Source organism: Peromyscus maniculatus, chromosome 16 (genome assembly GCF_049852395.1).
Source record: "Peromyscus maniculatus bairdii isolate BWxNUB_F1_BW_parent chromosome 16, HU_Pman_BW_mat_3.1, whole genome shotgun sequence".
NCBI lineage: Eukaryota > Metazoa > Chordata > Mammalia > Rodentia > Cricetidae > Peromyscus > Peromyscus maniculatus.
In genome coordinates, this window is record NC_134867.1 from 64,948,530 (window position 1) to 65,234,978 (window position 286,449).

Genomic DNA, 286,449 nt, shown 5'->3' on the forward strand with positions numbered 1-286,449 from the left:
GTCCAGGTATCTAAACCACACACACTTCTCTTCCCAGTGTCTGCTGTGTAGCCTGAACCACAGTTATAGCACACCGTACTTGTTTGTGGTGGAAAGAAAAGTCTTGCTCAGAGAGTGGGACAGTCTGTTCTAGAATGAATTCTTCATAAAAGGGGACCAGTTGCCTATGTTCTGCTCCAGCATTTCCTCTACATTAACGTTAGCATTGAGCATCTGGAAGAAATCCAATGTGAATGAAAAATGTCTCTGGTGCCGTGGGATGCTCTGTGTGCTGTGAATGTGTTACTCTGATTGGTTGATAAATAAAACGCTGATTGGCCAGTAGACAGGCAGGAAGTATAGGCGCAATGAGGAGAGAGGAGAATTCTGGGAAGTAGAAGGCTGGGTCAGTAGACGCCAGCCCGCCGTCCAGGGAGCAGCATGTGGCAGCACATAGGTAAAGCCACGGAACATGTGGCAACATATAGATTAACAGAAGTGGACTGAGTTTAAACGTAAGAGCTAGACAATGGTAGGACTGAGATAATGGCCAAGCAGTTTTAAATAATATTAACCCTCTGTGTGATTATTTTATAAGCAGGCCATGGGACTGTAGGGCCCAGACAGGACTGGAGAAACTTCTAGCTACACTCTGGAATAATCAGAGAGCGATAAACATCTGCTTCAGTCCTTCAAATGCCCATTTGACAGTTTGGCCTTTGAAAGGTCACCAGCTCTACCCATCGAAGGTAATTGCATTCTGGTTCACCTCTAATTTGACTTCACAGTCCCATCATGAAGGATGAATACACAAACCCAAAGTGCCTGGGAATATGTGTGCAGATGCTTTCATCTGGAATAGACAATGACTGTGTGGGTGGCGCTGTGGTCCCCAGTGCCAGTGATGGAGAAGCTCACTCTCATGCTCCACCTGGTCACACCAGGCTTTTGTGACTACCACTGTTTCTTATCTCCCTGTAATTGAGTCCAGGCCTTGCAGAGCTGCTTCTGGAAGGAACCTTTCTCGTCTGCTTGCCTCATACAGAGGCCTTGAAGCCTTTTCCAAATGCTCTCTTGTCTCTGGCCAGGATCCCTGTGCAAATGTTAATTAATGGTTCTTGCACTGCCATCCTGGGTCATTATCCCTTGATGATGAAACAGGAGTCTCTTAAAATGTCACCATCACTCAGGGTCAGACTGCAGGTCTCTTGTCTCATGTTCTGCATGCCCAGACACCCTGGCTGAAGTCATCATCACAGAGCCACTCTGGTAACATCCCTTCCACTGTGACCCCTCCCACACAGTGACTACAGTGACCCCAAAGCCCTGGGATCCCCACTGCATGCTGCCTACTCTCTGTGGGCACCATCCCCCCCATCCCCACTCTGTCTTATCTCTGCATTCTCACAGGCACCCTACCTGCCCACCTGTCTCAGTGTCTTCTTCCCTTCTACGCCAGTCCAGACTATTGTCCCAGATGATGCCTGGGCAGTTCCTCCTTGGCTCAGGAATGTAGAAGGCTAGTAATTACTGACCATGGCAGACTGCCTGCTTCTGTCTAGCCCTGAGGACTGGGCCCACCAGTCCTGGTGCCTGGTCCACCCTCACCATGCTTTGGGAGGAAGGTCTAGGGCAGGGGGAAGGAACAGAGCTGACGGTGTTCCTCCCTTCATCCAATGCTCATGGGCATCCTTGGTTCCATTTCATAAACAAGCCTTTTACTCAGAATCACAGTGAGACCAGAACAGGACTCTGGCCAGCTGTCTTCACTCAGAAACCCAGGACTCGACAGAACCATAAACAACTCAAAGGTTTCCTACCTCCCCTTTCTTCCAGTTCCTGGAGCACCCATAAGTGTCCAGGGTGTGCAGGAAGTACTTGAGACAATGAAACAGTGCTTGCTGAACATACTCAAGACCCTGGGTTCATCCCCAGCCCCTAACAAACACAGTGCCCCTGCCCTCCATCCCCCTTACACTGTGGTCTAAGTCCTCCAGACTTGTCTTGACCTTACAGAGCAAGTTGACACTCCACTCTCCAAGGAAATGCTCAGCTGCTGACCAGGTTAACCTGCTCTTGGGTCTCCTGTCACATCGGAGTGTTTAAAATCTGGAAGTTAGGGGCGGGCAATGGTCTCATCTGTTTCTTATAAAAAAGAAGATGGCAGAAAGTGATTGGAGAACTCAAATAAAAGTCCTCTATTGCTTTAGAATAAATGAGAGGCTGGAGACTTGGCATGCCTTCTCACCACCTGCCAAACGAACTTTTAATTGCTTTCCTACAATCCACTTTCCAGAGGAGTGTATGCATACCTGCTCTTCCTGAAACCAGCTTACTCTCTCCTCGGTCCATCCTTCCTATGCCTCTGGAGCTACAGAAACAAACCTGTGCTGGCAATCTCCGTGGTTCTACCCTGGGACATTTCCACAGGCAACTTAGAGGCCTCACGCTGAAACCAGGCAGGTAACGATGAACCCGAATCTCTTCCTAAAGATCCCAGCAGCCATTCAGGGTCTGCAAGAAGACCATGATTTGAAGAGAATCAGAAGAATCAAGCTGGATGTGGTGGCTCACATTGTAATCCCAGCACTTGGAAAGTTGATGCAGGAGGATAAGGAGTTTGAGACCAGCATGAGCTCCACAGTGAATTCAAGGTCAACCTGGGATACATAAAGGCTTGTTTAAAAAAAAAAAAATCTGAAAGAGGAAAAAAGAGAAGAATTAAACATCATGAGACACAAACCATCTCACAAGTGAGGCCATTTAAATATCTTTGTGATGGTAGCTACTAGGCCACTTCCATGCTAAAGACTTGTCAATCATGAATACAAATAGCACAACATCTTGGTAAACAAATCAGCGTGTGAACGGACGTACCACAGAATAAGGTGGCCTCAGAACTACACTGGCTACATTGATCAGGCCACATTCCTTCCCCCCAGAAGGAAGAGTGTCTCTGGATGGCAGTCTCCTGTGGTAGCCATGCTTAACATCGACAATTATGAAAACACAATGTGGTGGCCTCTACCTGTGAGCAAGCCTAGATCCATAAATCATCTCTCATGAATCAGTCTTCTTTATGGGGTAGGATGAGAGACTTGATGGCCAGAGAAGGTAACTCAGCCACAGTTGTGTGACCACAAAGTGAAGAGCCTGAGGTGTCTGACCTAAGGGGTCTGGTGACAGCTGCGGCAGCCCTTGTTGGCCAGTGCTCTGGGCCAGGCATGGCAGAGTGACAGTCCCCGGTGAGCACCCTGGCAGGTAGCGGTCATGCCGGCAGTTGACAGGCCCCAGCTGAGAAGCAAAGCTCTATCCAGCTTTCAAGTTCCTATGGCACCTCTCCAGTCCTCCTACACATTCATATGTTAAGTCTTTTCATTTTTGTGATTCAGTTTTGATGTTAGGGAAATGGTTTGTATGTCAAATCTGGAATCCACAGAGGACAGGCAGCAGCCTGGGCGTTCGGGTGACAGTGGACATATTGGTCTTTGTCTGAAGGCTATTTAGATGCAGAAACCTCAGTTCTTGAGAAGGTGCTCAGGCCTTCAGCTGATGCGGTGAGGCCCACCACACCACGCCCCACGGTGGGGACACGGAATGAATGCTGGCAACTTTCCAGCCAGCCGACGGGTTAGTCGCCTCTATCTTGGAAGCAAGTTTCCCACACGACCTGTTCTCTGCATACTTGAAGTCTACCCTGCTCAGCACCATTCGACTTTATCACAGACCCCCATTTTCTCTACCCTGTGTCTTGCTTGTGCGATTCTTCTGCCACATTAGTGAACCCAAAACAGACCTACTGTCATCCAAGTCCCTAGGAACACACAGCCTCGACACCGAGAGCAAAGTTCTCAGTCTTCTTGGTCTCGGGACCATTCCTACTCTCAAAATTTATCAGAGGTTTTGCTTCTGTAGGTAATTTCTAACTTTATTAGAAATAAAAACTGGGAATTTTCCAAAATTTAATCCACTCCAAAACAGCAATAATGAACCTATCACATATTAACATAAATGATATGTGTTTTTATGAAAAGTAGTCACTCTTTTAAACAAAAAAAAAAGTCGGTGTACACAGTTCAAAAGGTACACTTTTGCAAATATGTTTAAGGTGTGGTTTTGATGTATGTGGAGTCAGCCGCAGACCTGCCTCTGTGCTCAGCCCGTGGTGGTAGATTGCTGTGGAAAACACAGGAGAGGGAATGCTTCGATAGCCTTTTCGGATAATTGTGGGCATTCTTCTTTGAAACTATTCTGAAACCAGACAAGAGATAATTTCTTAAAGGCTAATTGAGCCTTCGAATCTGAAATCAGAGTTTTTGACACTTCTTAGACTCTAAGGCCAAGCTTGCACTCTGCTGCCTCCTTCTTAGATGTTTGGATTGGCTGGATCTCGTAGGTCTTCCCATATAGGTATGCTTCACTTGATATTAAGAAGTCACAATCAATAATAAATACTGCCACTGATCTCACCAGACAGTCTCTGAGTGCTGAGAAACTGACAAGCTCATACTGGTGAACACATGTTTTTTTGAAACTAATTTTCACACAAAATCTTGAGTGTCATTGCCAAGCAATACTGCCAGTTAATTTTTTTTAGGAGACAACTTCTTTTCTAGAAAATGCCTGTCCAAGTACCTAAGCTTGGATGACCATAGTGTATCTGCTGCTTGGTGGTGGTCCAGGGAGAAAGTGGACAGAATGTCCATGAAGTAACATCTACCATGCTTCAAGACTGCACGGAAAAGCTCTGTTCACACTTTTGTTTCATGCCACAGAAAAGCAAGAGGATGGTGTAGTCAGGAGTAGAAACCTGCCAGGGAGACTAACTGGCACTGCTTCCCGTTCTCAAGTGGAACCGGCTTTCTCTCGCTTTGGATGCTTCCTGCTGAAGGATGCAGCAGCCGGGGACCAGTGCCAGCGGACCAGCCACCTCACACAGAGCAAGGAAAGAACACGGTCGTCTTTATTACGGATAGCATTGTATTCAGCTTGGTAGTCATGGTAGTGTTAACCGATTTGATCTTGCAGACCTCATGGACCTCTGGACTCCACGGACCACACTTTGGGAACTGCTAGATGGTGCATTCCAATCCGTTCCTCAGCTATCTGTGCTTGTCCGTGTGGTGCCCTGTTTCACTGTAACTAGACCTTCTACTGAGCACATCCCATTAAACTAAACTCTAGGGTCACCCACACCCATCGGATAGCACTTGCTCTGTTTCTGACCGTGCAGTCTGGGAACGTTTGGCAAACCTTTAGCAACTCCAGTTTTCCTCTCCAGCAAAAGAGTGAAAGTATCTAAGGTACCTATAGTTAAAGACTATTAGTCTCTGCTCTTGACTCAGGGTGAAAGGACCCAGATACTCCCTCAGGCAGGCTCATTTTTCTCCTGGAGTCAGTTCCCAACCTCTTAGGCAAGGGGTCACTAAGGCAGGATTTAATAAAATCCTATCACAGTTTTTCTCCTGGAATAGAAATGCAATTTCATTTTTTTATGCTAGGAATGAGAAACTCCAAGTAAACCAGGGCCTTTGTCGCCAGCTTTGCAGCCAACCTTCAGATACTCTGCAGATGAAACAGGATGAAAAGTGGGGATTGAGGGGAGGGCAAGGTCAGCTGTCGGCAGGCTGCCACAACAGTGACAGCAGCCCTGGAGTTAACGTCACGTCTTTGGATCCTTTGTCTTTACATTTGTTATCTTTCCTTTTTGATTAGATAATCTGAACATTAAAGAAAGGTGATATTTTGTACAGGTGGCATGCCAGTCCAAGTGAGCAAAAGTGGCCGTGTTCTTGTAGCCTTACGATCATAGCACATTTTACTCTCCTGTGAGAAGTCCACACACCTTGCTGTAGAGTCCCCAACCGTTGCAAAGCAGCAACCGAGAGGACTTGGGTCACCCTCTTGTCCAGCTATTGGGGACCAATGTGCAAAGCTGCCATCATTCAGGCAAAGCCACTGCCCTGTGCGCCTCCAGAGGGAGAGCCATGCCAGTGCGCACCCGGCCAGGACCAAGGCAGCACTTCTCCCCCTGCGAGACTTCGTGGTACCTGCCAGGGAGGCTGGTCTGATTTGTAAAGAGGTTAAGAAGAGCCTTGGGAACACCAACAGGAGGAGCGTCAGAAGGCCTGGCTTGCTGCTGGCCCCGTTCTTATTAGCAACGGAGCCTCGCGCTTGGCATGGAGAGATACTTAAATACTGAGTGGATCCTCAGCACACATTTCTTAACTCTTCTTATACCCAGTTCCTGCATTTACAAAATAAGAGATTTCAGACAATTATCATTGTTATAACAATGTCTTGATTTGACATACCTATTTTTTCTACCGATCTACTTTCATACACAATGAAAACAAATTACAGTCAAGCTTCAGAGTTTAGAGCAATGGGAATAGGCCCATCAAATTCATCAAAAATCAGATTCATAAAATTCTAAGAATACAATTCTCTTTCTTTTCTTCCTTCCTTCCTTCTTTTTTCTTCCTTCCTTCCTTCCTTCCTTCCTTTCTCCCTCCCTCCCTCCCTCCCTCCCTCCCTCCCTCCCTCCCTCCCTCCCTCCCTTCCTTTCTTTCTTTCAAATTCAGCAAAGAGTATAGGGGAAGAACTCAGTCCCAGCCTAGTTAACATTAGCATAATACCTAGCCCTGAATCCCTGGCCCTGAATCCCTCTGATTGAGCTGTGTTGAGGGAGGGGACAACATTCATCTGAGTGTTCCTGAGGAAAGGAACCACATTCTCATTCATCCTGTGCTCTTGGAGCTGGCCACAGATCTGGTGGGCGCTAAGGACAACTCATGGACAAGGACCCATGTGGGGAGGAAAGGGGGGCAAAGCGCAGAGCTACCTTTCCTTCTTCCCTTAGTCACAGGCAAGAGGACAGCTGTGTGCACTGCGGGTGATTCATTTCTCGTTAACCCTTTGGAAGCTGCTTTAGACTAACAGGTATCTTAGCAACCGGGCCACAGCGATTTTTTTTTTTTCCGTAGCCCTGGGAAATGGTTCTCCAAGTGCAAACAAGAGGAACGGTAGCTCTTCATAGATGACACTGTACAATGCTGGCTTATGAGCACAGGGAGAGGCTGCGTGGAACAGCTCTGAGGTGCCTTTGCGGGTCAGGATTTCATGTGATGATGTCAACATTTTTTTTTTTCTGATTGGCTGGGGTATTTAAAAACACAGTGCCCCAAAGCAAAGAACTGTCTTGTTTTGTTTTGTCTTTCTCTTGTTGCTACGGCTTACATGAAGCTCCTCCAAAGTTCATGTGTTTGAAGCATAAGCCCCAAATTCACACGCTGATGGTCTTTTGAGGTAAAAGCTATAAGAAGCAATTGGGGTTTCTGAGGGTATTGATGGTACAGCCCCCTGATGGCATCTGGGCAGAGGCAGTAGCCGAGAAGCCCTCAGAGAGCAGCTGCTTGCACAGTGCCTCTCCACGAAATAGTTTGTCCCGGGTTTTGTGTGTGTTTCTTGCAGTGTCTAGCACCCCTGACTCACTGGACAATGATCACGTCTGTCACACAGGACTGAGCTGCTCCAGGTCTAAGCCAGTGTCTGCCTCTGAGAGCTCGGCTGAGCCGTATCTGGATGCTGGCAGCGGTCCCTTCACCAGCTCTGGCCAGCCTTTCCCCACACACAATGAGAGGATGCTGTGCATTTCCAGGCATTGATGGCCACTGCAGGGAGTCCCAACCCATACATTTTCACAATAACCATGCAATTCCGAGCTGAGAAGGAACGAGCCTAGAAAACAGGCAAGGGAGACTCTTGGACTCTCCTGTCATGACCCAGGACTCCACCTCACTGAATCACCTCACCCCGAAGAGGTGGAGCCTCCCCATCTAGTTTTCTGCCTAGGACTCAGCAGCAATGATCGACAGTTCCCAGGAGAGTCCCCATATGCCACCAAGGCTGTTTTATTAACATGCATGGCTCTCAGAGGCAGTGATTGCCTTTATATGTGAGGTGGGAGGTTGCCAATCAAAAGGACAAGTGACATCAACATCCCTTGTGGCCACCTCTTTCTCAGCTGTTTTCACTAACCAGTGCTCCTCTGAGCACGCTGAGGATGGAGGCGGGGTGGTGTGGGAGGGTTGAGACTGCAGCATCACCCCTTCTGCTGGACTTGCACTTTGCTTATTGGTGAAATTATTAAGGCACCTCCACATAGTTAAAAGGGAGGTTTATTTAGTGGTGTAACTTACAAGTGAAGGGATAGGTAGGTTGCAGGGTCTAGGAAAGGCGTGGCACAGTCTGGTGGTGTTCTCTGGAGAACTCTGCTCGGTCTACCTCCAGCGTCCAGGGTCCAGGAACCAAGAGAGATGGCACATCCGGATCTCGGGTCTTCAGGGTCCTCTCTTGGCCCCGCCTTGTTGGCGTACAGTTACCGAAGCCTCAATGGGGGTTGGAACTTCCAGATCAAGGTTGGAATGGCTGCCCACTACATTTGCTCTAGGCTTCAACTGAAGGAAACACATTTCTGAAGGATTTTTTTAAAATGTGTACCTTGTTTGTATGGAAATCAGTGTCATAATAGTGCTCACTATCCAGGAGATTAAGAAGGAAGCGGGAAGTGTGGTAATACCTATTGAGTGCCTACTTTTTGCTGGTCTTCAGTGGGCGGTTCCTCTTCCACACTACAGCTATCATCTGTATGGTACACAGCAATCACAAGGGCTGCCCCAAGGGGAACGCTACCAGACACTGACCTCGTACTAATTCTGTTCTGGACCGTCCTGTTCCCGTGGGATCCGTGGTCTCTGGCTGCCTGTCTTTCCCAGCGACATTTCTCAAGATGGATCGTGTTTCAGGTTTGTAATTCCTTAAACATCTTTCCTGCTGACCCTTCCCAAGGCCTGGATGCTGTTACCTAAGAAACGAGCACAACAAAGATGCATTTGAGACTGAAAATTAAAGCCTCGGGGTGTGAAGGTTTAAGTCCTGGCGGCAGCTGGAGAAACGACCTCGGTGTAAAGATGATTGGCAGCAACGTCAGCATCTATTGGCAAATGCTCAGAAGGTGGCATTGGGAGCTGTGTGTCCAAAAAGACCGTGCTGCACCGAGCACATATGGGTGTGTCACCTTAGCGCACATTTCCTTATTGTTTCTACGATTGTTAAGACAGTCTCCTTATGTATCTCAGGGTAGACTCAAACCTGTGATTCTCCTGCCTCACTAAGGAGTGCTGGGATTACAGGCCTGGGCTTCTGCATCTGGCCCATTTCCTTATTATTCAGGAAACAGAAATAAGACTATGGCCTGTGCCTCATGAGCAAATGTGACTCCTGTTATGCAACTGGAAGTGGAAACTTTTCATTAAGGTATTCCGGAAATTTCCAGAAATCACCGAAGAGTATTAGCCTGCACTGAAGCTGGGCAGCTCCTCATTTCTCCAGTGACAGCAGTATAGGGTTAATCCATGATTATAAAGTAGACAATCCAGACCTCCCCAGAGACCAACATGCCACTCAGATGTGGTTTTGGACATGTCAATCCCCCCACCCCCCAAAGTTAGAGTGATATAAAGGCAGGGATCCACCGGGCAGCTGGGCTAGTGCAAACCGAGACATAGCAAGATTGGAATACGAACCCAGCTTCAAAGGCTGTGTTAAAAGAATATAAAATTCTTCACTGGTAATTTTTGCATTAAACATATGGCAGACTATACTATTTTGTATATATGGGGCAAAATATAGTATATAATTAAAACAATTTTCATCTGTTTCTTTTACTGCAGTAAGGTAGCTAAAGGAAGGTTTAAATCATATTTGTGATTGTGTTATATTCCTGTTGGACAATGCTGGCTTTTACCACTTCGAAATCTGGTGGTTTCAATCAGGTGTATGGTTTATTTATTTATTTATTTATTTATTTTGGTTTTTGAGACAGGGTTTCTCTGTGTAGCTTTGCACCTTTCCTGGATCTCTCTCTGTAGACCAGGCTGGCTTCGAACTCACAAAGATCCACTTGCCTCTGCCTTCCGAGTGCTGGGATTAAAGGTATGTGCCACCACCACCTGGCCTATTTTTTGTTTTTTGTTCTTTGACTTTTGTTTTGTTTTGTTTTTTCAAGACAGGGTTTCTCTGTGTAGCCCTGGCTGTCCTTGAACTGTAGACCAGGATGGCCTCAAACTTAGAGATCTGCCTGCCTCTGTCTCCAGGAATGCTGAGATTAAATGCATGCACCACCACCACCCAGCTCCTCAATCAGATTTTTTTACTTAGTATCTTATTAAAATAAAAACGACTTTCCTGAATCTTATAAAAATTTTAATGGAATTATATCCATTGTTATTTCTTATTAGACTGTAAACTAAGAGGCTGGGACTGGCTTCAGTAGTTTCTGAGGTCTTCTTAGCTGTACCGTTCTGTGACATTGAACTTGGTGAAAAAGCTCCTGGGATATTTCTAGACGACGAGTTCCAACTGGAGACTCCTGCAGCAGAAGCAGTCTTGCTCCAAGCATTACTAGGTCCTGTTCCTAACCCGATCGTGGGAGGCTTGAGTTCCAAAGGTGGGTGGTGTGTAGCTCTGGCCCCACAGCATCAGCTGGGGCTTGCAGGCTTGAGCTGGTCACTCCAGCTCTTTGTGACCGACTTCTCCATTGGTGGCAGAAAAGCAATGGTCCTTCGACAAGGATATCAGAGGGCTGTGATGCAGGAGGGGAGAAACAGAGAGACTTCGTGTGTAAACTTTGTGGGATGTAAAATAAGACCTCTTCTCCGTGGAGAGCAACAGGAGAACATGGTTCTGAACTGGATAAAAATGATCACTTCAATTAAGAAAGACAGACAGGTTTCTGACAGTTAATGAAATTTCCATAGGCTGTGATTTTTTTTCCCCTAAAAACCCACATTTATCTCAAAATGAAACAGGCAGAAGCCCAACCTGTACTTAGGGCTGTGAAAGCCACCCTCTGTGACACGCTGTTTTACTGGCTGTGTGTGCTGTGGACTGCAATTATTTAATGTTTGCCCTTCGCTTGTCTAAACGGCCAGCGTGCAAACCTGTTTGTGAGGGGTGTGGCTGAAGTTAATAATGGGCTTTTTTTTCAATGGTTGGGATGAGGGTTCTCCTCTTCTTGGTGACTCAAGATGCAGCAGGTGACTGACCGCAGGCAGGCTTTCCCGGTTTCCAGATGCAGCAGGTGACTGCAGGCAGGCTTTCCCGGTTTCCAGGTCCCTGTTCTACCAGAACCCAGCTAAGGTCTCACACTGAGCACCCTTGCTATCCTGCAGGAACCAGGAAGCAAGAGGAAGGCAGGTAGCTGCCTCCCCTGGAATGCTTTCATTCCCAAACAGGAAGCACATTTGCCAGAAAGCACAGGAAGTGAGGTCATGCGGACAAAGAGCAGAGCGGAGGAGTCTGAAGACTTCTGAGAGGCCGAGGATATCCCATCGTGTTGACCCAGGGTCCCGTGCTGTCTCACTGCTCCTCAGGCCTACCAGCGCACAGTGGAAAACCAAAGGCAAACCCATTAAGATTAGGTACCTTTACCCACAAAATAGCTATATTGTTTAGTGACAAGTGGAACCAAGGCTACATTTCTGCTGGTCCTGTTCCCAGCCCTTTGCTCTCCTCCAGCGGGTGCCCTCTTTCTCCTCCATTCTTGACTTCCGTTTTCTCCATTCCACATCCCTCCTTCGCCCCCCCCCCTTCACTACCGCACTTCTCCACGGAGAAGTCACAGTTCCCTTCCTCATTACTTACCCACTGCCTAGCCCTGCTTTAATAAGGCTGAAATCACACACACACACACACACACACACACACACACACACACACACACACACAGAGAGAGAGAGAGAGAGAGAGAGACAGAGACAGAGACAGAGAGACAGAGAGACAGAGAGAGATATGCGGTCTTCCAAGACCACCTTCAGAGAGAGATGTCCTTGCAGAACTTCCTCATACCCTCCCAGTGGGTGAGCCCAGAGAACACCTGTGTCTCTGTCTTTCCAAATCTCTACACCTGGAACTCCCCTTCTCAAGTTCCAGAAACTGTTCTTTCTACACGTCCTCCAAAATCCTGTGACTCTTTGTCACCCCCTTGCTTGAGTGTCCCTTCTCACCTGCCCTCTCACGCTGACACTCCCTCAAAGTCATCTGCAGTCTTCCCTTAGCGCACGGCAAGTCACGGTGTGTCTACACACCTGGCCCTTGAGGACGTCCTGCCACCATCCACCTGACTGTCGTCTCTGGTCTTCTTCCTTTCTGTCCATTAAAGATGGCCTCCCATTGTGCTGGACATGGTGGTTCTCAGGATTAGATGCCCTGAAAGAAACAGGAAGAATAAAGGTTCTGGAATGTTCTGGAGGAACCAATAAAGTGGCCTGTAGGGAAGAGATCCAAAGCAGGCAGGGATGTGGAATCCACTAGAAAGTCCTTACCATGTCCAAGAGTGCAAACGAAGGGCTGGGGTACTTGCGGGGTCTGTTTCTGGGGCTTAGTTCTAAGATGGAAGCAAGGAAGAGGTGCTTAGACACACCATGTTGTTGGCCTTCCGCACCTCGGTGCTGCTGGACGCTCTCCCCAGGGCCCTGCTCACAGTTAACCTCAAAGGGCCGCTCTGGTCCCTCAGCTTTCACAGCGCCCAAATTCTGTTTCTCGTCGCGTTGATTGCACTCTTCCCACCCGGTGGCCGGTGACGGTGGCCGGTGACCGCGGCTGGGGATGCCCTTCCTGCTCTTGGTTCCCTGTTTCTCTTCCTCCCTCCTCCTGGTAAACAAGTCTCAGCTAAGGGTCCCAGGAAGACAACGTGCCCACTAAAGGGTTAACTGAGGGAGTTCTGTGGAGGGATTGTTTACACAGGTGTGGACAAGATTAAGGGAACTCAGAAGGGTGGAGAATGTCATCTGACCCTTCATCTGAAGTCTCAAGAACAGGCAGCTCCATGGGCACAGAAGTCAGGTAGGTGGTTCCCGAAGGCCGGAGGCACTGGGGGAAATGTTAAAGGACCTTGAATGGGCACCAGGTCTCTTTTTGAGATTCGAATGTTCTAAAATGGATCATCCTGACGGCTATTTCAACCCCCATGCTCCAGAAATCACCACTATCATGCTTTGCGAATTAAGTTTCAGTAAAGCAAATAGGCTTTTACAGCGAGAATTAGCTGGCGTGGGAAGCTGGAGGCTTTCACAGGGAGGGGGTCAGAGGTACAGAACGTAGGGCCCAGTTGGCTCTGAGGGTCACGTGACAAGGCTGGGGCCAGGAAAGAACACAGCTACTGCCTGACCTGGTGTGGTGAGGAGCAAGCAGAGGGAAGGCCTTGCCTTTCCCAGGCTGCCCTTCATCGCTAGCCTGTGCTCCCAGCCGCTCAGCTCCAACAGAACAGAGACCAGCCATGCTGGGCCCGGGGCAGGTGGGGCAGGACCAAGGAGGATGAGGCAAGCCTTGCTGGAATTACTGGAACGTGCAGTCTTCCTCCTTCCTTTGTCCTCAGAACCTGTCTCGGTGAGCTCCTCCTTAGCTCTTGCGCTGTGGCACTTTGTACGCAGCTTGTCAAGTACAGTGTCCCTAGTCAAGTTGGGGGGGAGGGGACTGGTAGTTATAGGGGTCCCACTTGCTTCCTGCCCCCTCTTAGACCCTTCCTGGTTCTCAGTGGCGAGCCTTGTGTTTTGTTATTAAAAAATCAGTGTCACAACAGTGCTCACCACCAGGAGAGTAAGAAGGAAATGCAGAGCGTGGCAAGAGGTATTAGGTGCCTGTTTCTTACTGGTTTCCACGTGGATTGTTCCTCTGCCGAATTTACGGGCATCATCTGTATGGCACCCGGCAATTGCAAGAGCTGCCCCAAGTGGGACGCTCCCAACACTGACCGAGTGCTTGGTGCAAGAAACGTCGGAAAGAGTGAGGAAACACGCCCCATGAACGGGCGTATCCCCCGCCTGCCCTTTGTCACAGCCCTGGCTGCAGCCAACACTTCCCTGTGTGGTGAAGGTGTGTGTGGACAGAGAGAAGGCTAGGAAGAAGCTTCCCACAAGCCAGGGCTGCCTTTATGAGGCGTCAGTGTGGTTCTCACAGTGCCAGAGGTAGGTGTTACGGCCTCTGTTTACAGATGAAGATATGGCCTCCGTGTTGGGAAAGAGTCACACCGAAGGAATGTGCCAGCAGCAGGACTGTCTGCTTTCCCAGCTTCCTGCACCGGGAAGCTGAAGTCATCAGAAAGTGACATTCACACTTCTGTGCAGCTGCCCGTCAGGCACTTGTGTGGTGTGGCTGGGGGAATGCATTCTGTCACGTGTGATGGATGCTTTGAGCCTCCCATCCCTAGTGACTGCTAGTGACTATCCAATGGTAACACATATGCATCACAAATGTCAGAAGGCATGGGGGGTGAGTGATCGAAATGGGGAATGTTCTCTACACTAAAGAGCAAGCTCAAAACTGCCTCCTGAAAACTAAGGGTCACGGGCAAGGATACGCCTCCTGGGGGTGGTACCTGAAGGATCAGTCCCCAGAAATACTTTATAGAGGCTTTTCCAGCTAAAGGAAGCAGCACACAGGGCCAATCTGGATGCTTTCTTTAGGCAGAAATTCTAATGAAATGGTTTGACAAAGAAATGCTGTTTCACTCTGCCTGTGAAACTTTTACAAGAAATTCTGCTGTGATTTTTAAACATGATAAACTTGTCCGGTGGTTGGTTTGCCGTGTACGATCACTGCCATGTTGGCACATGATGCGCGCGCTGGCCGATGCCCAGGAGGTGAGGCAGGGAGTAGAATATGGGCAGTCCTTTCTTCAACACTCCAGTGCAGAGAGATCCATAAGCAGACTTCACCATTGGAAAAGTCTGCAAGATCATCAGCACATCCCACAGCTCCGTGGCTTAGCAAGTGCGCAGCCGACTTTTCCCAGTAAGAATGAGTGTTCCTCTTTCTTCACATTTTCTATTCATCATCCACTCTCCTATCCCCTGAAAAACACAGCAAGAAGTCAGGTTGAGACAGAGCCACTGGACAAATGGTCGTACCCATTTGCTTGTAAAGACACATTGTGCTGTACCAGGTATGTATGGAATTGGTGACATTTTTAGTACACACTGGAGGCTGGAATCCATTGTTTGGAAGGATCTGGAAAAGGCGGGAGAGGGCATCAACTTTCACCTCTCGGTCTGTCATGTAGATCTCCCCACGGTAAAGTATTGAGATCTGTTAATGATTACACTTCCTAACTGAAACCTGAAAGAAGGTCAGTGAAGTGTGGATAAACACGCACCAGGTGTGTGTGTGTGTGTGTGTGTGTGTGTGTGTGTGTGTGTGTTCCCAGAGCGCCACGCCATTCTCACAGTCATCCTGAAAGCTGGCAAGCTTCCAGCCGTGCCACCCTGCCCTGGTGTTGTGCTTTTGGCAAAGGACTTGCGCTTCCTGACTCAGAAGCAAAGGCTCCCTTGCGCCCATCGGTCTGCAGTTTTCACTGTGTGTTGGCACCAGCTTCCCTTCCCGGACAAGCCCCTTGAGGGTGACACAGAATGTCAGAGGGGGCTATCGCAGACGTGGTGAGTTTGTGTTATAGCTGTGTCATTCAAATCCGACCTGTTCCCTCCTGGGAGTCCTGTCCCACCCTCCCACCAGGGTTAGAAAGGTGGCCCACGACAAAGCTGTCGGTAAATGGGGAAATGTTCTCCCGGCAGGGACGAGTATCATCTCACTTAGTAGAGATGGTAAATAGTTCAAAGGGTAATCAGCCTGCTAACAGTCAGCGCATCTCCTAAAATGAAGAATCGGAGCTCACCTCTACAGGGGTCTGACTCTAGAACTCAGCCCTCCGAATCACACAACAGAATAGCACCAGACGGGACTAATCGATCAGTAGATGAAAGACACACCTCACCACACCCCAAATTCACCTTTCCAACACCCTAAAGACAGAGACATTTTCAGGGACAGGCCTATTCCCATCAACTGCTTTAACAGGGCTTCACAGGCTGGCACAATTATGATGCTGCACCTTTTTTCCTGAGCAGAATGAGAAAGCAAGTCAGAGGCCCCAGGGATGGCTCCGTGGGTAAGAGTGCATACCGTGCTTCCAGAGGAGGCCACTTTCGTTCCCAGCAGGACACAGGCAGCTCACAATCCCAAGGGAACCCGGTGCTTCCGAGGCAGGCACATACCCACACTCAGACTTGTCCACATAATAATAAGTATCTTTAGCAAGGGAAAGAGAGTAAGCCAGGCAGCAAGGCAGTGAGTACCAGGCATCTGGTGTGTTCCTCCGGTTTGGAGTACCAGGCCAAGCAGGGACCGCCACCTGCGTGGACCCTGACACGTACAACACTTAGTGCGTGACCCTTCGATTTGGATGCTATGGACTTGTAAAGTGTGAAACCAACTTTATATTTACAAATAAAAAAAAAAAAAAACAAGTTGGGTTTCTGAACTTTTCAATTTTACTTTTTATGTACTTTTTTTTTTTTTTGACACAAGGGTCTTTATGTAGTTCAGGATAGCCTCAACCTTGCTAGGGAGTAAAGGATGACCTTAAATGTCTGCTCCTCCTGTCTGTACCTCCTAAGTGCTGAGATGTGTACTATCGTGCCTGGTGTATGCAGCAGTACTGGTGATCAAACTCAGGCCTTGATGAATGTTAGACAAGCTTGACCAATGCAGCCATGTGCCCTAGAAAAATTTGTTTTTTTGTTTTTTCAAAACAAGGGTTCTCTGTGTAACTGCTCTGGCTGTCCTGGATCTCCCTCTGCACACCAGGCTGGCCTCGAACTCACAGAGATCCACCTGTCTCTGCCTCCCAAGTGCTGCGATTAAAGGAGTGTGATCCCACCGCACAGCAAAAACATTTTTTCAGTGTAGGTTTTATATGCATTTCTGCAGAGATTTCTTACCAGGAAACGTTTTTCTTCGGAAGAGAAATACTTAAATCTAAAGATTACAGCTCATGTCTAGAAACGGAAAAGGGGGTTCGACAATTGAAACACATTTATCGTCAATGTCAAGTCGTTTACCTGTTTACGTTGATACCATCTGGGCTTTTTTTCAAGGGGTGGGAGTCAGGGCAAAACTTCTCAAGATCAGTGTCTTTTTCAGGGCCAGGAGGAAAACAGCAACCACCTTTTTTGCATAATTCTAACCACTTCAAGAAATGAAAACCACAACCGGAAGCCGCTCTGGTCAAACGATGACGTTTACTATGTCTGCTGCATGGAGAGCAGAGGTTGGATCTTTTCTCCCCACTTTACTGAGCACTGTTTCCTTAGGGCCAAGCATAGCTGCACGTGCCTCTAATCCAGCACTCAGGAGGTAGAAGCAGGAGAATGCAAATTGCGGGCAGCTTGGTCTGTGAATCTCAAATTTCTTTTCCCCATTTAAAAAAAAAAACACTTCTGTATGTGTGATGATGTTTGTGGGTGAGTGTAGGCATACTATGGTGAGTGTGTAGAGGCCAGAAGAGAACCCTCTATAATGAGTTGTCTCTGTCCATACAGGGATTGAACTCGGGTCATCAGGCTTGAAGGGCAAGTGTTTAACCTGCTAAACTACTTTACTGGGCCAAAATTTTCTTTCTAAATAAAATTGCTTATTTAGAGTTTAGAGAGTACACTGAACGGTTTTTGTTTTTTTGAGAAGCATAAATAGATTTATTTATGTGACCATATTGGGGAGACGAACAAAGAGGTTGAATGGCCCCCCCCAGTCCCTACTTCAAGTTCATCTTCATCATTTTTCACTGGGCTATTTTACCCTGTGAGTGTACCAAGGAAGACACCAAGACAATCAGAACAGTGCCTTGTGGCTCTGGAACACCACTTCTTCCCCTTCTCTTGACACATGCTTTGCAAATATTTTCTTCTGACAGACATAGAATCTTGATAAATCACAAAATTCAGACATGAATATTTCCAAACTAAGCTCCTCAGATTAGCTGGGAAGTTTTATATTATTAATTCACATAGGAAGCAAGGTATGTTTTACTCTATTTTTTTGTTCTTTTGGTTTTGAGACAGCCTTAAATCCTCCTTTCTTCTGCTCCCACCTCCCAAGTTCTAGCCTTCGGCCTGAGCCATGACATCCAGTAAGAGTTGGCTCTTTAAATGAAATTTAAATGAAAATGAAAATGATCAACCTCAAGAATGAGAGACATCACTGTAGATTCCTCACACTGACATAATTTTTAAAAACAGATATAATAATATCTTCATGCTGATAGATTTGAAATATTAAGGAAAACTGGACATCACCTCAGAAAAATGAAAGTACCAATATGGAAGAAATAGAGGATTTCAATAGATCTGTAACTATTACAGCAATTATATCTATATGTAAAGCTCTTCCTCCCTGACCGTGTCCATAAAAGTTCAAGGGAAGTGGGGAAGGTCAGAGAATAAATAAGGAGACATTTCCTAACACTTTTTGTGAAGCCAGTGCAACTTTGGCACTAAATCTAATAGGGATATGGTAAGAAAGACAAAGAATAATCCCATCTTCTTGTGCAAATGGATACAAACTTTATACCAGGAAATCAATAATAACAATGTAGGGAAAATGCCAACATCACAAAATTATAGGCTCATTCCTGGGAGTGGTAAAATAACATTATGAAAAGAGAAATATTGTAGCCATATAATTAATAATGAGAAGAAATTTAAAATAATTTAAATCTACTTGCAATTCAAAACACTCTTAGTAAGTTAGGAACAGAGTAGTAGGTGCTTCATGAATATGATAAAGAATATTTTTTAAAGTAAGTATTTGAAAAAAAATTAATAGTGAGATGTTGAAGTTTTCTGTTTGGATCCTAACTTGGGCAGTAATGGCGGAAGACGTGTCAGCGGTCACTAGGCCACCGTTACTTGTAGTTAACTGAGTAGAAAAGGATGGAATGAGGACATGCAGCTCCTAGGTATTGTGGAGGAAAAGGTTTATTGTAGATATGGTGGAGAAAACAGCCAGAGACATCTGGAAGGGTCCAGACTGACCCAGGCCATGAGAGCAGAGAGAGGGCGGGAAGAGGAAGAGATGGAGACAGAGGAACCAGGAGCCAAGAGGCCAGGAGAGAGCTGGGAGACCAAAGAGGACACATAATCCAAATGGCTGAGCTACCCAGGGAAGAGAAACGAGGAGGAGGCAAGTGGAAACCCAGTCCCTGGAGGGGAGGGGTTTAAGGTAGGGGCAGGGTCAGAAGAGCTGGGAGGAGAGCTGGCACCCCAGTCAGCCATTTGTCCCTACGGTTTTTTGAGACCTAACATTAACATGATTGTACATAAGAAACAAAAATTAATAGAATTTTAAAGTGTTTTGTTTAACAAAATTGTTAGACACAATGTGCATATTTTAACAATCATTTATATTTCTGTGACCTAGCAGTAATTGGAAACCAAAATATTAAAATAGATACAAATATACAGGAGCAGAAAGTATCAAATACTTAAGATGAAATCTAAAAATACACCTAAGGCTTATCTAGACCAGTTATATAGCATCATTAAGAAAAATTAAAGATAATTTTATTAAAGGTAATGGGGCTAGTCCATGGATTAGGAATGTTATTGTGATAAATACATCAATTCTCTCCAAAGTGATCTAGAAACACAATGTGGGCCCAACAAAAACCACAGCTGGATTCTTTTTTTTTTTTTTTTTTTTTTTTTTGGTTTTTCGAGACAGGGTTTCTCTGTGTAGCTTTGCGCCTTTCCTGGAACTCACTTGGTAGCCCAGGCTGGCCTCGAACTCACAGAGATCCGCCTGGCTCTGCCTCCCAAGTGCTGGGATTAAAGGCGTGCGCCACCACCGCCCGGCCCCACAGCTGGATTCTTAAGATATCTAACAAGAGAATTATAAAATTAACACGGAGCAGGAAGGGCCACTGAGAGTCTTAGCAGCAAGACAAACTTTCATAAGAAGAAAAAGGTAGAAGAATTCAGTCGACCAGGCATAAGACTTGGTTGGTGTATGATTTCAATGACTGAGACAGTGCTTTGTCAGTAGATAGCAAAGAGGCCAAAGAAGTGTGAGACATGCAGACACTCAGGGCCACAATGCCACAAAGGAAAGGGATCAGTGTGAGACATGCAGACACTCAAGGCAACAATGCCACATTACACAGCACTGAGGTTGCTTTTTTCAACAAATGCTGCTTAGAAAAATAGAACCTGAACTGAACCCCAAAATTAATATTTGGTATTAAGTGCAAAGGGTCTAACAAAAAGACTTGAGGAATTGAAATAAAACATGTATGATTCTGAGATGGATAAAAATCTCTCAAATAGCGTATAAAAGAATTATAATCATAGAGGGAAAGACTGATAAATACAAATTTAAACCTAAGAACAAAGGACAATGCTACAAGGGTGAGAAGACAGGATGCAAAGGAACAGACTGATTATGACGGAGTAAAAACTTCACATCCAGAACGTATTAGTGTCTCCTCCAGAAAATTAAGACAGATGACCCAGTGGGCGGGAGATGCTCAGTTCATAAAGTGCTCGCCACACAAGCATGAGGACCTGAGTTTGATGCCCAGAACCCAAGTAAAAGCTGCTTATAACCCCGGCAGTGGGGAGGCAGAGCCGCTTATAACCCCGGCAGGGGGGAGGCAGAGCCGCTTATAACCCCGGCAGCGGGGAGGCAGAGCCGCTTATAACCCCGGCAGGGGGGAGGCAGAGCCGCTTATAACCCCGGCAGCGGGGAGGCAGAGCCGCTTATAACCCCGGCAGTGGGGAGGCAGAAGCAGGAGGATCCCGGAGGTTGGCCACACAGCCTAACCTAAGTGCCAAACTCCAAGCCAGTGAGAGAATCTCTCACAAAACAAGGTAGGTGGCACCTGAGAAATGACACCAAAGTTGACCTCTGGCCTTCAAATATACGTGCACATATGTGTACACACACACACACACACCCCAAGAGACTTCAAGACATCATAAAAGGAGGTATCCAAACCAAGTACTCTGTGAGAAAATATTTTCATTAAAAATGAGGAAAATGTGAATTAAGACTCTAAACTCTCAGAACAACACCCACCAGGATGGCTAAAGACTGACATTCTCGCTGCAGCCCTGAGGAGCTGCCGATGGAAAATGGATTCAGGACTCAGAAACACGTGCGTGTGTACCCTTCTGCTCCTGCAACTCCTGCATGTGGACCCGAACGACGTACGTACCCAGACTGTACACAGGGACACCGGCAACTATTCAGGCCAGCACCTTCCCTAAAGAGTGAAAACCTGAATGAACTCTCAGGCTCACCAACTATGGGACAGCGGCAGACTCTGATGGGGTGCTGTATGACAAGTCATGTAGAAAGAAACCAAACATGGAGCACAGACAGAAGTCAGATGATTCTATCTTCACAAACTTCAAAAGTAAGATGACTTAACTCATGGTGTCAGAAGTCAGGATAGTGCTCAACTTTGCCAGAAGATGAAGGGGAAGTTGTGGGAGAGACAGGAGCAAGACTTCAGTTACGGGGTGTAATCTTTTCTATACAGATCCACATAAAAATGTGCGTCAAAGCCGGGCGGTGGTGGCGCACGCCTTTAATCCCAGCACTCGGGAGGCAGAGCCAGGCAGATCTCTGTGAGTTCGAGGCCAGCCTGGGCTACCAAGTGAGTTCCAGGAAAGGCGCAAAGCTACATAAAGAAACCCTGTCTCGAAAAACCAAAAAAAAAAAAAAAAAAAAAAATGTGCGTCAGTTAAGTCTTTGCAGTAATGTGGTGTTAAGGGGAAATGAATGATTTAGGAAGCAATATTGCAAGAGTGCAGAGGACAGAATATTACCCGCCATAGCGTGTGATAGGCTACGTTGGCTTCTCAGGAATGAAGAAATAAAGGAAACCTGTGATGGCTAAATAAAAAATTGCTGTGAGGTTGCTAAAGGGAGCTCTCAGTGTGACAGAAGGTGCTGAGTACAGCCGGTCCAGACTGGAGCAAGCTTGCAACCACATCCCCAATGCCCTTGGCTCTGTTTTCTCACCTGAAGACAGTATGTGAATAGAAGCCTGCTCCCGTATTCACGGACACGGCACATGCGTGGCAGCATTCTGGCTCTGTCCTCCAAGCCCTCTGTCTGGATCAGCTGAGGATGCACATTAATTAATCTGTGTGCTTTTGCAAAAACAGAGGTGCATTCATAATTATTGTCTATCTGCAGCTAAGAAAATATAATTGCAAAGTAAAAATAACAATCTTCCCCAGAGCTGCTTCCTCAGACAATCTAATTAGGGATTAAAGTTCTTCCCTAGAGGCCTGTCTGTGAACTAACTCTCCAAGTGATTTTAGAGGAATTTCATGTAGGGAAAGGCTGCTGATCTTTCTGAGTTAAAATGTCAGTGTCCTTTGCACCCTGATTCTTTCTTTGGGATTGCCACCATTCTCTAAAAAAATATTTAAAATATACCTGCTTTATTTTCCTGCCAAAGCAAGTCTACAGTGATAGGGATTTTCAAGAACTGGGCCCTTTCCTTCTCTCTTGCTTTTTCTGCAACTTAGTATCTGTTAGCTGGTATCTTGTATCTAGCTTTTAAAATTAGTATTTTGTAATTTGTTGCAACTCATTTTGATTTTTTTCTTTTATCTGCACTTTATGTGCATTGGTGTTTCACCTACATATATGTAGGTGTGAGGGTGTCAGATCTCCTGGAACTGGAGTTACAGTTGGTTGTGAGCTGCCATGTGGGTGCTGGGAATTGGACCCAAATTCTCTGGAAGAGCAGCAGGTGCTCTTCACCACTGAGCCATCTCCGCAGCTCAACTCATTTTGACTTTTCCAACCACTTAAACCTGTGATTGTATATGGTTGTGCGTGCCTATAGTCCTAGGCTTTGGGAGGCTAAGGTACTTTTCCAACCACTTAAACATGTGATTGTATATGGTTGTGCGTGCCTATAGTCCTAGGCTTTGGGAGGCTAAGGTAAGAGGCACAAGAGTTCAAAGTCAGCCTGTCTTTTTAAAAAGAAAGAAAGAAAAAGCCAGGTGTGATGACACATGCCTTTAATCCCAGTACTCAGGAAGCAGAGGCAGGCAGATCTCTGTGAGTTTGAGACCAGTCTTCAGAGCGAGTTCCAGGACAGCCAGAGCTGTTACATAGAGAAACCCTGTATTGAGAAAAAGAAAAACCAGATAATCCAACCTATCAAACTCCCACTCCAAACCTACAAAAACTCAGATGTAGGCCATACCCAGCCCACAGGTTTGTAGACTCTGTTTAGAACGTTCATCTTTGCTTACACATTAACCCACAGTCTACATGACCAACTGCTTGGGAGAAGGGAAATTTGTCTTGGAGAAAATTAGACTAAATTATACTAAAGCCCTTTTCTCAAATTCCATTTTTATTTTACTGATACTTCAGCATTCCAATTCAAACTGTATACTTTCTTCTTTAACAACTGTATGGGAAATTAAGAGTTAAATATCACCCTCTTAGTGGGGGAAATCTTAACATTGAGCCTGAAAGCTTATTTTCTGGAATCCCAATTCAAGGTAACAGCTAGAATCATACAAGATTCTCTCATAACCAGCTGTTGAGATGAATACTTTAGAAGATGCTAATGACATCTTACATTTCTCATAGGAATTACAACCACAAATTATGGAAGCTGCCGAGTACTAGATTTCATTAATAATGTATTTTTGACCACACCGTGCCTCATGTTTGCCTGCTGAAACTATGTGGTCCCAGTTTGCTATGACACATAGTCACTTTAAAGGATGTAGTATCTAAACAAGGATTGGTTTCTTCCTGTCAGAAACCTGAGCTAATCTGCAATAAGCATACGTTTATTCATTTTACCACCGATGCCTACTTAAATCTCTTGTAGCAGTCAATCTGAAAACCTTATATCAAGTGTTTTCATACATTTCAAGGTAGGTACTCAGACCAAATGGAGTTCAAGACAGATCTGGACAACTTTAGAAGTTTCCATTTTATGATGTTCAACTTTCCTTATAATTGTTTGGCTTTTCTTGTGACCATTCAACTAAAATTCACTGTAAGACTCAGGGTTGTGTATGATGGTTCCTTCCTGTAATCCTAGTGCCTAGAGAGCCGCGGCAAGAGGATTCAGAGTTTAAGGTCATCTTCAGAGCCACACGGTGAGGTTGGTTGATGTCAGCCTGGGCTACATGAGGCCCTGTTTAAAAAACAAAAACAAAACTTTAAAAAGAATTATCTATTATATATAAAGATTTAATTTTGTGTATATGTAGGTGTATATCCAAGTGTGGGTTTGTGCATGTGGGCGTAGTGCCCTAAGAAACTAAAGAGGGTGCTGGATCCGCTGAAGGTGAGTTACAGGGAGTCGTGAGGTACCTGATGTGGGTGCTGGGAATGGAGCTGGAGTCTTCAACAGCAAGAGTGATGTACCCTTAATGGCAGGATCATCACTCCAGCTCAACCTCTAATTTTTAATTAGTTATTATTATTTGAGATAGAAATGTACTGTGCTGTCCTTGCTGGCCTGGAACTATGTAGATCAGGTTGGCCTCTAACTCATAGAGATCTACCTGCCTCAGCCTCCCGAGTGCTCTGATTACAGGCATGTGCCACCACACCCAGCCCATCCTTGAGGATTTCATGGAACTTTCAAGTTATGTTTTGCCATATTAACTACCATAGATGGGCATCTGCACCTTGAGAAAGCATACTTGGTGAACATACTAAGTGGAGATATCTGTCTATGCAGTCTTGTCTTACAAGTCACCAATAAAAATATCATTTTTTGAAAATTTCCTTATGTTTCATACTTTGTTTTAATCCCAAGGAGAGAAAACACACCTGTGTTGAAGACTTTAATAATAGTGAGTATTGCACACATGATGCTGCAGTGTTGTTTGTTTTTTTAAACAATACCACATCAAGTATTCAGATTAAGAACTGAGTTTTGGAAAGATACTGGGCATTAGATGGCCAAAGGCAGCTGGATAAAGTCAGGACCGTGTAACTCTAAAGCTATACTGGTTCCATCATTCTGAGATACAACTTCCAAGAAAAAGAGACAAAAAGCTCTGGGTTTCTGTAGGAGGGGCTGGCAGGAGCTTTTGAGTGGCAGAGAACACTTTAGCTGAGTCTATGGAGATATTTGAGTCTAGATGGGCCACAATATCTTGCTTTAAGAAGGAACCTCAAATCTCCATTCCAAGCTTATTACGACAGAAATTAATTTTAGTAAATAATATTGCGGGCACTTGTTGGTCCTCCAGAGCCATCGTCCTGTGGCTGTAGCTGAGCCCTAGCTCCTGGGCATTGTGACATCTCCAGTCATTCATATCTCTTTCCCCGGTCACTGCAGCAAGGAAAAACAGAGCAGTATACCACTCACACCAGAAGTGACACACTAGTTTTTCACGGCTCATTGACCAAAACAAGTCATGTGGCTGTGCTTATTTTACAGGGTGGAAAGTGAAATTCTGTGAGCTCAGCAATGCAAAGTTGAAGCTTGTAAACAACAGAGAAGGTCAGGGTTTCATATGGTGACTGTGAAAAGGGGCTTCCATTAGAGAGAAGTGGAGGTATGACGTGGAGAAGTGCGGGAGTGGAAACACACTTGTAAGGCGGTGAGACGAATACTCTGCTTAGAAGTCACATATGAAACAGCAGGAAAAATAAAGCCGCGAAAAGAGCCGCATAGTTGTCTTTGACGCGAGGGTTTTCCTGGGCTGGTCACAAATGGGACCTTCCCAAGGCAGTGTCTGAGGAGGCTCGGTTTGCCGTGAGGAGAGCGTGCAAACCAAAGCGTGGTGAAACAAGAAGGAATGCTAGGATTAGACAGAGGGGACGGACTATGAGCAAGCCGGGAGTGTTCAGGGTAATGCCAGGGTCAAAGAGATGAGCCTCTAAATCAAGCACTTAGGGAAGAGTCAGCAGGGGAGTGACAGCAGAGGGGAGGGAGGCTTGGCACAGAGCCCAGGAACTGGGACCGGCAGGGGCACGGGCATCTGGTAAGGATAGGTGAGAACGGGGTTTCATCTACAGAGAATGCACAGTTGAAAAAGGTACAGTATATAATGTGTCAAATTCATTAAACTTACTGGAAACAAAGCAATTAGCATAGCACAGCCCCGCCCCCCCTTTCCAAAGAACAAAAACAACGATATATTACAGCCTTCTATGGCTTAAAGTCCTGCAAAGACTTTAGAATGCTATGGAAGTCTTCTGAACAAATGGGAATTCTAACGCAGTGCCTTTTAATAATTAAAATGAAAAGATGTGTACATTAAAATTGAATGATTTTCCTCTTTTCTATGTGGTGCTTCTGTACAGTTTCCCTCAGAGCTCGTCAGAACTCCCCTCAAGTGGTTAATGTTTAGATCTAGAACAGATTCTTATTTCAAACAGATAGTCGGGAAACAACTTGTAAACCTTCACTGGATCTGATCCTTGTAGCAGCTCAGTAAGGGCAGTTCATGTACGTTGTCATCCTTGTTTATTTCCCATGAGGAAACGAAGGTTCAGATAGCCGCAAGGACCTGTTTACAATCCTCAGTAGTGTCAGAGGTGGATCACAAACCTGGGAACTGTGGCTGTTGGCTAGTGCTGCTCCTCTGATCACATGCACGTTCAGTGTGGGAGTGAAGACAGGTTCACCTGAGCAGAAGGAAATGTGTGGCCTTGGGAAAGTCTCAAGGTCAAATGGAATCTGAAAATTTATTTCAGCCAATGATACCCAATGCCGACTGTAGCAGGAATCTTAAAAGTTCTTATTAATAAAATCAAACCTGAGGCCAGTTATTGGGGTGAATGCTGGAAGATCAGAGAAGCAGAACAGGCCACAGCTACCTCACCTCGCTAGTTCCTCAGCTGATCCTGTTTCCTCAGACTGGAAGCTTCTGAGTCCTCATCCAAATGGGTCTCTGCTGCTCCAAAGCCTGAATGCTTACCCAGGCAAATGCTTCTAGTTTCTGGTCTCCACGCCTTATATATCTTTCTGTTTTTGCCATCACTCCCTGGGATTAAAGGCTCACTTCTTGGGATTAAAGGCGTGTGTCACCACGCCTGGCAGTTTCCAATGTGGCCATGAACTCAGAGATCCAGAGGGATTTCTGCCTCTGGAATGCTAGGATTAAAGGCGTGTTCTATCACTGCCTAACCTCTGTGTTTAATATTGTGGCTGTTCTGTCTCTGACCCCAGATATGTTTATTAGAGTGCACAATATTTTGGGGAACACAATACCACCACAGCCGACCCAGCAGCACCAGACTCACTTAGGGAGACTTAAATACCCGGATTACTGGCCTCTCCATGAGAGTCTGACTTGCTGTGTTTGGGATGAGGTTGAAGGTGTATTTGTTAGATTTAAGTCATTTGAAATCATATACGTATTATATAATTTGCTTGTCTATGTAGCCCAGGCTTGCCTCGATCATCTGAGAGCTAGCAACAAGTGTGCCCCACTATTCTCAGCTTGCCTTCTTTACCTTATCACTTCTTAGTCCTCTCCACGTTACCTTTTCATGTATTTCTTTAAGGCTCGTAAAACGCATTTAAGTTCTTTTCAGGATATCAGTTTTATTCCTCTGGAGCGAGATTTCTCTCTAGACTGCTGACTGTGACGGTCTTTTGGCACTCAATCTCTTCACGCACTTTAGGAATTTCTGGTTTGTTAGCTGATGTTACTCTCAGCAGTCTCTTTGCTAGGAAGGGCTGTGACTGGGAGCATCCTGTTGTCACGGATGGATGAAGCTGGCTCACTCACTGGATGGGCTAGTGTAGAAGGCCGCATCGGTGGCTTCTCTCTGGTGATGCCAAGCACACCACATGCTCTCCTTGCAGTCACTTTCTCCTCTCCGCAGCACTTCCGGCCACCACTCCCCACCCCACAAGAACCTAGCCCTGTGCAGGATCTGCTTGCGGTGGGTCCCAGTGTGCAACGGGACTCCACCTCAGCCCCTTCTTGCCATTGGGTATGCCCTTTTAGAAAGGGGCGATCAGCCGTGTCCCAGTGGCTTCCTTTTTGCTCTTGGTGTATATTAGGGTAGATATGTGTGTGTGGCCGAGTGCTTCAGGGCACATATCCACAACACCATCTTCACAGAAGGCCAGAGTCAAGCTTTCACTTCTCATGGCATTAACTGACATTGTCAAGAGCACTTCAAAAATGTTTAAGTGGCATTGCATTTTCAAAAGCAAGCAAAACTCCTTCATTTCATATTTTTGATTTATAGACATAGTAGTAGGTATTTTTTTAGGAAGCATTCTTAGACATACTTTCCGCGTTTCACGAACAAGGCATTTTCTCAACGCTGCTTTTTGTTCCTCTTATTTTTTTTTTTTTTTTTTTTTTTTTTTTTTTTTTTGGTTTTTCGAGACAGGGTTTCTCTGTGTAGCTTTGCGCCTTTCCTGGAGCTCACTTGGTAGCCCAGGCTGGCCTCGAACTCACAGAGATCCGCCTGGCTCTGCCTCCCGAGTGCTGGGATTAAAGGCGTGCGTCACCACCGCCCGGCTGTTCCTCTTATTTTTATTGTTGGTGAGGCATTCTAAAATGACATTCACTTTTCAGTTGATATGTATTTTTTACTTCTAAAATAAAATTTGTTGATTGTGGTGGCCCATTCCATTAGGCTATACTGAGAAGTCAGAGGCCAGTCTGGGCTGTACCTTATCAAGCCAGGTGTGGTGGTGCACACCTTCAGTCCTCACATTCAGGATGCAGAGGCAGGCGGGTCTCTAAGAGCTGGAGGTGAATCTTGTTTCAGGTCACCCAGGGCCTGGTGCTTGCTAGGTTTCAAACTGAGACCTTGTTATATTAAAACAACAACAACAACAAAAGATTTAATGGGGATTCACATTTTAGAATATCAGTTTTTCAGCAAAATTATATAGATACATATATATTCTATATATGTAGCCCATATGAAATATTATGTACATGTATAATTTTTTATTTGAAAGGAGCATGAAACGTACAAAATTAGTTGATAAATTTGTATTGTTCTTATATGCATTGTGTTCACGGTATCTTTCTAGTTCTGTTACGGAGCTGGTGAAGATTTGGCTTGGGAGCAGTGTTCGTCATGCGGCTTATCTTGGTAGTATTTTTGTCTTCAGTACTGAGGACTGAATACAGGGCCTATTGCTTGCTAGGCAAATAGTCCACCACTGGGCCATGTCTTGGCAGCTCGTTTTGTCCATCCACACCAGGTAGGAGGTGAAGTCATACTGACAGTGTGTAGTAGATCAAACCTTTTATTATCAAGTCCCGCCCGCCATCTCCCTTTTTCTTGAGAGAGGGTCCTACCACAGAGCCCTGGCTGGCCTGGGACTCACTCTGTAGACCGGGTAGAGATCTGCCTGTTGGGATGAAGGGCACGCACCACCACGCCCCACTTCTACAATCTTTTCCCACCACAATTCTCCGTAAACACAGCTTCCTGGAAATTTTACTAGGTGATCTAAAATGTGACTGAATCACAGGCATATAGAAGTATGACGACGTAGAGTTGGAAGACACATTTCTTTATTAGGTAAAGTAGCGCGTATTTATGGAAACCTAATCTGGGATTCCTCCCTTCCTCCTCCCCTCCCACCCCTTTCTCTTTTCCTTCCTTGTTTCTTGTTCAAAGAAACTAATCAACATTGACTGTTCTAGCCTGTAGGTTCTGAAAAGGAGTTAGCTGTTTGGTTTTCAAGGATAATTAGCTAGACAGTTTTCCTGTGCAGAGGCTTCGGTGGAAGACAGTCTATACCAATGTGCTGTGGTTGCCTTCACTCTTATTACACCCTTTACCTTGTATTTTGTTTAAAGAACACCCTCTGAATTGATAGACCCACTAAAATGGTTTGTAAGCTGATTTGCGCAATTATAAAACTGAAATATTTCAACATTCTACTAACTTGGCAAAGTTTGAAAGTTATTGGCAGTCAAGTGATCTGCTGCTCAGTAAACATGGTTGCTGTATCTGTGTCTGCTTTTCTTAGATGTGTTCATCTTGTTCCTGGTTCTACTTCTTTTTTGGGGCTTGTGCAAATTGAGGCAGAAAAAGGTTTATTGCATATTGTTGGTTGTAGAATTTGTTTTTTTAAAAAAATACCTTATTAAAAATAAACTTCAAAGGGTTAGGATGTAGCTCAGTTGGCAGAGTACCTGCCAAGCATACGGGAAGCTACGTGTTCAAACTCCTAGATCCGCAGAAGCTGGAAGTGGTGACACACACCACAGTCCTATTCCTCTGGAGGTACGAAGGGAGGAGGACCACAAGTTCAAGGTCATCTTTGGCTACATAGCAAGTAAAAGGCCAGCCTGAGATACATGAGACTCTGTCAAAAAAAAAAAAAACAAAGAAAAAAGAAAAGCTAAAGTCTGGCTGGAAAGTTAATAAATATTAGCACTGATGGTTCTTATTGTGTAATATGTAACTATTTTAATATCTTTAAAATCAGGAGCTAAGTATAAAGTGGAAGCACATTTCGAAACTGACTAACAAATTATCAAGTCAGCCTTATCAAGTGCAGCCTTGTTGGGCTTCATAGACAATCATCCTTCACTGAATCTGTTTCTGTTTGGATGTGGTTCACAGAACCCATAGGATGTTAGGTTTTTCTGCATCACGCCATCATGCAAGACCAGCCATCGTGCTATGAACCAAAAAGGATCAGGATTTTATTTCTACACATCATTTGGACATCTTTAAACATAATTCTTTTTATGATACTGGTGACAGAGCTCAGGGCCTCATGTATGTTAGGAAACTCTGTCCTACCGAACCACAGCCTTAGTCAGCCCCGATTTTGAGACATGGTTTTCCTAAGTTGCCTACGGTCTAGAGCTTGCACTCTTTCAGCCTGAGCCCTGTCCCTCATGTTCAGGTTATGGATTACTACTCTCCCGACTGGCTGTGTCTTTTTATTCTTCTATGGGGTATCACAACACATGACTCAGAACGTTATTTTGGTGCCTTTTTCTTTTTCTTGAACTTGTATTTTACTACCAAGGATGACCTTGAATTCCAGATCTTCCTGCTCCCACCTCCACATTCTTGGAACACTGGCCTGGGCGACCACCCCGCACTTACCTTTGTGTCTCAAACAATGACAGTTGGTGGAGGAATGGTTCGAACTAATTCTTAGAGCATTTGTGACTGTGAGGATCACAGGTATTGTGTATATTTCAAATTGCTTTTAAGTCCTTATCAATAAACTAATGGCTTACTATGACTTAGTTTGGGAACTGATTCACTGCTCAAGATGATACAGATGGAGCTGTTAAGTAAACTGGAAACCAATGGTAACTGAGTGACTTAGAGCCGTGTGTAAACCCTGCCTTGTAGGCGGCTTGTCTACACACACATTTTCCCCCATAAAAAACAACACTACACAGTCCATACCTGATTTCTAGCAACACTGAGTTTCCCCTTTAGCAATACAGTGCCAGGGGCATTAGTTACCTCGCTGGTAGCTTCCCAAACTAATTCTGGAAGAGCCAGTCACTGTTCAGCAGGAATAAAGCTCTCCACTGTCAAAATCAGTTCACACTGCTGTGATCAGTGGGAACTACGTTGTGTGCCGGCTAGCGAGGGTCCTGAGCTGCACGGCCACTAGGGATCTATCTCATCACAATGAAAAACGAGTCCACACAGAAGCACGGGAACTTAAAGGCACAAAGGAACAGAATACCACGACAGGAGGATGCATTCACACACATATGCTTTTCTGCAAATCGCCTCTCTTTAACTTCCAGAAGAGGACGAGGGGTCTATTGAAGAATTCATTCCCCATGGCACGAGTTCAACCCCGGGCTCCTCTGCTGAAAAGCCTCCTTATGTGGCTTTGCTGTGCTGGTGCAGCCGCAGAGCAGACAAAGCCTGGAGGACAGATGCTCTTCTCTCCCACGAAAGATGCAATCCAACTGGTAGAGAGAAAACATATCTCCACACTGGAAAGGGTGCTGGCAAAAATAAAGAGGCCGCGTCAAATGGGGCGTATCACCCTCAGCCTCGGTGAAGGCTTTCCCTTACTTAGAGCATGTCATAGAGAATGCTAGACACCAATTTTACCTGGATGAATGGGGTGGGGGAGGAGGGAGGAGGGAAACAGCTCTTTCGGGACATGTTCTCCAGCGAACAAATATTTTTGGCAATGAGGAGGGAATGAAAAAAGACAAAGAAACAGACGTCTGTAAAACCCACAACATTTGCTGTTGCAGTTAATTTTTTAGGTTTCTAGGTTTACTGGGACGCTTTAAAAGATTAAAAAAAATAAAAAACCAAAAACTCACGCTAATGTCTCTCCCTGCTCTGTAACTCCGGTCCGCTCTCTCCTCCCGAGGTGGCATGCGCTCCCGGGAGACACAAAGGCCGCCGCCGCTCCCTGCCCAGGGCTGAGGAATGCGGGGGATTCAAACAGCACCCGGAGCCGGAGGAGGAGGAGGAGGACTCTGAAAACATTTGCACTGACGCTCACCCACAACCATAATAATTTATCTTTCCTCCGGAGAAAGGTCAGCTTGGATTTGACCCCAAGCAGCCAGTGCACCCCAGGGGTCAGGGCCGCGGCGGGATGGCCGGCCAGTTCCGCCGGCCGCGTTGCCCACGCCCACCTGTCCACCCGGCTCGGCAGGCAGCTCCGGGCCCGCCCTACCCGTCAGGACGCCGCGCCGCCCGGCTGCCCGCCACACCTCAGCCTGCCCAGGGCGGACCCGTCCGCCCGGCCGTCCGGACCCAAGCGGCTCCGGTTGGAAGCTTGCGCGGGCCGGAGGACCCGAGCGCTGCGGGCAGGACTCACGGCCGCCCGCGGGCACCCGGCGCGCACCCGGAGCGCGCGGCCAGGCGGCCAGGCAGGCAGCACCTAGCGGAGCGGCGCGGCGCAGCGCGGAGGTGCGCTTCGCGCGCGCGCGCGCACGGGGGCGCGCACGGCGGCCGGCGCGCACGGCGGCGGGCGGGCGGGGGGCGGCGCTCGGCGCACCGGCCGCGGCTGAGGCGGGCTGAGGCGGCGCGGGCCGGACGCGGGCCGAGCCCCGGCGGAGGACGCGCGGCGGCTGCGGCGGCGGCGGCGGCAGCGGCGGCGGCGGCGTTGGTGGTAGCGAGGCGGCCTGCGGGGTTCGGGCCCGGCCGACCCGTGGGGAGGACCTGGTTGCGGCCGCGACCATGTCGGCGGGCGGCCGCGACGAAGAGCGGCGGAAGCTGGCCGACATCATTCACCACTGGAACGCCAACCGGCTGGACCTGTTCGAGATCAGCCAGCCGACCGAGGTAAGCGCCGCCGCCGCCGCCGCCGCCGCGGCCGGGGACGGGAGGGGACGGCAGGGGAGGGGGCGCGCGCAGGCCGGCGGCGCGGAGGCCGCCGCAGGAGACGGAGCGCAGCGCCGGGGTCCCGCGGCCGCCCCTCCCCCGCCGGCCCGCCCGCCCGCTCCCTCGCTCGCTCGCACGCTCGCCCGCCCGCCAGCCAGACCGCGGACCCGCCCTCGCCCGCGGCCCTGTCCCCCCTCGGCCTCCGCCCACCGTGCTGGCCAGCGGGGTCCCTCGGGGCGGTCGTCCTGGTCGCCTCTTGCCGCGCCCCGTGGGCAGCCGGGCGGGGTCCAAGGCGGCTCAGTGGCCTGCGGAGCCGGCGGGCTGGCCACCTGCGCCCCGGGACGCACCTGGATAGACACACACTTGTGTCCCCGGGACTCCCGCCGCCCCGCCCGCCCCCCTCTTCCCGGCTACCCACGTGTGTCCCCCCCGATCCCCCCCACCTGTGTCACCGGGACCCCAGGGGACGCCACCTGGCCGCCCACCTGTGCCCACACAACCCACCTGTGCCTCCCGGTCCCCCCACTCCACCTGGCAGCGCACCGCTCCGTCCCCTCCCATCCTCCCCCCAGCGCCCCCCGCAACGCGGCCCTCCCCAGGCCGTGGGCTTCCCCCCCGCTGCGGGGTCCACCGGGCCCTGGGGCGGACGTGTCCTCGTCGCGGCCAGCTTCTTTGATGGCGTCTTCCTGAGTGTCGGGACGCGGACCTCGGCCCCCCACCCCCCTCCGAGGCACGTGACCGGCCGGTGCTCGCGGCGGTCTGAGCCCCCCGGGCGCCCACTGCGCACTGAGTGCATCCGGGCCCGGCGGCGGCGGGGCACGGTGGCGGGGCATGGTGGCGGGCGTGCGTGCGGGCGGAGAAGCCCCGCTCCAGCCCGGTGCAAGCCCGGTGCAAGCGGCAGTTCCTATCTGAGCTGCGGGGAGAGTCCTGGGCGGTTTTGGGGGGTGGGGTGGGTAGGGGGGGTGGAGGCAGGTAGCTAGCCGCTTAGGACGCGCGCGGGAGGTAGTGCGGACCCGGCTGGGTGGCTTGGCGGGAAGCCTCTTGTGACAGCGGGGCGGACTTCCACTACACAGCTCCACACTTTTACCCAGGGTTTGTGTCGGGTCAGGAAATAGCTCCTCGTTTTGATTTGTTATAAAAAAGGTGCTTGCTGAAATCCAGCAGCGCTTGGCCGCGGAAACGTGCTTGGTAGATGGGAACAGTCTCTTCAGATTTAATCTCGTTTCATTCCTGGCTTTCCCCTTTTCATTTTGCCTGTGGAGGAAGGCTTTCCCTTCCTTCGGTCGGTGTCACCTTCTTGTGAGCACACTTGACCTAGTTAGAGCCCTTCCTCTTGAGTCCTAGTTGACAAGCTAAGGTAAATTATTAGGTTCAGGTTGCCAGTTTGAACACTGATGTTGTTACTCCTGATTCATAATTCATCTTCTATAATGATTTTACGAGCTACGTTTTAGTAAGCAAATTTACTGTGTAGTTAGTGTTCATTCACAGAATTCCTTTAGAAAGGAGCCATCTAGTAATTTAGTTTCAGCATTATCTTGTCTTTCAGAATAATTAGCTTGATTTTTTTTTTTAATGGCAGGATGAAATTTGGAGGTAAAATATTGCTAGTCAAGTGAATTTTCTTTTTTTTTTGAGAGTTCTTAAGTATGGTTAAGAAAAGGAGCCTTTTCAGTCGAGAAGTAGCATTGAAACCAATTTTTAGTCTTAAATTGAGGCATTAACTTTAAAGAATTTCAAATAAAATATATTTGATTTAATTTGATTCTATTTTATAAGCATTAAGTTGAAACTTTTATGTATTGGTTTTGAAGATATGCAGTTATTTAAAGTTGGCATGCTTTTTGGGAGGTCTCTCCCCTCCCTCCAGTTATTCTGCAGAGGAACAGTTATGTAGACAGTTAAAAAAAATTAAAGGACTTTAAAAAAATGAGATTATCTTTTTCATACATTACATTATGATCATTTACATCTGAACATTTCTATTTTTAGAAATGACTTGTAATTGAAAGCTTTCCATGATGAAGTTATTTTTCCAAAAAGTCTTAATTTATTTTTCTTTGCTTTATTGTTATGTAATGGCTAGCTCACATTTTCTGTTTCATTTTTTTGAGAATCTTTGGATCCTATTAAAATTATTCTGTGCTTTAATTCGAAGCTAAGCTTCAAATTATGTTTAACATATTACATCATGAAAGTAAATTCAGTCCTCTAAGGCTGTCCTCGAAGACCACAGGTTCCAGCCTGGTTGGTCCAAGCTTGTATCTGAAAGTAATCTTTCCATCTAATGCTTGCTTTTTATGTAAAAATAAGCATTTGGCTGTTACAAATCAAGCAATTTTCTACAAGAGGATAAATATTATACCAACTCTTCTTATTAGATGTGCAATACACATTGAAAAGATTCCCAGGAAAAGTTGATATGTGGAAGATATAAGCCATGTATTTCTTTAATTGGTCAGTCTTTTATGTATATTTATAAGAGTATAATGAGTCTTTTTTCTTTTGTTTGCTTATTTTTGGTACAGCGTTCAGTATCTGTTAGCACATTTTAAACTCCATTAGTCATCTGTGACTTGGTGGTTTCTGACAGCTTTGATCACCACTGATAATTCTTTGCTTTCTATATTTAGCAAGGTGATAAACTTGAACTATATTTACTTTTAAAAGAAATTAGAAATGTTTTGGCATCATCCTGGTGAAGGTTGCTCTTTCCTTCATGTTCACATTTCTTTGTAAAGGAGGTACTTCCAAGGAATCAGCAAGTTGCTGCTGAATATATTTCAGTCATTCTTTACTTGGGTCTTAGGTTCTTGTGTACTTTGTGAAAACAAAAAATTCGCAATCTACACTAAATGTGAACATTTTATGACTGGGAGATTGGTGTTAAGCTGAATTAATGCCTTCACTAGTCATTAGAAACTAGTAAACATGCTTCTCGAAGCATTTTGGGACTCTCTTTTCTTTTAAAGTTAGGGCTTTATTGCTTTAGGGATTTCTAATGATTCATGATAGCAGAGTACCCCAGAGAGTCTTTTTAACTTCCCAGTACCATTTCAGAAGAGGGCTTCTCTGGTGGGCCACAAGTCTCACCAAGACTTGTCATCAAACTTACTCGTTTTTCTCTCTCTCATTACACAAAGGCAAGAATTCAAAGATTTACTCTTGCAAAGTTGCTGTCTGTCAAAATTAGTACTTAGTAAACATTGTGAAGAGAAATATTGAATACAGTTTACTTTGTGTATGCCTTTATTCCTGACAACATATGAGGAAGATGCCTTGTAAAAGTTTATTGAAAATCGTTTACATAATACGTAAAGATTTATTTTATTCTTACTTTTGCATGAAGCTTATACTGATAAACTTTGCTCAGCTAGTGACCTTTTAGCTTCATGAGACACCTTTTGGTCATTTATTTAGTTCTTTTTTTTTTTGCCCCTGGGGGAAAAATAATCCACAATTTGTGTGGACACCCACATATGCTTTATTATTGGTGAACATGGTTCATTCTGATTCCATGGTTAATCTTAGAAGTCATGTGATGATATTACCTAAAGGATATGTGCAAAAAATAACTTGGAGATTGCCGTCAGAGGTGGACTGGCAAGTGCTCAGGTGAAGAGGTGGTAATTGCATAGCTTATTATAGCTGCATTTGTATTTTAACTGATACTTAGGTTGTAATGATGCTTTGTCATGCAACCTAATTATATTTGAAAATTTTAAAGGTAACTGATGAAAATCTTTTTCTTGTGACTAAATGAAACAGGTGGTTATTGGTGGGATTTAATATTCATAGGCATCCTGTTCTTTCCCTCCCTCCCTCCCTCTCAGTCTCTTTCTCTTTCTTTTTTTCTTTCCATTCAGATTTTCAAGACAGGTGACTTGAAAATTGGTGACTACTTAGGTACCCTGTGTAACAGCCCTAGCTGTCCTAGAATTTACTATGTAGATCGGGCTGGCCTCAAACTCAGAGATTTGCCTGCCTCTGCCTCTCAAGTGCTGGGATTAAAGAGCTGTGCCACCATGCCTGGCCATCCTGTTTTTGTTTTTTTTAATGTTTGAGACAGTCTCATCAGTAGCTCTGGCTGTCCTGGAGCTAGTGTTCTCCTGCCCCAGGCTCCTTAGTGCTGAGATTATAGGCGTGCATGCTTGGCTTCTTTCACTCCTCAACTTAGTGTCCTTCAGGAGTGGTTACGGTCCCTTAAAGTCTTTATGTGCTGTAATAGCTGCTTAGATTTTGTGTTCGGATAGCTCTTGTCTAATGTTGTTTGGACACTTTTTTTTTCTCTCTCATCAATAAGCAATTTATTTACAGCTGGGCAGTGGGGGTACACACCTTTAATCCCAGCACCCTGGCTAGCCTGGTCTACAGAGCAGGTTGCAGGACGGCTAGGGCTGTTACACAGAGAAACCTTGTCTCGAAAACAAAGGGGGTGGGGTGGGGGAAATAGAAATTTATTTACTTATAACAATTTCAAATGATGGCATTGTACAGAAATGTTTTAGCAGGTTAATTTGTGATTGTTAGATGGTTAAACTGTTGGAACAACTTGTTTTCCCGAGCATTCTGACTTGTGTAAATGCTTTATACCCTGTATTTCTGTTTGAAATTCACACATATGTGGACGTCAGATGTTGATTGATTTATACTCCCCATTTCTCCACTCACAGCCATGTATTTAGGTACTGTTGGACTCTGTGGAGGGAAAATCAGAACAGCTGGTGATGGGAAGAAGAGAAAAATTATGTTGACAGGAAATGTTTCCCATGGTAGCCAGTTCTTAAATTCTATACTCTGCAGCATGCTTGCTGACTGTCTTTTGGCATAATTGTTACACATTTGGCATAGATAATAATCAGGTTGGTATCTTCAAATGTACCCACCATTTAGGTGTCACTTGCCTCCTGCAAACATCACCAATATCTGTTCTCTGGAAGCACAGGTCTGTCTTGAAGTCCTGAGCAATTTTTCATACCAGATGCTGGAAGGGGGTTTGAAAGTCAGCAGCTGGCATCTGGTGGTGTCTGATTCCACAGAGTCCACAGCACCAGGCCTACGACCATGTCAGCAGACAGCGAACTGTTGTGAGAGGTTTCTGTAGCTCCTTGTTTCCGGGAAGCTTTGTTGCTGGTGAGCTTGTATGCAGTCTGCAGCAGTCATGGAGTAGGGACTTGACTTCCTTGCCCTCTTCAGCTGGTGCTTGCCAACCTAGATACAGCACTGATATTATTGGTGACTACTTAGGTACGTAAGTTAGAATGGCATTTAGACCAGTTTTAATTCGTTGTTCTATGCCAATGAAAATAGATTGATGCAGTTTGTTGGCCCAGTGGGATATGAATTTTCTAATTGTGTATTTTTATGGAACTTTAGCTGTGATTAAATGACAACAGTAGAATATCAGTAGAAGTTGGCTTTCATATTGAAAAAAAAATGGGAACCGTATTAGGATATGGTACTAGTTTGCTGGAAGCTTAAGAGACAAGTTTATTATGTTATTAAAGATGAATTGAGTAGTTGTAATCTGTGGAGCATTATTGCTAGACATTGATTATTATTCTGGTAGCATAGGCTAACTTGTTTTTAAACAATTTTGCCAGACTTGAACTTTGGGGTAATGTCAGAAAATGATATAATAACTATTTAGATATAAACTTACTTTCCATTATTATAAATAAAATGGAAATCTATGCTAAAAACTGTAGTGCCTTAATAATTGAAAGTTATTTCCACATTAGGGAGAACACTGGTTTTTGTTGAGAAGTTTGGGGTTTCTCTTAGTTTCCTGGCAGAGGTTATATGGAGACTCAGCTCATTTACCTAGAAGATGCCCAGGACAAGGATCAGTAAATGTGCTTGGCTTGCATTCCTACTTGTAAGATAGGTACTAGAAGTGTTCCTATATACACTGCATGCATACCTACATACAAGCTACAAACATTCCATTGATTCTTTATCAATTCTGAGTAGGTTAAGTGTTTGCTAGCACTGGCATTCTGATAAGGCCTAAAATTCCCCGGTAGGCTGCTTACTGGTGTCTCTCCCTGGGAGTTGATGGCAGGTGTGTACATGCTATCAAGGCTGGACTTTGTTTATTCATGAGCACATTTTTCTTAACATCTCTGCTCAATTCGAAATCCAAAGTCCAAAATGCTCCAGAATCCAAAACAGTCTGAATGCTAACATGCTACCTACCACAAGTGGAAAAATCAACATCTGACCTCATAGGACAGATTGTAGTAAAAATACAGGCACAACAAAAATATTGTATAGAATTACAGGTAGTCTGTTTATATGGTGTAACTTAAATTAAACAAATAAATTTAATGTTTAAATTCATGCTGTATCCTGAAGATACCTTATTACATACATGTAGACATTATAAAATCCAGAAAAAACGTGAGCTCTGAAAACAGTTATTGATCCCAAGCACTTAGGAGTTCAGAACTGGATTAAAGCAGTCTGGGAGATAGGAAGGGTGGTTGTTTGCTGGTCTCAGGTTATTTGGCTTAGATTTCTTTCCCTATCCCTGGCTTGGACAATGACAACAAAAATTCACTCACAGTTTTGCATATGTTAAAAACCCATATCATATAATTTAGAGAGTGAATATACTTAATAAAATGAAACTAAGCACACAGACAGAATGCTTACTTACAATGCTGGAGAGTAGTTTCCTAATGTAAGTTGAGCCTAAAAGTTGAAGAATATGAGACTGCATAATTCAAGTTTACAGGTATGTGTCAGGAATGAAATTATTTAGAGATTTGGAAATTGATGACACTGTTAGGTTTTTACTTTGAATATATTTAATATGCTTTACCTTGTAAATGATTGCAGGAGGGTGACCATTCAGCATACTGTGTAACTTAAGCTGGGTGCTGTTAATTGAGCAGGACAATAGGCATAGACTGGCACTGCTTCTCTTAGCTCTTTGGTAGTGTCAGAATGGACTGGGTGCAACTCTTCATTTACTGCCCTTTTGAACTGACCCTAGACAGGCAGTTCCAGACCTTTTTTACAGACTGTGTGTGTGTGTGGTGTGTGTGTGTGTGGTGTGTTGTGTGTTTTGTGTATAAAATGGTTTTGCATTTTGGTAAGGTAAAATCAGACTGAGAACTTCAGTGGGGGTCCAGCTCTGTGGTGAGGAATGTGCCATAAGTTGTTTCCAGGTTGGGAAGATGTGTTCCAGAGAATGTCACTTAAGAAGATCTGTGGTTTCCAAAATAGAAGAGTTTGACTTGCCAAATGATGGCCAGTGAAAAGAATGCCCATTTGCTGTTTGCCTGCTTCACTGGTTAGGAATCTTCCCTGTACTTTGTCAGAATTGTAGCTCCTGGTTCTCTGCTGCTTGGTTTCATGTTCTCTCTTAAAGGAGATCTAATGGGGCTGGAGAGATGGCTCAGTGGTTAAGAGCCTTGGCTGTTCTTCCAGAGGACCTGGGTTTGATTCCCAGCACTTACATGGCAACTCACAACTGTCTGTAACTCTAGTTCTGATGGAGCTGATGCCCTCTTCTGGCCTTGTAATGCACTGCACACATGTAGAAATATGTGCATAAATATAAAATAAAATATGTACACATAAAATAATACAAAAAATTAAAAAACTTAAAATACATTAAGAAAAAGAAAATCAACATTTTTTAAAAAAAGGAAGGCAGGTAAATGCTGCCCTTTTGCATTCCTGATAATTTTTAGAGAACTTGTTCATTTAGTGCTGTTTAGTATGAAGACCTATTGCTTTCTTTTTCTTTGTTTTAATGAAGTTTATTATAAAAGAAACATGCAAATAAATATAAATATTACACACCCAAATTAACCAGATCCGAAGTTTATACAATTTAATGAACTTACAGTTAGAATTGGCATCTGAAACAGAAGCTGTAAAGCTTCACATTAAATTTTACTTTTCAGTATTGAATATATTTTATGTACTTAGCTACCACCAAAAGCCAAAAAAAAAAAAAAACCTAACAGAATTAGAACTAGAAAAACAAGTTTTCATAACCTGTGTCCATTGCCTGCATTCAGTCCTTCCTCACCCCATATTTACTTAGCCTTTCTTGTTCTCTTTCTTTCATGCTATACTGAATCCACAGGTATATTTGTTTACATATGTACAAATATTCTTGTCTAGAGTCCACATATGAGAGGGAATATGTGGCTTATTTCTTTCTGAAGGTATGTGACCCCATTTAATAGTCTAATTCCATCCAATTTTCTACAAAATTATAAACTCAGTTTTTCCCTAGACCCGAGGAGTGTTCTGTTTGTTAATTCTATACGGAATTCTCATTGTCTGCTCACTGTTGATGGACAGTGTGCTGGTTCCATTGCCCTGCTGTCGTGAATGAGGCCGCAGAAAAACAGGGGTGCAGATGTCTCTGTGGTAAGGTGTGAACTCTGGGTATATGGCCAGGGGTGAAATAGCTGAGACAGAGAGTAGTTATACCTTAATGTTTTGAGTAATTCCCAAACTGACTTCCACAGTGACTGTCCTAGTGTGAACCTCTACCATAGTGTATAACGTAGTGCCTTCCTTCATAGTGCCTTCCTTCACATGCTCTCTGACACTTATTGTCAGACTTGTTTTATTATTGCTTATTTATGTGCATTGACGTTTTGCCCTCATGTGTGTCTGTGTGAGGGTGTTGGGTAGTTGTGAGCTGCCATGTGGGTGCTGGGCATTGAACCCGGATCCTCTGAAAGAGGAGCCAGTGCTCCTAACCCCAGCCATCTCTCCAGCCCCATTGTCAGATTTGTTATGATGCCGTTCTGACTGGGGCGAAGTAGCATCTCAAGAGTAGTTTAATTTGCATTTCTCTGATGACTAGGGATAATGAACATTAAAAATGGTTATTGGACATTTGTATTTTTTTCTATTTCTATTTCTATTCATCATTTGTTGATTGGAGATTTTATTTCCTTGGTATTTAATTTCACAATTCTTTATAAATCCTGGATATTAGCATCTTGTCTGAAATGCAGATGGTCAATAGGCTGTCTCTGTTAACTCTGCTAATTGTTTCCTTGGCAGTACAGAAACTTGATGTAGTTGCTTGGGATCGTTTCCTGTACTGTTGCCCACGCTGCTGTCTTGGTGACAGCACCACTCTGTGAAGGCCTCGGCTGGCTGCTTTGCTCCTTTTGCTTTGTGTCTAGTTTCTACGATGGGATTGGTGAAGGAACAGTCATCACACATTCACAGCCTGTTGTATTCTGAAGTCACATAACCTTGTACACACGTGCTGAGTGTAAACCCAAGAGACTGTCACTTCTGCTCATTGTGATTTTTGGCCACCTGTACAAATGCCAACACGTGGGAGAGGCTAATACTGTCTAATTATTACAAAAACAGCTTATTTAGATGACCTGACCTGAAAGAGCCACACAATATTCCAAGGTTTTAGGGAACTACAATTTATAAGTTATGCCCTAAATAAAATATTTAGAAATGGCTATACATTTTTTGTCTTGGGGCTGGACATAAAGCTCAGTGATAAAATGCTTGCCTAGCAGGCACACAATCTTAGATTTAACCCCTAGCACTGTAGCGATGATGATGATGATGATGATGATGATGATGATGATGATGATAAGTATTCTAAAGTTTGATCTCTGCACATGACATTTTCAAGTGGGCTATAGCATAAATGTATAATATTTTAAATAAATATAGAACTTATGGGAGAGTGGATTGCAACATTGACTTTAGATGTGTTTCCTTACTTTGTGTATTTTAATATATACTCCATTTTAAATTTTAGTTACTAGTGATACAATGCAAGCATTTTTCCCCCAGCATTCCATTCTTGTTACTTAGTCATGCTGGCCATACCTGGCCACAGTAGTGGCCATCAAAGTTTATTATTCTGACTGAGAGAATGACCCACCAGTCATGTGTGTGTGGTTTGTAGTCCTGGTCCATTTCCAGAGTGCCTGGGGACAGAGAGCAGTGCAGTAGTGTCTGCACTGGGAGGAGGACACCAGATTCCTGTCTGATGTCGGCTCTGAGTTCTGGCACTTGGTTGACCATTTTTTTTCTAATTGAAATAGCCTTTTTTTTTTTTTTTCTTTTTTAAAATACAATATATTCTGACCATGATTTCTCCTTCCCCAACTACCTCCCCATCCCAACCCTCCTAAATCTACATCTTTTCTTTTTCCCTCTCATTAGAAAAACAGGCAACTAACCCCCCCCCCCCACACACACACCAGAATAGGACTAAATAAACAGAAAAACAATCTGACCTTTGCTTTTTCTTAACTTTTTTTTTTTTTTTTTTTTTTTTTTTTCCTTTCCTGACAGGTTTTTTCTGTGTAGCCCTGGCTGTCCTGGAACTCTCTCTGTAGACCAGGCTGGCCTTGAACTCACAGAGATCCACCTGCCTCTGCCTTCTGAGTGCTGAGATCAAAGGTGTAGGTCACCACAGTCTGGCTAGACCGACCTTTTATTCTCCTCCCCTAAGTAGAAACCTGAGTTGTATAAGTTTCTTTGGCTATTTGGATACCAGTTATATTTAATAATATAGACAGCACTACTGAACTGTATTGATGGCATACTATTTTTAAACAGTGAAAAACGCTTATTATTAAACATGAATTTAAAAGAGTAATACAATTTAGACAGGGGACCCTAATTTCTGAGTACATGAATTTGTAATAATACTTCTTTAGATCAGTTAAGTTCTAAGAGGAGGAGCCTGCTGTGAGTACCATGGACAGTGATTTTGCTGCATGTAATGTTTAGGACTTGCAGTGTTTAAAACTGTTAGCTTTGGCAAAGATGACCTTGTTGAGTTTATGGTACAATTAATGTGATTTTTATGCCAAATTTGCTGATTACATCTTCAATTTTTAAAAAATTACATTTATGAAATTGTTTTGGGGAATCTCAGGGATGGAGAAATTGAAGAGTATTAAATCAGGAAGAACATTGAAAATACTTAGGTTGTTTATGGCTGATGGTTAGAGAGTATTCTTGAATACTGTTAAACCTAAAGTGGCTAATGGGTCTGCAGTGTAGTAAGTTATTTATTTAAAGGTGTTTGTTTTCTTTCTATCATAAAATGCATGCTTTAGACATTTGGAAAATACTAATAAAAACAGAGAACAAATTATCCAGTGGTATGCTGTCTGAAGAAATTCTTTATTGCCTTTAAGACGTTCTTACAGGATTTTATTTCACTTAGGGGTGGGAGTACATGTTATAACTGGTTAATCATTTCCATTTTATCTGGTAATGATCATATTTCTTAGCTGCATCTCTGTCAAGAATTTAGTTACTAAAACGGACCCAGGTTTTTCTTGTAATGACACTCCACACTTCATGAGGCCTGCTGTGTGTCATTGCTGGTGTGTGTGTGTGCACACGCGCACTATCTGTGTGTTACCTCCTTGAGTTCTCAGGACAGTTCTAGGAGGGAGGGCTTTTGCTATTCCCATTTGTGAATGATGCGTAAAGCAGAGTAAGGACTGTGCAAGGGGACACAGCTGGTCAGTCACGGAGCAGTGAGATTACACGACTCTTAGTTAACTAGTGTGTTTATTGTAGCGTGAATCCTAATTGGTCTTAATAATAAAAACCCGGAGCCGGAGATTGGAGTAAATGCTGAAAGATCAGTAGAGGAACCAGCTGCTAGAGAGACTTCTTACCTCTACCGAATCCTCAGCCTGAAAGGTCTGAGCTCCTGTCTCCACCCTGCCATATCACTTCCTGTTTCATCCTCTCAAGTGCTGGGATTAAAGGTGTGTGCCACCACTACCCGGACTCTAGTGGCTAGCTCCTCACTCTGATCTTCAGGCAAGATTTATTTGTTAAAGCACAAACAAAATATCACCACAGTTTGTAATCCAAAAACAGTGTTTAAAAGTTTTATAGGATGGTTACTTATGAATAGAAGAATTACAGCCATAATGCAATAACATGTCTCTTCTGTTTAGCTCATCTTCTGTGTACACATATAGACACATTTTGCACATGTGCATGAGTGTATTGATTTGTGTGTGTGTGTGTGTGTGTGTGTGTGTGTGTGTGTGTGTGTGTGTTTGTGACAGGGTTTCTCTTTGTAATAGCCCTGGCTGTTCTGGAACTTGCTTTATAGATCATGCTGGCCTCACACTCACAGAAATCTGCCTACTTCTGCCTCTGGAGTGCCAGGATTAAAGGCGTGTGCCACCACACCTGGCTGAGAGTATTAATTTTTTTTTCAAATTAATGTATTTATTTATTTTGTATGTGTGTGTATGTAAGTATATGGAAGTTAGAGGACGGCTTTCAGGAGACAGTTTTCCTTTAACCATGTGGAGTCCTGGAATTGAGCTCTGGTCATCGGGTTGATGGCAGGCATCTTTACCTGCCAAGCTGTCTTGATGGCAGGCCATAGTATACTGGTTTTTACCTTGCCTTCTAAAACTCTATTGCAATCTTTCTTTGAGGTAGTTTACTCTGTCTTTGACAGCCCAGATGATACATGCCATATTTTTTACTAACTACAGGCAGAGTGTGAAGTTACTGTGTCTCCTACACAGCAGTCAGACTGTATGAGTGATGAATGTGTGAGCACAACTTTGTAGCTCTACTGAACCTTTCCTGTGCTCATGGGGCAGGGAGAAAGAATGAATGTGAGACAGTGTGTTCTGACAGTGCCCCTGTTTCCTCATTTAGTGCTCACACTGGTCTGCAGGTGTACTAAGTGAGAATGTGACACGACATAGCATCCTTTTCTGCCTAGCTTGATTTTAGTGTGGAAGATAAAGCGGAATAAAATGGTTAACTACAAAAAGTGTCTCTGTTTAGGTAGTGGGGATGTGGGATGTGTTTATAAACTGGGGCTTTCAGATGAGGAGTGGGATAGTGTTGGGGATTAGGCTGAAGACATTTACCTGCTGTGTGACTTACCTGTAGTGTGCATATCGTTTCAACATTGTGGGCTGTAAGGTAAGCAAGAGAAACTGGGTATGATAGGAGCACAGTCAAGTTCAGATGAGTCCACTCTGGGCAGAGGAGGATTGGAGAACTGTGTGATAGAAGTATTCAAAGTTGTTGAGCTCTTATAAGTGTTGTGATTGTTCATAGTGATTTGCTTTCCTTCCTGTAAAAGGATTTTAAGTGTTTCTCTTTTCACAGTATAAGTTAGAGATGAAATACTGTATATATCTGTATATGTGACTATGGCTATATTAGTCTAGTTGGGACTGAGGAGACTGGTGTCAGCAAAACCCTGGAGTGTAAGTTAGGTTAAGCTGGCCAGAGTCCTGGGCCATATTGCTCTTGCCCGTGTGAGGCAGAGTTAAGTTATTGCAGTTTGCATGGAAGGAGAGAGTGAAGATTATAAGGAAGTAAATCAGACTCACAGGAGAGTGGTAGAAAATGTTTGAGAGGAAGTAGTTGATGGAGATCCCAGTGTTGACTTGAATATTCAGATATACAGTGATACCATTAACCAGAGAAAAAGTATATGTGGTAAGTTAGAATTGGAGTGGAGAAGCATTCTTTCAAATTTATCTCATTTGAAGTGCTTGTGGGTTTCCTAAAAATTTCACACTCAGACAGTTAAGAGTAACGGGAACCTGGGATTCTGGGTAACTGTATATTATCTGTGATACTGTAATATATCTGTGATATATAACTGTGATACTGCTTATTATCATCTGTCCGTCCTCTAGCATTTGTCATTAATAGGTTTTCTGTCCCCCCATAATAGGCTTCTCTGCCGACGCAGAAAGCCAGATCAAGCTGAATTGAAAAAAGTATAACAACAGGTTTATTTGAGCAAAGCAACTCCTGGGTGGGTTCTCCAGTCCCAGAGATTGAGGCTAGAGAAGCCACATACCCAAACTAGAGCAGGGACATTATATAGGCTGTAGGTGAGGGGTGATGATGTGTCTGCCACAAGCTTATGTTTGTGCCCAAGTATGGTCAAAAGCTGAATGCCAGGTGGGGACTTGGGCTGCTGGTGGCAACAGGGGAGGAAGTTCCTATAGTCTCCAGGAAGGTAGAGCCGGGGTTTTGGCACCATTTCTTTGTTGGAGATTCTCGGAGAGGGTGAGGTTTGGGGGGGGGGGCACAGGAAGAGGAAGAGGGCTTTGCAGATCATGAAGGGGCGACCTGGAGGTTCCAACCAAATGAACAGTCATGATTCAGTGAAGTTGTCTGTAGTGATTAACATTGGTTTTCAACTTGCTGGGTCTCAGAATCAATTAAAAGACAAGCTGCGGGCACTCCTGTCAGGAGTTTTCTTGATAGGTTATTTGAGGTAGGAAATCCACCCTAAATGTGGATAGTATCGTCTAGTGGCAGCCCAAATAAAATAAGGTGGAAGAAAGAAATTTTGCCTTTGCCTGCTTGCCATCACGTGTACTGGCAAGCTCATCCACTGTGTCGCTGCTGCTGCTCTGTTTGTGTCCGTTGCTGATATTCATAACCCAGCCTCTTTGGCTTTCTAATGTAGACTGAAAACTGGCAGCTCTCCAGGAGTACACCAGGCCTTTAGTGCCTTCAGCTTGGTATTCCTAAGGCACTAAGCCTGGTGGGTTAAGCATCTACCTGGCTTGTGGCTGCCCTGGTGTGATTGAGCCGCTGTTGGACTACCTGGACTGTACTGTGTAAATCAGTCTCATAAAATCCCTTTTAATGTATATTACTTTTATTGGTTCTGTTCCTCTAAGGAGCCTTGGCAAATACATTTCCAGTGTTCTTTTATCATCTGTAGGAAACACTTATAAAGATCCGTTTTATTACTTAAAGAGCATTTTCACTAGTGCCTGTTTATTGAGTCAGGGTCTTACTGTGTACTCAGAATCCTCCTGCCTGAACCTTCTGAGTACAGGGATTACAAGTGTGTACCATCACACCAGGCTGGCCTTTCATTCTTGAGGTGCTGCTTTTGGGATTTTGCTGCTGTCCTCCATTTCTCCTCCTTTTACTTTCTCTTCCTTCTTCTCTGCCTCCATTTATCATCTTTGTTTTTTATTTACCTATTTTTTTATTTTTTCCTATTCTGTTGAGAGGTAGTCAGGATAGGTTTATTTCTTTCAGGGACTCTGGGTTCAATTCTCAGTGTTGCCTAAAGTGAGGCTGTGTAGGCACACAGGCCTATAGTCCCTACAGTTCCAGAGGTGGACCCTTGAAGATCAGGACCTTATGTTGGGTCGTAGTCAGCTACAGACCCATCTGGACTAATTTAGACCCTGTCTCAAAAACAACAAATGAAAACTTACATCAGAGGTAAGTGTGTGTTGTCATTTTTTTGAGATAGGTTCTCTTTATGTAGTCAAGTCTGCCCTGAAGCTCCTCATCCTCCTGTCTCTGCCTTTGGAGTTGTAGCCTTACAGGCATGTACCATCACCTTACCTAGCTGTGTTTTGTTACTGTTTTTTAGTTAAAAAGCCTTTTTGTTGTTGTTGTTGTTAAATCTCCTAACTACTACAATACTTTATTTCTACTCTGATCTTTGAAGAAGTCTCCCTTTTCTTTGTGCTTCTGACTCATTTGACCTTTGCCTGTCTTGCTTCCTGTCTACCTCACTGTTGCCTTTCTTGAGAGCCCCCATTTCCTAATTGCCGAAACCAGTTGCCCATTGTGCATACAAAAGACTTTGATCACTGCCTTTTTTCTCCTTCTCCTTCCCCCCTCTCTGTCTTCCTTCCCTATCTCCTCCTCCTCTTTTTATTGTCCCTGATGGCACTAAGTCTCTTTCTAAAGACTCTTCTTTCCTGTGCCCTTAGTGACTTTCTTCTCTCTTCCTGGTGGTGTGTTCTAGTCCTGTATTATTACCCTCTGTTCATTCTTTAAATAAAAACAAACAACAACAAAACAAAACCTGTACAGTTAGCTGTGGAGCCATCAGTCTGAGATGGAGTAGGCAGATAGTACACAGTACACGCGAGTACTGACGGTAGCCGATAGAGTGCCGTGTGGTGTTCACAGGCCGACTTCACACTGCCTGTTTGCTTAGGGGTCCTCCAGAGGAGCTGGAGGCCTGATGTCTAGGAGCTGCTGGCAGCTCCTTTTAGTAGTGCTGTCTTACTCACAGTGTCCTCCCTGAATTTCAGATACTTGACTTTATGTCACTCTTCATGTCTTACTGCTGTTACCTATCACAGAGTCTGGATTAAATATTCTTTAGAACAAGTGTCTAGGTGATGGCTTGCCTTTGCCAAGATCCAGTACCAATTTTCAGTTTTAGGCTGGAAACCAATTGAGAATATTCTTAGGAAATTCTGCCTTGATTTTGTTCAACTGTGCCTGGTAAAATTGCCATATGTGAGATTTTGTCATCCGCTCTTGACAAACTGATCAGCAAAACAAAATTAAATCAAAACTATGTTTGATTTTGGTGGACAGTTTTGGAGAGGTCATGTTATAGTAGTGTAGAGGAGAAAGGGAAATAAACCAAATCCTGGGGGTCCAGTAGGAATTATAGTGCACATGGCTTGAGTTGAGATTTTCAGAGTTCCAGTACTATGGTATTCCAGTAAAAGATTGGCCATTGTGAAAATGCATGGCCTCCTTATAACCTCGATTAGCCCCTTTGCTTCTGATCATTGTATGGTATGCTCACATGACCTCTCTGGACTCGCCCTGCCCACTACCCCAGATTCTGTCCTTTTAGCTATCTCTGACATTCTCCCTGCAGTGACATAGAGGTGCAAAGGGGAAGTTTAGTAAGGCAAAGGCATGACAGTATTGCTTTATTATTATTTATTTATTATTCATTTAACAAAAGCCATTTTATTCTCAAGATTGAAGAATGGAGCATTAGTTTCCAAACACGTCACACATCCCGGGGGTGGGGTGGGGGGTGAGGAGAATGGTTACACTAAACTTGAACACTTTGAAGACAGGTTCCTTCACTGGACATTTTTGAGACTTGAGAGCAAGGGCATTATGCACACTGTGACAGAATTTTGTCAACTTAATTTAAGCTAGGGGTCTTCTGGGAAGGAGCCTCAATTAAGAAAATGCCTCCAGTAAGGTTGGCCTGCTGTTGGGCATTTTCTTGACTATTGATTGATATGGGAGGCCCAGCTCACTGAGTGTTGCCACCCCTGGGTAGATGGTCTCGGGTTGTATAAGAAAGGAGGTTGAGCCAGCAAAAGAAGCAAGTAAGCAGTAGAAGTTCTGAGACACTGTACCACTGTGCTGTTAACATTAGAGAACGTTGGTTATAGATAGGCGCGTTTTTGTTTTTTTGAGATTTTTTAAGTGTTGATTACTTTTGATTTTAAGTCCCTGCTTTCCAAATAACTACAAAAAAATTACCAAACTTATTTTTACTTTAATGATTCGTTCCTTTCTGTACCGAGGAGTTTCTTAAAATGAATTAAGGTGTTATGTATGTATAGATGGACATATAGACACACCTTTTTTTTCTTATACCTCGTGCATGCGTGTGTGTGTGTGTGTGTGTGTGTGTGTGTAAGTAAAATAAGTGAACTTAAAATTTTCCCCAGGACCAAAACATACACTTGGAAAGGTTAAAAAATAAGCAGTGACTGTTATAGAAATTAGCTTTATTGGTAATTGTAAATATAGTCATGAGACACTTAATGTCTTGGTTTTAAAGAAGTGTGTCATTAGAATTTGTCTTGTGAACATGGCATATATGATACTACTACAACCCTAGATGGTATAGCCTACCACACTTCTAGGCTGTATGGCACATGTGTGTTTCATGTTAGATATGTATGTGGTTATCTGATTACTCAAAATGATTAATGAGCTTTTTATTTGTTGTGGCCTGTGTGTGTGTGTGTGTGTGTGTGTGTGTGTGTGTGTGTGTGTGTATCATATATCAAATGATAAAGTAGCCTTTTTTTTTCAGTTTATTTCCACAAACATCATGATAAAGTGTGTGTGTGTGTGTGTGTGTGTGTGTGTGTGTGTGTTCCTCTGCAGATACCAGGACTATCAGAGTGTTGATCTGAGTGAGACAAGAAGAAAGTCTGGTTCAACATAACTTGGTAGGCAGTATTGGTTCAGGAAAAAAAAAAAAAAAAGAGTCTGACACTGGCTGGTTTATTTTAGGCACATTTAAGTGCAGTCCAATTTGGAAAAATGTTTCCTGGTGTGATACAACCCTGTGTGCACAATAAAGCTTAAGGCATAATTACATCAAAACTCTTTTCAAAGTACATGTTGACTCTTCCATGAAGATAGATTCTATAGATAAACTACATGTGTCATCTTGAGGGCCTGGGGAGGATGTGGTGTGGTCTCTGTCATACAGATAGCACAAAGGTCACTAGGCTATTAACTACCTTCAGTCTTGTTTGTAAGGGGTAGGGGCAGGTGTTGCCTGGCCCTACAGATAGGGCAGAGGTCACCAAGGCTATGAATTACCTCTGGTCCTGTTAGTAAGAGTCTAGGGAAGCCTGGGGATGCCTAGGGGAACCAGATGTGGCCTGGCCCTACAGGTAACACACATGTCACAGATGGCTGTTAGCCATCTCCATTCACAGCCTTCTGGGCAGAAAATAGGTTCCTCTGAAGAGACAACTCTGCATGTCTAACAGTCCTAGTTTCCCTAGTGCTTATATGTGAGCACAAGGACCTCTGTGCCCTCATCAGTAAAAATATAAATTAATAGGCTGATAAAAGATATCTAACATTAAAAAACAAGAAAGCATTTTGTTTTCTAGGGTGCTTGCAGAATCCTCTATGGGGCCGGGGAGTAGCCAAGTATTGGTTGTCTAGTAAGTGCCATTTTCAGAGAGTTACACATATAAAATTTGTAAGACTCAGACAGTGTAAAGCTCACATTGATTGCATATTCTGGCAAACAATTGCATTTTGTGAAGATGGTCAGTGAATATATTATTCTGTTACCTATTTCCTGTTAACTTGTCATATATAAAAGATGGTAAAGTGTATCTGTCTGCCGCTCACAGTTTAAATTGGTTCATTTTCAGGATGAGTGATAAATTTCTGAACATTTCTCTGCAAGCCTACCTTGGTCAGAGTTATCAGTACCTCATACACCCAAGCATCATTTCATCTTGTTCTGCCATCTCATCCTAAGCAGTCGGTGTGTCATCCATGGCGTTTTCTTCTCTTGGCACCCACGACTGTTTGTTTGTTTGCTCCGGAAATATAGAGAAATGCATGGGCTTGGTCTGTGTAACCGCTTTTTCTCCATCTTTCATCTTCATGGCTTTAGAGTTCATACGTTCTGAATTTATATTGCCGAGCTTGTCTGGAACTCCAGCTCCTTACTAGCCTATTGCTCTGTAGACATCTCTAGGTGCAATCCAGGAATTGTAGATTAGCCTAATTGACTGACTGGTCATGCTGTGTTCCTTCTGCAGGGCATCTGACATTTATCCTTGACACATTCCTTTCCCTTGTACCTCATGTCTAACCTGTCAGCAAGTTCTACCACTGCTGGTTGATTTGTTTGTTTTTTAAACTACTTCTTATACTTCTACTTACTCTTGATCCTTGTCCAGCTTGTCTTAGCTGCCACTTTGTTCAGGTTTTGTTTTGTATGATGTGGTATTATATTGTGTCAGATATTTCTGGTGCATTACTATCTTTTCATCCATTTACGTACTTAAGTCATGTAATTTTTCTGCCTACCCCTTTTTTTTATATTCCTCAGAGACTACCTTAGCTTGTAGAGCCTGTAAATTCTCTCAGTAAGTCATAAGGTTTCTCGTTCTCTTCTAGATCCAGTTTTCCTTGAGGCTTTTTAAACATGCCAGCTGGATTTTGCCTGGGTGTCCCCACTGCTTTCCTGGTTTGAAGTGCTTTTTCCCTGCAGTTAGGCTGTGCTGAAATACCATTGTAGACAAGTCTTCTTCAGCTCCCTACATGACATTGCACCTTTCCTCTCACCCCTGGACTACCTACAGTCCATCCCTATTGGTCCTTATCTATGTTTCTTGCTAGACTCTTAAACTATGTGAGAGCAGGGATTTTCCTGTTCCTAGTGCCTAGCAGAGCTAAGGAGAACATGTGTTGATGATGATTTAACACTGAATAAAAGTATTCTGTCTCCAGGCTTAATGTCTTTTGAGTATTCTTCAGTTACTAATTTGCAGTGTGCTGTTGTTGTTTGTTTTACTCTTTGGCTTTTGGCCCACCACTCAGCTCCCAAATAAATTTCACATGGAGGCTTATTCTTACTTATGAATGCCGGCCTTAGCTTGGCTTGTTTCTAGCCAGCTTGCCTTAACTTTAAATTATCCAGTCTACTTTTTTGCCTCTGGTCTTTTCCTGTTTTCTTACTTCTGTAAATCTTACTCATACTCTATGGCTTGCTGTGTAGCTGGGTGGCTGACCCCTGGAATCCCCCACCTTCCTCCCTTGGTCCTAGATCTTCCTCTCCTCCCATATTTCTCCTTCTGTATAGTGTCTCTGCCTGCCAGCCACGCCTATCCTTTTTCCTGCCTTGCTATTAGCCATTCACTTCTTTATTAGACCATCAGATGTTTTAGACAGGCAAAGTAACACAGCTTCACAGAATTAAACAAATGTAACATAAACAAAAATAACACACCTTAGAATAATATTCCACAACAGTGCACTAAAAAAATTATATATTCTCATTCTCTCTCTCCCCCTCCCCCTCTCCCCCTCCCTCTCCCTCTCCCTTCCTCCCTCCCTCCTCCCTTCTCTCTCCCCCCCCCCCCAGACAAGGTTTCTTTGTGTAGCCCTGGCTGTCCTGGAAGACCAGGGTGGCCTCATACTCAAGAGATTCCAGCCTCTGTCTCCTGAGTGTTGGGATTAAAGGCATGTGCCACCACTGCCTGGCTGTCAAACTGCCTTCTAAATATTTATGTTTATGCCCATAAATTAGCAATGATCCCACCCCTGGCCAGAGAAGTTTCTTCTGCACTGGGCAGCAACTGATCAAAGTGCTGAAAATGAGGTACTTACTATTGAGTGTTCATCTGTATGTAAATGGGACATTTCTATCAGTATCTCCATGGCCTAGGAAGCATAATAAAAAGAGGGAGCATTCCCTCTTTTTACAGTCTTTCATGTAAGAGCCAGAGGATGGGAAGAATGCTTAGAGACACTGTCATCTGGACATGACATGACCATCATACTTATTCAATGCAGGTATGGTTACCTGCATAAGTCCTGCATACAGTCAAGTCAGCATTATCAATTACTAGTTCAACAGGGCATCATTTAGACTCAGTGGGCTCCCTACATCCCCCAAAATGGAGAGGCCCTGAATGTGGGAGGGGAATGTGTTGGCTGTGTGTGTGAGGAGTAGAAAGGGAAATTGGGGGTGGATCAGTGTATATACATGTATGAAATTGTCAGAGTAAATAAAAGATAAATTTAATATAGATTGGCACTCCTGTATTACTTGATATTTAAGATGTTTAAAGCAACATCAAAGCATCACTGTGAAATGAACTTTGCTTGTCCCAGCTTCAAGAGTTATGTTGGTTTGCTTTCTATTTCTTCTCTTATAGGTAGCTTCCATCTCTTTACTTTCTATTCTTTGATAATAATACTGGGAATATTTAGAGTCCTAGTCCTAAATATCTTTGATGAACTCTCCTGGTCGACACATGGTTCTTCTTGGAGAGTTCCTGTTTTGAGAGCATCTTCCTCTGCTGCATATCCTAGATGCTTCCTTCCTTTGAATCTGTAGTAACTGTCATCATTGCTTGTTTTGGATAATGCATTGCACATGTGCATTAATTTCAGTATTAGCATCAGCCTATTTTTTTCATGTGATTCCCAGAACAATAAGGGATTCATCACTATTATTGTGTACATTTCTTTCAATTGAATGAGGTTTAGAAACTTCAAGACTTAAAGACAGCCTCTAGATTTTCTACCTTTGGTTCTTTCTGTCTCCTTAGGAAAACTACTGATCTGGACACCATACATTCATTTTAATTGCTTTATATAATTCCATTATCTAAATGAAATGTGGTTATTCTTATTTCTAGCTAAGAATACTTAACGTTCTTATGCTTTTCCACACTTAAAACAAGAAGTTAAACATTTTTATTTGTTCCTTTCTGTACTGATAGGTTTTATTTATTTTTAATAGTGAATAACTAAGAGTAGGATTTTTATATTCTCATTTACTAGATATTGACCAAGGAAGATAACCTAAGCCAAACTCATACTTTACTTTCCAGAATAGTCCATCTTTTCAAAAGTTTGTATTCGTTCTGATCTTTTCTTTTAATTATTTATATTTTGTCCTTGTCTTTCCAGTGAGCTGTTTGTCCTTTAAATTTTGATTTAGAATTGATTTGTAGAAATTCTTTATATAGCTGAATAACTATCTTTTATATATGTTATTCTTCAAATATGTTATTCTTGTTCTTCTTTGCATCTAGAACTTTTAATGTAGCTTTAAAAATTTTTTTTTTTTTTTTTTTTTTTTGGTTTTTCGAGACAGGGTTTCTCTGTGTAGCTTTGCGCCTTTCCTGGAACTCGCTTTGGAGACCAGGCTGGCCTTGAACTCACAGAGATCCGCCTGCCTCTGCCTCCCGAGTGCTGGGATTAAAGGCGTGCGCCACCACTGCCCGGCTGCTTTAAAAATTTTTTAGATTTGTCAGCCTTTGATGTTTACATGTTTTCTCCCTCTTGTTTGAATGAATATATTCCCTATTCTAAAAGTTTTACAGTTTAACTTTTCACATTTAGGTACTAATTGATCTGGACTCTTAAGACGCACCAGGGGAACTCTTTTCCCCACTTGAGCTTCCGCCCATACCAGTCATTGAACAGTCACAGACAGGCTTTTCTAGCCTCTGTTTTCTTTGTGTGAGGCTCTTGTTTAGTTTCACAAGCTCAGATATGTTTTAAACTTGTTTATTTTGTCTGTTATCTATTGTGTAGTAGAATGCTTCCTGAGTGTTTAGTTTGTCTTATTGAGAACTGAGTATGTTTACAACCTTGTTTTTGTACAGCAGTATAAGAGGTAGGGTAATTGATGAAAGTATGGATTCTCGTTTCAAAATTGCTCAAGAGAGTTCTGGCCCAAGCTATGTAAGCATGGTCAAGTTACTTTATCTTTGTTTGTTTTGTTTTTCCCGTGAGACATTGTAATATAAATTGTATTAGTAAATTGTCATGTGCTGTTGTTTTGTTGAATGCTGATTCTAAATCAAGAGATGGGCCCCTTGCTTCAGATTCAAACATGTTTATATCATGTGTTCTCTGAAGACCCTTTCTGAGGCAGACTGCCTCTTGCCTCTGTAACAGGAGAACAGCAAATAGCTAAAGAACATTGCATCTCTGAGAACAGCCAGAAGTTAAACCATTTCCACCCAGGTTTCTGTTTATCTCATAGTCTAAAAATGCCTGCAGTGGGAAAGAGAAGCGGGATGCTCATTTCTGAAGAGGGCAGTCTGTTCTGCATAGGACTCTTAGTCAGGAACACAGCTGGCTGCCTCAGGGGCTTCTAGGGTATGTTATGTGTCTGATAGGATGTTTGCTTGCTCTCAGTTGTCTCTGCTGGGTGTTGGAAGCACCTGATTTGATGATGTTTTGCCATCTCTCAGCTGCTTCTATCTGCTGTTTGCTATTTGCCCCTTTATTTCTGTTTGCTACATACTTAATAAACTCACTCTGCTTAACCAACTCACTCATTTGAAACCCGAAGTACAAATAGTATATAGATAAGTCTCTCTGTGGAACAGACAGCAATTGGGATAGTATCCACTTCCCAGGGTTTTGAAATTTTAAGTAGATATATAAAAACCCTTTAATATAACATTTGACATAAGGCAGGCACCTGGTAGCCACTGGGTGTGCATTAATATTTGCACTGTGGTATTTTCTGTGTTTTTCTTTCTGTTGTCCTCCTTTGCTTGCCTCTTTGTAGCAGAACATCTTGCTTTTCTTAGGATGAAAAATCACAGCTCTATGTTTAACTATGTCATTTGGTGTTCTTTGCAGGGGAATGGCAGTTTCGGTAAGATAATTAGGTTTGGTGTTGTATGTTTTAGGTTGACTCTGTATTCCATAATTTAAAAGGAAGAAAGCTTGTTTATTTTTATGTTGTATGTAGTTACAACTAGAAATTGTATTTTTTTTTTCAAAAGTATCCTTAAGAGGCTGACATATGAATAAGTGGGAAAAGGTGTGTTCTGTAAGCCTGACAAATTGAGTGTGGTCCTTGAGATTCACATGGAAGGAGAGAACTGACTCCTGCAACTCATCCTCTGGCCTCCACATAGGCACTGGCATACACACTTTTCTGCATACACATATATATGTTTGAGTGTATGTGCACGCACACACACAGACACACACACAGACACAGACACAGACACACACACACACAGACACACACACACACACACTATGACACATTAAAAAAAGGTATCCTTAAATTAGATACTGTGACTAGTGTATACAGAATCACTGATGATGGTGTTTGGCGTAATGACACTTGCTGCATCCTGTATCCCTGTCTTGAGTGCATCCCAGTGATGTGTACCATTATTGGAGACCGTGTTCTAGAGACCACTTTCCCTTTCCTGGTTGGCGTGTGTGTACACTGGTGTGGTGTGTGCGTTAACTGGGAGTTGGACTGAAGCAGTTGCTCTGGTGCAGTGTCCCTGTCACTGAGAATCCAGTTCCGTGACTGGTTCTGTTCACAGTAGTTCTCATTTTGTGAGTCCTATCAAGAAAACTCATTTCAAAAGTGAGTTATTTGCTTTGGTCTTACTTTGCTCTGTTCTTTTCGTAAATCACCACAGTTAGAAACTCCCCTGAACAACCAGACCTCCTTCCTAAAATGGCTGCTGATGTATGCAGCTCACCTTTTTGTTTTCCTCAGGCCGGTACTAAGTGACATTCCAGTCTGCTGTGGTCATCGGGTAACGCAGACAGTGCAACAAGAAGACAGGCGAGGGAGCTCGGTAGTACCAGGTACCAGCTGTAGTTCAGGGTCCAGCTCGTATGGCCAGGAAAGTGTTTCAGTTCTTCAGCAAAGCAGTGAAGCCTTCTGTTGTTGTTTATAACGCGTCTCTCCCCCCCCCCCCCCAAGAAAGCTGTAACATTTATGTCCCAGGGACCACTCCAAGGTTACTGTTTGTTGTTGGCTCTTCCTACCTTTCCCAGTTCTCAACCACATGTACCTGTCTTGGGTCACTGTGAAAGACATCAACATAAGAATACTGAAGAAAGCGCTCAAATTTAAAACTATGATCAGAATGAAAAGAGTTTTCAATAAAAAGAAAGCAAGTAATTAAAAATGTGTGTTTGCTAGTTAATAATAGTAAAAAGGGTAGAGCTTTGAAGATACTGTTAATTTAAATAGGTGGCTTGAAGATTTTTAAACATTGAAATAAATGGAGTGCTGTGATTTCAGTTTTAGTGTAGATGTGGGTGGGAACATTTTGATTAGAGCAGATTCTTTGGTTAACTTGTCATAGTTTAAGAAGTTATTTTGCACTGATGGAAATAGTACAGCACAGGTGAATGGTAGCTTACCAGCCTTAGTGCATGTAATTGTATGAGACTTCACCCTTGCTGAGACCTAGACACGGTCTACTTGGGATTATGTATACAAAGGACATAAAGATAGGTTTTCATGTTTTCTCTACTTGGGCTTTCTTTTGAATATTAGAAAGTAGAAGTTGGTTTCAGGCGCATGGTTATTTGAACAGATATGTGTTAATGTGGGTAGAGTCAGTTAAATTCCTGGAAATGATTTGAACTTTAGAAATTCTGCTTCAATAATAGGAATATAAATGTATGCCATACCATTTGTTTTTTGTGAATCTTAATTCCTATTTTTTACACCTAGACTTTAAATGTATACTGTATTATTACTTTATTTTGTTACTAATAGGGTTTACACACACACACACACACACACACACACACCCTTTCCAACTACTTGTTCACTTAAGAATTTATAGACAGAAAATGAGATCAAGTGCCTCAATTTATGATAGATGGCTTAATCCTTAGTAAGCACAGGATCTGGGGTCACAGCGTGCAGTAGTGTCCTCTGATTCAGTACAGCTGAGGGAACACAGTACTCATGGATCCTTAGTAAGCACAGGATCTGGGGTCACAGCGTGCAGTAGTGTCCTCTGATTCAGTACAGCTGAGGGAACACAGTACTCATGGATCTCAGAAGGGCCCTGTGGAAGTTTAGTGAAATGGCTGCTCACTCTAAGACACCGTTGCACTGTGTAGCTCTTGTTGTCCTTGAACTTCTGGTCCTCCAGTCTCAGTCACCTAAGTGCATGGGATTACAGGCATGTAACACAATGCCTGGCAAGATTAACAATTTTAATTAACATTCATTCATTCATTCATTTCTTTTCAGTTAGATGTGTTTGTGGGGGCGTGTGTGTTATAGCATGTATGTGACTCCACCTTGTAGGTGTCAGTTCTCCTCCTGTGTGGAGCCCTAGGATCAAACGCCGCAGGAAGTCAGGCCTTTATCTTCCCTACTTAGCCATCTCATCACTATAGCTATTCTTATTACACCCCCCTCTGTTTTTGGAGACAGGGTGTCTCTACATAGCCCTGGCTGTTTTGGAATTCACTATATAGACCATTCTGACCTTGAACTCACAGAAACCCACCTGCTTCTGCCTCCTGATTGCTGGGATTAAATTTGTGTACCAGTATTCCCAGCAACTATTTTAATCTTTAATGTGAAGACTTTCAAGCAGGTGAAATCCATCCTTCAGTCTTTGTCTTTTAAGGCATTATTTTGTTGTTGTTATCAAGACAGGGTTTCCCTGTGTAGTCCTGGCTGTCCTTGAACTCACAGAGATCTGCCTATCTCTGCCTCCCAAATGCTAGAATTAAAGGTATGAACTACCACACCAGGCATTTTGTTGTTATTTTTAGCTGGACTATTTAAAAAAGAAATCCTAGAACCTGTCATTTTATTTCTTCTTACTTAAATACGTGTCTTGCCAATAACAAAATTACCTTTAATTCCTTGTTGTTATCCACAAATTAGTATTATCCCTATTCAGATTTCCCACTGTCCATCAATAATATGGTTTTGTGTTAGTTTATTTTTTATCAGACCTGAGGGTCACACATTGCCGTTAGTTCTTTAATCTTAGAGTGCTTTTAAATACTATAAACTTTCTGAGAACATTGGTTGGTTTTCCTATAGAATTTCCCAGTTCTAGATTTCCTTTGCTTTTTTGCAGAGTGAAAGTGATTTTGCTTGTGTCTTCAGCGTTAAAGGCTCTATCTATGGATTGGAACTTAGCTAAGAGACACATTTCTTAAGCAGGGTTGAGCATTTCACATCTATCACATTAGATCGAGTTGTGATAGCCCCTCTAATGTCAGGCTCTTTATTAGCCTTCATCTAATTGTGTCATCTGTGAGGTCTTTGTCCTGGTCACTTAGGGTTTACAAAATCGTCCTTTTCTAATTTTATCATTTCTCATTTGTTGGTTGAAATTCTTTCCAAATAGAAATATATTTCCTCATTGTCCAAGCCACAAATGCTTATTTTTTCCATTTGTTGCTTTTTTTTGGCCTAAGAATTAAAAAATAATTGTAAAAAATATATTTTTGTGTGTGTGTGTGTGTGTGTGTGTGTGTGTGTGTGTGTGTGTGTGTGTGTGTAAGTACCAGTGCATGCAGAAGCCTACGGAGGTCAGAAAAAGCATTAGATTCCCAGGAACTAGAGTTAAAGCTGTGAGTTGCCCCATGTGCTTGCAGACTGGGTTGTCTGCAAGAGCACCAAGTGCTCTCAACAGCTGAGCCATCTCTTCAGCCCCATTGCCTAAGAAGTTTTTGTGTGACACTAGGTATATAGGTATCAAACATAGGCATACAAATCAAGCATTTACTGATAATGAATCATAAATTTATTTTGAAGTAATTCCTTAGTACATACATACACAATTCTGTCATGTATTAAATTTGCACACTAATTAGATGGATGTGCTTGTTTATTCTTACCTAAAAAGTTAACTCTTAACTGAACATTTGATACCTTAGGACATAGAACATCTTCAATGTTTTTCATAGTTAATCAGTATTTTGGTTTCATAATCAATACTGAGTGCTGCTTTGCATAAATATGTAATACAAAGTGACAAGTAAATTTAGGACCATATCAGAAATTATTGGATATTTCTAATCCCAAGGTAAAGTTTATGAAATGATTTATTAAACTTAGTAGAGCAACTGAAATGGCAGATTTTAAAGCCAAATAAACATTCCAACAATCCAGTCCAAAGGCTTACAAATTTTATACTTGTATGATAGGAGTGATAGTAGGAAAATAACTGAGTCTTTGTTTTCAATTAAACTACCATGCTTCTATAAAATCAGAAAACTTCCCATTTACAGTAAAGAGGAAAAAAAAAGCAGTTCATAATGTACCATAGTCTCCGATCTGGCCTGATTTGTTTCAGGCATTGTGAGCTGGCATTGTGTGGTGTGGGAGCATGTGAAAGTGCTTGTGTGTTGTGTTCAGAACCAAAGCTGTGGTGATGTCACAAAAGGCCGCATGGGCTGGCAGAAACATCTCACATTCTTAGATTTATTGATTTGTAGATTGATGCTGGATTAATTTTTAGTCGTGACTTGTTCAGAAACCTTGTTCTAGTCTCTGGGCGTAGTAGCCCATGCCTGTAATTCTACAACTCGGGAAGTTGAGGCAGGAAGATCGTCAAAGTACAAACCTGCCAGTGTGGCAGGTTCCAGATGAGCCAGGGATACAGACAAAACAGGAACTGCTGGCAGGGTTTCTTGCCTTTGTCCTCACCTTCAGTTAGAGGCCGCATGAGGCCGCCACCTACAGTCCTAAGAAGCTGTGATCCAAATTGTAGGAAAGCAGAATAATTTTTTCCTTCTTTTTTAGTTTATTACCTTCATTATGTCCCTTTATTACCCGTTTTGATTTTGCCTTAGTTCTTTTGGCTTTCCTGTTTTTCTTTAGTGGGTTTTTCCTGTATTCTGTGATTCAGTAGGTTGCAGTCTTTGTCGTCGTCCCCCCCACAAGCTTGTTTTCTGTTGTGTCTTCTGGTGGCTGAGTTCTTCTGACAGGAACCAGCCTTGGAGAGCTCCTTTGTTTCCTAATGTAAAACTGTTGCTGATCTTTTTCTGACCTGGAATTTGAAGGTGTCTTCTTCAGAGCCTTGGTCCCTAAGAGGAGAAGGTATGTAAGGTGCGGAGTTGGTGCTGCTTGTCTTCTGATCTCTACAATCATCCACTCATTTACTCAAGAAAACTTTATTCAAGAAATACATTGCATACAGATACATGACCATAGTGAAAAGAAAACAAAATGCTTTCATGACAACTTATTTTTGTTGTAGTCCTATTTCTGTGACTCCATTCAGAAAACAGGAACCACTTTTTCATTAAGCTATGGTTCCTTTTCTTTTAATCTAACTTCAGCTTAAGGAAGATTTAGTTTTATAGAATTATGAAGTTAGCTTTTCATCTGCACATTATAATTTATTCATAAAGCCCCAAACTATGTACTATACTAGATAACTTTGAAAATAAAATGTCTATATGATTGTAAAGTAAAAAAAATACTTTATACCATTAACAGCTGTGTTGTCTCTCTCCTCATTCTGTTTGGCATATACCTTAGAGAGTGAAAAGTAAATACAAATGTTGTCCACTTTTATATTTGGTTGTCAAGATAATTGGTTATCATGTAGTGTTCAGTTTCTTCAATGACTAATTTTACACTCAAATTGCTACCCATGTATTTTAAAACTGTACTTTCAAAAACACTTTTGGGGGAGGCGTTGCCATAAAGGGTTAGAAGACTGTATGGCATTGGAAATATAAAATACACATGGCTACATAAATACATGAATAATCTTATTTATCTGACTCTAAATGCACATCTGTGTTATCTATAAATTTGGTAAGACATCCCAAAAGAAAAGGTTATCTTTTGAGACAAAGTTTACCTGTGGAGACCTGACTAGCCTGGAATTTGTAATCCTCCGCAACTGGGAGTGTAAAACCAAAAGTTTGTGGTGTTTTGTTTTTTTTTTTCTCCCGAGACAAGGTTTCTCTGTGTAGCCCTGGCTGTCCTGGAACCTACTCTGTAGATCAGGCTGGCCTTGAACTCAAAAAGATCCACCTGCTTTTGCCTCCTGAGTGCTGTGATTTAGGGCATATGTCACCACTGTCTGGGACAAAACTTTGTTTTCTAAAATCACTTAGACATTATTTTCTGTGTGATAATGTGATCAGTTTATTATATAGATTCATTTCATATTGAATCTTTTTAGTGTTTATATTTTAAGTTTAATTAAATAATTTCATAGTTCCAAAAAAGAAATCATGTAATAAAGTATAATTAGATAATAATAAATATGCTGCTGGGTATGGTGGCGCACGCCTTTAATCCCAGCACCTGGGAGGCAGAGGTAGGTGGATCTCTGAGTTTGAGACCAGTTTGGTCTACATAGTGAGTTCTAGGACAACCAGGGCTGTTTCACAGAGAAATCTTGTCTTAAAAAGCTGAAAAAAGAAAAAAAGACAAGAAAATATGTTTCTCCCCATTGATGAATGCATTTTGGTTCATCTTCTTATGGATTTTTTTTTTTAAATGTAGTCAAATGGATGTTGTTTTTGGTGCCTCCTTTTTTTTGTAATAGGTTTTCTGATGCCTGCTGTTGTAATCTGCTTCCTGCTGGTATGTTAAAGCACCTTTGAAAGCCAGCTTGGGAAAGGCTTTATTTCACTTTACCCTTGTAGGTTGCAGTTCATCTCTGAGGGAAGTCAGACAGGAACTCAAGGCAGGAACCTGGAACTAAAACCACAGAGGAATGTTGCTTATTGCTCACTGATTGGCTTATGCTCAGCTAACTTTATTTTTCTCATACCTACCTGCCTAGGAATGGTGTCAGGTACAGTGTGCTGGTCCGTCTCCCATCAACAATCTCTCATAAACATGGTGGAAAAACAAGTGGATTTGGGCAGTTCCTCAGCTGAGGTTTCTTTCTCCCAGGTGGCCTGCTGCCATGCTCTTGCCTTTGTAATTACTTTGTCTTTAGCAGCACTCTACCAGTGTCCATAAGAGCCTTCTCATTGCTTGGGGGCAGCATCTCATCTCCTTACATGCTGTCTCAATAAGGGTTTCTATTGCTGTGAAAACACCATGACCACAGCAACTCTTATAAAGGAAAACATTTAACTGAGGCTGGCTTACAGTTTCAGAGGTTTAGTCCATTATCATCATGGTGGGGAAGCATAGCAGCATGCAGGCAGACATGGTGCAGGAGGAGCCGAGAGTACTATGTCTGGATCTGCAGGCAGCAGGAAGAGAGAGTGATATTGGACCAAGCTTGAGCTTCTGAAATCCCAAACCCCACCCTGTAGTGACACACTTTTTCCAACGAGGCCACACCTCCAATAATGCCGCTCCCTATGAGTCTGTGGGGGCCATTTTCATTCAAACCACCACACATGCATATACGGGAATCTGTTCATTTGGGCCTCAGGCAGTTAACATGTTTTGTATTGTATTTTATCCTTGGTGGTAGGACCACAAAAGCAGAATTATTGTGCCAGTGTATGTGATTTTTGCAAAATACTTCCCGTCTGCTCCCTTGGGTATGCTCTTTTTTTTAAGTCCCACGAATAGTATATGTTGTCAGAACTTTTGGATTTTTACCAGCTAGGGTTGTTGAGGAAAGGCCTCTTACTGTTCGTTGTATTATCTTGGGATGGTTTTGCCATGAGTTGAGTGGTTTATCATTTTGTACATTTAAGAGTTTATTCACCATTTTGATAACTTCTTGAAGTTTTTTTGACTTATTTTTTAAAAATTTGGGTTTTTCTGAATCATAAACTTTTTGATGCAAGTTGGAAATTTTTTGTTAGTTGTGTTATGACATGAGAGATGTGTGTTCCATTTTGGACAGGTGCTCACTTGGTAGCTCTGACTGGTTTGAACTCACTGTGTAGTTCAAACCTTAGCCTGAGTCTCCTGTGTGCTGGGATTTGTACCATGTGCTACCAGCTGCCCCACCTGCCCATGGGAGTTTTATGTATATTTCTTAGCATTCCTTCAGTTGCTTTAGGGTTTTAAGCATGAGCTTTCTCCCTGTTCCTGTGTTGTGATGGAATTTACTGTGCTTTCTTGTACAGTTTCTTTCCACCTCAATTAATGCAGTGAAGGGAACCTTAGAGATATGCCCAGAGGCCTATCTCCTAGGTGGTTTTAGACCTCATTAAGTTGCCAGTTGAGATGAACCAACCGTCACAGGCAGAGTACTTGTTGAAGTGAGCCAAAGTTGCCTCCTTTCTGAAGTACTAAATAATGAATATTGGAAAAAAAAAATTCTTAATATATAAAATGATAGAAGCCTAGAAGTTAAAAACCTGCAACTAACGAACTACAACCTAGCTGGGTGCAGAGCTATTTAGGAAACCACCCCTGTCTTCTGTCCTCCACAGGCATGCAAAGCATTCACACATACGCACTCCTGCCCCAAGTTTATTGAGTAATAGTGGTTGTTTTTGGTAGTCTTGCTGTTTAGTACAGGCTGGCCTAGAACTTATTACCTAGTCTAAGTACAACTCAAATAGCAATCCTTTTCTGCCTCAGTCTTTTCAGTGTGGAGATTAAAGAAGTGTATTAATGTGCCTGGCCATATCTTTGTTTTCACAGTACTTAGTAGGGATTGAAATGGGGTCTTGTACACACCAGGATTTTTTTTAAAACTAATTAAGGAAACTGGAGTATATAGCTTCTGGGCTCTAGGCGTCTTTTTTTCTTATTTTCCTATTCATTTATTTCTTCTCAGACTTATCTTATACCTCCTGTAAGGCCAAAGAAAAATAATTACTATCATAATTCTCTTGAGATGGAAGCAGAGGCAGAAGCTGTTTTTTTGTGGCCAGGGTGCTTAACCCCTCTGTTTCCCCCACTTAATGCTGATGATGATAGAACTCAACTCTTAGGTTGGTAATTAAATGTAAAATTCTTAATACCCAACATTTAGAAAGCTCTTTACTGTATATTAATTACAATAATTATTACCTCTTGTCCATTGAGTCACTATAAACCCAAATTTTAGGCTCAACAATTGATTTTATTACTTTTAGGTCTGATAAAACTTGGTAGACTTACTCATACCAGCCAGATTTAGAATTGGCTGAGTAACTAAACAGAATGTTAACCTTAATTATTAAGGGACTATTCTGGTTACAAGTATACATGGCTATTCTTGTGGAACATGAAACTAAATTACCCATTAACACTTATGTAGTGTTAATTGAAGTCATGTCCAAGTTTTTTATAGACTATTTTATTTCAGCTTCACAAGACATGGAGAATTGTTTGATTACAAAGATCAGCAGGACCAAGAGTGTGGCTCTGGGTGAAGATACCAACCAGTGCCTCCTCACTCCCCAGAGGTTTATTTTTCCCTTTTTATCATGGCTTTGTGGAAGGGTAGTAGCTGACCACATTAGTAAGAGAAATTTGTACCTGAGTTTCCTTTTTCTGTAAAGGACACACAAAGATAAGACTCACTGTGAGGACAGTCAGTTTTCTGTGTCTGCTCCCATCTGAAAAACAGTTGGTGATTCTGGGGATATTAGAGAGCATGCCTTCCCTGCCTGCTAGTAGCAGGCACTGTGTCTGGGTGGTTTTTTGTTTTGCTTTGTTTGCTTGGTTTTGGTTCTTAATACCAGGTGATTTGGATTACTTGATAGTTCTCAGAGAAACTGATGCCTTCTTGACAGGTGCATCGGACTGTTTCATTATTAGAAATGGTACAGAATTGCTTTGTAGCAGAATCATTAAGTACTGTGGACATTTACCTGCTTTTATGATGTGACACCTGTCAGAGAGAGCCCTCAGGACAGTTGTGCAAGTGTTCCGGATACTTAGAGTGTTCAGTGTGATGTAAATATGTCTTCAGGCTGTCAGTAGGGAAAATCTTGCAACCTGGGGTGAAAATATGGCTCCCATATAGAAACTTAAATTTATATAACTCGATATTATTATTATTATTATTATTATTATTATTATTATTATTATTATTTTACTGTGTTGTCTTAGAAACCTGTAGAGAAGAGACCAGAATCTGAAGTGGAAGGCACTTAAAGAAGTCTAGTGCCCTCTAGGGGCAGGAGGGAGTCTGAAGCAGGGACAGGATGAAAGAGCTGAGAAAGGAGCATGTACGAGTATTTGATACAGAGGCTGACATTAGGAAGTATTGATATTACTAACACTCATTTTCAGATTCTACTTCAGATACCTAATCCACATGTGTTCTGACAGACTTCCAGGTTAACATACTAACACAGCAATATTTAAATGGCATGTCATCTATGCTCTGTTATTTGATCCAAACCAAAGAGGCAGTTGCTATAATTTCTGGAAGACCCAGAGCAAAGGTCCAACTAACATAGTTCCACTTAGACTTGCTAACTCTGTACGCTTCATCAGTTCTCACCCCATAATTGGTGACCTTCTGCCTGTGGAACATATTTATGCTCAGCTTAATCACCTAAGGGACCACGGCTGATGTATGCCTTGTCAGTATGTATCCCAATTCCTAGGATCATTGGTCTTCCACTGACACACTAGGAAGAACACCTGATAGGCCAAGACTGAACAAGCCCCGGAAAATTCTGGACTAGAAATATACTTGACTGCTTTCCTTTTTTTGCTTTAATTCCATGTTTATATACTTGCTAACACCATTCAAGTACTGCTTTTTGTTGTTGTTGTTGTTTTTCTTCTTCTTCTTCCTCCTCCTTTCCCTCCTCCTCCTCCTTCTTCATGTATACAGTAGTCTGCCTGCACACCAGAAGAGGGCACCAGATCTCATTACGGATGGTTGTGAGCCACCATGTGGTTGCTGGGAATAGAACTCAGGACCTCTGGAAGAGTGGCCAGCCCTCTTAACCTCTGAGCCATCTTTCCAGCCCCAGATTTTTGTTCTTTAACTGAGTATTTTTAATTCATTAATATCTGCAGGAAAGGTTGTGGATTTGGGAAAACTGGAGAGTTTATTGGTCACTGAGTGAGAATTTGGCTTCTGAGAGAAGGGAAAGCTCCCACAAAGCATAAAAGTCAGCATGTAAAAATATTTTACATGCCACTGAACCTGATGATACAGCTTCATGTCTGGAGCATGGTAGGAAGAGACAACTACTTCAAGTTGTCCTCTGATCTCAACTGGAGCACAGTGGTGTGTGTACCACCTGGTTAAGTAAATAAATGAAGACTTGGCTTTACCTCTACCTGGTTTCTGATTTAATAATTAGATGCAAAGAGTGAGCAGCAAGAAGAATCTGTGGTGTTAATAGCACAGCTAAGTCTTGATTCCTGCTAGAGACATGGGTGCGACCTGCACTTAGATATGACCTATCCTTTGGAATTTGTCAAGAAAATCAAAGGAGGTTCATAGTTCCATGAACCTCAGCCCGCCTTAGAGTTGAGAGGAGAATGTGAAACCAAACTCCTTGGGCTGGAATTCCACCATTGCTTTCCTTCATAAGATTTGAGATGTATCTGAAACGTTTATTTAGTATGATAATCCATATAGAAAATTAGTTAAAATGTCATTTATTTAAAATGCTAATATTGGGATTAGGAAGATGTCAGGTATTTTTAAGAGCTCAGAGCTGGGCAGGTATGGGCTTCCAGGCCAGTAGATCTTGGTTTTAATTCTGTTAACTGGCATTTTCTTTCCTCTTTGAGATAGACTGAAATACAAGGTGGCCTTGAACTCTTTATGCTTCTGCATCCCCTTTCCAAGTGCTAGGATTACAGACATGAACAATCATATGCTCAATGGTGAGATTTTGAAGTAGGGTTTAGTAATAGTATCTGTTAAACAGCATGGTTGTAAAGACAGTCAAACAACGCATGTCATGCTGTGCCTGGCACTGGCTGAGAACTTAGTAAATGTCAGTTGCTGTTGATACCAGCTGCTCTGTAGTTGGTAGTTTTTGCCCTTTTGGGGGCCTGGCTCACAAGTAAATCACACATGGAGACTTTTTCTTACTTATAAATGCCCAGCATTAGCTAGACTTGTTTTCAGCCAGCTTTTCTTAACTTAAATTATCCTGTCTATCTTTTATTTTTGGGCTTTTACTTTTCTCTATTTTTGTATATCTTTATTACTTCTTACTCCATATCTTGCTGGGTGGCTGGCCCATGATGTCCTCCTCTCTTCCTTTTCTTGTTCCTTGATCTTGCTCTTCGCAGATTTCTCTTCCTCTTTTATTCTCTCTACCTGCCAACCCCTCCCATCCTTTCTCCTGCCTTGCTATTGGCCATTCAGCTCTTTATTAGACCAGTCAGGTGTTTTAGGCAGGCAAAGTAACACAGCTTCACAGAGTTAAACAAATGCAGCATAAAAGAATGCAACATATCTTTGCATCATTAAACAAATGTTCCACAGCATAAACAAATGTAACACATCTTAAAATAATATTCCACAACATTCCCCCCTTTTTGTCTAAATAAAAATAAAAGGTTTTAACTTTAACATAGTAAAACTATACACAACAAAAACAATTATCAAGTAAGAATTACATTTACAATAGTCTGTCCATTTGTAGTTAGTATATTCAGAAAAAATAATGCATTATCTATACTATCTTAGTGAATCCAAATTTTTATTTTATTTTATTTTATTTGGTTTTTTGAGACAGGTTTCTCTGTGTAGCTTTGCGCCTTTCCTGGAACTCACTTTGTAGCCCAGGCTGGCCTCGAACTCACAGAGATCCACCTGCCTCTGCCTCCTGAGTGCTGGGATTAAAGGCGTGCGCTACCATCACCCTGAGAATCCAAAGTTTTACACCTAATTTATTTTCTATCATAACTCAGGAAAGCTGCAACTATAACTATCTAGTCTTCAACTCCATCAAAGACCCAGAAGGATATAATACAACAGAGACATTTGACTTCCTGGACAGTCACCCAAAAAGTTCCTCTGCAATCTTGTGGCATCCACCTTCAGCCTACAGGTCCAGAATATATGGCAAACTTTTTAGTGAAGTAGGAAATTTGAAGGACTGTCCTGCCTTGTTTTGGCAAAGTTCAGTGGTCTTTTTCCTGTGCATCCTGCATGTCCAGTCTGCACAGTACATTGTCAGTAGTCAAAGGCAAGAGAAGTTTCTTTACCCAGTGGCTAACATTGCCACAATGAAACCAAACTCCATAAGGAGTTTCTTCAATGCCTATTATCTTCTTTTAAGTAAATTGGTGCTGCCAGGAGCAGATGTGTCTCACTGTGTCATGAAAAACTTTAACAAAACATTTTAAATGCCATATTCTTTAGGCCTTGGAAGTATTTTAAAACCATTTATCTATCTAAAATATGCTTATTTAACCTAGAAAACATACCTAATGTTACTGCAAGTTTGATTATTACAGACTTATTGCTAACCTCATTTCTTATTTATAAATTGCATTTTAAATGAACTGCATAAACACAATATCCCAAACAAGAGTAGAAATATATATACAATGTAACAAAATTAACTTTAAATTTGTATCAATATACCAAAATCCATGCCAATGCAAAATATCTGAGATTAATAATTGTGTTTTTATCCTGTATTCCTATATTTCCCTAAATATAACAAATATCCATGACCCACTAATTAACCAAAAGCCTCCCACACCCCCCTTGGGAATATAGGCGTTGTGTTCTCCAAACTGCTTCTTGCTGTCTGTAGACGAAGTATCTTTAGGATTCCTGAGAAATTTTTGAGATAATGGCCATATCCTGGGAAGACCAGCAGTAATCTTTGCTGATAGATATTACCTGTGAAGGTCAAGACGTCTCCTTTGATCAAACCTGATCCATCTCATTCCTGAAGGAATCCACAATCTCTCGTTTCCTGTCTCCTGTGGGAACAGAACTCGAAAGCATTTTGATTTCCATTTGACAAATATATTTTTTGACTAATTTTTTTAAAGTTAAGGCATTCCTAAAGTGTATAGGCTGGTTTATTTCATCAGTTCCTCTTTTCCAGGTCTCTTAGCAGCTGTTGTTTGCTTCTCAACAACCAAAAAATTCAAAAGCAATACAATAACGTACAGGATCCAGACTCTCTATTTCCCATCTCTACGTGGCTTATTCTCTTTTATTATTTTCTTCTCTCTTTAAAGACTTTATTATATTTAAACTATTTCTATGACTGGCCATAACCCTTTTCTTTCTTTCTTAAGCCTGTGCTCATTGTAAAACACACTGGAACCTATTTAGAGGTTTATTCCATCTAGACCTCTTTTGCCATGTGTCTTTTAGCCTTTTTTACAGCAGGAGCAAACTTTAGACTGCTAAGCTACACCGGATCCTCTGAGCAGCTCTCGTGGCTGGCTCTGTCCACCTCTGGGTTTGTGAAAGCCAAGCCTAAAACTCACAGCCAGGTTGGAGGCATGTGACCAGGAACTGCATTCAACTTTCCTAGCTGTAGAAAGCCGGTACCTGTATTGCCACAGGTGGTTTTTACTTAGCTTGCCATTTTTATTTAGTGCTGCCCTGCTGACTGAACAGCAGCACCTCCTAAAAGAGCCGTGTCCTTTTTATTTTTTTTAAGCTTTCTCTTCTCAAGCCCTTTGGAAATTCAAGAGCCCCATTTGGTACACCAAAATGTTGTTGGTTAGTTTTTGCTCTTTGGATCTTTTGGGGGGCCTGCCACCCAGCTCCCAAACAAATCACATACTGATGCTTATTCTTAATTATAAATGTCTGGTCTTAGCTTGGCTTGTTTCTTGCCAACTTTTCTTAAATTATCCCATCTACCTTTTGTCTCTGGGCTTTTTCCTTTTCTTCTGTATATCTTACTTTCATTCTTACTCCATGGCTGGCTGTGTGGCTGGATGGGTGGCCCCTAGCATCCTCCTCTACTTGTTCTCTTGCTTCTTTTTTTCTCTCAGATTTCTCCTTCTGTTTATTCTCTCAGCCTGCCAGCCCTGCCTGTCCTTTCTTCTGCCTTGCTATTGGCTGTTCAGCTCTTTATTAGACCATCACATGTTTTAGACAGGAAAAGTAACACAGCTTCACAGAGTTAAATAAAATGCAACATAAAAGAATGTAACACATCTTTGTATTACTAAATAAATATTCCACAGTATAAGCAAATGTAACACATCTTAAAATAATATTCCACAACACTGCTCTACTGCTATTATTTTATATGTGAGAGGTAAGGCAAAAAGAAACTCTAGACTAGTAGTTCTCAACCTTCCTTATCTGTGATCTTTAATACAGTTCCTCATGTTGTGGTGACCCCCAACCATAAAATTATTTTTGTTGCTATTTCATAATTGTAACTTTACTACTGTAATGTAAACATCTGTGTTTTCTGATGGTCTTAGGTGACCCCTGTGAAAGGTCCTTTGACCCCGTAGGTTGAGAAATGCTGCTCTAGACAACTGTTCAAAATTATACTTGAGTACTAAAAACCCATTTTCTAACTTCTTAGATGTTTGTGATAAACATTTGAAAAAAAAAAAAAACAAAAAACTAATGGATAGTTTTTTCATTTATTATCACTAGAAAGTGAATATTTTCAGAGTGACTTCTCCAATAACATATTTTGTTTTCTTGTAGGATCTGGAGTTTCATGGAGTCATGAGATTTTATTTTCAAGATAAAGCTGCTGGAAACTTCGCAACAAAATGCATTCGGGTATCTAGCACAGCAACCACTCAAGATGTGATTGAAACACTGGCAGAGAAGTTCCGCCCTGACATGCGCATGCTGTCCTCTCCCAAGTATTCCCTCTATGAAGTGCATGTCAGTGGAGGTCAGTGGAGGCTGTGTCCTGACTTGGGTCAATAGTTGTGCCGTGTGATGATCAGGTCCCAAGGTTACTGCTCATCTCCTTTTCTTTCATTCCCACACTCAACAGAGTGATTGACAGGGTGGCAAACTTTTTTAAGTCTGAGAAATGTTCAAGTTCTTGCACATACCATTTATGAAAAATTATGTATTTTATGTATGATGGTTTCTTTAAAATAAGCACCATTAGCATTTTATTAAAAAAATTCACCCAGCATATTTGAGTGTCTTGTATATCAATGGTATTGTGTGCCACATGCTTTTGTAGGAAATCTCAGGGATGGATGATAATGTCCTGATTACTTATAACCCAGTTAAATATTGTGTAGGTCAAGTCAGTGATCTTGCCATCATATTTTTGCATTCTGTTAAGAGCACATTTTTATTATTCTTTGGGAACAATAGGACATCTTGAGGAAAATCTTACATATTTTGTAATTTCTACTTGTTTTAACGTTAGCAGTTGTTGTGTGAGACTATTACTGGGGAGACATGAACAAATATTTACTTACCCCAGATAGAGAATCAACAGCAGACCAAAGTCCAGCTTGATGAACCACTGAATTTTTGGGGGGGTTACTTAGAGGAATATGAGTGAGGAGGCACATGTCATGATGTGTGTGTGTGTGTGTGTGTAGATTGGAGGACAATTTCACTGAAGGGAAGGCTAGTGCATCCGTCACTTGAGACAGGTGATGGGTCTATTGCCATTTCTTGATAAGGAAAATCTGAATCAATGGAGCTGTATGTACCATTAACATGATTTCCTTATTTTCTATTTGCATATTGGGATAGTTTGATATATAGAAATGTGCATCTCTTTAGTTTTCTCAATTTATCAGAATAAAGGAAGTGTTTTTTCCTGGTCAGTGTCTGGCACTGGATCTGTGGTGACAAACACACTCACTAGCAAGAAAATATCCAATAATTAAAACCGATTTAACATTCTTAACAATACATTTCACCTGGTCAGTGTCTAGCATGGTAGAACAGTAGCAACAAGGTGCTGGACTAATTAAAACTGATATGAAATTATAAACAATACATTCTAACCTATCAACAAGTAGAGGGACTAAAATACTTATGTGCATAAATTAAATGTATCTCATATGGCAGATGCTGTGCTCATGCCATGAAATGACCACGGCTTGTTCTTCTTTTCCATTCATGTTTTGAAGAAGAAAGAAGATTAGACATTGATGAGAAACCTCTAGTTGTGCAGTTGAATTGGAACAAGGACGATCGGGAAGGGAGATTCGTCCTTAAGAATGAGAATGACGCCATTCCTGCCAAGGTGGGAGCAATGCCTGTGTCTGATGCCAGCTGCGGTCTAGGGCTGGGTCAGCAGCATGGACGAGGTTTATGTTCTGCCGTGGGAGCTTTTCTCCACTCTTCTTCCTGGAGTCCTTTACCTCCTCGGTCACACTAGGGAAGCAGCCTCTTCTGCCTGTTTGGTCACCCACTCATCGTTCCTCACTGTTCCGAGGAGTTCTGTGTGCTTTTGAGAAAAGCTGATGACCAGCTTGTCATTTTCAGCTTTCTTCCAAATTAGAGAATCAAAGTTGTTCTGTAGGAAGTAAAAGGGACAAGGGAAATGTTGGGTACCTACTGTGATATGCAACTTCCTAAGGCATATTGAAAGCATTTTCATATACTACATATTTAAGATTAGGAATCGGGAAGCTTCCTTGGGTGGTGTAATAGACTGTCTCAGGTGCTGTTCTGTTGCTGAGATAAGACACCCTGACAGAAGCAACTTAAAGAGAAAGGGGTTGCTTTGACTCACAGTTGGATGTGGCAGTCCTGGAGGTAGGAGCTGGGCACAGCTGATCATACTCCATGGATATAATTGGAAAGTGTGTAGTTCTGTGCTGAATTGAGTGGCATCTTATGTAATATTTTGGTATTAACAAGTGGTAGCAAATACAGAGGTTGAAATTACCTTGTAAATTTTCCTCTTATGAAAACACTATTACTGTATAACAACAAGGATTTTCTGTGTCCATGCTGTGTGCTATCCTGGATGTCTACACAGATGTGCTCTTGGCTTTCCTCGTCGCTGGGTTCTGGTGGCTAGCTGCATTGCTGTAAAGTAGAATGGGTCCCATGGCTTTACTGTTCATGCTTTATGTATACCCTGATTTCAGCTTGGCCGCTGGTCCTTACTGGCACGTAATACAGTGTCATAAGTGTCTATGAATGAAATGGGATAATAATAATAATGTTCTTTTTTTACTCACCTTTTAATGAAGTAGATTTTTCCCCTCCTCCATACCATAACTATTATTTTTCTTCTTTGCGTAGTAAACTACTTAAAAACAATGTAGCTTTGTATGTTAACAGGCGAGATTGTAGGTTGAAAATTCAAATTAAGATAAGCAACTAATAAACAAGATATGGAAAATAAATTAGACATTTTTCAGAAATAGGTACAACTTTGGTTCATGAAAACCAGCTTATAGATAGCTACTGCTAATATATTTCTTTGCAGTTGTAGAAAATACCTATTCAGTAGACTTTTTTCCCTCCATATTTTCACTAGATTCCTTATTGTGAGTCTATAATCCTTCTCTGACCTGGAGAGATTTTTAAACTACTAAACTGTGTTTTTAGGATTGAAGCAGCTGCCTTGACTGCTGACTCTGCCCACTTCAGCTTTCCAACATGGTGGAGGTAATTCAGCTCTGGGCCATGTGTACCACTAACTCTCGGAAGCAGTGGGTCTGTGCCTCTATTAAAGCAACGTGTAGCCCAGAAACCTTTCTTTTTTTTTGTACTAGCAAAAGCTATATCCACCATGCACCATGTTGCACAGCTTGCCGAAACCTCTGTGTAACTTGGAGGGAATCTACCACTGTAGCTCCAGCCTGCATGCCGCGAACACACCAAAGCTATGTACATCATTGTACCTAGGCCCACCATGAGTGACATGACTAGGAAGGTGCTCTTAGCTACATTTGTAATCTCTTCCTAAGCTCTCTCAGGTTTTATGTGGAAACTCTGCCACCAGGTGTGGGTGCCATTTGGAGCTGAAAGTTTTCCTGTGTCCCACCTGGCCTGTGGTCAGGACAGATCTCTCTCACCAGACAAATCTCTCCAGCAGCTACTCGGACCCAAATAAACACACACAGGCTAATATTTTTAAACTATGGCCATGGCAGGCTTCTCGCTATCTAGTTCTTATATCTTAAATTAGTCAATTTCTATAAATCTATACTTTGCCACGTGGCTTGTGGCTTACCAGCACTTTTACATCTTGCTTCTCATGGCATAGGCCAAACAGCTTTATTTACCAACCAATCAGAGCAACATATATTCAAGCATACAGAAAGATATTCCCATCAGATTCCTTCTCTCAGGTTACTTTATGATAACTTTCTTGGGTTTTACTTATTAAAAGTCAGATTTCTTGATTTGTACCCTATTTTCTTTCTTTCCTTTTTTTTTATTGTACCTTACTTTTTATGTGAATTTGGATTTTTGTTTTCTTATTAGTCTTAAGTTGAGATGAAATTTACATATGGTGAAATGAATATATCCTAAGTGTACAGTTCCCTTGGTTGTGAAAGATTTTACAATGTCATTGTCAGCTTAGTCAGGTGACAGTGTGCTCCCCACTTCTTACTGTGTGAGTTTGTTGACTTGTCTGGCTCGTGGGGTACAGGAAGCAGCAGAACCTGAGGACCCGGGTGTGGTTCCTGGTGGTGGTCGGTGTGCTGATGATGTTACTTTTACCAGAAGGCTCAGAGTAATGGACCAGAGAAGCAGGACAAAGAAGGCGTTATTCAGAACTTCAAAAGAACTCTCTCAAAGAAAGAAAAGAAGGAAAAAAAGAAGAGAGAAAAAGAGGCGCTGAGACAAACCTCTGATAAGGAAGAAAGGCCTTCTCAAGGGGATGACAGGTAGGTCTTTCTGGAAATATTTGTGTCACTGGGGGTGTGTGTAATACAGCTGACTTGACTCAATTATGGGTAAACGAGGGCAAAGCTGAGTGAGGCTGCCAGGCTTGTTTCAGAATGTCAGGTCCTTCTGTGTGTAGCAGGCACCCATCTCAAGTGCAGAAGAACACTTACTCTCGGCAAACACTAGTGAACAGTGTTTTTCCTGAGCAGACCACCAAATTCAGTTGTCCCTATGTCTCCAGCTAGTCCTTTGAGACTCTCTTCTGTGGTTTTGGTCTCAGAGGCAATTGTGGTTCCATATTTAGCTCATAAAAGCTGGCCAGAGTTGGCAGGACTAGGGAGCTGAGCAGATTTTCCTTTCTGAATTCAGATGCACCTTGGATATTCCTGTTGTATCTCAAAAGCCTGGTTGTAGTGTAGCCTCTTAGGAGGTGACGCCTGTGTCACTTATTGTGAATAATATTGAGTAGGTTTATTTAGTGTAGTTATGCAAGAGAAAAAAGGTGCATGGATATACTGCTCCTGTATGTAAAGCATCCTAGTAAAGGAGAGTTTAAATATGACACTGTGTAGCTTGTTCTTTCATTGGTTTACTTTATGAGAGGTACATTATTTCATTTAGAAAATGAACTATTTCGGACCAAGTCCTGTGCTCATTCCATGAGTTGGCTGTTTGAAACCAGGAACTTATGCAGGGACACTTGGCTCAGTCTGGGAGGAAGGGACTGGACCTCCCTGGACTGAGTCTACCAAGTCGATCACAGTCCTCGGGGGAGGACTTGTCCTGGAGGAGGTGGGAATGGAGGGTGGGCTGGGGGTAAGGGGAGGGCGTGGGAGGGGGGAGAATAGAGGAACCCATGGCTGATATGTAGAACTGAATGGTATTGTAAAATAAAAAATATATATCAAAAAAAAAAAAAAAAAGAAAGCAGGCAGGCTGGAACGCCAAGAAGAACAAGCCAGTGAGCAGCATTGGCCTCTGCGTCAGCTCCTGGCTCCAGGTTCCTGCCCTGACTTGCTTTGATGAGGAACTGTAATATGCAAGTGTAACAAAAATAAACCCTCTGCCTCCCCCCCAAAAAAAAAAAAAAAAAAAGAAAATGAACTATTTCAGATGAATTAAATCATTTAACTGATAGCTTAAAGTGTGACTTATTTTGAAACAAATTATTTTATGATTATATATTGATTACAATTATGTTGATATTATTAAAATTTATTCAAGTATTTAGGGTTTTTTTTTTTTCATCAGACCTTATATTCAATTTCTGTCCATCACTTTGTACAGTTGATTCCTTTGCAGAAACTGTTGGAGCAGTATCCCTATGAAAGTTTAACTTCAGGAAGATAAGTGCTGGTGGAACTTTTAGGTGTTAGACATAGTCACGCAGCTGGGTGGTGGTGGTGCACTGATGGCAGAGGCCAGCCTGGTCTACAAAGTGAGTTTTGGGACAGCCAGAGCTACACAAAGAAATCCTGTCTCCAACCCCCTCCCCAAATACCCACAAAACAACAACAACCAACCCCTGCCCCTAAAACCATCGTGCTATTTAATTTAGATCCTTCAAGATTTACTATAATTTTAAGTAAGGTTCTTCAGTATTGGTTCTTATATCTAGAATATTGTGCTGTAATGTCATTTGCTGTGTCTTAGCATAATGCTGCTAGAAACCGAAACTTACGTTCTATCCATCTTTATTTTTGCCTAGTTCCTTTGTACATGACAGTTGAGTTGTAAACTTGCAAAGTTTGATTACACATTTCTTAGTCTAAGTTTGTATTTGAGAGAAACTGTGTGTGGTTTGTTTTATTTGGTTTTGTTGTTTTGAGACAGTTTCTCTGTGTAGCTCTGGCTGTCCTAGAACTCACTCTGTAGACCAGGCTGGTTTCAAACTCACAGAGATCTGCTTGCCTTTGCCTCCCAAGTGCTGAGATTAAAGGTGTGTGCCACCACCACCTTGCTGAGAAGGTGTGTGTGTGTGTGTGTGTGTGTGTGTGTGTGTGTGTGTGTGTTTTGGTTTTTGAGACAGGGTTTCTCTGTGCAGTTTTGGTCCTGTCCTAGAAACTTGCTCTGTTGACCAGGCTGACCTTGAGCTCAACTCACAGAGATCTACCAGGCTCTGCCTTCCAAGTGCTGAGATTAAAGGCGTGCGCCGCAGCAGCCGCCGCCGCCGCAGCAGCCGCCGCCGCCGCCGCCGCCACCACCACCACCCAGCGCATAAGAAGCTGTATTTTTATTTTATTTTTTTTTTTTTTTTTGGTTTTTTCGAGACAGGGTTTCTCTGTGTAGCTTTGCGCCTTTCCTGGAGCTCACTTGGTAGTCCAGGCTGGCCTCGAACTCACAAAGATCCGCCTGCCTCTGCCTCCCGAGTGCTGGGATTAAAGGCGTGCGCCACCACGCCCGGCTAAGAAGCTGTATTTTTAATCTCATTGTAATTAGTACATGGTAACTAGAAACATCAGACCTGTAAGGGGACAGATGTAGACAGATGACATTTGCCATTGTGATATTTATATTTCTAAGAGAAGAAAAAGTTTGAAACATTGTTGGTGATCTTTTTTCTTACAGTGAGAATTCTCGACTGGCTGCTGAAGTTTACAAAGACATGCCTGAAACCAGCTTTACTCGGACAATTTCTAATCCTGAGGTAGTGATGAAACGGCGGCGGCAGCAAAAGCTTGAAAAGAGAATGCAGGAGTTTCGGAGCTCCGATGGGCGGCCTGACTCAGGTACAGAGAGAGTCGTTTTTCTTCATATTCCTTGTGAAATGTGTTCAGTTTTACTTTTTATAAATTATTTCTGAAACTAAAAAGGTGAAGAAGCAGATGTGTCCCATGTATGTCTTACATAGAGTTCTTTTCACTTAGAGAAACTGCTAGTCACGTGTGCTCACCAGCATGGCTTTGCTCCCACCCTTCCAACCCAGAAATGTGTTAAACATATCCAAAATATAAGAAAGATAATGACCACAATTTTGAAAATTATTACCTCATATTCTTCTCTTTCACTATGTATTGCCCTCTAAGTCCCAAACTACTATTTTGAAACATATTGCACACTTACCAGTTCATCTATAAATATTTTAGTATATTTTCGTGAAGGGTGAAGACTTAAAATACAATTTCAGTACCACTATCACATATAGAATAACAGTTATTCCTGTAATTGCTGAAACTTTCCTGATTGCTTTTGATATTCTCTCTCTCTCTCTCTCTCTCTCTCTCTCTCTCTCTCTCTCTCTCTCTCTCTCTCTCTCTCTCAAAAGATGGAGTCACATATTTTCAAGTCTGTCATTCTAGAATTCCTTTTTAGTTTACTTTGTGTTTTGTTGGTTTGTTAAAAACTTAAGTATGCTGGTTGGTTTTTGTCAACTTGACACAAACCTGGACATACCTGGGAAGAGGGAATCTTAGTTGAGAAAAGGCCTCCCTAAGACTGGCCTGTAGGGGAGTCTGTGGGTATTTGTCTTGATTAATGGTTGATGTGGGAGGGCCTAGACATAAACCCTTTCCTCCCCAAGTTGCTTTCCTGTGGTCTTGATCACAGCAATAGAAACCCTAACTAACACACTAGGGTTTTTTGTCTCGTAGATTTTGGTGACATCCTTTGCTGCTCATGACTGTTTTCCCTTCTATGTTTTGTTTCCTTGATTAGGATGTCGTTGCAGGTGCAGTTGAAGCTATTAGTGTGGCAAGAATATTTACTTTAGTGTCCTCTAAAGTTGATAGGCGATGATTAAAACTTCCTCATACATTTGTGTTTAAGATTCCCTCTCAATTTGGAGTCCACTGCATCTGTTTTCTTTCTGTTTATGAGATTCATACCTGGAGCCAGTTGGTGTCTGTGGTTTCAGCCGGCTTTCTTTCATGGGGAGGTATCTCTTCCTTTGCCTTGGAGATACTTCTCCAGTGGTCCTTCGTCCTTTAAACTGTTGTGATTTTAGAGAACTGGAATGCCTTCTGCAATTATATTCTTGCTTGCCAATGATCTTAATAAATAATAATAGTGTTAAAATAAAAATAAGTTTAGTGTTCGGGTGTGGTAGCCCCTTCCTTTGATTCCAGTAGAGGCATGTGAATTTGTGTGAGTTCAATGCCAGCTTGGTCTACAGAGGAAATTCCAGGCCAGTCAGGGCTATGTAGTTAGACTTGACTGTCTTTTTCTTTTCTTTTTTTAAAGGATTAGCAGTATGATCCTGAAAATATTTTAAGAGTTTTGTGAAATTGTGTATATGTATGTATATATGTGTTTATTTCCAAAGACATAAGACAGATTGTTGTTTTAACACATAGTTAATTCTTATTTATATGGCAACATTCTATGTTGGTTTATACTTGGGCTTCTTTTCTTTCCTTTTCTTTTTCCTCTCCTTTTCTCTTTTCTTTGGGGGTGGGGGTGGGGGCTCCTGGGGGTGGGGGCTCCTAGACAGGGTTTCTTTGTGTAGCCCTGGCTATCCTGGAACTCACTCTGTAGACCAGGCTGCCTTGAACTCACAGAGATCCACCTGCCTCTGCCTCCTGAGTGCTGGAATTAAAGGCGTGCACCGCCACTGCCCAGCTGTTTTCTCCTCTCCCCTCCCCCCTCCCCCCTCCCCTCCTCCCCTCCCCTCCCCTCCCCTCCCCTCCCCTCCCCTCCCCTCCCCTCCCCTCCCCTCCCCTCCCCTCCTCTTTTCGAGTTTTGCCAGTATACAAATAAATACATTTAGAGGAATGTGGCTTCTGTTGCCGTACATGGCAGTGCCCGCTGTGCATAGCACAGGGTTTTCCTGCCCTGTGTCCTCCATAGTATCTTGCAGTTGCTTGGTGTCTCTGTAGGAAGTAGATAGGATAAAAAGAGTTGAATAGTTGAACTATATATTGGCTCTATATATTTTTGAATAAAACTTTGACTTAACTAACTGGAAATTGTATCCAGCAAAGAAAATACTTGTTATAAAGTAAGAATTCATTATAAAGTAGTTTCACTTCTTAAAAAAATATTAGGATAAGCATTTGAGTTTCAGAAAGAAATAACCGTGTTAGAGGGCGTTATCATTACTCTCACCTCAGCCCCCAGAGTTTAGTCTGATGTCGCCCCTGTGTTTCTTTCGTAGCACTACCTTCAGGTGCTGGTGCTCGGGCTCTACAGTGCTGTTCCGAATACTGCGGCGCTGGCTTACTTGGTAGTGGGGAGACTCTGGCGATAGGATGTATAGAATTTCTTTAGACCTCTTAACACTAACTTATGTTGAGAAAAATCACTTCGTTCTGGACTTTTTCTTTCAAACCCAAGTCTGAATGAAAGGATTTTCCTGCCTCTCCAGGCTGTTGTCACAGCAGTCGTCTACTATGTGTGTGGTAGAGTTTTTGTTCAGAGGAGACTGCTTCGTGCCTGTGTTCAGAGACAGTACCGTTGTCTGTTTTCTTATCAGTCCTTTCAGCTCCATGGACTATGTCCTACAATGCAAAGGCACCTGCTTCTGCCCCATGACTGTATAGTATGTTTGACTGCAAGGTTTCACTAGCCCAGAGCTGTGGAAGAACGTAGGCCCTGTAGCTCTCTTGCTGCCTTAGCATTGTATACGTATTTCAGCCGTCAGTACCTTGACACTGAATCTTAATTGGATACTTATAGGAATTATAGTAGTGTTAATGATTATAGAAGAAAAAACAAAAACTTCAAGCCAGTTATGGGCGTGCATACCTATAAGCCTAGCAGTATCCTAGTTACTTCCTTATTGCCGTGATAAAATGCCTCGATGAAAACAACTTGAAGGGTCTACAGTCTGCCCTGGTGAGGAGCACATGGCAGCATCCGGATAGCATGATCAGCAGCCTGACTGGTCCTATTGCATCTGCGCTTAGAAAACAAAGCATGAACAGAGAGTGGGGCTGGGTTAGGCAGCCTCGAGGTTTCCGCAGCGACCAGTTTCCTCCAGTGAGAGTCCACTTTCCTAAAGGTTCAGCAACATTGCCAAACAGCACTGTCAGCCAGCTGGTGACCAAATGTCCAAACACCTGGGACATTTCTCATTCAAACCACAACAGAGGCTGACACAGTTTTGGGTCAGCTTGTGCTACATATTAAGATCTGCTCAGAAACAAACACAAAATAGGGGAGAACAAGGGGCTTCTTTGTTTCATAATTCTGGCAAGGTACTTTTGAGATGCAAAGGACTTAGTTTAAATGTATAGTCTTGTTCTGTCATGCACCAAAATTTATGTACAGATAAAGGAAAAGTATTTAGAGAGAGCTGGGTGGTGGTGCACACCTTTAATCCCAGCACGTAAGAGGTCAAGATCTACTCAGAGGTAGATCTCTGAGTTCGAGGCTAGCCTAGTCTACAGATCAAATTCCAGGACAGTCAGGGATACACTGAGAAACCCTGTCTCGGAAAAACTTAAAAAAAAAAAAAAAAGATTTAGCGAAGCAGAGAAAAACAAGGAAGAATACTGGTAACAAAAGGAACATGAGAGATACTTATACATGCTAACTACATACCAAGCCTGAAGGAAGGAGTCTAACGTTGTTGCTTAAATGAACTTTGGAAAATGAAACCATGCTTCCACCTGAGGACTATTCAGGTAGGAGGAGCTCAGAAGTGTGTGAGTCACGAAAGAGACAAGTGACTGAGATGGCAGCTTTGAAGTCACTGGATAAAACATTCTTAGTGACAAAGTGACTTGAATACAACACTGATGTTTTCAAGAAGAGAGAAGCTATTGCATGTCAGATGGCCTGTGCCCCTTATTTATTTTCTGTAGTCATTGGTAGCACTTTAATGGAAAAATTCTTTATATTTTGTTAATAAGCTACCAGAGAGTTTTAAGGTTGAGATGTGGCAACTTTTCTATTTAGCCCCAGCTTCAGATTTGGAGAAATTACCATGGAAGCAAAGTGCAGGATGGTTGTGAGGGAACTGTCCTAAAACACAACATAATCATGGAGGTACTACATCGCCCAGTGCAGTCTAGACGTCTGACCTCCTAGCCCAGATTGAAAGGCCATAAAGAGAAAGCTGAAGAATACTGAGAGGTAGGAAGATATCTCAGGATCTATCATAGACTAGCTTTTACTGAGAATAAACTTGGATAGATTCTGATTGGCTCTAGAATGAATTGAGGTTTGGGTAGAAGATGGGTTTCACTTAAGTGTGTCCTCTGAGGTGCTGACAAGTTTGACCACGTCTTTAGTTTGGCGACTAGAGGAATCACTGCTCGGCAGTGTCACACAGGAATGGGACACAGGAGTGATCTGTGTGGTAGGGAGGTATCACCACCATGTGTGGCAAAGTCATTGGGCAGAAGTATGTCAGACAAAGACTTACAGCCATTGTTAAGAGAAGCCAACCAGCATTGTGGTGTGTACTTACACTCTCAGTTTCAGGAGACTGAAGCAGGAGTGTTGTTTGTTTGAGGCCATCCTAGCTACATAATTAGACTGTATCAAAAATAAAACAAAAATTGATCTTTGCGGGGCTGGAGAGATGGCTCAGAGGTTAAGAGCACTGGCTGTTTTTCCAAAGGTTCTGAGTTCAATTCCTAGCAACCACATGGTGGCTCACAACCATCTATAATGAGATCTGGTGCCCTCTTCGGGCCTGTAGGCACACATGCAGGCAGAACACTGTATATATAATAAATAAATAAATCTTTAAAAAAAAACCTGATCTTTGCTAAGAACAGTTACTTTTTTATAAGGTTGCAAATAGTGAAGAAAATAATCTATTAAAGATTCAAGTATTTGAACTAAGCATGTAACTTAGTATTAGTACTTCCTCTAGTGTGTATAAGTCCAAAAAATACATTAGTTCAAGAAGTTTTTCCAGCACAGTGGCTCATGCCTATAATTCCAGCACCTGGAAGCCTGAGGCAGGGGGATTGCCACAAATCGGAGGTCAGCCTGGGCTACAGATTGAGTTCCAGGCTAGTCTGAGCTACAGACTATGACCACATCTCAGAGCAAAACAGAACAGAAAGAGAATGAGCAAAGGGGAAAACAAAACAAAACAACAACAACAACAACAACAACAAAAACCTGGTATAAGGAAGAAAAAAAGCAGAAAATCAAAGCAGAATTTACCTATCAAAGAAATGGGTGAAATCAGACCATTTTAATATATATCACCCAAGAATCTCTAGTAAACTCAATATAAGTAGCAGTTTACTAAAGAAGTCATCAATTCAATATTTTTGTCAGCTTTTTAAAGAAAGGTTTATAATAGTTTGTGTATATATTCGTGCAAGTGTGTGCTGCTGCCTAGAGGCCAAAAGAGGGAGTTGAGGGTCTCCAGAGGTGTGAGCTGCCTGTGTGCAGCTGGGAAATGAACTTGAGTCCTCTAAAATATCAGCGAGAGCTCTTAACCCTGAGCCATTCCTCCTGCCCTGGTTTTGTCTGTTTTAGTAAATCCCTGAGAAAAGTGTACCCTGATAGCTGACCTACTATGGCTGTGTGCTAGTCTTTGAGCCTGGAGACAGAGCATGCAGGGTACCACACTTATCTGAGCATGGTGATAGAGGCTGTCACTTCTCTAGGACTTGCCCCCAGAGTTTTAATGATGCAACTTTCATATCCTTAGCTGTGTTTTGGAAGCTGGTGAGGCATCCAGGATCACACAGGCTTTGCTCCTGAACTTGTAAAGCATTTTAAAACACTTTTAAACAAGAGGTATATTCACATTATATGATGTCTTCAAAGTGTAGCTGATCCAAAAAGTGCCTAATGTATTTCATTTAGTTGAGTTGATTTTTAAATTACAATTTCCTTGCTGAATTTCTCTTGTGTTGCTGATTCTCTATTTGTTTTAAATTTTACTTACTTGATTTTGTATATGCACATGTGAGTGCAAGTGCACACATGCACAAATACACATGTGAAGATCAGAAGACAATTCTCTGGAATTGTTTCTCTCCTGCTACCTTGTAGAATCTGGGCATTGAACTTGAATGAGGTCTTTAGGTTTGCAAGTGTGTCTACCTCTGAGCCAGCTCACCAGCCCATGACACTCTCACTGTTTTATATTGCTATCTTTGTCTCCTATATCCTAAATTGATTTCCTTCCTTCCTTCATCTATTTGTTTGTTTCCTCTTGAAATTATTGATCATTTTTACAAGTAGACCTTTGATGTCCAGTATTTCAATCATTTCTTTATCTTCAGGATTATTGAGGAGTTAGCAGGGTTTTGTAGGCATTGTATTTTTCTGCTTTTCTATATTTCTTGTGTTTCTGTTCTGCAGTTTGCAAATACATTGCCTTGGTTCAGGGATTCTTCTTTCTTATTCTGTTGCTGTTATTAAGACAGGGTCTCACTGTGTAGCTCTGGCTGTCCTGAACTTATTATGTAGACCAAGATGGCCTTGAACTCACAGATCCATTTGCCTCTGCCTCCTGCATGCTGGGAGTTAGGGCTTGTGTCTTAACTTCAACATACCTGGCTTCGTTCAGGGTTCTTCATCTTGAGTTATTAATAGAAAAGAGATTACAAGTCAAATTACAGTAACGTGGCATATGTATATTTCATCTAAGAAGGGAACATACAAACAAGAGCACACCTGAGGAAGTCCTAATCACCCTTCCTCTTTCCAGGTCCCTACATGACTTTATACCCACATACAACATTTAGTTTGTAGTGCCTAGGATTGAAATAGCCCCACTATGGCGGCAAATCCCTCATGGAAGTCTTTGGACTTGAGTACCTGAGGTCTTCTTGTTCCTGGGTCACTTTTAAAATATTGGTTTGTTTAATGGAACTAATACTTTGCTTCAGATGAAAGTTTAAAAAGTAGAAGTGGAGGAAATAGGTCTTGTAGTGTACAGGTGGTTGAGCAAGTTGAGAACGGGGAAGGTGGGGGCAGCAGAAGAGAACTGAACACAGACAGACTCTGGAGCCCTTCCTTCCCATTCCGCCGGAGTAGAAGCCAGTTGTTGTTTCAGTGCCTTTTCATAAAGGATTGGGGGTGTTTGCAGCCTCTGCCACTGACTTAAAATGAAGATGAACTCAAAGATGTAAAAAAATGTTTTCCAGGTGGGACGTTGAGAATATATGCAGACAGTTTAAAACCCAATATTCCATACAAGACAATCCTGCTGTCTACTACAGATTCTGCAGACTTTGCTGTAGCAGAGTCTTTGGAGAAGTATGGTCTGGAAAAAGAGAATCCCAAGGACTACTGCATTGCCCGGGTATGAACTGTGATTATTCATGCTATGATTTGCATTTAAAGGAAATTTTTAAAAAATTTTTAGTGTGTGTGTGTTCACTCAGATACATGGCCCCCCCTACACTTATATACACATACAGGAATAATAAATGTAATAAAAAGTAATATTTTTTTTATAAAAAAAAGATTAATTAAATAAAACATAGCCCAAAATTCTACAAAAGGATAAGCTCATCATTAACGTTTTGATATTCTTACAATTTTTATTTTGTATATATATTGTACGAGTCAGAGTTTAGAGGAGTATAACCAATTTATTTATGTGTAATTATAATATATAAATAAAATAGTCTCACAGTGCTTGCTGCATGTTGGAGATTCAGAGAACCTGGTGGCTGTTCAGTCCAAGATGTGGGGGATCTGTATATGTAAAGGGTCCAGTTTGAAGTGCAGAAGATCTGACAGCTCCCTGGAGAGTCACTGCTCTGATCCTCTGTTGAAAGACTTGAGGAAGCTGGGACGGCATGTCCACAGGCCATGGCTGCAGTGATGGAAGCATGTGTCTACAAAGAGTGAGGCTCGCGTGTGGTGTTTGCCTCTTCCTCTTCTCTTTGGTGCTATCTGAGCCCCTAGCCTGTTGGCACCACATTCAGGGTTGATCTTCCCTTCAGTCGGTAGGTCAGCCCGCGGTGAAAATGCACTTACAGCATACTCGGTGGTGTGCTTTACTAATCTTTCAATCCAGTGTAGTTGACATTCAGGATCAGCCATCAGAGGTAACATAATTGTATTTACATTAAAATCTGATTTAATAATCACCTGGGACTTCTCAGAGGTACTTTACCTATCTATGACTCTAGTTATCAAGGAATATAGTAATTGTTTATATCCTAGAATTGATTTTGTAACATTAAATAAAACACAGCAGACTTTCTATTTAGCCATAAACTAGTTAGAAATCGTTAGCCTCTGAGTTATTTTTAACTGTCTACTTATTTACTGCAGTATTTGTCTAGTTAAACTGATAGTAGTTTGTGTTTTGCTTTGGAAGGAAGGGTTAATTTTGGCTTGTGGTTTGAGGGTGCAGTTCATTGTGGTAGGAATGCATGGCAGCCAGAATATGAGGCAGCTGCTCATATTTTATCCACAGTCAAGAAACCAAGATAGCTCTGTGTTCTATTACAGCAAGTGATTTAAAAAGTAGGTGTGTGTGTGTGTGTGTGTGTGTGTGTGTGTGTGTGTGTGTGTGTGTGCGCGCGCGCGTGCAAGAGTGGAGGCCTGATTGACATTTGGTTTGTTACTTTCTTTCTTTTTTTTTTTTTTTTTTTTTTTTTTTTTTGGTTTTTCAAGACAGGGTTTCTCTGTGTAGCTTTGCGCCTTTCCTGGAACTCACTTGGTAGCCCAGGCTGGCCTCGAACTCACAGAAATCCGCCTGGCTCTGCCTCCCGAGTGCTGGGATTAAAGGCGTGCGCCACCACCGCCCGGCGGTTTGTTACTTTCTACTTTTATTTTTTGAGCAGTCTCTTACCTGAACCTGGAGCTCAGTGTCTTGGCTAGGCTGGCTGTGGGCTTCAGGATGCTCCTGTGTCCTTTGCCCCACGCATTGAGGTTATTGACATGTGCTGCCATGTCTGTTTATTTAGTGTTTTTTTTTTTTTAATATTTTTATTCTTTAAGTATTTCTTGAATGCATATAATGTAGTTTAATCATATTCACCTTCCCATTTCCACTCACTCTTCTAATTCCTCCCAGATTATTCCCTACCCCCTCTCAACTTTATGTTCCTGCTTTTTTTCTTTTAAAAATAACCCACTGTGTTCAATTTGTGTTTCAAATATGTTTGCTCATGGGTGTGAAGCCATCAACTAAGCATGGCCAGTCTACCAGGGACCATTTCCTTAAAGAAAACTGACTGTCCCTCCTCCAGAAGTCACCAGCTTGTCCATTAGCTATGGGTGGGGGCGTGGGAGCCATTTTCCATCCTGTGATGGGATGTTGACTTCTGACCTTATGCAGGCAACAGCAGCTCCTGTCTGTGAGTTCGTGAGTTCGGTGTCCTGTACTGTTGAGAAGATACTCTTTCAGGAACTGTTGCCCATTGAGCCATCTTTCTGGCCCATTCCTTTTAATTTTTATTTTAGCTTCTATATTTAAATCAGTATGTTCATTTTAAGTTAATGTTTGTTTTGATTTTTTTTTTTAATTGGGATACCCAGTTGACCGCAGCATTGCATAAAGACTTTGTTCTCAAGCCGGGCGGTGGTGGCGCACGCCTTTAATCCCAGCACTCGGGAGGCAGAGCCAGGCGGATCGCTGTGAGTTCGAGGCCAGCCTGGGCTACCAAGTGAGCTCCAGGAAAGGCGCAAAGCTACACAGAGAAACCCTGTCTCGAAAAAACCAAAAAAAAAAAAAAAAAAAAAAAAAAAAAAAAAAGACTTTGTTCTCTCTCCCCCTCTGGATGCTTTGTTCGGCCCCTTGTCTTCATTTGTGTGTGGGTCAGCTCGTGGGCTGCGCTCTCTGTTGATCTGTATCTCTTTGACCTGTACTTTCAATGTCTAGCATCTGAAATTTGGCATTGCTCAATTGTTTGACAAAGTGAGGTTTTTATATAAATCTTTGATAACTAATATTCCATGGAACTACATGGTTTGCTCTATGATAATGAACTTCGTAACCTTTCCATCTTCTTAGACTGAGTAGTAGCTTGTAACCATTTTATCTGGGACCTAGAGTCGTGGATGCAGACTGTGAGCTTTATTGGCAACCCATTTTTGAGGTTGATTTCTCTGGAGGAACTCCTTTACTTTTGGCCTTCTGCTTTAACCTGACCAGCTTTCTTCAGCAAGCTTAGGCAGCCTAGCTAATCATTTACCTGAATTAGAAATGCATTATATTCTCAGCTTGCTGTTGTAAACTGTAGCTGTTTCATAGTCTTCATTCATTTCATCTATGTAGATAATTATTTGTTAAGTATTTAAGGTCTTCTTTTTTGTTTGTTAGCTATTCTGCTAGAATACAAAGTTAAGAGCTGCCCCTATAAGAGCTTATTGCAGTGGAGGGAGACCAGAAGGCCAAGAAGTAGAGCAGAAACGGGGTCTGCAGACTAGACAGTGGTCTGTGATGTGTAAAGCACGTAGCCTGGTCGGTGAGCTCTTAGTACAGCCTGCACCTAAAAAATGGGTGACACAGATAGAGGCAAAAGAGAAAATTGAAGGTCAGGTCTTGAAGTGGTAGGATATTGAATTTAATTAAAAATGCTAATGAAAAAGATGAGGTTAGCATAGGGATGTTATTATTCCTTTTAGTTTAAAGCTAATTGGAAACCTTGTAGATAGGAATAATAGATTTCTACAGAAATTGTTTGCTCTGTTTTATGTGTAAGCACAATGATAGGTTTGCACAGTAAGGTCTGTTGTGTTACAAAGTCGAAACCAGTGGCTTGGCTTCTTTTACTTTACACTGAGTCAGAGTGAAGAGAGAGTAAACTCAGCGGAGTGTCTGTAGAGGCGTCAGTCACATTCTTCTCCCAAGTAGTCTTGCTGTGGGAGGACCCTTCTCTACGCTGTGAATGTACGTCCAGCCTCACAAAATGCTACAGCCAAGACTTGACAATATTCTAAATTTCCTCAGGGTGGGTCCCCATAAGATTACCAGTGCCCCCAGTCTGCAGGAAGTAGTCTAGAGAACTATGCCCAAGTTCCTAAAATATTATTGTTTATGAATGTTTTTATTTAAGGGGGGGTTGGCTATAAATTGTTATTGGTCATAGTCAATCTCTTTCTAAAGAAGAAAGGGGGATATGATATAGAAATGATGTGGGAAAAAGATGGATTATTATAATTAAGAAAACGGGTAGTTTATTGAATCCTAAGAAACAACTCTTATTCTCAATATACTTCACATTGGTGTGGTGGTATAGATTTTAGTTTATTGATACAAATTTAAAGTCAATTTTGTTATATTGTATGTGTATTTCTACTCTTGTTTAAGGTATTGTGTTTATACAGCTCACTTAAAAATGTAATGTATAATTAAAAAATACAGATTAATAGTCATCTGTAATAGTCAAACCTATAAACATGTTAGTTAGAGATATATTCCAAATAGATAGGTAATCTTCAAACACTTCAAAGACCTACGGAATATGGCATTTAAAATGTTTTAATAACTTAGAATTCTTTTGATGTGAGACCCATCTGTTCCTTGCAGTACAGATCTATTTCTAAGAGGATGATGGGTACTGAAGATACTCCATATGGAGTTTGTTTTCTTTGTGGCAAAACTGGCCTATTGTGTAAGAAACTGCTCTTGCTTCGACTGCTGACAGTAGCCCACTGTCCAGTTTGGACAAGCAGGGCACAAAAAAAAACCAACTGCCAAACCTTGCCAAGACAGAGTAGAACAGTCCTTCAAATTCTCCTGCTTCTGAAAAGGGTTTGTCAGATCTTCTAGGCCTATAGCCAAAGTTGGATGCCCCAATGTTGCAGAGAAACCTTGGGTGACTGTCCAGGCAGCCAGCTGTCTTGTCATTTCTTGCTTTTTTTGGAAGTTACTTGCCTGCACTCCCTGCTTACTCAGGTAATATTATTTTCCTTCTCAAGTCTTTGATGGAGTTGAAGACTAGATAATTATAGTTTCCTTCATTATGATAAAGGATAAATTAGATATAAAACTTTACTCTCACCAAGATAGGATAGATAATTGAATGTTTTCTCTGATTTTGTCAAATACAAATAGACTAGATATTGTAACTGTAATTCTTGCTTGATAACTGTTTTGTTATTTGTAATTTTACTATGTTAAAGTTAAAATCTTCCTTTTTGATTAGACAGAAAGGGGGAAATGCTCTGGAAGGAACCTTCTGTATACTGTGAATGTATGTTGCTCTCATGGATTGATAATGAAAGCTTATTTGGCCTGTAGCCAGGCGGAATAAGGCTGGGCAGGAGAACCAAACTAAGGATGATGGGAAGGAGAAAGACAGAGTCAGGAGATGGCAGTGAACCACCAGAGGAACAAGATGTAATAGAGAACAGGTAACGCCACGAAGCTACGTGGCAAAATATTGATTTTTGGGTTAAGTTGTAGGAGCTAGTTAGTAATAAGCCTGAACAATCGGCCAAATAGTTTGTAATTAATATTAAGCTTCTGAATGATTTTATAAAAGTGGCTGTGGGGCTGGGTGGTACAGAAAAGCCTCTGTTTACACAGTTTTCTTGAGTGAACAAGAAGTTGACTATAGTAAAGATGCATAGTAAACAGTAACAGCATTATTAAGAGTACAGTGAACACAATATCATCAAACAGTTGTCTGAAAAGAGTTGTTGAATGTTTATGTAATATACGTAAACAGTCTACTTAAAATTAAGCCATACAGTTATTTACAATATAAATTGTTTTGAGTTGTTAAGTACACTAAAGATTTCAGATTATATGAATTTGCTTTATAGATATTTGCCTGAATGTGAAAGATGGAGTAGGGACTGGACTGCAGAGGACTGCGGTAGAGGAGTTATCTTTCCTTAGGAAATTGCTTGAAGGTTCACTATTCTGTGTGTTTTTTCCATGTCAAAATTTGTGATAAACAAATGCAAATAGTTCAGTTCTTCTTAAGAGCCAGGTGAATAAAACTTGCCCAATTCTTTGTCTACGTAAGATTTTTGTTTGGAACCATTTCCTATGCTTTATTAATTTTGTTTTCAGTGACCAATTATTTATAGTGCTTGATGGGTGGTTTTCGTTGTTGTTTTGTTTGTTTGTGTGTTTGTTTGCTCATTCAAAGCAGTACTTTCAAGATAGGTGTGGGGCTGCACCAGTACTCAGAAAGCAGGAAGATCATAAGGTTGAAGCCAGAATGGGTCATAGAGTAAGACCAAAAGCAACAATACTTCTTTTGAGTACTTGCTGATTTGCTTTTATATTCATTGTGAATTACTTTTTCATTAGGTTATGCTTCCTCCTGGAGCCCAGCATTCTGATGAAAGAGGTGCTAAGGAAGTTATTCTTGATGATGATGAGTGTCCTTTACAAATCTTCAGGGAATGGCCAAGTGACAAAGGTAGAGGATTTCCTCAGTAGTCCACCTCTCAGATTTCTGCCAACTCTCGTTCATCGGATGACTTGGAAAATGTATGGGGGGTGAGGAGTGGGGGTTGGCTGCAGTTTGCCTGTCTTTTCATAAACTTGCTGGGCATTTCCTTGATGGTACTCTTGCCTGTGGAACCGTACTCAGCTCATTTGAGTGTCCTGTGCAGATGACATGGCGGGTGAAATGCCAGACTGTTAGCAGTGGAAGACCATTGTTATCGATGAGCTGTGAGACAATGTCCATACTGAGTATATGAGTTGTGCGGTATTTGAGCAAGTTTGTTAGGATAGGGAAAGTACCCTACAACCCTAAAGTTTGTCCAATAATACAGTCACTTCAGATATAGGTTGAGCAATATTTACTGGAAATGCTCAGAACCCAGAAGTGTTTGAGATTTCAGAACTTTTCAGACTTGAGTGTTTTTACCTTCATAATGAGATACTTTGAAGGTGGATACAAGTCTAAGCCTCCCCTTCTTTTGTGCTTGCCTTACACACCTAACCTGCGTGTAATTGAGTCCATACGTTTTCATGTATTGGTGTTTGACCTGCTCCCTGTTAGGAGGTTTGTTTTCATTGTATCATGTTGGAAATTGAAGCATTTTTGATTTCAGGTGTTTGGTTTAGGGATGTTCAACTTGTGATATGTGCATATTTGTCACTGTTCAGACATTTTCCCTATTTCAAGGCAGCAAAGTGTTTAAAGCTATGTTTTTGATGAAGTATAATTTCTAATGTTAAGATTAATACAGTTGACTTTCTAGGTGAGTATAGCATGAATATTAACAGGTCTTATTAATAAAAACAAACCTGGAGCCAGATATTGGGGTTAAAGCTGGAAGATCAGAGAAGCAGAACAAGCCACAGCTACCTCACCTGGCCAACTCCTCAGCTGATCCTGTTTCCTCAGACTGGAAGCCTCTGAGTCCTCACCCGAATGTATCTCAGCTGAACTGTTGCTAGAGGCCTAAAAGCTTAACCAGGCTAGTTCCTGGTCCTCACGCCTTATATACCTTTCTGCTTGCTGCCATCACTTCCTGGGATTAAAGGCGTGTGTCACCATGCCTAGCTGTGACTTGAACTCACAGAGATCCCAATGGATCTCTGCCTCCCAAGTGATAGGATTAAAGGCGTGTGTGCCACGATTTTCTGGCCTCTATATTTAGTGGCTGTTCTGTTCTCTGATCCCAGATAAGTTTATTGGGGTACACAATATTTTGGGGAACACAATACCACCACAGGTGAGTGCGTTTATATTAATGAAGACATAAAAATTCTGGTGGCACACGCCTTTAATCCCAGCACTTGGAAGGCAGAGGCAGGTGGATCTCTGTGAGTTCGAGGCCAGCCTGGTCTACAGAGCAAGATCCAGGAAGGGTGCAAAGCTACACAGAGAAACCCTGTTTTGAAAAACAAAACAAACAAACAAAAATCCTTCCTAATCTTATGTAATAATCATACTGCATTTGATAATTTAAAAATACAAAAAACTCTAAGAATAAGTGCATTTCTAGTTTTATTAAAATACTTAATTCTGCACTATTCTAGACAGTTATAAAAGTTGAGCCTCATTTTTGAAAGTTGTTTTGAATTTTGAGTTAATCATTTAAATTAAAAATCAGGTCAGCTGAGATGTTTGTGTATATGTATTTGTGTGTGAACATTGATATCTACAAGTGCAAGTTCATTTATTTTTAAACTAACATGCTGTTTACTAGCACATGCTGTCTTTTGATAGCTAGCTGTCAGTTAGAAATAATTCCTGCATGTTGCTTGTTTAGGGTTTTTCAGAGCCTAGGAGACTAGTTCATCCTTCACTGATAAGATTATCAATTAGGTGAGCCTTGCTCTTCTACTCCTTGGCAGATGTTATTAAAACATGTCTTCTTGGTAATGGGGGCGGGGCAGTGGTTGTTAGTCAGTGATCATCACCCCCCAGGTTTGCTCAGTTGTTAATTACCATTGTCACCGTTCTAGGGATTTTAGTCTTTCAATTGAAAAGGAGACCGCCGGACTACATCCCAAAGAAAATGAAGAAGCATGTTGAAGGGAAGCCGCTGAAGGGGAAGGATAGAGCTGACGGGTCTGGCTATGGTTCTGTTCTTCCTCCTGAGAAGCTACCCTACTTAGTAGAGTTAAGCCCAGGTGAGAAAGCTGGTAGGTCAGGAAATATATGTTTTTATCCTAAATGTTTCTGCTTTTAATGTATTATTTTTAAGTGTCCATTTACTTAAAAAGTTTAACATTCATAAAATTATGTTATTTTTTTTAAAAGCCAAAAATACTTAAGGCCACAGAATACATTAATTCATGCATAAAAATAAAGTTCACATGAACAAAAGTGAATCTAACACAGGCTTTAAAGTAATGAATATCATTTAAAAGTTTTAAGTAATAGTTACTTTTAAGAAAAACTTCCCAAAGTAACTTTAGTTACTAGTTCCAAGTTCATCTTCTAGGAACAAATTGAATTTTGCTCTTCCTGTAGCCAATCTGTGTGTATGTGTATGCGAGAGAGATTGTGCTATTATTTATGATGTATGTACAGTGTTCAAAAGGAATGTCCTTAGATTTAACGGTATGTCTTTGAAACCTCTTAGTAACTAGTAGGATGTTTTAAAATAACATCATAAATTCATATTCATATTAGCCTTCTAATTATATCACGTATAGAATTTTTACAGCTAAAGATGTCATAACTTAGTCACCAGATAGACAAATACACTGATATTTTTTTTAAGTGTTTCATATATACATACATCCCCATGTAGTATGTATTTGCATATATGTGCTCTACATGACATTTATCAGTCAGCTAAAATTACATCATTTCTAATTTAGCTAAGATGTGACCTGTATTATTGAATACTATGAAGATGTTCTATCCACCTCCTCCTAGTTAGGAACCAAAGTAAAAGCCAGTTAGTGATTATAAGAAAATAGCATAAAAAGAATGCATTACATAAATAATACATGCTTCCTTGGTTTTTAATGTTCATTTTTATTTCTAAGGTTGCTTAAGTTGCACTCAGCTGGCTATTAAAACTAACTAGAGGTTAGACTTGTTCTTTGTGGTCAAACAGTCTTAGGAGACAGCTGAGTTATGTTGGTGCAGAATAGAATAGCAATGTTTGAAAGCCATTGTACTGCACTGTGGCTGTGGCAGTGTGGTTCTAGGGGAAGAGTTTTATATTTAATTGTGCTTGAGGGCCTGTTTTCATTGCTAAGCAGTTTGTGAGGAACTTATCACTGCTGCTTTGTCCTCAGGTCTCTGACTGGGAAGTTCATCTTGAAGTTTTGTTTTTCACTGTAAATTGGAGACGTCCTTATGTTACTGTCTGTAATGTAAGGAAAGTATGGGTGCTTGTTTATCTGAAGGAAAGAAGAGCAACAGTTTTTAACTGAAAATTTATAGGCTCTTTTTCAAGTGTGGATCTGTTCATTAAAATCTTTGAGTTCGAGGCCAGCCTGGTCAACAAAGTGAGTTCCAGGAAAGGCACAAAACTACACAGAGAAACCCTGAATCGAAAAACAACAACAACAAAAAAAGTTGCATCAGAGCCAGGCAGTGGTGGCTCACACCATTAATCCCAGCACTCAGGAGGCAGAGGCAGGAGGATCTCTGTGAGTTGGAGGCAGACAGCCAGGGCTGCACAGAGAAACCCTGTCTTGGGGAGTGGGATGGGGAGGCTGCGTTGGTTGTAGAGCTTGCGTTCGACAGTTGAAGAGTCTTAGTTGTCAGCGGGTGACAGTGATTTTTAAGTCTAGAGTGGGAGACATTTTGAGAGCTAGTACGAGGCTGGATCAGACCTCATTCTGGCCTTAGAGATAGAACGATAACAACACCGATTAACCAACCTCATGTTCAAATGAGTGCTTCCATTTTGACTGCTTAGTTTTTACTTGTCTCTCAGTTAATCACATGCATAGAATATTTTATTTTTAAAACATGACTGACCCTGGATAAAGCAATTCTGTACTACTTTTCATCAAATACTAGCAGCAACATAATTACATCTTCACTAGTATGTTTCTTAGCACTCTTACCTTTGGGCAACGTTTATTGAAGTCCTTATATAGATAGACCAATGAATATGAATAAGACTGTGTCTGATGCCAGGTGATGAGCACAGGTCAGTGTCAGTGATTCTCCAGGCTCACACTCCCTTCCAGGTTCTCTGGGATGCTGGTAAGAGCTGCCTTCATTATTGCACAGGTATCCAAGATGAGGAAACATTACTTTTGTTCTAAAGCTGATGATTTTGATGACAGGTCTGAGTGCTAGAATAAGGTCTTTGTTGTATCAGAGCTATGTCATGAGACCTTTTTAGATCAGTATGCTGAGTGAATATTTTCCATTATGAGAAATATTCACGCATATTTGTAGCAGGAATCTTAAAAGTTCTTATTAATAAAATCAAACCTGAGGCCAGTTATTGGGGTGAATGCTGGAAGGTCAGAGAGACAGAACAAGCCACAGCTAACCTCACCTGGCCAACTTCTCAGCTGATCCTGTTTCCTCAGACTGGAAGCCTCTGTGTCCTCATATCCGAATGGCTCTCAGCTGAACTGTGCTGCTCAAAAGCCTGAAGCTTAACCAGCCAAATGCTTAACCAGGCCAAATGCTTCTAGTTCCTGGTCCTCACGCCTTATATATCTTTCTGCTTCCTGCCATCACTCCCTGGGATTAAAGGCGTGTGTCACCATGCCAGGCTGTTTCCAATGTGGCTTTGAACTCACAGAGATCCCAGATGGATTTCTGCCTCTGGAATGCTAGGATTAAAGGCGTGAGTGCCACCATTTTCTAGCCTAAGTATCCAGTGGCTTTTCTGTTCTCTGACCCCAGATAAGTTTATTAGTGTACACAATATTTTGGGGAACACAATACCACCACACATATTGATATGTTATGAATGGATGAGGACTATATTTCCACTAGGCACATTGTCAATCAAGTGTGTACCCTCAGTGTGGAAGACCTGCCAGGTATTGGCAGGAGTTGCTGAGGTGCAGGTGTATTTATAGTGTTACAGAAGAGTGGAAGCCAGGGTGCCGATTTTCTTGTGTTCTCTAAACAGAAGGAGCCAGCCAGGGCGGGTGGTAACCTCCTGTCAGTTAACTCACTGTTGGCACAAGCTGTCCTGCTGCCTGCTGACTCACCTGTTGTCCTGCTGTTTTCCTTAGTAGTCTGCACTGGTTCTAAAACACTGACTGGGGTCTACTGTAGTCTCACTGAAGCTCACCCTTTGCATCTCTTCTCCTCCTTCCCTCTCCCACCTGTTCTGCATGGTTTCTCTCCTGCTGATGCTGCCTTCACCTGGGTCCTGGCATGTCTCTTAATCCCAGGGAGAAGGAATCACTTTGCCTACTACAGCTATCACACTTACGAAGGTAATGCTCTGCTTAATACTACTTTTGTAATCGGCACTAACAGATCCTCTTAGGTGAACAATGTTGACTGAACAGACACTGTATGTGTAAGATGTATAACATGTTCTCTTTCTGTTCCATCTACTCAGTGCCTTGTGTCCTGAACCCAGATAATTTATTGGAAGCTTTTTTTTTTTTTTTTTTTTTTTTTTTTTTTTTTTTTTTTGCTGCTTGCCTTTCCTGTGCTCACTCTGGAAAGTGAATGTAGGCAGAGGGTTGACAACAGAACTGTAGACTGCAAGCAAAGGGCCTTTAAGTGCTCTTGGGCTGTGGTATGGTTTGTGTCCCTTTCATACTTAGAGATCAGGCTAAGCATCCCTCACTCCAGATTTGAAATGTCTTAAGTGATGTGGAAACAGAAGGGAAAGTGCCTCATGGAATGAGTGAAGTTTCCTGTAGGCTGTGTTTTAAGCTGTATGTTATATTGTCATGGAATTCATGTTTAAATGTAGGTTCTAGCCCCAAGATATGTGGTATATTAAATATATGTGAATATCACAATATCTGGGGTAAAATGTCAATCTGAAACTTGACTAGGGCTCTGGTAGCTTATTGTGTCTGCCATGGGTCTTCTTAGGGCTGGTCTGAAGTGCTTTAGCTATCCTAATTTTCCACTGGAGAGGTGCTGTGGACAGTTGACTGTAGAGTGCTCCTGGGAGATGGAGGACAATAGGAATGGAGGCTGAGAGAGCACCGTAATACTTCTGCTTCCAGTTCAGAGCTGGAGGTGGGCTGCCCTGGGAGGGAGGCCAGAGGCACCCAGCTCTTCCTCCTTGCCTTCCTCCCTCAGCTTGGACTAGATGCTCTGTCGCCCACTTGTCCTGGAGCTATTAGATTCTTGTCTGTGGTTTTCTGTTCAAGTGATGTGGTAAGAAAGGAGGGACTGGGAGAGCAGCCCTGAGTCTGTTGGTGTCAAAATGTAATTTTTTTCTTTTTTGCTAGCTGCAGAAGAGTGTTCGTGTGAACACTGCTCCTAACAGATACGTCTTTGGTGTTCTTGTGGCTTTGACTCACATGGTTACTTACTTTGTTCCTTTGTAATTCATTTGTGGTGTTTGTGTGGCTGTATTTCATTACTTTCACTTTTAGTGTAACTGTTTGCTCTAGAACATTAATTATCAAAGAAGGCCAGTGTGTCCTAGCTACCAAGGAGCTTGAATTGATGGGGGCCTAGTCAGTGGGAATCTTTCTGATAATAAGGTTCCTGTGCTTTGAAGGTCAGGAAGGGCATGGTTTGTGAACTGCCTAGGACAGTCAAGTAAACACAGTAGTCAACATCCCAGGAGGAGAGGAGTCCATGTCCAGGAAAAGCCCACAAAGCTTTGATCTTGTTTTTGGACATGTTGTTGGCTCTAAACTTCTTTTCCTTCAGACTCAGTATCCGAAGTGCTGACATTAATCAAGCTAATCAGTGTTTAGCTTCTGTGATTTTGATGTCTCGTTCAGATCCAGAGTTTCTGAGAATAATTAGAGGTGAAGATATCCCAGCGTGAGGGGCAGCACAGACAGGCCCTTGTGGGGAGGTCATAGTAGGCATGTGTGTCCTGACGTACTGGAGTCTCATCCTACTTCACCCAGACGTTACAGATTTGATGATATTTCAGAAATAGAAGATTATGTCAGTAGAGTGTTACTTTGTGTATCCTAAAACTAAAGTTGGTTCTGGAGAGCTTAAGTATTTATGGAATCTTTTGTTCGTAAGAGTTCAGATTACATCACAGCTGGGAGACTTTAAGATTTAAAACAGTCTGTGTACATACCAGAGTCCTCCAAACTTCTGAACCTCTCATAGCCAACATCTGATTCCAGTGACAGGATTTGAGTAAAGGACTTGGACAGTTGTGAAACAAACTGGAGAGACTCACACTGGTTTTAAGGAGACCTTGCTTGGTGCGTCTGCAGCTCACACTGAGTGTGGCTGTGGTGAAGCTGAATTGTATGCTGATTCTTGTGTTCTGTGAGGCACTCTTGCCATGTGTTCACTCTGGAAACAGAGAGGGCTTCGGTGTAGTGTACACCTTTGTACAGATGGGATACAGTGGGTGAACGGGCGTGGGCTAGAGGCTGGCACTGCTGCTTCCTCTCCTCCTGCCCCTTACCCACCACCGCAGTGAGACGATAGCACTTGTGCTCCACGTTTTCTTTAAAGGACACAGAATTGGGTGGGCACAAAAGCATAGGTAATCTGGAGGAGTTGGGGGTGTGGTGTGAATATTATCAAGACATGTATGAAATTCTCAAAGAACAAATCAAAAACTAAAAAGCGAAAAAAGTTGTCCTTTCTGCCTTTAGTCCCAGTTCTTCTGAAGGGAGTTAAGCATTTCAGTAACATTTGTTTGTCAGTGGTGCACATTGGAACACTTGAGTTTAGACTGTGCTTCAGGAGGTCTGGTGAGCTGGGAGGGTTGCACAGTTTAAGCGTTGTTGTGCCCCCCATTGTACTGTGCTGTGAACTTAAGGGTGCATGGTGCTTCTGCCCCACAAAGGTTCTGGTTTGAAGTAATGGCTTCTGTCGTCTTACTCTGTATTCTCAATACAATTCCATCCTTGGAATCACCAAGGAAAGTCTAGGGTAGTGTGCTTGGGAAAGAAGTATAATCAAAAAGTGTTGTGATTAATGACGCTTAACATTTATACGGACAGGAGCTGACCGGTGTCTATGTCTAGTGTGTTAAGGTATATGATGTTAGTTGGAGACTCCTTGGAAAGAAGTCCTGACAGTAAAGATGTACTATCCTTAGTAAGAGAACTTGTTTGTCTCAAACATAAGATCATTAGACTTCACAAAAGGATCTCTATGCTTTCTCTTCTCACAGACGGCTCTGACTCTAGAGACAAGCCAAAGTTATACCGCCTTCAACTAAGTGTGACTGAAGTTGGGACAGAGAAATTCGATGACAATTCCATCCAGGTACTTGGTCGTGTCTGCTGCCTAAGCCCTTTCCTGTCATTCCTCCTATCAGTAAGTAATAAGCACATGCTAAGGAACCAGCCGCGTCGGAATGAGTGAAAACGATAGACCTAGTGTTTCACTGTAAGTCAGTCTTTAGTCCCTTTTCTCTGCTGAGTGTAGCGAGAACATGACGTGCTTGTGTCCAGAGTGCACCTACAGGAGCATGTGCTGTTGTAACGTTCCGGTCTGGCTGTTGACTGCTGCTTGGGAAGCAGAGGTGCTGAGACAGTTGGTAGGTCTGTCCTAGGGAGACTGCCTGGTTTGCACGCGGCACTGCCTGAGCATCTTCAGAACTGAAAGGAGGGGTGTCCAGTCAACTGTTCTTTACCACTTGTTTCTGTGTGTGAGTCAAGTGGTTGGGTTTTAGTTCTTAACAGTAAGATGTAAGTAAGGGTTTTTTAGAAGTAATAATTTTCTGTATGCATTCATCTATTCATTACCCAGTTAATGTTTCAGATCATATACTTTGTGTGTGTGTTGAGGAGGGGGATCCTGGGGTTGGAACAGAGTGCCTCATGCAGATTGTCACTGACCATACTCCTGAACTACTTCCTGAACCCCAGCCATACTATTAGTAAAGCAGAGTTACAGTATTCTTGAAAACAAGTTCTTAAATGTTAAAAATGTCCAGGTACTTTGACATAATTTTACACTATTAAGAGAGAAATCCACATAAGAAAACAAAAAAATCCAGGGCTTATTAGACCGTGTTTATCATGGCAGAACATGAATGTTTTAAGCACTGTGTACTTCGTGATGGAACTGTCTTTCCCTTCTCTTTTTAGCTGTTTGGCCCAGGAATTCAGCCTCATCACTGTGATCTCACTAACATGGATGGGGTGGTCACTGTGACACCCAGAAGTATGGATGCAGAGACCTATGTGGATGGCCAGCGCATCTCAGAGACCACCATGCTGCAGAGTGGCATGAAAGTGCAGTTTGGCACTTCCCATGTGTTTAAGTTTGTGGACCCCATCCAGGACCACGCCCTTTCGAAGAGATCTGTGGATGGAGTCCTGATGGTCAAGGGCCCAAGACATAAACCTGGGTGAATGTGATAGATCAGCTTAAGGATTTTAGAGTGTTTTGGCTATAAAGTAATTTCAATTAGATGTAAATACCTTTTTATTTTCAGTTTTTAATTACATTTTTTATTTTCTGTGTGCATGTGTGTGTGTGCCTGTTTTTTGTTTTTTTTTCCTCCTGTACTCACAGGTTATCTCACAGGAGTGGGCTTTCTCCCACCTGTGGGTCCTGTGGATCAAATTCAGGTTGTCAGGCTGGCAGGCAAACAAGCAAGCACGTTACTCACGCCATCTCCCCATCCTTTATTTTTAGTTTTAAGAGATAAAGATGAGGGTCTGGAGAAGCGGCTCAGTGCTTAGGAGCAGCTGCTGTTTTTGCCAAGGACCCTGAGTCGGGCAGCTCTCAACCATCCGTAATGCTAGTTCCAGGGCTTCTGATGTGGGTACATACACGTGTTGCACATACATATGTTCAGGCACAACACCCATGTAAAATAAAAATAAAACTTCTTAATATCAAAGTAAAGTTTATAGATTGGGAGTTTTTTGTAAATTTGTATTGGTTTTGGAGCAAAAAGAGTAGAAAGATTCTGACTTAATCTTGAAATTGGAAGTTCTGACTGATTTTAAAGTTTCTTTCTTTTAAAGCTGATCTGATCTCTGGACCATCACCCTATGTAACTAAAGTGTTTAAACTACCTCCTCACTCTAAAGCTCCGGCGACACAAGGCGTCTAGTTAAGAACTCAGCCTTTTAGCTCCACCTAGTGTTTTCACGAGGTCTTGCAGTGTGGCCTCTTCTGTTAAACTTTTTTTTTGGAGAAAAGTTTTTCTTTTGGTAATAATTTTGGAATCATACACTGTTAAGTTACTTTGTATCTATTTTATAGGTTAATAAGGTATTGATCTTGGGGAAATAGTTTCCATAACTCTTATGTTATTTACAAGAGTTCTAAGTCCACAGAAGTGTAACCTCAAAGAATGTAAGCATAAACCAACCTGTAAACCACTGTGTTGGTGGACTCTGTACTGCCCCACCTCCATTTTGTTTGTTTTTTTTTTTTTTTTTTCTAAAGACAGGGTCTCGCCATGTAACCCAGTTTAACTTGCCTTAAACTCACAGAGCCCTGCCTCCCTAACGTGACATCGGTTACCTTCACACATCTGACATTTTGGACCAGATGTTATTACTATTCAGAGTTAACATATTTTTCTCCAGTGAACACATCATGACATGTACTGGTTTAGGCACAAGGATGTTTGAAGTTTCATATGCCATGTATGAAGTGTTTCTAGCTTTTCACCTTGAGTTGCAGTTTTTTTGTTTTTAATTTATATACTTGGGTATATGTACTACATGTGTGCAGGAATCCAGCCCAAGTTCACAGTAACTTTGTACTGACTTTTACCTTTAGCTGTGAGTGTCATACCTTCCCCAGTACTCAGAACACAATAATGACATATGGGGGCTCGGTGGATCAAGACATCCCTGAAATCCCCAAGCTGATGTCTTGGAGACGGTTACATGCAGAAAGTTAATGATTATTTAGTCTTTGGTAAAAAACTCCTTAGAAGTTGGTTTTCAGAGCATGGTATTGCTTTACATTGCAAGATATTTTATTTTCTTAGGGAATTATATAGAGGAGTTTCTAATAGAAAAATTATTTGAATTTCAACATTACTTGTTTCAGTCTATCAATGAAACTTTGAAATTAAACCTTGTAGTTCTCAAATGTTAAAACAATTCAGAATTAGCCATTGCTTTATTCTTGTTGGCTTACAGGCACCTTTAGGCTCCTTTTCCCTTTAGGTTGGGACCAGTGCATTATATTTAATCTTTACTTGTGCCAAAGAATATAGTTTTGCTTGTCTGAGCTTTGTTCCTATAGAAAAATATGATTTTTTGTATTATTTAAAGTTTTTATTTTCTTTATATATGGTGTTTTGCCTTCCTATCTGTATGTGCCTGGTGCCCACAGAGGCCAGAAGAGAGTATTAGATCCCCTAAAATTGGAGTTGCAGGTAGCTGTGAGCTGTCAAGTGGGTGCTGGGAATTGAACTCAGGTTCTCTGCAAGAGTAACAAGTAACTCTTAACCATAGAGCCATCTCTCCAGCCCCAGTTTTTTGTTATTAACAGGACCTTTCTCATATTTACTGTCACATTTTAAAAGTCTATATGCCAAAGTAGAGTTTATTAATGATCTTTGAACATTGGAATACTGTCTGTTCTTGCTGTGTTGAGAGTACTACCTTGTCAGTTGAAATTTAATTTTTATGTTTCTTTTTCATTCAATAGAGCCGTTCAGGAGACAACCTTTGATTTGGGAGGAGATATTCACAGTGGGACAGCATTGCCAGCAAGCAGGGTAGGTGGTTATGGATCATGACCTGATCATCTTGTAGGTTGGATGTTATAGGGCGCCCAGGAACAGAAGCTCCTTTGTAAAGACTTGAGTTCGCAGTAGCCTCTCTCTGCTGTATCTGTTCACCCCGTGGTACATAATGGAAGGTAGCTAGCTGTTCCTTTTGTCCTGAGGTCAGGATAGAGTGCTTTCTCTTTCAAGTGGGTATGTGTGTTGCCTGTGCTACTACTGTGTGTAACTCACCTCTTTGGCCAGATCCTGCTGAGGATGATGTGCCCTTGCTCCTTTACTTCCCTTGATACAAGTACTAGATCCCCATTGGTTACTCACTTCTCTAAGTCATCCTTTGTTCCTGTATATAAAAGTCATTTCTCCCTTCATCTTGGTGTTCTATTTTTGGATTACAGTTACTGTAAAACTTGGTGAGCTGAAACAGCAGCCCCTTCATTTATTGATAATTGGATGAACTAGTTTGAGTTTACTAGGGCAGCCGGTTTACTGGTCTTGCTACTGGTCCCTCATGTGACTGCAGTCAGCTAGCAGGTGAATTAGTGACATGCTTCTGAGACTACCCACCTTGCATCTCTTCGCTGTTCTTTCCAAAGGACTCTTTAAACGAGAGCAGTCAGAGCTTGTGGTCAGGTGGTGGTCTATAGGACTAGCACCTGAACTTGCAAGTGTTCTTAAGAGTTAGGCCCAGGGCTGAGATAGCACCATTTTTTTTTTTTTCTGCCTTTTATTGGTTGAAACAAATCAGAGTCAGATTTAAGGGGAAGAGGTCTTCTTGAGATGTGGTATGTTGGAGGCCATGATGGAGCTAAGCGGGGAACATTCCCATGAGCACCCACATGCAACCTCGGTTCTCCTGACTTAGTTACAGAAGTGTCTACTTACAACCACTCTTCTGTACATACTCTTCTGCTCCAGGTTGCTCTGTCTTTATCCCTGGACCATGGCTTGGTGGTTCTTTCCAGGCGAATTGTTGGTACCTCTTTCTCTGATAAGTGGAGAGCTAAGCTGTCAGGTCTAGGGCCTGTCCCTCCTATTTATACAAGTTCCCTTGGTGACCTTGCCACGTTGCCTAAGACTGGAACCATTTGTTGTTCACTGTCTCCTAGTGTGGGCCTTTGACCCTGGCTTCCCCAGACTGAAATCTTCAGAGGCTTGATTGACTTTCTGTTCTGTATTGATGGGTATTCAAATTTAACATAGTGAATTAAGCCTGGCTTTTGTTTTTCTTTTCTTAAACTTATTTCCTTCTCATCTTCTTCGTTTTAGTAAGTTAACCACCAGCCATGGCTTTGCCCAACTGAAGTCTGTGCCAGGTTGCCTGTGATTTCTTTCCTTTGCACAGCTCCTGATGAGGGCCGTCATATCTCGTTTTCTCTGGCTGTGAAGCATCCGCACGCCTCTGCCTTACTCGGCATTCAGTACTCACATAACAGGGCAGTGCGGTGATGTGAGCAGCAGCTCCTCTCGGGGGTTAGTGGCCAGCCCTGGCTGTCATTACTTTGAATTGTAGGGACATCATTTGGTTCTGTTGGAGCACTGCTGTCAAGGACTCTGGTACCTTTCCGACCCGCACATCATGGCCTTCACCCTAGCTTCACAACTCCCGATACTCGGATTTCCTCCCTCCTGTCACACTCCGTCCTTGTGTGTGCCCACTTCTCATTTACCTTCCACTAGATCTGATTCTTGTTTTTACATGGTTGGCCCCTTCTTGTCTTAACCCATCCTCCTGATGAGGTCATTCTTGAGCAGCATCCAGTCATACTACTGCATGTAAAGCTTTTGGGTAACTATTATTCCTACCCGGTGTCTCTGCTTGCTAATTGATGATGTGGGCTGTGAACTCTGGACACAGGGATCCTGTTTCATAAATTAATTGTTGTGCCTCTAATGCTGCAACAGAACCTTGGCACATACAAGTGAATAAATACTCCAGAGGTGAAGCAGAACTTTTCTCATAACAATGTATACTCAACATAGAAGGCTTGGTAAATAAAGGGAAAAGGAAAGTCCATGACCCACAGTATATAGATGACTCTTACTAACATTTGGGAACCCTTTCCAGAGTGCTTAATCGTAGGGAGGCAGGTGTGCCTGTGCCTTTGCGTTTCCTTATGTTTCAACTCTATGAGGCTTTTGTCTACAAACCTTTCTGCACTATGTTGTACTGTTAATTGTGAGCAGGTTTTTTGTTTTGTTTTGTTTTCTTAAGTCATTTAAAAATAATTCTGTAGTGTATAAGCCTATAAACATGTCCTGGTTTATTTTTCCATTGCCATTACTGGTCATTTGTTAAGTAATTTTTTAAAATGTTTTGAAGCCTAAAATAGTGCCACCTGCTGGCCAGTTTTATTTTTGTTACTGTAACTGGGGAAGTAAAATGACTATTCTTTCAAAATCGTTTTGTTTTTATATTTTATTGCTAAGGTTTACTTCTTACTCTTTGAAAATCAAGATGTCTGTGTTTTTTCATGCTCGTGCATTCACTGCCGTGAGCTTCTGGGCAGGACACTGGACTCAGGGTCTCAAGTGTTTCTGAATGATCTGTTCTGGGTCCTCACCTTCCCTGCACTGCAGCCAGACCCACATCAGATCCCCGCCTGCAGTGCTAAGTGTAAAGCTTGGTTGGTTGGGGCGTAAGGTCCTCTAACACTGCGGCTTCCTTTGGAACAGAGCACTACTAGACTGGACAGTGACAGGGTGTCCTCTGCCTCCAGCACGGCTGAGCGAGGGATGGTGAAGCCAATGATCCGACTGGACCAGGAGCAGGATTATCGCCGAAGAGAAAGCAGGTGAGAGAACTGAGCACCCCAGAGGAGGCTTTGGGGTAAAGACTGCTGAGGTTATAGAGGGTTTACCAGGCTTTGATGAGTATTTGTATATTACTGAATAAAATGACTGGTTAGTAACTGCATTCCTTCCTTGCCACGTGCAGACTTTGGATACTGGCACACTGGGTTTTACTTCCTCTTTAAGTTGGCTGCTCTGTAGCATACAGAGAAAGGGAGGAGTTTTTATAACATTTTAGTATGTGATCATTTTTAATAGAAAATTATTAATTATTGCATCCATTTCTAGAAGAAATTTACAAATATGTAAAGACAAAAATAATTTTGAAGAGACATTCCCTGTCCCAGACTCTCATGTGGTATGTCTCCCTTCTGCGGCAAGCAAAGGGTGAATTAGTTTCCTTACATTGTTGCCTCATTTCTTATGACACGGACCTTCTCTGCTTTCTGTTTTCTTTTGTGCTTTTTAATATGTTACCTTCATAAATCAGGAGTCTTTGTTTTAAGTAGTGTAGCAGGCTGTGACCCACATGCTCACTGGTAAGTGACACCATAGTACTTAGAGCCCTAGAGGCCACAGATGGGGAGAAGGAAATGCCGAGTGAACTCTGTGTACTGTTGGCAGGGGGCTGGAGATGCTACTGACCTGTTGCAGGGTTTTGAAGAAGACATTCTTTCTGTTCTTGTCAGACATCCAGAACAGATGGTTGGCAGAAGTGGGAGACTTGGCGTACAGTCAGAGTCAATTGTCAATGCAGTCAGTTCCGTAAAAAGTCTTTTATTATCTTCCATCCTCCAGGAGAGGGCACTGTGTATCACAAGATTATTAATAACTTCAGTCCAATAATGAAATATGTAGTTATCAGCAAATATCATAATATTTTTATTGTGGGTTTTTTGACTATTCATGTAAGATTTTTTTTTTTGGGCTTTGTGATTATTAGATGTCATAAAAGATAGTTCTCTTTCTGTGTTTACACTTGTTTTGGGTGGTATAGAGTAATTAGTATCCGTCATGGTGAAGTGTTGAATCAGTATTGGTTTTCTTTTTGGTCTATTTGTTTGAGATGGGCCTCACTATGAAGTCCTGGATGGCCTTGGACCTCACTATGTGAGCCAGGCTGGCCTGGAACTCACAGATGTCCTCCTGTCTCTGCCTCCCAAGTGTTGGGACAGACCATGAAAACAAGTAAATATATTCTTATTATAGCAAAATAGCCATGTGAAGGGGCTAGTCCTAAACGTTTTATTTACACTATGGATGTTTGTTGATGTTAAGACAGGATGGGAATAGATAAACCTTCTAATTCCTACTACACTTTTCACAATGACAATGCTTAAATTAGCAGTGCTTAATTGATGTAGTTTAAAATCTTGGTCATTTTAATAAATAGATTTATTATAATTATTTATAATAAATAAAATTATTTATTATAATTTTAAGGAAGCTCAAACATCCTTTTGAGTGAGGGGAGTAACTTTTCTTTTAATTATCACAACATTTTTTCCCTCTTTCCAGTTAATATAAACTCTTTATTAAATTGGTTAAAACAATGAAATGAATAATTTATACAGTTTATCCAAGCTAATTCTTTTAAAAATTTGAAACTGCCAGCCAGGCAAGGTGGTGCACACCATTAATCGTGGAGGCCAGCCTGGTCTACATAGTTGATTCCATGCCAGCCAGGGCTTTGTGGTGAGACTGTCTCAAAAAAAGAAAAGAAAAAGAAATACACTTTTAGTATAAGATCTGTATTGAAATAATCATGCATTTAAATCATATTGTTTTCTTAATTTCTTAAGGTAAACTCAAATTGTTAAATTACAGATTGGAGTAAACTTTGAATAGTTAATTTAATGAAAAGAATTTTGCCTTTAAAATGATAATAGTTTGTGTTAACTTACATTATGTTCTTTTTTTAAAGGTTTTGTGTGTGTGTGTGTGTGTGTGTGTGTGTGTGTGTGTGTGTGTGTGTGTGTGTGTGTGTGTGTGTTAGTTATATGGGTTCTGGCATTCAAATTCTGTTCTCAGTATCTTTTTTATCTGTTAAGCAATTTCTCCAGTCCCTTAGTGTTCTTTTCTTTTTATTCATCTTTTCATACTTGGCAAAGGTGAGAGAATGAGGAGAATGGAGCTATTTGTCAGTGTAAAAGAATATTTCAGTTAGCTGGTCTGTAAATTATTAGAAAACTGTATCTTTTCACTGTTACCTGAGCTCGGTGGCTTAGATCCTTGTCTTCAACATGTGGTACTCATTAATAATCCAGACACGTGTCTTATCTGCCCTCACAGTAGAAGTCTGTCCTTCAAGGAATCCACCTTCTGTCCACTCATCTGAATGTGTGACTAGGTTAACAGAAGAGGCTAGAGACTGTGCTGTGTATGACTTAACACCCCAGAACTCCACGTGGAAACAAACTAGTTTTGGAAATGTGTACAGGTGGCGGGCAGTGATGTTGTTAGCTGTTGACCTTACCTGAAGGCAATTTGAGTGATGTCAGCTTTTCTTTTAGAACTCAGGATGCAGCTGGGCCTGAACTGATACTGCCTGCCAGCATTGAATTCAGGGAAAGCTGTGAGTCATTTTAGATTCTACTACTAGTGATTAAGTTCATGTTCACTTTTCTTCAGGTGACATTCCTACTTTCTGTTCATTTTTCTTCTAAAATCTCTTTACAGCGGAAGATTCTTTCTTATCTGCCATCATAAACTATACCAACAGCTCCACGGTGCACTTTAAGCTGTCACCCACGTATGTGTTGTACATGGCGTGCCGGTACGTGTTGTCCAGCCAGCACAGGCCCGACATCAGCCCTACAGAGCGCACCCACAAGGCCATTGCTGTGGTCAACAAGATGGTGAGCATGATGGAAGGGGTCATTCAGGTGAGTGTCGGCCCGACAAGCTCTGGGGAGTGGTGGCCACCTCGTCAGTTTCCGTGACATTTCTGGTTGGATTACAAATTTGCCTTTATAGCCTATGATTCTTTTTTTTTTTTTAATAAAATGCATAGCTTTTAAAGTCAAAAGAAAATAAAAACTTTTAAAAATTTTCTTTTCTGGAAATTGTAGACTAAATGAAGATAAATTGTATATATTGTAACACAGTCATCTTAAAATTAGCCACTGTGAGAAAGTGTTGAGGTGATAGTTTCTTTGAATTTTCTTTAAATTATTGAAATGAAATTCACACAGTGTATGTGTGCAGCTCGACCTTGAGAATGTTTCTCCAGTGCCAAGGAGATAGCCAGCCTCCCTCCACAGGCCCTGCTGTCTGCAGTTGTCAGGTGCTTGCTTCTTTCTGAGGACCTGCTCTGGGGTGGAGAGTGTATGTAGTCTTGACAGTACAGATGTAGGCTTGATGGGTTTGAGGACAAACTTCTCACTTAAGACGGACTTCTTTCACGGCCCTGTTAAGAATTCCCTGTTGGTAGATGGTTTGGTTCTTTTAATACTCAAAATTCATCGTTGATAAAATTGGCACAGCTGTTTTTTTATATTTGCAGATAATTTGAGGATTTAATTATAAAGGTTATTATAAGTAAATTTACAGATTTTAAAGTTTTCCTAACTTAACCAATGCCTTTACTCAGCTAAGAAACTAGCTGCAGTGTTAAATACTTTGGTTAAATGGTTTGGGAATTAAAAAAAAGAATCCTGGCAGTATAATTCGAGGGAAACCGAGATGGTCTTTTATACTCTCAGAGTTGTTTTTAAAAGCCAAAAGTTTTCCACAAATATTTCTTTCACATTTGAGTGATTAGCACAGTAGGAGTTTGATGGGCTTGTTCAAGCTAAAGAATAGATGAGAAGGAAGGTCATTTTACCTGGGTATTCTGTTATTCTGGTATCATCACTTTATACACAAACAACAAGTGTCCTTTTCAGTTGTCATTCCAAGTCCTTGTCTGTCTCTGCCATGTGTGGACTTAGAAGCCTGTTTCAGACTGTGGTACTTCAGCCACCAGACTGCCTTTGAGAATTTGTCCTCGCTGGTGTCTTCTGGTGAGGACTTGGACTACTGTCTAGAAAGGCTTTTAAACCTCAGAGTCGGCTCAGTGTAAAATTAGAGCACTCTTTGTTGGTGGAAAAGAATTATGACAGTAAATAATTTCAGCAAATAATTTAAATTCTATTTTCAAAATACTATTCCCTTTACTATAGCTGTAATATGAATTCTTATGTACTTTAAATTTTTTCAGCTTTTATTTTGATTGTTTTTATTGGTCTTTTCATTCTCATTCTCATAATTAATTCAAGGGAATGGACTCCTTTACCTTTAAGTAGTAAGCCTACAGTATCATTTTTAAAGAGTGTTTGAAAGTCCTTCCGTTGCGTATCTTTCAAATAAGTCAGTATGTTCATTTGTGTTTTATTATGACATCATCCTTATGAACTATACACCTCAGCTATGCAAATGTTAGGAACATGACACCAGCCATTTATGTCAGATAATCTGGGGATAACTAAATGTCGTGCCTCATGTCGTACCTTCATGTTAGTGTTTTGATTTTTTTAAACAGTCATGATTGTTTACAAGTTTCTTTCTCTCGTTCTGCTTGATTTCCCCTCGTCTGTTTTTCTCCAGGAAGTAGACCAGGTTGATCAGGTAGGACATGCTGCTGGGAGCTGATCCTAGCTGTATTGGCTTAGCTGAGTTTCTCATGCTGCTTTCCATTACAAATATCCTACAAAAACTGGACTGAGCAGTTCATAACCCTCATTCAGCAACTGAAACATGCAGTACTAAAATCCTTTTTGACTGTGCAACTTTATCAGCATTTCATAATTCCTGCTTAATGCACTTCAGTATGATATGAAATGACAAAAGCTCTGTGCCTTCTCTATTATTTACCCTTGGTTCCTGTTCTTTGGATCTCATCTGAGGTTGCCTGGCCTGCAAATGTGGTCGGGAGAGGATGTGATAGATCAGTACTTGATACTGAGTTGCATGGTGTCCAAGCCAGTGACTACAAGTATCAGGGTGGCTGTGGGTAACTTACCATGGATACATGTGTGTATGCTACACAGATTACCAGATAATGCACAATCTACAATTTGGTTTGGTAATACACAATATCTCCATTCTCTACTGATTCTGCAAATTACATCCCATTAGACCAATATGTCTGTGTACATGAATCTTGACATGTTGCAGTGGTTATTTGCTTCCCATTGCTCTGCATGTACCTACATTTCTTTGCAAGTATCTGGTATCTGTGATAAATACCTGGTGAAGATGGGAAGGTACTGGTCTATCTTCAGCTTTTCAGGAGCATTCTTATTTATTTCTAATTTTTCTAATGTCTTGCATTGCTAATGAAAATGTTTTCTGTTCACAGAAACAAAAGAACATTGCAGGGGCACTTGCTTTCTGGATGGCAAATGCATCTGAACTTCTCAACTTCATCAAGCAGGACCGTGACCTTAGTCGGATCACACTAGATGCCCAGGATGTTTTAGCACACTTGGTTCAGATGGCATTTAAGTAAGAAGCACATTCTGGAAATAGTTAACTCACATGCTTCCTGTTCTGTTTTCAAAACTCATACTAAAGATTTGTTCTAACCTAATGGAAGATGCTCACCAAGAATCTCGGGGAGAGGTGCTAACTTCAGAGCACTGCACTCTGGGCTCCATTTCTAGTGTTCCAGAGTCCGATTTTGTTATTTTGAGTGGAAATATTCTTAAAGAATATAGAAGTCTAACACTATCTGTGCAACTTGCTAAGGTGACTAAAATCTTGTATTTTCAGGTACTTGGTTCACTGTCTCCAGTCAGAACTTAATAACTTCATGCCAGCCTTTCTGGATGATCCTGAGGAGAACAGTCTGCAAAGGCCAAAAATAGGTTAGGGTCTTATGTGCCTTCCTTTAACATTTAACTTGACTTAACTTGGTATCTTTTTGTTTTGTTTTTAAGATTTATTTTTATTTTTTAATCTTTATTTTAAGTATATGGATGTTTTGCCTGATTATATGTTTGTGTGCCATATATGAGCTAGAGTCCAGAGAGGGTGTTAGGTCCCTTGGGACTGAATATCAGATTGTTGTGAGCCACCACGTGGGTGCTGGGAATCAAGGGAATCAACTCAGGTCCTCTGGAAGAGCAGCCAGTGCTCTTAACCACTGAGCCATCTCTCCAGCCCCTTGTTTGTTTATTTTTTGATGCCACTGACCTTTGTCTGGGTTATAGGCCCAACAAGCTTCTGCTGTGCCACTCTGCCAAGAACCTATGTTTTAATTTTTAATTTTTTTTATGTATATGAACTTGAACTGCATGTATGTGTGTGTATAGTACCCATAGAGGCCAGAAGAGGTCATGGGATTCCCTGGAACTAGAGTTACAGATGGCTGTTAAATGCCATGTAGGTGCTGGGAACTGAACCTGAGATCCTCTGCAAGTGCAGCAAGTACTCTTAACTTCTGAGCTACCTCTCCAGCCCTTAAGTTTATCTCAATGTTGTAAGGGGTGTGTTTCTTTTTTTAAGATTTATTTTTATTTATGTTTTGTGTTTGTATGAGTGCATGCTGTGGGTGCCAGTGCCCAAGGAGGCCAGAAGAGGGCATTAGAGCCCCTAGAGTTGGGCTACGTGCAGCTGGGAAATGAGCTTGGGTCTCCCAGAAGATGAGCATATAACTGGTTTAACAGCATTTGTTAATTGTCTAAAGTTGGTATAACTCAGAAGGTTCTGCAATGACATTTGGTCCCTGGGTTTCTGTTCCATGTCCTGAACAGATGATGTGCTGCATACACTCACAGGAGCCATGTCCTTGCTGAGGCGCTGCAGAGTCAATGCTGCCTTGACCATCCAGCTATTCTCTCAGCTTTTCCATTTTATCAATATGTGGCTGTTCAACAGATTGGTGACTGACCCAGACTCAGGCCTGTGTTCCCACTACTGGGGAGCAATCATCCGCCAGCAGCTAGGGCACATTGAAGCCTGGGCAGAGAAGCAGGGGCTAGAGCTGGCAGCTGATTGTCACTTGAGCAGGATTGTGCAGGTGTGTACAAGGCTGTGCTCCATTCTCCAAACTTCTCCCTCTTCCCTGTGAATGTGTTTTGTGGTGAATTTCAGATTTTTATGGTGGGCAAGAACTTGGGTTCAATAAAGCCTCAGTCTTTTCTCATTGCACATAGACAAGCAGTGATGTGGCAGCATCTAGACTGCTGTAACAGAGCAGCAGCTCAAACTAAATGTCTTAGCAGACATTTATTGTCTCCTGCTTCTGGAAATTAGAGGTTGAAATCAAGGTGCTAGCCATGGGAGTATCTTTTGAGGGAGTATAAATCTGTTCTACCAACCTCTGGTAGTTCACACCCAGCATAGGCGTTCCTTGGACAGTCTGCCATAGTCTTTCCGTGGCATTCTTGGATACGTGTCTGTCCAGGTGTCTGTTTGTACAAGGGCACCAGTGACCTGACCTCCGTTTTAACTAACTGTGTTCCTTCTAAACGAGGTTCCTTCTCGTAATACTTGGGCCTCCAACATTAGGATTTTAAGGGACATTGTTCACCCTATAACAAGATGTGTAGACAGTAGGATAGAAATACCATTGAAGTGTTCTTTTTGTTGAGACCAGCAAGGTATACTTTAGAAAGCCATATACTGAAGGAGAAATGATAATTAGTTGCCAAGTCCTATTCTGCTATCTGAACAGCTCTCAGGGAGAGCTTTAGATACCAAAGACTAGGAACTGGTGTTTATAATTAAGGAAATGGAGTTATATGCAACCTCAAAACATACAACAATTAAATTTTTTTCTAATGTATTAGCTTTTGTTTTTTATGCTTTCATCTCCTCCAAAGATATTAATTATTCTGAGAAGCTAGTTACCCCTCAACTCTTATCAAAATTCGTATCAGCAAGACTCTCTGATTCCTATAACTGATCATCTGGATTGCTGTATAAATATTCAAACTTTCAAAGCAACCTTTAAAAGTACATTATAAACATCGATACTTGAATCAAATTATGTTAAAACAAAAACTAAAGTAAACTCAAGAGGCTTTTAAAAAGCCTACAGAAGTATGCTTGTAGTTTAATATATGCCACTAAATGTTAATGCCTCTTTACAAGCATCCTGCACTTCCAAACCAAATTAGCAAGTTATTAGCTTAACAACTGTTACCAAAGGGTGTTTTGTTTTATTTTGTTTATTTTGTTTTGTTTTGTGGTGCCGAGGATTTAAACCCAGGGCCTCACATGTGATACTGAGTGTGGGCTCTTCCATTAACCTGCACTCTCAGCCCCAAGGAAAAAATATTTTTAGTATCTTACTTCATAATATTTTTTCTTTTAAATAGGCTACTACTTTGCTTACCATGGATAAGTATGTACCCGATGACATTCCAAATATAAACAGCACATGCTTTAAGTTAAATTCTCTACAACTTCAAGCCTTATTACAGAATTACCACTGTGCACCTGATGAGCCTTTTATTCCCCCGGTAAGTGAATATTACCATGATACCATGAAGAATTTTCATGTCTGCACAGGAAAATTGGGATGAAGGGTTCAAGTAAAGGGAAACTCTCTCAGTGCTGTGTCAGTAACTTGGCTCACCTAAAATGATCTTAAGAGATCGTTTTACTCTGAAGTCTTAGCTGTTTGGTGCAAAGAATATAGATTATGTAAGCATTTTAAGAAAGAAATGATTTAATTCGAGGCATTGCTTCTTGGGAAATCTTTGAAAGGACTAGAGGAAAGGAAGTTGAGTTGAAGTTTATACCACCATGCTTAAATACCAGAGAGCCAGAGCTTCTATTAAAGCTACAGGATTCTTTTCATATATCACATGCATACTCCTGCCACCAGCACCAGCATGAGTCTTCACTCCATAGCAGCCTTCTAGATTCCATACATCAGCGTCTGATTGGTAACAACCACTGTCTACCCAGAGGACAGTCTAGAGTTTTATGTGTACTGATCTCACGCTGTAAGAGGACTTGAGGGTAAAGAGCCCATCCGTCTGTAATATCTGTCCCCACTGACTATTTATACAGAAAGCTGTGCCACAGATACTACCATCTTAAGTCAATACCTGAGAGAAACAGTTTGAAAGAAAAGATTTGGGCTCAAGGTTTCTGAGATTCAGTCCATGATCACCTGGTTTCATGACTATGGGCTGTAGTAAGGCAGAGAACATGACTGCAGAGAAGACGCTGTGAAAGCTGCTTACCTCCTGCAGCCAGGAAACATAGAACCTGTGGAGCTCTGTCCTTTGGTCATGACATGGTGTTGCCATCTTAAAATCAGAGCAACTGATAACTCACACTAGACCCTCAAGACACAGGATTGAGCCCACTAACATTTTCTAGTGGAATTGGGGAGGACTCACAGGACCACTGTCCACCTGAAGATTCTATAAGCAGGTAACAGTTGCTGGGAATTGAGAAACTCCTCTCTGGTGGTATAGCTGCCTATAAGCTGCCCATGTTCCTTTTATTGGGTAATCCCATTTAAATGTTTACCATGGTAGACTTGGGTGGAATCATTTCTTTGACCTGTTCTTACAGGGTAAGTATATATGGACTCCTCAGGGGGAAAAAATTATTCAAAGACAGGAAGGGGCCATGGCAATATAAAATCTTTAAAGATTGACAACTTTCCCAGCGACCTTTTTCCAATTAGACCTAGTTTTCCCTGGTTCCACCACTTCACGATGTAATCTATTCAGATTTTGAATTTACCAACTATTAATTCATTGACAAAGACAAGAGCCTTTTGACCTGATCACTTCCCGAAAGCCTCACCTCTGAACGCAGGAGTTACATACCCTCAGTACATAAGCCTTAGGGTGATGCTTCAGATCCAAACCATACCATCTACCATCCGAGCCAGTTGTGCCTAGATTATGCTAGTTGATGGATAAATGAAGTTCAGTATTGAGTTTATATCAATAAAAGACAGGTACAAAATAGCCAAACAGTGAAAACAACCCAGTTAGCAATACAATGCACCAGAAAATCATGTTACAGTGATGTGAAGAAATGTTTTGCTACAGTGAAGAAGGAATTGTGTTGCCACTACAATGTGTGTGGATATTATGATGCACTTGTTGTAAAAGAAACTGTACGTGAATGCAAAATATGCAGTGGCTTCCAGCTATTTAATTTCAAGAATAGAGAAAACTCTTGACATTATTAGCCCGGGTAGTTGTCCCCTGTGTGGAAAAGGACGATGGTGGTAGAGCTCAGGGCTGCTTCTGAGGGGCTGCTATGCTCCTGTTACTGAAGCTGTGGGAGATGAGCCGGGGTCTTCATTTTAATGAGTCATATAGTAAGACATGTGAACTTCACGTGTTTGCCTTCCTTCTCACCATTCCCCATCCCCAGATGTGTGTGTATTTGTGTCTCAGTAATGTATTTCGTGATGTAAACCATCCACAGACCCCAGTTCTGCAGCTCTTCCAGTGAGACTTCCAGGCATAGACATTTTATCCTGTGGTTTTTTTTGTTTGTTATTGTTTTTAATGTTCATTTTGTGAGGTTTTCTCTATGGCATTGCATGTTCTATAAAATAATTACTCACAACTTAATAACAATGTGTTAAAGAATTGTGCAAATAAATCAGCTGCTTTGAATAAGAAAAGAACATCTTTTTGTTTGTTTTGTTTTGTTTCATTTTGAGACAGTTTCTTTATGTAGCTCTGGCTGTCCTGGAACTCACTCTGTAGACCACCCTGGCCTTGAACTCCTGCCTCTGCGTCCCGAGTGCTGGGATTAAAGGTGTGTGCACCACTACTGCCCAGTGAGAACATCTTGTGGTAAAACTGTTTTAAAGCCAGGAGTAGTAGGGAGTCAATCAGCCTCTTGTTCTCTCTTTAAGTAATGTGTGTCTGGTGTGTGGACACTCACACTGGTTGAGTGTGCTCTACCCTGAAGTCGTGTCTGTGACATAGCAAGGTGCTTCCCGTCAGTGAGCATCTCTTAATGAATCAGCACTTGTTTTCTGCAGGATCTCATAAAGAATGTCGTGGCTGTTGCTGAGAACACAGCTGATGAGCTCGCCCGCAGTGATGGCCGAGATGTGCAGCTGGAGGAGGACCCAGATCTGCAACTACCTTTTCTTTTGCCAGAAGATGGCTATTCCTGTGATGTCGTCAGAAACATTCCTAATGGTTTACAAGAATTTTTAGACCCTCTGTGCCAGAGAGGTAAATACCACCAGTCACACCTCAGTTGGAGGACGCAGCTGGGTTCAAGTGAGCGTCGCACTCGCTCCCTGATGGCAGCCCTGAGGAAGCTGTGTTCCTGTGACTCAGAGAGTTTCACTGAGATGAAAGATCTCACAGGCCCAGACCAGCCTGTGTGGGTGTGTTGTGTCCCTTGATGGAGCACCTGCTCCTCCCACACGGTGCCGGAACAAGGGACCTTTGTCTCCCTTCCTCCTGCCAGTGGAGAGCAGCAGCACAGGCCCTGGGTTCTGAGGGACCCTAGTCCACTGCCACCCAGCTGTGCCGTCGTGGCCAGGGCACCCCTCATAAAGCAGGCCAAGAGGAGGGGAAATGGACGATGGCTGTAGCGGGAAGCTCTGTGAGTGCCCCGTGCCCTGTGACGGCTTCTGGGGCTACCTACCATCAGGTAGACTTGTAGCCGTCTCCAGCTTTTCCCAGACTGCTTCTGTGACCTTTGATAGACTGTTTTGCTGGTATATAACAATTTTTTAAAAATCAGTTTTTTTCTTAAATTATGGGCTTTGAGGCAATACACATTTTAATCTACTCTGCTACATTTTTTATGATGTAGGGAATAACAGATGAGTAGGAAAGTAGACCCAGAGTATAGGAGTTCAATTAAATAACAATAATAATAACAAATAATAGTGAAGGGACTGCAGCCATAGATAAATGAAGTGAGTGTGATTTTTATTTTTTAAACTTCAGTGACTGTTTCACGCACCACAATAAATAAGTTTTAGATCTTCAAAAGTAATAGTGGACAAAAAAATGCATTGCATTGAAAGACTGCCTCTTCTCATGAACTGTGTTGTTGGCAAAGCAGTTTGTACGTTAGTTCTCCCAGTAGGTCTCCTGCTCTCAGAGACACGAAGTCCAAGGTAGGGAAGCAGAGGTTTGGTTATTCAGGAAAACTGTGTGTGAAGTCTGAAGGAGAGTGAACAGGTTTTGGCCTGAAAAGCCCTCGTTCATGCATGGTACAGGTCGTCCTGCCTGGCTGCAGCGTTGTGAACATTCTAGGCATCAAACCTGTGGAATTCAGGCCCCTGGTCACAGCATGGGGAACACAGTAAAGCGACTTGACTACTTGCTATAGAGCTACTTAAAGGTGTCTCTGTGTGCACATCTTAGTAGATCAGGTCTAAACCATGGCCTTTAAACAATAGGCACATTATCCCCAGGAGTACGTCTCCTGTATTACTTCTGTTGATAGGCTGTTTAGCTGCTTTTGAGAGATACCATGTTTCTAGAGTTGCTTTCAGAGGCTTCCCATCAAGACCATGTGTGGAGCCAGTACCTAGGTTGCTAGTTCATTGTAAAGGAGTGTGAGCATTGTGCCTTCCCGGGGAAGGTATGTGTGAGTGTTGCACCTTCTCACTTCCAAAGGAGGGTGTAAGGGTTCTCTCCCCAGTGCTGGTGTGAGGATCCTGTCTCCACAGTGAGGATGGATGCCCTGTCTTCATAGAGCTGAGTTACCGTGGCTTTGGTGTGGCTGGCTTCCTCACTCGTGTCTGTACTCACTTAGGCATGCTTCATGCTGACACTCAGAAATGTGTTAATTAATATCTTATAAATAAGTAAGCTAGGAGACTAATCTGCTCCAACTTTGCAAATGGACATAATTTATAGTGTGCCAGTTTTGTCTTGTGCACCATAGATATTTGCCAGCATGGAAACAGTGAGGTCTTAACTTGACAAAGAATTTCCTTCGTATCTTCCCCTAGGCTCTCTAGGATAAGTAATCTTAGGCCATTTGTTAGTTAATTCTAGTCTTGGCATTCATACATTATTTCATACATGTTGGATGTTTATAGTTCATACAGCCTAGCACATAGATGCCTTTAAAGGTGTAAAATGGGTTGAATGTTATGACATCAGTGTTTAATTCTTCACACTCTATTCTTTATAAACTGATTAAAGAACTACTGTGTCCTCTCAGTATCCTGCCTTTTCCTGCCTCAATGCAGTGCAGTTCTGTGAGAGACTATAAAACCAGTCCAGACCAATGCCTGGGTTGTGATGAGTACCTCAAGCTATGACAAATCAGTTTCCATTAGCAGTATAGTACAGAGCGTGTTGTGGAAATCTGACATTTGAAAACATGAAACATTGCTTACAGTTGTTGAAATTTCACATTTTTACTAGTTTATAATTCTCTAAAACACAAGGAAGAAAAGCAAATTCTGGTTAACTATCAATGAAACTAGGTTGAAACATTTTTTCAAGTGAAATTACGTTGTATTTTTTATTTTAACTGGTGTTCTTTATATTTCCCCTTCCCTCTCCCACAAATACATGTCTGATAATAGCAATCCAAATTATACTCCATTGGTAAAACACTGGACCAGGGAGGACTCTGGCTAGGGCAGCTGGGCTCCAGACATACAGCCGTTCACATGGTGAGCTCTTGAGCAACAGTAGCCCTGGAGCAAACTTAAGAACTAGGGAAAGCCTGTGTAATACTATTTTGTCAAAAAGAACTGAGGAATATAAAAGAAAATTTGACTAAATTAAGATGACATAGTTTTGAATAAAGGCCTTGGTGTTTTAAATATGTTCTCTATTCTGAATAAGGACATCAGGAATACTTTGGTGGGAGTATCAGGGATCCATCTAAGGGCCTTGCACATAATATGCAAAGTGCTCTACACTCAGATGTAACAGAAGAAAAACTAAGGCAGGGGGATCATGAGTTTGAGGCCAGTCTAGGCTACAAAGTAAGTTCAAAGCTCCTGTCTCAGAAAACAACAAAACAGAACTATTCTTTAAAACTTGAAATGCGTATGAGCTGAGAAAATTTGGACAAAATGTGAGAAAGGACCCTCCCAACCCAAGGGTGTACAAGTTAAATGATTTGTAGTGTAAGTCATTTAACCCAGTCTGGTGTAGTAGGTTGATAGCCTGTGTCTGTGTTGTTCTCTGGTTCTCTGTGCCTTTCTTTTGCTAAACAATTATGTATGCCATTGAGGGTTTTCCTTTCAGGTGGAATGTATAGTTCTGCAAGGCTGTATTTACAGAGCAGTTCACCAGTTTTCATAGAAAAAAGAAAAACAGTTTAAATCAATAATCTGTCTTGTCTCCCTTGTTAAAATTGTATGGGATTAACTGTGTCTTATCTGTTTTATAATTACTATTTTCTTTGTAGGATTTTGCAGGTTGATTCCTCATACACGTTCACTGGGTACTTGGACGATATATTTTGAAGGTGCAGATTATGAAAGTCACCTTATGCGTGAGAACACAGAACTGGCAAGTATTTGAGGTTGGGGTAGATTAAAGTATGAGATGTTCCTAATGACTTGGGAGGGGTGATCTGTTTTATTCTTTGCATACATGGAATGTTGTAATGGAAATTTTTAAAATGATTTTCTAATACCAATTTGATTCAAACATTTTAAAACCTTGATTCGTAAAAACACATGTATTTTACTCCCTGAGCCAGGTCTGTACAGTTTTGTGTAGTACTAAATGGTTCTGTAGCAATAAAGAATATTTATGGTCACAGTTATGGCAGCCTACATACATATTTTTGAAACATATTAGTATAATAACTTTGAAAGATTTTATTAGAAAAATATTTTTAGTGGCAAAAACATTTTATTCTTTTCTACTGATTTCTACCTAAATGTATATCAAATAATTCATAATTTTGAAATAGTAAGGAATTTCATTCATCTTAAGGAAAATCATAGTTTGCTTCAAATACAGAGTTTCAACAGATACATTTTTATATAGTGTATATATTTATATAAAATTTTAAATTTAAACAAATGTATATCAAATAATTCATAATTTTGAAATAGTAAGGAATTTTATTCATTTTAAGGAAAATTATACTTTGCTTCAAATAGTTTCAACAGATACTTTTTTATATAGTGTATATATTTATATAAAATTTTAAATTTAAACATGTATCAGAGTCATCTCCTAAAATTGAATTGATAGTTGTCATTATACTAAATATATGGGCTCACTACTAACAAAGTGACCGGGTTTTTTTTTTTTTTTTTTTTTTTTTTTTTTTTTTTTTTAATTGACTGCCTTTGTTTGTTTTTGGTCAAATTTAAAGTAACAGTGTCCACTTCTGATGACCAGATTTTTGTAGGAAATCAAGTATTTCTTGGATTCATTAATTGTTCATCTTTCAGATTTATTCTCAGATTCCTCAGGAGCTAGATCTCCAGTCTTAATTTATAGAAAACAAAAATTTTAATGTCATATAATTTTATTTTTTCCTTGATATTCTCTCCTGGGCTGGGCCTTATAGTTAGTTGCTTTCTGTTTAATCACTATTAAGTTTTCTCTCAGTGTACATTCAGTGTTCATTCTTGTGTAACCTTGCTCACACTTTAGTGTGAAGTTTGGCAAGAGTGTAATATGTGACTTAAATAATGCTTTCCTTAAAAAACCGCCGGGTGGTGGTGGCACACTCCTTTAATCCCAGCACTCGGGAGGCAGAGGCAGGTGGATCTCTGTGAGTTCTAGGCCAGCCTGGGCTACAGAGCAAGATCCAGGACAGACAGACACCAAAACTACACAGAGAAAAAAAAAAAAAAAATTGCTTTCGAGTCTGTCCATGCCCTGGCTGCCTCCTTTGCTCGACTGTGCTCAATCCTTTGCATTTCTTGACAGAGTACTGGGAATACTACTGATGTATCCTGTAGTTCTTTATGTTCACCATTTTAAATAAAATGTGCAGTTTCTCAAGAGAGGAAGATAATAGTTCATCTCTGTTACAACCATTTTCTGCTATTTTCCCAGACAGTGTGAAATAATTTTAAACTTTTTCTTTGGAAAATGAAATAAAAGGTTAACAGTTTATTTTAAAAGATCATAAAGGTAAAAATTGGGCTTTGTTTTTATGGTTGTGTTTTCTAACCTGATAGAAATGTAAGCTTAATTTCGTTTCGTAAATTAAATTCTTAATATTTAAATGGCATTTGTAACTGATTCATCTTCTAGACTTTAGTCAAATGATGCAGTGTTTTGTTTAGCAAATGAAAAGTACCTGAGGTAGTAGACTTTTTATATTATTGCAGATTAACTAGCTTTCTAACCATGTGAAAGCACTTCCATTTTAGTGATAAAATGAGCCTCTTTTCTCATCTTTAGGCCCAGCCTCTGAGGAAGGAGCCTGAGATAATCACTGTGACCCTAAAAAAGCAGAATGGAATGGGCCTCAGCATTGTTGCAGCGAAGGTAAGACTGAGGGAGCTCTGGAGAGCATCTTCTCCCATCCGTGACTGTGAGTCAGCATGGACCAGAAGTGATGGGAGCCTTGTTGCCTTGCAGAGTACACGTTCAGCTTTGCTTCTGGGAAAAGGGAACATGCTGCCTGAGGGATGAGCTCCTTCTCTGAGAACGTGGCTAGAGTGAATGATAACTTGAGATGGAGTAGATGCTCAGATGAAGCTGTGACACGAATCTTTAAAGGTCTTACTAATAAAAAACCCAGAATCAGATACTGAGGTAAAAGCTGAAAGGTCAGAGGATAGAACATGTCACAGCCACCAGCTATTACCTCACCAACTCCACGAATCCTCTGACTGAAATCCTCAGCCTCCAGAGAGAGCTACTTCCTGTGTACTCACGCCAAATACCTTTCTGTGCCCTGCCATCTTACTCCCTCTCTCCACCCAGCTACATCACTTCCCCTTTTTGCCCAGCTCTATCACTTCCTGTCTGTCTGTACAGACCTCCAGACCTCTATGGTTAACTAGTGCTGGGATTAAAGGCACGTGCTACTACTGCGCCTGGCTCTGTTCCCAGTGTGGCCATGAACTCACAGAGATCCAGATGAATCTCTGCCTCCCGAGTGATAGGATTAAAGGCGTGTGCCACCAGTGCCTGACCTCTATGTTTGATATAGTGGCTGGCTTTTTCCTTTGACCCCAGATAAGCTTTATTTGTTAGAACACAAATAAAATATCACCACAAGAAGCAGTTTAAAGGATGGTCAAGACTTGTTGGGCACCGTGGGAAAAGCAAGTATGGCACAAGAGAAATAGTTGCATCTTTCACTTTGTCATAGCAGGTATCAGATCTTTTCAGCCTTCAGGGTATGGCAGTCATGGGGACCTAATAACACAGCCATTCTAATCTCTAGGTCTTCTCTACTGGAGGGTGGATTGGAGCTTAGCTTATGTGTGTATATCCATCTGAGGTGTTGACAGCTCCTCATCCTCCCTGTTCTCCTGGCATCTCAGTCCTATTAGTCTGTTAAAAGATAATTTTTTTCTTTCAGTTAAAAGAAAGTAATAGTATGACTAGAAGTTGTTATCTTTAAAAAAAAAAAAAAAAAAAAAGCTTCCACAATCATAGTCAAGTATTCTCAGTGGAACAAATGCTTTTTTTTTTTAATGAAAATTTTAAGTTAGCATACAAAGTAATGGGTTTGGTAAGTATGTCACTATATTTGGTTCCAAGTCATCCCCCCACCCCCACCCCATTGCTGATTTCTTGTGCCTTCACCCCACTCTGACTGGTTCTCTTCCCCAGGTCTCCCTCAGCATTCATATGCTATCACCTTCTCTTTTCCAAATATTATTTTTAGCTAGTATTTAATGACATGCTTGTTAAGCTGTGGTAATATTTTGCCTAAAATAATACTGATAGCTGAAATTGTTGACTGTGTCCTGTTTTAAGAGACTATGTGAAAAGCTTGGAAACACCATATAGCATTATGAAAGAAAAGCATTCCAAATTGCATGATGCCAGTGTATTCTGAGAAATGTTTTAAAATAGTAATAGTAAATTTTGTACATCAGAATTCTGTTATACTGAATATTAATTAGAAATTGATATTTGAAACCACATTATTCCCATTGTGGTGTTTTAAAGGTTGCATTAAGTCCCTTACTCTTGCCCACTGATTTACGTACCGTGCACATGGCATCAGGTATAGGGTCCCACTATGATGTCAGCATTGCACCATGTAAAATAATGAGGAACTCGCCAAAGTCATGGCTCTTGACTGGGAGCAGATTGTAAGTACACAGGCCTTTCTAATATGGGATTCTTGTGTGTATCATTCCTTCCTGGATCTTTGCCCTTCATGCTCATTTTCAAAACTAGACATCAGGGCACATGCCTATAATCCCAGCATTCAGCAGGCAGAGGCAGGAAGGTGGAGTTCTAGACCAGCCTGGGATGCATAGTGCAACTGTTTCAAAAAACAAAGCAAAAAACCTAAAACACAAGGTTTATGGGTCCTGCCTCGCCAGCGTTTTCCTAGCAGCTCACCTGTCCTGTGCTGCTTGTCCTTGAGCCAAGGCAGATCCATCTGTGATGTCCTTTCTAGTACTTCAGAACTGCAGTTTGATCCTTAGGAGGTGTCTGTCATTGTCTATTAGCCAACTAATGTTTTTCTCTCTAGTGGTGTTCCCTAAGTCAGCCCGTGGGTTGTGACAGACAGAAGTAAGAGCTTGTTGTTTATTTGTTCTTTTAAAGCATGTGTGTTCTAGTTACCTTTCTGTCACTGTGATAAACACTGTGACCAACGCCAACTTGCAGCAGAGTGTATTTCATCTTAAGGTTGCAGTCTATCATCAAGGGAAGCCAGGGCGGGAACCACGGAGGACCACTGCTTAGTGCCTTCCTCTCAATGCTTGCTCAGTTTGTTTTCTACGTAACCCAGGACCACCTGCCCCCACAGACATACCTACACTCCAGTTTCATAAAGACAATTCCTAAATTGAAGTTCCCTTTCCCCAAATGGCTAGTTTGTGTCAAGTTGATAAAAACTAACCAGCAAAATGAGTCATTCATTTAATGAATTAATTTGTCAGTACACTAAATTGTCAACCGTGAAACTATATTTGAGCTTTTTAAAAGTTAAGAAATAAATAGATTAATGAACATGAAAGTAGTCATCTAAGCAGTTGTGGGATTTTAGCTGGTCCTTGGAATTAAGAAGTTAGAAACATGGCCCAACAGAGATATATTCTGGATAGACGTGGGGACACAAGCAGCGAAGAACAACCAGTGTTGTGTGTACCGTGTTTGAGCAGCCTGCATCTGCAAGGAGAGCCCACGGTGGTGGGGAGAGCCGTGCTGCGCTGCAGTGTGCAGAGTCGTGGGCTGAACGATAGAGGAGTCTTGCTGCCTTGCGGGCAACACAGCAAAATGAAGGGTTGGAAGGAGGAAAGGGCAGTGGTGTCTGAGACTGGGGCATGGCTGAGCAGAAGGGCCTGGAACTGTGGACAAGGCTGTTCAGGACAGACTGGAGGAACCTGTGTGTGTACCCACCACAGGTCCCTGAAGCTCAGGGTCTGTGGAATCACCTGTGATGGGCAGAGCAAAGATCCTGAGCCTCTGATCCTACTTTACTGTTCATCTCATGTGGCCCACATACAGCACACTTCTAGACCCAAGCTCAGAACATTAGGAAACATGAGAATGTCAACTATGGAACCATTTTCTTTCTTGGTTGTAGCTGAATAACTGCCCATTTCTAGAGGGGAAACAGAAGTTCAGAGGTCAGTCTGCCACACTCATACACAGGGAGGATTTAACTCCTGGGGTGAGTGTGGCTCAGTGGTGATGTATCTGCCCAGCACTTAGGAAGCTCTGCACTGACTCTTGTGTGCTGCAAAGGAGACAACAAGACAAAGAAACCTTAGGTTCTGTGTTACGTTGTGGACACAAGCTTTCTCTCTAATACTGATCTTACTGGAGAGTGACCATGATCAGAGTTACTGTTACTTCCAGTGCAGAATGACTTGTTTTCTCTAGACTCCAGTATGACTTAGGTTTTGATTTCCCTGGTATGGTGTCCTGATGCAAAGGTCCTAGTATTTCATAACACTAGGCTCAGGCTTCATCTTGCATCCTTGCCCAGTCTTGTATCCTCTGCCAGGTATCAGATAGAGAAATAGGACATCAAGCCAAGCTGAAAGTCATAGTCCAGCCTATGTTCCCTTAAACTTCATTTACAAGAACAGGTCTTGACTTATTGGTTCAGCCTTGTAAAGGTGGGTCTTGGCAGAATTGTATTTTTTACACTTATGGTGTAATATGATCACTGTTCTGCTGTGTGGAGTGGGGGTCGTAGGCTTTGATGGTTAATCTTTATTGTCACCTTGACTGGATTTAGAATCATGGAGAGAGAGACACCTGGATACCTTTGTGTTGCCTATGAGGATGTTTCCAGAGAGATTTAACTGAGAAGGGAATACCCACCTCTGTGGCTACATCATCCCATTGAGTGGGTTCCCAGACTGTACAAAAAAGGAAAAAGAAGGAATGAGTTGAGCACCAGCATTTATCTCTCTTTCTTCTTAAGGGTCAATATAGTGTGACCAACCATCTCATACTCCCACTGCCATACCCTCTCAACCATGGTGAACTTAATCCCTCAAACCATGAGACACAAACAAACCAAAAATTTATCTTTCAGTTGCTTTTACCAGGTACTTTCATTATGGCAGGAGAAAAGTAACTAATTGGCAAGTTTTCTGGACTCATCTCCCAGGGAAAGGTCCTAGTAGCTGGGTTGGCAGAAGGCAACCACTAACAGAAATAGAGGTACACTGAGGCCAGACCCCTGTAAGGGAACTTGTTTCCCTCCTGCCTTGTTGAAGGGTTGGTAGTCTCGGGGCCATGGTCAGTGCTGGCAGATCCTTGTTGGATAACAGTGTTCAGATGGGATGAGCCAAGTGTAACAGGTCAAAGGGGGAATACAGGAAGGAATCCTGGTTCAGACTTGAGCGGCTGGGGCCTGTAGGCAGGGCTGCCAAGAAAAGGAACCTGCAGAAGTTGGTGGAGGGGAGATTGTGAGTTCAGGATTGAACATGTCACACTTGAAGTTTTGGGAGCCTGGTAAGGTAAATGAATGTGTTTTCTAGCAGTGGCTTGGATAATGAAGCTCAAAGAGTTAAAGCCAAAGGGGCCAGGAGTGGTGGTGCATGGGTGTGGTGGTGCATGCCTTTAACTCCAGTGCTTGTGACAGAGGCATGCCAATCTCTTGAGTTTGAGGCCAGCCAGGTCTACAGAGTGACTTCCAGGACAGCCAAGGTTACACAGAGAAACCCTATCTTGAAACACAAACAAAAAGTTAGAGCCAGAGAAGAAACTTAGGAATTGATATATGGGCACTCTGAAGGAAATAGTTAAAAAAATTCTCTGTCAACTAGACAGTGCCATTTTAATATATGAAATAGTAGTGTATTAGCACTTGTTTTTTGAATGAGACAGATGAGTAAGCTGTTCACCGTTTCCATTTCCCTACTGTATTTGTCGTGTTCATAGTATGGGAAGGAAGGCTCAGCAAAAGAAAGCACAAGTCCCCTTGGGTGCACAAGCTGCAGAGCAGTGCAGGCCCCGTGAGAAGTGTGTGGTCTCTGCAGACAGCAGCGATGGAGTCAGCTCACCACTAAGATGGGGAGATGGGTCGGTACGTCCTCTCTCCCGCTGACCACTTGTGCTCTTGGCAGTACTGCACTACCATCCTGCTGGGTCCCGAGAGGCAGGCCTCTACCGAGGGGCAGGCCTGTTCCTGTGCCTTTAAGACTAGTGACGGAGCAGGAAGCCATAGAAACACTTGTAGTAGCTGCTGCTACCCATGTAGCTCTTCCTTCCACTCAGCCCTGCTGTGTTTTCCTGTCACCCCGTGGGTCTTTCCGTGTCTGCTCTTGTGTTGTTTGCTGCAAGTCTGTGTGTTTAACCCAGGCCTTTTTCCTTTTTCACTTGTGTATGGCTCTGCCTCTGTAACCCTGAACCATGTTTTGATATTAAGTTCTTCTCCTTGCCCTCCACACGGTGGTTAAACTTTATGAAATCCAGATGATTTGGAAGCAGTGTGGGTTTGCAGTTTACTTTCTGAGACATTGCTTTTGGAGAGTTCAGCATGCTACTTCTTACTCATCTGTGGGACAACATGATTCCGACGCTTCCTGTTTAATTTGGATTTTTAAAATACAAACAATTCCCTTTCATTTTTATAACCCTTTAAAGCTTAATAAAAGACAAAGGGAATGAAAATCAGAGTGGCCTGGTTGCATAAGAATCTGAGTGTTGCATTGGTTCCAGCTCATGTTGATAAATGCCATACAGTGTCCCGGCGTCCAGCTGAGCATTGTGGCAATCCATTCTCGAAAAGCCAGCTGTGTTGGCTGCTGTTGAAACTGAGAGAAGTAGACGACTGGTCTCCAGCTCAGGACTGCTGTCCTGGAGATAAAAATGTGGTTCTCTGTTGTTGGAAGGACTGCGTCGGTGGTGAGTTTCTTCAGGGTGTTGTCCTTAATGTTCTTGTGCAAACTGTGATCTTTAAAGAATGTGCTTCTTCTTCTTCTTCCACTACGACTTGTTCGAACCTGTCAGTAATTAACTTGCTTGTGAAGAATGAACTTATAATGTAGCATATAATTACACACCCAGATAGTTGTTGTTCTCCATTTATGTTTGAATACTTAAGTTCATAAAAATGTGAAATTCTTATGATTTTTACTCAGAAAAAGCTTAAGTTTTAATGCTATTGGTTAAAATATGGTAAGAAAATGCTTTAAATAGTAGCTGCTGCTATGTAATTTCAAGAGCACGTAGTCAGATACTCATAAGAACTTACTTCTGGCTACATTGGTAGTTTCAGAGTAGGCTTTCTCCATAGCCTTTTGTTGTGGTGGTGTTTTTAAGAACATAAAAATGTCATTTTTATAGAGTATTTACTATATGTTACAATATTTTATCTAGAAATAAATAATTGATTAGTGCCTTAAAGATGTTATAGTTCTTTTAGACTAAATACTGAGTTTTAAGTTTTTGAATCTTAGCTTAAACCATAAGATTTCTATAGTTTAAAAAAGTGAGAGCAACAGTGTCTTTAATGGCCGCCTTCTCTCTGGAAGATCAAGTTCCTCACATAGACTATCATTTAGGTCCTTCCCATCGTATTCTTTAATGGTCCTAGACCCCTTCATGGGAAAGACCTGGTTAAAGAAGTGAACTCAGGGTTTTCAGTTCCTTTGAAAAGCCTGGTTGGAGACATGGCTCAAGATTGAGAGCTTTTCTAGAGGACCCAAGTTCTGCTTGCAGTGCCCACCCAGGTCAGACAGCTCACAGCTGCTTCTAACTGTAGGTTCAGGAGACCCAGTGCCATCTTCAGGACTCCACAGGCATGCACACACATAACAAACATTCACCACCCCACACACACATATTAATAAAAGTGAAAAGTCTTTTAAACAAATTGTTTTTGTTCCATACTACCTCTGTGGCAGGAAGGAGTCTTCCACAAAAATGCATGAAGTGTCTTTCTCTTGAAATGACACAGTATCCCTTGTGGCTGTGGTTTATGAGTTTGGAACAGTATTATGTGTTTTTGCTAAAAGCAAAATAGTGAATTACCTAAGAAGGTAATTTTTTCACAGGATTATTATTACCTAAGTACTTATTTCTGGGATTGACTGAAATACTGAATTCTATTGGAGTATTAATCTAATAACATAATTGTTATTCCTCTAAAGAACATTTTTTTTACTGTGCGGTTACACAGAACAAGAACAGCACCCCTCACCCCTCACCCTCACTTAAAGCAGGGGTCCAGGTGTGTTTATACTCTGCAATCACACCTTAGATAGCTTCCGGGAGCTCTCAGCTTGGAGACTCAGGCTGGTCTACACAATCCCTTCTGCTGATATACCTACCCCCTCCCACACTGGATCCGTTGTCAGGAGTGTGGCCTCTCTGTGGATCCCATTTCACAAACTCCTGGCTGGCTCATTTGTTTCATAGAGAGAAAAGATGGATGATGTGGTCAATTTTTGTTGTTTTGTTGGTGTTTTTGTATTATTGATGTAAAAGGTAAATGAACACAGCTGAGGTTAGAGCTCAGCTTACAGAATTCAGGCTCGGTTACTTTGTTTACCACCATATCTGTTGGAATAACTTATTTTGAGAATTGCTACAGGTGAAGTTTATGTGAAGAAAGCATTTTAGAACCAATTTAAAAATTAAGGTAGTTGGTAGAAAAAGATGTTGAGAATGTTTTTAAACCCTTTGATAGTTGCTCTGAGAAAGCAACTAAAAGGTGAGAGGAGAGTGCTGGTGAGCAGACAGAGCTTACCTATGGCATCTCTGTCTGAGAGTTTCGTTTGGGCTGCTCCTGGCTCTGAGGTCATCCTGCCCACATTGTTTTGTGCTCCAGCTGGGGAGTCCTAGGCTGGGCCTCCATCCCAGAACAATAGGCTGAGCCCTGTGTTCCTTGGCAGACACCTCTTCCTCTGGCTTTTTTTTTTTTTTCCTTTTGGGTTGTGTTTAATGATGTTTTTTATGCTGTTACTGAGGCACACTCCCACACACTCAGTTGGCAGCCAAGCTGTCTGGAGAACAGGCTCCTTGTGGTAGTGCCTCCTACAGAGAAGAGAACTGGCGGCACCTCTCAAGCTTCTGAGACGGTAGTGAGAGTTAGGACAGACGGACAGCCTTCTCTCTGGACCTTCACCTCTCACCAGAGGCTGAGGCAGCTAATAGGTGTGTTGAGTGTCTCTCTCTCTATCTGGGTTGGGGGGTGGGAGGGCAGTGTCCTCCGTTTTCTGACATGGTTTATTTTCTTTGGTTATGTTCTTTCCTAACCTTCCACAGGTAAAGTTTAGATAGTTGCCCTTTTTCCTCCCTTACCCTATTTTTCCACATAAATAGAAGAAAAGTACCCATCTGTAGGGTGCAGTTTTAAGATCAGAGTATTGAGTGTCTCAGGTATAACTAGGTGTCCAGATCCCTGCCTTCTCTAGGCATTACCTGTTTATTTGCTTTTGTAGGCGGTCTCCAAGAAGGGTGCAAAGGCCGAGTTGAGCGTTGTACTGTGGATATGGATCTCAGGAGTTCTGCAAGGGGAAGATACATTTTATACCTTTTGTTTAAGTTTGCTCATGTCATTTAAAAATTATGATTAGCAAAATTGGCACTGCCTCATGTCTTTGGAAATGTGTAACTGTTTTCTGAAAGGTCTTCCCCCTTTCATTCAAGGAATTGATTTATTAAATGAGAAGTTTGTAGTACCTATGTTTAATCTTTTAATTTTGCAATTAAGTAGAATATTTTAGGAAGCTTTAGACAATTTTTAAAAATTATTTAGCCCTATGTATTTATTTCAATATTATTCTCATTACATTTCTCATGGTTAGAAATTAGGATATGTAATGTTAACATATGTATTGCAGTAAGATGTTATTTGGACATTTTTGTGCATAATTATGAATTTATTGCTAATAATGGTAGTGACTAATAAACTACAAGACACGCCAAAAAAATACCTTCCTTCTTAGAGTAGTGCTATTCAGTAAAAATATTGTGGGGCACATAGGTAACTTAAAATTTTCACCTAGCTATTTTTTAAAGTAGGTTAATATTTTCAAAATGTTACTTTCATACATAATTAGTATAAAAAAGATTAATAAGGTGTTTCCCATTCTGTTTTCATACTATGTCTTTGAAGTCAAGATACTTCTTCATTTGAACTAGCCACCTTTTGAGTACTGTGTAGTCAGATGTGGCCTAGTGACTGTGGTGTTGGACATCAGGGTTGTGAATGGTTCAGTACCATTTGCTCAGTGCCCTTGAGCTGTTCTGTGTTCTCCTGTTGGCTTCTGGCTAGGGCTCACATAGGCCATACATGCAGCCCTGAATGGCTGAAATGCTACACACTGACATGCAGCATCAAATATGAGATAACGTCTAGACTCTATTTTTCTTTCTTAGGAAATTAGTAGAACTAACATAGAATAAGTTTTAGTTATTATATGTCTATAAAATAGGAGCTGCTACCTCCTGGTATTAAATTTTGAATTTGGTCTTACTAGGCTAAAGTATATTGTGCCTTATTCTTTAGAAATAAGATATAAGTGCTTAAATGCCTCAAATTTTCTTTTTATATGTATGCATGTTATTTTATGTGTATGAGTGCTTTTTCTACATAAATGTATATATACCACATGTATGCCTGGTGCCCAAGGAAGTCAGAAGAAGGTGTCATATCCCCTGGAATTAAGTTACAGACTGTTATGAGCCACTCTGTAGATGCTAGGAACTAAACCCAGCTTCTCTGCAAGAACAGTGTTATTAACCAAGAAACCTCTCCAGTCCCCAGAATTGAATTGTAGTTAGTTCTTCTTTAAACCCTAGACTATTAACATGCTGCTATTCCTATTCAGATGAAGTAGTGGGAAACTTCCAAAATGGTAAGGAATTTTTGTAATGCAACATATGACAGGTTTTCTAGGAAAAGGTGGGTAGCTCATCATGTGCTGTAGTTGAAAAGAGGGGCCTTCTCACTTATACAAATAGCTGTAAGGCAACTGCCTTCCTCAGGGGAACAAAGAAAATCCCATGTGAATACAAGTGAAAAAAAGATGTTATCTCTTCTGGGAGAACAGAGGACAGATGGTGGTTGGTAGGTAAGTCTAGGAACAGAATGATGAAGGTTTATGGCAGAGCCCAGAGTGCAGTTGAAAATGGTGTATTGGGCTGGTGGTGGTGGCGCATGCCTTTAATCCCAGCACTCGGGAGGCAGAGGCAGGCGGATCTCTGTGAGTTCAAGGCCAACCTGGTCTACAGAATGAGTTTCAGGACAGCTAGGGCTATACAGAGAAACCCTGTCTCAAAAAATTTAAAAAAAAAAAGAAAGAAAGAATGAAGGAAGAAAGGAAGGAAGAAAAGAAAGAAGAAAGAGAGAAAGAAAAGAGAGAGAAAGAAAGAAAAAGAGAGAGAGAGAGAGAGAAAGAAAGAAAGAAAGAAAGAAAGAAAGAAAGAAAGAAAGAAAGAAAGAAAGAAAGAAAGAAAGAAAGAAAGAAAGAAAGAAAGAAAGAAAATGGTGTGTTGGGAAGTTAATACCTGAACATGCACTCAGGAAGGAGAAGATGCGTGCTTTGCAGACAACAGGCAGATAGTGATGTCTGGTGTGGTGATGGTATTCCCATGTGCTTTAGAAAAGGTAATTTTTCTAGTTAGGTGGAATGTGGAGCATGAACAGATCAACCAGTCATCAGAAGAATTTCCTCATTTTGTGTTCGTGCCTAGTTTAAGATTCATAACACTATCATTAAATACTTACCACATGATCAGTTTTGAATATTTAAATTCATACTTATTAAAGTTTCACATTGTATATGTATGTGTGTGTTAAGCCACTTAACTTGAAATAGCCAGGATTTGAGATTATTTAAATAACTTGTAGTTCATATTGAGTTTACAATGTATGCTTATGTAGTAGGTGTCTAGAATGTAGAGTAGCTATGAACTAAGGAGCCTAGCAGTTACTCAGGAGTGTGATTGCTAAAGAAATGATTAAATGATTAGGACATTACTGCAGGAAGCAACCACAGTGGCATTGATCTCTCAGTAGGGACTGTGTGTTGCTAGACAGCAGCAGAGTGTGTGCAGGGAAAGGCAGACAGACTGCTTTCATTTCAGATCAGTCCATTCCATGATTTTAAAAGGTGTTCTCATTGTAGTTTGTCCAAGTAAGAGGAAGACTATTTGGGGGTTTGTTAATAATATTCTGGAACATACTAGAAACGATGTATGATCGATTTATTGTTCTAAAATACATACTTGGTGTTTTTTATAGCAGTGCTCCTAAAATGTATTAGTTATTATTGCTAAATGTTTTTCTTGCCAGAGATGACAGTAGTTGGTTTTTATTAAAAGAACAAATGTTTACCATTTAAATTGTAAGGCCAGGGGCTAGAACAGTTCCTCAGCAATTAAGAACATGTACTGCTCTTGCAGAGGCCCTGAGTTTAGTTCCCAGCACCCATAAAGGGTGGCTCACAATCACCCATAACTCTAGCTCCAGGGCCTCTGTTCTCGGTGGGTGCTCCACTTATGTGCACAAACCTATACTCTAAAAATATACACATACATGTAATTAAAAATAAAACGTTAATAAGTTGTAAGGTCTGTGTTGCATTACCAAAAACTGCAATGCAGAAATGTAATCAGGCTCTTGTGCACACCACCAGCAATGCTACTCTGACGTTCAGTAAGCATTGCTTTTCTGCCAGTGAAGTAGGAAGCAGACACAACTGAAAACTCAACTTAAAAAAGCTGGGGGAGGGGCTTAGTTTAGCCTAGGATCCCAGCCATGCAGCTCTTCAGAAGGAGATAAGGCAGGATGCGGCTGTTAAGCTATTATAGGCAAACTGCACCAGAATACATGTCCAAAGGGATGAGGACAGCATGGGCTCACAGTGGGCTTTTACTCAGAGAATTAAATGATCACCTAAAAGCTGAGTTGTGGAACTAAATAGATCTATAAAAAATAAATCTATATAATAGATTATATAGAGTTATGATGTATTCTAATTAATTAGAACTATAAATTCCCAATCTAGCATATGGTTGCTGAGGGAACCTGGACTTCAGAGTCATTTCCCATCCAGGAAACTGGTACTGGCATAGATGAAATTGAGTAAAAGTCATACTTAATTTTCTTTTGCCAAGTTATTTGTCAAAGTTCAGAAAGTTGCCATTACCGAGTGCCTGCTGTGGTCTGTGTACCTTTTTTTGTTCCACCAATACATTACTTTATATATACATTTATTTTATTTGACAGTTTTATGCATGTATATAGTAAATATGATCATATCCACCCCTACTTCCCTCCTCCAATTCCCCCTGGATTCCCCTCAAAATGTCCCCTCTTGACTCCATAGCCCTGGCTGGTCTGAGACTTGCTATGTAAATCAGATTAGCCGAGAACTCAGGAAAGCCCACCTGCCCCTGCCTTCTGAGTGTGAGGATTAAAAGCATGCACCGCCATCCCCCAAGTGTGTGTGTGTGTCCCCTATTAAGCCCTGTCAGTGCTACCCATATGTGCATGCCGTGTGTGCAGCCATTCACTGGACATGGGAAACCCACCAGTGGCTACACCCCCAAAGAACGGTGCTTGTCGGCAGCTGTCACTGCCAGTAGCTGCTGACTTGGGGTGAGTGCTTCTCCCACCCACGTTGGAGTTCGACTTGCCCAGGCCACTGTGGCTGTCATGAGTTCAGGACTGCAGCAGTCATGTCACATGTAGAGGTCAGCACTTCACAGCCCTCTCCCCATCCTCCAGCGCACGCTCTCTCTCTCTCTGTCTCTCTCTCTGTCTCTCTCTCTCTGTCTCTCTCTCTGCCTCTCTCTCTGTCTCTCTCTCTGTCTCTCTCTCTCTCTGTCTCTCTCTCTCTCTGTCTCTCTCTCTCTGTCTCTCTGTCTCTCTCTCTCTCTGTCTGTCTCTCTCTCTCTCTCTCTCTCTCTCTCTCTCTCTCTCTCTCTCTCTCTCTCTCCTCTTCTCCAATGTTCCTTGAACTTGGCTGGGGAAGGAGAGGGTTTGAAAAAGATGTTCCATTTAGGACTGACCACTCCAACCTGATTTTTTGGTACTTTTAGCAGTAGGTTCTAACCATGTAGTCATTTATGGTGGGCAACTAAGAACAGTGCCAATAGCCTGTGTTGTTTTGGAGACTTCTGGACCCTCTGTGACCAACAACTTATAGGAAGGTATCCCTGGCCCTGCAGTTTTCATTTAACACATGTCTTCTGGAGTGGCTTTTTCCACTCTTGCAGAATACCTCTGTCTCCTGTTACTATCACATCATCATTGTATGCTGAAGTTAGCTCTCTAACTTACGGATTTCCATAAGGCTTTTTCATGTATCCTTAGTTGTGTTTAACCCATACCTTTCTCTCCTCCATTTCCTCACCCTTCCCCTGCTTAATCCTTTAACCCATTTCATGTCAGATTTATTCTACTGTCCCCTTCAGTTATGTTTTTAAATTGGGTTGCACTTTAGCAAGTTTCCATATGGCTTTTTTCATACTATCTTCTTTAGGTCGATCCCCTCCACCCTCTGATTTCCTCCAGTGTTCCGGTTTTTTATTTGCCTGTGCTTTACTGTGGCACTGTCAACTATCCCAGTTGTGTTATTGTGACTGCTGTGCACACCTTATGACTGTATCCTCCTCCTGACTGCAGGGGTAAAAGGGAGCCAGGTCTAAGCAATAAAATCTGTAAAATAAAATTGTTAACTAGTAGGGGGGTGTGGATAGTTTGCATATAAAGATGACATCATCAGTATTATTAATTAAAAAAATCTATCTTAATTTATTGAAATCACTTTTTATGATACTTATTTTTTCCTTGTATGACATAATATCTCCTAGCTATTAAGGTGAATGTATTTCTACTGTTGGTACAAAAGTACATATACTCAGCTGTGGTGCTTCCACTAATACCCAAGTAAGATTCATGCTCATGACTGTTTTGTTTAATAGTTCCAGTAAGTGATCCAAAGCTGATCTGTTGATGTTATGGTCTCTAAGCAGAATATTGATCCTGAAATTATACATGATACCTGTTTTTCTTGAAGATTCCATTAGTTTTATTTTCATAAGAATGCTATGTATTTGTGTTTGAATCTTTAATTATATGTGAGTGACAGTATAGTATTTTCTGGATAATATTTTCTTACTTAGCCCTAGCCCCTCTCAACTACCTGCTGCAAGAAGTTCTTTTCTTGTTTTGAAATTTAAACTATATGTTTGAAAAGAGTGAGGATAGAAAAGGTAGTTCCTGGAATGTAACAATACCATACCTGACTTTCTGTCCTGACCTGGTTAAGAGTAGATCACTTGAAGAGTTTCTCATTCACTTGGGTTTGTGGCTGTTTAAACTGTGTACAAATAATTCTTTTGAGTATTACAAATCTAAGGGTGTTTTCTTACTAAATTGTCCATGAATTGACTGATTTTTACAGGAGTACTTTTCTTCTAAACTTGGAACCATAAAATAGAAACATTCCTAACTAGTTTCTTTTTTATCAAAAAATATACTCTACTAATACAGTTTTTTAGTTGTAGTTTTTGTGTAGAATGAACCCTGGGAATCTGTCAAGGTACAGGTACCGTGTGTGTGTGTGTGTGTGTGTGTGTGTGTGTGTGTGTGTGTGTGTGCGCGCGCGTGCAGGCTGCTGCTCGTCTCTCGCAGTGTGATCTCACTGTGTTGCTCTGGCTTTGTTTTGCATAGGGTGCTGGCCAGGATAAACTGGGAATCTACGTGAAGTCTGTTGTGAAAGGAGGCGCTGCGGATGTGGTCAGTATTTGTTTTAAAGGAAACAATTGAAGGGCATTATGTACTTTAGTGTTGTAAAATGCTGTGCAAATGCTTCTAGCTGTGGGTGCTCTGTGGTGTGAAGGGTGCTGCTGTGTACTGACAACTACCTTTCTTCTCCCTACACTTGTATTCTTCTGGTGGCTAAGGATGGACGTTTAGCTGCTGGTGACCAGCTCCTCAGTGTGGATGGACGAAGTCTGGTTGGACTTTCTCAGGAAAGGTATGACTAATTGGCTAGTTTACAGCTTATTCTTAGTGTATTGAAGTGATATTTTACATTTAATTTTTAAATTGAAATTCAAAAAGTAGTGCTGAAATAGTTCCATGCCCTCACATACCTTCACCTTTTTAATTCTAAAATTTAGAGTACACGAATCTCATTTTTCTATTCACTCATAAATACATATTTTAGTCTAGAATATTCCTTTAAGTGAATATGTAAATACACACACATGCACATATACTTAGTGCTTGTAGAATTTTTGAATATTGTCTGAGAATAATATGATAATATAGAATATATTTACATGTTTTTATAATTAAATTTCAAAAAGGATGTGGGCAGGAAGTAATCTTTCTGAAAGGCAAACTTATTTCCCCAAACAGCTATCAGGCTGAGGAACCTGAGCATGAGTGTTTTGAACACAGGCTCTCCTGTGAGAGTGAGCATTCAGTTTTCTTATACTCTGTATTTTCTTCCTAGGGCAGCAGAACTCATGACAAGAACCAGTTCGGTGGTCACACTTGAAGTTGCAAAGCAAGGCGCCATCTATCACGGCCTGGCCACCCTCCTTAACCAGCCATCCCCCATGATGCAGAGAAGTAAGAGCTAGTGACTCAAGCCAGCATAGCTGCCCTACCCTGATCCAGCACTGTAGTATGCCTCCCCTAAAAGTGATCAAAAGCTGGGGCTGGAGAGATGCTCAGTAGTTAAGAGTACCCACCTCTCTTCCAGAGGACCTGGGTTCAATTCCCAGCACTCACACGTTAGTTTACAGCTGTCTGCTCTTCCAATTTCAGGGGATTTAATGCCCTCCTTTAACCTCCTGGAACACCAGTCAAACATGCATGGCATAGTGCTCACATGTATAAGATAAATTGTTTTTACAAAGGGAGTTATCGGAAGTCGCATGTAGTAGCTGCTGATAATGTTACTGCCCAGTTCTTAAAGTAAGAAGTTGAGAAAGAGTGCAAGGTGCTGAGAAATACTAGTAGGTCAGGATTCGGATGGACACCAGCCAACTTGAGCCCACACTTGGTTCACCCAGGCTCCCCTGGTTCTCAAGAGAGCTTTCTCCTCAGCCCATTGGGCTGAGTGTCTGCTGATGAACTCCTAGATTATGTACCGAGTAGGGGGATGCTCAGGCACCAGTGACAATGAATGCAGTTTTAATTTTGATAGGCATGATCAGAACATAAAGTCTTTAAGATAGGAAGCTTATGTCATGCTCTTTGGAAGAGATTGTATATGCATGTGTGTGGAAGTAGTTCTTTTTGTTCTGCCTGTGCCAAAATAGGGCATAGTTATCTTGCCATATTTCTATTCAGAGAAAATTCAGTTATTTCAGCAAAGTAATTTATTTGTGGAAGCTGATCCTCCACATTTGTGGAAGCTTGAAGATCTTAAAATCTTCAAGAAAAAAAATCAATATAAATTTAAGGCTTCCTAAAAAATTATTTTTAGAAACTACAACAGGAAGAAACGTTGTGACTTTACTCTTCTGTGATCATTGACCCTTTAGATCAACCTTAATGATAGAGTTTGCTAAATGTATGCTCAGTCTGTTAAGTGTCTTCTCGTTAGCCCTTTCCTCCCAAGTCAGCTTGGGAACCTGCACATCCCAGCACCTGGCCTTTGTAGTGCATTACAGTATCAACAGCAAGAAAGATGTCTGACAGCCTAGAATCCCATTTACTAAATCAGAGAAACAGCGAGGTTTCCTGACAAAATCATGAGTTGGCCTGTCTAAGCAGAACATCATTTAGAAACCCAAAGAGGGAAGTGGGTAATGAATCCGTCCCAGGAGAGCAGAGGAGAAGACTGAACTGAGGACAAGGAGTAGATAATTACAGCAGGTGACAGCATGGGATGCCATGACTGATGGATATAATATATGCTTTGTCAAGTGAGAGAAGTGTATTTACCTTGGATGGCTTTTTAAAAGTTACTCTAAAAATAGATACAGTTCAGTTGTTGAGAAAATAAAGTCAATTTCCCTCATAGATACATACCAATTAAGTGAAATATTTTCTAGCCACAATATATTTTAAACTGTTTGAAATTTTTTATATAAAGCTGTTTGTGATGGCATGCACCTTTAATCCTAGCACCCAGGAGGCAGAAGTAAGCCTCCTGATTTCTGTGAGTTTGGGGCTACCCTGGTCTTTCTAGTGAATTCCAGGCCAGCCATGGCTATCCAGTGAGACCCTGGGTTTTGTCTTGTTCTGCTTGCTTGTTTTTTGTTTTTTTTTTTTTAAGCTGTACAAAGAATATATATGAAAATCACCCTACTATACTAAGAACAATTATGAAATATAAGTATTTTAGATGCATCCTTTGAAGCTTTTCTGAACATTCAAAGCAGACTCTTAGAACCAATGAAAGGAACAGAGAACAAATGAATCCACTTTGATTTCAGTTTCAGATCGTCGTGGCTCAGGTAAACCCAGACCAAAGAGTGAAGGTTTTGAACTCTATAATAATTCAGCTCAGAACGGCTCCCCGGAGAGTCCTCAACTGCCTTGGACAGAGTACAGTGAGCCAAAGAAACTCCCCGGTGACGACAGGCTGACGAAAAACAGAGCCGATCACCGCTCCAGCCCCAATGTGGCAAGTAAGAAGAACTGTTCCTAAGTGTGCTTGGTTACTGCCAGAAGCTGGGGCACGTTGTACTTGTTAGTTATTATTTGCATCTGTTGGTTACCTAGAATAGAGTTTTCAGAGGTATCACGATATTTGACAGAAATAAAATTTCAATTTTGATTGGAAAACCCTTGGCTCAGTGGATACTGTAGACCAAAATCCATTGCTGATGTCTCTGAAAAAGGTTGTCAGGTGTCCAGCTTAAGCTGAGGTCTTCTACTTTTTAGAGAGTTGCTAACAAAGAAGTAAGAATAGGAGGATATTTAATAGAGACCCCCAGTTCAAACGGCCTTAAGTATTTACTCTCAAGTCTCTTGACCAAAGATGTCAGCCATGTCCTGGCCCTGGAGAAAGTCCTTTTCTGGGCTGTGGTGGCAGGAACGTGGGGTTGTATAGAATTGGCTTCTTGTACCTCTTTGTCTCTGACTCTGTGGTGGACATCATGCCAATGTGTGACATGCCAGTGTATGATGTGGCTACTACCTTTGAAGGGATGTTGCTGTGTTTATTTTACTTGTCATTTAATGTGAAACTGGGTTTTCTTGACTGTCCCCAACAGATCAGCCTCCTAGCCCTGGAGGGAAGAGTCCATACGCCTCTGGAACAGCAGCTAAGATAACATCTGTCTCCACTGGAAACCTCTGCACTGAGGTCTGAGAATGAGCTGAAAGACTTTCTCACTTATAGACTATCCAAGTTGTCTGATACAGTGCTCAACAAGTTACATTGACTATATAACTCCTGAATTTTTGTTATTTAATATTTTTACATTTAATACACTAGTCGGATAAGTAAGTTTTAAATTAATAAGTCTGGGGAAAATGAGAATTAGTCCTGAGTACATCTAGAAAAATTAAAATATTCTCATTATTCATAGTGTAGAATCAAATTTTCAATTCCTAGCATAGCATTTGATGTACATGCTTTTTAAAAAGATTGTAAAACAGATCAAAGGGTATTAAGTTAGCCTTTCAAACAATTTAAATAGCTCTTTCTCTTTTTCTTTACATTTTACAGGAGCAGACCCCTCCACCTAGACCTGAAGCCTATCCCATCCCTACTCAGACATACACCAGAGAGTATTTTACCTTTCCAGCTTCAAAATCCCAGGATCGTATGGCTCCTCCTCAGAACCAGTGGCCAAATTATGAGGAAAAGCCACACATGCACCCAGAAAGTAATCATTCCAGTATTGCAATCCAGGTTAGAAATAATGGACTCACAAACTTTTCTCTCTCTCAAAGGAGTATGGTACACTAGTTTGTCAGGATAAAGACAGTGATGGCTGTTTGTCTTTTTCTTTAAAAATATTTATTTGTATTTATTGTGTGTGTGTGTGAGAGAGAGAGAGAGAGAGAGAGAGAGAGAGAGAGAGAGAGAGCGAGAGCGAGCGCATGGGGCATGTGGACAGAAGTCAGGACAGTTCTCTCCTTCAACCATGTGGGTTCTGGCATCCAACTCAGGTCACCAGGCTTTGGCAGCAAGCGCCCTTACCCTGCTGAGCCCCCTTGCCCGCTCAAGACGGAGTAAGTTTTGAGACACAATTGGTAACTTTAAATAAGGTTGTCCTCTTATTTTTGTATATGTGTGCTTAAGTCTGAGGCAAAAAGGAGTAGCCTAAAATACAGAACACCCCAAGAAAAGGAGTTCTGTGCTCTCTTAATGTTTGGTTAATGGAATGTTGGTAATGTAAGGCACAGTTACAGCTTTGAAGGCCAGGCTCACTGATTGGGAGTGAAAAATGAAATATAGTGACTGACATAGCTTTCACTTGGTTCTGTCCCTGCCAGTGGATTTGGAGGTAGGGCTGAGAAGTGAGACATACAGAAAACGTAGAGTTGCTGAAAAAGTGGGTACCCCTGAGGATCTCCGTGTGGAAAGAACCTGGCCACTCTAGATCCCATCCCGGGTGCTTGTGTGGAAGACCATTTCTGGCTGAAGGAAAAGGCCTGGGCATGAGAAGGCAGGACTGGAGTCTGAAGGCAGAGGGGGCTCATTAGAAGGTTGTGGGAGCTCGCTGAGGAGGTTATACTTCTGTCCAAATCAGTCAAGACAGAGATGTCAGCCTGGGGAGTTAGACTGGGAAGGACTATTAGATGTGACCGGGAGAAGAAGCCAGCTTCTTCTTGTGCTTTAGAGAGAGAAACAGTCCAGGAGAGTAAGTGATGTGGGAATTCCAAAAATAATCATTCCTCATTAGAGGGTCACAAAAGACTGTTTTTCAAGCAGACATAGGATGAGAAAAAGGGCAGGCGGAGAGCAGAAAGAGTTGTACTCCAAGGTAGGAGGGAACTTCCTTTAGAAGACAAAAGGGATCCTCCTCGTGTCCCTGGAGGGACCGCATGACATAGCAGCTGCCTGTCCTCCATGCCTGTCCCACGCCTTCTCTAGGAGCAAAGCAGGGCCACATCAGGCAGCAGGCGCAGAGCTGCATTTCACGGTGGGGCCAGGTCTCTGTTCCACGGGTAGATGTAACTTGATGATCCGTGTGGTTTGTAGATTGGGTTGCCACCATGATGAAGAACCTGTGCAAAGATAAGCTGTACCTAAATGGAGTTAATGCTACACTTTACCTATTGTAGTTAAATGGTAACTCATATTTTTTAAAGGAAAAAATAGTTTATTTTTCAGGTTTACACCTTCAATTTCTGTTTACTATCAAGGTGGGATCAAGATAATTGATTTCCATATCAGTGATCATTTTTATAAGGATGATCTACTTCTGTACATGCCTCTTTGCAGGCTTCATTACTAGTCTTGTGGGGGAAAAATACTTGTTTTAATCTCTTTCCTCATGCACTCAGAAACTTTATGCTCATCAAAATATGCTCTTACTTTTTTTCTCTGCTAACACTGGAGCTGAAACATCTTACACTTGCATGCTCGGCTCAGTCAAAGAGCTCACGAAGCTAGCCCTGAGCTGTAGAACCCATTCACACTGAGCCATGGATGTATACAATGAGTACTGTGTAATAATTACAATTACAGGACAGAGGAAGTCAGGTGTGGCTGGTCCCTCTGCAGCCTGAGCAGATGCCTTTACCTGCCAGCCCCAGAGGGCCGGTCCTTTTGTAGACAGGCTCTCAGCTGTGTCGTTGGGCCGGTGAACCATGAAGCAGTCTGTTTCTGGTTATACATTCACTCCACCATTCTTGAAGTCTGTCTTCTCTGTGAAGATGAAACATGAAATTTTGGTAATTTCTCTGGTGAATCCCTGAGTATGACTTTTTCCTCTTTTCTCAGCGTGTTACCCGTTCCCAGGAAGAGCTTCGAGAAGAGGTTTACCAACTTGAGCGGCATCGAGTAGAGGCTGGCTTGGATCGCAAGTGTGACAGTGATTTGTGGATTAATCAGAGCTCCTCCGTGGATTCCAGCACATCCAGCCAGGAGCACCTGAACCATTCCTCCAAGTCAGTCACCCCGGCTTCCACTCTGACGAAAAGCGGTCCTGGGCGGTGGAAAACCCCAGCAGCGGTACTGCCTACCCCTGTCGCTGTCTCCCAGCCCATTCGAACAGACCTACCTCCACCACCCCCTCCACCTCCTGTCCACTATACCAGTGATTTTGATGGCATTCCCGTGGATTTGCCCCTCCCACCTCCTCCTGCCAACCAGGTAGGACCCCAGTCTGCTCAGGCGGCTGCTGCAGAGCGGAAAAAGAGAGAAGAGCATCAGCGGTGGTATGAGAAAGAGAAGGCCCGCCTCGAGGAGGAACGGGAGAGGAAGCGCAGGGAGCAGGAGCGGAAGTTGGGGCAGATGCGCACGCAGTCCCTGAACCCCGCTTCCTTCTCTCCTTTGGCCACACAGGCCAAGCCAGAAAAGCCCTCCACACTGCAGCGGCCCCAAGAAACAGTCATTCGGGAGCTGCAGCCCCAGCAGCAGCCCCGCACGATTGAGCGCAGGGACCTGCAGTACATCACCATCAGTAAAGAAGAACTGTCCTCTGGTGATAGTCTCTCTCCAGACCCCTGGAAACGAGATGCCAGGGAGAAGCTGGAGAAGCAGCAGCAGATGCACATTGTGGACATGCTGAGCAAGGAGATCCATGAGCTGCAGAGCAAGGTGGACCGCACTGCAGAGGAGAGTGACCGCCTGCGGAAGCTAATGCTGGAGTGGCAGTTCCAGAAGAGACTGCAGGAGTCCAAGCAGAAGGATGAGGATGATGAGGAAGAGGAAGATGATGATGTGGACACCATGCTGATCATGCAGCGTCTGGAGGCCGAGCGGAGAGCCAGGGTAAAGGGGAAAGGCCTTGGTTGTGCGTATCTGTGCTTCCTGTGGTATTTTCTGGGCATTTCTGTGGAAACAGCTGTTTTCACAGTCATAGGAAGAGGTGAACGGCTCTTGCTTTCTCCTGCTCACTCTGGCTAACATGTTGCAGGAATGAGCCAGGCCCCCAGGGCTTCATTGTTTTAGTTAGCCAGCCCCATAGTTATCCTCACTACACTTCAGTTGAGAAAACAAGTACTTAGTAATGACCACTCCAGGGCTTGGCCATGTTTCACTTACAGGGCCAGAAGGTAAATACCTGAGATTTGGGGGACTGTGTAAAGTGTAGTGACCACTTGCTCTTGTGTGAACAAAGCAGCCACAATTGTCATGCAAACACTGAGGAAATCACACAGAAAGCTTCTGGCCCTGACACTAATTGTGAGCAAAGGGAACTTCAGTACATCAGTTTTAAAGTTCAGTGTCATTACCAGATGTAGAATCTGTGCATTTATTTTATGGTTGATACATCTAGTATTTATTTAATTTAGTAGTTGTAGTTGTAACATAAAGATGCTAAAAACTTTGGGTATAATTTACATCTTTCCATATTACAAAAATAATTTTTATTATTTTTGTTTCAAATAAAAATTCTGTAGGTAAATTTAAATTAGCCTAATGCAAATAAGTTCTTAAAATACCAAATTTTGGGTAAAAACTGGATTCTTTGCTTCCTGTCAGGCATGGTGGTTCAGAGGCAGTTACTGTTATTAACCTGGGCACTTGATAGTAACTGGTGGAGAGTGCTGTTGTCCGTCATGTTAGTGAGTTTTATTGATACTTTTTATCTATACAATTTTTTTTTTCTGATTTCTTTTTTTCTTTTCTTTTTTTAGTGTTGTACATGAAAGAGGTTGTTAAAACAGCTGTTAGGTCAGACATCTTACTCCCAAGGCATGATGAAATTTAATCTTTGATGATATTGTAAAAGTCCAGTAGTGTGATCATTCCCTTTTCAGCTTGCTCTGTGATTTTTTCCTGTAGACTGTCACACGCATACTTCTTCATATAAACATACTTCAGCATATACATTCAGCTTAAATACCTTTTAGATACTGGCTTTCTTAAATGAGAACAGAATGTAATTTTTAACAGTTAAATTATTTTACTAGTATTTTTCTAGTATCCTTAGTAAAAACGTTCTTGAAAATAACAACATCTACCACATCAACCATTTTATCTGAAAGAGCAGCTGATGACTGGGACTTCTGCTGTAAGGGTGCACTGAGTAGTTTTCATTGTGCTTGTGGTCAGAGCACTCAGGCACTCCAGGATAGCTATTGTCTGGACTGGCCAGAACTGTATCCCTCTCTACCCTGACTGGCTAGTCTAGTGATGGACACAATGCGTTGTGGCTTTATATTGCCCTCAAACCAAGATACATGAAGCAGGTGGCTGCTGCTCTTCATGGCCAGTGATCACACAGCATCAGTGTTACTTGTTTTGACAGCTGATCCTAATAGTGAAAAGTTAGCTACTATACATTGTAACATCTCAGTAATCTTTTCTATGAAGATGAAAATTTTATTGAAGATTTGTCATAGTTTTGCAAAATTGCTACTACTTTGAATATTTTGAAGCCTTTAGTATGAATTATGAAGCTTGGAAACTTTTTGATATTAGTAAAAAGTAATTTCACTTTAATAATTATATTTAGTTTAATATCTTAGTCTCCAAATAAAAACACTAAGGAAAATTTTGCTTTTTTTAGTATTTGTGTCTCTTAATGGTAAAACTCAAAATATTAATGACGTGGACATTTTTCTGTTTCTGAATGCTAGAAGTTAGTCTGTGGTTCTATAGTTTCCTCATCAAGTTGTCCAAAAACAGACGAAGCATGACAGCAGCAAAGGTGCCGGTGGCGGAATACAGGTCTAAACCTAACTTTTTTTTTCACACTTCATCTTTCTTTTTTTTCCCCCTTCTCTGTTACCTGCAGCAGACTGCTATGCCAGCAATCTCTGTTCTAGATTTGGTATGTTCTTGTTTCTTTCCCTTTGGTACTTTTTTTTTTTCTGTCTTGATTTTCATTTCTCCTTTGGTGATGGCTGTTCTGTGTTCTCAGTAGTCAGTTCTCCCGAGAGCCTCCTGGGTCAGGAGACTAGCTCTGTGATTAGAAGCATGCCTCTGAATGTTACTAGATTAGTTACTCTACTTCCTCGTTAACTTTAAATGTTACTGTTTGTTTATGGGTTTGACTTTTTTACAGTTTTAGTCATAATTTGATTCTGTGTATTCTTCAAGTATGTGAGCAAATGAAATAAGTTTTGCATTGGGTAATTATTTCATTCTTGTTGCATTAGAAACAGATTTTAAGTATGTTCACTGCGAACTCACTTGAAAAGACATTGACATTATCCCAGATTTAAAATGTAGTTAAGATGTCACTGTTTATGGTAAAGCAAGAGGTTTCCTGTGAACCTGCATTCTATTTTTCTTAATACCATGTGGAAATTTCAGTTCATTTAACAGATGTATCAGTTTATAGCCTGCCATCAAACAATTGCATTTATATTTTGCTGTTAAATCAACATGCTTAATGTCAGCATCAGAGAAATTTGGTTGGTTATTATTTAATGTTCTTTATGCTTCAGTAATAATGTGTTTATGTTACCCAGTAGACAGTTATAATCTGACATATATATCTATATTCTTAATTCAGAATCTATTCTGTGTCGACTTCTAAATGATAAAAAAGCCAGTGCTTTGAAAACTCCCTGAATTAAAGTTTTAACTGTAGTAGCCACCTCATCAAATACTAGCCCCTCTTTTCTGTTTTTGCAGCTTGAGGACAGGTTACCCAGAGAGAAACATTTTGTTATAAGCATTTCCCCTCCTTGTTAAACAGAGGAATATTTTCTGACTTCCATATCTTTGTTCTTTATATGAAATAATGATAATAAACATACACACACACAAACTTTATGTATTAAATTGTACGTAGATTAGTTAGAATTTTTGTTATTGTTACTTTGTTTGATTTGAGAAAGTATGTCACTGTGTGAGCCAGGATGGCCCCAAACTCATGATCCTCCTGGGCTCACAGGTGTGCACCATGTTACCAGCATAGAGCCATTCTTGGTATTGGGTAGTCGTTTAGCAAATGTTTATCAGTATCCCTTACAGAGCAGACACTTAGCAAAGGCACTGTCCCAGACACTAGCCAGCTCTTGGCCCAAGGAGGGCTTTCTGTGCTGTGGAGTTATCTTTGATGAATAATACTTAATAATGCTTGTACTAAAAATTTTATTTCCAGTCAACAGTTCCCAGTTTTTCTTCTTTTAAAAGAATATTTTGATTATTAGTATTGATCTTAACCACTCTATTTCTAAGCACTTCCTATCCCAGTTCACTAGTAGGTATTAATATTATTAACAACAGTGTATTATTCACAGAACTCTTAACATGTCAGAATTGGTAGATTGCCTTGGGAACCTCTTCCAGGGAATGAGTGGGTAGTGGCAAGCATGTGCTCTCTGGGTAGCAGTGCTGCCCTGCAGTCTTAAGACATGTTCTTAGCATATTGTAGGGTGTATCTGGGGTGACTCATGGGGTAAATGAGGCAGGTTTTATCTTGTTAGGAACTGCTGAGTTCCCTAAGGTTGGAGGACTGCCTAAACTGATTATCACTCTTCCCTTTGGCCTCCCAGTGGCCTGATGCCATCATTGGTCCACAACCTGCCTCCTGTTCATTCTAGATCCATAACTTTAAGACCATAACGATGCCAGTGATGTCTCATTCATGGCTGTAGTCTCACCCTCTTGAACAATAAGATTGGTTACAACATGCCTGTATACCATCCCCTCCTGGTGGCAAAGGTGAAGCTTTCCAAATACAGCCTGTGCAAAACTAACTCCTTCCTCCTTCTGTTCCTCTTGCACTACAGCCCACTCTGCCTGGACCTCCCCATTCCAAGAGACACGTGTTAGTCATTTGAGCTTTACAGCCTTACATGATCCCATTCTACTATTGCCCCTGCCCACCTTCCTGTCCTGGCTGCTTCACTCTCATTTCCTGCTGGATTTACTAGTTGAAGTCCAGAGCTAGTCCTGGTGGTGGCTGTATAACACAGGTCTCTGCTGTTTCTTTCTTTTTGAAGTCCAGACCCAGTTGGGAGCCTTACCCACTCTGTCCCATAGAGCTGCTATGAGTTTGCATTCTGGCCTGCATTTTCCGGTTACATTATGTATATTTTGTTTCATCAAAAGCACTTCCTTTTCATTAAGTGACATTCTGGGCTGTCAGCTAGATAATCACTGGGCCTGTTCATCCTTCAGTGGCTTGTCTGAGCTCTGTCTTGTCACTACATATTAATGGGTCATGTGGTACCCTGGGTAACATGGTTATAGGAATGAGCTTCTACTGTGGGGTGATATAAGTGAAAAATTGTTTGCAGAGATTTCAGTAATAAGTCAAACACTATTAGGGCTTGGCCTGTGTATAGGAAGTGCTCAGAACCCCCAGGTGTAAAAGGGTTGAATCAAGAGCTGTCTTAAGTACTTCAAGCCTAATTATGGTATTAACCATCAAAGAAAGCATTCAAATGTGTTCTGAACCTCTGAGTCTTTCTGCTCTGCTTAGAGGCCACTGTCTTTTACATTTAGAGCTTAGAATTCATATTTCTTTAAGAAAACAGTGTGGGCTGTGTGGTATATACTAAGAGGAATTACTGCGTGCTGTCGTGCTGTCCTGGGTGGTCTTCTGCCTCTGTGAGAGGGGACATTGTTTTCTAGCCAATTCTGACACTAGACATAGAGCTTTTTCCTTAGACAGGAATAGCTGGTCCTTGACAGATCTAGGTTCTAACCAGATCTTAGCGTATCAGAGGACTGACTGCAAGGCTTGCCTATGTTTGTTAAGTAACAGTTAAAAGATATCTGTAGTATTGATCTAATTTGTCAAAGTTTTTCTTTATATTTTTGTCTTAAAATTGAGGTTATGTTTTAGGGAAAAATTAGGTATACAGCAAAAGGATTTTTAAAAAGCCTTTAAAGAGTCTGGCAGACTTCAGAGGTCAACAAGTAAAGGGTATTACGATCTGTTTCATATTAAGATAATTTAAACGGGTTAATTTAACAGTGATAATAATGTTAGTATAGTTTGTGAATTTATAAACACAAATTTCAGCCTACACTATTGTTTGACCTGAAAATACTGTTTTAGAAATGCAGGCTGGTACAGAACCTGCCAGGCATTTCTACTGGCCTTGAATTCCAGAGTGTGAGGTTTAGATTAGCACTGATCCAAACGGCCTTGATTGGATGAGGACACCTGGCCCATGCCAGATACACTGTTAGACAGTTGTCACAGGGCTACAGAACAATTGGACTGATGCTAAAGATGCCTTTTGCTGTTATTGGACGTTTATAAGCCTTACAGTTCAGTGTCCTGTGTGGGGTTGTACTTTTGAAGAAATTAAGAGGTACCCCCTACCCCCGACTAATGCTTATGGAGAGGGGAAGGTGGAAGTGGGGTAAAATATTTTAAAGGAACAAAACATTTCAAAGTAAGAAATACACGATATACTAAACAATAAAAATAAATGTCTTAGTTATAAAAGCACTAGTTAATTGGTCTTTTTAAAAAATAAAGTAACCTATGAATTGAATACACTGAAAAGACCCCCGGATGACCTCCTCACCAACTAGGAGAATGTGGAGCCATACTTTTAAAAAAAAGTCTTGCCAGGTTTATGGTCCTGCAGTTGTACTTCCGAGTTTTATAGTTGAACTAGTTAGCTCAGCTAGTGAGCAGGGTTTCCAGCTGAACAACAGCAAGAGCTTACTTCTGGAGAAGAGGAAGTGAAGCTTTGAGTTTGCCCTTAAATTGCTTTCTCTGAGCATTTGCAGGTTCTTGTGCTGTTGGGTTTTGATGCTCTTGTGGGGTGCTGCTTCTGGTTTGTCCCAGTGAGCCATGCTCTTTTATTTTGACATTGTCTGTGACTCCTCGTCTGGGATGCACACAGTTGGCTGTAGTACCCTCACTGTAGTCCTCAGGGAAGACTTTGGTTCCTAGTTTCCTTTGTTCTTCATCAACAGTGTCTATGCTTGCTATAAAATCCACCCCCTAAATCCCAGCCTCTGTTTGGACTTGCATCTACCTTCTTTTTGAGAAGACAATTTTTCTCAGCTGTTTTATTATTTACTGACATGAATAACCCAACAATAAACAGGTCGATTCTTTTCTACTAGATATAGTAGGGGGTTTTAATTCTTTATTTTATGTGTATGAGTATTTTGCCTGCATATATATTTGTGGCTCTTGGAAGCCAGAAGGGGCATCAGATCCCCTGAGAATGTAGTTACAGATGATTGCCAGCTTGCTGGGAATCAAACCCTCTAGAAGAGTAGCCAGGGCTCTTAGTGGCTGACACATCTCTCCAGCCCTAGATATGATGCTTTATTCCATTGAAAATAAGGGATATTTATTAGATTATTAGATTACGGGGGGCGGGGGGGGGGGAGATCTGTTTCTTTTTTTATTTGTTTGTTTGTTTTTCGAGGCATGGTTTCTCTGTGTAGCCCTGGCTGTCTTTGAACTCTGTAGACCAGACTGGCCTCCAACTCACAGAGATCTGCCTGCCTCTGCCTCTGCCTCCCGTGTGCTAGGATTAAGAATGTGAGCCACCACTGCCCAGCTGTGTTGTTTTGTTTTGTTTTTTAAAAGCATACACGTACAATCTAAATCTAGATGATTAAATGGTTTTTCTATAAACAATGTATAGGAAAACTGGTGATTTTATAGAAATTGAAGTACATCTCACAGGAATCTTATATGAAGTGTTTCTGAAGTGGCTAGAGATCAGCAGAATAATTTGGGGATTCTTTTAAATTGTGGAGAATTTGTATCAGTCCTCTTAGTGATGTGTCGTGGTGCTGCTGTAGCCGTTACTGTAGCACAGATCTGTGTAGCCGTTTCCGTGTTGCCACTGCTTGTGATAACTGACATAGCTGTGTAGATCAGGTTGGAAAAACTGGAGTCTCTGTCCCACCTTAGAGCTTGTGATGTGTAGAGAAATATGGTCAGGAGGGTCACGGAGCCACAAGAAACAGGGAGCAGCATGTCACAGGCATTTGAAGGTAACTGTTAGTGTGAGAGTGCGAAGGGAAGGTGCTGCATCTTCTGTTGTTTCAGAAAGGTAGGGCTTGAATGACCAAAAGTGGAGAAGTGTCAGATGATGGATTGAGACCAGCATGAGCACTTTTAAACTAGCTGTCGGCCTGAAGCAGAATGTTCTGTATTGGGGAGTCAGCAGTGGTCCCCCATATGCATGTATACACAGAAATGAGCCAGAATGAGTTTATTCCAAACTCAGTTTCCGACTCTTAACTGCAAGTCTGAGGTCATGTCTGCTAGGAAGGGACTCCCAGAGTCCAGGTTGATATGTGGAGGGTGAGGAATTGCTAGAGGAGGAGCCCTAGTCTTTCACCCCACTCCCCAAGAAAAAATGGACTGGGTTCAGGACAGGCAGTCCTGTGCTGCTGTATGATCTACCCACATCCCATGAGAAAGGAATTTCTTACCATTTGGGGTGGTTGTGGTATTCTGTAGTTCTTAAAGTGGAGCCCATTGGGGATTTGTAGGAGGTAGCTAACACTATAAAGAAAAAGTTGTACTTGATTAATGCATGAGTGGATGAAATAATTTGTTTCTTTGAGTCATGATTAATGGAAGAATAACACTGGGACTGTGGAGACAAAACTTTTAGGTAACTTACTTTGATATGATAAGAGTTAATTAATACACGAGCTTTACCATCTTCCAACAGTGATTTAGCCTGGTGTTTTCTACTTGACTTTCTGTGTCTGTGTGTGGGTGTGTGTTTGTGTCTGCTTGTTTCAGGATGTGCTTTTTATGTGTGCTGGTGAGTTTCACTGGTGAAGGTTCAACTCGGTGTGTTGTTAGTTGCAGGATGAGGAGCGCAGGCGCCAGCAGCAGTTGGAAGAGATGCGCAAACGAGAAGCAGAAGACCGAGGAAGACAAGAGGAAGACCGGCGCCATCAGGAGGAGGAGCGAGTCAAGAGAGACGCTGAAGAAAAGGTTATGGTCCTCTAAAGGCAGCTAGTTTTACCAGATTAGCCTGAACACAATGATTGGCTAGGCAAAGGGGGCTGGAAATTATGTGTGTCTAGGATGCATGAGACAGAACAGGGACGGATCTTCCAGCTTTTGCTATTGGACCAAAAACTCTAGCCCCGTCTGGCCTGCCTACCTCTCTTCTGGACTGTCTTCAGGCTCCTTTGCCTTCTGAGCTGGTCTCCCTCAAACTCTTGAGCACCATGCCCCAGAGCAAGGGGTCTGGGGCAAGATAGTGCTCTGGTCTTCCCAGACAGGGTCCAGGCGGCTTTTATGAAGGTGTTGCTTGTTCAGTTATTGTGAGAACTTAGTGTGAGCTCTGGGAGACAATAGGAACATAGCAAGGCAGTCAGTTCTCATTAACCATTCAAACAGGTTAGTCACGAAAACTACTTAATTCTGGTTGATGGTAAAGAGTAGATGGCTTGTAAAACACATACAAGGGAAATTTAGTATGCAACCCAACAAATATTCTGGTTATTTCTATATGTGGGTTTTAACTTAAATAGCTTCCATAGTTGAATTTTAAAATCATAGCAATTTTGACATTCTTCAAAGCAGGAACTTTAAGATGTAATTCTCAGATCTTTCTGTGTCTGAGGCTGAGGCTCACTTGGGTGAGGAGGCTGCTACCTTGAGCCCAGGTTGGCTCTGCCCTGTCCCTGGGGATTGCATGTTGCTGTGTGGTTTAAGAGAAGCTATTTTTCTCAGTTATTTACCTTCTGTGAAGGTAGAAGCTCTGAGTGTCACTACTTCTGATGGATAAAAGTTTAGTTTTTATTAATAGTTACTTCCTTGATAGTCTCAGTGAACTATGTAAATAGGAACACCCCCTCCCCCAAAAAAGCTAAAAATCATAGAATTTTAAGGAAGCTCTGAATTTTTAATGAAGTGATGAATTGGTCAAAAGACAATCTAAGAGTATGATTGATAGGCAGGATGTGGCTCATTCAAAGGGAAATAGACAAAGGGAAATAGAGCGGATGATGTGAGGCCACACACAGGCTTGCATCTAACGCAGTGACTGGTGTCCTACTGGGACCCGCTACTGCAGCCCGTTCTGAAAGACTGAGTGTGGAGGGCAGGCTTACCCTGGGTCTTCCGCTTGTGTTAGTTGAAAGTGATGACCCCTGAAGGAAATCAGGAAGTGTCCACACTGGAGCCAAGTTTCCTGGTTATGGTGGTGGTCTCGCTGCTTTGCTGTTTATTCCCTGAGAGTGCTCAGGCTGCAGGGAGGGGTGCTTTCCCAGCTCAGGGCTGGCCAGCTGCCTCATTGTAATTATAACAGCCAGGGCCTTGTGGAGCCTGGATGAAGCAGCTTGATCGTTTGCATCAGAGCTGTGTGCTCAGAGAGAAACAGGCTGTGCTTTCTGTGTTGAGAAACTGTAGGTTATTTAATTTTTCCAACATGTGTTCTCATAACTCATAATTATGTCAAATATACTTGTGTTTTAGTAACTGTTTCTATAATTGAGTAGTCACTGTAAAAAGAAACTGAAATACTATTTTTACTACAGAATGTCCACAATTGATGGGTTTGATTTGTTATGGAACATGTGTATTTGTTTTCTGGATAAAGTCACCGTGGTCATTTAATTGTATCTGCTCTTGGTATAACCAAAGAGGTTGTTTGGCCTCTCCGTACAGTGTTACCAAACAATTGTTCTTCATGTAATTTTAACGTTCTCCACAGTGCCACTTAAAAGCCACAGAAGTCATTGTAGCTTAATTACCCACCCTAAGATAGTACTGTTTTTGTATAGTCAAGAAGATAAAAATATCTTTCCTTTAGGATTTTACAACATAGAACAAGAAATGAAGCTGGAAATTGGGGCAGGGTAATGAGTGGGACTGGCCTTTAGTCTCCCTTTTCTTCCCAGACTGTGAAGCAGGGAGCATTGTTGTTCACTGTGTGTGCTTGTGTGTAGCTCTAGAGGGACCAGGTGAGAACGCAGCACAGTGAGGACAGAAAACATGACACCAGCCAGGTCCCTGATGTCAGTTTTCTGTGTGGATGATTTCAGCCTGGCTGCACTTGTTTCCTAGCATTGAACATTTGCTGAAGTCAAGGCAGATTATGTTGTTTGCTCTTTCATCCCTTTTCATATTTACTTTCTTCTTGTGCTCTAAAACTCTGTCAATCCTTAACAAAACTGTGTTGTTGCCTTTTTAAATGTTAAAAGAATTTCAATACTGTCAACTGTAGTTTGCCTGAATGAAAATGTATAGTGTGTGTCAGAATATATCTGCTATTACTATTAATGCGTGGCTCTCATTTTCTGTTCTTCAGAGAGTTTATTAAGATTTGAAACATACATTTACTGTGGAAAGCATACTTGTTAGATTGTGGCTTTGGGAAAATGAATGATATTTCTTAATGTTTATGGTTTCCTATTGAAACACAGAAGAAACAGGTAAGTTAATATCCTGTCCAAATAGAAAAGGAGAGAAAAAGTTCAAGGAAAAGAGGAAGAAAAAAATGTAAATGATCCAGACTCTAATTGTGTAACTGAAAGGTCCTAAGATTTGACTAGTCCCATGCTTCTGAACAGTTTGTGTTAGTGTGGAACAGTATGTGTGTACTCATAAAGCTTGGGACGAGAAGAGATGAGTTGGCCTGCTTCTTCCGTGACAATTATGACATTGGCATCTGATGTCCTGTGGACATGCCAGTGCAGTGATGGGCAGTGATGATCAGTGTACCTGTCATTCCCTGTGGAGGCACAGAGTGTCCACTGATCCCCCTCTGACCCTTGACCTTTTGCACTCTTGTCTCTTCCCGCCTGCAGAGGCGCCAGGAAGAAGGGTATTACAGCCGCCTAGAAGCCGAGAGGCGCAGACAGCACGACGAGGCAGCACGCAGGGTGCTGGAGCCCGAAGAGCCTGGGCTGAGCCGACCTCCGCTTCCACGGGACTATGAGCCCCCATCCCCGTCCCCAGCACCCAGCGCCCCTCCTCCCCCACCGCAACGGAACGCCTCCTACCTCAAAACACAGGTCCTCTCCCCAGACTCGCTGTTCACTGCCAAGTTTGTTGCGTATGATGATGATGAGGAGGAGGACTGCGGCCCAGCAGGTCAGGATAAGTACCCCAGCACAAGGAAGTCTCACGGGCACCTTCCTCTTGCTGCCCTTAAGCCGCAGCAGCCCCCCTGCCAGCCACGCCCAGCCTCGGATGGCATCTTTCTCTCCAACTCATTCCAGCCACCCTTGGCCAAAGCCAACAGTACTGCTATCAGAGCAGGCCAGCCCCCACCCCCTCCAGGCAAACCGAATTTCTTCCGTCCTGGCCACTGGAAAGGTAGAGGTAAAGGAGGGAATGGCGAATCAGACCTCTCTTGTCTTGATGATTGACCTGGGATCTCTGTACCCTGCCCCTTGGTACGGTACAGTGAGACCATGCCTGTCTTGGCCTTGGGATTACCTGATCACTCTCAGCATGTGATCTCCCTCCGCCCCTGATTGTGGTGTTTGTGCTAATGCTCTGTTAATTTAGCCTTGGTACTCCAGTTTCTCTTACACTTTAATCATTCCGTCTCTTGAATCCACTGACAGCAGTCAGTCCTCCACCATTACCAAATTATTTCAAGTACTGTTGGTCTTGGCCTTTTTGTGTGTGTATCTCTTTAAGTAATTCTTACCTTTGGTCAATAAGTGCCTTCCCAAACGTACTAGTGTCTCTAAAGACAGAGTGCCAGAGTATCAGCTGCACTTTAAGTTGACATCATTTAATGTGAATAGAACATTTGGTTTTGTTCCTGAGGCCTATGCAGTGACTCATACATTTGTGGAAGCTTGGTTGCGTGTTGCGACATCCACTGGACTAGTCACCAGTACAGCTTTACTCCTAACATAGGCAGCCCTTGCCCACAGACCCGAGTCTTGAAGTTTTTCCTGTCTCTCTTACTTGTTCCATTCTCTTTCATTATCTTGCTCTCTTGTACATCATAGCACCAGCACCCAAGCCTTTGTAGGCTTGCAGCTTCTGAGTTGGGAAGGGGGCTTTTAATGACAGCACAGAGGCCATTGCCCACAGAGTTGTAGTAAGCATTGCATTTATGCTGAAGTTACAACTCAAGTATATTCAAATTGAGACTTCAGACTACCTTGGCCGTAAAGGAAATGGAATTCTGACGTCATGCTTGATGTCAGTATTGTTACTTAGATGAGTGTGAGTGGATTCAAAATTGTGTGTGATTTTTACACAGACTTGTACACTCAGCACTTCTGAGAGAAGCCAAGCTCTCTTAAGAGTCAGTGGAGGGAGGTTTGCCACAGTTCTGTCTTTTTTCCCCACCTGTATCAGACTTGTAATCTGTTCTGGAGAATTGGTATGTAGTAGTATCATTAAGTCACGCTGAAAGCCAAAAATCTAATCCTTTTATAAAATTTCTGTCATAAATGTTGAGAATTCCGTGCTCTTTCAAGGCATTTATGGAATAGCAATAAATTTGGAAGCAAAATGCTATTAATCTTATATCAAATTTTATGAATGTTGGACGGATTTGATCGTCTCAACATAGTTAGGAATCATACCTGTCCGTTTTGGCCATCAGATGCACTGCTAACCCTTGCTTCATCTCACACCTAATGAACCACCCGGGAGCAGGCCACGGCCTCTTTGGACCTGTCTGCAGGGCATGCATCAGCGCTCTGGCCTTGCCGTCTCCATCTCTTTCATGTGCTTTGTCTAGCCCTTCCCTGGTGAAGCATGCCTCTGCAGGTGGGAACGTGGCCTCTTCCAGGGGTCACATGAGATACAGAGCTTGTGGAATTGAAATGATCAAGACTGAAATTCAGTGGCAATATATCTTTGAATGATGTTTTTGTTTTACTAGAGCTCTTTGGAAATTACTTATGATTGGCAATTTTATACATATAGCCAGCTCACAATTTTAACATATCAAACTCTAAACACTCTGGAAGATTTGAAGAACTGATTTTTGCTCATGGAAGAAGCCAGTGTCACTCTCAGCAAAGCACAGAAATACAAAGCAGTGTTGTTAATAACAGACAAAAATGAATATAAAGTTGGGAATTGAAACCAACTATGCAAGTTCGAGGCCAGCCTGGGCTACCAAGTGAGTCCCAGGAAAGGCGCAAAGCTACACAGAGAAACCCTGTCTCGAAAAAACCAAAAAAAAAAAAAAAGAATCCACTGTGGATTGCCAGGAAGTAGAGATATGTTTTCTGCTCTTTTTTCTTTTTCTTCCTTTCTTTCTTTTTCTTTTTCTTTTTTTTTTTTTTTTTTTGAGTGTTTACTGAAGATGACCTGCTCTGTGGTGACTTGGGAGGCCTAAACTTGGGGTGTTTTGAGGTTGCAGTTTGAAGGCTGCTGGGCTCTGTCTAGATAAGTCCAAAATACTCTACCCACAGGCTCTTCATATGGAAGATCCATTCTCCTGTCTCATGTCTAAAGTGGACTGTTTTCATTTAGAAACATGGTGATCATTTTGTGATCTGTTTAATCCAGTCTTGTTCATGTTTGCCAAATATTCTGAGCCTTTTGTACTCTATTTTGTTAGAAGCTGATTTCTCAAATGGGAATCTGTTTTTATTTTATGAGTGTTCTGTCTGCATGAGTGTCTGAGTCACCAGGAAATTGAGATGGTTGTAAGCCTCTACATGGGTGCTTGGAATCCAACCCTGATCTTCTGAACTGTTACTTTATTTTGTAATGTTTCAGTACATACTGTAAATATTATTTACTACAGCATTATATAATTTGATACATGGTAAACCTTTATCTGTATCATCTCTTTATGCCTCTTGAAGTCTTGGCAAATGTTGGCTAACTGGTGGGCATCAAGCTCAGTTGTGGTTTCTTGGCCAAGACAGACATGATGTGCATAAGGCCAACCTTATCTGCCCTCACATTTGTTTTCAATTTTTCAGCACTAATTTGGAATGCTAGGAATCTAGTTTGGTTTGGGTAGCTCATTTGTTTCAAAGGCTTGATTTTGCTTTTAATAATTACATCTATCTTGAAAAAGAAATCTAGTAGTGAATACTGAACAGAGGAACTTTAATCATAGACATAGGTTTAAATCTTTAATAGGGGTTACATTTGTCCTCAGTGACTGTGGCTGCAGAGATGGCTTGGGTTAAGAGCACTGAAGTCCCGAGTTTAATTCCCAGCAACCACATGGTGGCTCACAACCATCTGTAGTAGGATCTGATGCCCTCTTCTGGCATTCAGGTATACATGCAGAGCACTCAGACATAAAATATAAGTAAATAAATTTTTTAAAAAATTTTAAAAAGTAGACAAAAGCAAAACTCCTACAGTGTGTTGGAGTATGTCTAAAATATTTTGCTTACTCCCCACTTAAGTCTCCTGTGGGTTTGTCTTCTGTATTTGTGATCATTGTGCCATGTGCTGACTTGAGGTGTTTTTTAAAGACTGTTTCAGTTTGTCCATTCTGAGAACAAAAGGCCTGATGTCAGTTATTGGACGGATGAATTTTACACTGGTGAATCTTTGTGCATGTGAAGAGCCTTTGATTTCTCATTTTCTCAATAATTAAAGGAGCCTTGTTTTCCTGCAGAGACACTGTCATGAGTAAAGTTTTAGAGATAATTAAATACTTTAACTTGGGCTTTCTTTTTTTCTTTCATGGAAAAGGACCACACTCTTACACGGGATCTGCTGGGACAGCTGTGGGAGCCCATGATGCTCCTTGGGACCCAAGAGAGAAGCACACTAGAAGGTACTAGGGCTGGGCCGAGCTGGGTCTAGTCTGTGCTGGTCTATTCTCATTTTCCTGCCCTTGCTGAATTGTGTCAGACTTCATCAGGCATCTGGGTGTTTTTACTGTACAAAATCATGTGAGAATGTAAGGGGGGCGTTATTTCCCTAAGACAGAGTCTGTCTCTGTAGGTCTAGAACTTAACTGTGTAGCCACACTGGCCTCAAACTTGTGGTAGTCCCTGTGCCTCGGTCTCCCTAGTACTGTGATTACAGGTGTGAGTCACCACACCTGTACATGTATTTTGTTGGTTTTTTTTTTTTTTTTACTTTTTTGGGGGTAGGGGGCACCACCCAGCTCCCTAATAAATTCACACACACAGACGGAGACTTATTATTGCTGATGAATGCCGAGCCTTAGCTTGGATTATTTCTAGCCAGCTTTTCTTAACTTACATTGTCCCATCTACCTTTGGCCTCTGGGCTTTTCCCCACTCTCTTACTTCTGTAAATCTCACTCTTACTCTGGCTGGCCGTGTAGCTGGGGGGCTGGCCCTGGAGTCCTCCTCCTTCTCTGGCTCCTCCTTGATCTCTCCTCCCAGATTTCTCCTCCTTCTATATATTCTGTCTGCCTGCCAGCCCTGCCTAGCCCTTCTCCTGCCTCACTATTGGCCGTTCTGTTCTTTATTAGGCCATCAAGTGTTTTAGAACACAGCTTCACAGAGTTGAACAAATGCAACATAAGCTAAAGTAACACGCCTTAAAGTCATACTCACTCCACATGTAGGCTTTTTTAAAGTTGATGTTGCTGACATGGCTCCTGTTTGAGGTAGTGACACTGGGCCTGCCTACTGTGAGACTGGAATGCTAGAGGCGTGAAGGCCTGGCCTGTCAGTGCAGCCTTGTGAGCACAGGCTGATCCCTTCTGGGATTGTTGTCTGCCCTCGTAACAGTGCTGATCTGTCTTTTACTATTAGACTGGGGTGTCTGTTAATGCCTTTCAAGTATTCGGAAGGTTTGTGGAAATGCTATGTTTTTAAACTGTACCCTCATTAATTAAACTTGTTTAGCTGGCAAGAAGTGCTTGCTTGCTGAAATTGAACTCGTTGAGTTTGCTGTTTGCCTTTTCCATTTTTAGTAGGGATGGTGGCCCAGGCATACAGACACATCTGTGTGTGCACATGTGTGTATGTATGTGGGTGCTGGTGGAGGCCTGAGGTTGAAAGAGGTCATCGGTTAGTCATTCTTCCACCTTCTCACTGGGTCAGGGTATCTCATCAACATGCTCGTCTTGCTAGCCAGCCTGCTCTGGAATCCTCTCTCTTCCTTCTGAAGCTATGATTGCAGGCTGGCTGCCATGTATTCCTAGTATGTATATAATCTCTGGTTAAGCTCTGAGCCTTCTCTAGTCCCCTTACTCATTTTTGAAAGTTACTGTGTTAAGATAATATTTTGCCCCTTTTCTACATGGGTGTATTTATTTATTGCTGTTTGGGGAATTTTTTTTAAAGTTGAAATCTTAACGGTTTGGCCCAGGTTGATGATAAAGCCTGTGCCACTGTCCCTGCCCTCTCTGTTCGTTTAGATCTAATTACATGGGCACATATCAGCCTTGAAAGTTCTGGTCAGACCGTAGCTGGTGTGGTCTGTCCCTGCCCCAGCACACAGGACGCAGTGAAGTGCAACAACAGACAAGTGTCCCTGAAACCCTGGGGTCCTCTGAAAACTCACTAAAAGCCTAGGTACTCGTATTGTGATGCATAATCTTTTGTGTTTTCCTCTTGTGCAGCCAAGATGCAGACTTACCTGGCAGTTCTGGAGCCCCTGAAAACCTGACATTTAAAGAGCGTCAGCGCCTGTTTTCACAAGGTCAAGATGTGTCTGACAAAGTAAAAGCGTCTCGTAAATTAACAGAACTGGAGAATGAACTGAACACCAAGTGAGAGGACAGAAGGGCACTGTGCTCACACGAGTCTGCCCTGGGCAGTGGTTTATGGGGTGAGCCTGAGGAGGAGGGGAAAGTTCTGTGTCTAAGTGATTTCTCATTTCTGTTTCTAAAATGGTTGCAAGTTAGAGATGTTCCAGTTCTAAGAAATCTTGTTTTACTTTACCAAGAAAATCCTGCCTAGTTCTCATTGATTTGACTCACATGAAGTTATCTTTTTTTGTTAGCTTCTTTGGGGAGTCTTGGGCTCACAGGGCAGAGTGAAGGGCAGTAAAGATCACAGGGTATTTCCTCTACCCTCTCTTCCCATCATCATTCCAAGGACAGTAGGCCAAGAAATGATCTTTCTGTTCTTTCTCAAAACTCCACTTGGCTACCAGACAGTGACAGCTGAAGAACACAGGCCATTGCTGTGTCCTAGTGGAGCCTGTGTTCAGGAGACACAGGACCTGGAGCTGCCTCCTCCCTAGCCCCAGGGCAGATGTCCCCACTGTCCCTTCTGTAATGTGCATTCAGTGGCTAGATGGAGTTTCTCATGTAAGGTGCACAGCACATCAGTCTTGACAGATGTGAGCCTCCTGATCAATACTAAATGTTGGAGATTGAGTATCTAATTAATAATTCAATTTTGAAAATTCTCAAAATTTTAAAGATTTAATCTTAGGGGATGTTATTTTCATAAATACCAAATCATCATTAGACTAATCAATGGTGAAAATTAAAGATGATGGTTATGTTAGGAAGTTACCTAGTATTTCAGATATTCCAAAGGATCTAGAGTTCTCTAGCTAAACAGCGTTCGTGTAGTAGGAGCAAAGACATCTGAGGAGAGTGGGAGCTCACAGGTGGCCGTCAATCACGGCTGTCAGAAATTTAAATTCAGGAGAGGAGGATGTGTGTGGGTTCACTGTCAGAAAGGGAGGAGTCGGTTCCTGTGCCATCCGAATTGAAATACTGTAAGCATAACCTGTGGTGGTTGACTCTGCGTTTCTTTCACAGCATAATGGAGTTTAATTTTAAGTTGTGGATTGTGCTGCCCTTCCTCCAGCTGAGTGTGAGAGACAAAGATCAGTTGTTCATTTTTGTGTGAAAGCAAGCTTTATGATTTCAAGCACACTTCCTGTTTGACAAAGCCCTAATGTGGGTCCAGACGATCTTTCTGTACCATCCTGTCCTCTTACAGATCTGTACATTAGGAAAATAGGCACACTTTCAAATAGAACAGAGGCATTTGCAGCCCTAAAAACCACTTTTAATAAGAACTGTATGATAAATTGTTGAAATACAAGTGTAAATAGTTTTTATGTCTATCAAGCTTCCTATTTGAAATTGTGCCTTTGCTGTTTCCTCTGTAAGAGAATCGAATGGTCCTGAGAGTTAGTGAAGGATTTGCACACTTGCCTTGCCTAGGAAGTGCAATCTCCTTGTGTCTGGAGCACACTGGCAGCCTTTGGGTGGCACAGCCACACCTCCCAGAGAAGAGCAGACACCTGCTGTGGCTTGTACCTGGGAAGACAGATGCACACACGAACCTGCAAACATCCGAAAAAGCTGCACGTGTGTCTGTGAACTCAGTGAAATAGCCTTGGCCATCCCTGGACAGTGAGGTCCAATGTGAACATGTGTTGTAAGAGCACGTTACAGACGTGTGTTACTGTGGGGAAACACCCAAACTGCTGTTGTTTCCACTTCTACTGTATTTCAGTTGCAGCCTATTTTTAATAAACTTTGTATCTATTTAAGTGTACTTGCTATTGTTTTCAAAGTGCTGACAAAGTTTATATTTGTAAGGCCAGCCTTCCTCTCCCCCATTTCCATCTGTCACTACTTCATTAAACAATGCTGAGTGTCACTCCTGCGTCCCTCAGTTGTTTTTCTGTCTGTGGGTAAGTGCTGTTTGATTGATGACACAGCCAGCTAAAGACTGGGTGACGTTTCCACAAGAGTCCCGTGTGAGAGCTTGGTCACCGACGTTGTTTTCGTCGTCGTCTTGGTGACTGGTGCTTGTGCATTCAGCAATCCCAAATGGCCACTGGGACCATGTCTCATTTCACTTTCCCATCTTGGTCACGGGACTCGCTGAACATGCTCAGTGATTAAGCACATTGCAGAAAAGGTATCCTGGTAATAAAGTGATTTCAGATGTATTTATTCATGTATAATAAGATTATGCAAAATGTAGGTTGGTTGACTGGGCAGTAGGAATTTTACACCCCCAGTGATAGGTGATTTATTCCTGTAGTATCTCCCCCGGTTGCTCACAGAACAGGAGTACAAGTGCCGGTCTTGAGATTGCCTTAACTTGTCAAGCAGTATACAGGCGATGCTGACCCTGCTCACCCTGCATTCCCAGGCAGCCTGCGTGCATGCACCGGTGGGTCGGGGGTGAGAACACAGAAGCAGGCCACTGGTGTGTAATTAACACGAACACAGGACCTGTGGGGGCTGACATTGTAGGTGTGGTAGGCTCTCTTGGGAAAGAAAGCCTCTCATCGGGGAGGGAGGCTCAGGAGGCAGGACCCGAGAGGACTGGGAAGAGGTGAGGTAGGTTTTCAAGACTATGGTACAGTGATTTATATTCTACAAGCACGGGGATCCTGCTGTTCCTGAAAAGGCATGAGCAACGCCGATGTTCTATGAGCCGGTAAGCCGCGCCCAGGAGAAACTTCTGCGGGTAGGCACAGCGCATGCGCGTGAGCAAGCAGTCAGGGAAAGATAGTCCGTGACGTAGCCACGCCCTTCACTCGCTGCCTGGAAAATGCCGGGTCACCGCAAGCTGTGGGGCTTCTCAGAACGGGGGTTGCGACTTCGGCATCAAATGCGGGTGAGTGTGAGGGGAGCCCAGGGTTTGAAACCACGCCTCCCAGGCCTGTGGGGAACGTGGGAGGACTGGGGTTGGCTTGGGAATCGGGGAGCTGTGAATCTCACCTGAGCTCTCTCAGGAAGGAGACCGACTCCATCTGCCTGGTTTTCAGCATCCAGGATCTAAGGATGATTGACCTGTTTTGTCCCAACTGCCCTTAAGGCTCCTTCCTTCAGCTCCCACTTGAGGTATCCCCGACCGCTCACCGGTCCCTTCAGCCCACCTCGGGGGTCTCCTAACCGGGCACCTTCCTCAGCTCTGCTGAAATCTTTGTGCTGAGCAAGCTTGGGGACTACAATGGTTAACCAACAGTAATGATAGAATCCTAACCGTTGCCCTCTTAGAGCACACAGCAGAACCAAGAGATTGATAAAGTAAATAAAAATATAAATACCATACCCAGCAGGGATCCCGAACCTTACAAGATCTATAATCGACCCCACAAAAGTCAAGAGTACATGGGTGGGCTGTAGGGACCGGAAGTTCCTGTTGCACAGTGGAATCCGAAGTCTTAGAAGACAGAGGTCTCTGTGGAGAGTGATGTGTGACCAGCCAGGCCTTGGTGGTATACTGGAAGCAACATAGAGGCTGAGGGACCAGAAACGTAGGCCGCACAGGCTCTTGACGGACACCTAAAGACGTAGTTCTACCAGTCATGGAGACACTTCAGAAGTGAAGTTATTGGAGGGAAGACATGGTCTGATCTGCACTTTAGAAGTGACAGTTTGCTGCACAGTGATGGCACACGCCTTTAATACCAGCACTTGGGAGGCAGAGGCAGGTGGATTTCTGAGTTCAAGGCCAGCCTGGTCTATAGAACAAGTTCCAGCAGAGCCAGGGCGACACAGAGAAACCCTGTCTGGAAAAACCAAAACCAAAGAAATGTGACCGTTTGTAGCAGGCAGTGGTTCCCGGCCAGAGAGACAGCCGCCTGCATGACTTGCTCCTTGAAGGACAAGGCTTCCAGGGTAGACGACGACGATGGGGGGCTCTGTAGGTGAGTTCCCGGGAAAACTGGTGAGACACAGACAGCATTTCAGATCGTTGCAAGTTTGCCTAAGAGTGCACATTGAAGGAGGAAGCATTTGTCCCAGCAAAAATTGCTGAATTCTTGAGGGCAGCACGTTTCTGTCTGCTTCCAAGCCCCAGCCCAGCTGTGCAGAAGCTTCACCCTGGGGCTGTGTGCCTCAGCACCCAACTCAGGACCACTTTATCTCACTGAGAGGGACACATCTCAGTACTTCTCACCAAATCCAACACTGGCTTGAGGTGAGTTTGAGGGCTCCCGTCACCCAGTCCCACATGAGCAGAGTGGATGTCCCACGCAGGCCAAGAAGTTAGAGATCTAGTTTTTTCCCCCCACCTCAGTTGTGGATCCCAGACTTCATGATAAGCTAAAGGCAGGCTGAAAGCTCAAAGGAGGGCACTTCACTGAGAGCAGAGCTGGCTCAAGACTTGCTCAGGAGATGATCCATGAATGAGGGTAGATTGCAGCTCTCACAGGAGAGACGGGCTTGCAGCAGTGAGTTGCAGGCTCAAGGGCACACCAAGGATGCACATTTCAGTCTTCGCGGGCTGCCTCCAGAACTGTGCAGAGGCTTCTGTGGGCTCGAGGCTGGAAGTCTCGGGCCAGAGATTTGTCCTCAAGTCTGTCCTTGGTTTGCAGGTGGCTGCTTCCCCATGGTGAACTGGGGTCTTCCCTGTGCACCCTTGAAGAGCCTGTGGCTCCGGGGCTGCATTCAGAAGGACACCAATGAAACTGCAAAGGAACCCACCCTCCAAGGCTTCTTTGAATCAATCACCTTGTAGGCACTGTCTTCAAATGTTACCTGCTGAGATACCTACTGGGACTTAATACTTCACCCATGGAGTTGGGGGGTGGGGGTGTAACATAGCAAGCCACAGGTTACGCCATGGCCTAGCAAAGGAGAACCTTCTAGGGTCAGAGCAACCCTGAAAGGTTGTACTCACAGACTTTTTTCTAAGTCCCGTTCTAACTGGACCAGACTTCAGAAATGTTTGTATCCCAGGACCATGGGGAGCCATCCTTCTGGCACTGCTGTACAGCATTGTTCTAGTGGTGTAACTTGAGCGTTTCGGGAGGAAAGTGAAGGAAAAGGCATTGCATCAGAAAGGAAGAAAGGCAGTCCACTGGCAGATGGAACCATATTATAGCTACGATCCTGAAGAATCTGCTAAAACCTTTTACATTAAAAAGTAAGATATAAGACCGAAGACTACAGCATCCATCTACAGAAATAAATGGCATCTCTGTGTTCTAGCAATGAACCCAAGTAAAATTAGGAAAACGTTCCATGTACAGTAACCCCCCCCCCCCCCCCCCGCAAATCAGGATATTCTGAAATAAATTTGACCAAACACATACCAGACTTACAACTGCAACTACTATTATAGTTTGAGATCTAGGAATTAAGTAAATTTCATCAAAATATTCCAGAGATTTTTCATAATGAACTGAAGAAATTTTAACAACACTGTATAACTCCTAGGTTTTGGATTTATACAACCAGAGTTTAGAATTACAGATTACAATTACAATTACAGTGATTACAGCTTTTTTTGTGAGCCAATTTAGAGAGTAATTCTCTTAACAGGAGGAACTGCATCCCTATCTGGAGACTAAAGTCCCTGCAAGAGGGACTGAATCTTTAGCAAAAATGACTAGATCCATGAAAGGAAGGACTGAATCTCCTGCAGGAAAGACTGAATCCCTTGCAGGAATGATAGGATCCCTAGAAGGAAGGACTTAATTTATTCTCTGAGGAGACTGGAGCACCAGCAGGGTACTGACCTTTAATTCGAAAGACTATGTTCAGCAGGATGAACCGAGTTTCCAGGAATGATGCGTCCATAGCTGGGACACCGAGTCCCCATAAGATGACTCACCTGGACCAGTCATGCATGGGAGTTAAACATGTACCCATTTCTTTGGCTTATAAAATCCTAGCAGTCTGTGCTCTAGCTTCCTTCCACAGTCCAACATCCATTCCCCACCGTTCCCATCCTCACATAATGCTTTCTCTTCTGACCCTCCAAGACTAACATCGCACACGCACACGCCATATGTGTATGTATATGTATCTCCCCCCCCCCCCAGACAGTGTCTTTATATAGTCCTGGCTGTCCTGGAACTCACTCTGTAGACCAGACTGGCCTTGAGCTCACAGAGATCCGCCTGCCTGTCTCCCAAGTGCTGGCGTTAAAGGCGTGAGCCACCACCGCCTGGCTGTTTTTGTTTTTTGAAGGTGGACTGACTGTATGGCTTCCTTTGTAAACTATCCACTTCCCAGCAGCGCTCTCTGGTACCTTTCTGACCAAAGGATAGAGAATCTGGAGTTTTGCATTCCTAGATAAGTCCATGGGGCTGCTGCTGGTAGTGTCAGGACCTCCTTGGTAGGGAGGGCCCAGAACCATGGGGTGTGGGTGGGACAGCAGGCCAGCCCTTACCGGGGTGGGCTTGTCTTGTCTCTGCAGTAAGTGGAGGAGTCTGAGCAGTCTCACACTTGACCTTCCCTGCCGTTCTTTGCTGAGACTGTTCCTACTCTTTCTTGTTCATTCACAGTTTATCAGTATGACCAAGCAAGTGCTGTGTTGATGGGTTTTCCTTTTGGATCCTTGGTTGTAGGTCAAAGAAGAAAGAATAGCTGAACTGGAAACAGAAAATGCTATTCTGCACCTGAAATTGGCAGAGGTAACATTGTAATGTGTCTTGTAGCCCATAGACCAAGCACAGTGGCTGTTTGGAGTCAGCTGCTGTACTTGGAAAAGACGCACAGGGAGGGAGAGCGACTTTCATCCCCTCTTTTGTCCCATTCAGTGAGGTGGCAGGCACTCTTCAGTTGACACTTAGCATGTCATCCTACACTGGAACAGGGATGAATTCTAAATTATTTATCTTGGTGCTCACAGTATTTAATGAATAATTCATTAATGATACACCCAGCAGCTGTTTCTTAGCGGCTGTTGTTTAATTTATGCATCATGAATTCATCCATATTAAGTTGTACAATTCTGTGTTTAGTAAATCTACAGATACATGTCTGCTGCAATCTTTTTATGTTGCTATAACAAAATACCTGAGATTCTATAATTTACAAAGAGCATTTGTTACTTTCCGTTTTGGAGTCCCAGGATTAAGGCACTGCAGGTTTGATATCTGTGGCCAGCTCATTTCTCTCATTGATACTGTCTAGATGTCCTCATGTGGTTGGAGTGGATGAGCAAATAGCTCTCTAGTCTTGTCCATTTATGAGGGTAGAGTCCTCAGGATTCCATCCCCCACACACACAGTGGACATTGTTTGTCAGCATGAATCTTGGAGGACCCCTGTGCTCTGCAGTAGCTCCTAACCAAGCTGCGGAAGCTTGTTCCTAAGGCCCTTTCTCAGTTTCCCCTAGAGCCTTTTTACTTAGGACCAGTTCCACACTGATCTGGCAGGCAGTCTGACCCAGCCACAGCCCTTCGATCTGTCTACAAGTTGCTGGGCATCCTCAGGGGCAGCCTCCGCCCTCACCCACCCTTTTTGAGGGAGCTTATCTCCTCTCAGGGTCAACCAGGGACTGAGCCAGAAGCTAGAAGTCTGTATTGGGCAGGATCCTCCCATAGGAGCTCAGACACTGTCTCCATCACAGGAGCACATCAGAGACTCTGCTTCCTTTTCTGTCCTAAAAAGTGAGGGTGCATCTGCCTGAGATCTGAGCACTGACCCGTGAGCTCTTCACCTTGACATTGGGTCACAGTATTGTGTGATGTGAGCCCTTGGCTCGCTGTGAACACAAGTGTGGTTCACTGTGAGATGTGTGGCTGGTGTCTCTGAGAGGCTGGGCCTGCCAGCATCCACTGCTTATAAAGACAGTGCAAGGATAGACGCCCCCCCCCAAAAAAAAAAAAAAAAAAACACCACACAGGAAAGCAACAAAATGAGGCGAACCCCACAGCCATCACCTTGTTCTTTCGAGGCCCGTCTACTGCGCTGTGGAAACCGGTGCAGAACTCCGGCCCACCCTGCCAGCACCTCTGCTGTCCTGCCAATGGCCTTGTCCTGGAGCCTGGATGCTTTCTCTGTCCCCCTTGCATTCCATAGGGAGTACTTCCTGTTACCTCCCCCAGTGCTCCCCCCAAAATCCAGAAAGATCTTTGGAAACTGTGTGCTGAAAAGCCTGGCTGTTGAGAGCCCGCCCCAGGTTTGGCCCTGCCCGAGAGTGAATGCGCAGGTCCCTGGCGGCTGTGCGGGTTTCGCGCCCCCTCCCTGTCATATCTGTCATATGTCTTCTGAGGTCTGTCACTCACAGCCTTGATTTGGGCTCGCTCTGTGCCTTCTGCCTGGCCAGTGCCTTCAGACCTAGCCCGAAGACTCGAACCTAGAACTGTCCATACTTCTAGGATTCCTGCTCTGCCTCGCCCCACTGTAGTGTGAGCTCCACTGGCGGCTCTCTTCCTGTGTATATGTATCACGGACAATCAATAACTTTCTTTCCTTGGGGGGAGGGTACCTGCTGGGTTTTCTCTTCCTGTGTAATATGTATCATGAGCAATCAATAACTCTCTTTCCTTGGGGGGAGGGTACCTGCTGGGTTTTCAAGGTTTTAAAACTTCATTGTATTTTCTCCCTTTCTACACAGTACCAGGAAAGGATGAACAGGAGCAGCCGTGAGGCCTGGCCCTATGCTCTGCTCAGAACGAGGCAGTGTCAGCAGGGAAGCGTTCATGCAGCCTTCCTCCAGCTTGGCTACCTGACTAGGGTAGAAGTGACCTCAGTGTTGCCAAAATCACCATTCACGTGCGGAATGTTGAGCGGTGTGGGGCTTAGGAGAGCCCCTTTGCCTCTTCCCTGTCCTAAGAGGCTCACCCAGGCACTCAGACAGGTTCAGCTTTCCAACGCTCAGTAACAGAAAGCCCAAAGCATTTATTAGCGTCTGAGCAAAAATGAGACATAAGTAGTCTTTGGCCAGTAGACAAATGGCCTGAGATAGCAGCCGTGGAAACTGAGTCTCCTGAGTCACAGCTGTTGTTGTTTTATGTCTGTGGGTGTTTTGCCCGCATGCATGTCTGTGCACCGTATGCATGCAGTTGCCCTCAGGGCAAAAGAGGGCATCCTATCTCCTGAGACTGTAGTTCCAGACAGTTAGGAACTGCCATGGGAGTGCTGGGAATTGACTCCCAAGTGCTCCTTAACTGCTGGGCCATTTCTCCAGCCCTCACAGTGGTTGTTTTTTTTTATAGTTTTTAATGGTAGAAAATACTTGTAATAGCATAGGCACCCCATCCCCCTACATCATATCGAGCAGTCCTTAGGCTGTCAGGGGCTTCTAGAGGAAAGGCCAGGAAAACGGGTATCTCACTTAGTGTGTTTGGCAAGTCTCCAACGTGAGATTGTGGTAGATATTTTTATACCATTGATTAAAAACATTGTTCTACCTTATGTTAAAAACAATGTGACCAGGGTGGGAAACAGGAAAAAAACAAAACAAAAAACCAACTCATTAAAACAATGTAAGCACCATCTGCAAACAGGATTAACATGCCATGAAGGCTTAAACTGTGTTCATTCAGAATAGATTAATGTAGAACTCATTGTAAATTCTCTCCCACCCTAGTAAAATCAGCCTACCTTTGAATAAGCTCCATAACTATCTGTGTTCTATATAATAAAAGTACCTTGATTCAGCTTAGCTTTGCCATTTTTATTAAAATGTTTCTGTGCATGGAGGAATCTCCATTATTTATAACTTAAAAAGACAAAAACCATATGTTTAAGCTCAAGTAACATTCTGATGTGTTATTGAGAGTAAATACTAAACCATGCCACATCCTTTCATCTATTCATTGTCAAATCATCATGCTGAAAGTCCTGGGATAATTGCTGGAGTTGGACAGGGGGAATGTGTGACGCACAGGATATTAGCTGCATTGTTCCCAAAGTTCCCTGAAAACTCTGATGCAGGCTGTTCCTGGAACTCTGTCACGCACATGGGTATGGCGATTTCTTCTTACTGGCCCTGCGCTCATGGTAATGAAGCCTCCAGAAGTTGGTCTGGACAGCCCATCAGAGCTCTGCTCTTGCTTAACACAGCCCGAGTGTGCCACCAAAACCACCAGGACATTAAACGGGTCAGAAGATGTCCATGATTACACAGTGAGCAGCTGTACTACAGAAACTGATCGTATAACCTGGTCTTCTGTTTTCGTAAGAATCTTAATAATGTGGAATATATGAAATCATGAGCTGCTCTCAAAGCACTAACCCCAGAACTATTGAGTTAGAAATTCTGAAGAGGGCTGGGCAGTGGTAACACACACCTTTAATCCCACCCAGCACTTGGGAGGCAGAGGCAGGCATATCCCTGTGAGTTCAAGGCCAGCCTATCCTACAGAATGAGTTCCAGGATAGCCAGGGCTGTTACACAGAGAAACTCAGTCTCAAAAACAAACAAAAACAAACAAACAAACAAACAAAAAAGAACTAATAAAGGGAACCTGGGCTCGTGTGTGGCAAACACTCACCTTGCACGTTTGACGAAGAACCAATGCTTCATATGCCCCTAGTTCACACCAGGTTGCTGCAGGATTGCAGGTGGTGGGTCACTTCCCTGTTCCGTGGGGCTTTTGTGATTGGCTGTACAGTTAGACTGTAGTGGCTGATAATGGCATGATCGGTTGTGCTGTGTTTTCATCACGCAGAAACTTCAACAAGACGTCAAGGAACTGCGGAGTTCTTTTCTGGTGCTCTTACAAAGCCATCAGGACGAGTACCAGAACTGCCTCTCTGACATAATGGCTGCTGTGCAGGGGGAACAGGCGAGCAGCGAGGCTCTTCGAGGTGAGAGCATGGCCAAGGACACACAGGAGAAGCCTCTCTGAACAGTGACCCGCCTGGGACCCAGCCCCATGTCTTTCTACTCCTGGCGTATACCTAATGTGATGGCAATAATGAATGCTGTGCCGCTCACACCGTGATGGAATGCCCCCCCCTCCAGTGTTGGGGGGTCTGCCCACCTCCCCAGTAGCTCACCTTGCTACAAGGCCCCCTCTTCCCCTCTGACTCCCACATAACATTTCCTTAACTTTGATGTTCAGGGCCATGAGCCTCCCAGGTCAGATTTCCTCCAAAATAGGAGGTGAAGTGTTGTGTTCTACAGTTCAGCTGTCATTTCCAGGTGTCCTGCCCATCTCCCTCCCACAGTACTGTGTGTGCGAGAGTCCCATGTACTATCCAGTGTCATGTGGTCCACACCTGTGACGAGCCCTAAGGGAAGCTGGTCATCATGCTGTTATTTCAAAAATGGTGCACCCAAGCTTGTAGCCATTTACTGCTTTGGGGTTAGGTTAATGTTTCATTGTAGATAATGATTGCCCTAGGATTTCACTCCCATCTCCATAGGGCAGTTCAGTTCAGTTCAGTAACCTCCTGGAGGTTCCTGAGGCTTTTGCAGGTGTGCATGTATATGTGTGAATGGTATGTTTGTATACATGTGCACATGTGTGTGGCATATGTGTGTATATTATGTGTATACATGTGGTTTATGACATATTCATGTGTGTGGTTGTATATTTGATGTAATGATATATTGAGGACTATGGGGGTCCAGCCCCTCGATAGTCCCCTCCCAGGGTCTGGGAAGAATCTACAACCAGCTGATAATTAATCTTTGATGAAAAGAAATGAATCTATATACACAAAACTCCTTAGTTCATACACTTTATTATTATTTTGTGATAGTTCTCTCTCTACACAGCTTCTATTCTGCTCTCATGCCTAGCTCCTTCCTTGCCTGATTTCTCTATATTTGTCTACTGTCCCCTCTAGGTTCTATCTTAATTCCTTCATCTAGTTCTGTCCCTTCTAGGTTCTCATCTATCTAGTTCCTCTATCAGCTCCTCTCCCGTCTCCTTCTCTCTCATCTGGCTCCTCCTCATCTTGTTCTTCCCCATCTGGCTCTTCCTCATCTTCCATCTCGTTCCTCTTGTCCTCTCTTTTAGCTCTTCAATCTAGTTCTTCCCCATCTCAGTTCGTTCCTCTCAAGTTCTTACCCATCTAGTTCTTCCATTCTCTTTTCTCTTCTCTGTCCTCTCTGGGGGTCCTGGTATATATATACTTACAAGCAGTATTCCCTTAGCAGTGCAAAACCAGGCTTCCAGGGTTAAATGGAGGGGTGATAAGAATCACATAGGGAGGCAATAACCGTTAATTATCATTTGCAACCCCAAAGGGAAGTGACCAATGGGGAAATGGATTAACTAAAGGCTAAATTCAGGTAATATCTAAGAAGAGGGCTCTTATGTGCTCAACTATAATCTTAGAAAGTGTTAAGAATCTATAAGTTGCTAGGTCAATGGGAGAAAATAAAACTGTCTTTTTTTCCTGTGTTCCTATCTGTTCAAGCTATCTGCCGTTTTTCTGCAGGGTGGGGGAAAGTGTGCTCAGTCGCTAGGCAACCTGTGTACAGCTAGATGCCTCTGGTGATAGTTAAAGGGAGATCTGGAACTGGAGGTAAGGTTTGGGAAAGGAGGAAGTAAGGCTTAATTGACACATCTGCCAGGCCTTCTCAAACAGGTAGCCTGGATGCTTAAGTCTATTCTTAGAAAGTATGGAGGTATCTCTGATAAGGTACTTTCCTCCACCTGGGGATGGACATGGCCGGATGCTGCTAATGATGATAATTACAGGGAGGCTTGAACTGGGGTTCTGGCTGAGCATAGCTGTCAGTGCAGAAGGTTATCTAAATATTCCTAAAAGTGGTTAGGTAAGGAGTTAGCGGTCTATAAAGTTAGTAAGGCTGTAAGAAAGGAGGGTCCGAGCTGAATTGTGTAAAGCTATTACTTAATGTCCACCTGACCTAGGTGGTGTCTCCTTGTGGAATTTATCTTAAATCAGGAGACTTGCATGTGGACTGTTATTATTGCTAGTCCTTGAAAGTGAGAATCTGATTCCAGAGAAAGCCTTTCCTGAGGCTGTTCTCCAAATACCTGGAATGTGTATATCCAGAGAGTGATCAGTCCACACTGTTAGCCCTTCTTAGGGAAAAGTCAATTGGGAAAGCTATGAAGGCACACATGATTTTCATAACAGAATACAACTGATATATAACAAGCCAAGTAACACCAAAAACTCCTTGGGATTTGGCTTCCTCTGGAGGAATTCCCTGATTCCTCCAGGTAGTGACTTTGCCATAACCAGCTGAGTTCTTATGATATTCCTGCGGCCCGCAGCAATGATATATGTAGTTGTGTACATATGCTCATGTGTATGACGCCTGTGTCTGCTTGTGTGATGAATACATGTAGCGTGTGTGTGGTCTGTGTGCATGGGTAGTATGTGTAGTGTGTGTATAGGATGCATGTATAGGGTCTTCACTTGCATGCTGCATGGGAAAAGTCAATCATCTTTCCCAGAAGTAGGACAAATTATAACAGACTAAAGGGAAGACTGGAGAGCGGAGCAGCTGTGGCTTTTCCCTGGGAAATGCTGATGTGTGTGTGATGATTTTGTAGCCATGAATCACTCCCCACTCCCCACAGGGGTGCTGTACATCATGTGCCTATGAAATGCAGCCAGGAGGGTATCCCAGACTGTTTCTCGTGTTTCCAGGTTTGGGGGAGGGAGGTCAGTCTCAGGAGGTCCTAGTCAACCAAGACAGCATGTCCCCTTCAATTCTTCTCAAGACACAGGTCCCAGCCAGCATCCTTTGTTCAATCAGCCTGTTCCATAACTGACAGGAAAGCAGGCAGCAGCAGTTCATGTCATAGGCCAAGGAAGAAGAGAGCCTAGCCATCAGCCAACCTAGAGGGACTTCGTGTAGATTCCTCAGAGCAGGGGTTCTCACCTCTGCTGTGTCTGAGACAGGCACCAGCTGTCTCTGTGAAGCAATATGGCTCTACCTGTAAAAGATGGAGTCATCCTGGTGGGACAGAGAAAATGTTGGGTCTCAGATGTACAGCAAGATCCAGAAGTCAGCCCAACTTCTGCCATGTGGCCTTGTCCCACACAGAGGGGGCCTCATGGAAACCTTTGATACTTGAGCAAGCTCCAGGGCTGGGCACATTTCAGCCCACAGTGGGTGGTCCTTAGAGCCAGAACTCCTTCGGGATGGTTAGTTACCATGAGCATTGAGGACCCAGAACCTCAGTTGGAGAATCCACTGTGGCCTATCCTGCCAACCTCCTTATGATTCAAACCTTTCTTGGACAGGAGACTGCAGGGTCTCCTCATGAGAACTGGGCTGTAACCCGGGCTGATCTGTCCCTGCAGCTTGTCAGTCAGAGGCTGCATGTCTACAGCGGTGCTTGCAGGAGCTGGATTCACGCTTCCGCCTGGAACAGCAGAGGAGGAGAACCCTCCATAACAGCCTGGTGGTGAGTGCCTGCCTTGCCAGCGCAGAGGTTCAGCAACTCAGAACGTACCCAAGGATGACTGGGAGGCCACACCTGAGCCACAGTGGGCCAGCATTGCTAGAATCCAAGAGTAAGGCTTGAGGGCAGGAGTCACAGCCCAAGGTCGGGCAGAGGAAGTGAGAGCAGGCCAGCCACCAATTGTCAGTTAGGATCAAGCATCCTCTCCACCCAGAAGCCACTGGCCACTGCTCAGCCAGGAGGCAATGATAAAGAGGAAGAGGGGTCATCACAGTACTGGGGTTAAGAGGCACCAGTGGCTGTGGTCACTAGGTAGGTGATACGACCACATCAAAACATCAGAAACCGACAGTTAACTGATGTGCGATGTGGACAGAGATGGGTAGAGGGCGATTTTTCAGGATATAAAAACCCAGAACCTCAGGGTCTCAGGCCTTGCAAGCATGTTCCTCCCTCAAATCCTTGCACTGATTTTCTCAACCACAAAGGAGGCTCCAAGGGTCTCTTGCCTTCCCAAGAGCATAAGACCTAAGGTCGCTTGGAAGACCAGAAGTTCAAACTCAGGCCTCCACACACTAACGTGAGCAGCCAAGGCCTACAGTTCATTCGGCCAACTTGCTTCTCACAGACATGGCTTCCGTGGTGCGTTTGCCCGGTGTCTGTGAACCCTGCTTCCTCATTTCACAAAGATGTCCTTGGGCATCGCTTGCTTACCTGTTTCAGTGCTCGGAGCAGACCCTCGAGGGTAGTTTCTGGGTGCTCGAAGAGGGTGGTTTCTGGGTGCTCGAAGAGGGTGGTTTCTGGGTACTTGCAGTGCAACCAGCACTGACTAAAGCAATTTAGGGAATTTTCTCTTTTTTTTAATTGAAATTTTTTTCCATATTTCTGACCATGTTTTTCCCCTTCCCCAAACCCTCCCAGGTCCTTCCTATCTCCCTACCTACACAATTTCATGTTCTCTTTCTCTTCAAAAAGAAAAGCAGACCAAAACAACAACAAAAAACAAGTGCGCATGCACGTGCATGCACACACACACACACACACACACACACACACACACACACACACACACACGCACACACACACACACTTTAATCTCAGCACTGCTGGTTCTAAAGGAAAAAGTCCCCCTCCCTGGAGAACCCAACAAGAGCTCATGAGAACATGGCATTCCCACTTCTCTCCAGGTACTAAAGACCTGGGTAGATGCACAGAGCCTGATTGCAAGCTTTTGGGGAAGTATTGCATGGCATGCAAACAGACAGGTTCCAAATGTGCTGACCGGCTGGCTGAAGTGTACCACCCACTGGTCTCCTCAGTACCCAGCTGGAAAGCTCATGAGAGAAGAGAGCTGAAAACCCCACCTCCAGGATCCTGGCTGTGTGTAGAGGTCTCTCATTGTTCACAAACACCCACTAGGCTCTGCCATGGCTGAGACTAAAACTGCCTTCTTATCACCCACTGCCGTCCTTCCCCTGAGCAAGAGACCTACTTCCTGTGTATCTGTCTTTTTATTGACTTTCTGTTCTGCCTTCTCATTGGTTGTAAACCAACCACATGACCTCCTTGTCACTGCCTGTCTGTACAGACCTCCAGGTCTCTATGGTTGGTATTGAGGCGTGTGTCTCCATGCTGGCTGTATCCTTGAACACACACTCTGCCATGTGATCAGATTAAGGGCATGTGCTACCTACCACTGCCTGGTTTCTGCTATGGCTTGCTATTAGCTCTGACCCGCAGGCAACTTTATTTATTAACATACAAATAAAATCACATTTCAGCATAAATAAAATATCACCATAACCACCAGCTCCCAAATAATGACATGGAGACTTCTTAATTGTAAAAGCTTGGCCTTAGCTTAGGTTTGTTTACAACTAGATCTTAAGACTTAAATTAACCATTTATATTCATCTACACTCTTCTGTAGCTAGAGTTTTCCTGCCTTGCCCACAGTCAGGACAAATCTTTGTCACCCGCCAGTCCCACAGCTGCTCAGGCCCAACCAAGTAAACACAGAGACTTATATTGATTACAAACTGTATGCCCATGGCAGGCCTCTTGCTAACTGTTCTTATAGCTTAAATTAATCCATTTCCACAAATCTATACCCTGCCATGTGGCTCGTGGCTTACTGGCATCTTCACATGCTGCTTGTCCTGGCGGTGGCTGGCAGTGACTCCTTTTGCCTTCCTGTTCTTTCTTTTCTCCTCTCTGTTAGTCCTGCCTATACTTCCTGCCTAGCCACTGGCCAATCAGTGTTTTATTTATTGACCAATCAGAGCAACACATTTGCCATACAGAACATCCCACAGCACTTTGCCACATGGCTCTTTACCTCTCTTCTCCATTCTGTATGTCTGACTACCTCTGTGTCTTGCTGGCAAAATGCCCAGTGCCTCTGATTCCTCTCTCCCCCTGGAAGTCCCACCTAGTCTCTCCTGCCTAGCTATTGGCCATTCAGCTCTTTATTAAACCAATCAGAAGACATCTTAGGCAGAGACGGTCTCAGCTTTAGTTGTAACATCTTGAATGCTGGACTCCTCTGTTCACGTGTTGACCATCCCATCCTCCCTACCCCCTTCCTAGGGTGGCGAAGATCCCTTCTGTTTCTAAGGCTAGCACCTATACTCTGCAAGTAGATGGGTCTGTTGGATCCTGCCTCCTCTCCCTGGTCTCTCACTTGCCCACATCCCGGTCCTACTTTGTGGAAGCATTCCAGGGCTGCTTTGCCGTGTGAGCCGTCCTACCCCAGTTCACCTGCATGCTTACTGGTGTGCTAATGGTCCTTGCACTTTTCTGGGGGTTCTTCTGTAGTCTGAGCGGGGCAGAACCAAGGCTGTCTGAAGGACATCCAGAGGCATTTGGTTACAGGATACCTGCTTGCCAGGTCTGTTGGGCCTAACTGGTTGTCGCCAGCCCAAGTCAGCTATGTGAGTCAGAGCTGGCAAGAAGGCTCTAAGGGTTGTGCTGACCAGAGGCCTGCTGGGCCTCAATCCCAGTCTCTGTGCAGTGGCCCCAGCTACCTCAGGAGAGCATTGGGACCGAACTGAGTGAATGGATAGAGAAAATGATGGCTGGAGGCATCATAACTGAGCTCAGGGTGCTTTCTGGTACCTTGTAGAAGATGGATGGGCTGCTTCCAGGCAATCCCCCAGGTGACCGCAGTGGGGAGGCTTTGTCACTCAGGTCTGGGGCACAGGTGCCGCCGCCTGAGCAGCAAGCTCCGAAGGTCAGCTGTGTTTAACACCAGCTTGGCAGAAGTGGAACTCAGCTTCACAGCACTGGATCCTGTCTTGACAGTATCCACAAAACAGCGTAAATCCTGCGTTCGTCCGCTCCTGTGACCTGGAGGACGCTGGCCTCCCTGCTCTGAGCAGAGCTCACTTCCACTTTGTTTTCCTCCGGGCAGTAAATCTCCATGCCGTCATCTGGATGACCCCGTGGAAATTCAGGATACCAGCCCCAAGCCAAATTCTTGAAATTCCTCCTAAAATGCCTGAGAGAATTTAGCCCAAGATACCAGGAAATGGATATTTGTTGCTGCTTAAGGAACAAATCTGTTAAAGTTGAATACAAAAACTCTGAGTAGCACTGAGCTGGCTGCCCTGTGGGGAATTTCAGAGGTTGGGGCCTACTGCTGCTGAGCCAGCCTCCGTGGTGTTGAAAGCTCTTTGTTGTTGTAGGAGCTGAAAGGAAACATCCGAGTCCACTGTCGCATCCGCCCCTTTCTGTCATTTGATAAAGAGTTGGATGGTTCGGCTTCACAGAACTGGTAATTTACTTCCTGTCTGTGTGTGGCTTGGGTTGGGGACGCGTTTGAAGAGAAAGGCTTAGGATAGTGGCCGGAATTACAGTGTCCCTGTGTCCCCCCCACCTTGGACCCTGGAGCAGCTCCTGGTGCCTAGGGGGAGCTGTCTTTTGGGGTGGTGCCCCTTGTTGATGATGCAGGGCAGGCCCAATGGGACCAAGTTTGAATGTGGCCAGAATGTCTGCAGAAGCATGTCTATTGGGCTAAGTCTCTGTCCTGTCCAGTCGCAGGGTCTCACCCCACCCAGCCTTCCCCTTTAGGTTAAACCAAAGGGGGCATCCCTTCATCCTTCCTTCCTCTAGAGACCTCTCATCAGTGCTAAGGCATGTCAAGTTGTGATGGCTGCTACTTCCGACTTACAGGAAGTCTTGGTGGCGATAGTGGGAAGCTACAGTGAGTACTTGACCACTAAGCTCAACAGGACATGGCCCATGCTCCTAAGAAGACCCAGACCCCTGCCTCTGTCTCCTTCCCTTCTCAACTCTATCTTCCCTACCTCTGGGCTAGCCTGGTCTCCCTGGGATCTGCAGTGGGTGTTGACTCCCAGGCCTGCTCCATGTTTTGGATCCTGTTGTCCCATCCCATAACAGTTTTACTCTTCTGAGAGGCCTAGCTGAGACTTTTCTGTTTATATTACATACTCCTAGTATGACACATGCCATCTCTGGGGTGTGTGTGTGTGTGTGTGTTTTATATGTGTACATGTTTGTGTAGGTGCATACACAAGGCGACAGGAGATGCTGGGCATCTTCTTCTATCATTCTTCACGTTATTCTTTTGAGGCAGTGTCTCTCCCTGAACTTGGAGCTTGAATTTTCATCTAGGTTGGCTGCCAGTGAGCCCCACACACCTTCCTGTCTCCACCCCTAACTCGTTAGAGATATGCAAGGCCGTGCCTGGCTTGTTGTATGGGTGCTAGGATCCAGACTCACATCTTGAAGTGCTCTTAACCAGTGAGCAATATTGCCAAGCCCCAAATACTGTCTGTTTTTAGTGGTGGCAGAGTGTTTTCTTTTCAGATCTTTAAGTCTTCCATTCTGCTAGCCATGGTGCAATAAGATGCTTTCACACCATTAGCCGTGGTCATTTGTCCACAGCTGCAGCTGCAGAAGAGCAGTGTCCTGTAAGACTTAGTTCTGAAGAGCAGTGAGCTTTCCTGAACATGCCCTTCAATCCTACTCACGGGCTTGCTTCTGTTACACTGTTGATCTGTTCCCATCTGCAGGGTATAGCAGCCATCCCCAAATCCTTGGTCTAAATGAGTGCAAACTCAGGCAATAATGATTGCTTTCTCAGTCACCCCCACTGCATCCCGCACTCCAGATGAAATGCTGAAGAGTTCAGATGCAGACGTTCCCAGTATGGCTAGGTGGTCACTAGGTTGTTCATCTCCCTCAAAGGCCCCTTCTGAGGTGGCAAAATATCCATGGACGCTCTTGTTGCTTATTCTTCTTCAATTTTTGTTTTGAAACATACTGCTTTTTTTTTTTTTCAGGTTCCTGATTTTTTTATTTTATTTTTTTTTTCTGAGACAGGGTTTCTCTGTGTAGCTTTGGTGCCTGTCCTGGATCTTGCTCTGTAGACCAGGCTGGCCTTGAACTCACAGAGATTCACCTTCCTCTGCCTCCTGAGTGCTGTAGGTTCCTGATTCTTATAGGCATTGGAGCTCCTGTGGGCACACAGTCTGGCATTGCTTTTCTTATCACTCTTGCCCTAAAACTGGTATGTGTGTGGGTGATAGTCACATATTGCATGGATCCTAGCCCAGAGCTGACCCACCCTCAGAACACGTGCAGGGGGTGGGATATAAAATGAAAGGTAAAGAAGGAGAAGGTGGGATGTGTGGCAGAGGTTTTACAACAGAGCATCAGGAAAGCAGAGTGTGGACACAGAGCAGCAGGCATAAGAAGATTGCCAGTGCACAGAGTTTGGATGTCAGGAGCTGAGGAAGAAGCTGCACCCAATGGTGTTCTTATAACGGCTGTCTTATCTCTACAGCAACACCCCTGGAGAAGTGGCCCATGCTGTTGATGATGTAAGTAGCCCCTAGTGATCAAACACTGGAAATAGTTTTAATGATTTGATGGCCTTTTTTGTTTTTTGAGACAGATAAACTGTTTAGTCCTTGTTGTCCTGGAACTCACTTTGTAGACCAGACTGGCCTTGAACTCAAATCCACCTGCCTCTGCCTCCTGAATGCTGGGATTAAAGGCGTGTGCCGCTGTTACCACCCAGCTTTTTTTTTTTTTTTTTTTTTTTTTTACAAAAGATAAAGAATGACTATAGTTGTTTTCAAAAATTAACAGAGCCTCTGGAAATAAACACTTTTAAGATCTTTACTTTTTTTCTTTAAAGCCATTTTTTTACATTTATTTGCTGTAGATGTATATGTGACATATGTAGATATCAGTGGACAACTTACAGGAGTTGTTTCTCTCCTTCCAGCTTGACATGGGTGCCAGGGATAGAACTCAGATGGTCAGTCTTGGAAGCAAGCTCCTTTAACCTCTGATCCCTCTCTCTGGCCCCCAAAGTATATTTTGTTCTGTTCCCCATGCACACTGTGATGCCCCAAGCACTAGCATTGCTAAGACAAGCAAAAGGAGACCTTCAGAATCTTCAGGTTTGGGGATTTAAAGACATCCCACAGCTGGCTATAGTGGGACACATCATTAATCTCACCCCTTGGGAGGCAGAGGTAGGTAGATCTCTGTGAGTTCCAGACCAGCCTGGACTACATGGTGAGTTCTAGGACAGCCAGAGCTACATAGTGAGACTCTGTCTCAAAAAAACCAACAAAACAAAACAACACCCCCCAACACACACACACACACACACACACACACACACACACACACACACACACACACATTCCACCCTCAAGTTGCTAGCCCTCTCATCCTTAGGTGAGCTCTTAGAGTACCAGGGACCATAAACAGCACCTAGTCTAGCCTTTCCAGTCTGCAGCCTTCTGGTCAACCCTCAGGAATATGCGCTGAGAAAACACATCCTTGAGCAGATTTCTGCCAGCTGGTGGGGAAGTGAGGTTGTGTTGCCCTTTATTCTATCACCCCTTAGCAGACCTTCCTGAGCCCTGTCAAAATTCCACTCACCACATTCAGAGGGCTTAGTGTTTTCAAGTCTAACTCAACAAAATAAGATAACATTTCTTTTGATTGTAGCATTTTGGATTGCGTTTAAGAGATATCAGCAGAATGCAAACTGTTTAATAAGTAGGTCTGCGTGTTAGGACTACATGTAATCTTATCTGCTGAGTGAGTGAATGGTTGGTTCATGACCTTGCCTCTCTTGGCTTTCATGGTATTTTTATCCCTGAAGCCTGAAGAGTTTATGTTGGCGCCTCCTGTGATCTCAGTGTCCAGCACCTCTGGACTTACCCTGTAAGTAAGACCAGATTCACATGGCTGCTCTTGTTCTGGAGAGCCTAAGGTTTGCTTGTTTACACTTTTCATTTGATCCACATCTTCTTACTTGAAAGACTCGGGAGAACAGCTTGTTGGCTTTGCAGCAACACTGGTGGACCTGCAGTGGAGGTTCTCCCTGCTACCGACTTGAATTCCTGAATTCCTATGACATTGTAGAATAAGCTATCTTACATAGTTTTGGGCATTTGAATACGTGGTCCCCAGCTGGTGACTCTGTTTGGGTAGATTTAGGAGGTGTGACCTGCTGGAGGAAGAATGTCCTTGTGGGGGGTGCTTTGTGATTTCAAAGCCTTGCACTTTCCCAGTTCTCTCTCTCTCTCTCTCCCTCTCTGCTTTGTGTTTTCGATTCAAGATGTGAGTCCTCAGCTTCCTGCTCCTTCCACCATGACTTGCTATCGTGGAACTTCAGCCCCTATAAACTCTTTATAGGTTGCTTTGGTTGTGGTGTCTTATGACCATCATAGAAAAATAACTAATATAGGTGTTGATATGAAGGAGTGGACTATTGCTATAACACCTGGTCACGCTGGTGCCCTGTTTTGTTTTTTGAAGAGGGTGGAAGACTTTGGAACTTTGAACTAGAAGAGATTGAGCACTGTAAGCAGAGTTTAGTGGGCTGTCCTAGTAGGAGCTAGGAAGCCAGTAGTGCCAAGAGCCACGCAGACCGTGGAAGCCAGGGCAAGGGGATTCAGAGGGGAACAATAGTTTTAGCAATCGGGCTAAAAACCTTTTCTGTGGTGGTTTTTTGCAAAAATGTGGCTTCTTTCTGCCCTTGTCCTAAGAACTTACCTGAGGCTAAATTTAAAAGTAACGGACTAATTTATTTGGTGATGGAGATTTCAGGAGAGCCCAATATTGACTCTGTTATGTGATGATTAGTGATTCCTCTTAACAGGTCTTCAATGAAAAAGAGCAAATGGTACAGAAAGAAATACAAAATGTATAGTTTGGAGAGAAAAAGGACACTGGCAAGTTTAATGTTATAGCCAATGCTTATGTTAGAAGAGAGCTGAAATTGTTAAGGAGATCAGCATCATTAATAAGAGGCCAGATTTCCTGAAGGCAAGACCTCACCCAGCTAAGCTTCTAAGGTATGAAAGGGAGCTGAAGGCATGTTCCGTCCCTAGGAGGCACCTGCAATCAAAGGCTGCTGCTAATGTGGTTCATGGGGCCCGGGGCTTTTCCAGGGGTCAGCCCTGTGTATCCTTGTCAGTCCCTAAAAGTAAACAGCACAGCATACTGTGTGGACTGAGAGAGTTGAGAAAGTATGGTTGAGAAGGTATGCTACTTTTCATCTCTACATAGAGATAGTATGTCGGTGACCTGAAGTTACCGGTCGCTTACCATCACTGTGACCCCCAGACCGTGTCTGTTCCCCAGTTCACAGTGCCGTCCGGCACTCAGCGTCAGCTGTTGTACAAGTAGTGTTCCCCCAAGTCGACAGATGACAGAGCGGAAGGTAGACTTAGTGTCCCCAAGTCGACAGATGACAGAGTGGAAAGTAGACTTAGTGTCCCCCAAGTCTACAGATGACAGAGCAGAAGGTAGACTTAGTGTCCCCCAAGTCAGCAGATGACAGAGTGGAAGGTAGACTTAGTGTCCCCCAAGTCGACAGATGACAGAGCGGAAGGTAGACTTAGTGTCCCCCAAGTCGACAGATGACAGAGCGGAAGGTAGACTTAGTGTCCCCCAAGTCGACAGATGACAGAGCGGAAGGTAGACTTAGTGTCCCCCAAGTCGACAGATGACAGAGCGGAAGGTAGACTTAGTGTCCCCCAAGTCGACAGATGACAGAGCGGAAGGTAGACTTAGTGTCCCCCAAGTCGACAGATGACAGAGCGGAAGGTAGACTTAGTGTCCCCCAAGTCGACAGATGACAGAGCGGGAGGTAGACTTAGTGTCCCCCAAGTCGACAGATGACAGAGCGGAAGGTAGACTTGAGGGGCATCCTGTTTCTAGTCCGGGAACAAGAGCTGGCCTGAGAGAGCAGCCCGCCAGTACAGAGGGTGGTAACAGAGGGTGGTACCCTCTCTACAGGGGAAGCCCAGAGAGAAGGCGAATCAAACCTGATAAGCTGGGGCAGCAAGAGAACCTGTGTGTCCAATTAACAACAGTCCGGGGAGCTTGAACGTGGAGGGAGAGGAGGCTGGTTGCAAGTGTTTGCAGACCATGCTTCATAGCTGATGGGACACAGAGAAGCTGTCTAGTGACTATGGGACCTGAGCACACACCCCAGAAACTGGGATTCCAGGAGCACGTATAAGCTATTAAACCCCCCTACATATAACAGTCACCAACATGTTCTGAACCTGACAGGGAATGAGGGAAGGGCCTCCCCGAGGTCAGCTGGTCCATCTCCTTCCCCTTACTCCAGCTGGGATACACCCCTCACATATTCCCAGGTCCTGGTCCTGATGTAACCTTTGTGCTAAGATTACACCTGCTCCTGCCATGCCCTGGGGTTCAAGGGCACTAGGATGGAGCCGAGCTCTTCACCACATCTTAGGATCTGTGTGTTGTTGAGGGCCTTACTTAAAGGTTATCCCTTTGTGTACAGACAGCATCTTGCTTTAGTTGACCGTATTTACATGAGTATAATCTCCTCGTAGCTGTTCTTAAAAAGTCATTGGTTAGTTTTGGCTGAGCTTCTTGGGGACTTTGCTCTCCCGCTGGGTAATTTTGCTAAGATGTCTTCATTAACGTAAATAGCTATTCAGAGGTCAGTACAGGGTCCACACTGACCACACTCAAATTGCCTTTTCCTTGCTGTCTCGGGCTGTAACTCCTTGGCCAGCATTCTCAAGTGTCTCTGCCTCAGAAAGGAATGTGATCATGTGATTGCATGTCTACCTACATTCCTTATGTCACGCAGGATATCTGCCAGAGTAAAGGGATCCTGCCTGCCCCCTACAGGAACTATCTAGATATTGCTTCCCCAACATGGACGGAAGGGCCACTTCCTGCTGTGGGGACGGCCCCTGGTGAAGTTACCTGACAGTCCCACCTCAGACCTGCTGTTCTGCTGGGGCATGGAGCATCCACTCTCTTCTGTGAGATGCCCGGGTACCCTCCAGCTAAGAACTCTGCTCTAAGCCTGACCACGGCCAAGGTGGAGGCAGCGAGAGTGGTGAACAGTCCTGAAGTTCATGTACCTCCTCCTGCACTCTCTGTGAGTGACGTGAGATTCAGATTCAAACCTACCTTTAGCTCTGAGATTTCATGGCAGGTCTATGCCCTACATGCTTTTAAAGATATTCTAGGAACTGGATACAATGAGAAAATAGTCATAAAGATCAGAGAATGGGCCTAATGTGTCTCTGGTTGCCTAACATGTGTGAGTCCCTGGGCTCAAGTCCCAGATCACAAAACATGCCTCAGAAATAGATGATAAGCAGTGTGTGTGTGTGTGTGTGTGTGTGTGTGTGTGTGTGTGTGTGTGTGCGCGCGTGCGCGCGCGCACCTCCTTGTAGGTGAGCCCAGAGACTACCATGGCCCAGTTGGGAAAAGGATCCCACACTAGGTGATTCCCACCCAGACAAGCACTATACTGCAGGGGACCAGGGTGTGAACACTGGGACAAAAGAAAACTGTTTAAATAAATAGCCAGCAGAAGTCACTGGTGTATGTGAATAAGGGACATTTCATGTTGTGAACAGGGAGGTTTGGGAACACAGGCAGGAGAGACCAAGTCCAGGTACTCTGCAGGTTGAATCAAAGCTTTGTCTGCCATCGTTTGACGGTGTTCTGTACCCCACCGCACTGCGTGGATGGGATGCCTGTGGTGTTGCCCTGACTGTGCCGAGTGCCTGCTGTTGTCAGTGTGTGTGTGTGTGTGTGTGTGTGTGTGTGTGTGTGTGTGTGTGTGTGTGTGTGTGGCGGAGGGGGTGGGGTCAGGGAGCCATCGGTGGCTGGATGGAACACACTGTATTCCAGCTGCCTTCTTGGAGCATTTAGCCGTAGAGAAGGACACCTGACCGCCTAGAGTGAAGAGTGGTTGGTCCTGTAGCTTGCAGCTCTGCTCCTAAAACAGGCGTGACTTTTCACATGGATATGGACATATACCTCCATATATAATATATTTTTTTCCTTTAAGAGCCTTGTTTTTGTGGGTAGTATGCGTGTGTACACAACTCTGCATAGTTTTCTCTTTCCACCTTCATGCGGGACCCAGGGATTGAACTCGGGTCAGACAGTCAGCCTTGCATGCCGACCCTTTTCCCCTTATAGGTTATTCCGTAACCATCTCTTCATAGGCTGTAAGTGAAGAAACAGCTCAGTGAGGCCTGAGGAGGCAGAGGCAGGAAGATTGCCAGAGGTTTGAGACCAGCTTGGGCCACATAGACCCTCTCTTAAGTCCCCTCCCTTCAAAAAGATCTAAAGTGGGTGAGGCTTAAAGCTAGGCAGTTCACCTCTACCAGGTGTGATCCTGGGATGTGACTGCCTGGCCTCATCTGAACCGTCTATGCCCTCAGCAGGACGGGCTCCTGGGACCTCACAGGCACAGCTTTGCTCTCCTGTCAGGGATCAGCACACCCCCCCATCTCTGAAGGGCCAGGTATCAACTGCCACTTCCTGAGGGCCATCTGGCTGCGGTCTTCCTTACATAGCCCTGTCCCTGAGCAGCCAAGCCCAGTCTGTCACCAGAGCGAGCTGTGTGTTCCAGGGAGAGCTGCCGACAAAGGCAAGCAGCGGCGGGAGCTGCCTGGGGCACGCTCTCCAGCCTTGGCCCCGCGTGACTAACGCAGGCCTGCCCGAGTCTGCCCTGCCTGCTCTGTCCTCTATTAGGAAACCGTCCTGGTGAGGTGTGCTCTTCCTGGCCGCCCTCCCGCTGAGAAGACGTACAGTTTTGAAAGGTGAGAATGTCTCAAGGGGAAGTATAGAGCTGGGTTCAGTGTCAGATATACCAACTCAGTAGGGCCTAGGAAGATGTGGGGTTCGTCTCCCAGTTCCCATGTCGGTGTTCACAGATAAGCCGCAATTTAATGTCCCGGGTGAAAATCTCACCCTGTTCACCCAGTTTTGGTAGCAAGTGTTTTGTCAGGATGTGACAGTGACTCACCGTGGGGCTTCGTACCAGAGGCTTCCACAGCTCAGTGTAACGGCATCTCCCAGGCAAGATACGACAGATGGGACCCACGTGCCTAGGTTCTGCCTACTGCCCCGCTGAGGACTCTTCTCCCCCCATAGCTGAGGCTTGGTGGGGTCATAGCCGGAGATATGCAGGTTCTCCCAGCCTGCCACTCAGGACCAGCCGGCAAGTGAGTCAGAGGATGGGGTCACCAGTCAAGAACCCTCTAGAGCAGTGGTTCTCAACCTCCAACGAAGGGCCTCATGTTGTGGTGACCTCCAACCATCACATGATTTTTGTTGCTACTCCATAACTGTAATCTTGTTACTGTTATGAACCGTAACGCAAATATCTGCATTTTCCGATGATCTTAGGCGACCCCTGTGAAAAGACCGTTTGAAACCCAAGGGATGGTGACTCACAGGTTAAGAACCACTGTTGTAGAGGGAACAGGGCCGACAGAGCTCCCACAGAGCTGTCCTGGGTCCTGGCGGTCCTCCCAGTCACAAGGCAAGGGCACAGGCTAGAAGAGTCCACTAAAGATCTGTCTGTTTCCAAGGGTCTGCCCTCCTCCCACCTCTGCTCTCCTTCCACTCAGATACAGTGTGAACGGCTGGCCTTTGCTCTCCCTTGACCCCTGCCAGCCTGAAAAGCAGTAGACAGTAAGCTCTCATAGGACTTGTCTGTCAGCATTCCGTAGGGGAAGTCGCAGGGATTATTCTCCCCAGGTTTCCATGTTTTGTACAGCAGTAGTTCTCTGCCGCTTAAACTAATGTGGCACTCTCTTTATTCCCAGAGTGTATGGCCCAGCAGAATCTCAGGCAACCGTGTTTGGAGATCTACGTCCCCTCCTCATATCCCTTTTGGATGGGTGAGTTCAGATATTTCCAAGGCCAGTGCCAGAGTTCCACTGGAAGATCAGGGCCTCTCATTCCAGCCATAGGATGACTGGAGCTTCAGGGCTAAGGGCGTCCCAGGAGAGCTGGGGTTGCCCCGGCATGGCTCAGTGTCTGTCAGGGGAGCCCGTCTCTCCTGGGGCAGAGCAGAGGGATGGAGGACTAGCATCGGATGAGCTCCTGGGCTCCGAGCCGTGCTGCATCCCACCATGTTCACTGTCAGCCTGGGGGGCTGCTTCCTCCACCACACGGGTCTCTTTAGAACTGTCCAGATTTGTCTTCTCTTGCTTTTACTAATTAAACTTGACAGTTTCACACAGGTGTGCATGCACGTGGACACACACACACACACACACACACACACACACACACTCTTGCCCCTTACTGCCCCTTGTCCTCCTCTGTTGGCACCTGCTTCCCTAAGTCTCTGTCTCATGGTTATTATGTTCTTTTGCTATGACCCACCGAGTTTGACCAGGACCATCTATGTGAAGGTAGGTTTGGCAGCAGCCAATGGAGCTGGTGGGCTCGGCATTGGGACCACTCAGCCTCCCCCTGAATCCATTAGTGGCCAACAGTTCAGCAGCGAGGGTGGGGCCCAGTGAGCCGCCCCGGCCCCCCCCCCCCCCCCCCCGGTCTCCTGCTGGTTAGAAGGCACAGGCTTGTGTAGGCCTGGTGTAGGCAGCTGCGGCTTCTGTGACTACACGATTGTGATGGCTGTGCCATGCCACAGCCCTGCCCCCATCCACAAGCGCCTCCATTCTTTCTGTCTTCCCTCTAGGGTGTCCTCTGCACCTTAGAGGAGGTGGCATACATGTCCCGTTTGGGGCTGAGTGTGACAGCTGACTTCTCAATAGAAACTTTAAAAGCCACGAGGCTTTGGAACGATCTATTTCAAGTTCTAAGAGACCGCAAACGCCACCCAGACTACTTACTATGCCCTGCAAAACTGTCTGTCATCACTGAAGGAGAAAGAAGAACACTCCACAACAAATCAGGTTAAAGGAATTTATGACCACCACCCAATCCTACAGAGAATCCTGGAATGAGACCCTACTGCCAACTAGGAGGATGAGAACACCCAGGAGGCTCCGCGTGAAGAACAAACGGTGCTTGCACAGTTGTTAGGAAAGTAGGCCTAAGAAAACAAACACCACACCATAGAAGGGCCATAATTAATACACATCATTTAATAGTGGCCTCGAATAGTAGTAACTTCAATTCCTCATCCAAAAGAAATGCAAGCTAGCTTACTGTATTAAGAGCCATGTTGTTGTTGTTGTCTACAGAAATAAACCTCACCTTCACGGATAGACAGCACCCTAGAGTAAAAGAATGGAAACGAGTATTCCAAACTAATAGGACAAGGGAACAAGCAAGTGTTGCTATTATGTTTTCCTTTGGTTTTTCAAGGAAGGGTTTCTCCGTGTAGCCCTGGCTGTCCTGTAACTCCCTCTGTAGACCAGGCTGGCCTTGAACTCAGAGACCTGCCTGCCTCTGTCTCCTGAGTGCTGGGATTAAATGCATCACCACCATCTGGCTAAGTGTTGCTATTCTAATACCTGACAATTAGAAGCCAAAACTAATCAGAAAAAAATCAAGGTCACTGTGTAATGTCCACCAAGAGGGCATTACAGTACTAAACATATGCACCAAACTTGGGTGTACCCAACTTCATACAAATACTTCAAACAAACACGGTTATGCATAGACCCTCAGATTAACCCCAACACAGAAACAGCAGGTGACTTCAGTAACTCACTTTTATCAGTGGACAGGTCATCCAGACCAAAAAAAAAAAAAAGGAAATATTAAGGTTAAATGACATCATGGACCTAAGAGGCATCTGCAGAACATTCCACCCAGGTTCTTTTCAAATTTTTAAATTTAAAATTCTTAACCACTTTAAAGACAATTGAGAACAACGGCGCCTGACTGGGGAGCTCTCTTCTTTGAGAACCATTCTTCTGGTCTTGGGAAGCCACTGGTTCCAGCAGGCGTCAGAGCCGCCGGGCAGAGACTGCATCACAACACTCAAACCCAAGACTGTGAACTTGAGGGCGTTTTGGGAAACTGAGTCTCGCAGAGAAGTCTCGCCAGCACTTCCCCAAGAAGACTTTCCTAGCAAAGCAGGAGCTGCCGTCATCACGCTGCTGCTTTCAGCCAGGGTGCTGTGCGGCCAGGGGCCTGGCCGTCTGCAGAGGGAGTCTGCTGTGGGACACCACATCCTCCCACTGCCACTTGGCTACAGGCCAACCTTCCTTTCATCTGGGATGTGTTTCCTGCTTCAGCTCTGTTTTTACATCTGTCCAAAATAGGCCCTTCACCAGAAATGACAGGGAGGTTCTGGTCAGCCCTCCCTCCTCCTTTATCTAAGTGGAGTGGACATCGTGGCTAGATCACCCACCAGACGTGCTTTTCCATCTCGAGCCCAGCACACAACATCTTTTCAAAGGCCGCGCTTCCTTCACCTCCACACGTCTCGTGACTCAGCCCCGCGAGGAGCCTGACTGTTAGGTGCAGTCAGAGGCACCACACTTGGGACAAGCACCTAGGACAGTGTCAGGAGGGTGGCAGAGGTGTGGGATGTGGTCTGCACTGAGTCTCTGCAGCTCTAGAAGGAAAGCACCTGCTGGCTTAGAGACCTGAGCTGCTCTGTTCTCCTCCTCGGGGTCCCTGAGCCTGGGGGCAGGGCTTCTGCTTTCTATGGCTGCAGATGTGACACAGATACCCACCTTCCAGAACACTTTCACAAAACCGTTCATCAGCGAGTGCCACTGACGTGTTTAACTTGCAGGGCCAAACAGATAAGTCTGAATTGAGGTAATTAAGTCAGAATTGCCTAGGTGAGGAGTCCGTGGGCTGCTGAACATCTCCAGGTGATTCCAAGAGGCCATTGGGAATGTCTGCAGTATGCATTGGGCAGAAGGACCCGGAGGCCTGCTTCCTTACAGCCAAGATAACCCGAAAGCTTAGATATAATTTTAATTCATAAACAATTGTAAATACTCCTTTAAATGTTTCCAGTCCTCTCGTTCATGTTTTAGTTTAAAATAAAATGGCTAGAAACAAAAAATAGGAATCATCAATAACTCTGGGCTTGTGGGAAGTAAACTGTTTTCAGGAAACAGCAAATTACAGGACCAAGTGAGCACGTGCTGCCCATCACATGGCCCTCAGTGCCCAAGTACCCACTGGGAATCAGAAGCCACAGACATTTGGATAGCAAATTATATTTTCGAAGTGACTCGTGGGCTGGTGAGGTGATTTAGTCGGTAAAGATGCTTGCTGACAATTCTGACAGTCTAAGTTTGACTCTCCAGACCCCACACGGTAGAAGGAGAGAACCAGCTCCTGCATGGTGTCCCGTGACCTCCACGTGTGTGCTGTGACACACAAGCTGTGTAGCAGCACCCCCCACACACACAATACACAGAGTAAATAAATAAAATATGTGAAAGAGGAAAATATTTAAAAAGTGGCTGTTATGAGAATGAGCGTAGGCATCAATGCTGGATCTGTGCTGCATACCTTCAAAGGAAACCATACCATGCAAGCTTTCCATCAGTCAGGTCTGACAAGCCTGATTTCGGAAAATGAGTTCATGTAAGGCGACTGACTCTACAACAACATTGAACATTAACAAGATGACCACTGACAGTAACCCACAGGCTGGCAGAGGGGCGAAGTGGTGGGCCCTGGCAAAGGCCATCTGAGGCCAACACAGGACCTGCTGCGGGGTATGTTGGGTGAGCTTCGCTTAATGAGAGGTTATAGGGGACTGGAGAGATGGCTCAGCGGTTAAGAACACTGACTGCTCTTCCAGAGGTCATGAGTTCAATTCCCAGCACCCACATGGCAGCTAACAACTGTCTGTAACTACAGGATCTGACACCCTCACACAGACATGCATGCAGGCAGAACACCAATGCACATAAAATAAAAATAAATAAATTTTTTTTTAAAAAAATGAGAGGTTATACAAGGTGGCGACATTTGTCAATGGCCTCAGACTCCGTTTACATTTTGCTGTACTAAACAGGTTTTGAATTTCAGGTACAATGTGTGCATTATGGCATATGGACAGACCGGAAGTGGGAAAAGCTACACCATGTTGGGGCCCCACTCTGAAGGTGACTCTGCACTGCTGTCAGATGCTCTTGAAGACTTGGGGATCATCCCCAGAGCAGCCGAGGAACTCTTCAGGTATACCCTGTGGTGAGGATTCGGGGCGGACTGGTGGGTACTGAGGGAGCCCTGAGAGAACAAGCCTGGGCTGGAAGATGGACAGGGCTGGTGCCCCTGTCAGAGGCCACTCAACCAACCCCAGCAGCAGCTCCTCACTTCTGGGTGTTCTGGACACATGGGTTGCACCTTCTCACCATGGGTGAGCGAGCTCTGAGTGAGACAGTTCATAGCAGCGGGGCAGACAGGGCTGTGTTTCGGGAGGGAGGCCCAGGGGGCCTGCACTTCAGCTGTTGTAGAGGTTATATTTGTATGTTTGGCCCACCAGAGTTCCCCCTGTTCCCTTCGCACATCCCCAGAGGTTACCTGCTGCTGCTGATAATCATTTCACCAACAAAAGTTATCCGAGAAGGAAGACACACTGTGGTCCTTGTGCCCTGTCCCTGTGGCTGTCACCAGAGCCCCTTTGGGAGGCCACTTTCCTAGCTGCCCACCTCTCTGTCTATGTAGAGCTGAGGGGGGACATTCACTGGCTCCTAGGGGTCGCCCCCTGCAGGCAGCAACCCCACAGAGCATCGAGGTCGGCCTCCTACCCCTGCGAGTAGTTCTGTCTCTGGGGTTCCTCTTGTGTTGCCCCTTTGTCTCCTGAACACCAGAGCCAGACAATGACGTGAGAACTCCCACCTCCGCCTCTTCAAATCAGCGTTCATTAAGTATTTGTGCACATGAACAGATGTGTTTATCAACTTGCATGTACTAACTGCTTCTGGAAAAAATGTTGCAAAACCCTTGCTAAATTTCCACTGTTGATGGCTGTTCTTTCCAGGAGACGTGCCAGCCTGGGTCCCTGTGCTGCGTGCGGGGGCAGGCACTCTACAAACCTCAGAGACGTGCAGCTTTGAGGGTGAGAGGTGGGCCCTCAGAACACGGCACCCACATGCACAGGGAGCCATGCTTTTAACTTGTTGAACAATACCGGAATTTGAGGACACCCTTTTCCAGGGGTTGTCACAGCCAGACCCTTCCCTACATGTGGGAACAGTGCACGTGGATTGCTTGGTGTGGGACATCTGCTGGAGGCACCTTCCTCTTCCCAGAGGGCCAAGCTAGAGTGAGCACAGGAGCAGCTTGCCCGACAAGGGATCTGTCTCAAGCTCACTCAGATGACTGACCTCAGTGACCCAGGGTGGAGGGACCCAGGCCCCTGCCCTTGCTGACCCTGGATCTGCAGATGCTCTCGGCTCCTGGAGGCTCCCCATCTACACAGCCAGCAGTGAGGTTCCCTGATATAGGCAAGCTCTGCTCCCCATGGCTTGCCTCTCATCTGCAATAGTGTTCTGAAACTAAATCTTTGTAGATGGAGAAGCCTGTCTTCAAAACATTCTGAGTTTTACTTTATCATATTTCCGTGAGGCACGTGCTTGCTTTAAGGAGTCAGTCACTCAGCCTCACCTTGCATGTAAGAAGCATTTACATGCAGTGGATCACATTTCTACTCACAAACTAGTCTGTGATCAGGACATCATAGGAGCCCAGAAGTATCCCAAGGCTCTGGACCCCAGGAGCTGGGAAGACCTGCTGGCTGTTAGAAAATTCAGGGAACTATCTAGAAATTAGATCCCTGCTTCACCTCACAGTGGATCGCATTACTGACCTATGTTTGAGGTCCCTCATTCCTGGTGAGTGCATGTTAGCTACGTTCTCAACACTGTGACAGATTGCCAGAGACAAGTTAAGGGAAGGAGGACCTATTTGGGGCCATGGTCCAGAGGGTTTAGTCTATGAGGGTAGGGCAAGATTGGTGGCGGGGACAAGAGCTGGTAATGTGACTTCTTCACATGGCATCCATCAGGAAGCAGGGAGCCCAGGCCAGAGCAGGGCTGTGCTATAATTCTCAAGGCCTACCCCTCTTAGCCTACCTCTGCCAAACCCTCTGTATGGGAGGCCATACCCTCCCAAACCGCCCCATCAGCTGAGGACCTACTGTTCAAACACATGAGCCTCTGGGGGACTTTCTAGCCCAACATGAACCTGCATCTGGCTGTGTCTGAGCTCTTCCATGGGGACAGTGACGTACTGGGTCAGAATGAACCTGACAGAGTTGGGACCCGGCGCTCCTTGCCACACTTCCTTCATTCTCAAGGACAATCATAGTCGGAGTGTGGAGAAGGTTCTCCTCTTTATTTCCTCTTCACTCTAGACCAGACTTGGAGAGCAACAGGTTCGGGGCATGTGTGAGTGACTTCCACAAACACAGACTGGGAAGCTATCAGTTCTTCTACCCACATACGGAACTGTAACATCAGGCCTGGATGTCAGAGAATGTTTCTCTCTCTCTCTCTCTCTCTCTCTCTCTCTCTCTCTCTCTCTCTCTCTCTCTCTCTCTCTCTCTCTGTGTATGGGGTATCTTGGCACTGATCCTTCTGGATTAATTTCCCTTGCCATCTTTATCAACAAAAAACATACTGTATTTCCCTACATGCCAAGCATTGATCAGGAACACAGAAATACATAGATGTGTGTGGTAAATTTTCTGCCATTAAAACTAAGCCCAGAATGGAGAGACCAGTGTGGCCTAGCAGGATATGTATGGGACTGAGCTGACAAGATCAAAGTGATTGAGGAGGTTAGAGAGAGGAGCCTCCACTCCCAACCACTGCCCCCCCTCCCACCTAGCCTTGGTACCCTCAGAAACTTCATCACAGTGCCCGCATTGTTGGAGACAGGACACGCACAGCTCACCATCCAAATGCTTTGCCACTTGCCTGCTAAGGCTTCGGACTGTACTTTTTGGCAGCTGGTAGAGTTTAGCCAACAACTTGTGCAGTGTTTGGGAAAGTCTTTTGAATTAACTCCTGGGTATTATTTTCTGAGTTGTGTTTTTTGACATTCCGAGACACCATCTGAGGAAGGACTGGGACAAAGCTGAGACCATGTTCTGTGTATGTCGTGCCTGTGTAGGGAAGGGACATGACAGCCCTGGCTTACCAGAGCTTGTTGCCACTGCCAGATAAGCAGTTTGGAGATCTCTGCCGTCACCAGTGCCGGGGAGGAGCCTGTGGCTGTGGCTTTGCCCCTCATCTTTACCTGAGAATTTTCCTTTTCTGTTCATCTGCTATTTTTATTTTTTTAATTGCTTACACGAAGACAACTGTGAAAACAGACTGGAGATAAAACAACAGAGAAAGGCACCAGTTCCTCACTCTGTGCGTAACTCTGGACGGAAGTCTCAGGCCAGCTGTTTGACCTGACACATCCCTCTGGACGACCCCTCAAGTAGTGTCTGCTGCTTCAGACTTCATCCTGTTCTCAGAACAGCTGCCTGAGAAGATGCTGTTGTCAGGGCCAGTTGGCCTCACTGTTGAGTGTCAAGGCAGCCAGGATTCCTCCAAAGACTAACAACAGTGTGTTTGATCTCCGTTCCTGAGATTCCGTCACAGCCTCAAGTGGGAGCTGGGAGACATGGGAGGGAGAAGGAGGAAGGCGAGCGTGGGCGGCCACTTCTGCAGTGTTGGGTTTTGTTGTTTTATCCGTAAGACATGAGGTTGCTTTCTGTGAGCCTGAGGTGGTTCATAGGCAGCCTCTGGAAGGCATATGTTAGAGGCCCAAGTGGATGGAATGGTTATAAGGAAGGAGCCGTGGTCCAGTCTTCCCCTCACCAAATAGGCCTTAAAATCAACTCACCTTGGGTGGGCAAGCTGCTCAGAAGCTATGGCCTGCAGCTGCTGGGGACATCTGTGAGTGACAAAGGACAGGTAGGCTTCTGGGCCTAAGCTGTGCTCTTCATGACTCTTCATGTAGTGACCTGAATACCTAGGGCACCTGTTGCTATGGTGGCTGGTGACAGACAGCTCCTATGAGGTAGCTTTGTTCTCAAGACAGCTTTCACCCACAGGATTCTAGGTTTCCTCTCCCTAATGCGCTGCTGCTAATGGAGTCTCCCCGTTTTTTTTTTTTTTTAATAGATCATGCCTTGTGTTTCCTGGGGCTACAACCGTCTTCCCTCAAGAGCCATTTTTTGTTTGTTTGTTTGTTTTGTTTTTCAAGACAGGTTTCTCTGTGTAGCTTTGGTCCCTGTCCTGGATCTCCATCTGTAGACCAGGCTGGCCTCAAACTCACAGAGATCCACTTGGCTCTGTCTCCCAAGTGCTGGGATTAAAGGCGTGCGCCACCACCGCCCGGCTCAAGAGCCCATTCTTACAATGCTTTCTGTGAGAGGCCACTGAATTTCCTTGATACCTTAATCCTTGTGTTTCTCCCAGGCTCATTTCAGAAAACCCTTCAAGAAGTCCCAAGGTTGATGTCTCCATCGTAGAAATTTATAATAACAACATTTTTGACCTTCTGGCCAAAGACAGTTCTACAGCGATGTCCGGGTCTAAGTGCCAGACGGTGACAACCCAGGAGGGACGTTCAGAGGTACCCAAGCTGACCTGCAGGTGAGTTGCTCATGGGACCCAGTACCCGCCTAAGATAGGCACTTAACCTCACAGCAGTCCACTCCCAGCCGTTGGAGCCAGTGCTACCAACCTATGGAGCAGTTCATGGAGCGTGCTTCGTGTGTGCCACACAGATTCAGGATATTACAAGGCTAACTGCAGAGGCAGCAGGGGTCTTAACCAGCTGGAATGCTGTGAGTGTCTCACAGTCTATATGTCTATCAGAGAAAAAGCATCAAGATGCAATACCTCCAACATATATAGCCTGTATATGTCAAAGATACCTTAATAAAGCTGTTTTAAAAACAAAGATTGAAAAGGGATGGGGGAGCTCAATGGTAGCATGTACTGACCCTGAGTTCTATATCTAATCACACACACACACACACACACACACACACACACACACACACACACACACACACACACACACTCAGTCAAGTACAAGTATGGTTATTTACACCTGGAAATAGCAGTATTTTACAGGATGCCATAATGAATCATTTTGGAAAAGTGAGAACCATCTTATCTGCTAAATATTCTCAGCATTACACATTTTTCAAGGTGCATGCAGCTGCACCAGGCTTGCTCACCATGGGATGCAAGATGCACCTGCCTCGCCAGCGTAGAGCTGACTAGAGGGCTCTGGCTCCCTGGTGAGGATGAGGGTCAGGTTGCCCACCCTCGGGTCCACAGCAGGGGAGGTTTCCAAGCTGTGTACAGTGCTGGGAGAGCCCACAGGAAGGCAGACAGTTGGCTGCGATGTGTTTGTAGGAAGTATTGATGGGTCCCCGTCAACACGCAGCTCTGCTGATGCACACATGCATTCGCCCCTGCCGCACTGAAAAGGTACGAGTGTAGCTTAAGTTTGGTCTCACAGATTTGATTTACTGCACAGAATAAAAACTCGGAGCCGTAAGGAGGGAGCAAATTAAGAGAGTAGTAGGCGCCAGGTCAGGGCCTCTGAGTCCGAGTGAGCGGGGAGCGGTGTCAAAGGTCAGCTCTGCAGTTTGATTCCCACATGAGTGTGCTACCGTTGAGCTGATATCCTCGGCCTTCCTCACTTTTTAGATGAAGAGCGCCACTAAGTTGTGCAAGCTGGCCTTGAACTCACTTTGTAGACCAGGCTAGCCTTGAACTTGTGATCTCCCTACTGTACTTCCTAAGCGTTTGTGATTACAGGCCTGTTTCTCTAGGCCTGCCAGTCTTCTCTGTTGAGCTTGGCACACTTAGCTCCCATGGGAGCTGTCTGTCAGCGGAGTAAGTTTAGGTTACCCTGAGCTCAGAGCACCTTTCCCTCCCCACATCAACCTGGGGGTGTCCTCTGACCTGTGTGGTCCTCTGCCAGGGCCGTCGCCAGTGCTGTGGAGTTTGTGGGGCTCATCCACAGAGGGATACAGCTCAGAGTGCAGCACCCCACCCTGGTTCACAAGAACTCTTCCAGGTCTCACTTGATTGTCACAGCAACTCTGACCACAGCTTCCTCCCTGGGCAGCACTGGTAAGTTGACACTCATGCCCGGTCACTTCAAGGTACAGAAGCCATTCCCGGAAAACCACCCCGGTGTCTCTCTTGGTGTCTCTCAGGACCAAGTGAGCCTCGCAGTGAGGACTGGTCATCTAGAGTTCAAGGTTGTCTAGCACATAACACAACCCCACATGCATATGAAAGACAAGGCCCACAGTGTAAAAAGCCAGCAACATCTGGGGCAGCAGCTTTGGGGTCAGCCACTTGAGTCATGAAGAGCTTGACCATATGAGATTCACCCCAGCAGCTAATACAGCCCCTTCCTGACCTCACAGGCCATGCTGGACAGTGCTGCCCTGAGCCTCATCACACTGCAGGAGTGCAGAGCCCTGGGCATGGCAGGTCCCGCTGAAGGCCAGTGTAGACGGATATGCTCCATCTTGTCATAGTGATGCCTGACTTCTGCAAGGGAAGAGAGACTGGGAAGGGCAACATGGTCTATTCAACCTCACTAACAACTCAGCTACAACTAGCCACAGCCACCTCCAGAATTTGACTGTGACAGGGCTTGGGCAGCACCTGCCTCGTGATGAGCCCCAGATATCTGTCAGCCCTTCCCAGACACACTGTGCACTAGACTGTCCTTTGTGTAGGGAAACAACCTGTGGGTTCTGTTTTCTTTTTTGACAAAAGAGTGTTTTCTGTTCTGCACAACAAGGACAGCTTGATTAAGCTTAAAACATGTTTCTAAGAGGTTTGCTTGGGAACAGCACACAGCACGACAGATGGACACCTCAAGATGGAGACCCCTTTGCAGAGCTGGCAAGAGCTTACTGAGCAAGGACAGAGGGATTTGTTTCCAAGAGGGCAGATAACTGTGGTGTCTGAGGTTTTCGTTCACACCACCGCCAGCACTTTGCAACAACATTATTCAGTTTTGGGGGGACAGAGCAGGCACTGGCTCAACCATCCTTGGTGTAGCATGCTTTTGTGTCCCCCCAGAGGGGTGAGGACTGTTACTCTACTTCTTAACTGTCTGTTTTTACAAGTGAATGAGAAGTCAGGTCTGACAGGTGAACTTTCAGCTCTCATACTGATGTAAGGCTAGGCAGACCCGGGTGACCTTTCTGTTTGCATTCCCCGTGTCCCAGCCCCACAGTCCAGCCAAGCTTCCCTCCAGAAGAAAGCAGGAGCAGGGAACCGGTGGACCACCTCTCCCCGGGCTTCCTCTCCGCACACCGTTCCAGTGGACTCTGCAGACCATTCCGGGCAGGTGCTGGCCAGGCTGCAGCTTGTGGACTTGGCCGGCAGTGAGTGTGCAGGTGAGCAGGGACCAGAAATCTTCCCCGGGGTGAAGGTCAGTGTCAGCAAAGGGCAACACAGTGGTGGGGTAAACTGTGAGCCCACGTTAGACCCGTTACCTTCCGATGGCCAGAAGCTGAGCTCTTCCCTCTGTGGTCTATGCCTAGAGGAACTGCTCAGTGGTTAACCAGATGAGGAGCTCATCCTAATGACTGCCAGGCCGGGGTACCTCTCCCGGACACTGGGCAGGTTACGTGGTACCTCCCAAGAACCATCTCTGCTTGCCTTGTCCCTGTCCAGAGCACGTGCTCACAGGTGGCTGGCTTTCATATTCTCCAGCAGTGTCTGGGGTGACCGGTGTGGCACTGAAGGAGACCTCCTTCATCAACCGGAGTCTGGCCGCCCTCGCAGACGTCCTCGGAGCCCTGTCAGAGCGCTGCGACCACATCCCATATCGGAACAGCAAGCTCACCCACCTGCTCCAAGATTCCATCGGTTTGTCTTCCCGGGAGGCCCCAAATCAGAGGGGACAGAGCGCCAAGCCTTAGGGAGCAATCCCAGCCTTGCTTGTCTCTTTGCCCAAGCCACACAGCCTTTGGCAAAGTTACGGCTCCGCCAGACCCCCCCCCCCCCCCCCCCCCCCGCCATGTTCTGTCCTCAGTGTCTTTGGGACTTCTAGTCACTACAGTTTATGCTTCCGTTAGCTAGGCTGCAGATGGGTCTGGATAGTGCGTCTTCCTCATGCTCTTATCTCCAGGCTACAAAGTTCCTCGGGGGGACTGTTGTACTCTCTTCATCGTGGCAGGCACAGTCTATGGCTGGGTCTCTAAGCTATGGAGCTAGGGCTCCACTGAGGGATGAGTGGCCTTCGGTGGCTTCCAGTCCCGGGGCCTGTGCTGGCGTTTACCATTTGTTTGGGAGGTTATGATCCCTGCTCAAAGTGCAGGCAGACTTTCTCCACGCCCGTGGTCCCTGCTCGGAGTGTGGTTAGGCTTTCTCCATTCCAGTAGCTGTTTAGCACGGAGGAATGCCATTTTCATGCTTTACACCTGGCATCTTTAATTTTTTTTTTTTTTAAAGGCGGTGATGCTAAGTTACTGATGATCCTGTGTGTGTCCCCTGGGCAGAAGCACGTGGCCGAGACTCTGCGGGCCCTAAAATTTGGGGCGCGAGCTCGGCAGGTTGAGCGACGACCATCCAGAAGGAGACCTCCCAGCTCCCAGATGCAGAAGCCAGGGCTGGGCCTGGCGGGGTCACCAACTCTTCTTTGAGATGTGCTTCTTGTCATTGCTTTAGGATGTGCGTGCTTCAGAAATAAACAGTGTTCTCTTGGCCTCGAGGAGGCTGTTTGCTCCCTGGGCCTGGGGTGAGCCTCGTCCCAGATCCCCTGAACCTAGAATGATGGGGAAGAAACCGGCTGGAGGAGGAGACGCATCCTGCATCAGGAGCATAGCTGGGCCTACATCTGAGAAGGGAGCCGGATTGTCTGCCACAGAGAGGGTGGGAGGGAGAGGAGAGGAGAGGAGAGAGAGAGAGAGGAGAGGAGAGGAGAGGAGAGGAGAGGAGAGAGAGAGAGAGAGAGAGAGAGAGAGAGAGAGAGAGGAGAGCGGAGAGAGAGAAGAGGGAGAGAGCGAGAGAGAAAGAGAAAGAGAGAGAGAGAGAGAGAAGAGAAGAGAAGAGGAGAGGAGAGGAGAGGAGAGGAGAGGAGAGGAGAGGAGAGGGAGAGAGAAGGAGAGGAGAGAGAGAGAGGAGGAGGAGGAGAGGGAGAGAGAGGGGAGAGAGAGAGAGAGAAGAGGAGAGGAGAGGAGAGAGACAGAGACAGAGACAGAGACAGAGACAGAGACAGAGACTGTAAGGCAGGCTGAGCTTGTCACCTCAGGATGCAGAGTGAGGTCCAGGATCTGCACATTAAGGTTCCAGAACCTGCTCCCAGCTCTGTGTCCCAGACCATTGAAAGTCCCATTCCCATTCCCCCAGCTGTGTGACGGAGGTGGAAACCCAGAGCATCAATACAGGCTGTGTGAGGCCTACAAGAGTCAGCGTAGTACCAGGGACACATGCACCAAGGACACGTGTGTTCATAGTTCAACCTCCTTAGGGAGCTGAGGTCCCAGGCTGGGCATAAGTGACAAGAAGTCCACATGCAAGGGACATGGTGGCAGGCCCCCAGGCTCCTCTCTGTAGAGCTGTGAGTAGCTGGTAGAGCTCTTGGAACTTAGTCCAGCCTGAGTCCATTTCCAACATGGATGCCGGGGCAGCAGAGGTTGGCCTCACTGTGGCATGCTTGGAGGAGGACCAGCAGATCCACCTGCTGTTGGCACCGTGTGTAGCTGCAGAGGGCACGCTACCAGGAAATAAATGGTTTTAGCACCATAACTCCATTTCTTGATTCTCAGATGGTCTGGGATGTGCCTCAGCTTTACCAGGCTGGCACAGACACCCAGACACACAACACGCAGGCCTATGGGGACACTGGGCCTGGCTACTTACAGAGGAACAGCCAGGTGAGGGTTTTATCTTTCCCCTGTCCCCCATTGCTCAGGTTGGCCTCTACAGAATGGGAGCCAGCAGAGCTGAGCCTGAGATGAGAGGGGAATCGGGCTGATGAGGCTGCCAGAGCGCCTGGGAAGTCCCCAGAGGGTCCTCCATCAGGGCATCTAGGAGGGGCTTGCTCTGTGGCAGGGGATACAGGAGGATTGCGAAAGGAGAGCAGGCCTCGGGGGTTTGCTTAGGAGCCCAAGCATCCTCATGAAGGGAACCAGGATATGGCTGGCCATCACCAGAGGGTGACCCCTTTGTCCACTGAAACTGGCTTTGCCAATAAATGGGGTGCAGGTAGAGGGGTAAGAGGAAGGTAAGGCTGGAGGCAGGGTAGCTCCTTGCTCCTCCATTATCTTTAGGTCAAGAGGGGTCCTGACCATGGCCAAGAGGAAGCCTCCAGGACCAGGATCTGTGAAAAGATCAATGCGTCGATTTAGGACAATACACCATCCCCTTTTCAGTACTGAAGGTCAGACATTGTGACCACAGGTCAGCTAAGGCAAAGCTTGATCTCTGCAGACCCCAGACCTCATGTCCAGAGCGGAGCCACAGAATCAGAGTGGCATGTGTGACTGGATCTCCCCGTCTCAGTGCCTTGCACAGCTGTGTCCCACCACATTACCAGGGAGGCAAGAAGAATTTACACGTTCTGAATACAGAGCGGTACATGTCCCTCTGTCCCAAGGCTGGGTGACAGGAGCTTAAGTGACCAGCCACTGGCTTCTGTGGACTCTAAACCCCTGTGTGGCCAGACAGGCCATCAACCCAACGTATCAAGCCTGCCAGGGACTCCACATGCACCGGGTGAAGGTGCCATCAACAGGCCCTGGACACTTTATAACTTTGACGTCTGGTTTCTGCTTCAAGGCCTGAACCTTTTGGCCTGCCTTACCCCATGTGCCTGCTGGTAGCTAAGCAAGGGGGCCAATGGGGTGCCGCTATGCCCAGCTTAGCAGGAGATTCCGGAGGTTCACACAGTGTAGACACCAAGAGCAGCTCAGGGCAGACACTTGAAGCTGAGGCCACAAGGAGGGTGAGCAGGTGAGGAGGGGAGAAGAGCCACCAGCCCACAGCTCCATTCCTGGCAGCCGGAAGCCTCCATCTGCTGGTCGGGGCTTCGAGCGGACAAGGTGCAGGGGACCTGGTCACATGTCCCTGAAAGCCAGCTGCTCCACATGGCACCTGAAGACCCAAGATTGGTGTCCCATCGCCAACCTGATTGCGAGGCCTGAAACCTTCATCGATGGTCCCAGGGTCATGCTCTTTTAGGAAAAAGAGAATGAACATGACAAATTCTGATGTGTTTCTGAAGATGGATGAAGGAAAGATTAAAAATGACCAAACCCCAACCTTTACAAAGTGGGCAAATAAATGCAGATTCAGACTGCCGGTGCCTTCTCTTTTGCAGTGCTGGGACCAGACGCAGGGTCTTCTTACATGTGCTGAGCAGTGTGGCCGCTGAGCTACTTCCCAACACCCTAGGGTGCCAGCCGCACTGAGCAACGCCCTAGTCTGTGGTCCCTCTCCATGTTGCCTGCTGGGTTCTAGCTCATCAGCCCTTCATGTGACTGGAATTGCTTCTCCTGGTGTGGCAGATGCAGCCTGTTTCCAGGATGTGTCAAAAGTTGCCTTTCCTCCCCAGCTTGGTCCCAGGGACATAGAGGACCTTTAGGATTCCGAAACTGGAGCTGTATGATTTGGAGACCAGTTCTTTTGTGTCTAGATCCTGTGCAACCCAAATAACATGTGCTCTGGCTTGTGTGGGGGGTGCGGATCATGACAGGATGTCTTCACTCTGCTATCCATTCCAGAATGGAGCGAGCCAAGGGAAGGAAGCCTGCTGCCTTACAGTGATCCATACCACACCCAGCTGGTGGCCATCTCTCACAGCTCTGAGTTAATACATCTCCATCTGAGGCTCCAGGATGAAGCCTGTCTGCCGTGGTCTCTTAGCACCACTAATTGCCAGGAGGGTGATGATATCAAGTGGAAAGGGATAAGATCCCAGCCACACATGGCTAAAATGTCGTCCTCTGCACATTTTCAAAACTGCAACCATGTCAGTGTACTGTGGGAGCCTCAAAGCTTAGTCTCCTTTGGTGCTGGGACAGTTGCCCTGCCTGTCCCTTATCTCGTGGTTTTTTTTTGAGCAGCTGACTCTATGAGACCCCAGGTTAGAGATATTCATAGAGTGAAGGTGCTCCCTTCAGAAGTTGGAACAGTGTTCTGGCTTCCACCCGCTGAGGAGGGGGTCAGGACTTCTGTGTAGGTCTGCTCTGTTGTCCACATCACACAAGCAGCCACCATTGTTTGCACACCCCACCCAGAGGTCCTTGTCCCCTTTTCCCACTGGGCACCAGGACCTAACAGCAGGCTCTCGTGCTCTAGTCCCTGTGAACACTGCGGAAACGCTCCTGCTGGGTGGCTGTAGCTGGCCACCTATGCTCCTGGGAGGGCCTCTTGAAGCTGGACAGCTAGCTCTACCTTGGGCCTGGCCCTGCCATGAGACTAGCCACTATGGCAAGCCTCTCTGCATTAGGGAACTAGGGACCAGAGGGACTGTGAGTGGTGGCTTTCTCTTTCTAGCCCCACAGAGGAACACAGGAAGGAGCCTGGGGACTTTACCTCGGCCCCCACCTTTCCTTGCTTGCTTCGTTGAACCCTCTTGAATAGAGGCATGGAGAGAGCCTGGCCTTTAATCATCCCTCCGCGCCCTAAGGATCACGACCTCAGTCTGCTGCTCTGTACAATCTGGTGGTCAGAGACACTTGGCACAGTTCCCCATGTCTGTCCACAGGCCCAGCGGAAGGACAGAAATAGGAATCCTTGTGGGATCCAAGTGGCTTCTCAGGGTCAGCCAGTGGTCTTGCCTTCTTGTCTGTGAAGACGCGGGGCACCGGCCCCGACCTCCACAAAGCCCCAGCTGCTGCACACACGCGAAGGGTGAGCTGAACTGGCCTCCGCCGCTCCTGGGAGTATTGAAAACCACAGTCTCTGGGCCAAGGGGACAACTGAGCACAAGGCCTTCTCCCCGAGGACTGGAAGGCCCAGCTGGGCTCTCAATGCTCTAGTCCCAGACAAAATGAAAAGCAGCTGTACCAGCAGGCCGTGCTCCCGCAGGAAGGGCAGACATGCGTTTCCAGGTCCAGAGGAGGGCACACCGTGACGGTGCTTAACCCGTCACTCTCCATTCTTAGCCGTGCTACCCAGCACATACCCAGCTCTGTCTGGAGCACCTCGGTTCCACAGGTGCCCTGTGGTGAAGAAGACACTGGCAAAGCCAGAGACGTAGGGCCTGCCGAGTACGGGCTCCTGCCAGGAGCCAGCTCTGTGAGCAGCAGTATAAAGATGGAAGACGGGCTGTTTTCCTTCCTTGAGGGCACTTAGGAACCCCAGGGCCAGGTGGCCTGCTTGAGACCAGGCAAGGACATGGAGGATCAGAGTGACCTCACCTGAGCTTGAGGGATAGGGATGCCAGTGAGGGGGAGGAACTACCCCTGCTCACGCTCTCCAGGGACATATGTGGTAAGGGGAAACTGAGGCTTCCTGATTCCCCGAGATAGCTTTGTGTCACGGTAGTCACTGTCTATCTGAATTCTTGTTCCTGAATGTGGTGGGTTTGCATGCATGCATGCATGCGTGCGCGCGCATGTGTGTGTGTGTGTGTGTGGCGGGCATGTCCTGAAACCTGCCCTGCCCCATGCCTGGCACCTACAGCTGGCACAGACCTCCACTAACACTACAGTTTCTTGTTCTCAAAGATTTTTCTAATGGAAGATAGTATGCCTCTCAGTCGGGGCTCGTTGACCCCACTTTGTACCAATGGGGCACACCGGTCTTTGGAAGAGCCTGGGCCAGCCCTGGGTGCCCTCTCCTATCCACAATTCCCAATCTGCTCTATGCCACACTGCCCAGGGGACAGAACCCTCAGTTCAAACAGCTCCCCTGTGGGAGTCACGCCTCAGCCTCCATCCCAGTTGGATGGCACAACTCCACACTCTCTGCCTGGACTCAGGGTGCCCAGGGAGGAGAGGCCGAGATGAAGAAGTGCGCCCTACCCAGCCAGCCCGGCTTGTGCTCCACTCTGACAGATATGGGAGTTATGAGGGGTCCAGATGTGGCCCTCACACCAGTGCTGGGCACAACGATCAAGAACTTGTGACCAGCAGTGACCTACAAGTCCCCTCTTGTCCAAATAGAGAGACATCAGGCATTTCTTTAGACCCTGGGCAGGAAAAGTCCCGAGGACTCCACGGGTAGATTAACCCACCACACTCCAGGTCTCCCAGAGCCCATGATAATGGCCCCCGCACCTCTTTGCCTATGGTGAGGAAGTGGAGGAGACCCCCAAACAGCCCTATACCAGTGCCTGGCAATGCCGGCATGGCCAGGTAGAGGGAGCCCCCATAGCCTGATGAGGGGTAAGGGGGTCTTTTAAAGGGAAAGGATCCTTTGTATCCAATAGTGTCTCGTTTACATCGGCAGTGGCAGGGGATTCTGGGTGGGACTGAGCCCCACACTGCAAGAGAGGCCTCTGGGTTTGGTGCAGCACTTACAAGAAAGATATGGGACCAGGAACTACAGAGCTGTGATCTAGAAGCCTGGCCAGTGTCTCCACACTGTGCAGCCAGCTCTGGGGCATCAGAGCTTAGGCTGGTTTTGCAGGCACAGGGCTCCCTCTAATGCCTAGGTCCCACTATGACATCTTCTCTCACAGACAAGAGGCCAGCCGCTTCAGGACTAATGTTGACTCCTGGTTCTCTCAGACACGTAGGCCCAAGAGAGACCTAGGAGCTTACAGCCCAAGACAGGAAGGACAGGGCCCACCCCTACCTCTAGGGTCAGGTCAGAGCTGGCTCCACCCCTCCTACAGGTGAGCAGGCAAAGAAGAGGCAGCTGATATGGTGGGCAGAAAGGGTCGAGGGCTAGGGACTGCCTTGCCCAGACCTGGCCAAAGGCTGGCGATGCTGGATGCTACCAAGCCGCCTTCAAGGCTGGCTGGCACAGACAGGGCTGCTGTGTGGCTCTTGCCTATGCCACAAAACTCCTGCAGGGGTGAATCTTCACCAGGCCAGTACAGGAGGAGGTGGTTTATGAACTTCTTGCCATTGAGAGGAGCCCTGGCCTCTTGGGGGCACCAGCAGCCCCAGCAGGGCACAGCCCCAGGTGTAGCCAGATGAGGTAGTCAGAAGGTGTCGGGAAGAGGGGTGCAGACACACGTCGTCCAGGCTGCAGAGGGACTGGTCACCCCTGCGGTCAGCCTCTGCCTCCCCAACCTACAGAGAGATTTAGCAGTGTGGTAGTTCTCATCCTAACTACTGGTGCTTTGGGGGCTGCTACAGTTCCAGGACTCCAGCCCTACCCAGACTGTTCTGATTCTAGCATGGCCAGCCTGCCCTGGACCTGACAGGCCACGCTGTTGGTGTGCTGTCTAAGTGCTCCTGAAATGCTTCCCTCCAGGCCACCTCGTCCTGTTTCCTTCGCCACCCAGCTCTATATCCCAGCCCACCTTCGTCTCCCTGATATACTAGATACTTTAATGTCCCCCAGGCTGGGCTGTAGGCTCCTGTGTGGCTCTGGTGCATTCTAGGAGTTCTTTGGAGGCTCCATGCCACAGTGTAGGGCCCCTTTGGGGTCCACACTGGCCCTAGGGGTGCTGCCCAGCTGGGGCTTCTTTCCCCATGGTTGCCTTTCTGAACGTGAAGCCTCACTACTTTGAGTCTTTCAGGAACGGCTCTGGATATGGTCACCACACAGCAGCCCTGGAAGCACCTGGGATTCCAAGGATGGCCATCTTTCACTTAAGCACACTTGTCCACAGACTGTGTGGGTCCCATCAGCTGAGAACAGCCTCCACCGTGATGCTCAGAGTTATGCTTTCCAGCCATGGTAGGACCCTGACACACAGTGGAGGTAGGAGAGCCATGCACAGGGTGTGTTGTCCGTGGGGCTCTTGGAAGGGCATCTCCTCGTTTTTAAGTCAGTCCTTCGAAGCTGAGCCTCTAGCTGAGAGCCTCAGGGTGCTTTGGGAGGGTGTAAGCTCCTCAATTAAACACGCTGGCTCTACTCCAGGCCTGGACTCTGCTCTGACAGCCCTCTCAGGCTCTCTCCTCCCAGTTTCTAGCTCTGCCTAACTCTCTGTGGGTCCAGTGTCACACTTGCTGGTCATCCATATCCTGATCTCCTCTTTTTCCCAGGGGATGTTTTGCAGGAGCCTGCATGCCAGTCCAGGAACATGGACCCCACATCGTCCTCTGCCTAGGTTTTATGGGGCCTCTTGTTTAGTCTCTCTGGTGCCTTAGGGTAGTGGGAACTCAAGGTCTTAGGCCCCTGGGGCACTGATAGCTGCCCTTTAGAACCCACATGAGAGGTCAGTGAAAGGTGGAAGTATGTGTCCAGCCTCTTGAGGGCTCCACACAGCCCTGGACCTGGTGTGCCGCTCAGCAAGCCTGCTCACTTAGGCTCTGAGGCTGGAGCACAGTCACTGCCAAACCCACTCTTCCCAAGAGCCTGGCTCTACCTCCTGGGCTGCCTGTGGAGGGCCTCTCCAGGGTGCAGAGGACCCAGTTTGGAAATCTAGGTGGGCAGAGGGCAGGAGCCATGAGGAGACCTTCCCTGGGGCATGGTCTCCGCTTTCTGGGCCCCATGTTCTGATCAGTATGATTCACACTCCTGTGACGGGCTCTGGAGAGCTGCTGAGAAGAGGTAGAGGAAGAGAAGGAGGATGAGGATGAGGAGAGTGAGCAGGACCAAGAAGAAAACACTGTCCATACTCACTGTTGTGGCCCATGCTGCTCTGGGCTCTTTCCTGCCATAACTCTGAAGTAGGGATCAAGTGCTCCTCCTCACAGGACTGTCTGAGATGAGGCCATCTGCATGTATGGACTGTCAGCAAGAAAGACACAAGCTGTCTGTGACTTCACACACACAGGAGCACAGAGTCCCAGATGAGCCCATGGTGTCTGGGCTCCATCTGACATGTGACATCATGTCCTCCCCAGAGTGGCTCCAGTCAGCATTAGGAGAGGCAGAGATTGCTGTTCATGGAAGCTGGGAATGGCGCCTTCTCAGTGCCCATCTATACTGAGGCCAGGGAGCAGCCAGTGGCCTACACTTATATGATTTCATACTTGGGCCCTTCTGCTGGCCTGTAGCCTGTGGAGTCTGGACTCAACTTCAGAGACCAAGGCCAGCTGCCCTTTGCCTGGACAAGACTCTGAGCATGTGACTTCAGACAGTGTTAGTGACAGATCTGCCTGACCCTGAGTGGCCATTTTAGCCTGCACCCAGGGAGTCAGATGAGCATCGGTCAGCTCAGGCTCTTTGTTACCTGATCCTATAGCTCACCTCTGCTGTTGGCGCAGGTGTCCTGGCTGCTGAAGCTGCTCCAGGAACTACTGGATGGCGTCTTCCCACAGAGCCTCTCGGTCCCTGTGGGCTCATCCACAGACACCTCACACTCCCCGTGCTGGAAGTTGGGCTTGATGCATGCAGGGTGGGAGCTGCCATGGCTTCTGGAGCACAGTGAGAGGAGGGAATGTCTGCTGCCCATATCGTCCTCATTGCCCAGGCATTTCCTGCTGTGTGGGTCCAGGTCCAGCTCCAGGGGGTCACTGATGTAGCATTCCCGGCAGCCTTTCTTCTCTGTAGAAAACAACACAGGAGCTGATGTTAGAGGAAGATGAAGTGCCTCCTGCATTCCTGTAGCCAGTGCTGGTCAGAGTCCCACAACCCGCTGATGCATCAGAGCCTAGGTATGTGCAGCAAAGCATCACCCTGTGTGTGTGTGTGTGTGTGTGTGTGTGTGTGTGTGTGTGTGTGTGTGTGTGTGTGTGTGTGTGAACCCTGCATGACCATGGTGACAGCCAGGCAATCGTGAATGGAACTTGTCACCAGCAGCCTCCCAGCAGCCTCTTGTGATGGTTCTTCAGGCTGTGACACCTTGTCTCTTAGCCACAGATCCATGCTGAGCAGACCTAGTGCCCTGTCACCCAGGGCAGAACTAGTTGAAAACAGACCGTATCTGCTGGTTCTGAGGATGCACTGATATGGGATATGCACCCAGCATCCTCACGGGCTTTGTGGAGGCCCAAATTACTCAGGGTCCGAGAATCTGAGCTTGCTTTACCCAGCAGGGCTGCATAGGGGATGATTTGACCATGGGTGTGGTTACCAGGTGTTTGGAAGGGTCTACACTTGGCTGTGCGGTGTGCTTTGATCTAGCAAGGGGAAGGTCTTTTGCCCCGCCCCTTGACATGGTTATAAAAAGCCCTTTTGAATAAAGTCTGGGCCATTGGGTAGTAATCCTCCCAGGTGATCGTCCAGGTCCTCCTGAAGCCATCCTGTGTTTCTGTCATTCTCCTCTTCCCTATCATTGTATCTAATATTTTCTTAGCCCTCTCTCCTCCTTATAGGAGTCCTGAAAAAGGTGGGGGCTGGCCTTTCACAGATGGCGTCCTGAACAGGGCCATAGGTTCAGGGAACCCCAGGGCCTGCCACCTAACACGGGCACAGAGACCCACTCACTCATGACTCACAAATATATTCAGATACACTTCTCTCTCTCTCTCTCTTTCTCTCTCCCTTCCTCCCTCGTTCTCCCTCCCTCCCTCCCTCTCCCTCCTTCCCTCCCTCTCTCCTTCCCTCCCTCTCCCTTTCCCTCCTTCCCTCCCTCTCTCCTGCCTTTGCTGTGGGGGCTTCAGTGTGAGGCAAGGCACGTCTCCTCTTAGCAGAGACTTGGAAAAGGAGAGGACACCGGGACTTGGGGCAGCACCAAGCTGGCCTCCCTTCAGGTTGTGTCTCTGGCTCTTTGTAGGGCTAAGGATGCGAGGAATAAGACCCTGTAGAATCATGTGTGGAGTGAAGTGAGGGATGGATCATCCTCACTTTTCATCCAAACACGGGAGTGGCGGGGGTGGGGGGGTTGGGGGGGAGATAGGAGACAGTGACTACCAGCAATGATGAATGTAACAGAAGGTACAGCCTGGCTGCCGAGCCCAGAACAGTCAGCCAGCCTCAAGGACTGATTCGCTATATCTCAGGCCCTGGAGAGGATGTGTGGCCGTCCGCTAGGTGCCGCCCAGACCCAGGTGGATATCGTACCCACCTTCTGCCTCCTCCAGCCGTTGTAACCACCGCAGCATGGGCTGCAAGCTGAGGTGGAGCTGGTGGGTCGTGCGAAGCAGTTGCAGCAGGTAGCGGGAGCGCCAGGCGTAGCCCGTGTAGAACAGCAGCTTCTGGGCTGCCCACAGCCCTTCTGGCCGGATTTCCAGCTTCTTCCCCTGGACAGACAGGAAGGACAATGTGACTTTACAGTCCAGGAAACTGCCCCAGCGGCAGGAGAGAAGTACTTTATGTCAGCCATAAGCCCCGACTGTGCCCTGCCCACCAGTGTAGAGAGCTGGTGTCCCTGTAGAAACAGGTCTCTGGTCACTGTGACTCAGTCCCATCTGTCCCCAGCCTGGAGAAGGTAGAAGGATCCTGGGACAACCCTCCTATGTAGGACCTCCCTGTGCACAAGTCTTAAACCCAGGATTCGCAGAGAACCCTGGTCACTGTCCAGAGCCAGCCTGCTCTCCAGTGGAGACAGCTTTGGGAATAAGTAAGAAGGACAGGAGCTGCGAGGTGAGTGCGTCGCTAAGGTACCATGTTCTCTCTCTTTGTTGCTTAGTGGGAGCTCAGAAATAGGTGGTAGCCAGAGCTATACATCTCTCAGAGGCTTAATGTGGCTAGGCCGCCAGAAATTGCCATGAGGACCAACAGGACTGGGAGATGCCTGGAGGTGGGGAGAGGCCGTAGGGAGCTCCTGACCCTATCCTGAGGATGAAGCTGCAGGTTCTCTGTTCTTAGGGCTCCTGGGTGTTGTGGATGCTCCCCCACTTCAGACACCCACCAGAAATGTCACCTTCGAAATATGTGACCAGGGGAAGTCGAAGAGCAGCTGTGGAACGTGATCTGCCTCCTGAAAGACAGTAGCAGAGGCATGTGGGAACCAGAGCACAGGCTGGGGCAGCAGAAGATGGAGGAGGGGAGAGAAGGGGAAGGACCCTCACCCGATAGATGAGCACTCCGTTCAGAGTGAGTCCCAGGAGGATGGAAGGGTGATCGTCCTTCTTTTCCTGAAAGGACACAGGTCAGCGGTTAAGGCTATGGCCCCGGGGCAGGTGGAAGGAGGTCTGTCCAACAGGCTAGAGGCTCCACAAACCAGGAACTCTGTTTAGGTTCCTCTTGTTGCCTTACATAAGCCCAGGCCACCCTGCAGCCCAACCAGGGCCCATGTGTGGGATGCTCCCATAGATATTTGAACTTTGTGAACCTCATAGACAAAAGTTCCACCCTTGGTGCCCCCTGTGGGAGGCTGTCCCTGAGAACAGAGGCCATGCTGTGCTCAGATAGTGCAAGAGGGGCAGGCAGAGTGGTCAGGCAAAACAGCCCACTGTTAGACCAGACCAGTCATAGCGGAGGCTGAGCAAGCTGGCTTTGACAGAACTCAAACACCAGAGAAACCCAGCATGTCACCTCCAGGACAGCTACCAAGGAACCCTCCAACTCATCAATGCCAACCAGGTCCTAAGGACAGTCCTGCCTACTCTACCCCGGAGTCTTAGTCACACCAACAGCCATGGGAATATACCCACCCCTGCCCTGGGTTCCTCCCACCCCCCGACACCATGGGGTCAACCTTGTACAGCCTGAAGAAGTGGACAGGAACATCCTCAAGTCGGCAGGCATCCCTGATGAAGCGTAGCGTGGCCTCCTTGGGACTCAGGCCCCGCTGTTCACGGTGCATGGCAGGCACATGCCTGAGGATGTAATCGGCTCCCCTGTTGTTGATAATCTGAGGACAGAGCCCCCAGCTAGCTCAGACCCCAGCCTGCCCTCTCTCTTGCTGACACCCTGCACCACCCTTCAAGTCAGAGCCAGCTTCCTAGCTAGAGCCCAAGTTCAGCAGAGTGAGTTGGGCCTTTTGCCTTAGCCTCAGATCCAAAGGTGAGGATGCGATGCCCCTAAATCTTTGGTCCTGATCCCCTCTCTGTCACCCAGGTGCCCACAAGGACCACAGAAACAGCCCTCCTTAGAAGTTTGTGAAGGTTCCTTTATCCCCAAAGCTACGGCTCTTGGGAAAACTCTCCAATGAGGAAACCATGACTGAAACCAAAGGGTTGAGGTTCCAATGAGGGGCAGAAGTGTGTGGGGGCTGAGGGAAGCTTTCGGCAAGGCTGCCTGGCATTGGAGACAGCTCTGCAAGGCAGGTGGTGAAGCCAAGGCACAGAGGACGGAAAAGGAGAAGGCATGGGGGTGGGGCAATGGGGGAGAATGTGGGCGGGGCCCACAGTCCGCAGGACCATTTGCCCATCATGGCAGCCACGCTAGGATTTTACACACAGAGGAGAAGTACCCCTTGCTCAAGACGTCTCCGTCTAGGATGTAGGTGAGAGGAAACTGAGGCACAGAGAGGCCGAGGTCCTTGGATTTGTTTGTCTTCGCAGAGTCTGGGTGGATGACACTCTGTGGCTGTTGACCCGGCTGACTTACGTAGGACTAAGGTAGAGCCTGCTCTGGCCATGGTTCCTACACCTCGCTGCCAGCCTGTGCAGTGTTATTGTTGCATAGGTGAGCATCCTTGCACTTGGGCCGCTCCGTTTCCACGCCCTTGCCCCTCCCTAGCCCCTCATTGTCCCCTTATTCATAGATTCCAGAGTTTTCTCTTGGTGAGCAGACATCACTGCCCCCCATCCCGCCCCAAGGAGGGCACCACACAGCCCTCCTTACCCACTGTGGGAAGTAGGCGTGTGGCTCGAAGTACTTGCCCACATGGACCGACTCCTGGTGGTCTCCCAGGTCAGCCTGTAACCCACAGGCAGCCAGCAGAAAGTAGGCCTCCTCCCTGTGCGTGCACCTGGACCTCAGGACCTGCTCCTTCAGGTGGCAGTAGTACAGGTGCCGGGCTGTCTTGTCACTGCAAGGCAGAGGGGCGGAGGGCTCAGGAAGAGTGGATCCCCCATCGCGGCCAGGACGGCACCCCCTCCACCCCCCCACTCCCCCCCCCCCCCCCGCCCTTCCCAGGCCTGGCTTCCTGGTCCGCAGGCCTCTGAGGACTGCTGGTGGCCACTTCCTAGTGAGACAGGGATGAAGTCAGGGGCTTGAAGCAGGGACGAGGTCTGTCCCTACGGGTGTAGCCCTCCGGCAGCTGGGATCCAGGAACAAGCGGAGCCATTTGAGAGGGCTCCTGAGTAAGGGCACAGGGGCAAACCCATGCCGCAGACTTGCCTCCCAGCCAGCCAGTCTGCCTGCCAGTACCGTCGGCCAACGCCAAGCAGCACATACCTCCTGCGAACCTCTCCTGCATCTGCTAATATAGCAAGCAGCCTGGCTGCTCACCACAGTACAGGCAACCGTGCAGCAGCCTCCATCGTGTTTTTCCCTGCTGAGATGTCTCTAGAACTTTCCACAAAGCCACGTGTTCTCACACTCTAGAACATTCTTCAGTTAGCTACGAGTGCCCTCGTTCCCTAGAGCCTTCTGTAGTCACATACCTCGGACTCCAGAATCTCCCACACCCTCATTCACCCTTTCTGGTGCCAACACCAGATTTGTACTTGCCAAAGGGCATCCTAAGGACACTCAAGCCCCGCTGGTAGGTTCCCAGAGTTCTGCTTGGAGAATATTTAGTTCTTTGATGGTCCCTAAAGAGTTCGCTGTTTCCTGTCATCAGGTACCGAGGCAGCCCATTGATCGGAAAGCAAGAGCCTTCCGGTTCTGTACTCACCCTTCCCAAGAACCTCCCTGCCCAAGCGGACCTGGGGACACCTGGCAGGAAACACAACTCCCATTTAAAGCTCAACTCCGAGAGCCACTTCAGCCACCAGATGGAGACACGTGCCTCCTCGAGCAGAGATCACATCCTTGCGATGGGACCTCTCTTTTCCCGAGCTTGCTGGAAGGCATTTGCCCGTCTTGCGGCTTGTGTTTCCCCTCCGGGCAGTGCAGTTACCTGATCGCCCTCCCGTTTTTCACGTAGAACTGCACTCTGAAGAAGGTGATGAAGGGCGCCCTGGATACCTTGTCCCTCTGTCAGAAGAGTAAAGAAAAAAGGCAGGAACCCCAGTGAGGCATGCATGGGGTCGGGGAGGCTTCCACAGGCCTGCCTGGGGACATCTCACAGTCAAGTCTTATATTGTTTTGTCTTATTTTTTCTTTAAAGGAGAAAAACCCAAGTGGGATGTTATCAAAGGCAGCTGCAAGCATCCCACTGAGGGCACAGGACTGGTGATCCACCCACCCTCTGAGGCTGTAATTGGCAGGCCTTGAGGACAGTGCAAGTATGCCAGAGGACAACTCTCGACAAACAGGTAACCATGGCAGTGACAAAGAGTGGGCCTGGCCCAGCACCTGCCCATCCCAAATGCAGGAGAACCTCCTAGTCCCTGGCCACAGTGATGACCCAGCACCTGCCCATCCCAAACCCAGGAGAACCTCCTAGCCCCTGGCCACAGTGATGGCCCAGCACCTGCCCATCCCAAACCCAGGAGAACCTCCTAGCCCCTGGCCACAGTGATGACCCAGCACCTGCCCATCCCAAACCCATGAGAACCTCCTAGCCCCTGGCCACAGTGATGGTCCAGCACCTGCCCATCCCAAACCCAGGAGAACCTCCTAGCCCCTGGCCACAGTGATGGTCCAGCACCTGCCCATCCCAAACCCAGGAGAACCTCCTAGCCCCTGGCCACAGTGACGGCCCTGGCTCTTTCCTCTGTCCTATGCTTACTTTGTGCCTTTCCGTCTTCCAGTCCCCAGAGAAGTATTTACTGAGTTTTCGCTTCAAATCCAGGAATACATACTCATTGTCTAGAAAAGAGAAGTCCAGGGCAGAGAAGACACTCTCATTCTTCCCGGGAATCCCACTGGGCAAGAGCCGAGCCCAGCTGGAGCAAGTCCGTCTGTTGACGTAGAGCTTTGCACCCAGCTGGACTGACGCAGCTGCCTCAGAGGTTGAGCACAAGACATGACCGTCTCAGACTGTGGCTATGGCGAGCATCTTCCCAGGGCACAGGCCGGTTCTCACTGTGGGGAGAGCATGCTGACCATGTCTGCAGACCTAATCTGCAGGGCTTCCTGTGACCTGTCACCGAAACTGACCAGTGTCAGTGACCCATGCCACCCTTGCTAGCGGGGCTGCTCTGAGAAGGGGGTTCCTGGAGATGCTTTTTGCTAAAGCAAGCTTTCCTATGCTTCTGGAGAAGACCGTGGTCCCTTTCCTGTCTAAGCTGGAAAAGCATAAACAGGTGCCCTAGAGAAGAATGTAGAGCCCCGGGGGCCTCCCTCTGTCATTCTCACAGACTTGGTACCCAGAACTGAGGTGACTGTCCCTAGAGAGGGACAGAAGTAGGTGCCCTGGCATTGTGGATCTGGTGAGGGATGCATGGTCAGGTCCAGAGTCACAGTTTTCCATTATCAAGCTAGCCACATTTGGTGGTCATCCACTACCACATCCCAGCTCAGCGGTTGCCTGGCGACACCTGGCTGGGGCTGGTAGAGCCAAAGGTCAGCAGGACACCTGATCCGTGGTCCTGGCACTGGGGACAACAGCTACCCACATCGACAGGAGGCTGGGGGATTAGAAAATGTATAGACAGCAACCACAGGGCAAGACAAAAGAGAGCGCCCACCCTGGAAAGCTGCCTTTCAGAACAAGGGGACTACCAGTTTTTGCCCAGCCAGCCTTTCCCACATCCAGAAAGTCAGAGTTCTGAATGAATTCTCAGACTCACCAGCAATCAGCACTGTTCCTGCTGTGGGACTAACCCTGTGACACCCCCCGCCCCCCGCCCCGCCCCGGGGCCTCAGTGGGTCTGGTCGGAGATGAGGCTTCATGAAGGAGACAAGCTGTAGGGAATCCAAAGGATAAGCACCCTTCCAAACTTGGACTCAGACAGGGAAAGACAGACACAGAGACAATGGGGAGGCGCAGAGAGGAGGCTGCCACAGGCCACAGAGAGGCCACAAAGGATCCGGCTGTTATCACCTTAACTTCAGACTTCCAGTTCCTAAGACCTCGGGTCACAAACGTATGTGGTGCACCAATTAGAACAGTGTTCATCCACTGCCTGGGGGCTCTCCGGAAGTGTTAGGCCTGACTCCATGCCTTTCCCGTGTCCTCAGGGTCCAGCCACTCTAGCTCCAAGGCCCTGTGCCCCAACACAAACTGTCCACACCTTGGGCTTTGATAGGACCCAGGACTCTGACCAGATAACTTTCTTATCTGGTCTGCCTGACCTTCCTGTGTTCAAGAAGCAAACTCCCCGGTGTGAAGGGGTTCTCCGTCGGGCAGGAGAATGTGCTGGAAGATGAGTCAGGGTTGAGAAGGAAGGAGCTATCCACCAGGAAAAGACACTGGATGTCACTAGGAGGCAGAGGCTGGCTGGCTGCACACTGTACGGTGTGGACTACCAACCTGGAAAAGAGGCAGAAAATGGACCCGAGCTTCCAGGGTGGGGAGAGGGATGGGGAGACAGAGCCCAGGAGCTTGTACCGTGACTCTGCCAGGCGGTACTGTGGGTTTTCTCAATCCCAGGAGCGAGCCTCATGTCAACCATGGACTCTAGGTGACATTGCTGGGTCCCTGTAAGCTCAGGGACTGTGAAAAAAATCTCCTGTCTTCTAGAGGATGTGCTTAGGGTAAGTGGAGGAACATGGGGTATTTTATACTTTCTGTTCAGTTTTGCTATGAAGCTAAAGGTTTTCTAAAAAACAGAGTCCTAGGGCTGGGGATGTAGCGTCTTTGTGGTAGAGTGCTCGCCTCTCTTACATAAGGCCCTCAGTTCAAACTCTGGAACTGCCAAAATACAATCTTGTCTGCCTCCACGTGGCTTGAGCAATGTGGACAGTGGTCCCCAGGGGGACTCTGGCCCAGAGGTCCATGATTCAGCGAAGGAAAGGCCTGCAGCTTCCTCCCACTCCCAATATCCCAGCATCAGGAGAGGATCAATCTCTTTAAATCAGAGCCGGTTGCTGGGGCAGCCCCATGAGGTCATTGGGATTCTACATATCCCAGGCAAGCAGGGTCTGCTACACACCCAGGGCTGCATCCCTGTGGGAGAACTGTTTCTCTTGCAGGTCCCTTGGACATGGCAGGCTGAGTACAGGCTCTATGTACAGCCTGACCCAGGAATGTGGCCACATTCCAGATTTAATAAAATGTCTACCTGGCTGCTTGCTGTGACCTGGGGCCCCTGTGGAGGGGAAAGGGCTGGGCCCTGTAGCCAGCAGCTCCCCCAAGGCAAGGGCTGACCCTGCTGTCAACATCACCCTGCAGCCCAGACAGAAACCGGGAGGCATCATCACCCTTGACAGCCGCCCTCCTGGGTCGAGGCACTGTGGGGCCCTCCATAGAACTCCAGGAGGCCACGTGAACTCCTTAGCATGCTTAGGTCCTGAAATGAGGAGCCTGGGATGGGCAGGCTGAGAAAGAGAAAGTATCCGGCGGGCCAGGGAAGAGGAGATGAGCAGGAGGGTGGTGGGAGTAGACACTAGGGGTGGGCAGATGGAGACCTCATCCATGCAGGGAGGTTGCCTGGCTACAGACCTGTGGAATTTTTATCCCGAGAAGATGCCCCCAGACTAGCCTCAGGTGCAGTAAGAGAAATCCTGGTAGCAACACTAGGGGAGACAGAGCCTCCTGAGACCAGCACGTGTCTCAGGATCAACACTGACATTGAAATCCACTCCACACAGGAATGGTAGTTAGTGTGCTGAGCATGGGTGTGTCTATGTGGTTAGGCCACCTGCCAGATAGCCCTCCCTAGTTGGATAGATTTCATCCCGGCTCCCAAAGACTTAGAGACCCTAGGCAGGCCCACAACTTTTGGGCTCTAGCTGCAGCATTGGTATCCTGCCTGTCGACTCCAGACTTGATGGTCTCAGTCTCCTGAGCTCCATCACCTCCCTCTGACCCCCCTCACCTCATATAAACAAATGTTTCTTCTGACTGTATCTCTGTAGGACCCTGTGCAAACACAGACTTATCTTCACGAGGGGTGTATCGCTATAGAAAAGAGAAGGAACCAGCTGTATTCCCTGGTTCCAACTGCAGGTTCCCCCAAGCCAAATGGGGTAATATCCACCCCAGAAGCCTTCCCGATCTCGCCGCAGTGAGAATCACCCTCTTAGCCTGAGGCATGTGTACCTGGGCACAAAGCAAAGGCCTGTTGACTGGGTAAAGTGTCCAGGTCTCCTCCCTTCTCCTCTTAACCTTGATACTTAGTATGAAGGGAAAGACTGCTCAAAGCCAGTTCCAAGTGGATGGAGAAGCCAGACATAAGCCTGTCTTCAGAAGTTCCAAGGAGAACGGCACAACTCTGTCTTTCTCTTCTTACTCTGCCCCAAGCCCTTGCAAGTAGAGGGCTCACACCTTCCTTGTGTGTTTTTTTTCTCCCCTGAGGCATCTCACCACGAATTCCAGGATGCCAGAATCTCATGATCCTCCTGCCCTGGGCCCCAGGTCCTGGGATCACATGCCTCACCACCATGCCTAGTCACCTAGTCACCCTTTGCTGTTTGCTCCATATCTCAGTCTCAAATGTGTGCCCAAGTTATAGACCATGAAATAACTAAAGCAAGGAATCCTAGGTCATGCTAATAAGAGCCCAAGTCTCCACAGCAAGGGCTCTGGGGACATGTTAGAAGGGCGTCTATCAGTTCAGAACTTGACTGGAAGGAGCGGCATGTTCAGCTCAGCTGGCAGCCTTCTGCTCCCTTCAGGTCCCCAAGTGAGCCCAGAGCATGTCACCCTTGTTCAGAGAGAATCCTTAGTTCAGCTCAGAGGAAGGGAACCACAAGTTCTCTCCTTGCCCATGTCCTGACACTTGTTCCCTGAGTTGGTGACACATCTGGCATGGGTGGGGATGGATGGTAAGGCTGGTTGGCAGGAGTTGAACCCCTCCCATGAGGCATGTTCCCTGCTGGGGGAAGGCACAGTCTGAGGGAACATTCACTCCCAGCCCCAGCAAGCCTCACTGTGTGCCCCCTGGCTTCCTCAGCTGGGGCTACTCCACCTTGCAGGCCCTTCCAGGTCCCTCAACTAGAATAGACCTGGACTTACAACCCATGGCCCCTTACAACCCATGGCCCCTGCGACTGCTCCCTGATTACCCAAGTCCATTTTCTAGGTGTGGCTGCCCAGCTGTCAAAGTCCTAATGTGTGGACAGCCCCTGGTAATGACGTTGAACCTCAGCTAAGAAGACAAAGGTCACAGAACACATGCACTGGTCTCGGTCCTACCATGGGGCTTTGGCCTTGCACACTAGATACCAGTTCCCTGTAGTAACTTGGCATCACGTGATCCCAGCCTAATAAACCATGGTTTTGAAGTGTATCTCCAGGGAAACTAAATTCTGGGGTTCTCAGGGAGACATGCCCCACCTCTCCCCGGCAGTGCCCCACTGACTAGCACAGGGCTACCCACTGCAGTTGCTGGAGTCTCCTTCTGTGGGGACTCTACCCAGCACTCCCTAGGGCTTCACCCTCATCCCCTTCACCATTCCACCTGCTGTTCTAGGCTCTTCGGGACCCAAGAGAACCAGGCCTCGGGGACCTGCAGGCAGGACATAGGACAAGTCCCAGCTGTCTTCTCTAGAGCAGCACCCTGGAAAGACCTTTAGACCAAGGATCATCTCCCCTAAGAGGAGCTTCACAGCCAGTGGCCGTCACATCCCATGGGAAAGGGAGCTTGGCGACTTTTCTGCACCAATAAAAATAGCAGTGTCGCCGGGCGGTGGTGGCACATGCCTTTAATCCCAGCACTCGGGAGGCAGAGGCAGGCGGATCTCTGTGAGTTCAAGGCCAGCCTGGTCTACAAAGCGAGTTCCAGGAAAGATGCAAAGCTACACAGAGAAACCCTGTCTGGGAAAAAAAGAAAAAGGAAAAAAAGCAGTGTCAGTGCAGAGACTGGAATACAGAGAACAGGACCCAGCAGGCAGATCTGCATAGAGCTGCTTCCACAGAGAGTGTGATGTAGTCGGGGGATGCCGCCCCCGCTCAGACACGCCGCTTCCATACTGCCCTCCATGGCCAGCTCCTGGCCAGGCCTGCCCAAGCTCCCCACGTCCCCCTGCCCCTTCTCTGCTGGGTTGGAGCTCCGTGGTCTCCTGTCCAACTCGGTTCTTACATTCATGAGCATGTGAGTGTACAGGTGGGCAGGGTGAACACATGCGTAAGCGTGAGTGAGTGTGCCTGTGTGTTGATGTATGGACATGCATTATGTGCATAATCATACACATACATTCAGCAGGCAAGTATGGGTATGTGTGTTTGAATGTGTATGGTGACTGCGTGTGAATGAACGTGTGAGGGAGTACGTGGTTGAACTGTATGTGTGTGAGAAGATGTGGCATGTGGTGTGCATATATGCGTGGTGGGTGCTTGTGTTATGTGTGTGGTCTATATTTATGTGCACATTTGTGATGCGTGAGTTTGTGTGTGTGTGTGTGCGTGTGTGTGTGTATACACATATGCTCTATACTTGTGTGAGTGGTGTCTATGTACAAGTATTTACAAGTACATAATCTGGACATGATGGCCCAGTTGCCTGTTAGCCTTATTGGTGGATCTGTGGGCAGGGTCTGTGGCAAGGCAGAAACACCCGAATTCCAAGGGTCCCCCTCTCTTGCCCCTGGGCAGCCTGTGCTGGGGTTGCCAAGCAATGCTTACTTCTGATTATGCTGAGGCCAAAAAAGTGGGCTTCTCGAATGTGTGCCATATCACACACCGTCTGGAAGAGCTCCTGTCCTGTGGCTGTGACCTGGAATAGAGGAAGGGCTTAAGTCACACGCAGAACTTCCCCGTAAGACTCCTGGATGGCAGGGATACTGGGTCAGAGGGGAGTAGTGTCATCTGCTCAGGCAGGGGATGGAGGCAGGGACCATGGCCTGGGCCCCTCAGTTGTTTCCAAAGCGCAAATTTAAACATTGATCCCCAGAAGAACAGCCTCGGGAGTGGACCTTGTCGTAGCATTTGCTGGCTTCCAGGTAGAGGTGAGGGCCCTTCATGCAGCTAGCACACCCCTGTCCCTGGGGGCTGAAGAGGGATGGCCTGGATCGCAGGGTGGTGGCACACGCCTTTAATCCCAGCACTCGGGAGGCAGAGCCAGGCGGATCTCTGTGAGTTCGAGGCCAGCCTGGGCTACCAAGTGAGTTCCAGGACAGGTGCAAAGCTACGCAGAGAAACCCTGTCTCGAACCACCCCCCCAAAAAAAAAGAGTGAAGGAAAGCTAGGTAAAAAACCACGTGGCCTAGGGAGGAGGGTGTGCCCGTGAGAGCTGCATCCTTCCTGACGGTGGAGATGACTCAGAGAGCAGACTCAAGAATGCAGCAGCTAGAGATCTGTCAGAGTGTGGCAGGGACAAAGGGCAAGAGGATGGAAAGTCACGCACAGAACCCTCTGGGACCACCATGTTCTCTCATATGTGGTCACCATCCTGGAGAATGGGAGACACAGGGTACTTAGAGGTCGGGCGGGTCCCACATAATAAACTCAGCCTGCGGAAGCTCCAGACACCATGAGGGACCGGGAAGCCCGTGACACTGGATACGGAGTGGGTACCAAGCAGCCCAGCACCCTGTTAGATGTTAGACTCCAGGTGAATGGTCAGGTTGGTGCTTACTATGCTACAGTGGGTACTTCGTCGTGAAGTGGAGGTCCCATGCACTCTTGTACCTGGAGCTTCTGATACACGCCCCTGTTATCACTGTTCCCTCTAGACACACAGCCTCTGTGGTCCACCCCCACCACCCTCTGGACACATGGCTCCTGCTGTCCCCCAGGACCCATGCATGGCTCCTGCTCTGCCCGCTTGTCCTGCCCTTCCCTCTGGATGCAGAATCCCCCGCTGCTTCTCCGCTTACCTCCACTGACAGCCGCAGTTGTTCCCAGGTGGGCAGTATCACTAGGATGTCCCTGAGCTCTGAGCTCATCTCAGAGTCTCAGGTATTGGTTCCCGTGGGGGAAGTACACAAGGGCTCTCTCAGAACCAGGCTTTGTCCACTGCTTCCCGCAGAAGACAGTGAGCTAGGGACGGGACGGTCCTGAGCCTCCCACTCGCTGGCACCGGTATGCCAGTTCTCCCATGTCCTGCCCGGTCATCAGTGCAGGGGGGCGTTGTCAACTCCCGTATGCAGCTGCACTGTCTCTGTCCAGACACCGTCTGGGAAAGACCGGGAACCCAGTGGCTGAGCAGGGACAAAGGTCAGGGCTGTCATTCTGGGTGTGTGGAGGCTGCAGGAATGCAGAGAAGCAATGGCACCACTCTCAGGCAGGATGCAAGGCCAGGAGTACTGTGTGCCCCGCAGGAGGTGATGGTGCCCTGACTCCCATGAGATGCCCCTTCAGCTCCTCAGAGCATGGGCAGGACCCTACACAGGCCAGAACCATAGCATCCTTTTCCTCGGCAGCAAATGGTTAAGGCCAAGAAGCAGGCCATGCAGCTCACAGTGAATGGACACTAGGAAGCCACAGCTTGTGTGACTGAGCAAGACATCTGCCACCAGCCAGGAGGAGCAAGCACCTGGGAATACTAAGGATCAGCACTCAGCAGGGGGAGGTCATTCAGGTATAGAGGTCTTTCCTGTCCTGCTTGGGGACAGCATTAGAGAAGTCCTGCTTCAGAATCCAAGAGAAATAGTTTGACACACAGCAGGCTCTGAACAGGCAGGGTCCAGGGCCAGGAACTCAGAGTCTAGCTGGGAGAGCCTGGCACAGCTCCAGGGTAGCTCGGACCCTGCTGCCAACCCTCTCCACCCAGGCTGAGGACTTACTCCCTGCTACACCATGGATGCTTGTGGCCAGCTCTCTTCCCCATCAGGCAAAGTCAGTGTCCATCACACTGAGATAACGGACAACATCCCCCAGAACACAGATCCAGGCTCTCAACACTATACCACTATTCCACTGTGTTCCCAGAACCTGTTCCCTGTCTGAACAGGAGTCACCCCGAAGGCAGGCATCAGTTCCAATACAGCAGCGAAGTATGGCTGGCTACTCTTCCAACTGTGTCTGCAGCCAGGAGGGGACCATCGGCAGCACCTCCACCATGTGCAGCACCCAGGGGTGCCCGGATGGGTGTGTGACTGCCCGTGGAGGGGGCTGAGGTAGGCAGGCTCAGCTTGGAGTTACACACGCCATGTGAGACGGTGGTAAAACCCCTAAACTTACTAAGATTTGTGAAATTGTTTGTTTTAAAGGAGAGCAATGTTACAACATGTAAATTATACCTCATAAATTGATCGAAACACAAGATAAGCTATAAAACAGGAGACTAACATAGCCTAACCCCACATGCACCTTTGGGCCTGCATGCACATGTGCCCGGAGCGAGCACACACTAACTGGGAATGTACGTACCTACACACTGGTCCTCTCTAGCCTCTTGGTAGGAGGCCCTGAAGAGCTCAGGCAGGTTCACCCAGTAGAAAAAGTGGCTCCCATGAGGGGCCCGAACATACTCGTCCAAGGGAAGAGCATCCGTAGGGGTCATTCTGTGTCAATGCCACGGTGCGTGCGTTTCATCTCCCTCTCACCCCTCAGCTGTAGTCACATCACAGAGCCTGACGCCCAGGGGAGGGGGGCTTCCTCAGACTCAAGCCTGCTGTCCCCCAAGCATGGGCTACCCTTCTCTTCCTAAATGCCTTTAGTGGTAGGTGCTGGGTCAAGACATAGACTGACTGGGTTTGGGATGGCTCATGAGGTCTGTGGGACGGGAGTATGGAATGAGTTGACGTGTGTGGGACACAGCGCAGGGCACCCGTGGGTGGCATGGAAGTCTCTGGAGATCCTGCCCCATTGCCTCTATGGTCGCTCCCCTAGAGATTATGCTACTGGGCCATGCTCTCTAGCAGGGGCCAGAGGTGTTTGGAGCAGCAACCTTTCAAAGTTCTATCCAGGAGTGCCATGCATCACCCTAGCTACTTTTGACCTGCCCATCAAAACGCAGGTACAGAGGGCCAGCTGAGGGGCAGGAGTGCCAGCGTCTGGACAGGCTCTGCATGTTCCTTAGCTTCCTGTGTCTCCATGGGAAGCTCCTTCCCTCCATGCCCAGTGCACTCTGATAGTCCCACCAATCCTTCAAGTGATGGAGAAAGACCCCGTGCAGGGAAAGCCCTGGCTCAGAGCCGGGGCAGGAAAGGTCAGGTCTACTCTGTTACTGGGCTCGGGACAGCTTGAGCCCTGGAGCCTGCAATGCCACCTCCTGTCACTGTTGCCAGATCTCCTGGTTTGGGCACAAAGGACTCTGGCATGCACCAGGTCAGTTCTGTGTACCATTCCCCAATGTGGCCGGCTTCCTAACCACTTGTAAAGAAGCCAGAGCTGGGGAATAATGCGGGGTGGGAAGCATGGAGCAGTTCATTCCAGCTTGGCCATGGGGGTGGGGGTGGGGGTGGGGGCGGCGACGACGTGCCCTCCCTGAGTGCCCTCCTCAGCTCCGGACTTGACTCTGTCAGCTCAGAGAGCAGATTCTGAGCTTTCTCCGTATCCAGTTACGAGTGTAAACATTGCTTGCCTTGAGCCACCGAGCGCCCCGAACAGAAGGAATAACACACTGTGAGCCAGCCCCTCTTATGGCTGCTTGACTCCGATGGCCCCAGGGGAGAGCTGCAGGAGCTTGCAGACAGACAGACAGACCTCTCTGAGGGACCCCACATTTGCCGCCTGCAAGGCACATGCTTCCAACTCTGTCAAACCTGTGTTTTCAGACAAGGTAAGTTATGTAGTGTGGCCGTCGACCATTCTTTCAAATACACACACTGCCTAAACAGATACCCACCTGTCCACGGTGTCCACTTACAGAAGGCTGCCTGCTATTCCCTCTGCTCTTCATCCTGGGGATTTGGGGTTATAGTTTAGGAGGAAGGTATATTTTATACAGTAAACACATTTGGGGTCAAGGCTGGCTGGCTCCAGGGTTGGAGGGTAGGGGGGTTTCCAGCCTAAAGGCTGGTGCTGTTGGGGACTTGAGGTGGGCTCCTTTGCCTGGCAGAAGATGCTGGGGTCTCTGGGTCTTATGCATTTATCCCTCAGCTGTAGACATGAGGGACTCAGTTTGGGCCCCCGTACCGAGACACAGTCATTTTTGAGCCCTGATGTTGCTTTTAGAAAAATTCTTTCTGTGTCACACATTCAGGTTCCTCCTGATGACTACTTAGGCAGTTAGGCATTAGATGACTAATCTTCTGGAGGCCAGTTGAGTGTTTGGCATGGGTATATTAGCAGGTATACCAGGTATACTGACTGGCATCAGCTATGCTGGGCAGACTTCTGCTCATGAGTTGTGACGATGTCCCTAAGCCTCCCTCCAGGGAGAGAGGATGTCTTTAGGGAAAAGCAGTTCAGGATCATTGGAAGCAGCTTAGCCTCCCAGAAGAGTCTGAAGCCCTTGGCAGAGATGCAAGAGGCCAGTGGCAGGAGACACACACCACGGGGGGCTACAGTCATGTTGGTCTTTAGCCAGTCACCCTCATGAGAGTCCTCTGGGTTCTCTGCTCTCCCTCCCCAGCCTGGATAAGCACATTCTGCTGTTTACTTTCCAAGCACATCCCACACCCCCCAGCATGCACTTGGCCTCTCATTACATCACGTTAACACACAATTTAATTATGTACTTGTCTTCCCCCTTGTTCAGCACCGAGAGCCTCACAGCTGGGAGATGTTCTGCAGTGCCAACCCCATCTCTTGAGTATGGCGTTCACCTTAACTCATTGTACACTGGTGTGCACTCAGCACTGTGGGAGCCCAGCCCGGCAGCAGGCAGAAATGCTCTACATTGAGGGACTTAATCCTGGGCCACTATAAATCGTGCCATTAGATTGTTTGGGCATTTCTACCTCTTAAAATAATCCCACCTATGATCTCAGGTGATCTGTCCAAGTAAAACCTGACAAGCAGGTGTGGTAGTGCGTGCCTAGCACCCTGGCTCTTTGGAAGCAGATGCAAGAAGATTGTAAGTTCAAAAGTCAGCCTGAGCAACAGTGTGAGACCCTGCACCCCACTAGAGAGAGAGAGAGAGAGAGAGAGAGAGAGAGAGAGAGAGAGAGAGAGAGAGAGAGAGAGAGAGAACACAGCAATTGAGCACATGGATTCCTGCTTATTTATTATCCTGTGTGTGTGTTTTCATGTGTGTGGAAGCCAGAGAAAATCTTGTGGAGTGATTCTTCTATCATTATATGGGTCAGGGGGTTGAACTCAGGTTTCTGGTCTTACCTGGCACTTTCACCCACTGAACCATCTCGCCAGCCCAAGTACATGGATCTGAAGCTTGATTTTGTGGGACTTGTATCCTGGCTCTGCCACTTTCTGCTTATATGCCCTCTCTGCCTCAGTTTCTCTAACTGTAAAATGGGGTGCTAATGGTATATTTTTTATGGAGATGTCTAAAGATTACTTGAAATATTTGTAAAATACTTCAAAATTGCCTGGGAAGAAAGGGGCTGCCTAAGACTCCACTTTCTTGTTTTTTAACCAACACAAATGGACAGTTTTTCACAAACACATGCCCAATGTCAGGTTCTCTGTGTCCACTGAGACTTTGGACACATGCCAAGCCCTTGGTCCTCTGCCTCCTGTGAGGCATCTTCTCTTGAGATTGTTCTTGTCTTCTTCCTCTGTTTTTTTTTTTTTTAAGTCACAGCAAGAACAGAGCAAGATACTGTTGGAGGTGAGATGAGCCCAGTAGTCCAGGAGCCTGCTAGACCTCACCAAAGGCAGGGGGCAGGAGATCAAAGCCAGTAGGACTCAGAACCTTCAAGAGAGGCCCGGAGTCCCAGGTGTCACATTGCTAGCTATGGCCTCGGTCCCAGGCTTTTGGCTTTGTGTTTATTGACAGGTTTAGAGTTGATAGCCTTGTCTTTTCCTGCCCTCACCATCAGAAAGCCGCCCTGTTGAGAGCTTGTCATCTGCCCGCAGTCTGCCCTGGGCCATCCTGGGAGGAATCAGGATGGGGGCTGCCCTCGTTCACAACAGGGCCCTTGTGCCTTTCCAGTCAGCCCCGCCCACCGGTCAGCAGAGGGTGGAGCTCCAGCCGGGAGTCAAGTGATACCGTCAGCACCGTCAAATACCAGTCGAAGCAGAGTCCAAGTTGGAAGAGTTACAACTGGAGTGTGGCCCAAGGAAGATAGAGTTGGGCTCTCAGTGTGTTCAGTGTGAAGGGCACCAAGGGGGTTAACACAGAGAGACTAACAGTGAACGGTGTGGCCAGTGTCTGAGACTCCGCGAAACTTAGAAACAAACTGGGTCTGCTGCCCCCTGCTGTCTGGGGCTGGGAGGTCTTGGCCACGATCCCTCTGAAACTATTGACCTTGGTGACGGGAAGGCCCCACCGACACTGTCTTTAGCAGTGTCACCCTCTAGAGATGGACATCTCAGAGCAGTCCATGGTCTAGCCTTCCACCTACCTGACTGTACTGAGTGCGCTAACTTCTCTAACTGGTCAGGATGAGTTTTGCCAATGTCCTCAGAAGTTCCCAGAGTGCACGGCAGAGCTGATAAAGATGGCTGTGTACAACTCCGGTTGTGAAGGCCAACCCAACCCAGACAGAGGTTCCACCCAAGAGAGGGAGGAAATCCAGCGGACACCATTTCGTGTGAGGTGGGAGACACCCCCCACCACCACCACACAGGCTCTGACACCAGTGACACTTGAGGAGGACCCAGGAGCCTGTCACCAAGCAGTATGGCTTCCTGGCAAGCCTCGGCTCTCGGTGACTTAGTGAAGAGATGCTCATTTGTCATAGTCTGGAGGCAGGCGCTTCAGCTCTAGTGTGGGGAGACTGGTTCTGGGAGGCCGGGGGAGCACTCTCGCCTCACCCTGCCTTTCCAGCTCGCTGGTGTTCCCTGTTCATGCCTCATACCTGCAGCATCCCGGACTCTTCCTCCACACAGAGTCTCTCCAGCTACAGACGGCTCCCATTTCCTCCTCTCCTCAGCACACCTGTCCCCCTGGACCCGCCTCTGCCACCGTGGGCCTCCGCTACGCTGTTGACCCTATCTCTACATAAGTCCACATTCTGAGGTGCTGGGCGGACTCCAATATCTGAATTTGGGGCCCAGTTTGAACTGTAATAGCGGTTTATCAGTTGGTCTTGGTAAGAGGGGTCTAAGTGAGAGTGAGCAAAAATGTCTAATTTCATAACTGCCCTTTCACCTTTCACCTTCCTCTGAGATCATTTCTGTGGCATGTCTGTGGGAGTTCCTTCAGTCTTTCTGTGATGAAAGCCCACACCCCAGTGTATCCTCTCTTTAAGAAAATGTATTCCAGCCGGGCGGTGGTGGTGCACCCCTTTAATCCCAGCACCTGGAAGGCAGAGGCAGGCGGATCTCTGTGGATTCAATGATAGCCTGGTCTACAGAGAGAGTTCCAGGACAGCCCAGGCTACATAGAGAAACCCTGTCTCATAGAGGGGAGGGAGGGAGGGAGGGGAGGGAGGGAGAGAGACAGAGACAGAGAGACAGAGACAGAGAGAGACAGACATAGAGACAGACAGAGAGGGAAAAAAAGAAAATGTATTCCATGCCATTAGCGTCCAAAGTCTGAAGCCCTGGCTGGGGACCGAGGGTCTTCTCTGTGGCACAGACTGAAGGAGCTGAGACAGCAAAGAGTGGGGCTGGGGATTTAGCTCAGTGGCAGAGCGCTTGCCTAGCAAGCGCAAGGCCCTGGGTTCGGTCCTCAGCTCTGGAAAGAGTTCACACTCAGGGTGGCCCCTCCTCCTCCCCTGGGTTTGGCTAGTCCCTCATTACATCATCTACCAAGCTTGCTGCTGCCCTGCTGCTCCTGCCCTGTTGCTATGGGGACCTTACATTCCTGGCCAGAGGTTCCAGGGCAGAGCCCAGCCTGGGAAGGGACCCGTGGGAAATGCTTGAAAGCTTCAGGATGTAGAAAGGAACACTTCCCCAAAAACAAAGGAGGTGAGAGAGAGCCTTGCCAGCATGTGGGTTTCACTTCCTGGTTGGACTCAGGCTGGCATGAAGGACGTCTGATGTCACAGCCTTGGAACTTTCTGTTTCTGAGCAGTATGCACCCAGGAGTGTCTAGTCAACAACGCTCTACATTATGTTTTCTATCCCACTACACTCTAAGCTTCCCTTAGCATGCCATCTTTTCTTGGGCTGTTTTCCTAGAGATGGATTCCTGGGACAGTTATCTTTGAGCTTTAGCACCAGTCTTTCCAAATGTACCAACATGTATTTCCCCACCACCTGGGCATCCGTTGTTGAGTTACACATGTCCTGGTTGGGTTTTTGTTTTTGTTTTTCAACTGGATGAAACACTGGTAAGAGGAGCTTCACTTGAGAAAATGCCTCCATCAGGCTGGCCTGTAGGCAAGTCTGTAGGAATCCTCTCGACTAATGATTGATGGAGGGGGGCCTGGCCCACTGAGTTGGTGCCACCCCTGGGCAGATGGACCTGATGGTGTAATTAGGCCGATGAGTCTGTGGAGAGCAAGCAGGTAAGTAAGCAGCACTCCTCTCCGGGCCATGCTTCAGTTCTTACTATCAGGTCCTACCCTGACTTCCCTTCAGGATGGACTAAAACTGTAAGCCGAAATGAACCCGTTCCTCTCCAAGCTGCTTTTGGTTGCTGTGGGATGATGCTCTTGTACACTGGTTTAATAAAACACCGATTGGCCAGTAGCCGGGCAGGAAGCGCAGGCGGAGCGAGCAGTGGAGGAGAATGCTGGGAAGAGGAAGAGCAGAGTCCAGAGTTGCCAGCCAGATGCGGAGGAAGCAAGATGTGAGAGCAGAACTGAGAAAAGGTACCAAGCCACGTGGCTAAACATAGATAAGAATTATGGGTTAATTTAGGGGTAAGAGTTAGTCAGTAATAAGCCTGAGCTAATGGCCAAGCAGTTATAATTAATATAAGCCTCTGAGTGATTATTTTGTAAGTGGCTGCGGGACTGTGGGGCCGGGCAGGACCAGAGAAAACTTCCGACTACATTTGGTCATATAATTTATTACAGGAATAGAAACCTAACTAGAACCACATATAGTAATGGACACATAATTTTCACACACCAGCATTAACCATAGTACATATAACTTTATGTATGCAATAACGATAGCTTTTGACGTATAGCAGAGCCTGGCATTTTGATCTTGGTGGTGTTTCCCTTTCAACTGCAGTCCTTTCTGGGAAGACCTTCTCACGGACAAGACTCCTCAGCGTGGGCTGCCTGCCCCCTCTCCAACACGTCAAGGCAATCAGTGGTCTGTGGCTCCAAGGTCACAGCCTGAAGTGAGGTCTGTGCCAGAGCATTGTTCTGTCCAGTGGGCGAGTGTTGGCTGAAGTTCCTGTCAGGCACACTGAGGGTGAGGCCCATCTGGACACTCAGACTTCTTCCAGCACAGAGACAATGTCTTCTGCTTATAAATATATACATCTGGGAGCTGCCTGGTAGCTTAGGTCCTGTGCCCATGTCCTGTGGCTCCAAACAACCCCATCTGTGAGGAACTTGTTCACTCCTGGCACACTGAAGAGGCATTTTAGAGTCGGTATTCACCAACCTGTGGTGGATACAACAGCAATCTGCCCTTGAGGAGCAGAATCACTCCTCGGGATGCGGAAGTCTATGTGTCTACGAGAAATACCTGGTCAAAGGAAGCACACTGACTGTTGGTGCCTGGCTGCCTGGCCCCTCATGTGGCAGTCCTCTCCACCATCTCCAGTAATCTCCACTGTCTCTCAGCACCCCCACTGTCCAAGCACCTCATGTCCCAGCAACCCCCACCCCTCAGCACCCCTCTGTCCCAGTGATGGGGGAATGTCTTTCTGTACACTGTGATTTTGTGCTGCTCTGATTGGTTGATAAATAAAGCCATTTGGCCTATGGCAAGGCAGCTTAGAGGCAGGCAGGAAAATCAAAGGGAGAGACAGGAAGAAGGCAGAGAGAGACTCCAGCAAGCCACCCAAGGAGCACATGTAATGGGACGCAGGTAAAGCCGCAGAACATGGGGCGATACATAGGTTGATAGTTATGGGCTAATTTTAAGATATAAGAGCTAGCTAGCAAAAGGCTTGAGCCATGGCCATGCAGTTCTAATTAATATAAGCCTCTGTGTGTTTACTTGGGGGATGCGAGTGGGAGAGATTTGTCCTGATCACCGGCAGGCTGGGACACAGGAAATCTTCCAGCTACATCCCAGCACCCCACTGTCCCAGCATCCCACTGTCCCAGCACCCCACTGTCTCAGTACCCCACTGTCTCAGCACCCCACTGTCCCAGCACCCCACTGTCTCAGCACCCACTGCCCCAGCACCCCACTATCTCAGCACCCCACTGTCTCAGCACCCCACCGTCCCAGCACCCCACCGTCCCACACCCCACTGTCCCAGCACCCCACTGTCTCAGCACCCCACTGTCTCAGCACCCCACCGTCCCACACACCACTGTCCCACACCCCACTGTCCCACACCCCACTGTCCCAGCACCCCACTGTCCCACACCCCACTGTCCCACACCCCACTGTCCCACACCCCACTGTCCCAACACCCCACTGTCCCAGCACCCCACTGTCCCAGCACCCAACTGTCTCAGCACCTCAACGGCAGGGGTTGATGTTCTCAAGTCATCTGAGCACATGCTTAGATAAGACACGTTGCGGTCATCAGCGTGGAGAGCTGTTCCTCATCAGGAACACAGTGTGCTTGCCTTTTCTTCCAGCTCCAGCTCCCAGGGAACAGTTCAGGCCAGGAATATCTACATGTCTTCTAGGAATATTGGTGTTCAGGTAAACCGAACATCTTCCTAATCATGGCGTCTGGCTCCAGGAGTACTCAGTCAGCGATTCCCACAGGGGCAGGGAAGCCAGGGGGTCAGCTGCTGCTGCTGTGTCTCTTCTTGGAACATGTGTCTGAAATCACCTCCTGTTTCTACTCAGGACCAGACAGAATTTCCAGATGACACCGTGAAAGAGACAAGATAATTTGTTCTGGACAAAAGAAATAATGAAGTAGATTTAATTACTTCTTAGAATGCTGCCTTACTCGGGTTTTGACTTGCCTTACTGTATCATGTCTTCTTTTTCTACTTCCCAGTTGAACTCTTTGAAAGAAATCTTTTATAAATGTTTTCTATAAAAATCTGTGCATCACTAGCTCTTAGGAACAAAGGGATAATCAGTATGCGAAAGACTGTGCATGCACGCAGGACGGACTGTCTTCAGCAGCCAGCAGCACTCTATACGAGGACGCTTAGCTGATGGCATCATCGTTGGTTATCGGTTTTGAGGCTTATGGAATGTGATGTTGCTTTTGAAAACCTGAGGCTCTGTTCTACAGCTCTTGTGACCCACGGCCACATGTGCTTGGGTTGGTGGCCCCTGGAAGGGTCCCTGAGCCCATAGTCCTCCAGTCCTCATCGTGTGGGAGCTGTTGGCTTTGGGAGGAGATGGAGTCCAGGTGAAGAGATGAGGTCAGTGAGAGAACTTCCTAGAGTGGGGTCCGCATCCGTGGTACTGAGTCCATGCTGGGAAGAGGAGACATACAGAGGGAGAAGGTTGAGGTAGGAAAGAATGTAAGCACTTGGAGAAGGTAGGAAGTCAGCAATGGAGGCGGGACCAGCTCGGAGCAGGCAGGCAGGACAAGCACAAGGGTTCTCCAGACGCCCTCCTTGTGCCTCATTTCTGAGGGGAGACGCTGTTCTGACCCCGGCGAGGTTTCTTCCTTGATGGACAGCAGCAGCACAGTCTGGTCACGGCGTTTCCTATCCTCCTTGCCCATGCCCTCAGGCCTCTGCGCTGGCTGTGGGTGGACTTGCCCTCTGCTGAGGCACCGTGGGAGCATGAACTGTCTTCTGTGTCCTCACTGATGCTGCTCTTGGAGTAGATGCAGGGAGCACTCCTGGCATGATGGTGGACCTGGTCCAGTGTGGGTGTCCTCTGGAGTGGCCTGCAGAGAGGAAGAGCCAGCCCGGTGGCATTTCTGGCCCCTCTTTGACCTGCCTGCTGGCCATAGGCAGACACCTGACCGTTAGAGGATGACCCTCTGAGCAATGCCCGAAGGGCGGGCTCACTTCCCCTCCTCCTTGGTGCCAGCGGGAAAGCACCAGGATCCTCTAGGGAAGGGAACGGTGTGGCCCCCGGATTCGTGGTCTGAGCACGTGTTGTGCGGCCAGACCCCTGGAGAGCCTGGCCTTGCAGTAAGCAATAGGATGCCATGGTCTGGTCGAATTTCCTCTGCTGAAATGAATCTTTGATATCCTGGGCTTGGAACCCAATATGTTCCATGGCTTTCACAATTGCAGGGTCAAGCAGGCTGGGGGCCATTTCTTCACAGTGATTTGGTAAAGCCTCCGTGTCTTTCCTGAGCCAGGGGTGTGCTTTCACTTCACCCACTGTTGGCCTAAGCCTGGGGTTGACCGTCATCAAGAGGCTAAGCAGGTCCTGGAGATCTTCTGACAGGCCCAAGGGGACGGTGTACTTCCCTGACACAACCTGCCTCCGCAGCTCCGGTATGTTGACAGCGCCAAATGGGACCTTACCGACTACCATGAAATATAAGACTACTCCCAAGGTCCATATGTCGACCTTGGGGCCATCGTAGAGTCTGCCGAGGAAGAGTTCAGGGGCACCAAAGGAGTAGGCGCCGCAGTGCCGGCTTAGCCTTTGCCCAGGCTTGACTTGGGTGCCGAGGCCGAAGTCGATGATTTTGACTTTTCCCTTCTCGTCCAGCATGATGTTGTCTGGTTTCAGGTCCCTGTGGATTATACCTTGGTCATGGCAATAGCTCACACCGGCTATTATTTGCCTGAAGATCCCCCGGGCTTCATGTTCCGGCAGGTGGCCAGCCTTTCGGACGTACTGATAAAGCTGTTGGCCCTCAGCCAGCTCCATGACGAGGTATGTTCTCTTCTCGGACTCGATCACTTGGATAAGTGAGATGATGTTGGGGTGGTTGGTTATCATCATTATCTCTACCTCAGACCTGATTGGCTGGCACCACTTCTTTTTCCGAAGTACCTTGACAGCCACGGGGGTACCCGTGAGGCGGTGGTGGGCCAGCTGGACCTTGGCATTGCTCCCGTGGCCGATGGTCCTCAGGATTCTGTATTGAGACTGGAAGCTTTCCTCTTCAAAGATGCTGGGTGCAGGGCTGGTGTCTGGGGACTCCTCCTCCTCACTGGGTGAAGGCATCGTAGCTAGAAATCGCTGCAAATGTTACCTAAAAAGAAACAAATAAAAGAAGAAAAGGAGAATGAAATATAGGATAGTAAAACCTAGAAAAATGAAATAAGAATAATGAAAAAGGTGTGAGAAAATAAAATCTAAAAGTCTCTACTTGGGATGTCCAGTGACCACGTGGCGCTGGGACTCAGGTAAGTACGGTTCATTCTAGTTCCTTCTGGTTCTCCATTTACATTTCCAGTCTCGGCCCCAGCTCTGTAGCAAACTGCTTGCCGATGCCTCTTTCCTCCCACTCTACCTCTTTCCCTGGGAACTCCACCAAACCTTGCTGTGGACCCAGCTTTGCCCCTTTGGTGAACCTTATCAGTCCCTGCCTCATACCCAGAAACACTTTCTACCTGGAACACTGCCACCATCACCACCAACCCTGCTCCTGTGCCTTCGTCTGGCAGGGATTCTGGCAGGTGAATCACATTATACTTCCCATTCTCCAGTATGGCCTCTCCATTCTCACAGCCTAGTAACAACATGCTGAGAGGTCTCCCCTCCCTCTGCCCCCCACGCCTCAACTCCATTCACTAGACCCAGAGTCTCCCATCCCTTCCATCCCTGTCTCTCCACATCGTTTTTTTTCATTACTGCAATCTATTTGCAGGAGCCCCCTTTCCTACCACGCCGACAACTCACTGGACACTCTGACTTTGTGTCCAGGATCCCCTTAGGTCTTTGCTGGAGCCCCTTTCAGCCTCCCCCATAGCCCACCTTCACTCTTCTCAAGGACCCACCCATCTGCAGCAGCACTCTCTACCAGGAAGCCCACAGCTGTCTCACATTCCCAAGATCTAGAGAGAGCCAGGAGCAGGAAGTCCACAGCTGCCATACATTCCCAAGATCTAGAGAGAGCCATAGAAACCAAGGAACAGAACCCACCCAACAACGATTAGACCACATACTGACACCTAGAACCACCCCAATCATCCTAAGCCCTGATGCCTAGACACCAGCCCCAACACACAAACACCAATAGCCAAGACTATATGCTTTCACCAGAACCCAGAAACCCTCCCACAATAGGCCCCTAGAAGTGTGATGCAGCTGAAACATAAGAACTTCAAAATAGCAATTATCCTTAAGGAGGATGTTAATAAATCCCTTAATGAAGCCCGTGAAACACAGAGGGATGAAATAATGAAAACAGTTCAATACATTAAAGTGCAAATAGAATCACTAAAGAAAACCCAAACTGAGATAAAACCAGAAATGAAAAATTTAAGAAGTCAAACGAAAACCTCAGAGGTAAGCTTCACCAACAGTTTACAAGACATGGAAGTGAGAATCTCAGGCATTGAAGACAAGGTGAAAGAAATGGATACCTCAGTCAAAGAAAATGTCTCAAAAAATCCAGGCACAAAACATCCAGGAAACCAGGGACACCACAAAATGACAAAAATCTATGGATAATAGGAATAGTGGAGAAGAAATCTAGGTCAAAGGCACACAAATTATCAACAAAATCATAGAAGAAAATGTCCCCAATATAAAGAAGGAAGAGCCTATAAAGGTACAAGAAGCACACAGAAAAACAAATAGAGAGTACCAGAAAAGAAATTTCCCAGAACACACTAAATGTGCAGAACAAATAGGAATATTTAAAGCTGCAAGAAGAAAAGACCAAGTAACACATAAAGGCAGACCCATCAGAATAACATCCAACTAGAGACTAAAAAAAAAATGGAGGGAACTCATATTAACAACTTAACAGCACACCTGAAAGCTCTAGATTCTAGAGTCTATAACAGAAGGAAGAATTAACATCCAAAGGAGCAGATGCAAGAGACAAACGCGGTGCTGAAATCAGTAAAGTAGAAACAAAACAACATAAAGAACCACTGAAATGAAGAGTTGGCTCTTTGAGAACATCAATAAGATTGATAAACTCTTAGCCAAGTCAATTAAAGGTGGAGAGAGAAGGTTCAAATGAGTAAAATTAGAGATGAAGAGTGGTGGGAATTGCTGCAGATACCAGGGATGTTCAGAGAATTAGGACATACTTTTAAAAATATGTGTTCCAGCCGGGCGTTGGTGGCGCACGCCTTTAATCCCAGCACTCGGGAGGCAGAGGCAGGCGGATCTCTGTGAGTTCGAGGCCAGCCTGGGCTACCAAGTGAGCTCCAGGAAAGGCGCAAAGCTACACAGAGAAACCCTGTCTCGAAAAAAACCAAAAAAAAAAAAAAATATGTGTTCCAAACTGGAAAAAACTAAAAGAAATGGGTACATTTCTTAACACATATAGCCTAACAACATTAAAGCAAGGTCAGATGAGCAATTTAAATGGACCTAATAACCCCTAGTGAAATAGAAGCAGGAATTAAGAGTCTCCCAAACAAAAACAGGCCAGGGTCAGATAAATTCAGTACAGAATTCTATCAGACTTTCAAAGAAGAATTAATGCCAACACCCCTCAACTTATCCCACAAAATAGAAACAGAAGGAACATTGCCTAATTCTTTTTACAAGGCCACAATAACTCTGATACCTAAACCACACAAAGACTCAACATAAAAAGAAAATTACAGACCAATTTCCCTTATGAACATATATATGCAAAAAACTCAATAAAATATTTACAAACCAAATCCAAGAATACATCAAAAAGATTATCCACCATGATCAAGTAGACTTCATCCCAGAGATGCAGGGATGGTTCAACACACATAAATCGATAAAAGTAATCTACCACAGGAACAGATTGAAAGACAAAAATCACATGATCATTTCAATAAATGTAGAAAAGGCCTTTGACAAAATCTAATACTCCTTCATGATAAAAGTCCTGGAGAGACTAGGGATACAAGGGACATACCTCAACACTATAAAGGCAGTTTACAGCATGCTAAATGGAGAGAAAAATCAAAGCATTCTCACTAAAACCAGGAACAAAACAAGATGTCCGCTATTTCTATACCTACTCAACGTATTACTAGGACACTTAGCTAGAGCAATAAGACAAATGAAGGAGATCAAGGGGATACAAAGAGGAAGAGAAGGAGTCAAAGTGTCTTATCTGCAGATAATATGATTTTATACATGAAAGATCCTAAAAATTCCATCAGGAAATTCCTACAGCTCATAAAATGCTTTCGGCAAAGTAGCAGGATACAAAATTATCGCACAAAAATCAGTTAGCCTTTCTATATACAAATAACAAACTGAGAAAGAAATCAGGAAAACACTACCTTTCACAATAGCCTCAAAAATATTATTGGGATAACTAACCAAGCAAGGAAAGACTTGTATAGTAAAAAATCCTTTAAGATAGCAAAGAAATTGAAAAAGATATCAGAAGATGGAAAGATCTCCCATGCTCATGGACCAGTAGGATTAATATAGTGAAAATGGCCAGCCTACCAAAAGCAATCTACAGATTCAACACATTCCCCATCAAAATTCCAACACAATTCTTCACAGAAATGGAAAGGATAATTTTCAGCTTCATCTGGAAACACACAAAAAAAAACTAGGATCACTAAAAATTCTGATTAACTAAAGAATTTCTGGAGGTATTACAATCCTTGATTTCAAGTTGTACTACAGAGTTATAATAGCATGGTATTGGCATAAAAAACAGGCACGTTGATCAATAGAACCAAATCAAAGACCCAGACATCAGTCCACATACCTACACATGATTTTTGACAAAGAAGCTAGAATTACATACTGGCAAAAAGACAGCATCTTCAAGAAATGGTGCTGATCAAACTGGATGGGCTGCATGTAGAAGAGTGCAAATAGATTTGTATTTACCACCCTTCACAAAACAACTCCAAATGATCAATGGACCTCAACACAAGGCCAAATACCCCGAATCTAATAGAAGAGAAAGGGGGATTAGTCTTGAACTCATTGGCCCAGGAAAAGACTTCTGAACAGAACACTGATAACACAGGCACTAGGACCAACAATTAATACGTGGGCCTCGTGTAACTGAAAAGCTTCTGCATTGCAAAGGATAGAATTAGGACATATGTAGCAGGCTACAGAACGGGGAAACACCTTTACACATCCAATAGAAAGTCAATATCTAAAATGTATAAATAACTGGACATTAAGAAAGCAAATAATTAAAGATGGGTTATGGAATTAAACAGAGTTCTCAAAAGACCAAACACAAACGGCTGAGAAACACTTAGAGAAATGTCATCAGGGAAATGAAAACCAAAACTACTTTGTGATTTCATCTTCAACCCATCAGAATGGCCCAAGATCAATGAGACAAATGACAGCTTATGCTGATGAGGATGTGGGGAACAGGGACACTTACCCATTGCTGATGGGAGTGCAAACTTGTACAGCCACTATGGACATTAGGTGATTCCTTGGGAAGCTGAAAACAGACATACCTCAAGACCCAGTTACGCCACTCTACGTCCTACTACAGAGAAGCCTGCTCAAACATGTTCGTTGGTGTTCTACTCATAAGTCAGAAATTATAAATATCCTGGATGTCTATCAGATGAATAGAAAATGAAAATGTGGTACATTTACACAATGGAATGTTATTCAGCTGTTCAAAAGACAAAATTATGAAAATTTCAGGTAAATGGATAGAACTAGAAAAAAAATAATCCTGAGTGAGGTAACCCAGACCTCAAAAGACAAATATAGTATTTGCGGATGTTTAGCTGCTGTTAAGCCTTTGGCAGGCATCCTACAATCCATGTAACCACAGAGGTTAGGTCTAGAGCAAGGGACTAGGAGGGAAGGGACGATCTTCCAAGGAAGGGGAAATAGAATATATAGTTACTGGAGAGACAGGGAAAGACTGGAACAAAAAGATTAAATGGGATGGGAGGAGGGGAGAGGTGGGCAAGGGAGGAAATCTGGAGATGGGAAAGCTAACACCAAGGGCCATTCAAGGATTGTATGGAAACCTACTGCTGTAGAGGATTCTTAAAATATAACATATATGAAAGAAATCTAAATGGAGTCACCAAACAATGGAGGAGCCAATACCTCAACTAGACATCTTGTGCCACCAAGTGAAACTCCCAGTGCCAGGAATGGGTTACATCCAACCGAGTTGTTGGCCAAACGGGCTCCATAGAAACCCCCAAACAGCTAAAGCTATTGCCAAAGGCCTTTGGTTGTCCTCCACAAACTGATGCTGAGGCCCCATTGCTGAAGACAGCACTTAGATATCTCATTGAACATGGAAAAGTCAAGCTGGTGCCTGACTAGAGCCTTCACCCCCTACTGACTGGTGCTCATGGTACTGGAAGGTTCTCTGCATGCTCTCAGGGGAGAAAGACAACCACCAATCCACCTACAAACTCTACAATCTGTAATGGCATCCTACTTTCCTGCATGACTTGCTGGTGCGATAGCGGCACAAACATCGTGGGAGCAGCCAATCGCTGTCTGGCTGGGTGTAAGGCTGGCTCCACAGGATGAAACCCAACACTGCGTGGGCAGTCAAGAACCTGAGACTGGATATATGGACTTAGGGGAAAACCAAATGCTGTTGTTTTGCTAAAAGAACATAACAATAAAAGGACTCCTAACAACATTCCGATCTATCAGTGCCTCGCTCAGCCATCATCGAAGAAACTTCTTGCAATAGATGGGAACTAATACAGAGACCCACAATCAGACAATGTGCAGAGAATGAGAATCCTAAATGGGGTGTCTTCAGCAAACCCTTCCCCTCAGAGCTCAGGGAAACATACGGAAGAGAAGGAGGAAAGATTGTTAGACCCAGAGAGGATGGAAGACACCAAGGAAACAGTGTCTTCCACACACAGCAGGACCGACACATATAAACTCAGAGACTGTGACAGCATGCACAGGGCTTGCACAGGCTCAAGCCAGATGTGGTCCCAGTGCTGAGAGGGGGAGTGGACACAAGCTCCCATCCCTAACCCAGAAGCTGTCTCCAACTGACCACTGCTTGCAAAGGAAAAGTTAGTTTCTACAATGGCATCTCACTGAGTATAGAAACCACACTTAAGCGCAGTAACCAATAATAGATGGGTAACACAAACAAACTCCATGGTGGTGGTGTAGATTTTCTGTCTCATAACTGGTTTTTTTTTTCAAATCTTATTGGTCTTTTGCTTGTATATTATGGTTTCCAATTGTGTGTGTGTGTGTGTGTGTGTGTGTGTGTGTGTGTGTGTGTGTGTGTGTTGAGTCTCTTTCTTGTGTTTTTAATGCTTTTTTTGCCTGTTTGTTTTCTAAAGAGAGAGAAGGCATAGAGTTGGATGGGTGGGGAGGTGGGGAGGTGGGGAGGTGGGGGGTGGGCAGTACCTGGGAAGAGATGAGGGAGCAGAAACCATGATGATAATATATTGTATGAATTTTTAATAAAAAATGAAACTAAATCCCAACCAAACAACTAACCCAAATCCAGAAAACCAAAACTACACACATGAGATTCAGAAAATTCAACCCAAAATATGTCTCATAAGGCAGTATTATGAGTGAAAGCTGAGAAGAGAAAGTCACTTATAAATAACAATTAGAGCAAAAAAAGAGAAAAGAATTAGTGTAACCCAAGCAACACAAAGCAAACACATAAAGCCCTCAAACTCCAAACTATAACTGAGTTTAATAAACAACTAGACATCACAGTCCACCCCAGAAAGCCAACAGTCTCAAAAACAAGTACAAGCAGTAATAAACAGTAAGACAATAAAAACCCCACAGATAAGCAAACCCCCAAACTAAAGCAAAACAAAAAGTAAAACCATGGAACCAAAAGTGGTACAAATCCAAATATGTATAAATTATACAATCAAAATAATAATTAATAATAAATAAAAATGGGACAGCAAAATAGCAAAGAAGAGTTAGAACGAAAATTTTAAATGTAAAAATAATTAATCAAAAACAATAAGAACCCCAAAGAAAATTCTAAACAAAACCCCAAAGAAACCCTGAAACCCCAAACCAGCCAAACAAACAAACTAAAAACAAAAATAAAAAAGCCAAACATAAAAATCCGCATGCCAGAACTGGAGAGATTGGTTATAAGGTTAAGGTTATAAGAGCACTGGCTGCTCTTCCTAAGCACCCATATTCGATGCCCAGCACCCACAGGCCAGCTTACAGTCATCTGTAACTCCAGTCCCAAAGGGTCCCATTCCCTCCTAGGGTACTAGGCACACATGTGGTGCATAGATATACAGACAAAACATTCATTCACATTAAAAACAAACAAACAAAAAACAACCAACCAACCAAAAACCATGCAACAGTGGCTTGGGGGAGATAGTTCAGAAGGAAAAAGGTGACCATGCAAGAATAGGACCGAATTCAGTCTCTTGAACTCACATTTAAAAAGCCAGATCAGTCACACAGGCTCTTACTCTGAGATTGTGGAATTGGCACAGAAGATCCCTGGCAGTCACTGGCCAGTCTAGACACTTGACCAGCTCCAGGCCAGTGAGGAATCCTGCCTCAAAAGAAATAAGGTGGATGGCCTTAAAAACAACAGCTGGGCTGACTTCTGGTCTCCACACTCTTCTGCACAGAGGTACACCTAACACACACACACACATACACACACACACACACACACACACACACACACACACAGAGAGAGAGAGAGAGAGAGAGAGAGAGAGAGAGAGGGAGACACACACACACACACACACACACACACACATATGAGCAAACCTGTAAATACACACCCTCCTACACACACTGACACATGCACACATATATAGCACACATATAAGCAAACAAAAAAGTCACAGCCTCACTAGATACAATCAAGTCGCACAGGGCACCACTCCACGGCTCCTCTCAAGTCACCCAAGGAAATCCAGGCCGGGCCACAGTGTAACATCTGCTGGCTGGACCTGTCACAAATGCTCCTCGTGAGGTCATAGCAGGACCTGCCCTGGCATGGCTGGGCAGGACTCAGAGGCTCTGGCTCAGGTGGGCCATGGAGACCGGCATTGGGCTTTTAGAAATCAGGGCCCGTAGGAAGCTGTGACGTCCTTGGGTTTCTGGTTTCAACGTCTGCTGTGCCTCCCGCTCTTCCGTCCTCACGTCTGCACTCACCGCGGCACCTTTTTGACTTCTGACTGATGGGTCCAAGACGATGCCACAGCTTAACATTTCAGACAAAGCTCCATCCCTAAACTGACCCAGCAGGGAAGGACACTGTTCTCACAATTCCCCAGAAGACCTCTAGGTTCCCATCAAAAACCTGCGACAGGGCTCCTAGAACACGTGAAGCACTCGCCTCCCGAGTGTGCGGACTGGAGTTTGACTCCCAGGAACCCACATCAAAGCTGGGTGCAGCAGCACAAATCCATAAGCTTGGCATCCCTGGGGTGGGGATGAGGGGTGGAGAGGAGAGTCCTGGAAACCTGTGGGACAGGTGGTCTGGTGTGCAGTGTCCATAGGAGATCTTGCCTCACTGGGAAAAAAACGAGGACCAGTTCCTAGGGTGACCCCTGACAGCACATGTCCATAGGGGTATGTGTGCACACTCAGGCACTTAAGTGGGTATGTACACACATGCAAACACATACACACCCTCTCACACACACACTTCACAGAGGTTGGCAGGATGTATAGAAAACATGACCTCAGTCCATGTGGTGTGCAAGGCTCACTTTGGTGAGCAAAGGTCCAAAGGTGGAACAGACATGTGTAAGGACCAGGTGCTCTGTGCACACTGTGACCAGGAGGAACAGGACAGCTGTGCTGACACAGATGATATAGACTGTGAACCACAGTCAGGCCACATGACCCAGGGTGCTGTGTCCTTCCTGAACACCCAATGCAGCCGGACGCTATCTATTAAGTACTGACAGGATCAAGCCCTGGAAAAGCCTCTGCTTTTCAGAAGTGCTGTATGCAGTGCTGTGTCTACTGCTCTCCTGCTGAGGACTCTCTTCTGGGGATTTGAGTCACTCTGTAGAGGAGCTACCTGTCTGCAGACACTAAACCTGGGAGGAAAGAGCCTCATCCTTGGGGTTCGTTGCCAGGTCTGAGAGCAGAAAAGCAAAGAAACAAAAGCCTGCCACCTCTGGCCATTGTGGCTCAGCCTCTGACTTTGCAGCTGAGCTCCAAGTGCCCCGGAGTCCACACCAGCCTGAGTCGGTGACCTCAAGTTCAAGGCCCTGCTTCCTGGTTTGTAGCATCCATCACAGGACAGTTTCAGGCCAGGGGAGCTGTGGACACCATCTAGGTCTTGCTGTCACCATTTGAAGAGGACAGTTGAGCCTCAGAGAAAGCAAGGGCTGCAAGGTCATGGGCAGTAGTGACAAGCAGTGGGCTGAGTCCTAAGTCACTGCCCCTCAGTCCAAGGGATGCTAATCCTTAGCTGACTCCAGACTCTCTGTTCCTCCAGCTCTCCAGGCTCTCCAGTGCACTAGCTCTCTCTCAGCGCTTTACTTCTCAGGAAAGCTCTCTTTAGGGTATCCCACACAACTCAGTTCTCATTCATGAAGGAAACGAGCCTCCTAAACACTGGAGAGGCCTGGAGGATGAGAACCACCCCAGGGCCTCAGTGCACTGCTGGTGGCATGGAGGAACCTGTCCTGAGCAGGGGGCAGGCCTGGGATTTGATGCTTGTTGTGTGTAGGTGACAGAAACAGAGGGTCCCACTGGAGCCCCAGTGTAGACCTGCCCAGGGATGATGTAGAGGGCCTCACACAAGCCCTGTGTTCCGTGTGTCCACAGCTTTGTCTGCCACCCTCAGCTGTGTGCCATTTCCCATCCCTCCTCTGTCTAGTGTTGTGTGATATTTTGTGTTTCTGACAAATAAAGCTTGCCTGGAGATCAAAGGGTGGAGCTAGCTACTAGTTAACCATAGAGGCCAGGGGGTGGTGGCACACACCTTTAATCCTAGAACTTGGGAGGCACATGCCTTTAATCCCAGCACTTGGGAGGCTCATGCCTTTAATATCAGCACTTGGGAGGCTCACACCTTTGATACCAGCACCTGGGAGGCTCACACCTTTGATACCAGCACTTGGAAGGTTCATGCCTTTAATTCCAGCACTTGGGAGGCTCATGCTTTTAATCCCAGCACTTGGGAGACTTACACCTTTGATACCAGCACCTGGGAGGCTCACACCTTTTATATCAGCACCTGAGAGGCCCACACCTTTGATACCAGCACAATTGGGAGGTGGAGACAGGCTCTCAGGCCCCCATTTGGTCTGAGGATTCATAGAGGTAAGACGTCTCTAGTGGCTGTTGCTCTGCTTCTCTGATCTCTGAGGTTATTATTACCCCAATATCTGACTCCTGGTTTTAATTGATAAGACTAATTAGGATCACACTTCAGTCTAGAGAACCTGGGAGTGACTCTATATGTCTCCCTAAAAAAGCAGGTCAACCAGGAGCTGCATAAGGACGTGGGCTGGAAGAAGCAGGGTGAGTAGGGGCTCTGTGGAGAAAGGAACATGGTTAACAGCTCAGAGGGTCACAGTCCCAGGGCCCATGCCAGGATGCTTGCCTGGCCCCCATCACAGAAGCCTTTATCCAGGTATGGAGAGAACACTTCTCCAAACAGCGGTGCAGAGTATCCCTGGTTCAGGAAATCAAAGGACTGACACCCATTAATGGGGTACAGGAGGCACTTGCATTGTAGAGGGTGGCTGAGCTGGCTGAATACGGCCAGAGAAGGGCTCATCTGCCTGGGTCCATGTGCATCAAGACATAAGCCCTGTGTTGGTTTGTGGCTGCTTATCAGCTGATATGGGAAGGTGGGAGGGGCTTGTTATCAGCTGATGTGGGAAGGTGGGAGGGGCTTGTCCTAGGACCATGGGGCAGCAGGTTGTCCTTCCCTGCTTCTGCTTTATGAGCTTCTCTTTACCTTGGAAAGAAAGGAAGGCCTGGAAGAAGTCTATCTATGGATAGGTACAGAGGCTAGCTGGGAAACCGCTCCTGCTCTCCATTCTCATCCTGCTGGGGCTTTGGGGCTGTGGGCAGGGACATTTTGGTTGTTTCTCTCCATTTAATCCTGTCATCTCATTGGCTCAGGGTCCTGTGAGTAGAAATCCTGGCTGCAGCTGCTTGTCCTGAGCATGTGTCCCTCTGTGAGAGGATTCTAGACTGTTCTGTAAAGTATCCACAGTACATGGCGTTTGTCGAACATTTGATTTTTAATTTTGTTAGGTAATATTATTTCCTTCTTGGGTCTCTGAGGGATTTGAAGATTAGATAGTTATAGTTGAAGATTAGTTAGTTATAGTTGAAGACTAGTTAGGCTAGAAAGTGAATTAGGTACATTTTGGACTTACCAATATAGGATAGATAATGGAATTATTTTCTCTGAATTTGTCAAATACAAATGGACTAGACATCGTTTAGGTATTTATTACTTGTATATATTGTATATAGTTATTGTACTTTTGTATATAGTTTTTCTTATGTTAGTTATAACCTTTTTCCTTTTTTCTTTTTATTAAAATAGAAAAGGGGAAATATGGTGATATTTTATTTGTACTGAAATGTGATTTTATTTGTATGTTAATAAATAAAAATGCCTGTCAACCACTGGCATTCACTAGCATTAAAGAGGATGCTATTGCATTAGAATTTGTGGCATTTACACTTCATATGAAATCAATCATCATGCTCAGATTTAATCATTTATATTTACATACTTCACAACTTTTGCTATTCACTGTGCTGAGAAGTGGAAGTTTTACTTCATTTCTTTAAAGGGAGAGACAGCTCAGCCCTGGAGACTCCCCTGGCTTGATGGGAGGGCTGGCAGCTGTGTGTGTTTTCAGGGAAGGCTCTCTCACAGGCTGCCTCCCTGAGTTCTAATTGTGTGGAAGGCTCTGCGCTTCTGACCTCACACATTAATGGGAACCACTGCTTCTCTCCTAGGACCTTGGCACCCTTCCTGGAAGCATGTCTAATGTTCCCTCACCAGCTTCCTGGCTTTTCAAGCATCACACATGAGTTTCATGCTCTTGAGAATTGGGGCCAGGAGCCTCTAGACTGTCTGCTTGATCTGAGAGATGCTATTTACAGAGTGGTGTGACGTCATGCTACTGAGGGACTTGTTGCCTCTCTGCCCATGAGGCTGTGAATAGCGTCACACCCTTACCCACAGGTTCCTGCTGTGTTACCCCAGGAACATAACACTTTCTTCTCCAAGGGTTGGTTCATTATCTCCCCTGAAACTGGCTGTTTCCCAAGGATTACCTGCACTTGCATATGGTAGCTACCCCATTCTGAGTTCTGAGAACCCTCCAAAGCCCACCCATGGCAGAGCTGTGAGTTCAGTGCAGTGGGTCTGAGTGTCCCATCCTAGCTCGGCAGTTCACTCTCCTGAGGCCTCCCCTCCCCCTACAGGATTTTCCCAGGAGGCACTGGATGCACAGGAGAATTATATGCGCTGATTCCCAGTGTATCAGCACATTTGGGCAGCAGCGTCCTGTGGGGCAGAGGTTTTTAAATTCACAGACCTGCCACTGCCAAGTTGGTGTTTAAGCCCAGGTCAGTCCTGACCTGAGTTGTAGCGTGGGGACCCAGGACAGTTAGTTGTCTTCACAGATCTGCTTCGTGTGGACCCAGCACCCCCACCTTCATTTCACCAGGCAGAGAGTACAGCAAAGGACCAGGCAGGCAGAGACCCCTCAGGGGGTGGAACTGGCATGTCCAAACACCTTGGCTGGACCTTGGCCAGCACAGCAGAGAGCAGCCTCAATGAACGGAAATACCCAGAGCCACAAGATCACATTCCATTTCTCAGCGTGTAGGACATCTGGAGTGAGGCTAAGATGCTGGGACACATGTGAGCAGAGAACCACCCTCAGCTAGTTCAAAGCCAAGGCCTACCCGCCACCTCTATGTCACATATCTGGGTCAGAGCGGCCCATCGCATCAAGACTCCAGGGGTCCTGGGAGCTTGTGTGGACAGTCCATTTTCTGCTGCCACGTCAATGTCCTTTGCTTCCACATGGACAGCTGGGAGAAGGGATTGAGAGTGGCAAGAGGAGGAAGCCCTGCAAAAAGCTACTTGGTGCCACCAAGGACCACGGATTCTGACTGACCTGATGCATGAGTAGGACTGAAAACAAGAAGTCACTTAGCACAGTGAGTAGGTCCTCTGGGGGAATGTGCGGCAGGCTGGGTACAATGGGGCAGGTGTCCCTGGGCAGATGCAGTGAGGGAGGAACCCTGGGGCAGGTGCAATGGGGCAGGAGCCCTGGGGCAGGAGCCCTGGGGCAGGAGCCCTGGGGCAGGTGCAATGGGGCAGGAGCCCTGGGGCAGGTGCAATGGGGCAGGAGCCCTGGGGCAGGTGCAATGGGGCAGGTGCAATGGGGCAGGAGCCCTGGGGCAGGAGCCCTGGGGCAGGTGCAATGGGGCAGGTGCAATGGGGCAGGAGCCCTGGGGCAGGAGTCCTGGGGCAGGAGCCCTGGGGCAGGAGCCCTGGGGCAGGAGTCCTGGGGCAGGAGCCCTGGGGCAGGAGCCCTGGGGCAGGAGCCCTGGGGCAGGAGCCCTGGGGCAGGAGTCCTGGGGCAGGTGCAGTGGGGCAGGAGCCCTGGGGCAGGAGCCCTGGGGCAGGTGCAGTGGGGCAGGAGTCCTGGGGCAGGAGCCCTGGGGCAGGTGCAATGGGGCAGGAGTCCTGGGGCAGGAGCCCTGGGGCAGGTACCCAGGCTGGAATGCTGAACAGGTAAACAAGACCTGTGCACTGGGACCCATGTGTGTCTGCTTCATGCAGCTGCTATCAGGAGCAGAGACGCAGAGCTACTGCCGTGAAGGGGGTGGGCCGAGTTCCTGGAGAGAGCGCTGCAGCTCCCGACTGAGACGCTGTGCGGTCCACAGTTGGGCCTATGTTGAGATGAGCAGAGCCCAAGAGGGCTGGCTTGAAGGAGCAGCCGAAGAAGGCGGAAATGAAGAACCAGCAGGTGGGGCAGCCACTTCAGAGGGCCTCTGCTCGCCAGAATAGGACAGCAGGAAACTGATTATTACATCAGGTCACTCTTTGCAGAGATGAAAACAGAGACTTTTCTTCTCAGGCCTGCCTGGTCACTCCACGAAGGTCAGGTAACTACTTCATTCCCGCCACCTCCCGCCCCCATGAGGGAAGTCGGCTTTCATCTGTAAGAGAGTCCCAGCAGCGCCCCCTGGTGGTGACAGTGAGGATTGCAGCAGGTGGGATGATTACAGTCGTGGGCAGTCCCCATCAACACCGGCTGCTCCACAGATCTCGTCTCAGTGTCACGCAGGAGAGGCCTGCCTGGGAAGTCCGTCACCTGTGGAACGTGAGCCTGTCCCTGAGGAATTTGGAATAGCGTGTCTGGATTGCAGGTCAGACAGTGCCTGGGTGTAGGGGAGCTGTGGACAGAGTGACTGTCCATGAAGCCGGACTTAGAGTCTGTGGGTGGCTCAGATGACCTGAGGGACCTGACACTTCCCACTGTGATTCACTTTTCTCTGACACATCAGCGCTTGCATTTTGAGGAAAGCTCCTGAGCCTCTGATTCAGTGTTGAGTGTTCAAACTCAGGTGGGCTCTGGGATTCTGAGAGACCGGAGAGCCCTCTGGGCCTGGCTGGCTCAATTTGAGGCTACTGTGTGCCTTTCCCATTGTGCTCACCCCACGGGGGGGGGGGCCTCAAAAGTCAGTAGCGAGCTTGCTGGGTCAGGCTCTGTTCTGAGAGTTCCAGCAACCTCCATATTGCCCCGAGGGCAACTGCCCTCTTCTACATGTTTACCAGCAGGGCACGTGAGGTCCAGATGGTCCAACATCATTGAAATTAGAAAGATAGTTACACTCCACTAGAGCACTGTCCCAGCAGTAAGACATGGAGTCAGCCTAGCTGTGTGTGGACAGATGACGAAAGACAGTGTGGACACATAGAAGAGAGTTAAGCTCTGAAAAGGCACACATGTCTTATGGGCTGCAGCACAGAACCCGGGACCTCCCAATGGGAGTGGTCACAGAGGCCCTGCAGGGCTGGGGGTCCTCCCCATCCTCCTCCAGCCCCTCCTTCAGATGTCTCCCGAGGTACAGGGAGTACATGGCACCCTTCATTCCTTGCACTAAAACCCAGACCAGGTTAACTTTTAACTAACACCGTGAAATACTAGAGGAAAGTGGAAGGATGGTTCTGGAGCCGGCACAGTGTCAGGAGCAGCCATTCACAGGAGAAGTTTCGGTCCTTGGAAGGAGTACTGCTTTATATATTACATGACACTGGGGCAGGGGCGTCACTCTGTGTTCCTGCAACACAAGCAAAGGCCCGGAAGGCAGCGACTTCTCTGAATGAAGATTCTGACCCAGAAACAGATGATTGTTCGGCTGGCCTTCTGTCGGGGCCCAGCAGAGGGCGCTCCAGACCTATGTATATGGCCAGTGGGTTCGTATCCCACCATAGAGGATCCTGGCTGAGTGTGGTGGCATCCAGGACACAGCCCAGGTGGGTGTCCTCAGCAGGGTGACATGCTCACAGGGTTTCTGAGTTATAGGAAAAATCCCCCACAGCAGCAAACTGGCATCTTCTCCCGTCCCCGTCTCCTCCGTCTCCTCCTCAAGCTCCTCTCTCTCTTCCTCCTCGATCCTCCTTCCTTTCCTTCTCCCCCATTCTTCAGAAGTCCAGGGCCCTTAAAATGTGGGGAGTACACGACATGGATTTGAATTTAATCTCAGCACTCTTCATTCCTTGCACTAAAACCAACATGACAGCAGGTGAACTTCAAACAGTAAAACCGTGAAATACTGGAAAACATTAATGATTTTGAATAAAGGAGACACAGACAAAATCCCAAAACAAATAAAGGAGGGGTCTTTCAACATTTATTATACAAGCAGAGTGTTCTGGGCGAGGAGAAAGCCAAACCCGAACATCAGACTAGCAAGAATTTAGAACACAAATAACGTCTACAGCACCAGAATAGCTGTCAGCCCGGGAGACAGGCTAAAATGGGAGGGGAATGCAGAGAGATGTTTCCATAAAGAAAAACAGCAGTGGTCCCTGGATGCCAAGACGTGGTCAGCCAGTGGCCACTGGATGTCTGCATGAGGTCAGCCAGTGGCCACTGGATGTCTGCATGAGGTCAGCCAGTGGCCACTGGATGTCGGGATGAGGTCAGCCAGTGGCCACTGGATGTCGGGATGAGGTCAGCCAGTGGCCACTGGATGTCGGGATGAGGTCAGCCAGTGGCCACTGGATGTCAGGATGAGGTCAGCCAGTGGCCACTGGATGTCGGGATGAGGTCAGCCAGTGGCCACTGGATGTGGGATGAGGTCAGCCAGTGGCCACTGGATGTGGGAATGTGCTTGGCCACACCACCTTACGATCTCTATTACAATGGTGTGCTGCCCATGCTCACCCAGCAATCCACAATAATTTGAAATCTGCCCTGTATCACAAAGATAGACGGTGTGCCTATACCCTCTGGGGGGAAGGAGGTGCCTGTTTTTGAAGACTAGTCGATCAAATGGCTAATGTTGATTGTCAACATGGATGGATGAAGAGCAGCGTAGGAGACCAGCGAAGTCCACCTCTGGGCCTGTATGTGAGGGCATTTCCAGAGACTAGATCATGAGGGTGATGAGCTTATCAGTCATTCTGGGCCTCTCTACCTCATAGCGCACAGGCTACCTGGGGCTGAGGATAGCTGTGAACGGGATCCAGAAAATAAAAATGTTCCCGAAAATGATTGAGAATATTTTGATCTTTTCCATAACCTGATTGCCCAGTTCTGCTTGAGTGTGAAGTTTGTAGATGATGATGTCATCTCAGAGTGTCAAAAGGTTGAATGTGCTTGGATCCATTGGTGGATTCGAATTTTGAATGGATTCTTGGGAGGGGTGTCCGGTGGAGGACGTGGGGGGCTGGAAGCTGAACCTTGAAGTACCTCTCTGGCCTGGCCTCACACCATTTCCTGGCCACCCTGGCATGAGCCATGCATTCCCACTGGCTTAACACCCCACCTTGCCTCAGGCACACAGCATGGACTCAGACTAACCTGGCGCTGAGACCACAAGCCAAGATAACCTTCGTTCCTGGAGGTGTTCCTGTTGGCTTTCTGTCACAGTGACAGAACTCTGGCTCACCCACTTGGCATTCTCTGCTAAAATTGTGCTGCATTGCCCTTTGGCCTGGCAGCTGCACCCTTGGCAGAGACGGTCCTACAGCATTGGTTTAAAAGGCGAGGAAAGACCTGGACTCTAAGAGCAGTGGGGCCACATCCCTGACCTGGAGCCACACTTGATAAACATGGTGCAGCCCTAGAGACCGAGGGAGGGTGGAGAAGCCTGCTTTCTTTCTGAACTTGCCTACACTCCGTATGGCCGGAGGTCAGAGCACTGGCCTCTGTCCTGGGACTCTGTGACCTCAGATCGGAGAGTGACAGCAGCAGCAGCACAGATCATTCCCAGAGACAGAGACAAGGTGAAGATTTCTAACGTGTTTCTGGGAGTAGGGGTCTCATATCTCCACAGCTGCCTCATGGGCTGGCTTTCTGTTTATGCTCCCCCAGACACACATGCCCATGCAACACACACACACACACACACACACACACACACACACGCACACACACACACGTACACACGACACACACACACATATGCCCATGCAGACACTCTGATACACACATAGACACACACAGACACACAGACACACACACACAGACACATGCCCGTGCAGACACTCTGATACACACATAGACACACACAGACACACACACCCATGCAGACACTCTGATACACACACACACACACACACACACACACACACACACACACACACACACACCAGCATCAGTAGCAGCAGCACACTGGGAGTACACACGTAGTAGGGCAGCTCAGGACAGAGCTGTGTCTCTCTGCTCTCAACATGTTTGTGGGTTCCATAACTTTAAAAAACTTTTTAATTAATTTCATTTCTGAGACAGGATCTCCCTATGTATCCCAGGCTGGCCTGTGTGTAACTCCCAATACAGATCAGGCTGGCTTTGGACTCATAGAGATCCTCCTGCCTCTGCTTACAGTCCTGGGATTAAAGGCATGTTTAACGCCAAGGGTTTCATATCTTGCAATTCATTACTTGCTATGATGTGTCTGAGCTGGCAATCACTGAGCTTCCTGGCCAGGGTAGACACATGTGTGCAGAGCACTGATGGGTGTCCTTTCCAAAAAGCCCCTCGGCCCAAGAGGAAGAGGACAGGTTCTGTTTAGTGCTGCGTTCTCGAATGCTTGCAGCTGTTGTTTTTCTTGCCGGTGCTGTTTAGAGTGGGCCCAGGCTCAGTGCTGGAACCTGGTCCCATGTTCCGCAGTGCCCACTGAAGTGCCATGGAGCAAGCACTCGTTGGGGAAGGTCTCAGCCAGGCCTGAGTTCGCTGCTGTTGGCTGTAAGTTTAGTATCCTGTCAGCTCTGCTCACTAACAAGGCTTTAAAGAGAAATGCCAACATGATACGGTTTGTCCTGATCGTTTGAGGGGCATTTTATGGACAGAGGTACAGGAGAGTCTAGTTGTATACGTCACTTGAGGACAGGCTGAAGTCTCTGAAGACTCTTGATCAGGCCACTTTATAAACGCAGCCACTACAAAGGAAAAGCTCCCACAGCGGCTAGCTGATCCAGGCTTCAGCTCCCACCTGACTTCTGCAGTGTGTGCCGTCTACCACGACACTGGGCTGTGGAAGGATTCCAACAAGAGTTCACTCTGACAGGCCAGGCTCACTGTCCTTTCCTGTCCCAGGTCGTGTGCCTCTCTTCAGTCCTCGGCTTCTAGGATGATTAGGGAAGAAAGTTCATACACCTCATGCAAAAGAGAAGCATACTTCATTAGCCAGACATTTCTGTCCAGGAATGGAATTCCAAAAGCAGGGTTTTCTGTTGGCCATGAACTTCTTTAGCTATTGATAATTTGCCAGAACTACAATGGTGAGGATACTGATATTAGAGTAATTTTTATATTTTACAAGAATTTAAAGGACCTTTGTGTACAGTAATTGGAGCTGAGGGTGGATTGGATGGCAGAGCGCCCACTAGTTTGTACCGCTGGGCACTGGGGGTGTAAGTGGGGACCTTTGTGGAAGGGTAGGCAGACTTCACGGTAAGCATTCTCTCTCTCTCTTTTCCACAGACCAGTGCGTGCTCTCCTGTGTCTTCCCTGGAATCGTTAAACCCTGTGGAATCCTACACTTCTTCACAGTCCTGGGGAATCAGGACTGGATTGATCTGGCCCTTACCATAGCTTCCTTTTCTAGCCCTGAAGACAAGTGTGGTCACTAAGACCATCACTCAGCTTTGGGGTCCCCTCTGGGGCTCTGCGTTTTGTTCTTAGTGCAGGAACAGGGGCTCTAATACCCCACCTCCAGTGCAGACTCCAGGCAAGGAAGATGGAGTCCTGGAGTCCTGGAGCCCACACCCAGCCTCTCTGTTCATTTCCCACCCTTCCCATGCTCGTCATGGTGACACATTCTTGTCATTTCCACCCATGTTGGGTCATTAGCTGCTGCCCAGCCTCACCCATACGAGACCCTCCCAGCAGATAATTCCAGCATGCATTGTCATGTTGTACGAACACAACTGCCTTCGCTCACACTAAGCTAAAAACACTGTACAGCCCACGAGAGGCACCAGCAGCCACACTGTTGCTTTGCTGCCTGTGGAAGGTATTTCCAATGAGCAGAGGACCCAGAGGACCCCAATGCCACTTTCCCCCGTGAGGAGTTCCCACAGCTGAGGTTACCTCTCGGTCTCCAAGGGTGAATTCGCTGGGGTCAGGTCACATCACTCTTCTTCTTTTTTTTTTTTTTAAAGATGTATTTATTTATCATGTATACAGTGTTCTGCCTGCATGTATGCCTACATGCCAGAAGAGGGCACCAGATCTCGTTATAGATGGTTGTGAGCCACCATGTGGTTGCTGGGAATTGAACTCAGGACCTCTGGAAGAGCAGCCAGTGCTCTTAACCTCTGAGCCATCTTCTCCCCAGCCCCACGGTCACTCTTCTTGGCTAATACCCAACAGGAAGGTAGACTTTCCTTCTTCATAGTGTCTCCCTTTGCTTTCTTTGAAGAGAAATATAATTTTCAAAAAAAAAATGCATTGTGAAATAGTTGAAGCCCCTGAAATTCAATTATCCTGCATAGGAAGAGGGCCACCGAGCACGCTGGCCAGCCATGCCCGCCTCTGTGACGGAGTGGGAGCTCCCTGGAAGTGCTGCTCAGCTTCCCTCAGGGTCCTTGGATGGTGTCACCCATCCAGCATGCTGGCACCTGCAGGCCCAGACATCCTCAGAGCTGGAGTGGTGAGTGGACAGAACCGTGTATGTTCTTTCCTTTCCACCCTACTTTTCCCAGGATGACGGTAGAGCGGCGTCTGGATGGACTTCCCACCCACTGCGGAAGCTGGCGTGTCCACACGGGGGCCCTGCCCTTCCCAGCTGAACAAACATGAACTCTCATTCCCGTCCCTGTTTTCTTTTTACCAAAGCTGTGACGGGGCCCCAGGGAGCAATCGGGTCTTCCAGTGTGCCCACATCCCCAGAGTCAAAATGACATACCAGATACACTAGGGGGAAGGAGGAAAATGACATGCTCCCCAAGGATACCCCCCAGCCAGAAGGGGGAGTTCTGTTAAGTGAGGTGGCACTGGAGTATTTTCAGTAGGTGGCTACGGAGAGGGTTTAGGTGTGGTTTCATTTTTCATACTGAAGGAGAGGTCACTGATTTCTGCCCTCCCTCTGAAGATCTGGACTCAATCTCTGTCCCTCTCTTCAAGTGATCTTCTGTGTTGGAAAGACCTAGTGGGCCAGCCTGGGAACCCTTGACTCCCCACACGCCACATGCCCCCCTCTCTCACCCTCAGACTTCCTGTAAGGCCGTCTGCTCCACAAGGCTTGCTCCAGAGGTGGCTGGAAAAGAGGGCTTTGACCTGGGGTCTCTGAGGGCCCTGAAACACTGTTGGAAAAGTTTATCTTCTGTCAGCCACCAGATGTGAGTGTGTCATGATTTCACTTGCATTTTTTAGGGATGTTTTATCTCTAACATAAGAGGATTTAAATGCCTCCTGATCACCCTGGAGAAGGGCTGGCCTTGACAACATTCAGCCCAAAAGCTGACTTCATTATAATCACCACTCCTCCCTGGGTGGGGAGCACATACCTCTGCCACAACGCCATGTTTGGAAGGGAACGCTTCACCGTCACTCTCAGGGTTCTTCTTGCTTGGGAAACTGTCTCCTTTTAGGTTTCTTAGTCTTTGGAAGGCTCCAGAAGTGCTGCAGAGGCTTCTGAGAAGAAGCGATATGCGCAGTGGGAGAGTCTTAGGTAAGAGGAGACAAGAGATGCGGGTTCAGCTCAGTGATGCTATGTGACAGTGGTGTCATACGGCTCATACGCTCTTTCTCTGTCCTCAAACCTCAGTAGGGGCAGCGACACCCACAGAGCATCGCAGAAGAGGTAGGCCTTGAGGTCTCCCACCTGTCATCAGTCAGCTGTGGCTGTATCTCTCTGGAACCTGTCTCCTTTGAAAGTGGGCAGTGAGGGGGAAGACCACATTGTTCAAATCCCTCCCTTCATTATCATGTCTCACAACCCGACCTCCCTCCCCTTCCAGCTGGTGCTCAAGGGGACCTGGAGACCCCATTGTGAGGAGGCAGTTCCAATCCTGTGCAGGGAAGGGTTAGATAACTGACTCCAATCCCAGCAAGGAATGGCTACTGGGAAAGAAGCCCCAGACCCTTCTCTGGAGAGCCCAGTGACCTGGCAGGTCCAGACACCCATGCTTCACCCCTGCCTCCCTCAGTGCATCCCCATACCCAGAGGACCAACAGGTCACATGCAGCAGGTACACATCTCACAAAGAGGGGACTTCCACCAGTGTCATTCACTATGATGTCCCCTTTTACCTCCCCACACCTTCAGTAGGAGGAAAGATGGACCTTGATGTTCAAGGGCAAGTCCTGGAGTCTGTGAGTGACTGGTGTGAGAGACACAGTTCCTGCATGCACCATGTACAGAGAACACAGTGTAGCCTAAGGAATACGGGTCTGTAGGACACTGGAAATTTCCGTCTATCTCTTGATCGGTGATTATTCCTCATGCTCACGTTCCTCAGCATTACAGGTGTAAAATAAGTGACCTGCTGCAGATGTGTGTTTTTCTGGTCATGGGGCAGACCCACCAGACATGTGAAAGTTCAAGAATGTCTGCCAGCTGAGATCTGGCCACCTTTCTGGCCTGCCTGGGTCTGGCCTGCCGTCTTGTAGCACTTTTCAATAATGCTAAATTATTACCCAACCACTCATTTTGTTTGTGACTTGCCTTGACAGTGAATTTTACACCCCCCCTTCTTCTCTCTAGGAGCCACATGGCTCTCTACACAGGCTGGGATCCCATTATCGTGTTCAAATGGAAGACATGTTATGCTCCAAAGCTCCCACTTGAGATGCTTGAGCAAGCATGGCAGAGATGGGAGCTGCGGTGAGACCTCAAAGGCAGTGCAAGGCATTGCTTCCGTGATGGTGGCTGGAAAAGGATGCCATTCCCACCTTACAGGGGTAAACTGAGGCAGAGAATAATTGTGTGTGTGTGTGTGTGTGTGTGTGTGTGTGTGTGTGTGTGTGTAAGTAAGCCCAGTCCTGCTTCACTGGTCTGTAAACCTTGAGGTGAGTAGAGCAGACTATTGTGAAACAAAAGGCATTTATTGATCCTAACCCTGTTGAACTGGAATTGGAAGGTCAGGGCTTCACAGGAAATGAGGTCACAATGAGGTCCTCAGGGTGATCTCTGTGCAGAACTGTGGGCGTCCTATACAAAGGGACACATGGACACAGACACAGAGAAGGGAAGGTTCCCAGGCGGTGGTGGCGCACGCCTTTAATCCCAGCACTCACTCGGGAGGCAGAGGCAGGAGGATCTCAGTGAGTTTGAGGCCAACCTGGTCTAGAGTGAGATCCAGGACAGCCAGGACTGTTACACAGAGGAACCCTGTCTTGAAAAACAACTCCTCCCCGCAAAAATGGAAACAGAGAAAGGGAGGTTTGAAGGGACACACGGAGAAGCAGCTCGTCTGCAGGCTGAGAGAAGCCCAGGCAGCGGCCCACAACTTCATCCTCAGATGGAATCCTCCAAGCTGCCTGGCTGGAGTGTCTGCTGATGCACTCACCACTCCCTCATGAACTTTGGACCCCACTTCTCCTTTCTCTGGGGAGGGAAGAAAGTGGCTCTTTAGAATTTAAATTACCATTTGGAAAGGTAGAAGCTTCAGGGCTTTGTTGAGGTCCATTAAGGAAAAGCTTATTATTCCCCGGTAAAACAGAACAATAAAAAACAGAATCTGAGCTCAACACCTAGCCCAGGTGCAGACCTGACATTCCAAGCTACTAATGGAGAGTGGGAGGAATAATTGTCCTCTTCGTGAGATACTGTGCTTTTCCTTCCCCAAAGCCCCTCCTCTTTTGCAGAAGCTTGCACAGGGTACTGAGTTGCCAGCCTGCCTGCTCCTTTATGCATTTCCCTTCTTTCTATCCATTGCTTTCAGATCCTGCCCAAAGGATGTACTTTCTCTGATGCTCTGGGTCTTCTCACCTTGTTACTGTGACTTTGGAGGCTCATTAAGAAAGAATTGTTGCTGCTGTTAATATTCTGACCGGCCCCTTGGCACCGCCCTGTGTCCTGACATGAAAGTCTCTTTTTAAGAGAAAACTCTGCCCCTTCCTTTCTCTCTCTGTTCCTACAAGGTGTGCACCCCCTTGAACCCCCCTCTTTGTCTCTTCTTTCCTATCTTCTCTTTGTCTATTATAATAAACCATTTCCACATGGATGAAGCATCTGGGTTGTCCACCTGCTCCCCCGCCCCTTCCTGCCACCACTAGAGTGGGTCACCCAGCAGCCCACCGCTGCATCTGCCCAGCATGCCAGCATGTTTCCCTGCACACTCGCATGAGATACCCTCTGGGTCCCGGCGTAGTAATTCCTAACAGTTGCCTACCCAAAAAGTGTAGTCTACCTCTGGGAAGAGACATATGGCTGTCTTCTCAAGAGTCAGTCCAGTTGGGCAGGTCAATGACCTGGCCAAGGGAATATCCCTCAGGAAGGCAGGTCCACTTTAAGCCAAGCTAAAGAGGTAGGAGGAATAATTATAATAATTATAATATAAATAACCTTTAATAAGGTACTTTTTCTTTCCAGGATTTCTACATCCTAGGAAAGTCACTACAAATTTGCCAGGAGTTCTGTTGGTTCTGTTGCCTTTGGGGAGTAACTTTCCCCTTTTCTCCTCCTCCTCCTCCTCCTCCTCCTCCTCCTCCTCCTCCTCCTCCTCCTCCTCCTCCTCCTCTGTCTCGTTGTTTTGGATACTGGCTAATAGGTTTTCTGCCTCCTCCCCCATAATAGGTTTCTCCACCAGTATAATAATCCAGATCAATCTGAACTGAAGAAGTAAACAATGGGTATATTTGAACAAAGCAACTCCCTTGTGAGTTCTCTAGTCTTAGAGATGGAGGCCGGAGAAGCCACGCCCCTGAACTAAAGCAGGGAGATTTTATAGTTTGTAGTAGAGGGGTGATGACGTATCTACCACAAGCTGGGTTTATGCCCAAGTATGGTCAAAAGCTGAGCACTTCAGGTGGGCTCTTGGGTGGAGGCAACTTCAGGGGAAGAAGAGGCAGTAGCTTCTGAAAGAATGTGGCTCTGATGACTCCTCTTCACTAGGGGAAGGCATTGTAGCTAAAATCACTACAAGTGACACCTAAAAATAGAGAAGAAAAGGAGGATGAAAAAAGGATAGTAAAATCTAGAAAAAAAAATTTAAATGTTGAAAAATGTGAGAAAAAGAGCTCAAATAAAAAATCAAAACAAAACCCAACCAGGTAACCAACTGAAAACCAAAAAACAAAGACCACCCCAGATGATGCAGATGATGAAAATCAAACCATAGCTGGGCAATACTGTGAGTGGATGCTGATTGAAAAAGTCATGTGGAATAAACAATGAGAGGAAAATAATTAGTATAGGACAAAGCATGCAAATATAAATCCCACACTTCGAAAACTCAATACAAAAACCTAGTCATCCAAATACAAAACCACCACCACCCCCCAAGCAAAAAACCGAAGACCAAAATCAAAGAGCGTCCTCATGTCTGCACTCACCACGGCATCTTTTCTTTGAATTCTGACTGATGGGTCCAAGATGATGCCACAGCTTAACATTTCAGACAAAGCTCTGTCCCTAAACTGACCCAGCAGGGAAGGACACTGTTCTCACATTTCCCCAGAAGGCCTCTAGGTTCCCATCAAAAACCTGCGACAGGGCTCCTAGAATTCGTGAAGCACTTGCCTCCCGAATGTGCGGCCTGGAGTTTGACCCCCAGGAACCCACATCAAAGCTGGGTGCAGCAGCACAATCCATAAGCTCAGCATCCCTGGGGTGGGGATGAGGGGTGGAGAGGAGAGTCCTGGAAACCTGTGGGACAGGTGGTCTGGTGTGCAGTGTCCATAGGAGACCTTGCCTCACTGGAAAAGGCGAGGACCAGTTCTGAGGTTGACCCCTGACCTCCATGCACAGGAACATGAGTGTACACACACACACACACACACACACACACACACACACACACACACACACACACACATACACACACAGACAGACAGACAGACACACACCTCTTTAAAAAAGAGGGCGACATTAAGAAACTCTCAGAGATGAACAGTAAAGCGTGTTTTTATCAGCAGCCCTCTGAGTGCTGGGATTTCCAGGTGAGAGGCTCCTTTTCTTTCTCATGCTCCCTCAGTTTACCCTGCCTTTCTATCTCACATTAATTCCCCCTCGGTGACTTTGCTCCCTGAGTACAGTTTGCTGAGGCCGAAGGTCTGTTTTCTGTTTGTTATTCTTCCATGTTGAACTTGGACCCAGACTGTTCCTATCCAGGGATCAAGAATGCCAGCCTGTCTCACCTAAGGTGTCACGAGAAGTCTGAACATGGAGGTGGCAGGCTACCCTTGGAAGGGAATCTGGAAGAGAGGATGTCATCACTTGAGGTGTCAAATTATAGAAGCAATGGTGCATACTATAACTTGTTATAGTTAAAAATTGCACCCAAAACAGCAGGGCTTCATTACGATGAGATGCTTGATTGCCATAATGCCCACAAATCATTCAGCCTAAGGCCAGCTCTGACAGAGCTTTACTCAGAGAGATAATGTAATCCCGAGGACCGAGGACACGTCACTTTAATAGTGGCATGGATTTGCCCCGCATGCCTGTCAGTGTTAAAAGCCATCGGATCCTGCAGCACACCGAGGAGCTGACACCCCAGCGGTGGTCAGTTAGTTTTCCTCTCTCTTGAAAACATTTGGCCAGAGCAGGGCAGCCTTCCCATCTGTGGTCCTGCCCTGCAGCCTGGGAAGAGGCTGACCCTCAGGACAGTGTCTCTTGCTTTTATTCCTTGGGGAAGGAGCCCTTTGTTAGGTGTGCTCAGATGGTCAGCCGACTGTCAGTTTGTTTTTAAGTGGCTAAGCCCTATGAGCACGGCTTTCTTGGAGCTGGGAGTATTATTGCCGTGGCCTTTAACGGCTTTAATTATAGGCAGCATGGAAAATACCAACACGATAACACCATTTTCTCTCCAAGAAGATTAAGCTTAATTTCCTCAAGCCAGGCCACACTGGCAAACTGACATTAAAATGTCTGCATGGAGTCTTAGTCTGCCCTGTGAGACGTGCTGTCTCTTCCTAGACACCACAGGCATGGTTCTCTCTCCTCCCCCTCCCTATCCACAGAAGCATAGGAGGGCTTCAGTGGGCAGAGCAGGACTGCAGCAAAGACTCCACAGTTCGGTATTAATTCTTAAAGTTACACTGAATACTTGTCCCCTGTTTCTCAAACTGATAAGCATATTACGAAATTTCTGAAATCTGTAGGGGATTCGAACAGGTAGAATCGTGGGGCCTTCACAATGGGACAGGTTAATGCTGGTGCAGGAGCAAGTGGGGAGAGATGACAGAGCAAGGAGAATGCCTGTGTGGGCGTGTGGCTTGCAGCAGAAGTGAGCCTCCAGAGGGCGTCTGGCGGGGTCCAGGCAGGGGTGTGTGTGAAGGGACGGCATCCAAGAGGGATGGTCTGGATCACGTGGGCAGTGGCTGAAGTGGGGCGTGGCTAGCAGCAAGGTCCACTGAGCAGTGAGTGAATGACGGGACATGTCACTGTGGACCCAGGGGAAGGTCTCAGATATGGATTAAAGAGGGACCCTGAGGTGGATTGTTGGGGTTAATGAGTTTATTAGAATTATTAATATCATCACCAGACAGACAGACAGGTAACAGCATGGCGGGGGTTTCTGAGGAGAGTGCGGTCCCAGGATCAGAGACAGACAGCTTGGCGAGGGCTCTGAGAAGAGGAAAAAGCCAAGGCCCACGTGGCAGGAATGGAGGTCTCTCAGACCTCTCTGAAGATTGGGGTGGTTTCTCAGCACAGACCCACAGCCAGGGTCTCTGGTTCTCAAGGAGGAGGAAGGGGAGAGGGTAGGGAGCAGAATGAACGTGTGGTCACCAGTGCCCACTCTGATGTAAACTCACCTCCCCAGGTGAGAAACCCTGACATGACACCCGGAAGTGTTATCAGTAGGGTGTCTGCAGGTGTCTGTTTGGGTGGAAGGGTGGCTGCAGGTATTTTGACCTGAGCAGGGACTGGACTCCAATATCGCATTCTTACACTCACATTGTAGAGGTCCTTCCGTGTGGGTCAAGGAGCACAGGTCTCCTTCAGCCGAAGCCCATGAGACACTCACAGGACTAGGCTTGAACTTGGTACCTTCTCCGTGCAGAGGGACCGGAAAGAGGATGCAGGCAGGCCCAGATGATGCTGTGAGATGAGGTGGTGATGGAGAACAGACTGCCATCAGAGTAGATCCCAGAGCCTTGTCCTGCAGGTTAGGGTGAGGTACCTAACTGTGGAGCAGCAGGGAGAAAGGACCAGGACAGAGCATGGTGTGGAATCTGCACACTAGTACCAATTACAGAGAGAGTTCGTGAGAAAAGAGATAGCCCGGTGTTGGAGCTGGCCAACCTCATCTAATTCTCTCACGAGGGCACCGTTACCCAACAGGTAAGAAAAGCCAGGCCTCAGGAGACAGATTATTTCCCACCAAGTTGAGGTTAGCACAAGTTAATGTGTGTCCTGAGCCCCAGGAGCACACACCCAGTGGCTTTTCTGTAGCTAGAGTTTTCCTGCCTGGCCCACAGTCAGGACAAATCTCTGTCACCCGCCAGTCCCGCAGCCGCTCAGACCCAACCAAGTAAACACAGAGACTTATATTGCTTACAAACTGTATGGCCATGGCAGGCTTCTTGCTAACTGTTCTTATAGCTTAAATTAATCCATTTTCATAAATCTATACCTTGTCACGTGGCTGGTGGCTTACCGGCATCTTCACATGCTGCTTGACTTGGCGGGCGGCTAGCAGTGACTCCTTCTGCCTTCCTGTTCTTTGTTTTCTCCTCTCTGTTAGTCCCACCTATACTTCCTGCCTAGCCACTGGCCAATCAGTGTTTTATTTATTGACCAATCAGAGTAATTTGACATACAGACCATCCCACGGCACTTTTCCATCTATTATCCTCCTGAGTGCCAGGCACAGAGGTAACACTTCCAGCATCTCTGTGATGAGAAAGAGGTTGATGCTCAGAGCTAGAACCCAGGGCTGGAGAAGTGGGAAGGGACACTGGTGTGTGGTGTGTGGTCTGGGATCCAGGGCCTAGAAGGCTCCTGAGTGAGTGATGTCCACACGTGGTGGCCTGGGTTTTGCTCAGCCCTGGGCATCCAGAAGCAGGACAGGGTAGACAGTGTCTGGGCTGCGAGCTGGTGCTCAGTCCACTCCACTCCCTCAGCCATCCCTCCTGAGATTAGGTACGAAGAGTAGAATTTGTTTCTTGTCATTCTGCAGGCTGAGATGCTGCTGTCCCGGGGCTTCTTGCTGCAGAGGATGGAAGAGCGGGCTGGCAAGCTGGCTGTTTCCTGCTTGTGCCTTCTTGAGGGCCTTGGTGGTGTCCCTGCAGGAATGCACGCCTGCCATGACGCCTGTGGTGGTTTGAATGTGATGTTGCCCACAGTCTCAGGCATCTGGATACTTGGGTCCTGGTTGTTGTTGGTGTTTGGGTAGGTTTGGGAGGGGTGGCCTTGCTGGAGGAAGTATGTCACTGGGATTGCGGGGAGGAGAGACACTGGGGTGGTGGTGGGTGGGCGTGGGGTGGTGGTGGTGGGGGCACAGCTTTAAGATTTGAAAAGCCGCCGGGCGGTGGTGGCCCACGCCTTTAATCCCAGCACTCGGGAGGCAGAGCCAGGCGGATCTCTGTGAGTTCGAGGCCAGCCTGGGCTACCAAGTGAGTTCCAGGAAAGGCGCAAAGCTACACAGGGAAACCCTGTCTCGAAAAACCAAAAAAAAAAAAAAAAAAAAAAAAAAAAAAAGATTTGAAAAGCCATGCACCACTCTCAGCTTGCTGTTTCCTGCTTGCGGTTTAAGATGTGAGCTCTCAGCTGCTCCAGTCACCATGCCCGCTGCCCGCCGCCTGCTGCCCGCTCGCTGCCTGCTGCCTGCCCGCTGCCCGCTGCCTGCTGCCCACTGCCCGCTGCCTGCCTGCTGCCCACTGCCTGCTGCCTGCTGCCTGCTGCCCGCTGCCTGCTGCCTGCTGCCTTTGCTGGGTCACCATGGACTGTAGCCCTGTGCAAACACAAATAGATGCTTTCTTTTATAAGTTTCCTTGGCCATGGTGTTTAATCACAGCGTAGACAAGTATGGAGACATCCGCCCTTCATGCCGTCTCATTTTCAGCTCTGAATGCCGAGGGACTCGTGGAACCTCAATAGTGGGATCCATCACACGAGGCAGAGGGATCCACTTGGTACCTCCATACGCCCCTGCTGAGGCCTCACCATCTCTGAGCAACTACGTCTTGGCCGCTCACTGCCTGTTCCCTCCTGGTCTACTTTCACAGAGCCACCGTCACTCACGTGCGTCTTTTCTTCTGCTCATCGGGATTCCCTTGGTGTGACCATCCCTGCCTCAGGTCCTGCACTACAGCCTTGTGTGGTGCTGGGCTGTGGGCATGTGAGGCTGGGGTGCGTCCTGCTCTGCCTCCTGCCGTGGGCCGTCCTGAGGACAATTAATTCTAGGGCACTTTGCAGTCTCAAGTCCCCCTCAAAACTCACATGGGAATTTCCTGCTAGACTGTCTTAGGGTTTCTCTTACTCTGTTAAAACACCATGACCAAGGCAACTTGGGGAGGAAAGGGCTTATTTTACCTATACTTCCACAGCACTGTTCATCATGGAAGGAAGTCAGGGCAGGAGTTCAAGGCAGGAACCTCAACACCGGAGCTGATGCAGAGGCCGCGGAGGGGAGCTGCATACTGCCTTGCTCCCCATGGCTTGCTCAGCCCACTTTCTTATATACCTCAGGACCACCAGCTCAGGGGTGGCACCACCCGTAGACGGCTGGGCCCTCTCACATTAGTTATAGAATTTACAGAATGCCCTACAGACTCACCTACAGGACAATCCTACAGACACTTTTTCTTGATTAAGATTCTTTCCTGTAAGATGACCCTACCTTATGTCAAGTTGACATAAAACCGGTTACTAGAAGACTTCCCATGGATTCCTGCACTTTTCCTGGGTGTCCTTCTCCATCAAACTCTGCTCCTCCTAATGAAGTGCCCAGGAGGGGGCGGGTGCCACACACGTCTTCCTCTGGGCTACTCTCTAGGCATTTCCAGAACAGGGCCAGGCACTGTACCTGGCTCAGCGTGGATGTGTGGGCTGTGCAGGGGGTTCTGAGCAGTTCTGGGTAGTACTCGCTGCATCATCCCAGACTCCACTGAAAGCCTACTGCTTTTTTTCTTCTTCTTTTTGGCTTTACTGGGACCACTCTGTCGCCCTGTTGGGTGCCTCAGCTGTCGGTTGCCAGGCTATCAGCTCCCTCTGCTGTGGACATTTCTCTCCGGCCCTCCACAGGGCTCCTTCCACAGGAACCTACATCTGGGGTGTCAGGGTGACCTCTAAATGCTTGCTCTGAGTTCCCTGAGCTAGCATGCCAGGCCTTCATACAGCTGCCATGGGCTCAGGAGAGGGTCTAAAGCCCACAGAACTCTGAGCGTGTTGTGAATGCACCATTATTTTTCTGTTCCTTATTTGGGGAACAGGATAAGGTCCTGTCATTGGACTCTCAGAGGGCCTGTCCCCAAAGAGATGGAGGAATTCCTCTCTGCTAGTTTCCGCCACCCCAGAAAAAGTAGTTACTATTTTCAAACTCATTTCTGGCCCCGGCTTCCATCTGCCAAAGCCTTTAAATGCCCTGGAGCCCTTAGGGTTCCCTGGGAAGCAGGATCATCAACCCATGGGACAGAATCAGGCAGGTAGAGGGGACTTTGGCTCGGGCTCAGCAGATCACATTTAAGTCCAACTTTTTATGTTTCCAGGCCTACTGCAGACTTAATGATGGGGCAATCAGAATATTTTATAAATGATTACTGGTGACGCTCTAGTTACATACAATTCCTTTCCTTCGGCCCTTCAGCCTGGTTTGCAAATGGGCTGCTTTCTTGATGTTACCCAACATCCTGGGGTGGGTGACCGCCTCAAGTTTAAACAACAAACGGCTTGTGGACTTGGGGTTTCAGAGGCTGTCTTTCTACTTGAACAAGCGGTGTTATCAGAAAGATCGCGGACAATGGCCCATTCTGCTCAGGGGACCTCAAGGGGCTTTGTACAACTGGAGGTGTGACGGGTGAGGCTGAAGGTGCCAACACAAACAACTCAGCAGGAAGAAGAAGTGGAGGCTGGAGATGACTTCCTGAGGAGCCAGCCAGGGACCGGGTCAGGGATCTTCTTACAGCATCAAGGCCCAGGGCTCTCCATTGTACTGGGCTATGATGAACAATACACACACTCTTCCCAGAAGGCTTTCCAGACCTGGAAGAAAGCCACCCGCCTCCTCTTCAGATAGCTTCACACGCCTGGCCTGACCAGCTAAGCTCCCTCTGCCCTGGGAAAGCTTAGGGTCTCACAGTTGGGCTCGAGCCTCACCAGCACTGGGAGGCATGGGGCCCTAGAATATCCCCGTAAAGATGGGGACCTTGAGGAGCCACGATGATGCCGGAGAAGCAGTTGCTAAGGATGGAGGTTGTACGTGAGAGAGGTGGCAGTGAGGTTGAGAAAGAGCGGAGCGCGGACCTAGCCCAAGCTGATCTGGGGGGTAGTGGGGTGCAAGGCCTCTCCGGGTACACCGGCCAAGTGAGCAGACAGGTGAGCACTGAGAAGGGAGCAGAAAGTGGGGAGCAGGAGCCTCACGAGACCCATGCTGCTCTTGTTCTTCTGTTGTTTTTAAAGGTGTGTGTGTGTGTGTGTGTGTGTGTGTGTATGTATATGATATATGTGTATGTGTGTGGTGTGTGTGATGTGTGAGTGTGTGTGTGGTATGTGTGATGTGTGAATGTGTGTGTGGTGATGTGTATGTGTGTGTGTAGTGTGTGATGTATGTGTGTGTGTATGTGTGTGAGTGTGAGATGTGTGTGTGTAGTGTGTGATGTATGTGTGTGTGTGTGGTAATGTGTGTGAGTATGAGATGTATGTGTGTGTGTGTGCAGTATGTGTGAGAGTGTCTGTGGAGTCCAGAAGAGGGTACTGAATACTGTAGAGCTGCAGGCCATTGTGATGACCTGACGTGGGTCCTCTGAAAGAGCAGCCAGCTCTCAACACTGAGCCCAGCTCTTCTTCACATGTCCGCCTTGCTGTAGTCAGGACAAGGAAGGATGACAGCCAGTCCACATTTTTTCCCGGAGGACCCTGGACTACCTGAGTGGATGAAACAACCACATCGAGCTGAACTGAGAGACTGAACTAAGGTCACTTCTTCTTTGATCATGGGGCTGACAGACTTCTCTATGTCTCAAGAGAAAGATGGATGACCTGTGGTTCCTCACTGTATCTGAGACCTCACAAGGGCTGCTCTCTGGCCAGCCTTGAGGTCAGCACATTGGGACAGGGACAGTGGACACTTCTAGACAGGCACAAGGATGGTGGGTTTTATAGGGGAATATGAAATGTTCCAGGATAGTAAAACCTTTCCCCAAAATGATAGACCTCATCCTTGATAACTAAAACAAACTCTTTCCTGATCCTGTTGGTTATTAGTCTCAGTGACCTATATAAGAGTAAGTAACCCAGATAGGGGCTCCTGCCTCAGTTTACTCCCAACCTGTACTCTCCAGGAACCCTGGCATCTGACTGCTTGAGTGTGTGCCCTTTCTGAAGGCTGTGCACACACAGTATCTGCATTGGTTGAACATTGTGTGCTGCACAGTCTGAAACCTGTCTGTCCAGCAGTCCTTGTTGGAATCCTCGATTCTTTGTGCATGGTGTCTCTCAAGGTGCTTAGAGTGGCTGATGGGACATAACTGCCAAAGGGCACATGACCATGGGACATTCTACAGGTTTTGTGTACGGGCTTAGGATTGTGACAGACTCTGGCATGCTTGGAGAATAGGAGAAGAAGACAAAGGGTGTCTTGCCCCATGGGTGGAGGCAGGAGCTCCTGCCCATCATTTGTCATTTCTATCTGAAGCGTGTAAGCAAGCTAGTCTTTCTGCCGTGTTGGTGGCTTTGACTGGCTCTGAGAAGGTCCATGGTATTGTGAAAAACCTGTGCCCTGCACAGGGAGAGAAGTGTTCAAACAATAGCGACTTGTCTGTGCGCCGTGAAAATGAAGCAAGGCGAGAAAGCTTATGATTTTACAACCACCATGTTGTGTCTGGTCAGAGGCCCTGGGAAGGCGCGACAATCCCTGGAACAAGCGCACTGAGCAGGGTCCCCCGCGGGAGGGCACCCCTTCTTCTCTCTGTGTGTGCTGCAGCTGGAGTGAAAGCCTCCACTTCCCCCTGTGTTAAAGCAGAGAGAGCAGAGAACCACAAACAAGGGGTTGCAGAATTACATGTCTGTCAGAAGGGAGTGTGGTAGCAGCCTTCCTGGGCACATGCCCTCCTTCCATCCTGCCTGTGGTCAGCCACAGCAGGCCCGCACCTGCCCTGGTGGAAGAGCTTTGGTTTGAATGACACTGGCTTCTGGCCACGCTTTCACAATCTCCGACCTCAGTGAAGCCATTACATTTAAACCTTGATCTTGTCTAGAACTCCTCATCCTTGCCCCTTTCACCTCTCTGTTCCTGGTGCTGGACACCATGTGTCATCAGAGAACTTTCTCCCGATGGTCTTATGGAGGCACTGTGTGCAAAGGAAACCTAGGGTCCAACGGCTCACGAAAAGTTTGTGTATTTAAAGGCACGTTTGCGTTTGCTCAGCATCGTGTGGTGTGTGTGACCGTGGCTGTAAACGGTTTCCACTGTGGTTCTGTGTCAATGACAGGAATGCATCATAGTTTATCGGCACGCAGGTGGGCGCTGGGCTGTTTCTAGTCGGAGACTATTATTAATAGTAGGGCTGCAAGCTTGCAGAGCTTCCTGGGGAATGTAGTCCCTGTGTCTTTGGGGCTTGCGGCTCGTGGAACGTGCGATGTTCTGTTCCAGCGACAATCTCAGCCTTAGCTTTGTTCTCATCGCTTTGACAAACAACCCCGACCAGAGCGACATGGGAGGAACGGGCTTGTTTGACTGACAGTTCAAAGTTGCTGTCCGTGCTGGCTAGTTTTTATGTCAGCTTGACACGAGCCAGGGTCATCTGGGAAGAAGAGTTCTCCTTCCAGAAAATTCCTCTCTGGGCAAGTCTGTGGGGGCATTTTCTTGATGGATTGGGAGGGCCCAGCCCACGGGCAGCTCCACCCCTGGGTAGGCGGTCTGTGGTGTGTAAGAAAACAAACCAGCATGCTAGAAAGAGCAAGCCGGGAAGCAGCATTCCTCCATCACCTCTGCATCAGTTCCTGCCTCCCTGTTCCTGTCCCAGGAATAGACTACGAACTATAAGCTGAAATGAACTCTTCCCTGACCACACTCCCCCACCACCACCACACACACAAAGTTGCCTTTCTATTTCACCACAGCAATAGAAACCTTAACTAAGACACTGTCCATCTTTGGGGGAGTCAGGAACTTAAAGCAGCTAGTCCTGCTGCATCTTCAGTCAGGCTTTCCATGTGCCTCTCCTGCCATGGTCCTTGTGGATGGAACACCTCTACAGGGATTCCATTCGCTTAGAGCAATGATGCTACGCTTACATGCCTTCTCTCTGGGAACTTGATGGCTCCTTATGGAGACTCTCTCTCTCTCTCTGTGGTGCACACAGGCTTTGCATGAAAGGCGAAGCACATGGCTTTGGTGCTGTATCTAAAAAGGTAAACAGAGGCACAGCAAGCCCATGAATTGGGCAGCTCCAGTCAGAAGTGGTTCATGGCTGCCCCGAGGGATCACGAGAGGGAGGCATTATGGGATGGCGCGGATCTATAGTTTTGCTGATAGTTACACAGCTGACCGGTTGGTCAGGACACTTTGGAAAGTCCCCAGTTGGGTAACTGCAAGTCTGTGGGCTGCTTCTGAGCATCAAGCTGAAAATTCACTCACGTCAATGGCAGACTGGGGCTGTCTGGCTTTGATCAGGAGTCTTCAGGCATGGCTTCACTTTTAGCATACTCAAATGTGATTCTAAACACAAGCTAATCTATGTACAAGCAAGATGACCCCACAGTTTACTGGAGGTCTCTGAATCAGAATTTTCTCAAAATGGAAGGCAAATAGGAAAGGCTAAGTATGGAGTTTTCACACGGTCCTATGAGTGTCATAGGACCAAAAAAAAAGTCCCTGCAGAAACTATGCTTGAATACCCACAGTTGCATTGTTCATAACAGCCCAACAGACAGGAAATCAGCAGTGGACAAGAGACCTGTAACACACGGCAGATTCTCACGGAGGAATGTTCAGCCACACCGAGGCAGGAGGTTTTAAGACCTGTTACAACACATTTGATACTTGAAAATGCTAGATTGGCATTTAGACACACTTGAGAGTATTGATGATTCTAATTATTGACTGGGAGACAAGGCAAGTCCACAGGGCAGATTAACCAGGTGGTCCTTAGGAGAGGGTGGCAGTCATTTCTTATAGGTTTGGGTCTTTGGCATGATAAAAGTCTCTGGAGAGAGGCAGGGATGAGTGTCTAGCAATGAATATAACAAAACTCTGGCTTGTGTATTTTTAGGTGGTGGATTTTGTGTTTTGGAGATGAGAGTTCAGTTTTTCTGAACTTGGAAAGGTCCCCAGTAGCTGTGGACCCTGTGTTTTCTGGTATGGGATCCCCAAGGACCCTGTGTTCTCACCCCATGGTTACCTCCATCTCCACCAGCCTGGGTGATGGTCCTAGACCTCACACCTTTCACCCATAAGTCCATCTGTGTCCATCTCTAAAAGACAGGCTCCTAAGCAAGGGAAATCACGAGAGAGAGATTGCACTTAAACCCAGTGAATTTTATACTTCAGTTCCTTTTATTTTCTCATTTGAAAAAAAGTTGATACTGTTTTCTTTGATTAAAGATCAAAGGAAGGTGGTCCCTGGTGGATGCGCCCCAAAGTCACATTGCTATGAGTCTGAACAATCAGCCATTGTCAAGTTGACTTTACATATTTGACATAGTTCAGATGAAGTATAAAGTGGTGTGTTAAAAATTATTCCCTGGCTGGGTGGTGGCGGCGGCGGCGGCGGCGGCGGCGGCGGCGGCGGCGGCGGCGGCGGCGCACGCCTTTAATCCCAGCACTCGGGAGGCAGAGGCAAGTGGATCTCTGTGAGTTCCAGGCCAGCCTGGTCTCCAAAGCGAGTTCCAGGAAAGGCGCAAAGCTACACAGAGAAACCCTGTCTTGAAAAACCAAAAAAAAAAAAAAAAAAAAAAAAAAAATTATTCCCTCCATTGGGCATAGTGGCCAGGTGTAGTGGAGCATGTCTTCAATCCTAGTGCTTGGGAGGCGGAGGCCTACAGATCTTCGTGAGTTTGAGGCCAGCCTAGTCAACATAATGCGCTCCAGGACAGCTAGAGCTACATAGAGAGACCCTGTCTCAAAACACACACATGCACACACACAGACACAGACACAGACACAGACACACACACACACACACACACAGAGAGAGAGAGAGAGAGAGAGAGAGAGAGAGAGAGACAGAGAGAGAGACAGAGAGAGAGACAGAGAGAGATAGAGACAGAGAGGGAGGAGGGAGAGGGAGAGAGAAAGGCTGAGGTTCCCTTGCAAGGGGTGAGATTATTGCATAGTTATGGCTTCATAGGCTTGATATATGTGTCAGACCCAGAGTATTTAATAATGTTCAAACACCCCATTCAATACACCGAGGAGAACATTCAGATAGCATTAGTCAAAGCTCCAAGGGCCATTAGGTCAACGGGAAGGACGAGGCATGTTGTGGGCAGCATGGTTGTTGATGCACTGGGGAGTGATTCATAAAAGTCTGTTAGGCCCACATGGCCATTGTTTAGTAATAACGTGGAGATACAAGGGGATGGGCGTTCTGAGGAACAGGTGGGAGAAGGAGGGGCCGGACTGCTTACTCATCTGCGTCTGTGTCTGAGAGAGACAGCACCATGGTGAGGGATGGCCAGAGAGCTCTTGGCCCAGAGGAAGGTAATGGCAGATGCGTTCTACTAAAGGCAGCTTTGCCATCCACTGTTTCCCCTAAATTATTCCATCCTTTTTTTTTTCCCCAGATGGCATCATGCATTTTAACCCTGGCTGACCTCAAATGCTCATGATCCTCTTGCCTCCGCCTACAGAGTGCTGGGATCTCAGAAGTGTGCCGTCACACTTGGCTCACATCATTTGTTATTTGTAGATGTTCTGTGTGAGATAACCAGAGTCTCCCAGAGCTCTGGATGAGGTACATGGATTCACAGACGAGAGACAGAAGTCAGGTGGTCCTGGGGGGACACATCTTCAACTATGTGACTTAAAGAATGTCGTGATTAAAGAAAGAAGGGCGGGCTGGAGAGATGGCTCAGCGGTTAAGAGCACCGACTGCTCTTCCATAGGTCCTGAGTTCAATTCCCAGCAACCACATGGTGGCTCACAACCATCTGTAATGAGATCTGGCGCCCTCTTCTGTATACATAATAAATAAATAAATCTTAAAAGAAAAATAAAGAAAGAAGGACTTACTTCGGCTCACCATTCAGTGTACGACCTGTCATGGTAAAGTCAAGGCAACAAGAGCTTGAAGTGACTGATCACACTTCATTCTCAGTCAGGAAGAGGAGAGCAGAGAATACACACTCCTCCTCAGCTCCTTCCTCCATTTATACAGTCCAGGATCCCAGCCTAGGGAATGGAGCCACCCACAGAGGTCAGGTCTTCTCAGTTCAATGGATACATTCAAGACGATCCCCACAGGGATGCCCAGAGGCCCGTCCCCCAGGTGATTCTGGGTCTGACAACACAGTCAGTGAACACTAATCATCACCATCACTTCCATCCACAGAAGACGATGCTGGAGGGCTGAAATCAGACTCAGGCTGGCAAGGGCTCTGTTAGTCTCTGTTGAAGAATATTATTTTAAGGTGTGTTACTTTTGTTTATGCTCTGGAACATTTGTTTAATGATGCAAAGATGTGATTGATGAAATAAAATTCACCTGCGGCCAGGAGGCTGCATCAGTAACTAGCTGACAGGAAGTGGTAGGGAGGAGCTGGGTGGAGAAGGGTTTTTAAGGAGGGGCAAGGACAAGCATGGGGGCTTTTTGGAGGACACGAGTAAGGAGAGGAGGTGAGCGACTTGCTATTCAGCCTCTCTGAGGAGCAGAATTCCACCTTAACCTTTGAATCTTGAGTTCTTTAGAGGGACAGAGATTTAGTTAAGTTCCCTTCGTAGCTCTGAGTCGGAGCCTGAGGGAACAGAATTCCCTCGTGCTGCAGCGCTTGCGGCCTAACCGCTGCTGGTAGTGGTGGAGTTGCAGCTGCTGATTCAGACAGCCGTGGCTTAAAAGTCAACGACAATTGAATAAAAGGCCAACAAATCTCCACAGCCACCAGTCTTCCATAGGTGGCCTGGATGTGTTCTCCCTTAGAGGTTCACACACTTCCAGCCAGGCTCTGTCCTTACAGGCGCCTCATGAGCCCGTAACCCATAAAAGAGTGTCACAGTGAATGTACAGAAACGGCCTTGGAAAGTGGAGAAAACCCTGCCCCTGAGCTGTTGCGTTCTGCTGGGTCCTCAGTGTTCAGCATCTGCCGGCCATCTCTCTAGTTCTCGTCTCTCCCAGGCAGTTCACTCTCCTGCCTCCTCAGAACTTTACTAACTTCTACTGCCTTGGAAGTGGGCCCAGATTCCCTTTGTGTCCTGTCAACTTTCATCACTGCCCACCAGACCCCAGGGCTGTGTGTATTCTCTTTGGCAGAGAGAAATCAGCTCAGCCTCTAGTCTGGGGCCAATGCATGCAAAATTTAACAAAGCGACTCATTGTTCCAAGGAAGACTTTTGTGGCAATAAGGTATGATTTTTGTTGTTGTTGTTGCTGTCAACTATGCATGTGTGTTATGTGCAGAGTTATGCATAGGTACTGAAGAGGGAGAAGAGAGAAAGTCTTCAAAACTTCTCAGAGGCTTTTCTGTCCTGGATTTTATAATTCACGACTGCATTTGAGCACATGCTGACCTTGTCCCAGAGGGAAAGATGACCTGGGCCGGGGGTGTTCAGGACTGCTCACCTAGTTTGCTCACCTAGTAAGTTCTTGGTGAAGATGTCAGAGCAGACACCCCTGTTTCTACAGTGACAGCTTCCAAACCGTGTGCAGTGATGCTGACCCCCGACATATGGCCCACCCTTATGATGCTGATGCAGGGTGGTTCCTGAGCATCCTTTGCTGGTGTCCTTTTAAAAGTTTGCCTGAGCATCCTGAGGTCTTCCCTCTTTAACCCTGGATATTTTTGTTCCCTTCCTGAATGTCACACAGCATTCTCTTGCTAGCTATGGAGACGGCCTTGCACCAACAGGTCTACAGCACTCTATGTCTGCTGGGTATTGTGAGAGGCTTGGGGCTGGCAGGTGTTGCTCATCTGCCCACCCTGCAGTGGTCCTCTAAGCCTGACACTTGTGCCTGTGGCCAAGAAAATCAGGAGAGCCATGAGGGAGATGCTCCAATTGCAAACTGATCCCTAAGGTGCTGAAGGGAAGCACCAAGGGCCGGGCTTGGTGTGAGCCTACCACATGGCCTCTGCAAAGAAGAGCATAGGTTAAGAAGAGGCCCCAGCTAGAAGACTGGGGGATGAGTTCTAATGTCAGCAGTAAGGGGGAAAAGACGCAGCTCCATGCTGTCCCCTGAAGAGTCCCCTTAATCTTTCAGAAACTTTGACTCAGGCCAAACCGGGATTCAAGCTTCAATGCAGAAAAGAATCTCAGGCCTAGCCAGTTTGAAGCAGAGTTAGAAATTTTATTGAAGATATTTTAATATGCACTTAGGCAGGAAGGTTGAGAGAAAGGGGGTGCTCAGACAGAAAGACATGCTCAGTGTGGTGCCGTCTTCCCAGGTGAGAGTGGTACTAAAGGGTCTTAGCATTATCCTTCTATACCAACATGGCGGCTCACAAGTCACACCTCAGAGGGCTGCTAAGAAATGTTTTCTCCTGTTCCCTTGTTTTGATTATGGGGTGCCTCTTATCATTGGATAAAGTGAAACCAGGAGCCACTAGGGATGTACAGGGATTAGTACAGGCCTTTTCCTCTGTGTGAGATTTCTCATAAGATTGCTTAAAAAACGGTGAGTTTATTGCTAGAGTGGGAGAAAGGTCTTAGATGTTAATTTCTTTTTTCTTGGATTATTGCTTCTCTGCTGATGAGAGACTTTAACCGGATCCATGGGTGAGGGGCTCCATTCTCTTCCCATGCCAACCTTCCCCCTGTATTTCTGCCATGCCTCAGTGGCATCTGGGGGAGGCTGTTGTGAACTGAGAAGGCAGGCTGAGGATGGATAATGGGTCATGAGTTCAAGCTGGACAGACAGTGGGTGATACAGGCTGGCACCAAGTCTGTACTCATGCCGAGGGGACTTTTAAGGAAAAGAGAGCCACTGTATGCGCTGGGCACACTAGGCAGAGAACCTGTGACAGGACCAGACAGTGCAGAGGCTCCTCCATCTTGTATTCTTGATGAGGCCATTTTAGGTTTGACTAGAATTTGATCCCCTTGATGGAGAATCCTATGAAAATTACCCAACTCTGTTCTAGAAGCCCAAGGTCTAGCTTCTGTTAGACGGCTTGTCTGAATGGAACTTCCCCCTCCAGCTATCTTGGCTTCTGGTTTTTGTTTGTTTTTCTTTTCTTTTCTTTTGTTTTTTGAGAACAGGGTTTCTCTGTGTAGTGTTGGAGCCTGTCCTGGAACTTGTTCTGTAGACCACACTGGCCTCAGACTCAGAGATCCACCTGCCTCTGACTTCCAAGTGCTGGGATCAAAGGCGTGCACCACCACCGCCTGACCCCTGGCTTCTGTTATACCGCCTGCTTGTGCAAAAGTCCCCCTGTAGCTGCCAAGCAAGATAACAGGATGTGGCTCTTGCCTGTCAAATACTTGCTTTAAATGCTTGGGGCTACACTTGGGTCCCAAATAACCTGAGTGTAGTCCCGTCCGGCTGGAATAAAGACTTTCAGTTGACTGTAGACTGTGTCTGAGTGGTGTTCTTTATGGCTCTGTTGTGAAATATTTAACTATGTAAAGGTGTGTTACATCTGTTTATGCTGCATTTGTTTAACTAGGTAAAGATGTGTTGCATCTGTTTCACTTTGCCTGCCTAAGGCACCTGATTGATCTAATAAAAAGATGAATGGCCAATAGCTAGGCAGTAGATGGATAGGCAGGGCTGGAGGGCAGAGAGAATAAATAGGAGGAGAAATCTAGGCTTAGAGTATGAGAGAGAAGAGAGGATGAGGGAGAAAGAGGGGGTGACTCCCGGGGCCAGAAGCCAGGCAGCCACCAGTCAGACACAGAGGAAACAGGAAAGTAAGATATACAAAATAAAAGAAAGGTAAAAAGCCCTGAGCCAAAATGTAGATAAAGAGAAACAGATTAAAACAAGAGCGAAGACAAGGCTGAGCATTCATAACTAATAACAAGTCTCCGCGTCATGATTTGGGAGCTGCTTGGTGGCCCAAAAGAAAGCCTGCGCCCTGTAACAAAATGAGGCCTTGGCTTCAGTGGCTGTGGCAAGATCAGGCTGCTGCATACAGAAGGCCTGCGTAGATGGGGACAGAGATAAGTCAGAGTCTCAGCTGCAGCCCAGGTGAGCCACAGCAAGGAGGTGTAGCAGGCAGATCAGAGCATGAGTGCATGCGTGCATGCATGCATGCATGAGTGCATGCGTGAATGCATGTGTGCTTGCGAACCCAAAGCACACGGGAGACAGACGCACAAACCTGGGAAGATGGAGGGATCAGTTCCTGGCCTCTGTCTTGAACACTGGCTGGGAAGCAAGTTGTATTCTGAGATGGGGTGACTTTCTGGGGACTCAGAGGAAAGAACCAGGGGACTGGTTGTTAGTGCATGGGCCCTCTCCCCTGTACCGGAGTTGAGCCTCAGTGAGTGCTTCCCTACTCCTAGGATGGGCCAAACAGGAGACAGTACCCAGAAAAGGAGCCATCGGGTCAAGGTGTCCCTGTGTGTACACAGGCATCTCTACCCTACCATTGGTATACTGTGTCATATGTATTTACTTATGTGTGTGGTGGGGTATGTCTGCACGTGTATTTATTTGTGTGGGGGTGGGGGTGGGGGGAAGAGCCAGAGAGCCAGAGCCAGAGAGAGAGGAAGGGAAGGGGAGAGGGAGATATCTCACAGCTCTCTCGGAGGTAGCTGTCTTTGGGCTTGCCTCCTCAGTGAAGCCCCTCTTCCCACCCCTGTGTTTGTGGGAGCCACGTCTTCTGTAAGAGGCTGGGGCTGGGGACAGACCTGCCTGGGGTGGCAAGGGAATAAGAAAAGACAGACAGACGGGCTGGGAGAAACCACAGCATCCAGAAGCTTAGCGTGTTTATTATGGAGAGTTGAACGGTTATTACATACAGCTGGAGAAGGAGGCAGTTACTACACGGGGCAGGTTTAGCTAATTTCGGTAGGAGCCGTCTTCAGGCTGTAAATACCCGGGGTTGGGGAGAACGCTGTGGGGGACATTTTCTGCACACACTGTCAATGTCCACACAGGGATTCCTCAGGAAGGCTTTGCCACTCCCCGTGGGACTGACGCCATGGTCACACTCATGTCAGCAACACACGTTCACTCAGGACCTCACACACCCATGGCTTCCTCTGCTCCCCACACCTAGTTCTCTGCCCTTTCTTCCTGGCAGCCGGGAGGTGAGCAGCCCTGCCTTGCCAATCCCAACCATGCTTCTGCCTTTTGCAGACCCAGAAGCAGCTGAGCCCCGTGGCCTCAAACTCCTGAGATCAGGAGGCAAAATGAGTCTCCCCACCCGCCTTTCACGTTGGTGTCAGGTGTTCAGCCGTGGTGACGGACAGCTGAGTACCACATGCCCTTGTAGGAATGGTAACAAAGGACCCTGGGGAAAGCCCTCTCCTTCCAGGAACTGGCCTGACCCTGCAGCTGCAGCTCTCTCTGTGTATGTGGACTCTCACCCAAATCCTCACCGGTGAAAAGGGGAAGAAAGCAAGCTTTGTCCTTCTGTCTCTTTGGCAGCCCAGCCTGGTTCTACGCGGGATGATATTGTTACAGAAACTGGAAATTCCTGTGTGTACAGTCTGGGGTGTTCGCCACCAAAAATAGCACAACAATGTAGGGTCCCAGCTTGACTCTGACAGCTCAATCCCAGGTGACGTTCTGGAGTCCAGAGCTGCAAGGTGTGTGAATGGATTTGATTCTCTATGGGACTCTGCTGCTGCTGGTGGGGGGGGGCGTGTAGTGGGCTTGGTGGGGGTGGGGTGGGGTGGGGGTGGGGTTGGCAGGGCAGTGGGGTGGTGATGGGTGTGGTGGGGGTGTGGGATGGTGGGGGTTGTTGTTGGTGGGGGGTGGTGGGGTGGTGGGGGTGGTGGGTGGTGGGGTGGTGGTGGGTGGTGGTGGGTTGGCGGTGGGGGGGGGTGGTAGGGGGTGTTAGTCTGTCATCCACACAAAGCTCCGGGACTGTTACAGGGAAGGGCACTGAGTGGGGTGGACACAGCGTCTTCAGGATGAAGACTCGGCATCACTCAGCACCAAGCTCCACCTAAACTGTTATTATAGGGTCTGTGCTGAAGATTCAAAACCTCAGACCAGCTCCAGCTGCTTCCCGCTTGAGCCAGCAACTGTATGCCCGCTCTTCGATCTCCGAGCCCAGGGTGTGGCTGGGGGAAACACAGTTAGGGGCAATGTTAGTAGCATAGCCTAGATAGGGGCCTTCTGACACAGAGCGGCACGAGCCTCTCCTGGGCTTTTCAGGATTCCATCTAACACAGTCCCGGGCTTGGAACATCTGTCTGGAACTGCGGGGCCGTTCCTGGGTGGGAATGGCCCAGACAGGCAGGAGTGAGGAGGAGACATCCGCCCTCCCTCCAGCTCCAGACCCTGGCCCAGGGTCCCAGTTGCTTCCCTCTCCCCCGAGGTGGCTTGCTGCACAGACCTCGTATTTATTCTGATGGGTGGGATCATGGCCACAACCTGAGTGGAGCCCCACCCCATCTGTTCGGAAGATGATGATAACAGAAGGGTGACTGACAGAGGATGTGGGCCCACGGTGGGCCCCTGGTAGGGAGTTACATGAAAGGAATCCGAAAGCCATTCATGCCCACTAGGCAGACAGGAGACACCTGATACAGCCCGGTCAGCCCTGGCCACTGCCTCTGTTCTACAATTACTTGTGAAGAAAGACAATAGGTTGGCTCCAGCAGTGTGTGAGCCTGGGGCCCAGACCTGTGGACAGGGACAGAAGCCGCGCTGCCTGTCTGGTGGGACTTTTGAAGTCAGCATGAATGGGAAAGCTGACTGAAGCTCCTGGCCCTGCGCTGGCTTTGAGTTGTACAGAACCCTGTGCCTTCACAGAAGCTCGGGCACCTGGAGTGTCACAGCTGTCCCCAAGGAGGGGTGAATGTCATCTGCATCCAGAGCCTGTGAGCCAGGAAACCCTCGCACCTTACCCTAGAAAATAGTACTTGTGGACCATTCTGTGATTAAAATACCCACAATTTAAGATCCCCAAAACTCCAATCCTCTTTAAACAGGAAGTCTACACTGAGGAGGTTTCTGACTTTTAGCTTACCCAAGACTTTCAGGGGGCAGATGCCTCTCAGTATGGAGAGAGGTGCCATTGGTCACTGGTAGCCCTTTCTCAGGCTTTACCTCCTCTGACCTCTCTCCCAGGAACATATTGGCGCCGAGATGGCTTCTAAGCGTCATATATTGATTTCTGTGGGCACAAGCTCTGCACAGATGCTCAGGTAACCCTACACTAGGAGGCAGAAAATCTGGCCTCTTGTCACCTGGGTGTGGGTGCCTCATTTGTCTCTGTAGTTGACGATGTGATAACATTCCCTGTAGGGCTGTTGGACCCAACCTGGCCAGTGTCTCAGGTGACTCAGGCTGCCGCAGCTAACAGTAATAAAGCCTCCAGGACAAAGAATCCACTTTTCCCCCACTTCTTCAGGCTGGAGCCGCTAACCTGGTAGGCTGGGGAGGACTAAGGAGGGCTGAGCTCGATGGCCACCAATGCATTCTCTCATGGTAGAGACACTACTCCATCAAGAGGCCACCCTCATGAACTCTGCCAGCCCTAAGCACTTCCAGAAGGTCTTAAAGGCTATACCATATTGGGAGTCAGGGCTGCAGCAGCAATTTTGACAGCAGAGCCCAGATTCTCTGAGCACGTGTAGGGATGACTCTTGCATCATTTTGTAGGTTCTCTTGAAGAAAAATAAACCAACATGTAACTTTAGGTACAAAAGTAGATATTAGGGTGTGGGTAGCAGGTGCTATCTGCACCCCAAGATGTGATCAACTTGCTAGAGGTGAAGACATGAGCCTCCATGCCAAGATGCATTTGCTGTGTGTGATGCAGCAGACTTAAACTCTATGCACCGTGATGCATGTCACCAAAGCATGGTGTGCTAGGCATTGTGTGAGCCCACACACCATCTTGGTGGTCTTTCCTAAGACCTGTTTCAGCCTTGGCAGAGTCATCCAGATGGCTTTGTAGGATGAGATAGAAATAAACAGAATCAAAGAGAGGAGCCTGTGGAGTATTGGTGAGTAAATAGGCACAGGAGCTGAGGAGATATGCAGGCAGGTGGCCAAGCGTCATAGGCTACGAGTCAACTGGAATGCCAAGGAGAAAGGGGTGTCTTACAAAGAATGAGAGCTTTGGGTGTATTAGAAGAAAGGAATAAGCCTTGCCCAAGGTCCCAAAGTCACACTCAGAGACAGGTCATCTCAGGGAAGCCATGGGTGTCGAGCCCGTGATGAGCTTCCGTGGACTTCAGAGTAAAGTCCACCCCCAGCCTCTGCATTAACGAGGTGGGATCGTTGTCTTCAGGTCTCACCTGCAGCTGCTGAGCCTTTGCCTGCCTCCACCTCACAAGCCTTGCACTTGTGCCCCGATGATGACGACAAGGCCAGATTGTGTGCCTAAGAGGAAGATGTCCCCACCCTTTGTAAGCCTCAGCTATAGAGACAGAGGGGAAATAGAGTTTATAATTTTTATTCCCTGGAAAAGAAAATGTCTCACTAAAAATGGTGTTGTACAAGTGTGACAGTTGTAGACATGCATAGGAGACGGATATTGTATGGGATGAATTGCATTTGGGTTTGGAGAAGCAGAAACAGTCAATGCCTTGGCAGGACAGCCTTCCTGGTAGAGTCTCACTTTGTCTCAGCCTGGCATTATTGAATCTTTAAACCTTGAGAAAAAGCATCTTCTTTGAATAGTACCATTTGCAAGTGACATCTCAGAACATGGGTAAAAGGCCAGACATTTTCCTGTGCCATAAGAGAAACATTTAGGTTGGCTCAAACCAAAAATACATGCACTATATTATGTAATAGAATTTTTTTTTTTTGTGACAGGGTTTTTTTTTTTTTTTTTTTTTTTTTTTGTGTGTGTGTGTGTGTGTGTGTGTGTGTGTGTGTCATTTTGATGCCTGTCCTGGAGCTCACTCTGTAGACCAGGCTGGCCTCAAATTCACAAAGATCTGCCTGGCTCTGCCTCCTGAGTGCTGGGATTAAAGGCGGGCGCCACTGCTGCCTGGCCTATGTAATAGAATTCTTAGAGTGGCCATCAGGCATGGCGGGATCCAGGCTGTCAGCCGATGGCAGTCTGGTTTTGCTGTTGGAATTGGCTTAATTCTCTGGAAGCTCTGTGTCCCACCCACGGCTTTCATGCCCTGTCACACATGTGACTATGCTCACAGGGCTCAGTGTCTTCTCATGTTGTTTCCACACAGATTGGGATGCACACAGGGGCAGGGGTGCTTTGAAGGCCAGTCCAGTGACAGACCCGGGGAAGTGGGTGAATGGTAGCCTCCCAGGGTCACATAGAACAAAGTGGCCCAGTTTGTAAAGTCTCCGACACAAGGTGACAGAAGGTGGCTTGATGAGGTGGGCCAGAGAGTGAGGTCATTCGGAGAGGTGAGAAGAAGAATGTGGGGTGAAATAAAGACATCACTGCCCCCCCCCTCGGGGGGGCCCTCAGTGCCAGATAACTTCCAGAGGCCTGGAGAGCGACACTGGCCTGCCTCCAAACGTGGCACAGGAATTGTCCCCCATGCATTTGAAGAGAGAGGTGCAGGGTGACCTAGGTCGCCCTGTAACCAACACAATGGGAGCGCTGTTCATTCTCCGGTCATTCTTCCTGCTCTGGTCCTGGCACTTCCTGTCCTCACCAGCTCTCACTGTGCACCCGGAGGTCAGCTCCGGAGTCCCGGGCCTCAGGTCCCAGCATTTAATCTGTGGTTCCAAGTCATGCTCTGTCCAGAGTGCATCTAACCCTTCCAGTTGGTTCACTGGGACAGCTCCTCATTGGCCCCATTTTCTAGACATTTCCTTAAGAAGACGACTTGAGGAGAGGGTGGGGCTGTGACCAGATGAGCCCAAAGCTGAGTTGTCCATGTAACAGGCCAGCAGATGCGGCGTCTGCTACACACGGCCACGGCACTTCACTTGGAGTCTGAGCAGATTTGTCGGGTGGGAGAGGGCTGCCGGTGGCTGACCCCTCCCCTGCTTCCTCCCTGCCCAGCATGGGGCATGGTGTGCATGAGTGTGCATGTATGAACCTGTACGTCCACTGGCATGTACAGATCTGAACATGGGGCCTGCATGTATGTGTGCACACGTGAACGTGGATTTATGCAGGTATGTGCGTTTGAGAACATGGGCCTGGATGTGTGTAGGCATGTGTGATAGCTGCATAGAACATGTGGATAGCTGCATGCGTGTGCAGCTGTGGATCTGGGTGTCTACATATGCCTGCGTGTGTAACCATGGGCGTCAGTGTACAAATGTGTGTCTGCACGCATAGTCACAAGCGCACCTCTGTGTGCAGGGGTGAACATGGGTGTCTGCACGTATGTACACATGGAAGTGTGTGTTCACTCATAGCTTCGTGTGCTCAGCTCAGGAACAATGGCAGCACAGGTAACAACATGTAAAGTTGGTACAGATTTATCCCCTATGTACTTCTCAAAGAGACGGGCAAGATGTGATCTTATAAACTTCCTTATACCAATTTTATTCATCTTTTAATGATTTAATCGCTCAAGAGCTCTTGCTTATTCCATGTTTTCCCAGAGTGAAGGTGTGCCTTTTGGTGAGCTCACAAGCATCGTGACCCTGGTGACCCAGCAGAGGGTGTGGTTGTCTCTGCAGGACCACCACTCCCACAGTGTGTGAGTGAGAGGACACTCTGTATCCTTCCCTTAAAACAGGAATGAGGTGCTCCTCGTTGCTATAGCAACCACAGTGTCCAGCAAACATCTCCACCCAGCTTGAGGGCCTGCCCCTGTCAGCCCCAGGCTGAGGCAGTGGGTGAGGATGCTGGAACAACACTCTACCCGGGACTGAGGTCATTGTCCTTCATTTTCAAAGTGGTTTTTGTCCGAGCATTCTCTCCGCCATGTTTCTGCCTACACTGAATCATAAATCCTGAGGCTTCCAACTCCATCTTTATATATACGTGAACATGATAACACATTTTCCTGATAGTTTCAGGTTGTCATGCTGGCACACACCCACGAGTATCAAGGTTTTAGGCCACCTGAATATGCTCCACCTGGGCAAGAGAACCGGAAATTGCCAAGTGCTC

General features: G+C 45.7%; 4 protein-coding genes and 2 long non-coding RNA genes across 35 annotated transcripts; 2 read left to right on the plus strand and 4 right to left on the minus strand.

Moving 5' to 3' along the window:
- Window positions 1-12,057: 12,057 nt before the first annotated feature.
- LOC121823041 (uncharacterized) lies at window positions 12,058-22,406 on the minus strand. The gene is made up of 3 exons (XR_006064329.2): window positions 21,898-22,406; window positions 12,366-14,891; window positions 12,058-12,249 (listed from the first exon to the last, which is right to left on the minus strand). It is a non-coding gene; the product is annotated as an uncharacterized LOC121823041 (long non-coding RNA).
- A 10,491-nt stretch (window positions 22,407-32,897) lies between these two features.
- On the plus strand, window positions 32,898-164,544 carry Afdn (afadin, adherens junction formation factor). Of its 18 annotated transcripts, none has more exons than XM_076552924.1 (35): window positions 32,905-33,108; window positions 72,651-72,846; window positions 74,060-74,175; window positions 76,620-76,783; window positions 79,353-79,513; window positions 86,789-86,946; window positions 92,872-92,983; window positions 94,990-95,157; window positions 98,359-98,403; window positions 101,259-101,353; window positions 102,181-102,443; window positions 104,717-104,786; window positions 107,469-107,587; window positions 110,099-110,160; window positions 110,265-110,470; window positions 112,173-112,193; window positions 112,927-113,072; window positions 113,340-113,434; window positions 114,323-114,588; window positions 115,892-116,035; window positions 118,546-118,744; window positions 121,911-122,014; window positions 123,878-123,964; window positions 138,765-138,830; window positions 138,998-139,071; window positions 139,555-139,673; window positions 141,491-141,685; window positions 142,274-142,365; window positions 142,732-142,917; window positions 144,958-145,950; window positions 147,923-147,958; window positions 153,890-154,024; window positions 156,850-157,360; window positions 160,685-160,769; window positions 162,537-164,544. In XM_076552924.1, the coding sequence occupies exons 1-35, from the start codon at window positions 33,004-33,006 to the stop codon at window positions 162,688-162,690; spliced, it is 5,748 nt and encodes a 1,915-aa protein (XP_076409039.1). In that variant the 5' UTR covers window positions 32,905-33,003; the 3' UTR covers window positions 162,691-164,544. The 18 variants fall into 18 exon arrangements, 17 of the variants coding, with proteins under 17 accessions (XP_076409049.1, XP_076409051.1, XP_076409053.1 ...); XM_076552932.1 differs by having other exon boundaries at window positions 32,906-33,108; window positions 156,850-157,135; XM_076552934.1 differs by lacking the exon at window positions 147,923-147,958 and having other exon boundaries at window positions 32,898-33,108; window positions 74,063-74,175; window positions 156,850-157,135.
- LOC143268932 (uncharacterized) lies at window positions 129,949-153,582 on the minus strand. The gene is made up of 3 exons (XR_013045163.1): window positions 153,508-153,582; window positions 132,500-132,585; window positions 129,949-130,077 (listed from the first exon to the last, which is right to left on the minus strand). It is a non-coding gene; the product is annotated as an uncharacterized LOC143268932 (long non-coding RNA).
- A 778-nt stretch (window positions 164,545-165,322) lies between the features above and the next one.
- On the plus strand, window positions 165,323-202,878 carry Kif25 (kinesin family member 25). Of its 5 annotated transcripts, XM_076552941.1 has the most exons (16): window positions 166,454-166,824; window positions 167,222-167,360; window positions 168,822-169,267; window positions 171,198-171,317; window positions 173,257-173,395; window positions 176,825-176,928; window positions 180,612-180,700; window positions 182,735-182,771; window positions 188,968-189,035; window positions 190,047-190,121; window positions 194,203-194,352; window positions 198,594-198,770; window positions 200,119-200,270; window positions 201,389-201,559; window positions 201,879-202,034; window positions 202,620-202,878. In XM_076552941.1, the coding sequence occupies exons 4-16, from the start codon at window positions 171,210-171,212 to the stop codon at window positions 202,808-202,810; spliced, it is 1,617 nt and encodes a 538-aa protein (XP_076409056.1). In that variant the 5' UTR covers window positions 166,454-166,824; window positions 167,222-167,360; window positions 168,822-169,267; window positions 171,198-171,209; the 3' UTR covers window positions 202,811-202,878. The 5 variants fall into 5 exon arrangements, with proteins under 5 accessions (XP_042117847.1, XP_015850361.1, XP_042117850.1 ...); XM_042261913.2 differs by lacking the exons at window positions 166,454-166,824; window positions 167,222-167,360 and adding an exon at window positions 165,323-165,516 and having other exon boundaries at window positions 169,202-169,267; window positions 171,198-171,440; XM_015994875.3 differs by lacking the exons at window positions 166,454-166,824; window positions 167,222-167,360 and adding an exon at window positions 165,324-165,516 and having other exon boundaries at window positions 169,202-169,267.
- A 6,277-nt stretch (window positions 202,879-209,155) lies between these two features.
- Window positions 209,156-226,609, minus strand: Frmd1 (FERM domain containing 1). Its single transcript, XM_076552999.1, has 12 exons — window positions 226,477-226,609; window positions 224,982-225,058; window positions 223,789-223,879; window positions 217,849-217,928; window positions 217,075-217,151; window positions 215,853-216,039; window positions 214,762-214,917; window positions 214,133-214,198; window positions 213,187-213,361; window positions 210,858-211,724; window positions 210,691-210,775; window positions 209,156-209,356 (listed from the first exon to the last, which is right to left on the minus strand). Exons 1-10 carry the CDS (start codon window positions 226,607-226,609, stop codon window positions 211,417-211,419), a joined length of 1,350 nt encoding a protein of 449 aa, XP_076409114.1. The 3' UTR covers window positions 209,156-209,356; window positions 210,691-210,775; window positions 210,858-211,416.
- Window positions 226,610-233,144: 6,535 nt separating this feature from the next.
- On the minus strand, window positions 233,145-245,078 carry LOC102905557 (sperm motility kinase 2B-like). Of its 9 annotated transcripts, XM_076552944.1 has the most exons (5): window positions 245,010-245,063; window positions 244,614-244,699; window positions 241,568-241,630; window positions 234,663-237,283; window positions 233,145-233,712 (listed from the first exon to the last, which is right to left on the minus strand). In XM_076552944.1, the coding sequence occupies exon 4, from the start codon at window positions 237,253-237,255 to the stop codon at window positions 235,741-235,743; it is 1,515 nt and encodes a 504-aa protein (XP_076409059.1). In that variant the 5' UTR covers window positions 237,256-237,283; window positions 241,568-241,630; window positions 244,614-244,699; window positions 245,010-245,063; the 3' UTR covers window positions 233,145-233,712; window positions 234,663-235,740. The 9 variants fall into 9 exon arrangements, with proteins under 9 accessions (XP_076409059.1, XP_042117856.1, XP_042117855.1 ...); XM_042261922.2 differs by lacking the exon at window positions 241,568-241,630 and having other exon boundaries at window positions 244,614-244,703; window positions 245,010-245,073; XM_042261921.2 differs by lacking the exon at window positions 241,568-241,630.
- Window positions 245,079-286,449: the final 41,371 nt, after the last annotated feature.

Excerpts from the sequence above, each read along its gene's own strand:
- Kif25 (XM_042261913.2), top strand. The coding sequence starts at position 165,451 with ATGCCGGGTCACCGCAAGCTGTGGGGCTTCTCAGAACGGGGGTTGCGA. Across the intron at positions 180,701-182,734 it reads GGTTCGGCTTCACAGAACTG|CAACACCCCTGGAGAAGTGG; the intron begins GTAATTTACTTC and ends TTATCTCTACAG. Across the intron at positions 194,353-198,593 it reads GCAGCCGAGGAACTCTTCAG|GCTCATTTCAGAAAACCCTT; the intron begins GTATACCCTGTG and ends TGTTTCTCCCAG.
- Afdn (XM_076552924.1), top strand. The coding sequence starts at position 33,004 with ATGTCGGCGGGCGGCCGCGACGAAGAGCGGCGGAAGCTGGCCGACATC. Across the intron at positions 72,847-74,059 it reads TGAAGTGCATGTCAGTGGAG|AAGAAAGAAGATTAGACATT; the intron begins GTCAGTGGAGGC and ends CATGTTTTGAAG. Across the intron at positions 79,514-86,788 it reads CGATGGGCGGCCTGACTCAG|GTGGGACGTTGAGAATATAT; the intron begins GTACAGAGAGAG and ends AATGTTTTCCAG.
- LOC102905557 (XM_076552943.1), bottom strand. The coding sequence starts at position 237,255 with ATGCCTTCACCCAGTGAGGAGGAGGAGTCCCCAGACACCAGCCCTGCA.
- Frmd1 (XM_076552999.1), bottom strand. The coding sequence starts at position 226,609 with ATGACCCCTACGGATGCTCTTCCCTTGGACGAGTATGTTCGGGCCCCT. Across the intron at positions 213,362-214,132 it reads ACGGAGTGCTCATCTATCGG|GGGAAGAAGCTGGAAATCCG; the intron begins GTGAGGGTCCTT and ends CTGTCTGTCCAG. Across the intron at positions 211,725-213,186 it reads ACGGCTGGAGGAGGCAGAAG|AGAAGAAAGGCTGCCGGGAA; the intron begins GTGGGTACGATA and ends TGTTTTCTACAG.